The sequence below is a fragment of the Saimiri boliviensis genome, chromosome 8, assembly GCF_048565385.1.
Source record: "Saimiri boliviensis isolate mSaiBol1 chromosome 8, mSaiBol1.pri, whole genome shotgun sequence".
NCBI classification, from domain to species: domain Eukaryota; kingdom Metazoa; phylum Chordata; class Mammalia; order Primates; family Cebidae; genus Saimiri; species Saimiri boliviensis.
In genome coordinates this window covers 29,373,261-29,661,618 of record NC_133456.1, presented here as the reverse complement: position 1 = coordinate 29,661,618, position 288,358 = coordinate 29,373,261, and the positions used below count along the sequence as shown (strand labels likewise).

General features: G+C 39.6%; 6 protein-coding genes and 1 pseudogene across 14 annotated transcripts; 4 read left to right on the top strand and 3 right to left on the bottom strand.

The window, feature by feature from the left end:
* Positions 1-20,479: 20,479 nt before the first annotated feature.
* Positions 20,480-91,656, top strand: CASR (calcium sensing receptor). Of its 4 annotated transcripts, none has more exons than XM_003941648.4 (7): positions 20,480-20,626; positions 64,414-64,840; positions 67,554-67,860; positions 71,622-72,506; positions 85,382-85,612; positions 87,276-87,399; positions 88,838-91,656. In XM_003941648.4, the coding sequence occupies exons 2-7, from the start codon at positions 64,656-64,658 to the stop codon at positions 90,340-90,342; spliced, it is 3,237 nt and encodes a 1,078-aa protein (XP_003941697.1). In that variant the 5' UTR covers positions 20,480-20,626; positions 64,414-64,655; the 3' UTR covers positions 90,343-91,656. The 4 variants fall into 4 exon arrangements, with proteins under 4 accessions (XP_003941697.1, XP_010350714.1, XP_010350713.1 ...); XM_010352412.3 differs by lacking the exon at positions 20,480-20,626 and adding an exon at positions 20,633-20,978; XM_010352411.3 differs by lacking the exon at positions 20,480-20,626 and adding an exon at positions 21,114-21,351.
* LOC104653492 (large ribosomal subunit protein P1 pseudogene) lies at positions 83,320-84,115 on the top strand (annotated as a pseudogene).
* A 30,444-nt stretch (positions 91,657-122,100) lies between the features above and the next one.
* CSTA (cystatin A) lies at positions 122,101-138,616 on the top strand. Its single transcript, XM_003941649.3, has 3 exons — positions 122,101-122,347; positions 134,481-134,582; positions 138,386-138,616. The coding sequence occupies exons 1-3, from the start codon at positions 122,282-122,284 to the stop codon at positions 138,512-138,514; spliced, it is 297 nt and encodes a 98-aa protein (XP_003941698.1). The 5' UTR covers positions 122,101-122,281; the 3' UTR covers positions 138,515-138,616.
* A 15,644-nt stretch (positions 138,617-154,260) lies between these two features.
* MIX23 (mitochondrial matrix import factor 23) lies at positions 154,261-177,597 on the bottom strand. 5 transcript variants are annotated; one of them, XR_005581644.2, is made up of 6 exons: positions 177,537-177,597; positions 167,306-167,431; positions 163,362-163,508; positions 160,552-160,673; positions 157,888-157,947; positions 154,458-154,564 (listed from the first exon to the last, which is right to left on the bottom strand). XR_005581644.2 is itself a non-coding variant. In XM_003941651.3 (5 exons), exons 1-5 carry the CDS (start codon positions 177,585-177,587, stop codon positions 154,514-154,516), a joined length of 435 nt encoding a protein of 144 aa, XP_003941700.1. In that variant the 5' UTR covers positions 177,588-177,597; the 3' UTR covers positions 154,261-154,513. The 5 variants fall into 5 exon arrangements, 4 of the variants coding, with proteins under 4 accessions (XP_003941700.1, XP_010350717.1, XP_039333628.1 ...); XM_003941651.3 differs by lacking the exon at positions 160,552-160,673 and having other exon boundaries at positions 154,261-154,564; XM_010352415.3 differs by lacking the exon at positions 160,552-160,673 and having other exon boundaries at positions 154,261-154,564; positions 177,511-177,594.
* Positions 177,598-178,403: 806 nt separating this feature from the next.
* On the top strand, positions 178,404-196,148 carry FAM162A (family with sequence similarity 162 member A). Its single transcript, XM_003941652.4, has 5 exons — positions 178,404-178,634; positions 189,075-189,197; positions 190,913-191,021; positions 193,441-193,549; positions 195,888-196,148. Exons 1-5 carry the CDS (start codon positions 178,601-178,603, stop codon positions 195,978-195,980), a joined length of 468 nt encoding a protein of 155 aa, XP_003941701.1. The 5' UTR covers positions 178,404-178,600; the 3' UTR covers positions 195,981-196,148.
* Positions 196,149-196,747: 599 nt separating this feature from the next.
* On the bottom strand, positions 196,748-206,793 carry WDR5B (WD repeat domain 5B). The gene is made up of 2 exons (XM_010352416.3): positions 202,001-206,793; positions 196,748-201,547 (listed from the first exon to the last, which is right to left on the bottom strand). Exon 2 carries the CDS (start codon positions 201,468-201,470, stop codon positions 200,478-200,480), a length of 993 nt encoding a protein of 330 aa, XP_010350718.1. The 5' UTR covers positions 201,471-201,547; positions 202,001-206,793; the 3' UTR covers positions 196,748-200,477.
* A 1,730-nt stretch (positions 206,794-208,523) lies between these two features.
* On the bottom strand, positions 208,524-286,795 carry KPNA1 (karyopherin subunit alpha 1). Of its 2 annotated transcripts, none has more exons than XM_003941650.4 (14): positions 286,610-286,795; positions 268,891-269,024; positions 243,345-243,452; positions 239,332-239,431; positions 236,641-236,735; positions 230,021-230,152; positions 228,806-228,894; positions 228,337-228,436; positions 225,997-226,160; positions 224,095-224,173; positions 218,874-218,999; positions 216,477-216,604; positions 209,955-210,133; positions 208,524-209,590 (listed from the first exon to the last, which is right to left on the bottom strand). In XM_003941650.4, the coding sequence occupies exons 2-14, from the start codon at positions 269,017-269,019 to the stop codon at positions 209,403-209,405; spliced, it is 1,617 nt and encodes a 538-aa protein (XP_003941699.1). In that variant the 5' UTR covers positions 269,020-269,024; positions 286,610-286,795; the 3' UTR covers positions 208,524-209,402. The 2 variants fall into 2 exon arrangements, with proteins under 2 accessions (XP_003941699.1, XP_010350719.1); XM_010352417.3 differs by having other exon boundaries at positions 286,728-286,789.
* Positions 286,796-288,358: the final 1,563 nt, after the last annotated feature.

Genomic DNA, 288,358 nt, shown 5'->3' with positions numbered 1-288,358 from the left:
GCACAATCAATATTTTCGAGCCACCCTCTTTCTCTCTCAAATTTTGTTCTTGGCTCAGATTTTCTTTTCCTGTTGATTTCTTTCCCCCCTGCTATAGGAAGATTCCTCTGAGCAGCTGGGAAAGAAGGCTACAGATGGCTCCAGTGCATGTTGTCCACAGCATATTTTCCGTTACCTCAAGCAAAAATATTCTTGAGGAGGATGCAGATTGGGCTCACTTGGGTCACAAATTCATCCCTAAAGCAATTACCATGGCCAGGGATTTTTGACTTTATTAAAAGGCCCAAATATTTTTCTCTTCTGCTCCTTCCCCCAAATCCTAGGAGAATGGAGTTAACCCAAAATTAAATAAATAGAATGGGGAAAAGTGGTATAATAGATATTGCTGGTTCCCCACCCTTACCTGGCCAAGGCATCCATCCCTCAGATGCCGTGAATGTTGACTCTTAACAACCCACAGTTGCTCTCTCTGTGAGACTTGCCTTTGACCAAACAAGAACCCCTTTGCCTAATTCTATCTTTATTTAAAACTTTATTTTGTTCACTATGAATTTTTTATTCATTTTTATTTATTTAATAGGTTGCATTAAAATAGTATGAATCTTGATTATTGAATTTGTGACTTTCTCTCAAATTTTACCCTGCTCACCTCCCCCTAGTCCTGGCCTTGGTTAAGAAGCTACACTCCAGCCCTCCATTACCCCTCTAAGAACAAACCTCAGCCAATGATTAACTAATGTAGGGGTAAAAAGGTCACCCCCTTCCCTCAAGGTAGGGATAATTTTGCAGAATTTGTGTTCCAGAGTTGCCCCAGGATCAGGCACTAAAGCTAGTCACCAGCTAAGATCACATTCTTGCTTTTATCCCTACTCTGTCCTGCCTTACTCACTCTCTTTTCTTGAGAGCATTCCACACATATCACTTAGGTAAGATCACCTGCCTTTGGCTCTGCTTCTAGGGAAGCCTACCTAAGAAAGTTGATACCAGGAAGGGTCCTAGGAAGCAGACAGTAAGGGTAGGATTTTGTCATTGGCTTACCCACCGGTTGGATAACAATAAGACCAGGTGCTGGATGCTGTGTGCCACACACAAAAAAGTATTTTTGTGGCAACAGAAAAGGACTAAGACACTGCGGTAGTGGATTTCTAAGGCTTTTACCTGTAGTGACTTGTAATGGGATACAGGGGTAAGAGTATGCACTAACTGATAGAATATCCTAGCCTGCACATTAAAGTTACCTGGGAATCTCATAAAAATTCCTAGGCCCAGACCACATCTAAGACTAATCACATTACAATCTCTGGGGGTAGGACACTGGCACTGGAATTTTCAGACACTCCCGGGGTATTCTTATGTGCAGACATGTTTAGAAACTACTGCCTCAGGCAGTTGGAGAGTGTAGAGTAACAGTGCCTATAAGAAAGGATTGTGGAATTGGATAGCTGCTGTTAATTATTATTGATTCATGGCAGTAAGAAAAATCTCAGGCTCAGATCTATTAATCAACAACTTTAAGGTTAGGTGCGGTGGCTCACACCTGTAATTCCAGCACTTTGCGAGTCCAAGGCCGGTGAATCATTTGAGGTAGGAGTTCGAGGCCAGCTTGGTTAACATGGTGAGACCCCATCTCTACCAAAAATACAAAAAATTAGCTGGGCATGGTGGCGGGCACCTGTAATCCCAGCTACTCATGTGGCTGAGGCAGGAGAATCACTTGAACCTGAGAAGTGGAGGTTGCATTGAGCTGAGATTGCACCACTGCACTCCAGACTGGGAGACAGAGTGAGACTCTGTCAAAAACAACAACAACAACAAAAAACCTTTAAGCAAAGCGTGAGAGTCCGCGTATCTCCTTGAAAGCTTTAAAGACACTCATTTCCTGCAGCAGGAGAGCTGCACAACTGAAGATCAGGTTGAGGATTTTATTTTTTTCATTTTTTAAATTATACTTTAAGTTCTGGGGTACATGTGTAGAATGTGCAGGTTTGTTACATAAGTATACACGTGCCATGTATGTATCTACGTCATCTACATTAGGCATTTCTCCTAATGCTATCCCTACCTCTTGGTCTGCAGAAATGACCAATTCTCCCTTGTTAGAAGATAGAGACCTTCTATTTCTTGAAAGCTGTAAAGAGATATCAAGTGAGGCAGTGCTTTGTGAATACAGTTGCCAGATAAAATGCAAGATGCCCAGTTAAATTTTAATTTGAGATAAACAATGAATAATTATTGAATTTTGATAAATTATTACAGTGTTATAATCTCCTGTATCCTGTATTTTTATTTGCTAAATCTGGCAACCCTATTTATAAGGTAATACTTACACTACTCAGGATCCGCCCTCACCTTTCATCTGGCCTCCAGACACATTGTTAAGGGTGGAGGGTGGGAGGAGGGTGAGAATTGAAAAACTACCTATTGGGTTCTATGTGCATTACCCAAGTGATGAAATAATCTGTACCCCAAACCCCCGAACGTGCAACTTACCCATATAACAAACCTGCATATATACCCCTTAAACCTAAAACAAAAGTTGAAAAGGAAAAAAAAAATCAGTAAAACCTGATTGGGGAAGTATGAGGCTTGCTAAGGGAAGAGAGAGATAATATGCCAAAGAAGCTGTAGGACCTGGCTCACGTGTGCTGGCAAGAACTGGGAGAGTATGCTTGGGTGTGGATCCTGTGGTTGCTAGATCAAGAGAAGCAGAATGAAAATCTAAATAAGGGATTTTATACCTAGTAAGGGTCGTAGGTGATAGTTCTAATACATTGCTGGGTGATTTTTGGAAGACTGGAAAAACGTATGGCCAATAGTAAGTCAATTAGAGATACCAAAACTACCATGGCAAACTGGAAAAAGGGATCAAAGGTCTTAGAAAATTTGGAATGCCAGGATTAGCCAACTACACAAATCTGGAAAATGCATTACTATGTTTCTCAGGAGGGTCTGGAAAATGCTTCACTAACCAAAGTGGTAAGAAGTGTACTGGTAAGAGAGGAATAAGGATTGTTGAAAACCCAGAACTATCTGTTATCTCTAGGCAGGAATGACAATATAAAATTCTATTTCAGAAGTGGGCTTTACAGTATCAATGGGACAAGTATACTAGTTTGTTTTGTACTACTGTTTTAGATGATACTGGACGATTTATAAAAAACAAAGATTTATCTCTTCTAGTTCTGGAAGCTGGGAGGTCCCAGGCTGAGGGGTCCTTATCTGGCAAGGGTCTTCTTGCTGTGTCATCCCATGGTGAAACGTGGAAGGGAGCACAGAAGCATACAAGCACAAACATGAATGAGACAGAGAGAGAGAAGGGGGCAAATCTGCTTTTCTGATGAACTCACTCTCACATTAATGAACCCACTCCTGCAATAATGACAATTCATTATGAGGGCATAAAACCCAATGTTATCTTTGGCTTTCAGATAAACTCCCAAAAAGTGTCAATACACTTCAAGGAAAAATCTTGAGGACTCCTGGCAAAAAAAAAAAAAAAAAAAAAGGTCTATGTTGGGGTAATATCTTTATTTAAAACTAAAAATTAAGTTTATCTCTTCAGTATATAGAAATGCTACACTTGCCAGACCACTGACTGTATTAGTTTCCTAGGGTTGCCATAGCAAATTTCCATGTAATTGATAGCTTAAAACCAAGAAATTTAATTTCTCACAGTTCTAGAGGCCAGAATGTGAAATCAAGTTGTCACTAGGGCGACACTGTCCCAAAAGGCACTAGGAGAGACACCTTCCTTGCCCTGTTCCACTTCTGGTGGCTTCAGGCTTTCCTTGGCTTGTAGCTGCATCACTGCAATCTCCCTCCATCTTCCCATGGCCTTTCCTTCAGTGTCTGTGTCTTCTTCTCTTCTGTTACTTATAAGGACCCTTATTGTTAGATTTAAGGCCCACCCAGAAAATTCAGAATGATCTTATTTCCTAATTATCTCACTCATCTCAGTTTAACTATATCTATAAAGACCCTTTTGCCAGATAAAGCCATGTTTACAAGTCCTAGGAGTTAGGACTTGGACATATCTTTTTCGAGGCTGCCATTCAATCCACATACTTACCATTTTCTTCAGTGATTGGCCTCCCTAAAAAAAAAAAAAAAAAAAAAAAAAAAAAAAAACTTATCTTGTCTTGAGGAAGAGGGACATATATTGAATTTGAGCTATTTCCAATAGAAACCCAGACCCATACCTAGTATATGTGGGTGAACACAAAATTGTGAGCTCTTTGAAATGTTATAATCAATTCCTAGTCACATTGGTGTTTTTTGTGGTTGGTTATCTTGTCTAACAGCAATGCGCTAATTTTCTAGATTATTTTTATGGTTTCAATAAAAGAGAGGCTTTATTTTATCATTTTAGCCTTCCGTTTTATTTTTAAAACACAAAAAGAGTTAAAGCAGTTTATAAAAATGCACTTTAAAATATTCTACAAAATAGTTTACTATAGGTAATGAAACTAGAATAAAAGGAAAATCAAGGCAGGCAAAATAAATTTTAAAACGAAAGTAAGAATAATTTACAAAATGCATGAAATGTGAGTGAATTTGGGTGCCAGAAGAAGGTTACAATTTGAATCTGTGCTTCATAGCTGATAAGGCAAAGTTAAGAACACAATCAGGTAAAATAATTACCTCATAAGGTACAAATAAATCAGCTGCTTTGGGGAAGCATAATCTGGTTTTGTGACTGAGACATGAAAAAAATTTTTCTCAAGGTTTTAAAAGGGGATGATCATAAAGTGTATTAGATAGTCTTTACTAACATTCCAATAGTAAATACAATTATAAATTCCGTGACCTCACTAGAGAACAATGACAAAAACTGATGCCATTTTACAGAGGCAAAACAATGTGATCCAAGATAAGTGATCTGATGATCAAACTAGAGCTAAGAATAAAATACAAACCATCTGAAGGATAGATGGCTTGTATGTCTTCTATGCAATGTTCTGTGACTCTTGTCTCTCAAAATTAAATTTTCAATAAGAATTGACTGATGAAGACACAAAGTTTATTCTCTCACAAGAATCTAGAAGGTATTTTGATGTTCAGCCAAAGAGGTAATGTTGCTATCTTCCAAAAAAGATGAGAACGCTGATCAAAACCCCTGCTTTAATGTAAGGATATCCCACTTCAAATGGACACAGGACAATGAAATGCTTATGGCAGATAAGCCTATTTTTAAAGTTTTTAATACCATAAGCAATGAATATATATATATATATATATATATATATATATATATATATTTTTTTTTTTTTTAAGACAAAGTCTTGCTCTGTCACCCAGGCTGGAGTGCAGTGGCACAATCTCAGCTCTGCAATCTCTGCCTCCCAGGTTTAAGTGATTCCCCTGCTCAGCCTGGGAATAGCTAGGACTACAGGTGCTCACCACTATACCCAGCTAATTTTTTGTATTTAGTAGAGGCGGGGTTTCACCACATTGGCCAGGATGGTTTCAATCTCCTGACCTTGGGCTCCAAAGCGCTGGGATTACAGGCATGAGCCACTGCATTTTAAAGCTGAAACATTATAGAGAAATAAAAAGTCCCCTTTGACTACCACCTTCATTCCTCTCTCTCTCTCTCTCTCTCTCTCTCTCTCTATATATATATATATATATATATATATATTTGAGACAGAGTCTTGTTCTGTCACCACTTCATTCTATTTCCTTCTTTCACAGGTGAATATGTAGGTTTTCTACTAATCCAAATATTGTTAATGACTATCTTTGCATCTGCCTCATTGGCACAGGAATGTTTCTTGACTACTTTTGAAAAGTGAAATTGCTAGATGAAACTTTTTATTTTTTAACAGGTACTGCCAAATTACTCCCCAAAGTGATTGCACCAATTTACACTTCTTCAAGTAGTGTATAACAATACCTGTCTCCTTAGGCCATCAGTAATACTGAACATTATCAATCCTTTAACAATTTTTAATCCAAAAAAATGAAAATGGCATCTCATTGTTTGAATTTGCAATTCCCTGATTATTACTGAAGAGGCACTTTTTTTTCATTTTCAGTGATCACTAATGTTACCTCTTCCACCCAGTTTTCAAATACATTTATTTTATTATTTTATTTTTAAATTTGAGACAGGGTCATGCTCTGTCACCCAGGCTACAGTGCAGTGGTGCAATCACAGCTCACTGCAGCCTTGAATTCTTTATCTCAAGGGATCTTCCTACCTCATCCTGCCACATAGCTAGTTTCAGCACACCACCATGCCTGGCTAATTTTTAAATATTTATAGAGATGGGGCCCTGCTGTGTTGCTCAGGCTAGTCTCAAACTCCTGGCCTCAAGTTATCCTCCTGCCTTGACCTTCCAAAGTGCTGGAATTACAGGTGTGCTGCCAACATGCCTGCCCTCTCACCTATTTTTTAGTAAGTTGTTTGTCTCTTACTTACTGACCTGTAAGAATTGTTTTATTAAGAATTATTTTATACATATATATGATACAAGTCATTTGCCTACTATACACATTGTAATTGTTTGCTTCCAATTTGTTGTGTCTTCTGTTTATGGCACAATGTAAAATATCAACATTTTTCAGTTTGGTCTAGACAAATGTATCGATCTTTCCCTTTACTTCATTTTAGTATCTTATATTGAAAAAGGCTTTCTCTACCAGATATAAATTTACTGCACAGAAATTAGAAGCCACCTATGACTTCCTTTGCTTATAAATTCCTCACTGATTCTCTGCTCTCACCTAATCATCAGCTGATCTTTACTATCCACTCTACAACATTTAGCACATCTTCTGTGAGATGCAGTCCGTGGACCTTCACAGGGTAGAATGGTTGTCATTCATTCATTTATTTACTCAATTAATACTCATTAGCTATCATATGCCAGGCACAGGGCTAGGCCTTTGATATACAGCTGTGAATAAAGCAGACAAGATTTTTGCCCTCATGGAGCTCACAGTCTAATGAAAAAAACCATACATTTAACAAATAATTAAACATGTATACTTACCATATACTGTCACAAGTATGAAGAAAGAAAAGGACAGGGTGCTATGAAAGAGAATGGGTGTTGGAACTTCCACTGTGCCAAGATGACCTCCATGACAGCTCTCATCTACTGTATTCTAATTTTCTGATCCCTGTGGCTTTTATACCATGGCTTCCACACATTGTTTGTCTGACACCAGTTTCCCCAGAGCCATCATCCCTGACAGGGCCAGACTCCAGGTTTGACTATGCCTCCCTCTTTTTTAGCTGCTCTGCTGACTTAGCATGGCATGAGTCGCTCTTGCCCTGAGAAACAAAGTTCTGAGAAAACCAAGCCAGCAAACAGGTGACAGAAAAATAAAACTCCTGGCGTAAGGGATTTGGAGCACGTAGGGGTGGAAAAATCACTCTGGAGTTGTCAGATGAACCTGATCCAGATAAATACTCTGGTCTTAGATAAACAATCAGATAGTGAATTAAATAAAAGTGCATTTTGAGTACTGCTTGAAACAGTGATGTGTAAATACCTTCTGTACGTTGAGAAAGGCCCTCATAGTAACAACAGAGATCTTGTCACAGAACCAAACTGTAATATTTGGGCTATGAAAAAAACAAAAGATAGAACATGGAGCCAATGAACCCACACTTTCCCTATCACTGTCATCTGGAAAATCAGCCATTATGCCCTCAGGGTTTCAGGATCTTAGGAGGAACCCTGAAAAGGCAGGAACAGGCCTCCCACTGTCTTCCTTGCACTTGAGGCCTGCCATGTACAGCCAGCCCTCTGCCCCACCAGCTGTATACCGTTAGGCAGGTGGTTTACCTCATTGTCTCTGCCTCAGTTTCCTCGTGTAAAATCTGAATAAATAGTGGGCCTCCCAGAGTCTTTTTGAGTGCTTAATACATGATGGGCATTATAATTTTATAATGTATAATTTTTTCAGCACCCATCTCAGTGCTGAAAAAATGTGTCAGAAGAAATCATAAAAGTAGGTGTTCAATAAATGCTTTGTTGTTTGATTGTCAGTGCTTTTGTTATTGGGACCCCTCTTCAAATAGTGAGGATGCAACCCCTTTTCTACTTTTTTTTCTTTCTTTTTGTGAGGATGCAACTCCAAGAGAAATGGATGGTAGTTTCTCAGAGGCCTGTCAATATGTTCTGCAAATAGCAACCTTGGACTTGGAGGCATTCCAAGACAGCTAAGCCCAGCTAAGGCCTCCAGGCATGGAAAGGAAATAAGTTCCTCCATTTACCTGGCCCATGTTCCTTGCTGGACCTATTGACCTTCCACCTTCCTAGGTAGAGAGCAATTTGGATATTTTTTATTTAAATAAATAAATAAGTACTGAGTAATTCTTATGAGCATTTTCTTAGTCAAGTTCAGCAAAAAGGAAAATTCAAGCTGGCTACAGAGGCTTCACTACCAAATGCTCAGCATGCAAGTTTGCATGGCATTAGCTTTCCCTAGCAGGCCACCAACCTGGCACCAGGCCCCATACTCAAATCTAGAGCTCTCTTTCCTGACCTGAGCTCTATCCCATTCTCTGATGGTCTGAGTCAGCTCACATGTTTTGCGCCTCCCAACCAAGCTGCAGAAATTCTCTCTTCTATTCTGTTATCTGCTTCACCTCCCCAGCCACAATATGCCAAATCATGAACTGTTCGAGGATGGGGTGGTGCCTGCCTGCAGGGCCACTACCTCTGGCTGTCACCCTGAGTGTTTACTGCTAACAAGCTCTGCAGGGGAACTCTGTTCACATGGGCCTGGCCCCTGGAGTGAAAGCGGTCTCACTCTGACTTGTACTTAGTCCCAAACCAGGCTGTGACAAGGAATAAACAGGGATTCTCAGGGAAGAAGAGAGACATTGTTCTGGCTTTTCTACCAGAAAGGGAAAGCTTCATCCTAGAAAAGGCTAGAAAATATGATGGACTTGACCAATAGATCATCTAAAATCCAAGGGGATTGGCTTTCAGCCACAAAGAAAAATGAGGGCAGAATTTTTCTCCTCACACATGCTTTAAGCCACTATTTGGAAAGGAAGTTTGATGTTTACAACTACAGTTTTCTTAATAGTCAGTTAGCAACAATTTTAAAAATCAAGAATTGAGACGGAAATAAACACTCATAAATGACCTTGGTACATCGCAGTTAAAGTCAATACTGTGACAGTAAAATAGTTAATCCTGGGTTCACAACAGTGGGATAATTCAGAAAAAAAAATGTTTTTTCTATTTTTCTATTTCCTGAGTGCTAAAGATTAGGTTCTTTCTCTAATCCCAAACCAGTTTATCCTAACAAATAAGGAAGTCACGCTTATTAACAGGAGCTTAATAAGGTTGCAGCCCCCTTAAATATCCTGAAGACACTGGCAGCTCTCCTCTCCAGCAGCAAACTGTGGTGGGCATCTTAAGGTCGTTTCCTGTTCTGTCCTTGACTACTGGCTGCAGCCTGTGGACATGGCTGACCAGGGCACACGGCCACATGACTCATCTTTCTTCCAGCACGTGGATATGAAGGCAGCATCATTTCACAGAAAAGCAGTATAATTTTGTTTTATTTTGTCTAATATGGTTCAGGCACAACACAAGCTGTCCCTATTCTAAGGCTGGAGAATTTGATTTTCTTTCTGGCCTGTGGAAATGGGCTCAGCATATCGCCCTATTCAATCATAGAATGTTAACACTAATCTGACTAAGAAGGCCAACTCAAGGTGCTCCCCAGGCAGCAGCAGACAGTGCTAATCCTTCTAGCTGAACCTGAGCCCAACTTCAGAGAACAGAGCTGCTGGCTATTTAATCACTCATGTAGATATGACTGATTGAAACCATCATATACTTCCTCAGTTCAAGATGCATGTAATTTTTTTCACTGGGAGGAAAAAACACATTACTATTCTGACAGGTGGCACCAGAATCCCACTGAGGGACAAGAACAGTGAGTTCTAGCAGCAGTAATGTACATTCATTCTGATGCCCCTTTTAGTGCCATTTTCAACCACCCCACTCCATTATCTCTAAATGCTCGGTAAAGGTCCCATATCTTTGTATCCTGAAGCCTTGGGGAATGAAGGCAGAAGATGGTGTGGGAGAGGAGAGCAGCTGCAGATGCTGGAAGAAATGGTGGAAGCCAGGAAACAGCAAAGAAGCAGGCGACAGTGTGGGCAAACTCGGAAATGCAGACACAGGAGAAACCCTCCTGACAGGGCTAGGGAATGGGGAAACAGAAAGAAGGGGTAGATTACCTTGGTGCTGATATACGAAAAGGGACTTTCCAAGTGGTAGACATTTGAGTTCAGTGAGTGTTTGCTCAAGACATCTGCAGTGATAACTCATGTATAATCCAATACTCTAACATTTTGCAAAATATAATCTCAGAAGTGCTTTCTATGTGAATAATACATTATCATCAAAAATATCATTTCTAGTGGTGTCATAATAGTCTATTGAACAGATTTGCCATGATTTATTTAACACTTCCCTATATTTTGGACTTCTAAATAAATTCAAATGTCTAGGTATTAAGGATAATAATGTTATGAACATCTTTAGACAGAAAGATTTTGCCACAGTTAAGATAATTTCCTCATGACAAATTCCCAGCAATGAAGTTCACTGGGTTAGATAGCATGAAATTTTTGAACTTTTGATAAATAGTGATAAAGTGGTTTTTACTTTCAGCAATACTGATGATGATCCTAGTTCCTCTGCACCTGGGAATCTCAGTTTCTCTGCACAAGGGAAACTCTATTCAATGTGAGTTTTCTCTGGAGAGAGATGTCCTTAAGATTGACGTATATTTTTAGAGGCTACATTCTTAAAGGTAAAATTACTAAGTCAAAATGTATGCCTATCTGAACTTTTGGTAGATAATGTCAAATTACGATCTAAATAGGCTATATCATTTAAACTCCCATCAACCATGTATGAAAATGCTCATTCCTCCACACTGTCTCCAACCATGGATTGTATCAAACTTGAAATAACATTTTTTAGCCAATCTGATATCAAAAATATCTTATTTTAGTATGCATTTCCACAATGGCTAGAGAAGCTAAACGTCTTTTCATATTATTAGCTACCTATGTTTTTTCATCTGTAAGTTGCTTGTTCATCTACCTTACTCATTATTCTCTTAGTTTGTTCCTATTTTACTTATTGATTTGTAGAAGTGATCTATTACCAAAATATATTGCCTATCATGTATATTGCAAATATTTCCCTCCTTTTATTTATTCTCATGCTTTTTATTGTACAGAAAATTTTAATTTGTATATATTTAGATCCATCTGTTTTTCCCATTTTACACCTGTTTTTAATCCAGTTTAGGAAAGTTTTAATCGTCTCAAGGTTATAAGAATATTCACCAATGTTTTGTTCTAATAGTTTTGCTTTTTATACTTAGTTATTTAATTTATATGGAATTTAGCTTTGCATATGTTGTGAGATATGCTTTTGTCCAAAAGTATTAGCACTTGTTCATTTATCAGATTTATTGTTACAGATGAACTTTAGAATCATTTTGAAGAAAATTATTTTTTCAAAGTTATTAATTTTCATTGAGGTTACACTGAATTTACCTATTAATTTATAAATAAATCATGCTTCTGTAATATTATAACATTAAAACTTTCTATGAAGAAAATCACATTACTCTCCATTTATTTATTTATTGGACTACTTTTCTGTTTCTTCTATTTCTATTGCTATCTACTTTATCTTGACTAAATTTTTAATAATAGATTTATTAGGATACAATTTACATACCATAAAGTTCACTTTTTTAAAATGTATAATTCAATGGTATTTAGAATATTCACAGAGATGTGCATTGATTACTATCTAATCCCAGAAGACTTTAATCACTCTGAAGGGAAACGACATACCTAGCCATTCTGCATTTCCTCCTTGCCCGAGCCTCTGGCAACTACCAATCTATTTCCTGTCTCTATGAATTTGCCTCTCCTGGACATTTCATATAAATGAAATCATACTGCCATGCATGATTCATACATGTGGCCATTTATGTCTGGCTTCTTTCACTTATAATCATGATTTCAGTATTCATCTATGCTGTAAAATATTGCTAGGACTTATTTTTATGTCAAAATAATATTTCATTTTATGACTGTCATATTTTGTTTATCCATTCTTCAGCTGATAGATATTTGGGTTGTTTCTGCTTTTGGATTATTATGAATACTGCTGTTATGAATATTTGTGTACAAGTTTTTCTTAGCCATGTTTTTAATTCTATTGGGTATATACGTAGGACACAGATATATATACTCAGATCTATTCCTATATATACCTGGAATTAGTGGGTCATATGATAACTCTAAAACATTTTGAGGAACTGCCAAGTTGTCCAAACTTGCAAAGTGGTTATGCTATTTTACATTCCCACCAGCAATTTATGAGGATCCCAATTTCTCCACACCCTCACCAAGACTTCTTTCTTTAATTACAGCCATCTTAGTGAATATGAAGTTATGTCTCATTGTGGTTTTAATTTCTATTTCCTGAATGACTGATGATATTGAGCATCTTTTCAGGTGCCTGTTTACTATTTACTTCTATGTTTTATTCTGAGAGCTTTATAGTTTTAGCTCTTACATTTATGTCTATAATCCACATCAATTTTTGTATATGGAGCGAGGTAGGGGTCTATCTTTGTGTGTGTGTGTGTGTGGTCATCCTGTTTTCCCAGTTTCATGCATTGAAAAGACAATTCATCCCCTGAACTCCATTGAGTGGTCTTGGTACCCATGTCAAAAATCATTTGATCATAGATACATAGGTTTATTTATGAACTCTCCATTCTATTCCATTGATCTATATATCTATCCTTACGCTAGTACTACATAATCTTGATGATTATATCTTTGTAGTAAGTTTGAAATAAAGAAGTGTGACTTCTCAACTTTGTTCTTTTTTTCAAGATTGTTTTGACTATTCTGAGTGCCTTGCAACTTCATAAGAATTTTCAAATCAGTTCTTCAATTTCTGCAATGAACTCAGCTGGGTTTCTGATGAGGATTGAATTGAATCTGTAGACCAATTTGGTAAGTGTTGCCATATTAACAATATCAACTCTTCTGATTTATGATCAGGAAATATATTTTTACTTATTTCAGGTTTCTTTAATTTCTTTCAAGTATGTTTTGTTATTTTTAGAATACAAGTCTTGCACTTGTTTTGTTCAGTCTATTGCTAAGTAATTCACTTTTGATGCTATGATAAATCAAAATTTTTCTTAATTTCATCTTCAGATTGTTCATTGTGTACATAAGTCACTTGATTTTTGAATATTGACTGTGTTTTCTGCAACCTTGATAGACTCATTTATTTGTTCTATTTTTTTGGATTTATTAGTATTTTTTATATGTAAGATCATGCCATAGAGATTGTTTTATTTTTATTTTCCAATCTGAATGCATTTTATTTTTTTTTTTCTGCCTAACTGCCCTTGCTAGGGCAGAATAATGTTGAATAGGAGTGGTGAGTGCAGAAGAAAGGGGCTTCAAGATGGCTGACTAGATGCATCTATTACTTACCTCTTCCATGGAGAAAAATCAAAATGGTGAGTAGCTAATCACACTGAATACATTGTCTAGGAGAGAGCACTAGAATTCAAGAGATAATTGATGGGAAGCACCGAAAGCAAGGAAGAAGAGGAAAGTGAGGCACCTGCTCATCTGGGAGCAGCTGGGAAACTGGAGAAGCTCCCTAATACAGATGAAGGGTCAGTAAGAGACCCTTAGTGGTCTAAACTCCCACCATGGACTCCAACAATTCTAACCACAACAGAGTGACTCAACCCATACAGGACCTGAGACGAACACACTGGAGCTGTCTGGAGATTGTGTAATGGCATTGATCTAGAGAGAGAGCTCATGCCAAGGCCTACAAACCCCTGAGTACTAAGCAGCTGCAGCATAGCACCATTTTTGAAGCCCAATACCTAAATACCTATTAGAATGCTTCCTGCCCTGGGGACCAACAACTCTTGAATCTCCACATCTTTGGAGCCCAACTGACATCTTCTATCTGCAGCCTCTACTGCCAGGGTTAAGTTGGGAGCCACTGGCAACAACCTCACACCCCTAGGAAAGGGGTGCCCAAGCATCTTCACATGCCCCAGGGACAAATTCCACAATCCACAATTTCTGTAGCTGTGGGCTACTGTGGGGCTGAAGTATTAGTAAAGTGTGTGCCCCCCAGCTGCCTGCCTACAGCTCTTCCCACTGAAAGCAATCCTCTACTCCCTAGTAGCAGGGCTGCAGTATAGCTACTGCTGCCCCAACCTAACAATTCCACCAGCGGCCAGGAGATCACCCTGCCACAGCCTGGTAGAGCAAGCTCCTGCATACACCAGTGGGAAGCCTGAGGACAGGTCTGCCCAGCTCAGCTTCATCCCCCAAATACTCAAGCATGCCACGTGGGTGCCTGGGAATTGCCCAGCCCAGTCCACTACCATTGGTACTTGAGCAGTCCTCCCAAGGTCTGAAGTCAGGTCTTCCCAAACTGCTACAACAACTATAGCTGTCACCCACCCCCATGTGCCACCTGCAGGCCTGGGGACTGGCCCACTTAGCCAGTCACACATTAACATGTACCAAGAACACTTGGGTCCCAGAGGATTGTCCCACCATTGCTACTGCCAGCACCCACAATTCCTGCTACCCAGGGTCCCCAAAAACCCGCCTAACCACCCAGACTACTGCTGCCATTCCTGGCACCCAAGCAAGTCACCTTGAGGTCTAAGAATCAACCTGTCTGGGCTTAGCAATACTAGTGTGAGTACATGCTGATCTGGGGCTCAAAGACAGGCATGCTCAGACTACTGCAGCCAACAATGAGGCCAACAAGCAGAACAATTAGATCAAGCAGGAGAAAGAATCTCAGAACTTGAAGATAGGTCTTTTGAAATAAGTCAGATAAAAATAAAGGAAAAAAATAAAGAAGAATGAGCAAAGTCTATGTGACATATGGGACACCATAAAGTGAACAAATATTTGGATTTTTTTTGTGTCCTAGAAGGCAAAGAAAAAACAAAAGAATTAGAAACCCTATTTAATAAAATTATAGATGAAAACTTTGCAAGTCTAGCAAGAGATTTAGACACCTGGATACAGGAGGCTCAGAGGTCCTCAAATAGATACAATTCAAGAAGGTCTTCTCCACAATACATTATAGCCAAATGTCAAAAGTCAAAGACAAAAAGAGAATTCTGGCCAGGTGCAGTGGCTCACACCTGTAATCCCAGCACTTTGAGAGGCTGATGTGGGTGAATCATGAGGTCAGGAGTTCAAGATCAGCCTGGCCAACATGGTGAAACCCTGTCTCTTCTAAAAATACAAAAATTAGCTGAGCATGGTGATGGGCACCTATAATCCAAGCTACTCAGGAGGTTGAAGAAGAGAATTGCTTGAACCAAGGAGGTGGAGGTTGCAGTGAACTGAGATTGCACCACTGCACTCCAGCACCTGGGTGACAAAGTGAGACTCTGTCTCCAAAAAAAAAAAGAGAGAGAGAGAGAGAATTCTAAAAACTGCAAGAGAAAGCATTTATAAAGGAATACTTATCAGAATAACAGCAGATTTCTCAGCAGAAATCCTACAGGCCGGAAGAGAATCGAATAATATATCCAAAGTACTGAAAGAAAGAAAAAAAAAACTGCTGGCAAGAATATTATACCCAGCAGTTATCCTTCATGAATAAAGAAAAAATAAAGTCTTTTCCAGACAAGCAAAAGCTGAGGGAATGCACTACTACTAGACCAGACCTACAAGAAATGTTTAAGTGAGACCTACACCCAGCAGTGAAAGAATGATTTCTACAATCACAAAAATGCACACACATACAAAAAACACTGGTAGAGCTAATACATAAGTAAGGAAAAGACTCAAATACTACCACCACAGAATACTGCCAAACCACAATGATAAACAACAAAAGAGAAAGGAACAACCAGAAATCAGTTACTAAAATTATGGGAATAAGCCCTCATATATATAATATAAAAGATATAGGCTGGCCAAATAGATAACAAATTATGACCTAACTATACGCTGCCTATAAGAAACTCATCTCACCTATAAAGACACATATAACTGAAAGTAAAGGGATTGAAAAAGATATTCCATGCAAATAAAAACCAAAGCAAGCTTAAGTAGCTATACTCATATTAGATAAAACAAACTTTGTCAAAGACCTGAAAAAGAGACAAAGATCATTGTATAATATTGGGATTAATTCAGCAGATGATATAACAATTCTAAGCACACATGCACCCAACACCAGAACACCCAGATATATAAAGCAAATACAGATATGAAGGGAAAAATAGATTCCAATACAATAATATAATGGATCGTCAGAGAATATTCTGAACAACTATGCAATAAAAAACTGGAAAACTGGCATGTTAATTAGTACAACCGCTATGGAGAACAGTTTGGAGGCTCATCAAAAAGCTAAAATTAGAGCTACTATACAATCCCCCCTTCTCACCATGTGATATGCTGGCTCCTTTTCACCTTCTGCCATGGTTGTAAGCTTCCTGAGGCCCTCATGCTTCATGTATAATCTGCAGAACCATGAGCCAAATAAACCTCTTTTCTTTTTAAGTTACCAAGGCTCAGTTATTTATTTTTATAGCAATGCAAATGGACTACTACATGAGGTGTGTTTCTTCTATGCCTAATTTGTTGAGAGTGTTTTGTTGTTATTTTCATTTTTGAGACAAGGCTTCACTTCCATTGCCCAGGCTGGATGGCTGTGGCATGACCTTGCAACCTCTGCCTCCCAGACTAAAGTGATTTTTCTCTCTCAATCTCCTGAGTAGCTGGGACTACAGATGCATACCACTGTACCTGGCTAATTTTTGTGTTTTTCGTAGAGACAAGATTTCACTATGTTGCCCAGGCAGGTCTGTGACACCATCTCCACCACCAATTTTATTGTTCTCATCAGTAAAGTTTACAACACTCCAAAAAGCAGGGCAAGGAAACAGTGGTGGAATAAGGTGAAACAGGGGCTATGTTCCTATGGGATGGAAAAGCCAAAGGAATACCACTCTGAATAAAGAGCAAAAGAAGGGAGGGATCATGAGGTCAGGAGTTCGAGACCTACCTGACCAACATGGTGAAACCCCATCTCTACCAAAAATACAAAAATTAGCCGAGTGTGGTGGCATGTCCCTATAATCCCAGCTACTTGGAAGGCTAAGGCAGGAGAATCACTTGAACCCAAGAGGTGGAGGTTGCAGTGAGCTGAGATTGCGCCACTGCACTCCAGCCTTGGTGACAGATCGAGACTTTGTCTCAAATAAAAAAAGGGAGAGAGAAGAGTGCCCTGGACTGAGAGAAGGAAATGCAAAGGCTCCAATACAGGGTATGCTGGGCACATCCAAAGGCCAGCAAGGAAACCAGTGTGTGTGAAGCCAAGTAAGATGGTAGGGATAAGATCAGAGATGAAGCCAGGACCCACATGATGCTGGTTTTAATGGGCCATGAATTTTACTGAATTTCACTCTGAGACGGTAACGCATTACAGACATGGTTTTGAGTAGAGAAATGACTGAATCCAAGTTTAGTTTGAAATGTGTCATTGCAGTTGCTTTGGGAAGACCAGCCTGTAGGACAGCAAGGTGGATGCAGGAAAACCAGATAGGAGTCTTCTAGAGAAAGATGATGCCAGCTTGGATAGGGCTGGAAGTGGTGCAGGTAGGAAAAAGAGGTTGAGTCTGGATGTATTTTGAAAGTCAAACCATCAGGACTTGTAGATGGGTTGGAGATCGTGTGTAAGGAAAGGAAAGGAAAGACATCAGAGATGTCTCAGGAAAGAACTTCCTAACCCAATTAAACAAGCATTTCCAGTGAAAGCATTTAGTCCTTCCACTGGACTGTCTGAATGGTCTTTTCCCACCAGCTTATCTGCCAAATAGGTTTCCACGGGGCTTTCTGTTCTTAGCAGTCAGGGGCCCAGGTGATCTCTACACAGCAAATGTTCTTGAACCATAAGGCAAGCAGATTATGGTTCTGTACGTTACGGATTTTCAGACTTTATGGTTGAAAAGTAAATTTCCTATACCAAAGATACTTTTTAACTGCTGGCGGCCCGATGTACCTTTTTTTCCCCCACACACATGCAGTTTAATACTGGTCCAAAGGGTTTTTAAAAAAGAAAAGCAAGGGGAGCTGCTTTAGGGGAAACAGTGGCCATATGATGTGGAATTTGGGGACTGGAGATGCTGGAATATGAAAAGAAGGATGGCCCTTGAGGATGCTAGGAAGAGAGGGTATACCAGAAGAAGGTACAAGGAAGTAAATGATTGAAGTGTAAACAAACATCCTAACATTTTAAACCCTCCCAAATGTTTCTCTTTCAAAAGTTACCTTAGAGAGAACCTTCTAGTCCCCTGTTAATTATACCATGGACACAGAGGTGCTGCTATTTTTCTGCGTTTACTTGGAACTCTTCTTTGGGATCTGTCCAAAAGGATTGAATGTGACTTACTCCAAAATCTGTGCTTCCAAAGGTCAGATCCCTGAGATGCTCTGCTATCAAGAATCCCAGATTCTCCTGGTTGGCAGGAACTTTAAAGCTTCTATCCATAGTGTTTGAGCTCCCACATCAGTCCTTCAGCATCTTCCCAGGCAGCTTTGATTCATTGTGGACTGAAATCTTCCTACCATTCCTTCTATCCACTGGTCATAATAGAGTATGAGGTTGTATTTTCCAAACTTAAATATCACTGGTCCTATTAGTTCTTTTATATCTTTCTTTTAAGTTGCTCATTTTTCTCACATAATAAAATGTACCTTAAATGGAAACCACATCACTTTGTAAGTGGAAAACTATGTCAATTGGAACTTAACTGCATGAGGAATAATAACAGATTAAAGAGAAACTGATGATAAGAAATTCTACTTAGAGGCTGTTGCCTAGCAAAGGTTCTGAACAAGACGCATTCTCTTTGTTAAAACAGGAGATTGGCAAGCGTTAGAGGAGTGCAAAGACAAATACCACAAAAATGATACTCCTTCCTTGACATAATCCATAGGAACAAGAGAAGTGAAAAGGGCATATCTTTTTTTCATCTTGTGTTCCACTGTTATTTAACGTTATTGTCTGTGTGCCACCCAAGACTATCTCTACTGGCAGATGCACACACTGGGACACGCTGGTAAAGTGACCCAAGCACCAGTACTGTAAGTCAAGCTGATCAGATTCAGGTCTTGGCTCTGCCAACTCCTAACTGCCCAACCCTAAATACTGGAAGCATCCATTTCTTCATCTTTAAAATGGAAGCAATAATAGATCTTCAGAGTAACACTTTCTTAAACATAGTGCCCAAATTTAGACATTATGTCCAGGTGTAACCTGACCATTGAGGAGTATTAATTCAGCCTAAGATTGCAGCCTCATGCAGGTTTTGAACTGAACTCATTCAACCTATGGGTGTTCACAAGGCTGTGCTTGTAGCCAACTAAAATAAATCTAAGATATTTTGATAAACACCACTATTGAGCCACATCCCCCATTACAAACTTAAACTGCTGGGTGTTTCCACCTGAGGGGGAACTTCACATTGATTCTTATTAACTAGATTTTTCCCCTTCACTAGTGCTTTAACATTTGCTCAGCTCCTTCTACCACCCTGCATTTGAGGAAAGGAAGCCAAATGAGCAGAAATGGGCCATGATGAGGATGTGTTAGACTTGCTGGATGAGAGTCTGTGTTCTTTTGAATAAAGGAAATGGAAACTTTGTTGAATATCCATTCTGTACTGGGCCCTTTCCTTGGCTATTTCATTTACTACTCCAAGGACCCCTTGAGGCAGATGTTATTGCCATTTTGCGGAGAAGAAATCTGAATTTTTATATGAAGTTATTAAACATGATAAATGCCCCAATAAGCTTTTTGCTTAATAGTATTTTGCAAACATTTTATCATGTTACTTCATGTTTTCCTTTTTTTCTTTATAAATAAATACATACTCCCTCCTTATTCTAAAAAGGATTTGAAGCACTTCTCTCTTGATGTTTATCATTTTAAGGATTGTATAATATCCCATTAAGTCACCCTAATTTATTCAACCAGTTTCCTACTGTTGACAGTTTGGCTTTGTTTGCTTTTTCTGGTATTAAAAATTATTTTTTTGTGATAAATGATCCTGCTAAAAACATCTCCGCACGAATATTATTTTGTTCTGGACATTTCCCCAAGCGTGGAATACTGCATTAAAGGGGACAATATTTTTGGTGGCTCTTTGTAGAGACTAGCAAATAGCCTACTCAAAGGAGTATGCTTTATCTGAAGGTAAAAAGCCAAAAACAAACACAAAAAAATGTGGTTTTCTACAAAAGAAATTAATTTTCCACTTATTCATAAAATATTCCAGTGCTGTGATGGGTGGCAGGCACCGTGCCAGGAGTTGGGGACAAGGATAAGCAAGGCCAGGTCCGGGCCTCCGGGGAGCGCGATGTGGAGTCGGGATAGAATAGTCCAAGTGCAACAGGCACCTGGCTGCAGCTAGGGAGGACCGCGCGCCGTTCCGCGCAGGAGTGTGGAAGGAGGGAGCTGTTTGCCAGCACCGAGGTCTTGCGGCGTAGGCAACGCTTGACCTGAGTCTTGCAGAATGAGTAAGAGTTTGGGCATGCGATTCGTATTTATTTTACTGTGAATCTCTGGCCTTATATCAGAAAAAATTGTGCCACCCTGGGCACAGAGAACGTTGGTGGCGTCGAAGGCCCCCTAAGCCTCTTTCCATCGCCTGGGAATAGGGGTGGGGGAAGAGGACCTCCCGACAGCAGGTGCAGGATTTGGGAGCCTAGAACCCCTGGCGCGGCACGGGAGAGGGCAGGAGAGGACCTAAGCGCCGGGCTCGCCGTCTGCCGGGGACCCGAGCCGGCGTGTGGCCCTCGGGGAACGGAAGATGCGCCCTCACCGACCCTGAGGCGGCGTCAGCTCAGCTCTCTGCTGGCTGAGAAGACGGTGAGGGAACCGGGACTAACTGGGGTGAGGGTTGGAGGGCAGCCCGCGAGTGGGCTCCGAGGGCAGCTGGGCTCGGCAGTCCGGGACCGCGAGGGGGCAAGCGGGCGGGGAGCGGGAGAGGGGCGGAGCTCCGGGGCTGGGGCCGGGGCCGCCGCGGCCGCCCAGAGGGTCTGCGGGGGCCGCTGCGGCCGGACCCGAAGGCGGGCGCCGCGAGCTCAGGGAGCCACGCGCGCCTCTCCAAGACCGTGACCTCGGCATAGGGAGAGGGTCCGCGCGCCATCCTGAGCTCAGACCTGAGCCCATATCCTCGTGGGGACCCACGGCCGAGGGGCCGGAGCTGCCCCCGTGCGAGGGAGCCCCGGCCGCTACGCAGGTAGGACCGGCGACCGGAGGAGGGCGGGCGGAAAGCGCCCCGGGTCGGGGAGGGGCCGTGGCACAGGGTGGGCCGTGGCACAGGCCGTGGCCGAGACTGGGGCACAGGGCTTGGGGCCTAACGAGGGGCGCACGCCGGAGCAGCTCCGGCCTGGCAGCACTGGATGTGGACGTGGGGGGAGTAGGGACCAGATTACAGAATCAGCAGGATCAAGGCTTTCCCAGGCTCAGGACTGGACTGTTTAGTGTCCCCCCAGAAGGGGCAGCGGATCGCCCACGCGAATGAACGGGAGCCCGCACTAAAACGCCTGCTGTCGGTAGTTTCTTTCACCTCCGCCTTCTTTCTGCCTGTGATGTGGTCAGAAAGGACCCGCTTTCCACGTGTTAATAACGGGACAGGTAGCTTTACAGACTGTAGGCATAATGGAAGGGAGAGCCACCGGGTCAGCTCTGGCCTCTGGGACCCTCAGTGCGCCCGCAGGATTCCTGGGTCAAGCGGCCAATTACCTTGGGGACTTTGCTTCAGTGGCACCAAATTAGACTGTCAGTTCCCGGGACCTGATCACCAGGCTCCATATATATTTCAAGCATACCAGGCTGATGGAGTTTTCTTCTTATTATTTTAACATTATAGCTTTGGATAGATAACATGCATATGTTTCTTTTTTAAGTCAAATAATACACATGTCTATCTTCTAGAGGCAATGCCTGCACTAGCGTTTGTGTCTATTGCTATCTCCTTTCTTTACCCATAGCCTTTCCCACTCTGCATGTTCTGTCACCGTCTTTTAATTCTTTATCCAGAAAATGATGTCACCACCGCTGCCCACATCCCTTAATCTCCAGTGTTCTTTCTTGCAACACCTCTTTTGTCCTTGTTTTTCACAACGTGGGCCTCAGGGTAGGGAGCCTGCAAACAAGAAAACATTTCATTTACTTGGTTCAACTATCCTTGAGATTTGAGGAAAAGGCACATTGGAGAAGAGTCCATGACAAGTTCTTTACACATCTGTTTTTCTCCTTAAACTGGATTTTCCACGTGCAGTTTAGGTAGTCTGTTATTGAGAGGGAATTATGCAGGCTGCTTCCTGAAATGCTCTAGATTTCCGGAACTTAACACCGCAGTAGTTCCCATTCCTTAAAACAGAAGTTCATCAGTCACACCTCGCTGTTGCCTTTCCCACTTCCATCCACTCCAGGATCCCCTAAATGGCATGCCTAGGATTTTTCCTCCGGAGGAACCTGGGAGAGCGGATGTTTTATACCTGCCTCCCAGGTGCCTCATGAAGAGGCTGAGGGACAAAGCTTTGTGGTGGACAAGGGGGAGGGGAAGATGTTTGAGAAGTTGGAGGGGAAGTAGGAAAGAAGAAGCAGGCCAAGATCCTTGAGTGGAGAAGAATCCTTGAGCACAGAGCCCTGTCGTTTAGGAACACCTCCCATATAAGAGAGAGACCACACATGCAGGTTACCTCCTGCCAACAATCAGCACAGTCAGCTTTGTTCCAAGACTTCTTCTGTGCTCGGCCAAAATATATTAAGTGAGTGAAAAGAAATCAGCAAATCAACTAGTTTTTGTCTTTATGATAAAACAGAGTGGTTGAAATTAAATTAATTAAAAATGTTCTATTTTACTGAATTCACAGGTTCTTTAAGAGCTGTGTCCATTGTTTAAAATCACCTAATAGGTACTCCAGTCTCCACATTTTCCTTTATTTTGTTTATCTTTTCATATTGCATAACCCTGAACTGGATCCCAACCACGTCAGAAAGTTCAAACTGGTTATAAGCTGCCGCTCCTAAGACATTTTGGTGGGAGAGAGTCGGGAGGAAAGGATGAGAATATAATGACTGATCCCTGTGATAGGGCAGGGGAATAATGAAGAGGAAGAAGCTGACTACAAGGTGGTCCTCAGGATAGGGATCCCACTAACGAGAAGTTTGAGACTGGTGAGGAGTCACATATAATTCTTAAGAGAATTGGTTAATTAGTAAGAGGTTTTTTTTAAAAAAATCATTCATCATTCATTATTCAAAATGTTTGTAGAGTGCCTGGCTATGTGCCTGTCACTGGGAACTAAATGGTATATAAAACCAGGTGAGGTCCCTGCTCTCCTGGAGCTTATAGATGCTTTGGGGTGGCAGCTGTTAGGAAATTAACTAAATATTGACTATATGTTATTACAAACTAAAATAAACTCTTATACAGGAAAGACACAAAGTTCTTGTGTATACAGACTGAACTGTGAGACCAGAGAAGGCTTTCTCAAGGAAATCTCCCTTGAGCCAATATTCAGAGATGCAGACGAAGGTTGAGGGTATATTTGTTTTTGACCTAGGAACAGAATGTATCCATTAAGAATGGTGTTTGGCTGCTAGTCATTAAGAAGGCTGACTGACATGTGACATTTGCCGTACTACATAAGCACACGTGCCAATTTGGCATTTTTGGCACTTTGGGAAAGAATGCTTTGTTATCACAGTATCAATTGCATTGTCTTGATTTGGTCATGGTTTGTCATTGCTGTATTCTTGTTTTATAATTAAATGTTTTGATTAACTATTGTTTTCAGTTTATTTTATTGTGTACAATAAAACGTGTGCATTGCAGTTCAAAGGTGAATCATCCATATTACCATTAACAAGGTAAATATATATATAACCCTGATACCAAATATGGCTTATACACTGATTGTTCAATGTTATCACTGAATAGATTCTTTAGCAGTGAAAACAGGTGTGGCAGGTGGGCTGTAATATCTTCCCTCCATCCCTAGCCTCTGCTCTAGTTGGGAGGATGCCAGAATTTTTTAGTTTTTCGAAACCTGCATGTACCTTTTCAAAGATTCATATACAGCTTTTTAGTAAAGAAAAAAATCATCAATTGCACTGATGCTGTAAATATAAATTTCACAAGGTAATTCGTGGCGTACTTTAAGGAAGCAACATATTTAACAATCAAGCAAATATTTTTATTCATTCAACAGTGTTTACAGTAAACCTTCTACGTGCCCAGAACTGTGCTATATACTATAATTAAAATTGATTACTGGGACAGAGTCCCAACATTTAAGGAGTTCATAGAAGTCTAAGAGAGGGAGTCATATTCATCCATGTCCAGGTAGTATTGTGTTCATTACAATGGAAGCATAATCAGGGTATAGTGATGTATAAGAGAAAGGAGTGGTCAATTCTACCAAGGGAGAAAGGGTCAGGGGAAGGTTCTTGGAGGAGGTAACACTTGAGTTGAATCTTGAAAGACGAGGCATTACACCAGTTAGACAAAAGAAAAAGTTATATATGTTGCTTGGTTAGAGCACCCCATGAACTACCTTGTGAAATTTATATTTACAGCATCAGTGCAATAGGTGGTTTTTTCTTTACTAAAAAGCTGCATGGGAGAGAGATTCATGTGCAAAAATGAGCAACCAGCAAAAACTAAACCAGATTGAAACATCGTGTCAGGTTCTAGGATCTGCAAGTGGTTCAAGGATCTGAAAATTAAGGAACCAAGAGGTAGGCAGGCTAGCAAGGTGGCTTAAGTATGCACAATGGGGTCACAGAACCAAGGTTTGAGTCATGGTTCTGCCACTTTCTAGCTGTGAGATCTCAGTTAAGTAATTTAGCCTCAGTAATTAATGGTAATGAGGTCAATACCTCCCTCATGGGATTGCTGCAAAGATTCAGATAAGATATGCACAGATTATATACTCAGAAATTGTTGGCTATTCTTTTCATTATTTATTCTAGGGCAAAGGAAGCTGCTAGAGGGTTTTACATGGAGGATTAACTTCGAGAGCATTTTTGTTTAGAGTGCACTCATTCTGGCTGCATGTGGATGCTGGGTTGAAGGGGGGTCATTTGGAACACAGTAACCACTTAAAGACATTATACCCATTCAGATAATGATAATGATGGCCTGAACCATGGCAGTCATGACAGTAGCCATGGAGAAAATGAGCTAAATGCTTAAGATATCGCCAAAGTAGACTCCACCACAGAACTCAGTTACTCATTAGAGGTAGGCAGTGAGGGAGAGGATTTGGAGAGGTGAAGCTGGGATTCTGGTCTGTTATCATTTGGCTCTGTCATTCAAGTGATCTTGGGATAGAAAAAAAAAGAAGGGGGTATCAACCAGGACTGGCCATCAGGATTCTGGGAAGTGCTTTTATACAGAGAACTTCATGATTGGTACCAAAAAAAATGCTGTCTCTGATTCAGAAGAGCCCTTGACCATTTCTGTGTCTGAACATAAAATAGGAACAATTAATCCACACCAAATATAATATTCATCTTCTCCCTCTCTCTCACTCTCTCTCTTTCTCTTTCACTCTCTCTATTTCTGGGAGGCTTTCAGTTCAAAGTGGGTGGACATTAGACTTCACCTATTTGTCATTGCCTTAAAGTGGCACGTGTAACCCTCATTCATGCCTGGTAGTGTTGGTTCAACTCTTGCCTGACACTAGCCTGATTGACTTTATTCCCCTTTTTTCTCATGTCTTCCCATATACAATAAGCACTAATTGAGGTGCCTGCATGGACTTTATTAAAGCCCATGAGAATTAGAGGATTTAGGTAGTTCCTATTTCATAATGCAGTGCAGCCTTGGTAACCACATTATTCATTCATAAGGCAGGAAACAATTCGGACATGTGTGATAGTGATTGTTGAAAAGTTGCCAAGAGCTTTATTACTGTTTCCACCAAAGGTGGATACTAGGAAGTGCTGATTAAGGGTGTGCTTTTGGATTCAGTTGCTCAAACAACTGTCATTACTCAAAGCCACAGAAATGAACAGACATTGTAATTAGGCAGAGCCAAATGAGTGAGATGGTCAAATATAAAATGAGGAAAGCAAGATTAGCCTCTGCCATGAACAGTCTAGTTTTGTTAAAAGTGGGCTTTCTGTCTCTGACCTTCAGCATGACATTAGTCTGGCTGAGCCTCACTTTTTAGCGGTGGACATGCCTTTGAGACCTGTGATGCTAAGGTAATGTCTCCTTCACAGGGCGGTTGTGAAGTTTAAATTAGTTATATATGGAAGGTGCTAAACACAATGTATGGCCTACGGTGGGTGCTTAACTAGCTCATATCCTTTGACTCAGTCCCCAGCATCTTTCCTCATGTTGAAAAAGCAGGAAGTGTGCAGATTTCTTAGGTTAAGTAACCTGGATTAATTTGTTTTAATGTGTTTTTAATCTACAATTGATTTTTTTCCCCCTGGAAACCAGGTGGAAACCTGTTTTCCTCCACCCTCTGTGAATGCTTATCAGTGATGATGGGGGCAAAGGTATTATGATACCTGCAGAGAGGAAACTAATTTTAGCCATTCTCTCTTCAACAAGTCTGTCACACACATGCAAGTAAAATTACTAACAAATAGAAAAATGGAGTAATTGGACTTCTTTCTCCCATATTTTCTGTTGGTAGAGTTCCTAATAAGCATATTTTTTGTTTACTGTTGTTTTTCATGTAGGTAGAAAGAAGCAGACTCAAAGAAATTGTAACTGTACCCCTCAGTAATTGTTTGTCTTTAGGAACAAAGTTTTGCTTTTCTCCTCTTAACAGAAGTTGATGGTTGAAAGAATTATTGTATCTTTTATATAGTCTAAGTACTCTATAATTTGACATAAGCTTTTAGTTTAGTTTTGTTCACCATTTGAGCCCCAACTGTATGCCAGATGTTGAATTGGCACTGTCTACTCAGGGACACCAGCCGTGGTGCCCAGATCTCCAGTCTGGTAGTTCCTGTGGGAGACAGTGGGTAGGAAGAGAAGTGGGGAGGAGGGTACAAGCTGATATGAAACAGCCAGGGTGGGGTCTGGGGGAACACTCAGGCTGAGGATCTCTACCATAGCTTCAGGCTTCCAATCCATCCAATCATGAGCTTCTTTGGGTCAGGATCTGGGTCTACTCATCCCTATGCCCAAAGCCCCTTTCCATTAGAGCCCTTATGTGCTAAAGTACTTGTCAATTAAGAGATTCAGGGAAAGATAGTGAAGAGGCTAGGTGGCCTTCTCTTTTCACTCTCTTAAAAATGAAAATTGTTTAAGTAAATTTTATACTCCATGCAATTATCAACCAATTTCCATTCACCCTCATCTTTGGAGAGGTAGTACACTACAAAGGTAGTAGCCTGGGGCCTGGAGTTAGACTACTTGAGCTTGTACCCCAGTTTGACAGATTACTAGTTCTGTGACCTTGGGCAGATTGTTCAACCTCTCTGCAAACTACAGATAAGGAAAATGAAGCACAGAGAAGTTGAACAACCTGCCCAAGGTCCTTATCTGTAAACACTACCTACCTCTGTGGTTGTTAAAAGACTTATATGAGCTAATGTACATTGTTTAAGCTCATCAAGCGTAGACAGCATGTCTTATTCAACATTGAAACTCCAGAAACCATCATAGTGCCTGGTACACTGGAGGAGCTGAATGAATGAATGAATGAATGAGTGATTTAAGGATGAACAAATCTCAATAGGTAGACTGGTATAACAGTCTTCTAATGTTAATTCATTTGATTCCCAGAACCTGTCAGAGATAATTTTACAAATTAGGAAACCAGGATACTGAAAGGTTGGCTTGCCAAAGAAAGCACAACTGTAAATAAAACACCTGGTTAATGTTGTTGGTTCTACTTACTCCTGGTTCTCTGCTCTTCGCAAGATCGCTGCCCCTCCGCTTTATACAGATTTCATGGAACTCAAAGGATGTCTACCAGCAAAAATAAACACACATAGCTTATTTAGCTATCTGAAGAAATGAGCTTCTTACTGCAAAGCTTCTTACTTACCTACACTCAGTCATGTTAAAACTTAAAGTTACAACTAGAAGTTTGGAAAGTTTTAAAGGGAAGCAATGGATATTTTATAAGAATGGGGAAGTTCTTTCTAAGTATGAAAGTAGCAGAGAATCATGAAGGAAAATATTGATAGATTTCATTATATAACCATTTAAAATACTTGTTTTCATTGTTGTCATTATTGTCATTTATGAAACAGAGTCTCGTTCTGTTGCCCAGGCTGGAGTGCAATGGCGCAATCTTGGCTCACTGCAACCTCAGCCACCCACGTTCAAGTGATTCTCCTGCCTCAGCCTCCAAAGTAGCTGGGATTATAGGCATGTGCCACCATGCCTGGCTAATGTTTGCATTTTTAGTAGAGATGGGGTTTCACTATGTTGCCCAGGCTGGTCTTGAACTCCTGACCACAGATGATCCACCCGCCACAACCTCCCAAAATGCTGGGATTACAGGCATGAGCCACTGCACCCAGCCAACATTTAAAATACTTGTATATAAAAAGTTATAATTAAATTAAAATGAAAATAAACTCAAAACAAGTTTCGGCAAATATGCCAAAAGGTTCAAATTTGTAAATATAAAGAGCTCATAGAATTTAATAGGAAGAACATTAAGAATTGGTTTCAAAAAAGTAGCCAAAGGATGTAACGATTTTCAAATGAAATGAAGACAATCACATGGGTGGTGAAACATACCAATATTATTTCTTGAATAATTTTTACAATGATATACCAGTTTTCTTATCAGCAATATTAAGATGTTGAAGGTAATGCCAGTGGAGTGGGGCACAGTGGAAACTGTCCTAACAAATTACCAAGAAAACAATTGCCTTAAAACTATTCACAGCCTTTGACCATTTCATTTTGTGGACTGTATCATTAAGAAATTATCAGAAATATGGTTAAAGACTTATGCTCAATGATGTTCTTCACAGTGATTATTTGAAACTGAAACACAAGAAAAAGTCTATGAGTCTTTTCTTTTTGGTAATACATACATACATATGTATATATGTATGATTTTTGTGTATGATATGAGTTCAGATCCAAAACATGGATAACCAATTGCCTCAATACTGTTATGGAATAGTCTGACCTTTCTCCCACCAATACACAGTACCATCTGTCAATTATCAAGTTCCCATGTATGCATGAGTGTTTCTGAGCTCTCTGTTCTGAACTGTTTGTCTTCTCTGCCATTATCAAACGTATCTCAATTATTCCAGCAGAATATTAAGCTTTGGTAGCAGGTAGGGTGAGCCTCCCTTCTGTGTTCTTTCTCTTCTGAAGTATTGAGTGTTCTCAGCTCTTTGCTTGTCCACATAACTTGTGAGAATCAACTAGCCAAGTTGTGTATTTGCAACACACACACACACACACACACACACACCTGTTGAGATTTTTATTAGAACTGCAGTGAATTTGGACAGAGCTGACATTCCAACAATGTTGAGTCTTCCTGTCTATATGAACACAGGAGAGGCAGTCATGGATTGCTTTGCAGTGGGGATATGTTCTGAAAAATGCATTGTTAGTCATCCTTGTTTTCTTCCATATTGTAAAGAAAAGGCCTTTAATTTTTCCCCATTCAGTGTGATGTTAGCTGTGACTTTGTCATATATGGTCTTTATTGTTTTAGAGGTATGTTCCTTCTATGCCCAGTTTGATGAGGGTTTTTATTTATTTATTTATTTATTTATTTATTTATTTATTTTTATGTGTGTGTATACTTTTCTTTTTTTTTTTTTTTATTGCATTTTAGGTTTTGGGGTACATGTGATGAACATGCAAGATTGTTGCATAGGTACACACATGGCAGTGTGGTTTGCTGCCTTCCGTCCCCTCACCTGGTTTTTTTTTTTTTTTTTTTTTTTTTTTTTAACATAAAGGAATGTTGAATTTTATCAATTGCTTTTAAAATATCTATTAAAATAATATGGTTTTTGTTCTTCGTTCTGTTAATGTGATGTATCATGGTTATTGATTTGAATATGTGGAACCATCCTTGCATCCCTGGGATGAATCCTTCTTGATCAGGGTGAGTGATTTTTTTAATGTGTTGTTGAATTCATTGTGCTAGTATTTTGTTGATAATTTTCACATCTGTGTCCATCAGGGATAGTGGCCTGTAAGTTTTCTTTTTTTTGTTGTGTCCTCATTTGGTTTTGGTATCAGGATAATGCTGGCCTTGAAACTCACTAGTTTGTAAGTGTTCTCTCATCTTTAATTTTTTTTTGAAGTATTTGAGTAGAGTTGGTATTAATTCTTCTTTAAATGTTTGATGGAATTCAGCAGTGAAGCTATCAGGTCCTGGGCTTTTCTCAGATAGGAAAAGCTTTCTATTATGATTTCTATTTCATTACTCAATATTGGTTTATTGAGGTTTTAGATTTCCTCATGTTTCAACCTTGGTAGGCTGTGTGTGTCCAAGATTTATCCATTTCTTCTAGGTTTTCCAGTTTATTAGCATAATAGTCATAATGATTCTTTCTCGATTTTTATGTTTTCTTTTTTTGCTTCTGACAGTCTTTGGTTGGGTCTTCTCTTTTTTTCTTATTTACTGTAGCCAAACGTTTGTCCATTTTGTTTATCTTTTTAAAAAACCAACTTTTCATTTTGTTGACATTTTTTTAGTCTCAATTTCATTTATGTCTGCTCTGATTTTATCATTTATTTCCATTAATTTAGGGTTTGATTTGTTTTTGCTTTTTTAGTTCCCTGAGATGCATATTAGCAAATATTAATAGATCTAAAGGAAGAGATAGACTGCAATACAATAGTAGAAGGGGACTTTAACACTTCACGCTTGTAATGGATGGATCAGACAGAAAATCAACATGGAAACATCAGAGTTAAACTACACAGCACATCTAATAGGCCTAATTTATAGAACACTTCACCCAACTGCTGTAGAATACACATTATTTTCAACAGCACATGAAACATTCTCCAGATAGACCATATCTTAGACCACAAAACAAATCTGAATAAAATTTAAAAAATAGAAATTATTTCAGGTATCTTTTCTGACTACTATGAAATGAAACTAGAAATCAATAACAAGAGGAACTTCTGAAACTTCACAAACACATGGAAATTAAACACTATGTTTCTAAACAACCAATGAGTCAATGAAGAAATTAAGAAGGACATTTTAAAATTTCTTGAAATGAATGAAAATGGATATACAACATATTAAAATCTATGGGATACAGCAAAAGCAGTACTAAGAAGGAGGTCCATAGCAGTAAATAGGCCTATATCAAAAAAGTAGAAAAACTTTACTGGTTCATTTTACTTTTGAGAAAATTACTTTTTGTTATTCTTGTAAGTAGCTACTGCTTATAATAAACTTCCTTCCTAAGGATAAACTTCTTTCCTGAGAAGGAAGTAAATAAACTTCCTTCCTGAAAAGGAAGTTCATAGCATTAACTCTAATGTTTCCCTGTTGATTTTCTGTCTGCATGATTGGTCCATTACTGAGAATGGGGTGTGAAAGGCCCCTACTATTAGTGTATTGCAGTCTACCTCTCCCTTTAGGTCTAATAATAATAAAATGTGTTGTTATAATAACAAAAGTAATACTAAGAAGGGAGTTCAGAGCAATAAATGCTTATCTCAAGAAAGTGGAAAAACTTTAATAGTTAATTTTATTTTTGAAAAACTTTTTATTATAAGTAGTATCTACTTATAAAGTATATATTTCAGTTTACAATTAGTAATAGAAATACAAATGATTCTTTCACACTTTACATCAACCAACTTTGTTAAATTCTCTCTTTGCTTTTTCTTTAGACAAGTTTCACCATGCTGCTCAGGCTGGGCTCAAGTAATTCTCCCACCTTAGCCTCTCAAGCAGCTCAGAGTACAGTCACCACACCCAGCCTAAATTTTCTTATTAATTCTTATTCTTTGTATGTAGGTGCTAAGATTATCAAGTTGTCTGTAACTAATTAATTTTTTTTCTAAACTTTACATACTTGATATATTTTTGTTATGTTACTAAGCTGGTTGAAACCTCTGGAAAATGATAAAAAGAAGTAGTGATGGGACATCCTTTCTTGCTCTTGATTTTTAAAGGGGAGATTTTTAAGATTTTTGTCAGTAAATGTGGTATTGGACTTAGATTATTTTTTACAATCACTGTTTATTATATTAATGATATTCCCTTCAACTCTCAGCTTGCTAAGTTCTTCCCATTAAAAGATGTTGAATTTTATCAATTTTATCTTTCTCCCCATGGGATCAGACATCTGGGACTACTGAGTTGGCCTCTGGAGGTCTGGAATGAGTGGAAAGCATGTTTGGCTTCTTTCCCTTCAACCCTGAATGGCTAGGTATTTTGAAACATACCTTTCTCATATTGCTTAGAAAGAGTGAACTTGAAGTTAGCCTTGGAGAAAAAGGAAAGAGTGCATGCCTTAGATGTAAATTATTTAGGCTAACATAGTGGAGGAAAAAGATTTTTTGTGTAGTTCACTCTGAGTCACTAGTGTTTGACATCGGGCTTGGGGTCTCGACTAATATTCTCAGTATATACATTTTCATCTGAAACCTTAAGGGCAGGATTTCTTAGTCCCCAGCTGAAGACCACCTCCTAAAGCAGTAATTCTCAAACTCAAGTGTGTATCAGACTCACACATTGTTGGGCTCCATCCCAGAATTTATGTGACACAACAGGTCTGAAAATTTGCATTTCTAAGTTTCCAGTTGGTGCTGATACTGCTGGTCTTGGAGTCTACACTATGAAGAACACTGCCTTAATGCAGTCTCCCCGAAACATCCTCACACCAAAAAAACCCAGGACCAGATGGATTTACAACTGAATTCTGCCAGAGATACAAAGAGGAGCTGACACCATTTCTTCTGAAACTATTCCAAACAGTTGAAAAAGAGGGATGCATTAGTCCCTTTTCATGCTGCTGATAAAGACATACCCAGGACTGGGTAATTTACAAAAGAAAGAGGTTTAATTGGATTTACAGTTCCAGGTGTCTGGGGAAGCCTCACAATTATGGTGGAAGGCAAGGAGGAGCAAGTCACATCTTATGTGGATGGCATCAGGCAAAGAGAGCTTGTACAGGAAAATTCTGCCTTGTAAAGCCATCAGATCTCATGATACTTATTCACTATCATGAGAACAGCACAGGAAAGACCTGCCTTCATGATTCAATTATCTCCCACTGGTCCCTCCCACAACATGTGGGAATTATGGGAGTACAATTCAAGATGAGATTTTGGTGGAGACACATAGCCAAACCATATCAAGGGACTTCTCCCTAACTGATTTTATGAGGCCAGCATCATCCTGAAACCAAAACCTGGCAGAGATACAATAAAAAAAGAAAACTGCAGGCCAATATCCCTGATGGACATCAATAAAAAAAATCCTCTATAAAATACTGGCAAACCGATTCCAACAGCACATCAAAAAGCTTGTCCACCACGATCAAGCTGGCTTCATCCCCAGGATGCAAGGCTAGTTCAACATATACAAATAAATCAGTGGAATTCATCACAGAAACAGAGCTGACAACAAAAACCATGATTATCTCAATTGACATGGAAAAGGAAAATTTAATATCCCTTCGTGTTAAAAACTCTCAATAAACTAGGCATTGATACCACAAAATAATAAGAGCTATTTATGACAAACCCACTGCCAATATCATACTGAATGGGCAAGAGTTGGAAACATTCCCCTTGAAAACTGGCACAAGACAAGGATGCCCTCTCTCACCACTCTTATTTAACACAGTAATGGAAGTTCTGGCCAGGGAAATCAGGCAAGAGAAAGAAAGATAAGTCATCCAAATAGGAAAAAAGGAAATCAAACTGTCTCTGTTTGCAGATGACCTGATTCTATATCTAGAAAACCCCACTGTCTCATCCCAAAACTTCTTAAGCTGATAAACAACTTCAGCAAAGTCTCAGGATACAAAATCGATGTGTAAAAATCACAAGCATTCCTATACACCAGCAATGGACAAGAAGAGAGCCAAATCATGAATGAACTCCCATTCACAATTGCTACAAACAAAATAAAATACCTAGGAATACAGCTAACAAGGGAAGTAAAGGACCTCTTCAAGGATAACTACAAGCCACTACTCAAGAAAGTCAGAGAGGACACAAACAAATGTAAAAGCATTCCATGCTCATGAAAAGGAAGAATCAATATTATGAAAATGGCCTTACTGCCAGAGTAATTTGTAGATTCAATGCTATTCCCATTAACTACCATTGACATTCTTCACAGAATTAGAAAAAACTACTTTAAAATTTATATGGAGCCAAAAAAGAGCCACTATAGCTAAGACAGTCCTATGCAAAAAGAACAAAGCTGGAGGCATCATGATACTCAACTTCAAACTATACTACAAGGCTACAGTAACCAAAACAGCAAGATGTTGGTACAAAAACAGACACTTAGACCAATAGAAGAGAACAGAGAACTCAGAAAAAAGATTGCACATCTATGACCATCTGATCACACATCTATGACCATCTGATCTTCAACAAATGTGACAAAAATAAGCAATGGGGAAAGGATTTTCTGTTTAATAAATGGTGCTGGGAGAATGGGCTAGCCGTATACAGAAAGTTGAAACTGGATGCCTTCCTTATGACTTATACGAAAATTACCTCAAGATAGATTAAAGACTTAAATTTAAAACCTAAAACTATCAAAACCCTAGGAGAAAATATAGGCAATACCATTCAAGACATAGGCATGGGCAAAGATTTGATGACAGAAATGTCAAAAGCAATTGCAACAAAAGCAAAAATTGATAAGTAGGATCTAATTAAACTAAAGAGCTTTTGCACAGTGAAAGAAACTATCATCAGAGTGAACAGACAACCTACAGAATGAGAGAAAATATTTGCAATCTATCCATCTGACAAAGATTTAACATCCAGAATCTACAAGAAACTGAAACAAATTTACAAGAAAAAAACAACCTCATTAAAAAGTGGGCAAAGGGGCTGGGCACAGTGGCTCACATCTATGATCCCAGCATGTTGGGAGTCCAAGGCAGGTGGATTACTTGAGGCCAGGAGTTCAACACCAGCCTGGCTAACATGACAAAACCTTGTCTCTACTAAAAATACAAAAACTAGCTGGGCTTGGCGGCACACCTCTGTAGTTCCAGCTGCTTAGGAGGCTGAGACACACGAACTGCTTGAGCCTGAGAGGGGGAGGTTGCAGTGAGCCTACATTATGCCACTGTACTCCAGCCTGGGTGACAGAGTGAGACCTTGTCCCTTGACATCAAAAACAAAAATGGGCAAAGGACATAAACAGATATTTCTCAAAAGAAGACATTTATGCAGCCAATAAACATGAAAAAAGTTTAATATTACTGATCACTAGAGCAATGGGAATCAAAACCACAATGAGATATCAGCTCATGTCAGTCAGAATGGTGATTATTAAAAAGTCAAGAAACAACAGATGCTGCTGAGGCATAGGTGCAAACCACTACAGCGCACATTTACCTATGTAACGAACCTGTATGTCCTGCATCTGTATCCTGGAACTTAATAAAATTAAACGAAATGTTTTAAAAATAATCTAGAATTCTATCTCTAGGAGGAGTTTTGGTTCCACATTTTCTACAATTTTTAAGCAAGTTACTTCATTGTTCTGGGATTCATTCACTCTTGTGAGACTCACGGTAAAATTACCTAAGTTCCGGAAAGAAAGGTACAACATAAGTTCAAGATAGTTCTTAGAATTGCAGATTCTTCTATTAGGACATGCAGATCTCATGTCCACACATACCTAGGGCCAGATGCCCTCTTGGTCTCCCTCAAAGATGATCGGTTAAGCCTCTTTTGAATGTTTTTACACCATCACATGAATTTTCATTATTGCATAGTCCTCATTGTTGGAATAAGAACATTCTTCTCATGCTCTTGGAAATCTAGTGCTTTGTTGTACAGTTCTCATGGTTAGAAAATTATTCCTTACGTCACACTAAAATCTGTCTCCCTTTAAGTTGTGCTTGCCAGCCCTATTGTCTATGCCCACCCAGGAAAAAACTAAGACCTCTTTCAGCGTCCTGCAGACCCCAATCATGTCCCGACTAGATTTTCTCCAGGCAAACTCTCAGAGTTAGTTCGTATAACTGTTTTCTCTTTATGGCTTCATTACCAAGCTTTCATTGTCCAGTTTGGACAAAGGCCAGTTTGTCTCACTCTAAGACCGAAATAAACATACTTGGCACCATACCCCATATGAATTCTGGGCCAAGGCTTGAGTATAATATGACTCTTGGTTCTCCTAGTCCTTGTTAATAACTCACTTTAGTAGTTACCTGGACCCTGTGGCTCATATGTTGCCTATGTATAATCCAGACTCTTCCATAAGTTTGCTAACTATTTGGGTACAATTACTAAGCCAGTGTCAAAAAACCTAGCTGAATTACTGAAATCAACACCTGTTTCAGTGACCAAGGCAGAAAAGTCAAGGATGATCTGAGATTACTTGCTCACTGTGGCTCCTGACTATTCCAGCTGTGCTTGCTGAGAGGGACAGCCCTCCACCTGAGAATAGCTTTCTCATTTCTTCCACATGGTGGTTGTTGCTTCTAACCAGGATCTGCCCCTGTTCTGGGCCGATATCAGTGTCTTGTCTGCTCATGTTTAGCTCCTCAACACTTGACCCTGTGTCGTGTGTCTTCCTGAAAACTCCAAGGTGACTGCTAAAAATGCCTGCATTTTTTGTTGTCGATGTGGCTATCTCTTTCTCTTTGTCCTGCTGATTCCTGTGCCAGATCCTGTCATTGGCTCTTTTAGATTTGTTGATTCTACTATATGGCCCTGATTTCTTTTTTTCTACCTACGGTATCTGTTTTAAGATTTTTTAATGGAGCATATCTATTTTTCTTGTTAAAGACTAATTTTTGCTGTCTTCTAAAGGATAAACAAAAAGCATTCTTCAGATAGTCTTTTAAATATGCCACAGTGGCTTTATAGTATCTCAAGGGGGGACAGTATAGACAAATAATTGCAGGGCTGAAAAGGATCCAGTCCTACTAATCCGCAGTCCAGAACTGTTGAACTAACTCTATGCAGACTATCACTTCTACGACTCAGACAGGGTAATGAAAGGATGACATTATTGTTCTCTCTTAGTTCAAAAGGCATAAACCTCAGTGAGCAGGTGGGATGGATACAGGAGTGGGCAGATTGAGATCATTTAATGCCACATGTTGAACACATCTAAGTCCCAACTGATCCAACAGGGAAAGGTGTACTACTATTCAGGTAAACTCAGTTGTCATTCATTTTGTACATAAACTGTATAGGTACACTTTGCATCCTAGACTCTAATGGCTAGAATTTAGCCAAATAAAATGTCTTCTGGCTGCTAAGGAGTCCTTGGAATGAAAGTGACTAAGAAAAGACCATGTCCCCTAACTGGACACGTGGCAACAGGGTAGTAAGGCAAATTCCTTGTTTGAAAAGCATCCATAGCACAATATTTTTTCATTCACTGGACTAAGGGTCACACGAAAGCCCATGATAAATGACTTGCTTTTCTTCAGTCATTTATTAACTGCAGAAGTGTGGAATGCATCACTGAGAGACTAATACATGCCACACATTCAAAGGACATACAGCAGAGTTTTCTAGACTGCTAAGGAAGCAGGAGGAAGAAAGAAGGAGGTAGGTCTATCCTTGCTTTTTCTGCCGTCTCAAACATAACTGCCCATAGCACCTTGAATAACAGATGGAGAAAGTCTTTGCCTATGCACTTGAGAAAGCTGGGCCATACGGTGATCACAGCCCTCTGCCTCCATGGGTGAATTAAGAGCACAGCTGGACAGCTGGGCTATGAATGATGCAAACAATCTGCTGATTTATTTTAAACCATCATGCTGGTGTGTGCACAACCAAATAAATGGTGGTCCCCTTTTAAGTAAAGCCCCTTGAAAAGCTTTCTGCTTATCCCATTATGCTTCCACATTACTTAAGAGATTCTTAGGGAGTTGAGTGAAGGAATGCACAAAAAAGAAGATGACAGTCATCTATATCCACAACTCAGAATTAGCTACTGTAAATATTTTGGCATATTTGCTTCCAACATTTTTCTTTATTTAAGAAATCTCTCTCTTTCTATTCTTTCTCATTACAGTGAAGCATGGATTATTACAGAGATCTCAAACAATGCAGAAAAGAACACAAAATTAAAGGTTTTTTTAAAGCACCTAAATGTCCATCATTAATATTTGGTGAACATTATTCAGGATATTTTTCTATATATCCCATTTTTTGGAATATCATCAGTTTTGTCGAAGTTTCCACTTTGGAAAAAGGATTTGGTTTTTCAAAATAGTTCAGAATTGCCAGGAGCCATTTAAGTCCAGGAAATAAGATAATGATTAAGCCGTGTAACAAGATTTTGGTGCCAAGTCAGGTATAATTAGTTTTCTTGAACAGCTCAGAAATTGCCACGAGGGGCACCCATATCAGAAGCGACCAACAATACCTGCCTTCAGAGAGGCTATATGTGAAGGACAGGTGCATGCGGTTGCAGAAATGTTGGAGACCAGGACCACTGGAACTGGGCCAAGGCTATGTCCCTCGAGGGCTGTGGACCTCAGTTAGGCCCTTACCCTCACAGAGACTGTGTTTGCTCATCTTTAATGGGGTGTTCATAAAGTCCACTTTTCACAAGCTGTTATGAGAATCAAATTAGGTCAGGGACATGAAAGCTCTTTTGCAAATGATTAAGCCCTATACAAATGTTAGGCATTATTGCTTAAGAATATTTTTCAAATTAATCTTGTTTCTCGATGGGTACAGCTCCTATAGACAGTCAGTTCACAGACAGCCACATCATCAAATCCTAACAAGGTGGAGCTGTTCTTCCCCCTTGTACTCTCCTGGGCTGCAGATTTGTCCCTTCAGGGCTACCTTGTCCTTTATGTGATGTCCATTTCACTTGACTTTTCTGATACTTGAGCATGGGCAAGGGAAATCATAGAAGGCTGTCAGGACACAGTTTGAATGACTACCCCCATTATTTCTAGCTTCCTGCAACCTGTGTGGCAAGGGGCTTCAGTTTGTGGTGTCTGTGGAATTTTAGAGGGATCTGGTCAGTTTCCTTAGTTATCTGGAAGTTCTTTTGACATTCAACTTGTCAGCTCATCTTTCACCAAACAGAGGAATCTGAGATCTGAAAAGTTTCTCAGAAGTTCTCATGCTGCATAGAAAGAGAAGAAGGACTAAAAACTGTAGTTATCTGTACAAACAAGAGTAATAACCATACCATTCTTATAGTGTTTGAAAGGACTGAATTTCAGGTGTTTAGCATAGCCTGGCACATAAAAAAAATGCTCATTAAACGTTAGCAGTTATTTCTGGTGTCATTATTAATACAAGGACTAGAACTTCGAGGCTCTATAAGTTAGAAAGATATTAGCATATATGCCACCAGTGACTTTTGACACATGAAAGAGTGCCTCATCAACAATGAGATACTGTTACTAATGCATAATTTACAAATATAATTTTGTCATCTAGAATGTCTACTTTTTGATTTGTATACATTCATTCAACATGTATTTATTGAGTGCTTACTGTATGCCAAGCATTGTGCTGTGCATTGAAGATACAATGGTGAGCTACACAGATCTCATCCACATGGAGCTGACCATCTAACAAAAGTGACAAACAGTAAACAAATAATTACAGGAATGTGTATTTGACTGAGTGCAGGGAAGGGAAAGGGAAAATACAATTTTTTTTGTTTGTTTGTTTTTTGAGACAGGATCTGGCTCTGTCGCCTAGGCAGGAATGCAGCAGCATGATCTCGGCTCACTGCAACCTATGCCTCCCAGGCTCAAGCCATCTTCCCATTCCTGAGTAACTGGGACTACAGGCACATACCTCTATGCCTAGTTAATTTTTTTGTATTTTTTTTGTAGAGACAGGGTCTCGAAGGCTGGTTCAATCTCTGTAGCTCACACCTGTAATCCCAGCACTTTGGGAGGCCGAAGTGGGCAGATTGCAATATACTTGTATAATTATGTAAGATTGCAATCTGCCCACCTTGGCCTCCCAAAGTGCTGCAATCTGCCCACCTCGGCCTCCCCGAAGTGCTGGGATTACAGGTGTGAGCTACCACACCTGGCTGGGAAAATACAATTCTGTGAGGTCATGTAGCAGATGATACCCAATTTTGTGTGATGGATGGCAAAGGGGCAAGGAAGATTCAGGAAGGTTCCCTAAAGTAATTGTCATGTGAGTTGAAATCCAAAAAATGAGTAAGACTAATGTAGCAACAAGTGAGAAGAAGCAGATTCCTGAGAAAAGGAACATGTGCAAAGGCCTTGAGGCTGGATTTTGACATTCAACTTATCAATTCATCTTTCACTGAACAGAAAAATCTGAGATCTGGAAGGTTTCTCAGAAGTTTTTATGCTGCATAAAAAGCAAAGGACTAAAAACTGTAGTGATCTGTACAAATGAGAGTAATAACTGTACCCATTCTAATAGTAGTTGAAAGGACTAAATTTCAGGTACTTAGTATAGCCTGGCACATTAAAAAATGCTTAATAAATGTTAGCTATTATTTTTGGTATTATTATTAATTCAAGGGCTAGAACTTCTAAGCTTTCTAAGTCAGAAAGGTATTAGCGTAGGCGTAGTCACATGTAAGCAGAGTGAGGGGGTATGGAGCAGAAAATGAGGTTGGCGGTGGCAGACGACTAAGCAAGGCAGGCATAGTCTTATTGCAGACCCTGGTAAGAACTGTGCTCTTGACTCTAACAGCAAAGGAATGCCATTGAAGTGATTCAAACAAGATGACCAGATTTCTGGTCAAAGATCCAGATCATTGTATTCAAAGATCATGCCACTGCAGGGAGAATAATGGATTGGAGAGGGGCCCAAGTGGATGCAGGTAGTTAAGTGTAGGAGGCTGTCATAGAAGACCATGGGAGAGTTGACGGTAGCTTAACACAGGGCCATAGTGGTAGAGCTGGAAAGAATAAGTTATTTACAAGGCAGAAATCTACAAGATCTGGTGGTGAACTGGATGAAGGAGAGGAGAATCTGTTTACTCATTCAGCAAGTATTTATTGAGCCCCTACTAAATTCCAAATACTCTGCTAGATACTGAGGACTCAACTGCGATCAAAACAAACAATTCTCTGCCCTCAATAAGTTATAATTTGGTTTGGAATTGAAGAGTTGACAATACATAAGTAAGCAAATAATGAATGACATGTTTGCATTGCAAGTTATAATTACATATTACAGTGTGTGTGATTACAGATAAGTGCTACAAAGAAAAAATAAGGGGCATGTCAGAGACAGTAACTCAGGAGGAGGTTACACTTAAGGTAAGACCTGAAGGATGTGAAAGAGACAGCTGAAAGAGCCAGTGAAAGAGCATTCAAGGTAGAGGAAACAGCAAGTTCAAAGAGCTTGATGTATTCCATGAAGAGGTGGGAAATTAGGGTGGCTGGAAATAGTGACAAAGGAGGAATTGTACAAAATGGGGTTGTAGGCCATTTGTAGGTCATACTGAAGATTTTGGATTTTTTTTTATACAGCAGCTAAAATAACTTGATTGATATTTAAAAGATGAAACCTTGAACAGACCAATAATGAGTTCCAAAACTAAATCAGTAAGAAAAAGCCAATCAACCAGTAAAAGCCCAGAACCAGATGGATTCACAGCTAAATTCTACCAGATGTAAAATTATTACAATCCTACTGAAATTATTCCAAAAAAACTGAGGAGGAGACTCCGCCCTAACCCATTCTATGAAGCCAGCATGATTCTGACACCACAACCTGGCAAAGACACAATAAAAAAAAGGAAACTTCATACAACATTCCTGATGAACAGCAATGCAAAAATCTTCCACAAAAATACCAACAAACCTAATCCACAACATGTCAAAAAGCTAATCCACCACAGTCAAGTAGGCTTTATTCCTGGAAATCAAAGTTGGTTGAACATGTGCAAATCAATAAATGCAATTTCCCACATAAACAGAATTAAAAACAAAATACATAATGATCTCAATAGATGCAGAAAATACTTTTGATAAAATTCAACACCCTTTTTTTTATTAAAAACCCTTCACAAATTAATGAAAGGAACATACCTCAAAATAATAAGAGCCATCTATGACAACCAGCATCATACTGAATAGGCAAAAGCTGGAAGCATTTCCTCTTAAGAACTGGAACAAGACAAGGATGCCTACTCTCACCACTCCTATTCAGCATAGTATCGGAAATGCTACCTAGTACAATCAGGCAAGAGAAAGAAACAAAAGGCATCCAAATAGGAAGAAAGGAAGTCAATCTTTCTGTCTTCACAAACAATATGATTGTATACCTAGAAACCCCCGTAGACTCTGCCAAAAGCCTCAGAGAATTGATAAACAACTTTAGTGAAGTTTTAGGATACAAAATCAATGTATAAAAATCAGTAGCATTACTATATCCCAATAACATTTAAGCTGAGAGCCAAATCAATAACATAGTTCCATTTACAATAGCCAGAAAAATAAGAAAATGCCTAGGAACACAGCTAATCAAGGAGGTAGAAGTTCTCAACAACAAAAATTACAAAACATTTCTGAAAGAAATCAGAGAAGACATAAACAAATGGAAAAACATTCCATGCTCGTGGGTAGGAAGAATCAGTGTCATTAAAATGTTCACATTGCCCAAAGCACTTTACGGAGTTAATGCTATTCCTATTAAACCACCAACATCATTTTTCACAGAATCAGAAAAGACAATTCTAAAATTCACGTAGAACCAAAAAAGAGCCTGAATAGCCAAAATAATTTTAAGCAAAAAGAACAAAGCTGGAGGCATCATACTCCTTGACATCAAACTATACTAAAGGCTACAGTAACCAAAACCTTATTGCGCTAGTACAAAAACAGACACATAGACCAATGGAACAGGATAGAGAACCTAGAAATAAAGCCACACACCTACAACCACCAGACCTTTGACAAAAATTACAACACCAAACAGTGGGGAAAGGGCTTCCCATATAATCATCTCAGAATTATTTACTATTAAGTAAATCGTGCTGAGTTAACTGGCTAGCATAGGCAGAGGATTGAAAATGGATCCCTTCCTTTCACCATATACAAAAATTATCTCAAGATGGATTAAAGACTTAAGTATAAGACCTAAAACTATAAAAATGTTGGAAGAAAACCTAGGAAATACCACTCTGGACCTCAGCCTTGGGAAAGAATTTATGACTAAGTCCCCAAAAGTATTTGCAACAAAAACAAAAATTGATCAGAAGGACCTAGTTGAGGGAAAGAGCTGCTTTCTGCACAGCAAACTAACAAAAAACAAAAAATACCAACAGAGTAAACAGACAAACTACAGAAGAGGGCAAAATATTCACAAACTACCCATCCAACAAAGGTCTAATATCCAGAATCTGTAAGGAACTTAAACAATTGAACAAGCAAAAAACAAATGATCCCATTTTTAAAAATATATGAACAGATACCTCTCTAAAGAAGACATACATATGGCCAAATATATGGGAAAATGTTCATCACTACTAATCATTAGGGAAATGCAAATCAAAACTATGAGGTATCATCTCACACCAATTAGAATGACTATTACTAAAAAGTCCAAAAAAAACAAAAACAAAAACAAAAACAAAAGAACAGTTGGTGAGTTTGCAGAGAAAAGAGTAGTTAAATTAATTTACATTCCCACCAACATTGCAACTTATGCAATGTTGGTGGGAATGTAAATTAATTTAACTACTGTGGAAAGCAGTGTGAAGATTCCTCAAAGAACTTAAAACAAAACTTGTCATTTGACAGCAATCCCCCTACTGGGTATACATCCAAAAATAAATAAATAAATAATTCTACCGAAAGGACGTATGCACTCATATGTTCATTGCAGAACTATTCACAATAGCAAAGACATGGAATCAACCAAGATGCCCATCAGTGGTGGACTGGATAAAGAAAATGTGGTACATATATACTATGGAATACTATGCAACCATAAAAAGGAACAAAATCATATCCTTTACAGCAACGTGGATGTAGCTGGAGGCTTTTATCCTAAGCAAACTAATGCAGGAACAGAAAGCCAAATACTTCATGTTCTCACTTATAAGCGGGAGCTAAGTCCTGAATTCACATGGACACAAAAATGGGAACAAAAACTACTTGGGCCTACATTAAGGGAGAATAGGGGGTTAGGAGCATGGGTTGAAAGCTTCCTATGCTATACTATGCTCCTACCTGGGTGACAAGATCATTCGCACACCAAACCTCAGCATCGTGCAATTTAAATTTACTCATGTAACAAACTTGTATATGCACTCCCTGAACCTAAAATGAAAGCCAAGATAAAAACTACTTAAAAATAAACAAATAAACAAATCTGTATTTTCTAGGGACATCTAAATGATTCTGGTCATATCAGTATGGCTACTTCAAAATAATATGTCCTTCCTGAGATGTATATGCCTATGAAGGACACCAGCAGTCTGAGGGAGGAGCGGATTTGAATGGTCCAGTGGAAGAAAATAGAATTGGAAATCTGAGAACTGATTCCAGCTGAAGCTTTGCCAGTTACCAGTTGTTTAGTATTGGACAAGTCACTTAATCCCCTGACTCTCAGGTAGTTGTACTGCTGTTGTTGTTTAAGTATCATGGAACTAACATTAATAATCATTTCTTGGTCTAATAATGCTCCATCTTTTCTTCCTAGGTCTAGTCATATTTTGAAAACAAATTGGTTTCACAGTACATGCTATTCCATAAGTTTGTTTTTTAATTTATTTAAATTAACAGCATATCATGAGCATTTTTCTATGTCTTTAGGTAGTTTTATGACATGTTCTTAAAGACTGCATAGTATTCTGAGACTATACTATCTTTGCACACCAGGCCTCACTTATGGAACATGGAAATGCCTTTATTTTCTATTAGAAATAGTGTTACCAGGTACAGAGAAAAGGAATGAATCTGGACTTCTCCAACTGAGATTACACCTCTGTGTTTCAGCTGTACAGACCCATCTGTCTCTGGCTTGAATTAAGATCCTTAAAAGAGAAAGGGCTGAAGGACTGCTCTTTCAGTACTTTACGCCAAGCTGATTTTGAGGCCCATAACATTCCCAGGGAGTCTGGGTATACTGGGAAAATCAGCCAGATCCCGGTGATTTTGACACCATTACATTTTGATCGGGACCCACTTCAAAAGCAGCCTTTATGCCAGAGATCTGTAGTTATTCGAACCTTTGTTACTAATGACTTCATGACTGGTATACCTGCAACACCTGGCAATGAGATCTCTGTAGAGGTGGTGTTAAAGATGGTCACTGAGATTAAGAAGATTCCTGGCATTTCTCGAATTATGTATGACTTAACATAGAAGCCCCCAGGAACTACTGAGTGGGAGTAATAAACTTCTTGTTCTATTTAAAAAAAAAAAAAAAAAAAAAAAAAAGAGTAGAAGGGGCTGAACAGGACAGAAGGTACATTTGCTTACTGAGGATTGACATGCCATACACTTACATGTGTTAGTACAACAACCCTGTGAGGTAAGGCTTTTCTTCCATTGCATTTGCTGTAAGAGCTGAACTGAATCCATGCTCACAGCTACCATGTCAAAAGGAGAAACTGAGAAGGGCCCAGAACCACCACTGTGTTACCACTCCTGAGACTTCACCATCCTCTCCTCCACACCATGACACCTGCCCTCTCCTTTACTGATCCACACCTTCCATCTCAATGCCCCAGTCTTCTCAAACACATCCCTCAGATACTCACTGATTTATCCTTTCAGGACTTCTCAATCATGTATTCAGCATATTATTGTAAATGATCTAATGCTCAGATTCTTAGGGTCACAACATTGATTTACATTGCCTTGCCTATGCGCAGTTAAGTCACTTCAAGATGGAAAACTCCCTGGTTAAATTTAAAATGTAATAATCCCACATCATGGATACTCTGGACTAAGTATATATTTCATTTTAAACAGTCTTAAATAAAATATATATATTTTTAAAATGTGCTAAACACTTTTTACCAATCTCTATACTCATCCCACCCACCTCCATCCACCCTCAAAATCAGACCACGCTAGTAGCAAAATTCTCTGCTTTCCTACCAGAGTGTGTGGTGTTCATTTGCATCTCTGTCTAGGTGAGTTTATTTCATAACAGCCATGGCAGTGGGCAGAGCACACAGGAGTCTATACCATTCTCCGCCTCTAAGCAATCACAAACAAATGAAGTGAGTTAGATGACTTCTAATATTTTTTCCAAATTTAAAATTCTGCATAATTTGGCCATGTCTTAATGTTCCAGTAAAATGGATCTTTCCATTGTGGTTTACTGTGTTAACAGTTTGCACACTAAAAATTAGAAGAAAGAAGCCTCAGCCAGGCACAGTGGGATTACACACCTGTAATCCCAGCACTTTGGGAGGCTAAGGCAGGTGGATCACTTGAAGCCAGAAGTTTGAGACCAGCCTGGCTAACATGGTGAAACCCATCTCTACTAAAAATGTAAAAATTAGCCGGGCATGGTGGTGCACACCTGTAATCCCAGCTACTCCAGAGGCTGAGGCAGGAGAATTGCTTGAACCTGGGAGAAGGAAGCTGCACTGAGCCAAGATTGTGCCACTGCACTCCAGTCTGGGCAACAGAGTGAGACTCTGTCTAAGAAAAAAAGGAAGCCTCCCATTCCTAACCAAGTAAACTATGAAATGATGAGAGACTGTACATTTCGGTCCTAACACTGCTAGCGTCTGGCCCTGGGACTTGCCAAGCTGCTTCCTATTTCTGAGCCACAGTTTACCTATTTGTAAAATGGTAGATTTATACTAAACATATTCTGAGATGCCTTCTTGGGCCCAGCATTACAGTATTGGATTCTAATCATGTATTCATTCTGCTCAGAAATGTTTCTGGTCTTATGTTATCAATAACCCCTGGTAGAGTCTGGCACATTGGGACTAGATCCTGCAAGCCCAGCCCAGGCTCGCCGGCGGCTGTTTGAAGGAGTCACTCGCATGAGCAGTAAAGCAAAGGCAGCGACGTCCCTGCCGTGAAGACCAGAAGCCAAGTCCAGGGAAAACCACTCTTTTAGCGCCACGCATTACAAAACAACCTCTCCTCCTTGCTGACGCTGCCGCTGCATCCGGGCTGCAAATCGAGCCTAGATCTTTCTGCTCCAGTACAGCCTGCCCTGCAGCGGATGCGGATGCGGGCGCGAGCGTGCGGGAGACTGCACCAGCGGCCGAGGACGGGGTGGGGCTGCTGACCGTGGAGAAAGAAACCTCTTTCCCTGAGGAGCTTCCCCTCTCCGCGCCACCATCCGCACCCCCTGCAGCGGCTGAGCCCATCTCTGTATAGGTGGGAGGTGGGATGGGAGAGAGGAGGAAGACCCTCTCACCTGAGCAGGACTTGGAAAGGAGACAGAAGAGAGCCTACTTCCAAATCCAGCCTCTTCCAGTGAGGTTCTGCCTGCTTAGAAGGGGCTTCCTGGGACCCACCAAAGCCCTCACGCCACTTGGTCATCTTACAAGAGAAGACACCAAAGCCCAGGGAAGAAAGCAGCTGTCCCAAAGAGGAGCAGCTGGGTAGGACTAAAACTACCATCTCCTGGCCCCTTCTAGTTCTCTGGCCCCCTTCACTAGACTTCTTCGGCCAAAGGCGGTTTCTCTTCTTTTAGTTTCTTTGCAAACCTGCTTTCAAATTGTTGCATTGACCTATTGTCACTTTAGAGACATCAGAATGCATCCTGATCATGATCCCATTGTAGAGGCGAGAAGTGTGTCCTGCAGCTAATCCTATCCACCATGCGGACAGGATGCTACCCCAGTCTCAGAGGACACCATTCTGTTGGGTGGCTTACCTGGCTTTCTTCCCCAGTGCTGTTTCAGCATCATATATTTGCTTTTTGAAGGTGTCCATCCCACCAGTGGGCTAAAGTAGGCATTCTAGGACTGGTCAGGAGGTGGCAAGTCAACATCCTAAACAATTCAATTAGTAAAGTCACTGGTTGGGAAGAAAGGGGGAGTCACTATCATCATCATGTGAAGAGCTAACTTTTTTTGAGCCTTTACTATGTGGTAGGCTTTATGTTAAATTCTTACTAGTATTGTTTTAATATAATCTGTACAGCAACTGTACTATTGTTATTCCTGTGTGGACTATGAGATGGAGGCACATAAGGAAAAGGGATTACTAAGTAGGGAGTAAGAAAACTCAGCTTCCATTCTTGCTCTACCTCTGTGTACTCTCAGGCTAGTCACTTAATCTTGCTTTTCTGGTACATGAAACATCTGAATTGGATGAAATTATATGCATATGTGCATTTTTCTGGAAAGAGCAGCCACAGTTTTCATCAGCATCTCAAAGACACTCATTACCCCCTCCCACTCACACACACACACACACACACACACAAAATCTAAGAAGTCTTGGGACTATCTCATTTTACAGCCTTTTTCACACTAAGCAATCTACCCTGCATTCTCCTCTAACCTTGTAAATACTGATGGGCTTAAGTAGTACTGATAGGCAGATTCAGATTATGGTCACCCCTAAGCCAAAAACCTCTCTGTGATTCAGGGGTGGGAGGGCTCCTGGCTGCATGCTGGCCTTTCCGGCACACCCGCATATCCAGATAGCCATCGCAGGAAGGATGACATACGGATGGGATCATCAAATTCACCCTCCACCTACTTGCAACACCTCAGCATTTTTACTTCAGCTTCTTGTATGCTTGCAACTGGACTCTAAGTTTATATTGTGACCCCAAGAAAAGATTCAAAATCCCTTTTTTTTATTGTGCTATAAAAAGAATTCTAGTGATAGAGCCTCCACAGGGCTTGAGGTAAAGCAGTCATTCATTAAGCACCTGCTATGTCCTGAGTATGCCAGCAATGAATAAGACAGACCAGGTCCCTGGCTGCATAAAGAGCAAGAGGGACTGTGGCAGGGAAGCTCCAGACAGATGCACAGAGCAGGAGAGTGAGGCCTGGAGAACCAGGAGGGGCTTCCTTGAGGAATGCCTCATCCCTGATGGATGAAGAGAAATGGATTAAGCAAGAGGCACAGGTCAGAGGGGCAGAAGAGCGTTCTGAGAGGAATGGGAAGGACCCGAGAACTTGGCCCACTGGAGGAATTGAAGGGAGGGTAGGCCAAGTGCCAAGAGCAGGAGAGTCATGTGGGAGATGCAGCTGGATAGGAGGCAGGGCCAGTGCATGCAGGGCCCAGGAATCGCCAGCTGGGACGCTAACTGGCTGTGGGTTGTTGGCAAGGCAGGTGACATCTCTCATTTTCCATTTCCTTATCTTAAAGGTGAGAGTCGAATTAGATAGAAAGCCCTTTCTGACTCTACTATCCTGTGATATTGTGTCTTCAAAGAAAGTGAAATGATCACTGAGAAAGAGAAAAGTAGCCACTGACAACCTGGATCTGGGTGGTCCTATAAGCTAGGCCTTGGTGGTCTCTTACTAAACAACTTCACAGAACATCAACAGCAAGCAAGGTGTCTCTGTGACCATGATAAAGACAAAAATAAGACCACTCCACAATCGTGTCTGAACACAGATATAAAACATTAACACTGTCCAAACCATAGAAAGGATCAAACGTTTCCCTGTTCTGGCTCGGAGCAGTGATTGCTACTGCTTTACCATTACAGCTTCAGTCTCACTTTTTCTTCCTTTTAGACAAGATTCATTAGGATACAGAATCATAGAATTTACCCCTGTTTCTGACAGCATGCAAAGACCCGCTTCCATTAAACCCTCCCCAAAATTGCCTACCACAACCCCAGTCCTGTACGTCCTTTCTAGCACCTTGTCGGTGAGACACCCCACAGTTCTCCTTCTCTGCTATGGGTAGCAAACCCAATTTTTCCAAGCACAGGGCATTCCTCAGGCAAATGCAGGGCTGGTCATACACTGTACTCTCCAGGTGCCTCTCTTGTCTCACCAGTTTCAGCCCTGTCCTGGGGTCTTTGGCTGGAGGGAGTTGACGTCAGTCCCCTCCCCTCTTCTCTAATCTCACCACATGTACCCTCTAGGCTTCAGGGGGTTGGGGAGTAGAGCTGGGAAGTAGAGGAGAAAATGAGGAAGAGAAACGCAAGAGGGCAAATTCACAAGGGGAATTTTGTCCACCTGATCATGTGGGAACAGAATTAAAATTGTCTCAAGAGCGAACATTTCTTCTCTCACTTGAAGTCTGTTTCCTCCTTTTATGTTTGTGCCCCACTCAGTTTACGCATGGGCTACTTGGGAGGTTGTGGTATTCTGTTTCCCAACCAAATACCACCACCTCCCCTAAAGTCATCTTCACAGGAAGGTAACCAGCTCCTAGTAGAACTGACCCATTTGACAGTATCTAAGGGGAACAAAAATTGTTGCTGCTGGTGATTCAGCTTCACAGCTTGGACTTCCCACCCTTAGCTAAAAGTTTTTCACTGCGGGGAGTGAGTCCCCAGCACACAACCTACTCTATTCTGTTCATGTGAGCCAATGGTAAACAAACCAAACTCCTGATGCCCCCTGAGTCAGATGACAACCAAGGGAAAGAATTGACCTCTATTTCTGGCCACAAAACAAACTATAGGACTCTTACTCCTCTGAAAAAGCTGGTGAAGTCAACTGCTTTCAACTTGCGGAAGCCATTGCTCACATCAGGCACATAACTGTTTACAAAGCCATGGAAATGTGCAGTTCATGGCAAAATTAGGGTTTTCTTTATGCTCAGTTGCATGAAGAGGTCAATCAACTTTTTCAGTAAAAGGCCAAATAGTAACTATTTTAGGCTTTGTGGGCTAATCTTTGGCATAACTACTCAGAACTACCCTTGCAATCCAAAAGCAACCATAGATACAATGCAAGTGACTAGGCATGACTCTATTTCAACGAAACTTTATTTATAAAAACAAGCAGCCCAGATCTGGCCCATGGACTGTAATTGGCTGGCCCCTGATGTAATGTAACCAACACATGGGCACAGCTGTATAATAAGAGGAATAATAACCTTCCCCATTACTTTCTAAAGAGCTTATTTCTCATTAGACTGAGAGTTTTAAAATCAGTTTGGAAACTTCTGGAGGATGAAAGAAAAGTGGGGAGAGAAGAGAGAAGAAAGCAAAAAAGAGATGATGGAATTTTATTTATTTCAGATGAGTAATGGAAGAGTGGAAACAGTTCTTTGAAGGCCTCTGCATAGCAGGCTGACCCTAGTCGTCTCTTGCCCAGACCACCTGATCAGGAGTTACTCACTGAGGCTCAGGCTATGTTGGCTAATCCAGCTTCAAAGTCAGGTTTATAAAAAAATATGTGGGCTTCTTTGGGGTAAGTTTAGTTGAGACAGTCTTCCTCTGGAACAGCTTCAGGTGTCATTAGCAACGGAGAATCTTCTCATAGAGACAACTGAAAGTAGCATGTTCCAGGGTTTATTTTTTAAATGCTGGTTCCTGATTCTTCTGGGCAAAGCTGAAGCAGGCAGAGAGAAACTGTGAGTGCACTGAATCAGCACAAGTTCAAGAATGCTTAAGAACATTCCAGTTCCCGAAGAAAGAGCCCCTGCAGAAGTCATAGAAAGGGCTCCCAGGAGAGTAGAGAAGGACCAGGGAGTGCTTAGACATTTCCAAAAGTCACAGGTAAACAGGGTCCCAGATATTCCCATCTGGGACTGAGGGACTGATTGCGAAGAATATACTCATTTCACAAATCTGAAAAGGGAGTTAGTAATGAAAGACTTAAATGTAAAGTACAGCGCCCAAGACTCTGCTCGGAAAGGTAGATGCAAATAATAACCACATAGGTAAATCCCCTGCGTGTGGCTGGGAAGAGAGGGTGAGAAGTGGTCTATCTATGGTCAAGGGCCATTTTCTCTAGTTCACAGACTATAGTTTATGCATATTGATTGTAAATTCAGAAAATTACCCTGGCTTTACAGCAATGACTTCTGAACTGTGCTTTCCTAGAATACTAGTTTTATAAGACGTTGTTAGCAGTTATTTTGCAGGAGAAAGGTTTCAGGGAGATTGAAGAATGAATTGACATTGACAGGAAACTGTTGTGTATCCATTCAAAATACATTTTTGTTTGGCTGTGTTATCCTTGGAGAAAAGTAATAGTGTCGAAAGAATCCTGGACAATACAGCAAGGTCATGTCTCTACAGAAATTTTTTAAAAATAGCCTGGGGTGGTGGCATGTTCCTGCAGTTTGAGATACTCAGGAGGCAGAGGCAAGAGGATCACGAGCTCAGGAGCTCGAGACTGCAGTGAACTATGACCATGGCACTGCACTCCTACCTGGGCAACACAGTGAGACCATGTCTCTACAGATAATAAATAAATTTAATTTAATTTAAACAATCATTCTTAGGAAACAGGTTTTTTACAGCCCAGAAAAGAATACGACCCTGGGAAAATGCATATAAAAGATGGTCTAGTAATGGCTCTCAAACTTGTTAAAACACAGGTTGCTGGGTCCCACACCCAGAGTTTCTGATTCAGTAGGTTGGGATGGGATTCATATTTCTAACAGCTTCCAAGTGATGGTGTTGGGGCTGGTCCAAGGACCACACTTTAAGACTCACTGCCCTGCACCTGGCTCCATGCCCAACACATAGGAGGCTCTTTTTTCAGTAACAAGAAGTTTCTGTCTGGGGTCTAGCAGTCCAGGACAAAAGGACTGCAGTTCCTAAGCGAGCCCTAGTGCTCAGCGAGGCTTAACATTAGAGTCAGTGGACTAGGGCAGCAGTGACCGAGGGAGATTCCAGCCAGGGTGGCTAAGAGAGTGCTTGTGCCACCCAGCTCCCAACCCCAGGTAACACAGCTCACAGCAACTAAAGCAACTCCTTTCTTCTGCTTGAGGAGTAGAGAGCAAAGAGTAAAGAAGACTTTGAAAATAGAGCTATCATACAATCCAGTAATCCCACTGCTGGGTATATATGCCCAAAAGAAAAGAAATCAGCATATCAAAGGGATATCTGCACTTTCATGTTTGTTGCAGCAGTGTTCATAATAGCCAAGATTTGGAAGCAACACAAGTGTCCATCAAAAGATGAATGGCTACAAAAAATGTGTTACATAAACGCAATGGAGTACTATTCAACCATAAAAAAGAATGACATCCTGTCATTTGCAGCAACATGAATGGAACTGGAAGTCATTATGTTAAGTGAAATAAGCCAGGCACAGAAAGATGAACTTTGCATGTTCTAACTTATTTATGAGAGCTAAAAATTAAAACAATTGAACTCGTGAACATAGAAAATGGAAGGATGGTTACCAGAGGCTGGACAGGGTAGTCGAGGAGTGGAGAGGAAGTAGGGGTGGCTAATGGGTACAAAAATAGTTAGAAAGAATGAATAACACCTAATATTTGATAGTACAACAGGATGACTGTAGTCAATAATAATTTAATCATACATTTAAAAATAACAAATAATATAATTGGATTGTTTGTAACACAAAAGATAAATGCTTGAGGGGATAGATACCCCATTTACAATGATGTGATTATTATGCATTACATGCCTGTATCAAAATATCTCAGGTATCCCATAAATATATATACCTTCCATGTACCCACAAAAATTTTTAAAAGTTCATAGCAGCACTGTTCGTTAAAACCCCAAAGCATTCATTAACAGGAGAATGGATAGGTAATGTGTGGTAGAATCATAGGAAAATACTATTCAATAGTGAGAAAAAACAAATTATGGTTACATACAACAATATAGATGAATTTTGCAAATATGTTGGACACAAGAAGCTAGTTCTACTTATATAAAGTTCAAAAACAGGAAAACCCCATTTTTGATGGTAGAATTCAGAGTACTGGTCATCTTTGGGAAAGGTAATGACTCAAGGGAGGTGTGAGTGGGAGCTTTGGAGTTCTGACTCTCTTGATTCGGATGTTAGTTACGTGAATGTTTACATTGTGGAAATTCATTTATGACTTGTGCATATCTGATGTCTATTTTACTTCAATTAAAAATTTATTTTAAGAGTTAGAGAAAGATAAAGGAGATAAAGAGACAAAAGTAAAAATAGATTAAAATAACAAAAAGGATGGAAGGTAAGTATCAATAAGCATATTTTTCAGAATAAATTTCAAAGGATATTCAGTATGAATAAGTAGTAAAACTTAGTAAAATCTTTTTTGCAGTTTTTCATGTTTAACGTTTATGTCCATTCATATAGCCATTGTTTTAATAACATTTTACAACACATTTTCTGATTTAAAATGTTGGAAATAGATGCTCAGTGCCACAAAGAAAAATTAGCGCTGAGACAATGGGTCTTTCAGCAACGCAATTTTTGCTTTCTGGGTTGCATAAGGTACTCCCAGTAGCCATCGTGCCACCAGAGTACAGAGAACAAAGGGAATACACACAAATTTATTCCTTATGCATTTGGGGTTGTCCTTACTGCTGTGTCCAATCTCTGTTCTAAACTAAAACCCAGTTGGCTAACAACTTAAAACTTCTCTAAACAGGTAAAAGCAATGGAGAGCTGGGACATGCCTGTGAGCACATCCAGTACAGATATCTTGGTTAGAGTACAAGGACATAGAATGTACTACCTGCCTGTAAGCATGGCATGTCTAACAGCTACATAGCATAATACTTAACAAAGAGTTATTAGCACACTTATGATTTAACAAAAAAGGAAACTTTAAAAAGGAACTTTTCTACTTCCCACATAAAGTGATATAGTCGTCTGTGGGTACCCATGGAGGATTAATTCAGGATCCCCATCAGATACCAAAATCTGCAGATGCTCAAGTCTCTTACATAAAATGGCATATATTTGCCTATAACCTATCCACATCCTCCCATATACTTTAAATTATCTCTAGATTACTTATAATATCTAATATAATGTGAATGATGCATAAATAATTGTTATACTCTATTGCCTAGGGATTAATGACAAGGAAAAGTCTGTACATATTCAGTATGGATATAGCCATTCATTTTTTCCAAACGTTTTCCATCTGCAGTTGACTGAATCCATGGCTGCAGAACCCACGTGTATGAAGGACCAAGTGTACATGTTTCTTATTAAATTTTGAAAACAAAAAAATAAAACAGGGAAGAAACCAGAATTCCATCACTAAGATCTAATCATCCTTAACATTTTGGTGTGTATCCTACCAGTCTTTCTGCCTTATGATTTATGAAGTTTTTAAAAGGATGGATAGGGAGGGAAGCGAGGAGTGATCAGCATGCGGTTCAGGATAATGGCTTCTTTGGTAGGAAGAGATACAAGAACAGGATGCAAGACAGGAACCCACCAGTAGTTTACTTATGTTACTACATACTATGGATGTTTACTTTTAGGTGGTAGGTTAATTATTAAAAGTAACTTGAGAAATAAAAGTGAGTCAGGTCTAGGCCAAGAATGAGGATGTATCATCAACCAAGGATTATGATTAATCCAATTTTGTGCACCTGTGATCCAATTAAAACTAAAAGAATTCTCATAATAAGTAGATTCTGTGCTGTAGTTGAAAGTAAGTGTAGTCCTCTGAAGACCTAAACTGACATTTTAAAGACAAACTGTTCACTGACAAATCGGTGGGAAAAAGATTACTTCCCTTTTCACTAAGAAAGCTGCCTTTTGATTACTAAACCTCATAGAGTTCTGCAATGAGTTGTGAATTCCAACTCCTGTTCACGATAAAATTGACCACAGTGTTTCAAACATTTATGTGTCAGAAGGTTTCAGTGTAAACCAGGTAAACTTCCCAGGTCCCTTCTACCTCTAAAATTATGTATTTTAGATTAATGACCTTGTGTGTCTACCCACTCAATTAATAAAGCAAGAATGACTTTTCCAGCCCCACTTCCTGTTAATTACACAGGGAGTTTCAACTAGGGACAGTTTTTATTGCTCACAGCAAAACTCCAGATTTATTAGTTTGTTTTTCTGTTTATAGCCCTATTGCTTTTAATAAAAATGAAAGGTTTAATGTGGTGAGGAAATCGGAGTAAAACGTGCAAGAATTTAAAATAATGCACAGGTAATATTAGGACACTAATATGCATGCTTTCAGTTTCTATTTTAGCTACAGCTGAGCCACAAATTTGGCTCACAGCTTCCTAACACTCAAAACAAAGAGGGAAACAGGAGAAGAGAGATTTGTGATGCCTATAAAACAATTTGGGCTGAGTTTTCCAAAGAAAACCAGAATTTCCATGTGCTTAGAAAGATGTCCCCATGATATGCTAGAACAGGCTTCTACTGGCTCTTGAGAGCCAATGGTTAAATAACCAGAATTTTTACAAATATGTTGTTAAACCACTGGTAGCTTGAAACTGACCATGGTGGGAATATTTAGCAAACACTACAAGTCAGGGCTTGCTTTTCCTTTAGAATCCAGTTTACCAGCACACTATCACATGTCCCCAGTGGTCCTCAAACAGAGACACTGGGTGAGGTCAGGAGAGTTGCAAGTGGGTGGGGAAAGGCTCAGTGTACAACTTCCTATATACAACAGAAACCCATCCCTTGGGAGCAGAAGAGAACAGAAACATATACCTGAGACCAGAGAATGACTTCAAAGTTTACATCAGCATCACCCACCCCACCTGAGTCCTTCTTTCCAATATTACCCTTTGGAATTTCATACCTGGGATTACAAAAACTGCTATGCCCATTGAGGGGCAGACATATCTCTGCAAAGATACATCTAAAGAAATGGGAGAATTTCAGGTTGCAAACTTTATGCTTTCCACTCAGTCAGCACTTCCAAGCCCATGTTTCACAGCATCATAAAAAGTCTCCTTCAGGGAAGAAAAAATGTCCCATAGCAAAATAAGCAGTAGTCTTTATTGCAGGACTTCTCAGAGCCTTTAAGGAGGCATATGTGCCCCCGTGGCAAAGTATGCATTAGTTCTGAAATTTGTTTTACCCCGAAACACTTCGTGGTGACACATCTTGGGACACCAGACTGAAAAACGACACCCTGGGTAGTCAGGGTTCCTTATAATTTGGAAAGGCAATCCCAGGATGTTATTCCACGGAAATGTTTCTTTTATGTAGGACTTGAGGCTCTGGCATTTTTCTTTATCAAAACATGAGTTGCATATCTTCGCTTTTCAAATGAGCCATTTCATTAACTGTGTAGGTGTTCATGCATCCATCAGCAGTGCTGACTTAAGGCATGAAGGAAACAATTCAGGACAAGAAGTTTCTTAACTTCCTATAGAGTGTGTCCCTGGCAACTTACTCCGTTCTATATGATGGACACAGAGTTTGTTATGTTGTGGGCAGTATACACAACTACGCATCCACTCGACCATCATCATGGAGCCCCTCCATGTTCCAGGCCATGGATGGGACAGACCTGGCCCTGTTTTCAAGGAGCTCAGGATGTGTCATTAATGAATGTCAGCTTCCTCTATTTACAGCCTTGCTTTGCTTTGTCTAGGCTTCTGCCTCCCCATTTTGCTCTACACCGTGCTACTCTTCACCACCATTATTCATCCCTTTCCCTCACTTCCCTGATAGCTTTTTCCAGTGACTCACAAGAACCCAGCTCAGCTGCTTTTCATTACGCTCCTGTCTTTGCATTTTTCCGACTCAATTAAGCCATTACCAGAGCTAAATGAGGCATGGACTCCCCAAAAGTCACACCTGTTGTCAGGGAGATGGAGGGCAAGACCGTGTGCAGCTGGCAGGCAGACGGCAGAAGCTGGACTTGGGCTTGCGAGAGGCAGCCAAGGGTGACCAGGCAGTTTATGTGTTTCCCCCAATGCTGAAAGAGGGCCCTCATTTAAAAACAAGATACAGAAGGAATGAAGTCTGATATAGAACTAGGAATGGCCGTATTGGTGATGGCAGGTAAGAGGTCCATGATTCTTTGGTAAATGTGCACCAGCTGTGTATAGAAACTCATATTACGGATGTCTCTTCAGCAAGAGGTAAAGGAAGCTGTGGCCACAACCAGGTACATGAGTTAGTGATTATTGATTGAATTTTTTTAGGTTTATTTTTCCTGTTCACCCTCAATAAAACATACACATTTCACCTTTCTGCAATAGTGGCTTCAAACCCTACTGTTAGTACCTTTATGATAATTGTGACAAAAGAGAGCAAAGATTGTAGTGGAATAAACCAGAGCAGTTTACTCACCTTATGAAGATAAATTCTCTCCACTGGAAATCAAATTTGGTCTTATAGCTATCTTTTTTCTAGGCAACCTAGAATTTTTTTCTGCAATCTAGGAATTCAGAAATAGTAGCTTTTGAGCTTTCTGTGCCTTTAACTGAGTGATTTTATGTTCAAAAGGTCTGTGCCTGGGTTTTCTTTATTTGAAATGCAAGCAAAATTATTCTTTTCTAGAGATTCACAATTTCCAGAAATATTGAGGCCAAGAGGTGAGAGTAGGGGCAGTTTTTACTTGGAAGAAAATTGAAATGTGGCAGTGTTCACTCCTAACTTTGTTTTGATATCCTCTGTTAACTTGTCTTTACTCCGGAACTTGGATTAGCCATGTACCTACTCATTGGACAACAAGTTCAACAGATATTTTCCAGGTTCCTTGTTTGATGCTGAGGAAGCAGCTGTGATCATCATGAAGCCTTTGCCTACAGCAATCATCAGTCTCATGGGGTGACCCCTTCCCAGTCCTGTCCAGGAATTGCCCAACCAGTCTCTGGTCTTTACTGGTCACACTTCATACATTAATTCAACAAATATTTGTGAATCATTTGTACCAGGTGCTGTGTTCAGTACTAGTCAACAATGGTGAAAAAAAGAGACAGGTCCTGCCCTCATGAAGTTTCTGGTTCCCACCTTGACTTAATTCTCTTTCCCAGCAATCATCATACAGAGAACATCACTCTTCGCTCTGTGCTCCCTCAACACTTAATCCATGCCTCTGTAGCATTTAGATCACCATCCTTGTAATACATCCTTCTGTTTCTTTTTAAACCATGAGCACTTTGAAGGCAAGAATTTCAACTTTCTTTCCCTGGTGTCTTGCACTCCCTGGTATCTAGCACAGAGAGAGCTCGATAAATGTTTTTTGAATGAGTAAATCACTGCATGAATTTATAACTCCATGAACGGAGTTTTAAATTGGAACCCATTGACTGGTCTGCCCTCACATCCGATTCTTGGCTGAAGAGCCTAGTAAGCCATTATCTATCCCTACTGAAACACTTCTCCTGATGTCAAGAACCTTCTAAACATAAAAACAGCTGGTGCATGGGTCATTTCTTTTTCCAAGATGTTATCTACTATTGAGAGAAAGAACAAATATTAGCTTCAGCTTTGTTTGTAATACTCATTTGCAGGAGGGCAAACATGATTATATGTGATTTAAATGGAATAAATGTATAGTAAGGAGAACAAATGAGTTTATTTGTGATTCTTAGCTAGATAGTGTTGGAGATAACTACAGTAAGAAAAAAATATATATAATAACAATGGTTTAAACCAGCAAGAAGCTTTTTTTCTCTGTCATGCAAAAGATCAATATTAAGGTCCTGCTCTATGAAATGCTTAGCTCATTCCCTAGGATGTAGCTCCTTTTTCTAGCTGGTCTCCAGCTGTCATATCCACCTCCATGCAGTAAAACAGAGGAAGCAGAGAGGAAGGATGAGGGCAAACAAGAGTCAAGTACAAAGAAAAGAAAACTTTTGCAACACAGAGGGTGGGAGGTGATGGGAGCCTGGACAAAGGCACTGGTCACAGGAGTGTGTAGAAGAAGCCAAAGTGGAAAGCAATGACAGAATCACAGGACCCGGGACTGGATGTTGGAGGACAGGGAGATGGAGGATCTAGCTAAGATGGAGGATCTTAGCTTTGAAAGCAAATTCGACCCTGGCAATTGGACTCAGAAGGGTGAGTTGAAGAATATATTGGACTGAGAGAGTTAACTGCTGCAAATTGACCCCAAATCTCTCTATTCCTTCTTGCCATTAATTTTCTGTTGAATTAACTAATTAAGTTAATAAAGTTCTCCAAGTAGTTAATATTTCACAGGAAAAATTTAACAGGTCTCAGTGACTAACCCTAGCCAGTTATAATGTTCCCTCTCCTACCTAATTCAGTCCACGGGACTCCTTAAAATTCTGAATTCTGAAGGCATTCTTAAGTCAAGTGCCAGAACTGCTCACTCACATAAGCTGAATATACAAAGAATCAATTTCTCCATCTGGAGAGTGGAGTTGGTATTACCCTCATTACAAAATCTTTGTGAACTGTAAAATACATAGAATGTTTAAGAGACCTGGCACAATGCCTGGATCAATAAATGCTACTTTCTATCTCTTTCCAAAGTACTTTCTTTTTAAGTGCTTTCATTTCACAAACATTTATTCGGCATGTACTATTTCAGACACTGTACTAAGTTAAGTGCTGGAGGGCAAAGTTGAATTTAGGAAAAAAAAGTTACAAAGTTACAATTAGTTTTTCACTTCTGAGTTAAGGTAGCTTCTGATCATTTAGACCAATGCGCCTACCCACTGGACTGGGAGCTCCTGAGGATATAAACATGTGTTTGTCACCTTTATATTCCCAGCACATGTACTTATTATATGTATGAGTGAACATATGACCAGATCCAAGGAATGAAGCCAAAAATCTAAAAGCAGGACTAGGGTCAGAAAAGTGGGATGGCCATGGATGTTCAGACATTACAGGAGGCAATTCCATGAAAGTTAAGTGTCTGCTGGGGTGTTCCTTCCACCTGAGGCCCAGCACACTCTGCTAGGAATGGTATTAGAGAAAAAGGTGGAATTCCTAAGGAGCAAGAGGCACCATATGACAACCATTAAGAGATTGGGCTCTGGGGCCGGGTACAGTGGCTGGCATCTGTAATCCCAGCACTTTAGGAGACCAAGGCAGGTGGATCACGAGGTCAGGAGTTTGAGACCAGCCTGGACAATATGGTGAAACCCAGTCTCTACTAAAAATACAAACATTAGCCGAGCGTGGTGGCACATACCTGTAGTCCCAGCTACCTGGGAGGCTGAGGCAGAAGAATTGCTTGAACCTGGGAGGCAGAGTTTGCAGTGAGCTGAGATTGAGCCACTGCACTCTAGCCTGGTAAGAGAGCAAGACTCTGTTAAAAAAAAAAAAGAAAAGAAAAAAAGAGAGAGAGATTGGCTCTGGAATCAGATATTTATGAACATAATTATAATAAAGTGTGATGAACCTTCCAAGAGGGAAGCTCCAAGATCTAAGAAATAAGAGACTACGTTCTTACAGGTAGACCTCCCTCGCCTAAGGGTTCAGGGAAGTCCTCCTTCAAAAGCCTTACAAATTGCTCACTGCACAACTGAGGGGTTAATGTGAGCTAAAATCCAACCTGTGTTCCACTGAAGATGTACACTTTGACTCAAAGCTGTGTGTGCCCCAGAAGGAGCTCTCTTCCTCATTCACCCAAAGGCCCACAGTTCACTCAGTCACGCCCAGCATTGCAAACATCTGGAAACTGAAAGTTTAATAGGCCTAGTTTAGGCCAGAGGGACCGAGGAGGGGAACAGCACGTGTGACGTCTGAGCATTTTAAAAGCCTGATGTACTTGAGGAACTGAAAGAAGTTCGGCAAGTTTGGAGTGTGACATTCATAAAGAAGTCTAACAACAGTGGAAGGGTATTCATTAAAGCAGCATTTTCTGTGAGTTTTTTAGTTACATTGTGCTAATGGCTCTTCATGCATTATTTGGTTTAGATCACAGACATTAAGTGACTTGCCAAGAGTCATATTAGAAAGTAGTGAACTATGATTCAAAGCCAAGTTTAACGCCAGAGCCTGTGTTCCAAACCACTTGTCCTGTGGCATCCAAAGATTTGCAAATTGCAAAAGAGCAAAAGTGGAGATGGGAATGCCAGTTAAGAAATAGTTGCAGAAATCCAGGTTAAAAATGATGGTAGGGCCAGGCATGGTGGCTTACACTTGCAACCCTAGCACTTTGGGAGGCCAAGGCAGGAGGATCACTAGAGCCCAGGAGTCCAAGGCCAGCTGTGAACAACAGAGTGAGACAATCTCTACAAAAAAATAAAAAATTAGCCAGGTGTGGTAACATGTCCTTGTAGTCCCAGCCACTCAAGACACAGAGGTGAGAGGACTGCTTGAGTCTGGAAGGTTAAGGCTACAGTGAGCTGTGATGGCGCCACTGCATTCCAGCTTGGGCAACAGAGACAGATTCTGTCTCATAAGAAAGCCAGATTCCTTCCTTCCTTCCTTCCTTCCTTCCTTCCTTTCTTTTGAGGGAAGGAGGGAGGGAGGGAAAGAAGGAAGGAAGGAAGGAAGGAGGAAGGAAGGAAGGAAGCAAGGAAGGAAGGAAGGAGAAAGAAATAAAAGAAAGAAAGAAAAAAGAAAGAAGGAAAGAAGAAAGAGAAGAAAATAAGTTATGGTGGACTGAAAATAGTCTTGGAAATGTCGAGGAGTAAAATGATGGATTTTGCTTGAGCCCAGCACTCCTGGGCTCAAGTGATCCTCCCACCTTGGCCTCCCAAAGTGCTAGGGTTGCAGGTGTGAGCCACCATGCCTGGCCCTACCATCATTTTTAATGATGGATTCCAGAGAGATTTAGGAAGTAGAATATATAGGGCTTGGGAGTTGTTTAAATATGAAGGACAGTGATGAGAACAGAAAGAAGGCAAAGACGGCTCCTTATTTTGTGTCTCTGTGGATGGCATGTGATCTTCTGAGATAGAAAACAGTGAAGGAGAAACAAGTTCAGTAAAGGTGAGTTTAGGGCCTGTTACATTCAAAGCACCTGTGGAACATCCAGGTGGCCATGTCCAGTTGACAGTCCAGTGCTTGGCCTGTCATGAACTTCAAGATAGGCTGGATATTTAGCCCCATCAACCTGTAATTGATAATTGACTCACAGGGTGAGTGAGGTAGGGTGGAGAGTGAAAGAGCGGAGTTCCTACTGTACTAAGGGTATAGCAGGAGGGCTTTCTCCTATATCCAGCTGTTGATCTTTATAAAACACAATCTAATTCATTATGTCTCTGAATCCTGTACAAGAACTATTCTTAAAAGGCTTACAGAGTGTCATCTTACAAACTGGTAACCAGAGACCTGCACAAAAAAAGGGGACCTATCATAAAAAAGAAGAGGCTGGACATGGTGGCTCATGCCTATAATCCCAGCACTTTGGGAGGCCAAGGCAGGTGAATCACCTGAGGTCAGGAGTTCAGACCAGCCTAACATGGAGAAACCTCATTTCTACTAAAAATGCAAAATTAACCAGGCGTGGTGGCACATGCCTGTAATCCCAGCTATTTGGGAGGCTGAGGCAGGAGAATTGCTTGAATCTGGAAGGTGGAGGTTGCGGTGAGCCAAGATCACTCCATTGCACTCCAGCCTGGGCAACAAGAGCAAAACTCCATCTCAAAAAATAATAATAATAAAATAATAGTATAAAAACATAAAAATACAATAAATTTAAAATAAAACATAAAGAATAAGTGGTCTTTTTCGGCATTTTTGTTTGGTTCCAAGTCAGATTTAAGTTTAAATATGACTCATTCTATATTTTATTTCTTTTTTTCTGAGACAGAGTTTGGCTCTTATCCATGCTGGAGTGCAGTGGCATGATCTCGGCTCACTGCAGCCTCCACTTTCCAGGTTCAAGTGATTCTCCTGCCTCAGCCTCCCAAGTAGCTGGGATTACAGGTGTGTACCACCACGCCCAGCTAATTTTTTTTTTTTTTTTTTTTTTTTTTTTTTTTTTTTTTTAGTAGAGACGGGGTTTCACGATGTCGTTAAGGCTGGTCTTGAACTCCTGACCTCATGTGATCCACCTGCCTCAGCTTCCCAAAGTGCTGGGATTACAGACATGAGTTACTGCGCTCGGCCTCATTCTATATTTTCTGTAAGAACTTACATGCTGAATAAAATATTGGTAATATTATTATAACAAAAGGAGCTGCTGCTACTAATAGGCCAACTTTACCCCTCGTTCACACAGGAGAATGAATGGATTAAAATCCAGCCTCAGCACCAGCAGAGGTCTTAGGTTATCAACAGCCTCTTTAAAATTCGACCTCTCATAACCTAACACAGTTCTTCCCCAATATGGGCAATTGACATTTCCTGTATTTTACATGAGTGCTGTAAAAATGTGACTCCAAGCCAGGTCTTTTCAATATGCCACCCCTAGGCCCCTCTAAATGGAAATTCTGAGCCACCTCAGTGGCAGTAGTCATAACAAGATGGGATTTAGGTTTTGTTGAATCCATTTTGCCTTTCTTTTCTTTTAGAAGGCATCGCAGGAGGTCTCTACATGATGTGGCTTCCGAAGACTCAAGGACCACCCACCTTACAAGTCTGCAATGAAGAAGGCAGAAATGGAGATTCGAACACGAAGTCTTCTATTCTTTCATTAATCACTCTGTAGACATGTGTCCCCACTGAAGGGACTGAACTGCTCCAAGGGGGAAAGTTCTGGGAGCCTCCAAACTCCTAGCTGTCTTGTCCCTCACCCTGGAGAGAAGGCAGAACCATGGCATTTTATAGCTGCTGCTGGGTCCTCTTGGCACTCACCTGGCACAGCTCTGCCTATGGACCCGACCAGCGAGCCCAAAAGAAAGGGGACATTATCCTTGGGGGGCTCTTTCCTATTCATTTTGGAGTAGCAGCCAAAGATCAAGATCTCAAATCAAGGCCGGAGTCTGTGGAATGTATCAGGTAAGAAGAGGGGCCTAATCCACCAGTCTCTTCTCTTCTGAGTGGCTGGAGAAAAGCTGCACCAAACGCAACATAATTTTTTCAAACTTTGTTCTCTCTTTTCAAAAATAGTGATTAATTGGTAATCATGCTGAAGCTTATTGCCCCCTGTAATCTGCCTTTTTTTCCCCTGAAGACTTCTTTTGAAATAAAATGTCAATGATATTGAGTAGAAAATCCACGCATGACCTGTAAAAGCACCTGGTGGTCATTTGGTGACCAAGTTATTATGGTTCACCTGGCAGCAGTGTTGCTTAATGGAACTAAGTACCTAGAAGGAAATGACTAAGTACCTAGAAGGAAATTTATTGCAGGTCTTGCAAAACTGAGTAGTAAAATCCCCCATTGAGCTTACATACTCCAATGAGTGATAATATCTGAGTGCTGGCTGCCTCACTCTTTTTCTTTTTCTTTCTCTCTCTCTCTTTCTTTCTTTCTTTTTTTTAAAGGCATTCAAGTTGAAAGAAACCACCGCAGTCAGCATGACCCAGGCATCTTCAAAATGTAAAATATAGTCCATTGCATTTTGGAACTACTGCCATTATAAAGTCTTTTGCATAGGAACGTTATCCCCCATCACCACTCTCCCCACCCCTCATCCCACTCCACTAAGACAGAATGCATCTAACTCTCTGAATAGATTCTGCAGCCACTTGAAGAGAGCTATTATATCTCAACAAATATTTTCTTCTCCAAGTCACATAGTCTGTTTTCTCATCCCATGATATGCTTTCCACACCCTTCATCATCCTGGTTATCTTCATCTCATGCCCCCTAGTTTATTGTGACCCTTTTAGAATATAGTCTCCAGGGCGAGGAACATGTCTTTCAAATAGGATCTGACTTCTGCAGAATACAATGGGACTGTATACTACCTCCCCTAATCTACACCGGAGACTATGACTGCACTCCAAATCTTGACCCATCTTCCAGAGAGACGCAACTTCCAGAAGGGATCCAGCACTTTTTCTTGCTCTTCCCAATAGCTGGAAAATGAAAATGAAAACTAGGATGGTTCCAACAAAACTGGATTTCTGTTCATGTTCTAATGCGAGCTAGTAACTTAGATAACATTTTCACATGTTTCTTATGAATGCAGAAAAACTAAGTGCAGAATTGCACTGATGCTGATGGTATCCTTCACATAACCCGTGTGGACAAATGCTCTGTTGTACCATGCTGCACAGAGCTGTATATGTGCTATGTATATACAGGTCCAAGCAAAAGGCTTGCCCAAAAATAATATATTTTTGAAATTATGTTAAAGATAATAAAATTAGTTTAGCAGCATAGATGTTTAATGTAAAAAAATCTGTAACATCTCATAATAACTTTGTAGGTTTAAAACAAATAAATGAAGGAAACATAAAGAAAATGGTTAAATAGAAAACGTCACATTTAAAGTTAGACCAAGAGCTTAGAGAACCTAACTATACAATGGAATGTAAAAGATCGTATGTCTCACCTCCTGTCACTGTCACTGAGTTCAAGTAGTGAAACTCACAATATAAAGAAAGAACCTGCAGAGTTGTTTTTTCCTCTAGACACAAATACACTGATTCAGCACATTTATTGAGTCCTCATTCTGAGCAAAGTGCTGGGAAAGTGAAAACTATGTCACTGACCCTATTTCTCTTGTTAACTTGTTAAAATGTTCTTCTTTGAAAAGCAATGCGTTTTCATTTTTTTTAGATATAAAGTATAAATAAACCAAAAGCACATAATTTTAAAACTCAACATTCTACCACCCAGAAATGACCACAGTTGTACACCCCAGAATAACTACTGTCTATGTATGGCCTTTATATGTTTGTTATTTGTTTATAAAAATGAGATTATTCATGTCTGTTTCCCCTTGACCTTCAGGAATGTCATAGTCTAAATGTATGACTCTGCAATCTGATCTGAGGTTATTTTTAGGCACCCACATATTAATATCCTAATCTATTTATATTTCCCCTGGTCCTTTTCTTGTACGTCTACATATTGCTTTTATTTAAGCACTTCACATCAGCTACTTCAAATTCATTACTGGAGAAGACAGATACAAATTATCCAATGAATTACCAACAGCAATCTTTTATTTTTATTTTTATTTTTATCATGATTGCTCCCCGTCTCTGTGTGAGGCACCTGATGAAGACTGTACATAATTATCTCATGTCATCATCTGCACAGCCACCCTATGAGGCAAGTGTCAGCTCCCTTGATTTTTTATGTATTTATTTATTTATTTTGAAATGGAGTCTCACTCTATCACCCAGGCTGGAGTGCAGTGGTGGAATCCCAGCTCACTGCAACCTCCATCTCCCAGATTCAAGCAATTCTCCTGCCTCGGCCTCCTGTGTAGCTGGGATTACAGGCGCCTGACACGACGTCTGGCTAAATTTTGTATTTTTAGCAGAGACAGGTTTTTGCTATGTTGGCCAGGCTGGTCTCCAACTCTTGACCTCAAGTGATCCACCCGTCTCAGCCTCCCAAAGTGCTGGGATTATAGGCGTGAGAGTCACCAGGCCCGTCCTTGTCAACCCCGTTTTAACAGAGAGGGCTCTGTACAGAGCATGCCATGAAACCAGAGAATAGTAATAGTTCGATGATTTAAAATCCAGCTTTGCTTGGTCTTTAAAGTTGTTGACTAGAAAGCTTCCCATTTTCTTCCACTTCTTTCTTCCAGGTATAATTTCCGAGGGTTTCGCTGGTTACAGGCGATGATATTTGCCATAGAGGAGATAAACAGCAGCCCAGCCCTTCTTCCCAACTTGACGCTGGGATACAGGATATTTGACACTTGCAACACTGTTTCTAAGGCCTTGGAAGCCACCCTGAGTTTTGTCGCTCAAAACAAAATCGATTCTTTGAACCTGGATGAGTTCTGCAACTGCTCAGAGCACATTCCCTCTACGATTGCTGTGGTGGGAGCAACTGGCTCAGGCGTCTCCACGGCAGTGGCAAATCTGCTGGGGCTCTTCTACATTCCCCAGGTACTCACGCCTTCTCAGATGGGGCCCTGGGAGCAGGGTCAGAAGAAGCAGGCTTGGGGGTGCTGTGCCCAATGTCCATGCGGTTTGCTATTTTCCTATCTCTGAAATAAAAGACCTATGATGTAGTTGGTGTGCTGTATCATGACCATTTGAGATTTCTGGAACTCCAGTGTTCACCAGGTCAATGATACCTTCATTACTCCTTCAAAATTCTTTTAAACGTACCTTGCATAAAACTGTCTTTTTTTAAAAAGAGGCATTCAATTATTTATTTCCCACTCTATCCTTTAGTAAATGCATTTTTTCCTTCTGCTTTTACTAAAGGGAATGAGAGCATGTGAGGTACATCCCACCTCTCAAATAAAAAATATCTGTCCCTAATTCCATTTCCTTAAAAGTCTCTGCTTCTCTACTGTCTAGTTGAAACTTTAGCTCAGAGGGAAACAGAGCATATTTTCTCACAAAACAGAAACTTAATCGTTGTGTTGCACATTCCAGAAATGGAGAAAATTCTGTTTCATTCAACAAATATTTATTGAGTATCTATGTATAAGCAGTCTCCACTTTGCAGGAACTCAGCCTAGGTGGAGAGATGGTTGCATTTTCATATACTAAGTTTATTGAAGCAAGTGCTTTAATAAACATTCAGCCATACATTTTTTCACCAAAAAAAGATAAATGTGAAATGCCATTTTGTAACCTTTTTCCCCTTAACACCATAGAGCAAAGCATTTTTCAGTTTAATATTTATAAATCTATGATATCATTTTACAATAGTGAAAAATTGGAAACAACCTAAATGTCTGTGGGTGGGAGAATCAGCTCAATTGTGGTATATCCGTATATCAAGCTTGAAATTAAATTATAAATTACACCTTAAATTTAGTTTTTTCAATGTTTAATATTTAAAATTTATGAGAATACCTTTGATAAATTTACATTTCTTTGTTGGGAGGCTCCATTTTTTTTGGTGATAGCCATTATCTCTTTACATACGTGAGGCAAGAGATAGTCTTGTCACCATTTACGGAATCCTTACTTCAGGGAATTAAAGGTGTTTCCCATGGGGAATCCCTGGCTTTGTAACTTTTGTGCCAAAGTGATATGACAAAGCCTGTGTCAGTGAATGTGCTGTGTGTGTTTAAATTTAGCATATTGTGCAGTATTATTTTATGTACATAGTTAAAGTTAAGTTATTGTTACCCCATGGCCAACAGGCTAAGATGTCAAGTAAAGAAAGAACATGAAGGGGGCAGGGTGTTAATTTTTTGCAGTTTGGATGAAAGATAAGGTTAAGTTGAATTTATAAAAGTGCTTTGATTATCAATCAAACCAGTATAAGTCTATCCGCAGTAGGGGTTCTCTGCCATGGCTACCTATTGGAATCACTTGGGGAGTTTTAAAAATACTGATGCCTAAGTACCGCTCCCCAAAGATCATGGTTTAATCGAGCTGAGATGTAGCCTGGATGTCAGGAGGATTTAAAGCTCCGGAGGTGAGTCTAATGTGCAGCAGCACTGGGAACCACTGCCCTGCTGGGTAGGGTCAGGACCCAGGAGTATTTCTCATGCCAGCCACGCCACCAAGTGGATGGAAGAAGCAGACCAGCTAGAACAAATTGCAGTTGGAACAGTTTTCTGAATCATTAGTGAAATTCTCCCCTCTTACAATAAAAAAAAGTTTCTAAGGGACACAAAATTGTATTTACTACACTTTAGAGTTGCTTTTTAAAGACTTGGTAAAATTTATAAATATATTCCTTAAGAGAACATATCCATGAGGAATATTATTTTTTTTTATTTTTATTCCTTTAAAGCCTTTTTGGCCTATTTTTGAAAAGAAAATCAAGAAGTAAGCAATAATGGATGGATTTTTTTAATGGTAGGTTTTATATTTGCAAAAATCTGATTCAGAGGCCTATTATTCGGATCTGCTAACCAAGTTCTCAAAAAACAATAACATCTAAGCAAATTACTTAATTAAACCACCTGCCTCATGAAGTTCTGTGGTATTTCAAGAATAGCTTGTTCTGATGAAGGAAAAATTATACGTTTTATACTATACCTTCTAAAATAAAAACACTTGCCAGAAATAAATTATACTTGTTTTTTAGTAAAGTTGGCCTAATTTTTTCAAAGACCAATGCCTTTTATGTTTCTAATGTAGAAACTTCATTGATAAGAAGAAATACATTGGAAATTTTTATTTAAAAATATTGGACATAGAAAACTAACTGTTTCAATTGGTGAGAAATATTAAAAACACATTCTCCCAAATACCTTCAACTTGTTTTCCTAAGAAGTTTAAACTCTCTCAGGAAAAACTAGAGAACACAAGATATGACTCTACTTCATTTCCTAGAAAAAAATTTATTTGTGTAAAAATGTTTTGGTCTTCAGAAGAAATGATCCCATAACTTGAAACTTCCTAAGTGGTGAGCCATGATGACACAGAGTGCTGTAAATGAGCTGAAGCCAGTCTGATTTGGATCCCCTCAAGATATGGATCCCCTCAAGCTTTGGGGTGGTCAGATGGGGCCTGGGTGGTCAGAGCACTCCCACCGGGGTTGATCAGCTTCCTCCATTTGCTCCATGTGTTGCCATAATGTGAAAAGAAGTGGGAAAGCTCTGCACTGAGGAATGCTTTACGTGGTATTTGGCTACTTCTCTAAGCAACAATCTCTTAACATCAAGGGCAAGACTTTCTTCCCTTGGTAGTCCATACTCTTGCTCAGATGCGTAAGTGGCTATGTCTTAGAGACTGGAAACATGTCAAGACAGCTTCTCCAGGGTTCCTGTTCAGCCTCGGTAAGATTTTTGAGACCCACATCAAAAGCCTGTCAAGCAGGCTCAGTCATCACTTGTAACAGAATAAAGGAGAGGGCTCTGGATGGTGCTTCCCAATAGAAGATTCTTTACAATGCTACCTTCAAAAGTGGGTCTGGCCAAAAAATCAATCCAACAATAGTGGGATGGAGAGGAAAGGAGGTTTTTCTGATATTTAATGACATACATCATTGTTATTGTGGCGCAGAGGGATTGAGCCTAATGGTCTAATGGAGCCTAAAAGAGACAATTCTCAAAAATGGCTGCAATTAAGGTTACTTTTTTTCTAAAGTACTGGGGTGTGGGCAGGAGAGAGAAAAAGGGGAATAACCAGAGGATGGCAAGAGAGAAATTAGGCAGAAGAAGAAAAGGGAATTCCCTGGGACTCCTCTGAAGAGCCTGAAGTTTATAATCCACAGGGAACCTGATTCTTTTCGGAAGTGGATTGTGGGCAAAGTGTTTATTGCAGTAAAGGGAAGTTAAACTGTTCAGATCAGAAGCTGACCCAAGAGGTCAAAGATATGTACATGGATATATTATGACCAGTGAGGCAGCACAGAGGAGGTTAGAGGAAACATGAAACGGTGCATGAAGACTCTTCTAGAAAGGCTAAGTACATCCCACTATTGTTGGGTTGATTTTATAGCCAGACCCAGTTTTGAAAGTAGCATTGTGAAGAATCATCCACTGGGAATTAGGATGCTGCCTCATAGGCCAAAAGGTGCTTAAGTGCTCATGCTGGAGTAGAACAGATGCTGCTTTTCCTTGCCCTTTCATCCTGCACACAATGAACAGCATAGTTGATAAATGAGACCAAGGCATGCTCAGAAAGCCACCTCCACAACAGCCTGGAGGCTCCCTTAGCACCTCCTCCTTCCCTCCCTCCCTCCTTCCCTCCCTCATTCACTTATTCACTGCGTCCTTGGTTCTCTCCAGGTCAGTTATGCCTCCTCCAGCAGACTCCTCAGCAACAAGAATCAATTCAAGTCCTTTCTCCGAACCATCCCCAATGATGAGCACCAAGCCACCGCCATGGCAGACATCATCGAGTATTTCCGCTGGAATTGGGTGGGCACAATTGCAGCTGATGATGACTACGGGCGGCCGGGGATTGAGAAATTCCGAGAGGAAGCTGAGGAAAGGGACATCTGCATCGACTTCAGTGAACTCATCTCCCAGTACTCTGATGAGGAAGAGATCCAGCAGGTGGTGGAGGTGATTCAGAATTCCACAGCCAAAGTCATCGTGGTTTTCTCCAGTGGCCCTGACCTCGAGCCCCTCATCAAGGAGATTGTCCGGCGCAATATCACAGGCAAGATCTGGCTGGCCAGTGAGGCCTGGGCCAGCTCCTCCCTGATTGCCATGCCCGAGTACTTCCATGTGGTTGGAGGCACCATTGGATTCGCTCTGAAGGCTGGGCAGATCCCAGGGTTCCGGGAATTCCTGAAGAAGGTCCATCCCAGGAAGTCTGTCCACAATGGTTTTGCCAAGGAGTTTTGGGAAGAAACATTTAACTGCCACCTCCAAGAAGGTGTGAAAGGACCTTTACCCGTGGACACCTTTCTGAGAGGTCACGAAGAAAGTGGTGGCAGGTTTAGCAACAGCTCGACAGCCTTCCGACCCCTCTGTACAGGGGATGAGAACATCAGCAGTGTGGAGACCCCTTACATAGATTACACACATTTACGGATATCCTACAATGTGTACTTAGCAGTCTACTCCATTGCCCACGCCTTGCAAGATATATATACCTGCTCACCTGGGAGAGGGCTCTTCACCAATGGCTCCTGTGCAGACATCAAGAAAGTTGAGGCATGGCAGGTGCGTCCTTCACTGAGATAGCAATTTGCTGTATAAGAAGGCAGAGTTGGGTTGCAACTCCAGGCAAGAAAGATAGTAGTTACTGGAAAAGGGAAGTATTTAGATGAGGCCACTAAAGGAGTTTTGGATTCAAAGTGGCAACTGATTTGTGAAAAATTGGTAGTAATTTGATTATCTATTTAAAGCCTTGGCTCAACTGTTCTTTAGTCCAGAGGTTCAGAATACCTAAGTATGGTCCCTAAAAGTGTTCAAATATCCCAGAACAGATTTAGTAATGAGTGGGGTATTTTTCTAATGTCTATAGGGTCAATATTGTTCCCTTGAGAGTAAGAAGTGTTTGTTTAGTACCTATTACATTCCATATACTAAGTGGCATAAAGCTAGTAGTACTGTGTTCAGCCACCACTTTAGCCATTACATTACTCACAGCCTATACCAAGCCACCCAGCAGGTCAGCTAAGCATGGCTTAGGACAAAAGCAAATCAAAGGCATAGAAACCCAAAACTCTTTATTAAAAGATTTGATATTGAATGTTTCAAAAAGGAACACTGAAGTCATTACCACAGAAAAAATCAGAACTTAAGCAGAGTTCCCACATTTGTTTAGTCTTGTTTTGTATTTTTGACTTACACACAGGAGAGACATCATAATCTTTTTCATTTCATGGGCTTATATCCTAAATAGCTGTTTGGGTCTTGCATATGTGCCTTGTTTTTTCAACCAGACCATGTTTTACACTCCTTTTGTATTTTCCTTAGTTCCAAACTGACTATCAGAGACATTGCGTGACAGTGGAGAGAGCAGGGATCCCTTAATTTGAATGGAATGTCCAAGCCTCCAGCTCCCCCATTTCCTAGCTGTGTGATCTTAGGCAAACCGAGGTTCTAAGTCATAGTGTCTCCATCTGTGACACAGACTTTATGTCTAGCCTACTTTCCACCCAAGGTTCTTTTGACTATTAAATGACATGATATATGTGAAAGCAGTTTGTAAACTTTCAAGCTCTAACAGATGTGTGATTATTATAGTAGGATTTTAGTATACCTCTAATTAATCCATCAATTAGGTTACAAATGATAACTAGAATACCTCTGTACACAGAACCCAACCACCGCAAACCCTTTGAGAAGGATACCAAGAAGCAAAGAGCATACAACTTGTATCAGTCACTGTAGAGATTCTCATGAAAGACAAGGAGTGACTGTCTAAGTTGGCCAAATGAGCCTGGATCTGCAAATTCCCAGCTCTTCTTGTATGGGAACCTCTCACCCAACCATCACTGTTGGCTAAAATTTCTAACTTCTGTGGGTTTCCTTCTTCTCGCAGAACCCCTACTCTGCCAAGATAGAGGTGCTATAATAAAGGTCAAGCACTCTGAAGTCTTCAGTAGTGATGATGTTAAGGTGTGGGGTTTACAGTAGCAGAGTAAAGGAGCAATCTTTTAGGTGGTTGATATTATCATCTTTTCTTTCTTACCTTTCATGTCCAATGCAAGAAGGACCTGAGCTCTTGAAAAAAACTGCAAGACGAGGGTGTGGTTGAAGGGAAATCAGGCTTCAGGGGGGAAACTTTGCAGTTCTACTCTCCAATTACTCCTTTTCCAGATGAGGAAAGAAAATCCAGAAGGTCAAAACCAGAGCTTGAACCTGTAAGGAAAAAGCCATGACAGGCTACAGTCACAATTGGGACTTTTAGTTGTATAATAGAAAGCCCTAACTGAATTGGCATAAACAACAACAAAAAAAAGAGGAAATGTAGTGGGTTGTGTTACTGAGAACATCAGAAGTGTTCCAGGTGCAGCTAGGTATTTTCATTTCATCTTTCTGTTCTTCATTCCCCAGTCAGCAGTTTTCAGCCTCTGTAGCATCTTGAAACCAGGATCTCCTTGCTTCCTGGGATACCCTGTAAAAGTCCCAGAAGCCAAGTTTATTGACCATTCCTAGGTCATGGATTCCTCCTTGATGCTACGAGTCCTCCCAACTACATACACTTAGAGTAAGAGGGGAGTGAATCTCTACTGGGACGTCAGGATGCCATTACCAAAAGGAGGAAGAAATAGGAGCAAAGCAGCCAACATTCAAAATGTCCACTACACAGACACCTCACCCAACCGTGGCCCGGGGAAAGATATGTTCTCCTGACTCATACACGGTCTGGCAAAATCCCTCTAGGAGAGAGCACAGATAGGAAAATGGGATCAGAGCTCTAGGGAGGAATAACGGGATATTGGCCAAAATGTCCTGAGTGCTTGTTGTAGGTCTCCTTTGAGCTCAGGAACCCAGGATGCCGGCTGGGCATTCCAGAATTTGAAATCTTGGCCAGGAGATAAGTAGCAATTATTCATTCTCATTATTAAGACCTATAATCTAACCCAAGTCTCCAGCTGGAACTCTATGTCTGCCTTCTCTCAGTTCCTCCCCTATAAGCCAGCCTGCATGACACCTCTTCACAAATCACTTATTAATTTTTGGCACAGCATCTTTGCATAGGCCATAGCCCACACCAGAAGGGCCATCAGTTTTTATCTCTACTATATCATTTTCCACCATGAACATTTACATCATTTTCAAAATCCGCTTTCCCCTGAAAGCCTTTTCAAACTATACCCCCACAACACACTTTCTGATTATTCTTGCTTCCTCATTTTTGCTGTTTATATACCCAGCTTGAGCTTCCACAGCTCTTCAATTGACTGAAATAGACATTTATTAGTTAAAATTCTGGTTATAAGGGTTAATCACAATTTTTTTCTCTTGTGGACCTTTCCCTTCCCTCCCCCCAAAATAAATCAATCAACACATATGCCTCAAAAGTAGCACTAGCAGGTGATTTATGAGCATACAACTCACTATTGCCTCCTGACCTCTTCCTGAAGACCCCCAAGGCCTTCTTAAACCCCTTCTCAGCTTGCAAGTCAACCTGGCCAAAAAAATATTAAAGATGTTTGAACCATGCCTGTATTGTTCAGCACTATGTGCAGAATGCCTGACACTGTAATATTCATAGAGTGAATGAATGAGTAAATAGCAGTCAAGTTGATTTGACCTGTCAACACTACCTAGAGGCCTTTGCAGGGAACTGTTTGAGCCACAACCTATTCTTGAATCAATCACTGTGGCAAAGGTATTCTAGGCTCTGTTTGGACAAGCTTTGGTCACGTGCTCACCATCAAGTTTGAATGGAATATCACGTATGTAAGTACGGAGCAACCTTCTTTCTTCTCTCAGGATGATCATGCACAAGGTGTGCTTCCTACTTTCCTGCTTCTCACACCAACGCTTTATAGTCAAAAAACAGGCATGCAACTGTGCTGGGGATAGAAGTCAGATTGAGTTGATCTTTCTAGGAATTGCTGGTACTGCTGGAAGTTGGGGAAAGGGGGATAAATTGTCGGGAGAGCCAAAGATGGAAGGGGGATAAGAAAACATGGCTGGGGTTAGAGAAGGGAATAGAACCTGTATCTTCCCCCATGCTCTTAGCACAGGAATTGGACAAGAAGCATCAAGTTCATTATCTGTGTGACCTGGTCTTCATTATCTGTGTAAGAGCTGGAAGTCCTAGACCAGAGTCGGGGGTTTCTAGTCTCTAGCGTTCAGCTTAATTCAATTGACGCAACTTAGCATGTGTGCAAAGAGGTGATTCCCATTTATGCTTATAATGGGAAACAGTTTGACTTTAAAATCTTTTAGGGGAAATACCCTAAAAGACCACAAGATGGGAATATTATGGCATAAAACAATATGTTACCTTCTAAGTGTATGCATGTCCTGTATTTGCCCTTCTTTTAGATCTATGTGTTTTTCTTGGTGGTGTTTTCTTTGTGAGCCTGTAAGTCTCTTTGTGTCTATATCTTATCTTCTATATTCAGATCTTTTTTGTTGTTTGTGTTTTGTTTTTTTGAGACACAGTCTTGCTCTGTTACCCAGGCTGGAGTGCACTGCAACCTCCGCCTCCTGGGTCCAAGCAATTCTCCTATGTTCAGATCTTTCTACTAGATTTTTTTTTGTTTCTCTTCCCCGTCATTTAATCTTTTTCCTCATATTACTTCCCAAATAAAAAAAAAATTGGGAAGCATTATTGTACTGAATAATAATCTCAAGTAAAATTTTATATTACATTTTAAAAGGAACTGTCAGTTCCTTTTTAAAACATTTTTAAAAGCAAAAAAGTGTTCTCTCCGGGGCAGATATCTAAATTATCTTTTAACTTATGTTGCTTTTTTGTGGGTCGATGATTATCATTTTAAAAATTCCCTGTCATTGCTCTTAAGGGTGAAATGGTTTTCATCTACATCTTCCCTGTTATGTGAGCTAAAGGCAAGATATTATGCAGAAAATAAAATGTCTAAATGCAAAACTTGCAAGTCAACCTGCCCCCCAAAAATATTAAAGATCTTTAAAGAGGTGACTTAGAGATATGACTTGGTAAATATAAAAATTGATTTATTATAAGTGGATAACATACAAATTTTGAATAGAAAAAAATCCACACTCATGTGATTTTATGTATATGCCTACTGTGAGGAAATACTTCAATATAATTCAGGTTAGGATTTGAAGTAAGGAAAAAAGTAAAACGTATCATTTGAGATGAGCCTTGAAGGGTAGATAGGATTTGTGGATATGAAGAAGGATCTGTTCCTTGGAGGAAAGCTCACAAAATATCCTGCTAAGTAAGCAAAAGGATACAGACTTAAAAAATAATACAGAGTGTATGATTTCATTTATGCAATATTCTGTCTCCACTAACAGAAAGAAAGCAGATCAGTGGTGGCCTAAGACTTTGAGTGGGTGGAGGTTGGCTTTAAGGGACACCACAGAACCTTTTGGGGTGGTGGCAGTGATAGTTACCAGGCATATACATTTGCCCAAACTCAGAACTATACACAGTGCATATAAATTATAACTCAAAAAAATTGATGAAAAAATAATGTAAAGTCCCCAGGTAGGGAAGTTCTGGCTGCGCATGGGGATCAGGGTGCCATTCAGGTTAGACCATTTTCCCAAGTATGGCTTCTTGTGTTGCCACAAGCATTGCAGATCTCCACCATTCCATTTTTAAAATATGTCCATTTCCTCTCAACCTACATATTATGCCAGTTAACGTGTTATAACTAGTTGTAGACAACTTAGTAGATGTCTAATTTCACTCCTGAATGTGAGTAGGTAGTATAGTGTAATGGTTAACAGTTTGGGCTCTCACGCCAGACTGAGTTGGTTTAAATTTTAATTGCCACCTGATTGCTTTATGACCTTGGGCAGTCACATAGTGTCCTTGTGCCTCAATTTTCTCTCTCACCTGAGAAATAGAGATCATGAAATGTATAAGTTTATTATGAGGATAACATTAATTAATATGCACGGAGTGCTTAGAATAGTGCCCACATACTATGTTTAGTAAATATTAGTCTTGAGTATTATTCTTTTGTAGGTGAAGAAGGTAAGATCCAGAGAGGTCAGAGTAATTTTCCTAAAGTCATGTATCTAGCTAGTAAGAAAGCCACATCTGTTCCAGGTGATCTGTTCCCTGAAGAGGCCAAGGGAGTTGCTAAAAGAAACAGTTTTGCCCTCTGGGCACCACATGCCTTCTAGCTCCTGAGAGGCTGCCAGATCAGCCAGTGGTATCCAAGTGAAAACACTTGTCCACTGCCTTGAATCCTGGGTGTTCACCAATTGTCCTGACACCTCAGTCCTTACACAAAGAGAAAATATAGTGTACAAATAATTCAGAGAGGACATAACTAACCAGGTTGGAGTATATTAAACATCTCTTTGTCCATCTTGAATATTATTGTATTTTCTTTTTCCTAAAACAATTCCTGTTTGACCAGTAGTGGTTCATCAATAAATGCTTGTTGAATAAACAAATGAATAAAGAAAGAAAATGGGACAAAAATAACCCTGAGAGGACAGTAAGAGTACCTAGATAAGGGAAGTCAGTGATCTCAGAGAAGTGGTCAGAAACCTCTCACACAACAAAATCACAGTAATGCTGACTTCATAAACGGGCTGAAACTTAGTTCTGCTTTATCCTCAACATAAATTACATGAAGGAAAACATGTTTTGGTAAGGATTTTAAGAGTATAAACAGGGGTATTGAGGCATAAAAATCCAGAAACTATTAAATTTTACATTATTCTTATATTTTTAACTGATGTAGATCTCCTAAGAATCTTTATCAGGAACAATTTATTAGCCTAATTTGTACTAATCAATATACCTGACAGAAGAAAAGAACAACTTTTAAAAAATTGTTGTGGCCTTTTTATTTATTTGTTTGTTTTTTTTTTAGTTTAAAATTTAGATCATATTTTCAGTCTTATTCAGCCTGATTCAACCCAGTTGAACTGGTTAGAACTTCCAGTATAATCATATAGATATAGTAAAAACAGGCATTCTTGTCTGCTTCTGATCTCAGGGGGAAAGCATTCAGTTTCTCACTACTAACTATGATGTTAACATTCATAGATCCCCTTTATAGGATTGAGGAAGATCCCTTTTACTCCTATATTGCCTAGAGCTTTTTTTTTTTTTTTTTTTTTTTTTTGAGACGGAGTTTCGCTCTTGTTACCCAGGCTGGAGTGCAATGGCGCGATCTCAGCTCACCACAACCTCCGCCTCCTGGGTTCAGGCAATTCTCCTGCCTCAGCCTCCTGAGTAGCTGGGATTACAGGCAAGCGCCACCATGCCCAGCTAATTTTTTGTATTTTTAGTAGAGACGGGGTTTCACCATGTTGACCAGGATGGTCTCGATCTCTTGACCTCGTGATCCACCTGCCTTGGCTTCCCAAAGTGCTGGGATTACAGGCTTGAGCCACTGCGCCTGGCCGTCTAGAGCTTTTATAAGAAATAGGAGTTGGATGTTATCAGTGCTTTTTCTGTACCTATTCAGATAATCATATGGTTTCTCTTTTGGTAGTATGTTAATGTAGTTGAACATCAAACCAAACTTTCATTCCTGGGATTAATCCTACTTGGTCATAATATATATTCTTTTTTGTACATATATTTGTGTGTTTGATTTACTAAAATTTGGTTAAGAAATTTTGCTTCCATGTTCATGAGGACTATTGGTCTATGGTTTTATTTTCTTGTAATATCTTTGTCTGATGTTGGTGTCTGAGGAATGATGACTTCAGAATGAGTTTGGCAGTATTGACTCCCTTTTGATAAAGTTCTGTAAGACTTCATAGAATCGGTATTACTTCTTCCTTAAATGTTTGGCAGAACTCATCAGTGAAGCCATCTTGAGTTGGTTTTCTTTGTGGAATTTTTTTTTTTTTTTTTTTTTTTGAGATGGAGTCCCACTCTGTCGCCCAGGATGGGGTAAAGTGGTGCTATCTCAGCTCACTGCAACCTCCACCTCCTAGGTTCAAGAGATACTTCTGCCTCAGCTTCCCAGGTAGCTGGGATTACAGGCATGTGCCACCACTACCAACTAATTTTTGTATTTTTAATAGAGACAGGGTTTCACCATATTGGCCAGGATGGTCTCCATCTTTTGCCCTCGTGATCCGCCTGCCTCAACCTCCCAAAGTGCTAGGATTACAGGTGCGAGCCACCGTGTCTGGCCATGTTTAACTTTTTAAGGAACTGACAGACTTTTTTTCCCATGTGGCTGTACCAGTTTACATCCCCACCAGCAGTCTATGGAGAATTCCAAGTTCTCTACATTTTTTTTTAATTGAATTTTTTTTATTGCATTTTAGGGGTACATGTGAAAAACATGCAAGATTGTTGCATAGGTACACACATGGCAGTGTGGTTTGCTGCCTTCCGTCCCCTCACCTGTATCTGTCATTTCTCCCCATGCTATCTCTTCCCACCTCCCCACCCCCCCGTCCCTCCCCCATTTCCCCCCAACGGACCCCAGTGTGCAGTGCTCCCCTCCCTGTGTCCATGTGTTCTCATTGTTCAACACCCGCCTATGAGTGAGAATATGCAGTGTTTGATTTTCTGCTCTTGTGTCAGTTTGCTGAGAATGATGGTTTCCAGGTTCATCCATGTCCCTACAAAGGACGTGAACTCATCGTTTTTGATGGCTGCGTAATATTCCACATTGAGATACCATCTCACACCAGTTAGAATGGGGATCATTAAAAAATCTGGAAACAACAGATGCTGGAGAGGATGTGGAGAAATAGGAACACTTTTACACTGTTGGTGGGAATGTAAATTAATTCAACCATTGTGGAAGACAGTGTGGCGATTCCTCAAGGACCTAAAAATAGAAATCCCATTTGACCCAGCAATCCCATTACTGGGTATATATCCAAAGGATTATAAATCATTCTACTATAAGGACACGTGCACACGAATGCTCATTGCAGCACTGTTTACAATAGCAAAGACCTGGAACCAACCCAAATGCCCAACGATGATAGACTGGATAGGGAAAATGTGGTACATATATACCATGGAATATTACGCAGTTCTCTACATTTTTATCAACCCTTTTCTTATCTAATCCCATACCTTTTTGATATGAAATCTAGCCTCTTTTTTTGCCATGGCTCTTTATTTATCTACCATATTTCCCTTTGTTCTCTAGTACATACACAATTCTTGAGAAATTGATTGCTTTTCTGGCCCCATAATGCATCATGTCTATTCCTAATGTGATGTCTTTGCCCATGTTCTTCCACTGTTTTTAACACCTTTCATCCCTCTGTCCTTTGCCAGCCAAAATATTTACTATTCCTCAAGCCTGCATTGATTATTTCAGCCCTTCTTAATTTCTATCTCCTCTGAATTTCTCTGTAGTTACAGATGATAGCCCGTAAGTTAGCAGTTAACTATATTTTATCTTGCACTGTTTACTGCTTCATTGAATATTCATGTCTTATATTTTATCTCCTGTTCTATATGAAAGCTCCATGAGGATGGGATGATCATGTCTTGTAGCTCTGCAGCCCAGTTCAGGACAGTGGATATCCTCTAAATATTTCCTGGTTGATTGATTCCAGTAGTATAAAAACCCAGTCTTATATTTATCATGAGTTTTTAAATGAATACTTATAAACTTTAAGAAAATCATTTTTTTATTGTTTCTCCTTTTAAGTTAGGATTATGGTGGAAATTTCCAGCCGTGTCAACAATAATGAAGAAGACTTGTAGCCAGAGATGAGCTTTGTTTTGTTTTGTTTTGTTTTGTTTGAGATGGAGTCTTGCTTGTCACCCAGGCTGGAGTACAATGGCAGGATCTCAGCTCACTCCAACCTCCGCCCCTCTGGTTCAAGTGATTCCCCTGCTTCAGCCTGCTGAGTAACTGGGATGACAGGTGCCTGCCTCCATGCCTGGCTAATTTTTTGTATTTTAGTAGACATGGGGTTTCACCATGTTGGCCAGGATGGTCCCAATCTCCTGACCTCGTGATCTGCCCGCCTCAGCCTCCCAAAGTGCTGGGATTACAGGTGTGAGCCACTGAACCCGGCCAGGTTGAGCTTTAAGTCACTTGTCTGTGCAGTCTGACCAGTGTGAAAGATGACCACCTAATTACGAGAAGATCTTGTTCAGTTCCCCTCCCCACTTCTACCCTGATGCCCAGAGAGTTCCACTGCAGAGAACTAGTGGACAGAGGAGAGAAGCACCTTGTTGCCTGGCACGTTAAGAACTAAGGAGTTGAAACCTAAATAGGAAGAAGAAATGTATGCTAACTACTATAGCTTTACCATTATATATGTATTTTAATGAGGAAGTTATTACTGACCTCTGACAAATATTTGCCATGGACACTGTAAACAGTTTATATTGGAGGTGTAGGACGGTGTTACAGAAAAGCTACATTTTAAGCCCCAGCTCCAGCACTTAGTGGCTGTATGACTTTTGCAAGTTTCTTGACCTTTCTATGCCTCAGTTTCATTATGTAGAAAATGAAGATAATAATAGTTCTAATCCACAGAGGTGTTGTGAGGATTAGATGACATAGTGTGTATTAAGTATTAGAACAGCCTGGCACATGGGAAGTACAAATAAGAGATAGTTTCCTACCTCTTCGCTCTTCTCATCTCCTGTTACACACACAAGCCTAGCATGGCATTTGGACAGGACAGTGGAAACTATATGATTAGGATGAAACATTTGCACTGACAAGTCATGGTAGGTACATGGGACCAAAGTATGGAGGGCTTTGGAAGCTACCTGGAGAAGTTTGAAGCACATTTCATCTGAGTCTTGGTAGGTCCCCAGCAGGAAGTCAGAAGGGCATGATTACGGCATGGAGGATAGTTGGCTGTGTCAGAAAGATTCCCAAATTGCTAGGAGAAAGGTTTCGAGCAACGCAGGAGTGGGGGCAGTATTAAAGAGCAGAAGAACTGCATGGCCCTCTGAGGGCAAGAGGATGTGTCAGGACAGGGGTATGTTGGGGTAGAGACAAAAGGATGTACACCACTCTGGGTAGGAGGAAGTCAGGTCACCCCAAGAGCGAGGAGGGATAAGAAGAGGAGGTGGAGGTTAAAGAAAGAAACACGTCTAGAACACCTCCTCTCCACTGACTGCCTTAAGGCCTCAGTAAAAATGAAGGCAAAAATAAGGTTGTCAGTCATCAGAGAAGGTGGCAAGGCTTGGGAGAACACAGGGAGCACAAATCCTTAGGAGGAGTCGTTCTCCATCTTTTTTGAGGATGGCTCAGCGGCTCTGGTTGCAGAATCAGATAGCAGGGGGTGAGGGGCCCCTCTCCTTCATAGGCCTGGGTCAAAAGTCAGGGCAGCCAGGACCCACCAGGGGAGCAGTGAGGAGGTCCCAGACTGCAGGTTAGGGGATGTGCCCAGGGTGGTATGCCTGTGAGCATACATAGTCTATCATGGACTTTGCCCCCAAGCATATCTTGGAGCTACTTATGGATAAATCCAAGTGGCTCCTCTCCTGTATTCAATCTTCCTTACGATAAATAAAAGTTTATTTAAAAATAAAGTCAATACAGATACAAACTCTTAAGAAGCAGTGTCATCCCTGGGGTGGAATGGGACAGGAGAGGTGCTGGCTCAGTCTGCGTCTTTGTCAGGCACATCAGATTCACGTAGGCTCAGAAAGGCCTGCTAATGTCATCCATTAGATGGACGCAGCCCAAACTTTGTCCTACTGTCAGATTAGACATTGGATTATAGGTATCTTAAAAACATGACAGCCTTTCCTCAGCGGCCGCCAAGGTACTCGGTCCTTCCGAGGAAGCTAAGGCCGTGTTGGGGTGAGCCCTGACTTCATCCGGCGACATCCGGCAGCGCCAGCCCCACACTTGCCCACGCCATGGCCTCCGAGCTCACCGGTATCCACTCGGCCCTCATTCTGCACAATGATGAGGTGACTGTCACGGAAGATAAAATCCATGCCCTCATTAAAGCAGCCAGTATAAATGTTGAACCTTTTCGACCTGGCTTGTTTGCAAAGGCCCTGGCTAACGTCAACGTTGGAAGCCTCATGTGCAATGCAGGGGCTGATGGACCTGCTCCAGCAGCTGGTGCTGCACCAGCAGGAGTTCCTGCCCCCTCCACTGCTACTGCTCCAGCTGAGGAGAAGAAAGTGAAAGCAAAGAAAGAAGAATCCGAGGAGTCTGATGATGACATGAGCTTTGGTCTTTTTGACTAAACCTCTTTTATATAATGTGTTTAATAAAAAGCTGAACTTAAAAAAAAAAAAAAAAAAGATAAAGATAAATGGCCAGGCACAGTGGCTCATGCCTCTAATTCCAGCACTTTGAGAGGCTGAGGCAGGAGGGTCGCTTGAGCCCAGGAGTTCGAGATCAGCCTAGGCAACATCGTGAGGCCCTGCCTCTACAAAAAACAAACAAAAAATAGCTCAGAATGGGAAAGTGCTGGAGACTCAGGAGGTACAGTGGAAGCTGTGTCCTACACTCACAGGCTAGACCCTGCCCTAGTCTCACATGGTGCCACAGTGACACAAGGCTGGCCCCACATGAAAGATAAGTGGCTGGGCACCCACTGCCCCCTCTTGATTGAAGTCAGGAGCATGTGAGGAAGCAGAGGCAGGAGCCCAATGATGCTGCAGTAGAGTATAGCAACTAAGAACGCAGGCTTATGACCCTGGACGAGATACTTAAGTTTTCTGTGCCTCAGTTTCTCCAGCAATAAAATCAGCTTGATACTATATGTTATGAGGATTCGATTAGATAATGAATATAAAGTACTTAGGGTTGTGCCTCAACGGTAGTCAAGTGACTGATATCTAAACTGTTTAAATGCAAATGTGATATGTGTTAGTAATTATCATGATGACTTTTTTGTGCACAGGCTTTGCGACATGTAAAACCTTATAAAAATTCAAGGATTTGCCATGGCTCTGACAACAATAATAGCCAGGGCTTCACCCACAGCTTCATCTCTTTCTTTCTTCCACCCCTACTAAGGGTGTTCCTACTAAGGGTTTGTGCACCCCTGTGAATTTTGGCAGCAAAGCGCTTCCACAGCAGCAGGACCATAGGGAAAGAAAGTGCTGAGAAGAGCTCTCAGCCATTTCTCCTCTCCTTCCCTAAAGCCCAGCTCAGAAGATGCCAGGGATGGGATCCAGATTATAAATCCGGCCCCTCCTGGGGCACCACCAGGTGATGGCACACCTGCAGAATCTCTGACCTGGCCAGTTGCCAGGTAAGATGTTTCCCATTCCTTTCCCCATCTTCAAGAAGGTGCTTCCTACCCTAACTACAATTGAATAATAATTAAAGCCCATGGCTTATCAGGGCTGCTGCTAATACATGCAAGTACTTTGGTGTGAATTAGAAAAAGCTGACTCTTCCTCGTCACGTTCCTCCCACTTCATTGAAGCAAGATAGTTTACTGTTCTTGTGCAGGGCACGGCCTACCTTATTGGTCGTATGTGGCAGTCGTGTGGCTTGTACTTATTCATCTCTGCTCCTCTTTAGGTCCTGAAGCACCTACGGCACCTCAACTTTACCAACAATATGGGGGAGCAGGTGACCTTTGATGAGTGTGGTGACCTGGTAGGGAACTATTCCATCATCAACTGGCACCTCTCCCCAGAGGATGGCTCCATCATGTTTAAGGAAGTTGGGTATTACAACGTCTATGCCAAGAAGGGAGAAAGACTCTTCATCAACGAGGAGAAAATCCTGTGGAGTGGGTTCTCCAGGGAGGTAGGTCAGAAAATATGCCTCCGCTAGAGGCAGGAAACTGTGCTGGGCTTTGGGAGGGCCTTTGGCTTCCCCACTGGACTTCCAAAATAAAGAGTCCACTTCTCTGCACTCTCTGGCCTATGCAATCTTGGGGCTCCCTGTGAAATACATAGTGTTTAGTGTAAAGAGAAGAATCCCCGGAACCTGAGCCCCATGCCTTCCTATGGTATTGAAATAGTTTCATTTTTCACAAATATGACTCCCTAGCTAGTCATAAAGTTTCCTTGGCTAAAACTTTCCCTATTGTCTTTTGTCAAGTCAGTCATTTCTGCTAGAAACAATGACAGTTATTTTACTGCTTTGTATGTTTGTAAGACATCTTACAAAGTAGTAGGTAGAGGGGAGACTCATTAAATAGATATTATGGAAATAGTAAGAGCCCCACTATGTATTAAGCATTACTCCAGGCTTTGTACCTGGGGTTACAAAAATGAGTGAGAAGTGCTCTCTACCTTTAAGATACATATGCTGTTGCAAGATGGACTTCATTCTTATGATATATTTATTGTCTTTGAAACATATAGATTGTTAGATAGGAAATAACTAATAAATTTCTAGAATAAATCCTCAATTAGCTGGCGCAATGAAAGAATGAGATAGAAGCAAGACTTCTGAAATGGTGAAACAATGATAAAATTGGACAAAACTGACAAAAACCACGGAACAAACTGGAAGTTAACCAAGAGCACACAGCAAAGGTGAAGGGTTTTTGTTTGTTTGTTTTTAAGAAAAACTGATGAAATTCTGGTAAGAACACTGATAGTCTGTGGCATTTTAGCCTGGGCCGGCTCTTCAGTTGTTTCTAATAATTTGGTTGTACTTTGGGGTTTTCTTTGTGGCAACCATGTTATCTGCAAATAATTGCAGTTTTATTTGGTCCCTTTCAAAATGTATGCACTTATTTTTCTTGTCTGATTCCACTAGCTAGGACCTCCAATGCAGAGTTAAAGAGTAGTGGTGATAGTGGACATCCTTGTTTTCAAGGGAAATGCATTTAATATTTTCTCTATACAGATAATGTTTACTATAAGAGGTTTTTGGTATCCTTTTTCGAGTTGAAGATGTTTCTTCCCACTCCTTTTTTACTACGCTTTTATCAATAGTTTGTGTTAAATTTCATGAAGTGCTTTTTATTTATCTATTGATGATCATATGATGTTTTTCTCCATTAATTTGTTAATTTAGTGAATAATACTTATAGATTTTTCTAATATTAGATTTTTTTGCATTCCTGGACATAAATCCAACACAGTCATGATGCATTTTCTTTCTTATGTCCCTTGAGTCTGTTGGCTAGTGTTTTAGGATTTTTCATTCTGTTTTCAAGTAGCAGAAAGTAGTGGTGCTCTTCCTAGATCATCACAGAATCCCATGAGTGTGTGTGTGTATGTATGTGTGCATGCACATGTGTGTGTGGGCCTGTGCACACTTGCCCATAGGCATCTGTCCCTTTCACAGATGTCAGAACCAAGGACTTCTGGACCTCCCTTTGCCTGGAATGGGTCCAGCATCTGTCACACTGATTCCTGTGCCCCAACTCCTCCGTCTTAAATGTTCTGAAGAGGCTGTAGGGCTGGCCCCTGACCCTATAGCTCCAGCCACTCACTTTTGTGCGGTCCTCCAGGTGCCCTTCTCCAACTGCAGCCGAGACTGCCTGGCAGGGACCAGGAAAGGGATCATTGAGGGGGAGCCCACCTGCTGCTTTGAGTGTGTGGAGTGTCCTGATGGGGAGTACAGCGACGAGACAGGTAAAAGAACCCCTCTTGGGCACTGTGAAGGGCTTGGTCCACTTCGGAGGGCTGGAGCTAGTGAAGCCCATGGAAGGGCTGGGCTGAGATGGTGTTTTGCACAGTTTCTCATTTAACAAGAGTATGTCTGAGCATCACAAAAGATTGGGCATGGAAGTGCAATAGAAAAAGAATGTTAAATGTTCTTTTAATACCAAAAAAGCTAACAACACCTATTATACATCTTTCTTTTACTTTATACTGCTGGCCAATATGTTTTCTTCTTGTTAGAAGAAAAGTTCTGTCTGCTCCAGGCTCCAGAGTTAATAGGCCATGATAGATTGCCTGCTGGGTGCCTGGCACTGAATTTGCTGTCTGTCTTATGTTTTTCCTGTGCTTCAGGTTATTTTTAGGTGGGAATAATAATTAAACCTATCCTATAGAGTTTGAAGAATTAAACAAATTAATATTGGTAATACATATGGTAAATTCCAGATAAATATTTGTTAAATAAAACTTTGGCATATTAGAAGTACTCTATAAATATTAACTATAGTTGATATTATTTTCTCATTTTATCCTCACCCCAATAATGGCATTATTGCTGCTTCCATTTTACAAATTAGGAAATTGAGACTCTGAGAGGTTAAGAAGTGACCAAAGTCACATCACTAGTAAGTAGCATGGCCAGGATTCCATCAGATCTCTAACTGCAAAACTCGTGCTCCTTTCACTGCCCCAAACTGCACACTGCTTGGGAGTTAGCAGAGACTTAGTAAACAGCTGTGAATTGAATGACTTTGCAGCCTCCCTCATTGAAAAGCTGTGGGTGTGGAGTGAGGAAAGCACAGATCATGTGCGTGGGATACTCTGCCTTGATCTAAAAGGAAGTCTGCTCTGGCATATCTACAGAGACCATCCATATATCCAAAATAAATCAGTCTCCATGTGAGATGTCAGATATGTTCATTTGCTTCATTAGAGTAGCCAGTTTACCGCCCATATGTATCCCACACCACCATGTTATAAACCTCAAATAGTACACAATAATATTTAAATAAATAAATAAATCAGGCTGGGCTTGAATCTTTCTGTGAAGAGTTGATGCTAGACCTCTGGTGTGCAAGGCAGCCACCTGTCCAGCAAGGTCGATCATTCCCTGCTATAAACCATCAGCATGTAGTGTTAAAGGAAGCAAGGTCCCCCACCCATGTCAAGTGCAAAGGGAAAACAAACTGACAATAAAATCATCAGAGTTACATGAAATTAACCATGTTATTAAACATGTCAGCATTCAGCATATTTTTTGATAATGTAAAAATCAAAATGATTTCATCAAAGTGAAGAAAATATGTAGTGACCACATCCAATAACCTATGTATTCCCGCCACCACATGCACACTCATACGTTTTAGTCTATGCCTCACAGTAACTCACTCTTCACCGGGACATTTTACAGATGCCAGTGCCTGTAACAAGTGCCCAGATGACTTCTGGTCCAATGAGAACCACACCTCCTGCATTGCCAAGGAGATTGAGTTTCTGTCGTGGACGGAGCCATTTGGGATCGCACTTACCCTCTTTGCCGTGCTGGGCATTTTCCTAACAGCCTTTGTGCTGGGTGTGTTCATCAAATTCCGCAACACGCCCATTGTCAAGGCCACCAACCGCGAGCTCTCCTACCTCCTCCTCTTCTCCCTGCTCTGCTGCTTCTCCAGCTCCCTGTTCTTCATCGGGGAGCCCCAGGACTGGACGTGCCGCCTGCGCCAGCCAGCCTTTGGCATCAGCTTCGTGCTCTGCATCTCATGCATCCTGGTGAAAACCAACCGCGTCCTCCTGGTGTTTGAGGCCAAGATCCCCACCAGCTTCCACCGTAAGTGGTGGGGGCTCAACCTGCAGTTCCTACTGGTTTTCCTCTGCACCTTCATGCAGATCGTCATCTGTGTGATCTGGCTCTACACTGCACCCCCATCAAGCTACCGCAATCACGAGCTGGAGGATGAGATCATCTTCATCACGTGCCACGAGGGTTCACTCATGGCACTGGGCTTCCTGATTGGCTACACTTGCCTGCTGGCTGCCATCTGCTTCTTCTTTGCCTTCAAGTCCCGGAAGCTGCCAGAGAACTTCAACGAAGCCAAGTTCATCACCTTCAGCATGCTCATCTTCTTCATCGTCTGGATCTCTTTCATTCCAGCCTACGCCAGCACCTATGGCAAGTTTGTCTCTGCTGTGGAGGTGATTGCCATCCTGGCAGCCAGCTTTGGCTTGCTGGCATGCATCTTCTTCAACAAGATCTATATCATTCTCTTCAAACCATCCCGTAACACCATCGAGGAGGTGCGTTGCAGCACCGCGGCTCACGCTTTCAAGGTGGCTGCCCGGGCCACACTCCGCCGCAGCAACGTCTCCCGCAAGCGGTCCAGCAGCCTTGGGGGCTCCACTGGATCCACCCCCTCCTCCTCCATCAGCAGCAAGAGCAACAGTGAAGACCCATTCCCACAGCCTGAGAGGCAGAAGCAGCAGCAGCCGCTGGCCCTAACCCAGCAGGAGCAGCAGCAACAGTCCCTGACCCTCCAACAGCAGCAACAATCGCAGCAGCAGCCCAGATGCAAGCAGAAGGTCATCTTCGGCAGCGGCACAGTCACCTTCTCACTGAGCTTCGATGAGCCTCAGAAGAACGCCATGGCCCACAGGAATTCTACGCACCAGAACTCCCTGGAGGCCCAGAAAAGCAGTGATACACTGACCCGACACCAGGCATTACTCCCGCTGCAGTGTGGGGAAACAGACTCAGATCTGACAGTCCAGGAAACAGGTCTGCAAGGGTCTGTGGGTGCAGACCACCGGCCAGAGGTGGAGGACCCTGAAGAGTTGTCCCCAGCACTAGTAGTGTCTAGCTCACAGAGCTTTGTCATCAGTGGTGGAGGCAGCACTGTCACAGAAAATGTACTGCATTCATAAAATGGAAGGAGAAGACTGTTCTAGGGAGAATGCAGAGAGGTTTCTTGGGGTCCCAGGGATGAGGAATCACCCCAGACTCCTTTCCTCTGAGAAAGAAGGGATAATAGACACATCAAATGCCCGAATTTAGTCACACCATTTTCAATGACAGTGAATTGACCAATGTTCCCTTTAAAACTGAAAAAAAAAAAAAAAAAAAAAAAAAAGGGGGGGGGGGCCTTGTGTTTCTGTGGTTGCATTTGTCAAAGCATTGAGATCTCCATGGTCAGATTTTCTGTTCACCCACATCTAATATCTCTTCCTCTGCTCTGTCCCACCCAACAGCTCAGAGATGAAACCATGGCTTTAAACTACCCTCCAGAGGGTATAGATTGATGGGACATCAAATTTGCCACCACCAGAGCTGAGAGTCTGAAAGACAGTATGTCAGCAGTCCTACCCAATACCCTGACAACCAACTGAACTTTAAATGTTCACATCATAAGAAGAATGCATCTCTTCCTATTTATGAAAACCATATGCTATCTGGTCTCCTGCGTGCTGCTGCTATTGTGTAACATCCAGAAAGGTTGTGCCCTTCCTATACCACATGTCTGATTCTGTCCAGGACATGATAGTGATGCCATGTTTAGATTCCAGGATCACAAGAATCACCTCAAATTGTTGGGAAGGAACTGCTTAAACCAATGAGCTGTATCTGTAATTAACATTCCTGTATGTAGCTTCATCCTTAGGAAAATGCTTCCTTTGTAATAGTCCATGGACAATATAAACTGAAAAATGTCCGTCGGGTTTATATAAGGCAGTATTATTGAGCTCCAGTTCTCCCCCCTACCATTCCCACTCCCATAAGCTGAGCCTGATGTGAGTCCCTTCAAGGTCTCAAGGGTCCAGAAGTCTCTCCCATCCCTACCCCTAAGAATTCCTGAAGCCAGATCCACCCTGTCCCTGTGCAGAGTAAGTTCCCAATTATTGGCTTGCTAATAGCTACTAGGGTAAGAAAGCAGGGTTCCAGGAGAGCCATCCCTAAATGTCAGAGCTATGTTCTCTCCGGCAGTGGCGTTAATACTGCTTGTCACTCGGGCTCTGGAGCCAGAGAGACAGACCAGGGTTCAAGCCCTGGCTTGGTCACTTGCAAGCTGAGTGACTGTAGGTAGGGAAGCTTAACCTCTCTAAGCTCCAGAGTCTTCGTCTCTAAAATGAGGATAATAATCATTCTTCCCCCTCAGAGCTCTTAAGTGGATTAAACAAGATAATGTATGTAAAGTACTTTAGCCTGGTGCCTAGCACACAATAAGCATTCAATAAATATTAGTTAACATTATTACTGTTATCGTAGTGATTATTTTTTTACTTACTTCAAATACAAAACAAAACATACGTATTAAGCATTCGAATTATACTGACTAACCCACTGATCACAATCACTTTCTCTGTAATAAGTCCAAGAGCTCTGGGGCCCAACACATGGGGTCAGCCCTAGAAACACTGGCCCATGGTGAGGAAGCCAGAAAGCTGGTCAGCCCCTCAGGAGGCCTGATGCCTTGTCCCTGCAGTGTCAGGGCCTGGGCCTCCAGTATCCAGTGAAGACCATCACAGTCTGGGGGGAGTTTCTCAGAACACTCTGAATGCTCTCTTAAGCTGAGGCCAAATCATTGCAATTAAATCTCCTCAGGCCTCAAACTTTACAGCTCTTGGTGATTTTTTCTCCTGACCACTTTCTTCCAAAAGGGTGCCTTTCAGTGATTCTTAGAGCAAATTGGTTGACTTGACAGTTGTTAAGATTATGATGAAAAACCATTAGAGAGCACCGTGTGGGAGCGTGAGTGTGAGCAGAAGACAATGACTCAGGACAACCCCAGTGAGGTGACCACTCCCACCCAGGAAGGGCACTGGCCCCCACCCAGCCATTGCCCCCTGCAGTCACGCCTCCGAGCAAAGCACAGAGCTGAGTGGGGATTTTTATTTAGCATTTTACTTGTTCTTAAAAAAAATGCTGAAAATGTGATGGTTTCAAAACTGCCATGCAGTAACAGCCTCAACAGAATGTCACATACTTCTCCCTCCAGAGTCTGACTTCAACGTCCACCTCACCCAAGGAGCTTAAGGAGGAAAACACAGATTTACAGTGAGCTTTCATTTCACCAAATGCTTGCAAAGAAATCTCTCCCAATAGTATTGTCAGAAAGGCAGATAGAGCAGCACTGTCCCAATTCATATGTAGCAGGTGCAACTCAGCACAAAATTAGGGGTGTGAAATATGAACTTTCATTATTTTTCTACAACAACTTAATTTCTATCCCAAATTCTCATCCAGCCTAGTGACAGAAACTTCATCTTAGACAAATCACAGTTTTCACAGTAACTTCAGTGTTTTCTGAACCAACTTAGATGTTTGGGGATCAATTCAGAGGTCGTTCCGTCTCCCAGGAGGGTTTTTGCAGTGTTGGAGTGGGGCTCCTCAGCCATCAGCAGCTCCCTCATGACATTGCTGAGAACAATCTTACCTGGCCCTCACCGGTGTGCTCTAAGGCATCACATCCTCATCTGGTCTCATGATGGGATTCATGGTGGTTTTCACTCATGCTTCACTGTCCTAACCAGTCAGTCCCTGTGGGACTTGCTAGCTCTTGCAGCTACTGCCATGCTCATCCCTGGGGCTCAGGAATCACCGGCACCCTCACTGCCATGTCTACTTGACTGCTGTCTCCCCAGGATAGTACAGAGACCTTATAGAGGCTAACAGCTTCCAGGATACCAGGGAAGAAACAGGATATGTATCTCCAAACCTGAATGGACTTCGCAGTGGGCAGAATAATGGTCACCCAAAGATGCCCACTTCCTTATCACTAGAACCTATGACGATGTCATCACATGGCAAGGGTGAATTAAAGTACAGTGGAATTAGGATTGCTAATAAGCTGACCTTGAGATAGGAAGAGTGTCCCAAATGATCCAGGTGAGCCCAGTAGAATCACAAGGGCCCTCAAATGTGAAAGAAGCAGAAGAGTCAGTGTGAGAGCGACACAGTATGAGAAAGACACCACTGGCCAGTGCTGCCTTTGCGTAGGGAAGTGGGCATGAGCTGAGGAAGGCAGGCTGCTTCTAGAAGCTGGCAAATAAATGCCAGGAAATCAATTCTCTCCTACAACGTCCAGAAAGGAATGCAGCCCTGCCAACACCTTAATTTTAGCCCAGTGACATCCTTGTAGGACTTTTGACATCCAGATCTGTAGACAATATGTTTGTGTTGTTTTAAGCCACAAAGTTTGCAGTAATTTGTTTCAGCAGCAACAGAAAACAACTACATTTGTATTGTCATCTCATTCCCTGAGTTTTGGCAGCCAGGGCCTGTCTCAGAGATCTATTCCTACTCTCACTGTGGTCCTCTTCCCTCCACCTGGCTCACTCGTTCTCCTCTAATATTCTATTCCTCCACATCTGCTTGGGAAAGTATAAACCTCATGTTCTAAGTCTTTCCCAGCTTTGGCTACAGAAAATTCACAGCCATGTTGTCTCATTCTATTATCTGTCAATAGGAGAAACCTGAAAATGGAAGCTTCCACAAATTAGTGTTTGCTTTTCTCTTGAATGAAAGAAGTCATGAGGTAAATATATGATGACCTTTTAATTGCTTTTAAAAATATTTCTTACGGTTTGTTGACAATTGGAGACATTACATAGTTTAAAAGATATTCACTCAAATGAAAGTGTCCTAAAAGATTTTAAGAATTTAGGTTGGAACTTTAGAGGTAACAATCAGCATGTAACATCAGTACCCTGAAGGTCCCTATGATTGTCATAAGTTGTCTAACTGCATTAATTTTGATTTTGGGGAAGTTGGTCCTGTCCTATCTTTATCTCCAAAAGTCACATCTCAAGGCAATGTTGTCTGTCATTTTGCTCTGGCTGAAGTCACATAGCCGTGGGCTGGCTCTGCCCAGCCAGAATTTCCCTTTGCTCATCTGCTGGCATTTGAAATCATTAGCGTTAGAAGAACAATGGGACATCAATAAGGGGTACTGGCTAGTCACCAGAGGAGGTGGCCCTCATCTGTCTGAGCCTGGGTGGTCATTGTAAGAGTCCACTGGAGACAAGACCCCCCCACAAAGGTGGGTGGAACTGGGGTAGGTGAGAAGAAGTTGCTGTAGTGAGATCACAGCCTCTGGGAGATGCTGGTTTTCCTGGCCCAGATCATGGAAAAAATATCAAGACTTGGATGACAACTTTAAGTGAACTTTGTTATTATGCAAGGAGTGAAGCAAGGGTTAAGGATGCAACAAGCACAGGATAGAACCTGTCACAGGAATAAAGGTGCATTTCAAGGATCCAAGGAAGAGTCTTAGTCTTGAGAGGAAGAGCTCAGTAAGTGATATGGGAAATGGAGAACTGCTAGGTGAAGGCCAAGAGGACAGGAAACTGGGCAGAAACAGCATGAAGGTGCAACTGGGAACTGGAAGGGCAGCTGTGATTCCAGCACTGAGTGGGGCTAGGGGACCTTCTCCTCTGTTGGGAATAACCACCACATCCATCTCCTCCCCGACCCCTGGTCAAGAGGGGAGGACACTTGGAGTGGAGACAAGCAGGGGTACCCATTTAAATCAATAGCTGAGGCCAGAAGCAGGGGTTCATGCCTGTAATCCCAGCACTTTGGGAGGCTGAGGTGGAAGGCTCACTTGAGCCCCAAGAGTTGAAGACCAGCTTGGGCAACAAGGCAAAACCCCATCTCTACAAACAATTTTAAAAACATACCCACACACAGCTGGACATGGTGGCGTGTGCCTGTAGTGCCAGATACTCAAGAGGCTGAGGTGGGAGGATCTGCTTGAGCCTGGGAGGTGAAGGTTGCAGTGAGCTGTGATTGCACCACTGCACTCCAACCTGGGTGACAGAGAAAGACCCTATAAAAAAAAAAAAAGAAGAAAAAGAAAAAGAAAGAGCTGTATTAGAAGATAGGGTGAGGGAACAATAGAGATACAGCACTAGGTCTCTGCCTCTAAAATGTGAACACGTGGATAACTAGATAGCACAGGAAGCTAGAACCAATTAAAGCAGCAAACTCTGCAACTAAAGTCCCAGCACATGGAGGGCAAATATTTTTAAGTTTAGTGAAAATAGGTAAGAGATGAAAGCCCAATAATAACCCCTGGGGTCATTACAGGATTGATCCCTCACAAAGGCATCGGGAAATGTTTTTGGAAGAATGTGATGATCTTCCTTGATATCAACCCAAAGATGTGCTTATTGTTGAAAATGTCCTAATTTTCTTTAAATGTTCTGTTTCTATCTGACCTCTCATTATGAATGAGAAACTTATGTATTATAAATATAAACTCATTATAAATGAAAATTGTTTGGTAGTGAACTAATGGATGATTATTTCTGCTTCTTTAGAATTTTCTAAATTTTTCCCAAGTTTTGTACATTAAGCAGAAAATTATAACAGGTAAATAAAGAATTTAAAATAAACATGCAACCAAATTTTAAACAGATAAGTATATTGATAAGAATCACCATGTTGGGTCCATCACCCCTCCTACAAATTTTTCCAGAGCTCTAATTAGCTCCCAAGACTTTCATGGGACTTTTAAGTTTCTGAACAGGCTGAGTACATGTAATAGTGGAAAGGAATGGGATTCTAGGCAGTGCACAGATAAGTTACATGTCTTTGGATGAGGCACTTAAGCTTTCTTTATCTCAGTTTTCACTATGAAAAGTACATAGGCCATGCGTGGTAGCTCAGCACTTTAGAAAGCCAAGGTGGGTGGATCATTTGAGGTCAGGAGTTCGAGACCAGTCTGGGCAACATGGTGAAACCCCATCTCTACAAAAAATGCAAAAAAATTGCTGAATGTGGTGGCATGCACCTAATCCCAGCTACTTGGGAGGCTGAGGTGGAAGGCTCCCCTGAGCCCAGGAGGCAGAGATTGCAGTGAAGCAAGGTGGAGCCACTACACTCCAGCCTGGGCAACTGAGCCAGACCTTGTCTCAAAAACAGAAAAGTAGATAGACTATGACCTGCCATAATTACCAACTACGGTTGTTTCCCAAATAAAAGAAGTGATGTGAAAGTATCCACTTCAGGAGTATGGGCAAAATAGAAACACTTATTAAAACCATGAGTAAATGAAGTTTAGAAGGTTTGCTTTTGAAATCTTAGGAAGTAACATGGAATGCAATGATTTCTTCTGTCAGGTTTCTTATTTGGAGGCAATAAAATTCACTATAATTGGTTCAAGCATAAAGGTATTTGTTTTTTGGTATTAGGAAGCTTATAACATTTTGGGAGGCCCAGTGATCCAAATTTAGTTGCTATACAATCAGGAACAATTTACTCAGGAGAAATACCTAATCCCTCTATGGGAGTGTTCTGGCAAAAGCTTCATAACCTCCCCTACCTACCACTTAGCACCAAGACACAGAGAACCAGACACTGGAAACTTCACAGCAGCTGGAGGAACCAAATCCCTCTGCCTGTGCTTAGAAATGTGAACTTTCCAAGTCTCACATCAGCCACATGAGAGCACTGGCTGTCAGGGAGTCTGGAAATGCAGCATTTGCTTCCCAGCCTCTATGGTGGCAGAATACCTGCTAGAAGAAGGTCAGAGCAGCTACTGAAAAAGCCCATCTGCAGTGTCCACCACCCCAAAACAAAGATTTTTAAGATCAAGCATAACATGAAAAACATACCCTCATAAGATAAATATAGGCAAAATATAACTTATTTTCAATTGCACAGCTGTGGTAGATCTAGAAGACGCTGTGCTGGAGACTGAGCTACACCTGGCATTTTACCATGAGGGAGAGCCTGCTGGCAGAAGAGGTGGAGGGAGAGCAGGAGCATGCACTGCAAGGGAGGGTGCTGCAGGGGAGGGAGGGTGGCAATCAGTGTGTTTTCTTATGAGCCCATTAGTACTATATGTCTTTTAAAATAACACGCATATGTTTGTGTGTGTCAGCAATAAGTTAACAAGAAATGAGGGTTCCCACATGGAGGTTGCTGTGGGGAGGGTGCTAAGTGGAAATACTATGTGATGTGAACTGCATGCTCTTTACAAGAGGTTGAAGGTTCTCCCATCCAGTCCGCCACCACTGGACTGCCCTGTATGCAAGTCCCCTTCAGTAAAAAAACCCTATGCCTCCTTTGCTGGCTCCAGGTCTCCAGTCTCTTGAACCTGGTGCCATCCCTACTGAAGTTAATACGGCTCCAGTATAACAAGTGTCTATATAATAACCTGGAGATAAATGCATAATCATTTAATAGTGATTATGTCTGGGTGTTAGAATTACTTGTGATTTGTATTTTCTTTGTAATATTTTTCTGGGGTTTTTTCCTTACTTTCTTTCCATGAGCATAATGTATCATAAAACATGAAAAATCTGTCACGTGGGTGGTCAGACAGGACAATATTATGGTCATGTTTTTGGTTTGTTCATTTGTTTGAGTTTTTATTTGGACATAATTTCAAACTTACAGAAAATTTACCAGAGTAAAAGTCATGCAAAGAACACCTGAATCCCCACTACCCAGATCCACTCACCGCGTACATTTCAGCCCATTTGCTTTGTCCTTTGTGCCATGGTCATTTAACAAAATGTGATGTGCATGAAGTATTTATGGATGAAACCATATGATGTCTGGGGCTTACCTTAAAATATTAGAATGGGGAGGGAAAAATGAATTAGGGAGAAAGATAAGACAGGAAGAGCAGAAAGTTATGGTCATTGAAGTTGGGCCACAGGTAGAAGAAGTTTCATTTTTCTATTTCCCTCTTTTTTTTTTGAGTTTTAAATTTTTTCCATAATAAAAAATGTTAAAAAGTAGTGGAAGGATAAAAAATACTGTTAGTCAAAAAAAAAAAAAAATCACACAAAAGAATTTCATTGATTTGACTGACACAATTAGTCACAAGAAAAGTTTAAGCACTCACAAACAAAGAAAACCCGCAAGTCTGCCAGACAGCTAAACTTGTAGTTGAAAAGCAAAAAATTTAAGATCAAATTAAGACCTTTACGACAAAGTTAAAAAGTAATTCTTCGGACTATATCAGAAAGGCCTTCCTGGAGCTTGATGAAAACAAGTCCTCTGGATCTTCTAACATTTCATCCGTTTATGATCTTATCCTTAGACGAACCAACTCTTGGCTGGTTCACATTTTTTATTGTCTTCTGGCAACATGTTAAAAATGTCTTAACAGATCCTTCTTAGCCTTTGTGCCAGGAATTTCTCTTTTATGTATAGCCCCAAGTAAATAATCCAACAAGGAGCAAAGTTAATTAGTACCCATGTGTTCAGGCTAAAAGAGAACCTGTCTGGGCCATACTGAGGGGAGGCCTGTACCGGGGACATTGGCAGCCTCTGAGGTCCTGTGACAGGATCCAGAGCCCAACACCCAGGCTAAGGAAATCATACTATGATTCCACGTCGAGGAGCCCACAGACATTAGCTATGTAAACATGTGGACTATGTCAAAACACAATCAAGTTCTAGAAACAATGCTTAGTGAAGAACAGGACACAGAATAGAATGACCACACAGGATAACAGGAATACAATCTCACTGAAAAGCAGAGTGAGGGAACAGGATTGTTCATTTGCTTTTCTTTCATAAAGTTATATAACTTTGCTGTAAAAAGGAAGGAGAGCAGGAAAGAGGGAAGAACAAAAAAAAGGGAGGATGGAAGAAAGCCTTATCTGAGATCTCAGATATTTTAACTGTGATTTAAGCGCTAATAAAGCTAAGATTCTAGGAGACAGGAGATTAAAGAAAGTCACTTTCCGGCTCTTGAGGTAAATCCAGCAGAATTCTTAACTGGATAGACCGTGGAGAGTGCTAATTCATTTCCCACACCTTGGGCCGATATTAAGCGACCTGTGATAAGGTAGAAGACAAAACATTCAAAGAATAAGTTCAGCATCACTTTGGTTATGCAACCAAATACAAAACAGACAAAATGTTATTAGCATTGCTCATGTCTCCTCTTTTGGTGTCTTGTCATCCTCCCCACCTCCCACCATGCTAATGAAGGCCCCAGACATCTCTAACCTGGACTATCACAACTGTCACAATCTTACTGAACAAGCAAGGCTCTTAGGATAGAATCCTAAAGAAACTTCATTTGCGTCTCCCACTCTCCATCTAATTCTGCTCCGTGAGGCCAGCTCTCCTGCCCCTAAATGAAAAACTTGCTTATGACTATAATTATGACTATTATGATTATGAGAACTCTTAGGAAATACAAAGTACTAATCAGTTATTAAAATGTACAATCTCATGTGATAGTTAAAACTCTGAACACAGTTTCATTTGGGCCTCCTCCCCTTCCTCAGCTCAGGTCTCCTGCAGATAAACAAGTCTGTAATCAAAGAAGAGGGTGCGGTTAGCCAGTTCCCACTTTACCCCATTTGTGCCATGCCCTTTCGTCTGTGCACACATGGTTAACCCCTCCACAACTGGGGCACAGGGAGGAGGAAAAGTAAGTTGTAGCTGACTCTTTTGCTTGTGGGTACTCTCATATGTTCTTTGGGGCCTTCTTCCATTGCTTCACAGCTGTCTCCTCCAGGTTCCTTAATGGGGCAACATACTCTCCTCACCTGGAAGCATCCTCCTTCTGTTTGCCCCTCCAGGCAGCCCTCTTGACCAGTACCTAAAAACACGCAGAAGAATAAATTCCTATTGCCCTGGGGTTCTTATCCAAGCAGCAAGGCCACCAGATAGAATAAATGACTCAATGCAGATACACAGAAATACTCCGTTTATTTCCCCAGACACAGCCACTTCCATGGAAGATTCAACACAGCTGAAATGCCCAAAATGTTCTTGAGTTCACAGGTGTGAATAATAATGGGGACAAATATTCTTTCCTTTGGCCAAAACTTTAGTCAAGCTCCTCTGAGTGCTCCTTGTAACTAGACTCAACCTTGGGCTTCCCTCCCTGTCCTTGCTGAAGCTAGTGTGAGCAAAAATCCTTTTAAGTCAGGTTAGGGAAAATCCCCCACTCCAGGTATCTGATCACCCTCAATATCTTATCACCCAGGCCTGCCTGTAGCAAGAATCCTATCAAGTCAGTTTAGCCAGACACCCCTTATTCTTGATGTTTCCTCTTAGCCATTTTCCACCCACTGTCACCAACCTACTCCTCAGTTACAAATCCCCACTTGCTGTGGTTGGGGTCAGAGTTAAATCTGATTGACAAGACCCTGTTGCAGTGGCCCCTACACCAATTGCCATGGCTCCCTCCAGTAAAGTCTGCCTGACCGTCTTAACTAGTGCTTGGGTAATTTTTTTTAACAACTGTTATTTCCAATTCAAAATCATGCCTTCAAGATCACTTCCTTGGTCCCAAGCCCCCTCCCAAACTTTTTCCAGACATTCCCCAAAGGTGGGAGCTGTTGCTTTTTTCGTTATAATATCCTTAAGGAGTCGGCCTCATAATCAGGACACTCAAGAGTAGAGATTTCAAAGTTCAACCGAACCCCTTGATACATTTGGTTCTGACTCTGGCTATTTTCTTGGCTCAACAACTTGTTCTGTTACATATTCAAGATTCTGTAGCTTCTTCCTTCCTATCTTATCTGACTCCCCCAACAAATCATCTAAAGCTATTAATGTAAAACATTTCACTTCTATTAACTAAAACCTCATAGTTTGCCCTTCACAATACACTAGATTTCCTACTCGATCAACGATAGTCAATGATTTTCATTTGCCACTTCAGAAAAACCCCACCAACATTAATGAGACACATTCTATTGCATTTAATGAGACATCAATGAGTATGATCTGGAAAAAATATTTATTTGAACCAGAAACAAAAAATTCTTTGTGACAATGGTAGTCATAGAAATTATCATAACAAGAGTCAACACCCACAGGGCCTTGTGGACTTTGAATGGATCTAAGACCACAGCAGAGACTCACCTTTCAGTAAAAGATTAAGACTTGACACCACATGCATTTGGACATTGATGGCCTGATCCTTTTGGATTTGATTTGAGCAAATAACCCACAAAAGGTGTGTATGCCTCTCCTACGTTTTTGGATTCTTTCATTGTACCTTGAAGAGACAAAAGAAAGCAAGTAAAATTCAGGATGTCAAGTTGAAGTTAATAATAACATTCAAGTGATTTGAATTCTCTCATAGTCAAAGAGAACACTCACCCTCCTTAACAAAACTAGCAGGTAAAATAATCTGACTTCAGATACATCAGATACACAAATTAGCACTATACTGCAGAACGAAATTGTGCATCTACCTGATTATAAGAATGTCATTCTGTAATAAAATCCCTTTAATCCCTCTTCTATTAAACTGTCTTGAACAGGGTTCAATATAGGATCACCTTTTACCAAATTCCAGTGCAAAACAAACGAACATCTAAGGTGGCAGTGTACTAATGGATTCTTGTAGGTAACTCGCAGTAAAATCTTTTTGAGGTCGGCCGGGCGCGGTGGCTCAAGCCTGTAATCCCAGCACTTTGGGAGGCCGAGGCGGGTGGATCACGAGGTCGAGAGATCGAGACCATCCCGGTCAACATGGTGAAACCCCGTCTCTACTAAAAATACTAAAAATTAGCTGGGCATGGTGGTGCGTGCCTGTAATCCCAGCTACTCAGGAGGCTGAGGCAGGAGAATTGCTTGAACCCAGGAGGCGGAGGTTGCGGTGAGCCGAGATCGCGCCATTGCACTCCAGCCTGGGTAACAAGAGCGAAACTCCGTCTCAAAAAAAAAAAAAAAAAAAAAAATCTTTTTGAGGTCACTTATTGTGGTAGGCAGAATAATGGTCCCTAAATATGTCTATGTCCTAATCCCTGGATCCTGTAAATATGTTATGTGGCAAAGGGGAATTAGTTTGCATATGGCATTATGATTGCTAATCAGATGACCTTGAGATAGGAAGAGTATCCAGGTGGACTGGATCACAGGGTCCTTATAAGTAGAAGAGGGAGGCAGGAGAGGCAGGGTCAGAGTCAGAGAGAGATTTGAAGATGGTAGAAGTGACAAGAAGCCAAGGAACACAGGTGGCCTCTGAAAGCTAGAAAAAGCAAGAAGCAGATTTTCCCTTAGACTTTCCAGAAAGAAATGTCAGTACTTTCACCCAGTGAGATGCATTTTGGACTTTCAACTTCCAGAACTATAAGGTAACAAATTTGTGTTGTTATAAGCCACGAATTTGCAGTAGTTTGTTACAACAGCAATAGAACAGATACCATCACACTTGTCCTTTCTGGGCCTCAGTTTTCTAATGTGTCCACTGAGGAAGGCAGGGGTAGTTCTGCTCTGACATTCTATAGTTGCAAGTATTCCCGAATCACAAAAGAATCAAGTCTTTCTCAGATAACAAAGATTTTTTGGGTTCAAACCGCTGCAACTTCTCAAAACTTTCACATGGTGCTAGGAATTGGTTATCATAAAATTAATTTGACAAGATGCTCTTAGGATTAAATGACACTGCAGAGAAAATTTAGACAAATCCAAAATACTGAAATTCTATAGGACAACTGTTCTGGTCTCTTCAAAAGGTCAATATTATCATATCTATCTATCTAGTAACACAGATACACACATACACATACATATATGGCATTTCAGTTCTGTAAGTCTAAAGAGACATAGCAACAAAATGTAATTATAACATTTAAATTAGAGAAAAATTTGGGAAATGTGAATTTGAACTGATTTTTAGATGAAATTGAGGAAGTATTGTTAGTTTTCCCGAGATGATAATGTGGTTATGTAGTAAAATGTCCTTATATTTAGGGGATGCATGACAAGTAGTTTTGAGGTAACTGGTCACAATATCTGCAACTCAATTTTAAATGTTTTATACAAAAAGTAGACATAGATATATATTAAAATATATGGCAAGATTTTAATAATTATTTAATCTGAGTGGTGGTATAGAGGTGTTTGCTGCACTGTTTCTGAATGTTTAGAAATTTTGTAACAAAAAGTTAGGTGATTTGTTTTTAAAAATGGTTTTAAAATGTTTGTTAAACTTTTGCTCAGAAACTTTACATTTTGGCTTCAAAATGCTCTCTTTGAATAGAACTTTCTAAAACTATTTGTAGCAACTCAGATTTGTGGCAAGATAACTACCAACTTATGTAAAATAGTTCAGATAAGTTTCCAGTCAAAAAGCTCATGGGAAAAAAAATGATGTTCTTCTATGAATCAGTGGGAAATTACTGTCCTCTAATTGAAGAAAGCCTCACTTGGTGGAATGGGGATTTTTGGTCTCAGCAGGTCAAAGATTTTCATTTCTTGATTTTGCCAACAGAAGGGATAAAAGTGAAAATCTGAATATGATAAATAGAAAATTATTGCCAAGTAAAAGAAGGCAGGCACAAAAATTATTCCTAAACCCCAACATCCTACAACTAGTAGCAGGAGGAAACTGCAAGAAATTTGTGCTTCTAAGTTTGACGAAGGTCCCAGACATGTGCCAGCCATTTCCTACTGACATACAAGAGAACATCAGAGAAAAAAATTAAGCAGCATATCATTCTAGTAAGCCCAGAGACAAGAAAAGGATTAGCTAGAGATAGAATGAAAAACACTTTTATGTGGTTTGACTTTTTGACTTAAAAAATATGACTGGTCAATACTGATTTCTATTTATATTAAAATAACACTTAATATAAATATATTAAATATGAAGTATTAAAATAATAATAATTAAACATTTTTATTAAAATATTTAATGTTTTTAATTTTTATTTGAAAATATATAGTTATTGGGAGGCCGAAGTGGGTGGATCATGCGGTCAAGAGATTGAGACCATCCTGGTCAACATGGTGAAACCCCGTCTCTACTAAAAATACAAAAAATTAGCTGGGCATGGTGGCACGTGCCTGTAATCCCAGCTACTCAGGAGGCTGAGGCAGGAGAATTGCCTGAACCCAGGAGGCGGAGGTTGCAGTGAGCAGAGATCGTGCCATTGCACTCCAGACTGGGTAACAAGAGCGAAACTCCGTCTCAAATATATATATATATATATATATATATATATATATATATATATATATATATAGTTAAAATCTACAATGGGATTCATACAGAAAATTGTAATTTGATCATAGTGTAGATTACAAAACCAAGATATCTGCTACCACCTGGTGGAGTATAACTGAATTGCAGTAAAAGCCTGAGGTGAGAGGGTTGGAGACATTGATTGTCAATATCTAGCTTAAAGAAATCTCATCTAGACCAGGTGCAGTGGCTCATGCCTATAATCCCAGTATCTTGGGAGGTCAGGCAGGTGGATCACCTGAGATCAGGAGTTTGAGACCAGCCTGGCCAACATGGTGAAAGAAGTAAGCATTTAGCCTTTCTTTTTCTATTTGAACTATATTTCAGTGTAATCAAATCATTGATGATGGAAAATTCTTCTTTATATAAAAATTTGATTATTTGATATATATTATTTAGTAACAGACTACATAATAACCTATCTTGATATGTAAGTATGTCAAAACTAATTAAATTGTATGCTTTAAATATATGTATTATATATCAATTATACCACAATAAAACTGTCAAAAAATAAATACAACAAACACAAACAGCAAAAGTAACGACAGGACTAGAAAAATTACCGTTCTGCCACACCTAATAAAATAATTGGTCAAAGTTACAACATTGATGCCAAAGCCATTTCATAAAAGGGTGAAGTTGAACTTTTTAGGGAGGATCAGGCCAACCCACCTAAAGCCCTGAATAATATCTGCATCACTCAAGTGCAATATTACATGTTTTATAATACATTGCTGTGGAAGTATATAGCATCCCCATGAAATATCACTGCCTAAAACATTATACCTAAACTTAATCAAGCCTGGAAGTATAAATAGCAATTTACAGAAATGTGGAGTATTTTTTAAAAAGTTAAATGACATCATTCTTTCCAGCCAAATTCAGGATGTGGAATATCATATAAAATAAGAAAATTGGTTTCTGCAATAAATCAATGAGGAAAACAAGGGTGGGAGGGTGTCAATAATATTACAGGAGATTTAAGATAATCACAGTACAATAAAAATTAGTCATTAATGGCCAAATAAAAAAAAAACACAAAGGCCATTCCACCTTGAAAATAAGAAATGTTTTATTAAACAACTTTTGGATGAAAGGAAAAATATAAATAGTTTTCTCTGAGATTACTGAATTTGCAAAAAAATTTGGGACTGCAAACCTAAATATTTGAATACATGGGATCCATTTAAAAGTTATCTGAGGAGAATTTATAGTCTTAAACCCTTGTAGCAATAAAAGTTAAAGAATGAAAGCAGGTGAACTGAAGTCACAACTCAGAAAATTAGGAGGAAAAAAATGCAGCCAAAAGAAAACATAAGAAAGGAAATAATAAACCTAAAAGCCAAAATTAACGAGGTAGAAAATAACAACAACAAAAATCAACAAATTAATCAAAATCCTTCGTCTCTGAAAAACTAACAAAGTGACAAATCAAACAAAATGATAAATGACAAAAGGGAAATAACCATTGAAACAGAGAAGGTTTTTATAGATCTTAAGTGACTATTTTGTATATCATTATGCAAATATATTTGAAAAGTTAGATTAAATGGAGAATTTCCTGCTAAAATACAATTTATCAAAGTTGACTTAAAGACCTTAAACAGAGCAATATCTACATAAGAAATGAAATTATCAATGAGCTACTCACAAAAAAGCACCACACTCAGTTCCAAAGGAAAATTCTGTTATATCTTTCAAGACCAGATGGTCTCTATACAAGACAAATTGTTCTAGAGAAGAGAAAACATCTAAATTCATAACATTGATTCCTAAATCTAACAAATGTGGCACAAAGAAAATGACAGAAAAATATCACTTACATACCTTAAGTAAAAATCCTAAAGTAAAGTATTAATAAACAGGATCTAATGCCACATTAAGAAAATAATACACCATGTCCAATGGAATGTATTACAGGAACACAAAAATGGTCCATTATTAGAAAATCAATACTGTAATTCACCATATTAATAGATCTAAGTAGAAAAACCATATGATGATCACCATCAATGCTGAAAAAAATTTGACAAAACTGTAAGTCTATTTCTGATGTCAAAAAAGCACTCAAGAATGTAGGAATTAATGGATCTTTTACTAATGTAATAAAACGTATATACCTCAGTCCTAAAGCTAGCATTTTACAGATGACATAATAATGTGTCTATAAAATCTTAGAGAAACAAAGTCAAACCAACCAAGCAATTTAAAAATTCTAAAGTTAGCAAAATATAAAACTAACATAACAGAAATCAATAACCTTTAGATACACTAACAGTAACCAGTCAGAAAACAAAATAGAGGAGAAAGTCCTATTGACAATAACAACAAAAAAAGGTAAATTATAAGGAATAAATTTAATAAGAAATTTGCAAAATCGATATGAAGAAAATTTTGAAACACTCCTAAAATACCAAAAACTAGACTTGCATGAATGGAAAGATGTTCTTGAATAGGATCACATTCAAAAGATGTCTGTTCTTCCCATTGATTTACAAAGTAAATATACCAAGAGGATTTTCTGAAACTAGATAAGTTGATACTAAAGTTCATGTGAAAAATAAAGTGCAAGAACAGCTTTAAAAAAAAAAAGTGAAAAAGAACTATAAGGTCAGTGTTCAGGTGAGTAGATTAAAAAAAAAAAAAGAACTATAAGGAAAAGGTAGCACTACCAGACATTAAAATATTATAACATCTCCACCCAGGTACAGTGGCTCACACCTGTAATCTCAACACTTTCGGAGCCAAGACAGGCAGATCACCTGAGGTCAGGAGTTTAAGACCAACCTGGCCAACATGGAGAAACCCCATCTCTACTAAAAATACAAAATATTAGCCAGGCATGGTGGTAGGCTCCTGTAGTCCCAGCTACTCAGGAGGCTGAGGCAGGGGAATTGCTTGAATCCTGGAGGTGAAGGTTGCAGTGCGCCGAGATTGTGCCATTGTACTCCAGCCTGGGCGACAGAGCAAGACTCTGTCTCAAAAAATAAATAAATAAATGATCTCCATAATGAAAATTTGATATTGGCACACACATAGATCTGTGTAAATGAATTCAAAGTGTAGAATTAAACCTAAGTATAAACGGAAATTTAAAATAAGGTAGAAAAAAATTATATGGGGTTGTTTAGACTTGAAAATTCCCAACTGGAAAGCCCCCCAAAAAATCTCACTTCTCTTTTCTACTGTAAGAAACAAAAATTAGTTTTCCACTAAGTCTGCTGTAAGTGAGGATGGCTAACATAGACTTACTTCATGGAACAGTGTGTTCCAGGTAAGAGCTCTACTTGTCCTTCTCTTAGTCCTTTCTTCCACATAGTCAGAATCTAAAGAAAGAACCGAAACAGGAATCCAGGCATTCATTCTCCCCTGTTCACCTGTGAGAACACCCATCTTTCCACCAAGATCTGATCAGCTTGACAGCCATAGAACTGGTTCTAATAGCTACAAGAATAGAATGATATTTACATTTATGCTCAGTCTGTGTAAAAATGTCTGTAAATGGTAGAGAAGAGAAAAAAGTTAGTGGCTTTTAGACCCACACCTGGTGACAAGCAGCCTTAAAGCAACTCCTAGAAGGAGACCCCAATTATAAAATGCCCCATCTCCATAAATAAGTCTTTCAAAGTTAAGAAGCTTCATCACAAGAGGAGAAGCCCTGGGGGAATGTACATTGAGTGCCCTCAGTAAGCCAGCAGCCGTGCAGCATCTGGTCACAGCATCTCTCCTGTGTGAAGTCAGTGGGAATGATGAACACCTTTGGGACAGCTGAGGAATCATCTGCCTGGACACAGCTGGAAGCTACTTCACCTTTGGAGTTTTACCACCGCCTCCTTTGCTCCAGGCCTCAGAGTTCTCTGTGCATTCATTTCCTTCCACTTAGCTGGGACGATATTCTCAAGTCTTACTTCCATTTCATGCAGACATCTTTTCTACACTCTCCTCATTCCAGAATTTCATCTCTTAAAAACAGAAGTCAGAAGTTGGAGGATTTTGTTTGTTTGTTTGTTTGTTTTTTGAGACGGAGTCTTGCTCTGTTGCCCAGGCTGGAGTGCAGTGGTGCGAACTTGGCTCACTACAACCTCCACCTCCCAGGTTCAAACAGTTCTCCTACCTCAGCCTCCCAAGTAGCTGAGATTACAGGCATCCACAACCATGCCCAGCTAGTTGTTTTTTTGTGTGTTTTTAGTAGAGATGGGGTTTCAGCATGTTGGCCAGACGGGTTTTGAACTCCTGACCTCAAGTGATCCACCCGCCTTGGCCTCCCAAAGTGCTGGGATTACAGGTGTGAGCCACTGTGCCTGGCCAGACTTCTGCTTTCTAACATACAACACCACTCTCTTGTGGCAATGAGGACAGACTGACCACTAGCTTTAATGTGGGAAAGGCCAGGGAGAAGTTTAAGAAAAATAAAAATGCAGGTAAATGCCTGAAATATTATCCAGCCACATTTATTTTTCAGTATTTATATAGGTTCTTAGATGACTTCCTTGCACAATTTAATATCTATCATCATCACTCCATCTACTGAAATTAATTGGCAAATACAATTTCTACTTCTAACCCCATTTTCCTCAGCTGAGTACTTCTCTCCCCTGTGGCCCTATGTTTTCATATTAGAGTAGGAGCACTTGATAAAATTTTATACAACTGTAAAATGTCACATTGAGGAAGAATATGTGATAATATTCACAATAAAAACAAAGGCAATATGAACTGTGCAATTACAATTTTATAATGTCCATACTTAAATACAGCCTTTAGAAAAAGGCTGCAAAATTTCTCACCAGAATTTTGAAAGATATCTTTCAGTGGTGAAATTAGAAGTGGGATTATTGGTAATAATTATTTTCTTTTCATATATTCAAATATTTCTGAAACTGCCTTTACAAAATTATAACTGAGAAATTATGACAGTGAAATAAATCAGACTTAACTGACTCTACTTTGCTTCTAACCTTCAAGCTGTCCTTGTTCATTCTTAAGCATGAGCTGAGTTAACTTTTGGAAGGAATTCAGTTCATGGTTTGACTCTAAACAAAATTGATAACAGCCCTTTCTGAAAAGACCCTCTCCTTGTCTGGGGACCGTCTGTCTTCGCAGGACTAACAAAAGTATAGTTTAGGGGTCATGTAGTCTCTGGTTCTAAGAGTCTGAATCTCCCCAAATTGTTTCTAGGGATAATACAATTGTAAAATCCAAGATCAGTGCTTGAGATATTTTGCAGACCCTGCGCTCGCTGGATGGATTAGCTGACACCACCCAGTTGACAATGTGGCTCAACCCGTTCTGCCATCCCACCCAGGAACAGAAAACAGCAAGAAAAACTCACTTCGACCCCCTATGATTCCATCTCTAACCTGACCAATCAGCACTCCCCACTTCCCAGGCCCCTACCCACCAAATTATCTTTAAAAACTCTGACCCCCAAACCCTCAGGGAGACTGGCTTGAGTAATAATCAAACTTTGGTCTCCCGCACAGCGAACTCTGTGTGAATTACTCTTTCTCCATTACAACTTCCCATTCTTTACGAGGCTCTAGACCGTGGCCAAGGTGAACCCATTGGGCGGTTACATTTCCACAATGCACACGTTTTTTGTTTTGTTTTTGTTTTTGTTTGGTTTGGTTTGTTTTTTTGTTTTGTTTTTGAGGTGGAGTCTCGTTCTGTGGCCCAGGCTGGAATGCAATGGCGTGATCTTGGTTCAATGCACCCTCCACCTCTTGGGTCCCAGTTCAAGCAATTCTCCTGCCTCAGCCTCCCAAGTACCTGGGATTACAGGCACGCACCACCACGCCCAGCTAATTTTTGTATTTTTAGTAGAGACGGGCTTTCACCATGTTGGCCAGGCTAGTCAAACTCATGACCTCATGATACACCCACCTCAGCCTCCCAAAGTGCTGGGATTTCAGGGGTGAGCCACCAAGGCTGGCCACATGTGTCATTGTTATAATCAGAGAAATATTATTTTTAAAACTAAAACCATTTATTGATGTATGATTTGTACACTGTTTATACTGTACTTCAAAAAATGGTTTAAAAAAAAAGAGCAAAGGGCAAGGATCTTCAACAATGAGAATAATAAAGAAAACAAAATTCCCTGAGATTATCTCAGTCTCTGGTTGGGCTTTCTTGCTCACCAAGGAAATCATTTACACTAATTAAATTTCCTATCTGTCCCATGAAAAATGTACACTTATTTTTTTTAATTCTCAGATATTAATGTGCTTAATAAAAGTATTTTTCAAATCGTGTATATACTAATTACTGATCCAAAGAGAAGACTGTACTATAATTATACTGTCTCCCCACAAACGACTACAAAACCCAGAAGTAACCTCGATATGTCATACAGATGATGAATGTCCTGGCCCACAGGTTGGGTCATGAAGAACCTGTCAGGTAAAAATCTGGTCTAACTACTTGTCCTAGACTTTGTAACTGCTGACCCCACCCTCTCTCTCCAGGCTCTGCTCTATCTCATTTACTTCAGGAGAAATCTGACAGGCCCACCTTCTCACAGAGGCTTGCCGGCAAATAAGGTAGAAGAATGGTATCAGAAGTAGGAACAGCACTGGTCTTAGGCATAACTAGAGAAAAATTATGAAAGTGATGAAGAAGAGCTCCCTTGTCACTGCCAAATCTGGGCCAGCCTTCTCTTACAATTACTTTGTTTTCTTGTGTCTTATTCAATTATCTTTACTTTCACTTGGAGTCTTAAAGTGGTTTACATCGATCCACAATGCCATGCCTCTGCTGTCCTGTTTGGTTTTGGGGTGGCTGTGTAACCACAGTAGCAGAGGAGAGATGTTTCTGTGATTTGGGCTGAGGACTATAGCTGATTAATATTCTTTTAATTCTGGTCTCTGACACTCAATCTGCAGGAAAAACCTCAAATTTTTATCCTGCACCTCTAGGCCTAGCAGACTTGGGGTTAACATCAGTTTAACCTCCAGGATTTCAACTATCTCCAATGTGTTCATTCATTCATTCATTCATTCAACCATTTATTGAATGCCTGGAATGTGTGTGACACTATGCTAGGTAATGGGAATACAATTGTGAGCAAAACAGACATAGTCCCTACATATGACGTTTGTGGTTTAGAAAGAGGTACAAGCCAAGACAAAAAGAACACTCCAAAACACCAAACCAGCAATTCCAGTATACTGTGGTGAGAGCTCTAATTAAAACGTGCAACAGGAGTACACAGTGCAGGCACAAGGATGTGGGTGGGAGGATGTGTCCCAGGGAACATCTCAGCTAAGGCCTTGTGTTAATCTGCTAAGGCTGCATTACAAGGTACCACATGGCTTAAACAACAGAAATTTATTTTCTCCCTGTAGAGGCTAAATGTCTGAGATCAAAGTGTTGCAGGGTTGATTTCTACTGAGGCCTCGCTCCCTGGCTCATTGTCCCATCTGCTCCCGATGTCTTCACCTGATCTTCCCTCTGTGTTTTTGTGCCCTAATTTTCTCCTCTTATAAGGACACCAGTCATACTGAACTATAGACTACCCTAAAGACCTCATGTGAACCTAATTACCTCTTTAATGACACTGTATTCAAATATAGTCACACTGTGAGAACTGGGACTTCAACAAATGAATTTAGTGGGGGACACAGTTCAAAGCATAACAGGCATGAGGGATCAATAGAAGTCAGTCTGGAAAATGAAAGCAAAAGGAAGTGTTTCTAACCAAAGAGGCAAAAGGAATAAGGCACCTTAGAAGAAGTTGACAGGAGCCAGGTCAGAGATGACTGCGCTAAAGAGTGAGAAGTACACTCTGAGGATAATGGAAAGGGGAGGGCTTTAATTAAGGAAACAGTACAATCAGCTTTGCTTTCTAGAAGAAATATTTGGATGTTGTGTGAAGAATGAATCAAAGAGAAGCATACTTGAAGGAAGAGGCCAGGGGAAGCTATTGCTGTTCTTCAGTGGTGAGATAATCATGGCCTGAGCCAGGGTAGTGCAGGCCAGAGGGACAGAAGTAAAGGGAGTCGATGTAACTGACAAGAGCTGGAAAGTCCTGGACGAGAGGGCTGAGCATGAGGGAACAGTGGAGGATAATACCCGTCTTTCTGACTGGGGAAATGAGAAGACCAAGGCATGGACCGTGAAAGGATAACAACATGCAGGAGAAGGTGAAGGGGTCAGTCGAAAGGAGAGCCTGTAACCGAGAGACCCCCAACATCTCTACTAAGTGCCACATTTTACATTATGGAAGGAAAGAAGAAAAACTACTTACGTATCCAACCTGGCTTGGTTATGGTGATGAGACTTTTATCTCTTCTATTTCAAATTTTGAAAAATTAAACCAAAAATTCAAATGCATCCTTCTACCCTGTTTTACTTTCTTCATCTTTCTTTATATTTCTAGACCCTTTACAATGCAGTTGGGGACACAAAATGTAAGGATGGGTGCTGTAGTTTCTAAGATATCTGGAAACAAAAGTATGATGTTTCCATTTAGGACCACTGCACATATACCAGACACAGAGTTAAATTTTCTACATACATTTTCCATTTAATTCTCACAACACTGTGAGGTAGTTATTATTATCTCCATTTTACAGACAAGGAAACAGATGCTCAGAAAGGTGAAGTCACCTGCCCAGGGTTACAGAGCTGTGAAGATTATTGAACTCACCTGTCCCTCACTCCAAAGCCCATGCTATTAACTGGTGTGCTATTCTACCTCTAGCAAGCCCTTCTTTGAGAACTGGGATGAATTTAAGACCATTCCACAAAAGCCTTCTTTTTTTCATATCTTTTTTTTTTTTTTACTGAGAAATAATAAAATATTCTTAGTAAAAACATCCCACAAACTTGAGCTCCATTTTGGAATGCTGCATGAATAATGTTTCTGGAAAGTGCAACCCAGCAGGTCCATAACTGTGCTGGCTGGGATCGAACTACTAGGCCTCAGGCTTAATTCAGGCCATGTATAGAGACTGCCAAGCAACTCACTTATAAGAACAGATTTGATAACTTACTGATCAAACTGTCCAAGCATCTGGGCCATCTCTTGGCCAGCAACACAGAGAAACTGGAGCCCTGAGATCATCAGGGAATATAACCTTGAGCTCCTGACTGCCCTCTTGTATTCTCTTTACTCTGGATTCTTCTTCTTTTTTTTTTTTTTTCCCGAGACGTAGTCACTCTGTGGCCCAAGCTGGAATGATGCAGTGATGTGATCTTGTCTCACTGCAACCTCCACCTCCTGCCTCAGACTCCCGAGTAGCTGGGACTACAGGCAAGTGCCACCATGCCCAGATACTTTTTGTATTTTTAGTAGAGATGGGGTTTCACTATGTTTGCCAGGCTAGTCTTGAACTCCTGACCTTGTGGTCTGCCCGCCTCAGTCTCCCAAAGTGCTGGGATTACAGGCATGAGCCACCATGCCTGGCCTACTTTATATTCTTAAAGGAAGACGATTTAAACTGGCAGCAAAGTCTAGTCTCAGTCTTCTGATTAACAAACACTGTAACCCAAACTGATCCTTAGTTTCCTCAACAGCAAAATGGAAAACTCGACCAAGACATGTTTATCCAATGACCTTCAAGGACTCCCAAAGTCCATGTTGGTGGTTGGTCTCTTCTCCCAGTGAGAAAGTGGTGAGATCTATGAATTTGTTCACATACTTGCTGGGCAGCTGCTGTGTTTCATAATCTAGGAGATGTGATGGCTAAGAGTCAAGACAACAGTTTCTGCCATGGAAGAGATTCTAATCAGGTCAGCAAGAAGATAAACAGAAAATACATGTGTAATAACTGAGATAACAAGAATCTGTAGTGCAAACCAAGAACTAAAGGAAACCACAGAAGGCTTTGGGTGGTGTGGTTTTTGAAAGAAGTACTGCATGTAGATTAATGGACAGTACAAGGAATGACATCCTTGGCTGGGCATGGTAGCTCACACCTGTAAACCCAGCACTTTGGAAGGCCAAGGCAGGTGGATTGTCTGAGCTCAACAGTTTGAGACCAGCCTGGGCAACACGGTGAAACTCCATGTCCACTGAAATACAAAAAATTATCTGGGCATGGTGGTGTGTGCCTGTAATCCCAGTTACTTGGGAGGCTGAGACAGGAGAAGTACTTGAACCCGGGAGGCAGAGGTTGCAGTGAGCTGAGATCATGCCATTGCACTCCAGCCTGGGTTACAGAGCAAGAATCTGTCTCAAAAAAGAAAAGAAAAGAAAAGAAAGAGAGAGAGAGAAAGAAGGAAAGAAAAAGAAAGAGAGAAAGAAGAAAGAGAAAGAAAGAAAAAGAAACAAAGAAAAAGAAAGAAAGAAAAAGAAAAAGGAATGACATCGTTGTCAAGGGGCAGTGTATGAACAAGGAGATAGGAGCAAGAACGAGAATGAGGAAGTGGTTCAAGAGGATCTAAGAAGACCCAGCTAGAGAGAAACTCTGAGAGAGAATCTGGTTCAAGAAGACCTGTGAGTACTTAGGGGCTATTCTTAAATTTTTAAACGAATTTGATAGATGACAAGAAGTACCCAAGTTAGGAAGCAGTATTTTTTTAAATATATATTTTATTGCATTTTAGGTTTTGTGGTATATGTGAAGAACATGCAAGATTGTTGCATAGGTACATGCATGGCAATGTGGTTTGCTGCCTTCCTCCCCATCACCTATATCTGGCATTTCTCCCCATGCTCTCTCTCCCAAACTCCCCACTGCCCACTGTCCCTCCCCTATATCCCCCCCACAGACCCCAGTGTGTGATACTCCCCTCCCTGTGTCCATGTGTTCTCATTGTTCAACACTCGCCTATGAGTCAGAACATGCAGTGCTTTATTTTCTGTTCTTGTGTCAGTTTGCTGAGAATGATGGTTTCCAGGATCATCCATGTCCCTACAAAGGACACAAACTCATCCTTTTTCATGGCTGCATATTATTCCATGGTGTATATGTGCCACATTTTCCCTGTCCAGTCTATCATCGATGGTCATTTGGGTTGGTTCCAAGTCTTTGCTATTGTAAACTGTGCTGCAATGAACATTCGTGTGCATGTGCCCTCATAATAGAACGATTTATAATCCTTTGGATATATACCCAGTAATGGGATTGCTGGGTCAAATGGAATTTCTTCCTCAAAAGAAAGCAATATTTTTTAAGCGTATGAGAAAGAGCTTGGTTTTCAGGAGAAACTAGAAGGGTAGCATCCAACCAGGGAGTGTCAATAGTAAGCCAGTAAGAGAGTGATGAAAGCTTGAGGGAGTAATAGCTGTGAAAACAGCAAGGAAAGGTGAATTTGAAAGATGTTGCGAAGTCATAACTGCCAGTATGTTTGAGTAATTCCTGGCAATATTCCCCCTCGGTTTCTATGCAATGAGCTTTTAAGTTGTAGATTGCTGACATCTCAGAAATATTATGCCAAGACATCATTTGTTTAGTCTAATGCAAAGTTTGGGTTGCAAATATGCTATTTCAGTCTTTAAAAGGCCCTCTACAAGAATGTAGTATATCTAAATATCAATGGATACAAAAAAAGATAAGTTTTAAAGTTTAATTCTCAGGGAGCACGGTGGCTCACATCTGTAATCCCAGCACTTTGGGAGGCCAAGGCGGGTGGATTGCTTGAGATCAGGAGTTTGAAACCTGTCTGGCCAACATGGTGAAACCCTATCTCTACTAAAAATACAAAAAAAAAAAAAAAAATGAGCCAGGCATTGTAGCACATGCCTGTAATCCTAGCTACCTGAGGCAGGAGACTCTCTTGAGGCAGAGGTTGCAGTGAGCTGAGATCATGCCACTGCACTCCAGCCTGGGTGACAGAGCAAGACTCTGTCTCAAAACATAAAAAAATAAATAAAATAAAGTTTAATTCTTTCTTCCCTTCTCTCCCCCTTCCCTTCTCTCCCAGGTGGCTGTGTCAGTGCAGGGGAAAAGGAACACTAGAAGGATCCAAGTGGAAATGACATGGAAGGTAATAACACTCCCACGAAGTGGTGAGGCTGTAACCACCACCTATCCTGTTGATGGAAGAGCTCCACCTGCCTAGGCACAGCATCCTCAGCTAGGATTTTAGGTAGGCCATTGGCCTAGGACAAAACTTTGCAGGACTGACACATTACAGGCCCCCATGTAGCATGTACTAGATGTGCTAAAACAGGAACCCAGAATCCACCTGCACCCACATCAATATGAAAAGCACATGCTCCCAACATCTGCTTTAGCTCTTTCCTTCAGCTGTTTTCATGTGTTTTCTCTTTGTAAAAAATGGCTTCCACCTAGCAGTAGACAACTCTTCTGGATTTCCACCTTTTCACCTCCCTCCTGCTCCTATAAACTTAGGACACCAAAATTGTAAGTTACTAGGCTTCTAAATTTAATGCATATGAGAATCAGATAGGGAGCTCTTTTTGAAATGCAGATTCTAGGGCCCACCCTCAAGAGATTGTAATGTAATTAATCTAGGAATGGGACTCAGGAACCTGCATTGAACAGGCATCCTAGCTGATTCTGGTATAGGTGGTTCCCAGATCAACATCACCACTAGATGCTGCTGTGGGATTGGAGCCCCACAACCTACCCGTCTGCATGCCCCCCATAGAGGTTTGAGCAGTGGGGCACTGAAGAAGTGAGCACTGTTAAATTGAACCTAGCAGAATAATTAATCCATGCCAAACCCAAACTCATAAATTAACATTTATCAAGAAGCCTTTGAGAGCATGGCTCTATGTTTATGTATGAGTCTTTGGGCTCAGTTTTCCTAGGGCGTAAACTGATACAAAGTCACACTGGGAGAGCCTATGATCTCAGTGTTTATTTCTGGCAGGGCAGAATTTTCTCTATAAGGACAGGCACAGCAACATTGATTGTATAATATCACTCCACCCTGGAATTTACTATTCATCATAAAAACTGAGGCAACTCCAGTATTGCTGGTTCATCTGATGAGTATCCAGGGTGGGTAGGCCTCTACAATTTCTTTCTCCCCTAAAGGGCGGAAATGCAATTCAACTCACAGACCAGGCTACTGAGCAAAGCTTTGAATGATCCCTGAGCACATTGTTCTGAGAGGACCCAAAAGCCACTGGGGTTGTTGAGACCACTGATACCTTTGTCCTGAAGAAGAGGGAGGGAAATGATTGCTGCTACACTCACTTTAAAGTGAGAAAAGCTGTGGGTAGCTGAAAATTTTACTCTGAAATGATGTTTGATAGCTTGTTGTTTTGACAGCTCTGCAAACTATGCTCCTCACATGACAGGGGGCAGGGCTGGGAAATGCAGTGGTCCTTGGCTGGGGCTCCTCCCCCCAGAACTGTGCCGACAGACCTCAGTGAGGACCGAAATTTCTGTCTTCATGTCCAAATGTTGCAATTCCCAAGACCACCCTGGCCTGCCATGCCCCTATCCTGTGCCTATAAAAACCCCAAGATCCTAGCAGGCACACACGCAAGCAGCTGGACATCAAGAGGAACACATCAGTGGCTGAGGACACAAGGAGCTGAAAGTTGAGAGGAACACATCGGTGTAAGAGCACAGTCACCGGCAGATGCTGGAGAGGAACGCACTGGCGTAAAAGCACACCCACGGGCACTGGCAGACTTCAGCAGGCCAAAGACTGGTGGAGCGTGGAGTTTGGCTGGCGTGGTTGGAAAAGAGCCCAGCTGCTGGGCGGCCCTGTCACAGGGGAAAACCCAGGCCCCTGCAAGCCCCCCCATCCACCTTGCTGAGAGCTACCACTCAGTAAAAATCCTTGCACTCATTCTCCAAGCCCAAATGTGATCCGATTCTTCCGCTACACCAAGGCAAAAACCCCGGGATACAGAACATCCTCTGTTCTTATGATAAGGCAGAGAGTCTAATAGAGCAGATTGACACAAGCCACCTACAGATGGCAAAACTAAAAGAGCACTCTGTAATACATGTCCATTGGGGCTTCAGGAGCTGTAAGCATTCACCCCAAGATGCTGCCGTGGGGTCGGCGCCCAGCAACCTACCCGTCTGCAGGCTCCTCCTAGAGGTTTGAGCAGGGGGGCACTGAAGTAGTGAGCCACTCCCCGTGTCACACATCCTGTGAGGGGGACAAAGGAACTTCGCCTGTTTCACTCCCACCCCTCACCCTCTGTGTCCTGGCACCCAGAGGAGAGCCCTAGGGCAGCACACCCCCGGCCTTGTTGGCTTTAGCTATGTTAGTCCCATTTTCATTCTCAGTGCATCTGCATAAGCCTTACTGAAGTTAGCCAAGTCCAGCACCATAGAAGCAGATGGGGGTTAAACAGTCCCCTCACATTCCAATCCCGGCCTTCCTTTCCCCTGAAACATCTCCATCCCTAACTCACTGCAAAGTACTTACCTCTAACTCATGGAGGCTCAGAACTCACCTTTTGGAGCTCTCCTTATGGCCTCACTCCCTGGCTGTTACTGACAACCAGCCTTAATGGAAACCCAGAGCCCTCTGTGGCCAGAATGATTTTTTTTTTTTAATTTACCTTGTCTTGGCTACAATTTTTGTTACTTTTTGCAGTAGAAAAGATTTTCCTGTACTTTTAGGAATTTTCTATAGCCAGAGAAGTCAAGGATAGCCAGGAAACTCCAAGTGGCTAGAATACCATGATCCCAATAATTAGTATATAGTTAGCTAAGAGATGTAAATCCATATGTACATTACACTTTTTGAGAAATAACTATCAGTTCAATTAAGGATAATTGTTAAAGAAAATTTCATGTAGACCCCAATCTCTAAACTATACATATGTGTACATATATATATGTATTTGAGACAGGGTCTCACTCTGTTGCCCAGGCTGCAGTGCAGTGGCATGATCATAGCTCACTGTAACCTTGAACTCTTGGGCTCAGGTGAGCCTTCCTCCTCAGTCTCCTGGGGATCCGGGACTTACAGATATGCACCACCATGACCAGCTTGCTTTTTTTGTTTGCTTTTTGTAGAGACAGGGTTTCACTGAGTTGCCCAGGCTGGTCTCAAACTCCTGGCTTCAAGCGATCCTGCCACCCTGGCCCCCACAAAGTACTGGAATTATAAGTATGAGCCCCTGCTCCCAGATAAACTGTATACTTAAAAAAGAGTTTATAGTCTAGAAAACATGTAAGTAAATATAAATAGCTGGGTTTAGATACAGTTTTGTTAAGTTCTCAACACTTTTGTAGAATTGCGTAATCCAACATTATTTTTCGAATATTATAAAACAACCTCCTCCCTTGTGCATCACCTTCTGAACTGTCATCCTTGCCAACTTAAGGCTGTTGAAATGGATACAGGCAGGTTCCTAGAGTAGTATGGAAGTAGAATAGACTCTGTGGTTTAACAAATCAGAACAAGTTTTTAAATCAATGAAGCACCAGCTTTACATGTAAATTGAGAGATAATCATCTAATTGATGTGATTCATAGATGCTATAAACCACCTTACTTCCCAAAGTGTATTTGCTCACATTAGGCATAAAATTTCACCATTCTGTTTCTTCAACTCAAAGCACTTACTCAGTCAAAATGTAGATACCCATAAGAGTGTTTTATGTGTACCATTTTGTGAAAGATTTGCAGAATCTTTTCTAAGAGTTTCCTATATCTTATTTTTATTTTTTCATATCCTTTAGACTCATTAAGAGTCCATTTTAATAGATGAGACAGGAAAAGTAGAAAAGAACAGATGCACCTATGGGTATTGGGGAAAGGGTAGAAATCTGAGAGCCTGATGGTTTTGGCTTCAGCAATTCGTAAATTCATTACGCCTGGAACTTAATGCCTTTAGCATCAGAAGAATTATATACACAGATTCATCTATCAGCTAACTCCTTTCTGCCGATGGACACTGCCAAGGAAGCATCATTAAAGTCTCTCTTCCCACTGCTGTCATCTCTCAGTCAGAGTCTCCTAAAGAACCCAAACAGCTGCAGACACTCTTCATCTGAGAGTTATGCTTTGAAACAACTGATGAGACTCTGAAGAGCTGTTCCGAGCAATGGGGAACACTCACCAACTGTGTGGTAATGAGAGATCCCAGCACCAAGCACTCCAGGCGTTTTGGGTTTGTCACATATGCCCCTGTGGAGGAGGTGGATGCAGCCATGAATACGAGGCCACACAAGGAGGATGGAAGGGTTGTGAGCCAAAGAGAGCTGTCTTAAGAGAAGATTCTCAAAAAACAAAAACAAAAACAAAAACAAAAACAAAAACAAAAACAAAAACAAAAAGAGAAGATTCTCAGAGACTAGGTGCCCACTTAACTCTGAAAAAGGCATTTGTTAGTAGCATTAAAGAAGACACTGAAGAACATCACCTAAGAGATTATTTTGAAGAATATGGGAAGAATTGAAGCGATTGAACTCATGACTGACCAAGACAATGGCAAAAAGAGGGGCTTTGCTTTTGTAACCTTGGCCAAAAAAGGGACTTTGCTTTTGTAATCATGGATCCATAGATAAGACTGTCATTCAGAAATATCACACTGTGAATGGTCACCACTGTGAAATAAAGAGAGCCCTATAGTACCACGAGATGGCCAGTTTTCTATCCATCCAAAGAGATTGCAGTGGTTCTGAAAACTTTGGTGGTACGTGGAGGTGATTTTGGTGGGATTGACAACTTTGGGATTGAAACTTCAGTGCTTGTGGTGCCTTTGGTGGCAGCTATGGTGGTGGCGGACGTGAAAACCATAAGGATAGCTACAATGGATTTGGTAATGATAGTGGTTATGGAGGAGGTGGCCCTGGTTACTCTGGAGAAAGTAGAGGCTATGGAAGTGGTGGACAGGGTTCTGGAAACCAGGGCAGTGGCTGTGATGGCAGTGACACCGTGACAGTTGTAACAATGGAGGAGGCGGAGGTGACTTTGGCGGTGAGAGTGGAAGCAATTTGGGTGGTTGTGAAAGCTACAATGATTTTTGAAAGAACAATAATCAACCTTAAAATTTGGAACCAAGAACGGAGGAAACTTTGGAGGCAGAATATCTGGCCCCTATGGTGGTGGGGACCAATACTTTGCCAAACCACAAAACCACAGTGACTATGGAAGTTCCAGCAACAGCAGTAGCTATGGCAGTGGCGAAAGATTTCAATTCCTGCCAGAAAACAAAGCTTAACAGGAGAGAAGAGCCAGAGAAGTGACAGGGTGCTTACAGGTTACAGATTTGTGAACGTAGCCAAACATAGTGGTGGCAGGGCCTAGCTGCTACAAAGAAGACATATTTCAGACAATACTCATGTACACGGGCAAAAAAGAAACTCAAGGACTATATTTGTGACTAATTGTATAACAGGTTATTTTAGTTTCTGCTCTGCAGAAAGTGTAAAGCATTCCAACAAAGGGTTTTAACGTGAATTTATTAATTAATCTATTTATCATTGTACCCATGATGTTGATTGCCAAATATAATAGTCTGATCATGATGCTGAATAAATGTGTCTTTTAAGAAAAAGAAGAAAAAGGAAAAGAAGGAGGAGGAGGAAGGGGGGGTGGGGGAGGAGAAAGAGATAGTTCCTAACTGACAGTGGTTCACCTTGAGCTTTTTCAACTTAACATTATTAGTAAATATTGCTTTTAAAAAATTGTGTTAGAAGTTTTAAAACATTTGGAAATTCTGGTTGTGGCTTCAGATTTCACAGTTCCGATGATGCAACAGGATTGAACCATTGTCAAAGAGAAGGCAGGGACGTTTGATCTTGTTGGGACATGACTCCTGTACTTGCCCATTTGTTCAACCATCAACCCCTCTTTCTTCCAAATTCCATGTAGCATATTCTGTCCAGGAAGCAAGAAGACTTGCTTGGAGGCATATTCATTTTCCCCATGCCTCTTTGCTGTTGGTGGAAAATAAAGCATTTTATAGGCGGAGCTAGTGAATGCCTCTTTTAAAACACAAGTCTCCACGCTTCCCTGTTCACTTTGGTTCCAACATTCTGCCCAGCAAAGAAGTAGTCAGTCAAAATGATACCCGGAGGCTTAACTGAGGCCAAACCCGCCACTCCAGAAATCCAGGAGATTGTTGATAAGGTGAGTTGATGCCATTCAGGAAAAAGTCTGAGCCGAAATCTTGATTCATAGGTTGATACTGTGGAAAGGATGTGGTTGAACATGAAAACCAGAACTTCAGGATGTGTATGGCTTTGCTCAGGTTTCTTTACAACTAAAATGAAATAAGAGCTTTTCAGACGAAACCTCGAATAATCCCCGAACTGTGAGTGTGACCTTGAGCAAATCACATTTCTTCTCTGAGCTTCATTTTCTCCATTTGTAAAAGAATAATTTGTATTGTATCAACTTTAAATCTCTTACAAGATATGATTCTAGGTTTACTAATTCAGTTTCTGATGAAACTTTTCTAATCTCATCAAGTGAAGCCAACGTGTAATTGAAGACTAAGGTTGTTAATAATTTGATGAAGTAGACTTGGAACGCACTGCAGGGAATTTTTCTAAAAAATAGATTGAATGAAGAATGACATTGTAAAGGCAATCTACTCAATGTTGTTAGCAGATTGATACATTTTTCATTTCTTCTGTTTTGTTTTGTTTTGTTTTTAAGAGATGGGGTCTCACTCTGTTATCCAGGCTGGAGTGCAATGGTGTGATCACCGCTCACTGTAACCTCAACCTCTCGAGCTCAAGCAATCTTCCCCACTCAGCCTCATGAGTAGCTGGGATTACAGACACATGCCACTACACTTGGCTGATTGGCTGATTTTGGGGGTTAGTTTTGTTTTGTTTTTAGAGATGAAGTTTTGTTTTGTTGCCTAGACTGGTCTTGAATTCCTGGGCTCAAGCCATCTGCTCACCTAGGCTTCCCAAAATATTGTGATTACAGGTATCAGTCACCACACCCAGCCCTGATATATTTTTCTAAGTGCTATTTGATTAGATATCATCTATATAGTAAACATTTATTTGCATATTTTGTTTAAGAAAAACATGTACAAAGTACTATTTTAGCTTTTTAGTTTGATGTCGTATTTTCTTGTGTCAGAAAAAAGGACATTTTCAGGATAGTTGGCAAAATTCTAACAAGGTTTAGAGACTACTTAATAGTATTATTCTTGCTTTTGCTCTCTGAAACATGATTCTATGACAGCTTGGCAAACAAGATCAACTTTTTGTGTGATTATAAGAGTTGGGCTCTTGTATGTTCGGGCAACTAGAAAGCTCTCTAAGGGACCAGATGCCTAGAATCCCATCACTTATTCTTAGGGACTAATTATTTCTCTTTCAAGAGTTCTTTTTTTCTTCTAATGAGTAAATATCCTGAAAGATTTTTTTTTTTTCTGGGAGAAGATGATATTAAGTCAGTAATTCCTTCATGTGAATCCCCCTATCAGATCAATGTTCTCAAACTTGAAGGTGCACATGAATCACTTGCAGGTCTTGACAAACCTGATTCAAGGGGACTGGGGGTAGGTCTGAGATTCTGCATTTCTACCAGGCTCCCAGTTGCTGCTGCTGCTGCTCTCCATGACCTCACCTGCCTGCAGGACCAGAGATATATGGCATCGTACAAGGCCAGTGGGAGATGGGGCTTTAAAAGTCAGGTTGCCAAAAATAAAACCTGTTTCATTTGAAAAAATGAAGGTAACACCTTTTGCCCCATCAATTTCAGAGCTGAAAGGACTAAGTGAGATAATGTGCATAAAAAATGATTTGAAAATGAAACAGAAATGTGCATAGGGGAGGCAACACAATTGGTTACTTCAAATTTGTGGCTAAAATCATCCCTGACCCTAAAAAGGTCCCTCTGAGACTCTAAGAATCAGAGCTGTAGGAAGATAGGGAAAAATAGATTTGAAATGGAGAAAGTACAGAAAATTTTAATGATTTTTAAAAGCCTATCACTTGATTAGTAAGAACTAATAATTTTTAAAATAAGAAGCTACCAGAAGGCCTTGCATTGTTAATAACACCTATCTGTATGACTTGTTCTTAGTTACTGAAGTGCCAAAAAAAAAAAAAAAAAAAAAAAAACCTATCTGTGAGTCTCATCTTAAATTATAAAATTAATTTGAAAGTGTGTGTAGATGGGGGGCTGCTTCCCTTGAACTCCAGCTTCATCAGAGAGGTGGAATGAGAGAGAAGCATTAACAACAGCTACCTCACCCCAGAAAGGGGCTTTGCAGTTTTAAAAGCTTCACCTGACCTCCATTCAAAGTCTTATTTGATCTTCATAGCCCCTGGGACAGGCAGGGAAGGTATTATGTCTATCTTATAGATGATGAAACCAAGATTAAAAGAGATTAAGAGTCACCTAATTAAGACGTTATCTCGGCCGGGCACAGTGGCTCAAGCCTGTAATCCCAGCACTTTGGGAGGCCGAGGTGGGTGGATCACGAGGTCAAGAGATCAAGACCATCCTGGTTGGCAGGGTGAAACCCCGTCTCTACTAAAAATACAAAAAGTTAGCTGGGCATGGTGGTGCGTGCCTGTAATCCCAACTACTTATGAGGCCGAGGCAGGAGAATTGCCTGAGCCCAGGAGGCGGAGGTTGCAGTGAGCCGAGATTGCGCCATTGCACTCCAGCCTGGGTAACAAGAGCGAAACTCCGTCTCAAAAAAAAAAAAAAGAAGTAATCTCACCCTCAGTGTTTGACTGCCTGCCCTCTCCACCACACAGTGGCAGAACACAGAGGAAATTAGTTAGGAAAGGGAAATACACTGAGTGGAGAGACTGTGGTAAGTTTGTCTTCTCTGTGGAAGCACCAGCCTCATGTGTAAGTCAACATAGGAAGCCAGGGCGGGTGGATTACGTGAGGTCAGTAGTTAGAGATCAGCCTAGCCAACATGGCGAAACCTGTCTCTACTAATAATACAAAGCTTGGCTGGATGTGGTGGCAGGCACCTGTAATCCCAGCTACTTGGAAGGCTGAAGCAGGAGAATCGCTTGAGCCTGGGAGGCAGAGATTGCAGTGAGATGAGATTGTGCCACTGCATTTCAGCCTGCATGACATAGAGAGACTCCATCTCAAAAAATTAAAAAATTTTAAAGTTTTTTAAAAAATATAAATCATTAGAGAGCTGGGTGCGGTGGCTCATGGCTGTAATCTAGGCATTTTAGGAGGCCGAGGTGGGCAGATTGCTTGATCTGGGGAGTTTAAGGGCATCATGACAAAATCCCATCTCTATCCACACACAAAATACAAAAAAAAAAAAAAAATAGCCAGGTGGTACACGCCTGTAGTCCCAGCTACTTGGGAGGCTTAGGCAGAAGGACCACTTGCACCCAGGAAGTCGAGGATGCAGTGAGTCATGATCACGTCACTGCACTCCAGCCTGGCCAACAAAGCAATACTCTGTCTCAAAAATAAATAAATAAATAAATAAACATAGGAAATGACTATCAATGAATCATTTCATGGTAGGTGCATTTCTTGTATGTCTCTTAAGTGTCTAGCATTATGCTAATCATTACGAAAGCTACATTAGGGCTGTAAGATATGGCCCTTGGCCTCTAGGAGTTTTACAGGGTAGTCGGGAAAATTGAGATATCTGGAACATAATAGAAAACAATATTCAAGTGAGTATTTTTTTTGAGTGTGTGAGACGGAGTCTCGCTCTGTCACCCAGGCTGGAATGCAGTGGCACAATCTCAGCTCACTGCAACCTCTGCCTCCTGGGTTCAAGCGATCTTCCTGCCTTAGCCTCCCGGGTAGCTGGGACTACAGGCATGTACACCATGCCTGGCTAATTTTTTGTATTTTTAGTAGAGATGGGGTTTCACTGTGTTAGCCAGGTTGGTCTCCATCTCCTGATCTCATGATCCGCCCGCCTTGGCCTCCCAAAGTGCTGGGATTACAGGCGTGCGCCACCGCGCCCCACCAGAGTACTTTTTTATAATCATAGGTTTTAGACCAGAAAAGATGTTCCTGATTGCTGGGGAAGCCTTCTTCCCTTCAGGCGAATAATTACTGTGTGGCAGTTCAGCTCCTGGGGTGTTAAAGCCCCAGTTATCGCTTATCTGCTCTCTCTTGCAGGAGTGAGCCTTAGGGCACAATTCCCAGGTCAGTGTTAGAAGGTAGAGGAAGAGCTGAAAAACTCTATAGTTTAAGAAGCACTTTCACATCAATTACATCATTTACACCCCGATAAACAGCCCCAAAAGGTAGGTATTATTATAGCCACTTTATAGGTGAGAAACTTGAGTCAATTCGTTCTCCAAAATTACAGAGCGAGGTCCCCATTCAGGAATAGGGAAAATGGGTAGGTGCTGGTAATTCAAGGTCAATCTCCACTACCTGTCCCTTACTTGCTGGCTTTATTCCTTTGATTTTTTAAATGCACTTCTTTTTTTAAAAAATCATCTGTTAAAGTGCAAGTATTCTTAGAGGATCTGAAGTTTATCCGTTTTCCTTGGCCCTCTCAGAGAGCTTCTTAGTGGAAGGCCAACTGAAGAACCCCATTAGAAGCAGAGAAAGAAGGAAGGAAGAGATCACACAGAGAAGGGAAGAGTATCAAAGACAAATGATAACTGCATGACCAAAGAATTTGAGACCACAGTGAAAGAGGGATATTGGATGAGGGCAGAAAAAAAGAAAGGCAAGCAGAGGGGACAGCGATTAGGAAAACTTGAATGTTTTTGAAGGCTTCCCATTCTGAAGATAACAGACTGAACATGTCATTGTGGCATTATGTACTAAAACACACTCGGAAGAAAACCCTTTTCCAAGATTCTCTGTATTAGCTGAGGTCATTGCTATACTATCTTTCCTATAGGGGAGACAAGTTGTCAGGATGGAAAACAACTGTGGTCTTTTCATTTAGAAAACATTGATTAGGTAGAACTGTGTGAATTGCTATGGGGGTAGCAAGGACATAATATAGTGCCTGCCCCTGTGGAAATGTATAAAGTAGAATGGAGCTAAGAACGACACATAAAGAAAGACAGAACCATACGCAGCCCCATTCATGAAAAGCCACAATCGCTGTCATGAAGAACCAAATAAATGAATGGCCCAATAGCAAAAGCCTCCGGATCATCACTGCTGATCCATTATCTTATATAATATGTTAATAAGCATTTGATAAGAATTCTGAGCATGTTTATGAAAAGGAAAGAAATACTATTTAATTATTTTTAGAAGGGCTACTATACATGCAGTGTGCATGCACATAACACACACACACATATGCTCCCCTTAGTCATAAACCTGATTGCCGAATACCATTCCTGAGCAACACACAGAGCATGATTTTTGTCGGTCAGGACACCACACAAACACCTCATCTACATACCATCCTGGGTACACCCTGGAACTTAGCATGCCATCCACAAATTTGCGTTCCCCTCTCTGACCACAGCCTCCTCATTAGTCACCTCTCCCACTGTCCCACACCCAAAGAACCTGTCATTCAGCCACACCAGAATCCTCCAGGCACCTACCTTGCCATCTTCATGAGAACATGTCCAGGCCCACTCAGTCTCTCATCCAGCCTGGACCTCAGGACCAGAGGATAGCTTCAAATACCCCTCCACTAATGACGATTTCCTTGACTCTGGGAGCTCTTGGCATTCTAATTCTCAGTTAAAGATCACACCCACTGCCATCGCATATCCATCCAGGATAAAAGAACTTTGCCAAAGCGAGGTGCCACAGAAAACTCACCCATTACAAACCTATGAATTAATGCTGAACAACCCGGACAGGACCCAGGGCTGCCAGAACATCTTTTAGTCATATTTGTTGGTCTTTTTCTAGAAACCCCACAAATGTGAACCTCTCTTCAGGTGCTTAGTCTCTCCCATCCCCCATGGTCCCTCCAGCAGGATGTCACAGTTCCTACTTTTCTTAGGGCAGCCATCCCCAACATTTTTGGCATCAGAGACCAGCTTCGTGGAAGGCAATTTTTCCACAGATGGGGTGGAGGGGATGGTTTTGGTATGAAAGTGTTCCACCTCAGATAATCAGGCATGATATTCTCATAAGGAGCATGCAACCTCAATTTCTTGCATGCACAGTTCACAATCGTGTTCGAGCTCCTATGAGAATCTGATGCCACCACTGATCTAACAGGAGGCAGAGCCTAGGCCTTAATGCTCACTGGCTCACTGCTCCCCTTCTACTGGGCGGCCCAATTCCTAACAGGCCAGGGATGGGTGCTGGTCTGTAGCCCAGGGATTGAGGACCCCTGTCAGGGGATGGCAGGCTTCTGGTAAGAAAAATGCTCCAGTTCATCCTATCTCTTGCTGGATCTCATTCCTCCCTAGATTCTGTTCTCCTCTCTTCAGCCAGCCCTTCCTCTCTTAGCCAGGTGACTTCATTTCTTGCATCCTCAGTGCCTAGCCCCATACCCTTCAGAACATACTCAGACAACAAATGTCCACAAGTCACATCTTACAACACACACACACACACACACACACACACACACACACACACTCCCCTTAGTAAAATAAACCTGATTGCTGAATACCATTCCTGGCCAACACGAAGAACACGATTTTTGTCGGTCAGGACACCACACAAATGCCTCATCTGCATATCATCCTGGGTACACTCTGGAACTTAGCATGTCATAGTAGACTCTCGCATATCAGGCCCAGCTGAGAGTGGGAATGAAGTACTGTGCAGAAAGCTGATGGGTTCAGTGAAAGTTGAATTTGGGACTCTGTCTCCCTTCTCATGCTTGGTTCAGGAATGCTGGCATTTAAGCCCATATCCCTCTGTGGTAGACAGAATGATGGCCCTCCAAAGATGTCCATGTCCTAATACTTGGAACCTGTGACTAGGGTCCTTTACACAGCAAAAAAGACTTTGTAGGTGTGATTAAGTTAAGGATCTGGAGATGGAGACGTTATCCTGGATTATCCAGGTAAGCCCATGCAATCACAGGGTCTTTTTATATCCAAATACTGCACTCTAGTTAGTATTTTTTTTCCCACAGAGGTATAAGTCAGCAATTCTAAAAGTATTTTATATATATGCTAGAACTGAACAAATAGGCAAATACATTGCAAGTAATAAGAACCAGACTTCTTCCTCAGTGTTTGAGAAAGGAGTTACAATAAGGAAAGGGGAAAGACTAAATGAGTCCTGTGGTATTTGATTTTTTTTTCTTTCTTTTTTTTTTTTTTTTTTTTTTTGAGATGAAGTTTCACTCTTGTTGCCCAGGCTGGAGTACAATGGCACGATCTCGGCTCACTGCAACCTCCGCCTCCCAGGTTCAAGCAATTCTCCCGCCTCAGCCTCCTGAGTAGATGGGATTTCAGGCATGCGCCACCATGCACAGCTAATTTTGTATTTTTCATACAGATGGGATTTCATCATGTTGGTCAGGCTGTTCTCAAACTCCTGACCTCAGGTGATCCACCCACCTTGGCCTCCCAAAGTGCTGGGATTACAGGCATGAGCCACTGCACCCAGCATCGTGTTTGATTTTAATCAGAGGAATACACACACACACACACACACACACACACACACCCCTACATACATACATAATGTATATATATAATGACACACACATAAATGTGTGTATATATGCACACACATACGAGTAAAGATACATGCACATGTGTGTGAGTACACAGACATATTATTTTGTAGCCCTTTCTACTGAGTGGGCCTAGAAGCAATGACATCTAGTAACAAGAGACACAGCACCCAAATCTTTGGACTTAAATACCATTCTCCAATAAAAGGAGTGGGGGCTCCTTGAAGAAATAGTTGATTCCAGTAAGGAGGCAAGGATAATTCAAGATAAACCTGGAACATCTGATTCTACTTCCGTAGAGTCAGAAAGTAAGGAAGGTTTTATAAAATATGGAGGAATATTGAAAGGACACAGGTATCAGGTGAAGGAGCTCCCAATGGCCAAATCTAGAACATTTGAATAACAAAATAAAGAGTAATGAATTGTAATCCACAGAGTCAAAGAATTATCCATGAGTCATATTATATAAAATAAGGCAGGGCAAGGTGGCTCACTCCTGTAATCCCAGGACTTTGGGAGGCTGAGGCAGGCAGATCATGACGTCGAAAGTTCGAGAGCAACCTGACCAACGTGGTGAAACCCCATCTCTACTAAAAATACAAAAATTAGCCAGGCAAGGTGATGTGAGCCTGTAATTCCAGCTACTCAGGAGGCTAAGGTAGGAGAATCACTTGAACCCAGGAAATGGAGGTTGCAATGAGCCAAGATTGCACCACTGCACTCCAGCCTGTGGAGTGGCAACAGAGGGAGACTTTCTCTCAAAAAAATAAATAGACTGGGCACGGTGGCTCATGCCTGTAAACCCAGCACTTTGGGAGGCTGAGGTGGGCAGATCAGCTGAGATTGGGAGTTCAAGACCACACCAGTCTGGAGAACACGAAGAAAACCCATCTCTACTAAAATTACAAAATTAGCCCGGTATGGTGGCGCACGCCTGTAATCCCAGATACTCAGAAGGTCGGGGCAGGAGAATAGCTTGAAACTGGGAGGCGGAGGTTGCAGTGTGCCGAGATCACCCATTGCACTCCAGCCTGGGCAACAAGAATGAAACTCCATCTCAAAAAATTAATCAATTAATTTAATTAAATAAGTAATTGACTACATAAAGAGGAAAGAGGGAATAGCTCTTTCTTACAGTAAAATTCCATGTAATAAATGTACAAAAAATTATTTTTTAAATTACCATTTGGCCAACACCACAATTAATCATTGTCGTAGGCAGGAACCATCAATGGATGCTAAAATTCATGAATGAAAGTATGACAAGAAACAGAACTGCTGCATAGTCTGAATGTCTCCTCACAAGAAACTTAATAATTACAAAGGAGAAAAAAATAGTAACTGCAGTGGAGAAACCTGGCAGACATCCTAAGTGATCAAAATTAACATCACCAGTAATGTAATGTAGCTCCTGATAGGATGCACTAAAGCACAACATCCCTTTTGTGTATTGTTACAAAAATGTATAATACTAACATAAGAGGAGAGCATACAAACCTAAATTGAGGGACGTTCTACCAATTAACAGGCCAGTATTCTTCAAAAATGTTAAGGTCATGAACAACAAAGGAATGAACCCAGATTGTAGGAGAAATGACAACTAAATGCAATGTAGGATCCTAATTGAGATCTTGGAGCAGAAAAAGGGACATTTTCGGGAGAGAGATCCAAGATGGCTGATCACTAGCAGCTCGGGATTGTAGCTCCCACGAAAACGCAAAGAACGAGAGGACGCCACACCTTCACATGAATTCTTGTTGCTCACGCACCAGGAGATTCCCAGCTGAGGAGCCCCACGGGTCGCCAGCGCGACTCTTGTGACCAGCGAGGCGGTTTTGCCGGCGCCTTAGAGCGTAGGTTCTTGGTGCAGAGTCAGAAAAGCACCATCAATCTTAACACTGCTGATTTGGTCGGCGCAGTGGGTTGCTCAGATTTCGGCGCTGAGAATCAATAAGTTGGACGTCCACTCAGAAACCCAATTACAAAGACGGTAATTATAAAGACCACAGATGGATAAATCTACAACGAAGGGAAGAAAACAGTCAAAAAAGGCTGAGAATACCCAAGATCAGAACGCCTCTTCCTCAGCAGGGGATCCCAGTTCCTCATCAGCAACGAAACAAGGCTTGATGGAGAACGAGTGTGTTCCAATTACAGAAGCAGGCTTCAAAACGTGGATAATAAGAAACTTCTGTGAATTAAAAGAACTTGTTCTAACACAATCTAAAGAAACTAAGAACTTTGAAAAAAGGTTTGACGAAATGTCAACAAGAATACAAAATTTAGAGAGGAAAATAAGTGAATTGATGGAACTGAAAAACACAATACGAGAACTACGTGATGTATGCACAAGTTTTAACAGCCGAATCGATCAAGCAGAAGAAAGGATATCAGAGGTCGAAGACCAACTCAATGAAATAAAACAAGAAGACAAGATTAGAGAAAAAAGGATAAAAAGGAATGAGCAAAGTCTCCAAGAAATATGGGACTATGTGAAAAGATCTAATCTACGCTTGATAGGTGTACCTGAATGTGACGAAGAGAATGAATCCAAGCTGGAAAATATGCTTCAGGATATTATTCAGGAAAATTTTCCCAACTTAGTAAGGCAGGATAATATTCAACTCCAGGTAATACAGAGAACACCACAAAGATATTCCTCAAGAAGAGCAACTCCAAGGCACATAATCGTCAGATTCACCAGGGTTGAAATGAAGGAGAAAATACTAAGGGCAGCCAGAGAGAAAGGTCAGGTTACCCACAAAGGGAAGCCTTTCAGACTTACAGCAGATCTCTCAGCAGAAACCCTACAAGCCAGAAGAGAGTGGGGACCAATATTCAACATCCTTAAAGAAAAGAACTTTCAACCAAGAATTTCACATCCAGCCAAACTAAGCTTCATAAGTGAAGGAAAAATAAAGTTTTTTGTGAACAAGGAAGCACCCAGAGAATTCATCACCACCAGGCCTGCTTTACAAGAGCTTCTGAAAGAACCACTACACATAGAAAGGAACAAACAGTATCAGCCTTTCTAAAAAATACCAAAAAGTACAGAACATCAATATAATGAAGAATTCACATCAACTAATGGGCAAAATAGCCAGCTAATATTAAATGACAGTATTAAACTCATATATATCATTATTAATTCTAAATTTAAATTGACTAAATTCCTCAATTCAAAGACAGGCAATTTGGACAAAAAACTAAAACTGTATGCTGCATCCAGACCCATCTCACATTCAAGGATACACAAAGACTCAAAACAAAGGATGGAGAGAGACTTACCAACCAACCAGAGAGCAAAAATAAATAAATAAAAAGCAGAAGTTACAATTTTTACCTCTGATAAAATAGTCTTTAAAGCAACAAAGATCAAAAGAAGCAAAGAAGGACATTATATAATGATAAAAGAATCAATGCAACAACAAGAAGAGTTAAAGGTCCTAAATATACACGCACCCAATACAGGAATACCCAGACATACAAGACTTATTGAGAGACTTAGACTCCCACACAATAATAGTGGGAGACTTCAACATTAATATTAGACAGATCAATGAGACAGAAAATTAACAATGATATCCAGGACTTGAATTCAGATCTGGAACAAGTAAACGTAATTAACATTTATAGAACTCTCCACTTTACACAAAATATACATTCTTATCAGTACCACATCATATCAACTTAGAAGTTTAAACGAAATGTTGGTTGGCTCCTTGTTTGTTACTCTCTTCCCTCATTTTCTTTCATGTCTCCATTATTAAGGACAATTATAGGTATACCCATATTTAGACTGCATTCTAGCCCGGGCAGCAAAGCAATACCCCCATTCTCTCTCCCTCTTCCTCTTTCTCTTTCTTCCTCCTCTTTATTCTTTTTCTTATTATTCTTTAAAAAAAAAAGAAAAAGAAAAAAAGAAAAAGGGACATTTTCAGGATAATTGGCAAAATTCTAACAAGGTTTAGAGACTATTTAATAGTATTATGCCATGTTAATTTCCTGATTTTGGTGATTATACTGTTATACAAAATGGCAAAATTAGGGGAACTGTAAATGATGTAAGAGAACTCATTATACTAATTTCACAACTTTTAAGTCTGAAATTATTTTAAAATAATGTTTTGTTCTTTTTTATTTTTGAGATGGAGTTTCGCTCTTGTTACCCAGGCTGGAGTGCAATGGCACGATCTCGGCTCACCACAACCTCCGCCTCCTGGGTTCAGGCAATTCTCCTGCCTCAGCCTCCTGAGTAGCTGGGATTACAGGCACGCGCCACCATGCCCAGCTAATTTTTTGTATTTTTAGTAGAGACGGGGTTTCACCATGTTGACCAGGATGGTCTCGATCTCTTGACCTCGTGATCCACCCGCCTCAGCCTCCCAATTAAAATAATGTTTTAATCAGGTAGTAATTATTGCTCTCCTGATTTTTGTTAATCAAAAATATATACAACTCTTAGAGTTTTAGCCATCAAAATGTTCCTATATTGCATACCACACTGAGGTGTTAATTCAGCCTAAAGCAACACAATTTGACATTTTAACCTACGTAATTATATTAAAATAGGTATTTTCTACTGAAATAATTAAAATAGTTCATAGATCTCATTACCATCTTTGAAGACTTTTAGGAGGATGAGGTTTCCAGATGTATAAATTGCATAAGTGGAGTCTAATATAGCTTTGATTATTTGTTTCCTCTTTTCTTTAGGTTAAACCACAGCTTGAAGAAAAAACAAATGAGAAGTACGAAAAATTGGAAGCTGTGGAGTATAAAACTCAAGTCGTTGCTGGAACGAATTACTACATTAAGGTTAGAGTTCAGCACTTACTTTAGCACAAAAGATGTGTTTCTCATTTTATGTAAAATGTTCCCTGATTTCCCTACCATATAATTCCTTCCTTATGGTTGTCCTAAATTAAGATGCCCAACACGATACCTTTCAAATGGTAGACTCTCAAATTTGGTAGATGATGTGATACCATTTTCTTTTCTTGTGAATTCAGAAAGCTTTATAACATTGATTCTTGATTTCTGGAAATTGTATAGAAAAAGATTTCGTAACAATTCAGGGCATGCTGGATGTGTGGCTGTGCTGCTTCTTAGGTAAGGAGGGAGGCTCACGCCTCATCTGCCTGAAGGTGTGGGGCTGGACCAGATGGTATCTTGAAGCTGATTCCACCTCAAAGCTGTATGATTCTACATGTCTAAATTAAATAGATTACAATAATGACTCAAACCATTGGCTGGGAAAATAATTTAAAGCATTTTTGCCCTTTAAATAAGCATTTTGATTAATATAATGTAAATACTATTTTTGTAACACAAATTTGTATATTTAACTTGTGGCATTTTAGGTTTAAAGCAGTGGAGTATTTAAAATAGTTTAAAAATTAATTTTATAGCTCTGTCAAAAAATTACATGATGCACTCATCCAGTTCTAATTGAAGTTATCAAGAGGAAACCAATTTAACAAGTCAACCATGAATATTTGAGAGGCATTTTTGTCCTTATGTATTAAGATGATAATTCCGATTTTAAAAGTAAAAACAAATATTCAAGGGTATTTACTTAATCTTAGCTATTTACTTAGCTATTTGGCCAGGGCACAATGTGGCTTATTTCTCTTTAACGAACAATTCAATTCAAATATAAAAATTTTAAAAGATGGCCTCAGCAAAAAAATTAAGTAAGTAGAGCTAGTCAGCTCAGCATAAGAAAGTTTCAGTACTGAGTTATATGTACATGGATTAGCCCTGTTCTGCCAAATATGAGCTCCTAGTAAAGACCAGGTCCTGGGGAGACACAGGTGAAAGAGCCCCTGCTGTATCCTCAGAAAACAATGGCACCATTTCCTCCATTCTCAATCTGCTTTCTCCATGGCTGGAAAAAAGTTTTCTAGTTAAAAATGATTATGAGCCAAGATAGGAAACATTCTATCAACATTAGGATATTTATTTTAATAAATTATGGTTAATTCAAATGCATACATTTCACATATTACCAGCTCACACATTTCTTCAACAGTTCATCAGATAACTCTCTTGAAAATTTCTCCTTGAAAATTTCTTCCCTTGACCACCCTTTTGTCCTCTCTTAATCAGTCTCCCTCTTTCTCTCTCTCATCTTTTCTTCCTTCTGCTATCAAATTTTCCCTACTGGATGGATCTCAGCCATAGATCCCAGTTCCCTCTTACTTCCTGGCAGTCTGGCTGTTGATCCCTTTGCTCTGAGCCACTTGAGATTTAAGGTCTTGCCAGTGACATGACCTTCTCTATGGATCTCAAGTACCTATCAAGAGGCAGGTGGTAGAATGGAAGGGCCACAGGCTTAGGTGTCAGAGTGTCCCGGGTTCGAACCCTTGTTCAATTTGTTCTATGGGTCAAAATCTGTGATGGAAGCTCCTCCTCCTCTCTGAGCCTTCATTCCCTTACCTGCACAATGAGGGTAATAACCTACTTTGCAGGGTGTTGTGAGGAATAAATAAGCTGGAAATGTACTGAGCACTTAGAATTCTCCATGCACTATTCTAAGAGCAGGGCATGTACTATCTCATTTAATCTTCACAACAAATCTATGAGATAAATACAATCACTTCTCTTGGGTTACTGATGATAAAATTGAGATCCCAGGTGGTGAAGAAACTAACAAAGTTTACACAACTGTAAGAGCAGAGTCAGGATTTGCACCCAGATGGACTGAGCGTAACTACTGGCTACATTGTCTCTAATATAAAGTACAAAATAAGAACTTTTAAATGGTTACACTGGCCTGGTGTGGTGGCTCATGTCTGTAATCCCAGCACTTTGTAAAACCAAGGTGAGAGGATAGCTTGAAGCTGGGAGTTTGAGATCAGCCTGGAGAACGTAGCAAGACCCTGTCTCTACAAAAAAAAAAAAAAAAAGTTTAATTACCAAGGCGTGGTGATGCACACCAGCAGTCCTAGCTACTTGGGAAGCTGAGGTAGGAGGATCACTTGGACCGAGGAGTTTCAACCTACAGTGAACTGTGATCACACCACTGCACTACAGTCTGGGCAACAGAGCGAGGCCTCATTCCCCCATCAATACCCCCAAAAAAGGTACACTGTAGAGTGAAAAGAATGTAGCTGTTAGAGCCTAACAGATCTGGGTTTGAATACTGGCTATGCCACTTATTAGCTGAGAGATTTATGGCAAATCACTAAATCTGTCTTTATTCTGCTTCCACATCTATAACATTTTCATTCTTCCACCTTTCTACAGGCCTATAATACTAACTTAATATAATCATATATATAAAATGCTCATCATAGTGTCTGGCTCACAGTAAACATTTGATATATGGCATTTGTTAAAATTAGGATAGGAAGTGACATCAGAAGCACAATAAATATTTTTATAAGACAGAATATTTATTGTGTCAAGCAAGAACCAAAGTAAAAAAATCTTACTATAATTTTCTAGGTCTCAGATTCACGTCCAAACTACTGCTTCTGCTTCAACCTATGTCATATCAATGACTTCCTAGCAAAACCCCTTGGCTTTTTTTTTTTTTTCTTTGAGATGAAGTTTCACTCTTGTCACTCAGGCTGGAGTGCAGTGGCACGATCTCAGCTCGCAACCTCCACCTCTCAGATTCAAGTGATTCTCCTGCCTGAGCCTCCCAAGTAGCTGGGATTACAGGTGTGTGCCACCACTCCCAGCTAATTTTGTGTTTTTAGTAGAAACCGGGTTTCGCCATGTTGGCCAGGTTTGTCTAAAACTCCTGACCTCGTGTGATCCACCTGCCTCAGCTTTCCAAAATGCTGGAATTACAGGCGTGAGCCACAATGCCAGGCCAACCCCTTTACTTTAGAAGGGAGGGTGTCTGGCCCCTGGGCTCTGCTCAATCCTATCAGTGGGCATTTATAAAGTAGGTTATGATATGGGTATGGGAACCCTGCATCCCAAATTTTCTAGAGCAATTCTGATTTTCTTCTCCCTTATCAGATTGTATAGCAAACAAAGTGTCCCAAGTTGGGAGTCAGAAAACAGCATCACCAAAAACATAGGCTGTCACTTGTTTCTTGTTCTACGCATCTTTGAAAATAAAATGCTGTCCTCTGTGCCCAGATTATACTAAAATAAAAATAAAAATAAAAATGAATAAACCTAGGACCTATGCCTCTTGCCATGCCTTTAGTCTACTTTTTTTTTTTTTGAGACAGACTCTCGCTCTGTCGCCCAGGCTGGAGTGCAGTGGCGAGATCTCAGCCTCTGAAGTAGCTGGTATTACAGGCACACACCACTATGCGCCCGCCTAATTTTGTATTTTTAGTAGAGGCGGGGTTTCACAATGCTGGCTAGACTGGTCTCGAACTGCTGACCTTGTGATCTGCCTGCCTTGGCCTCCCAAAGTGCTGGTGTTACAGGCATGAGTCACCACGCCTGGCCTAGTCTACTTTTTCTCTCCTAAAATAAGGTGGTGGATTTATGAAAACAAAGAATCTAAGAATGGTGGGCTAGGCCTAGCAATGCTGTTCCCCAGCAGCTTTTTGGACAGAAGTCTTTATAGACCTGTGGATCTCTCACTCGACATAGACCTATTTGAACAAATCTCCTTTTTGCTTTCTCTTTTTTTAAATACTTTTCAGGTACGAGCAGGTGATAACTGTTATATGCACTTGAAAGTATTCAAAAGTCTTCCCGGACAAAATGAGGATTTGGTGCTTTCTGGATACCAGACTGACAAAAGCAAGGACGACGAGCTGACTGGCTTTTAGCAACATGTTCCCAAAGCGCTCTGATTCCTTCTACTGGCTACCAAGTCATGATCCCTGCTGATAAATGTAACCATCAATAAAGATGCATTCTTTCAAAAAATATATATATATTTCTTCAATTATTTCTCATGTATTATATTAAGTAAAAATTATCTTTTCTTTCTCAAAACCCATGTTACTGATTTAGAGTATAAATTCCATGTAAATTGATGTCATTGGAAATCTTACAAAAACTAGTCAAGCCTAATACAACTGGCTAAAGGATAGCACCACCCTTACCTTCACCGTAGGCAGGCTGGATCGTGGACTATCAGTTCACCAGCCTCCTTGTTCCTTGTGGTTGCTGAGAACCCAACATTCCATCTCTACCCTCATACTTCAAAATTAAATCAGGCATTTTACAAAGTATGTGTGTGTATGTATATGTGTGTGTGTGTGTGTGTGTGTGTGTGTGTGTGTATACCTTTTTTTTTCTTTTAAGATTAAGTCTTGCTCTGTTGCCCCGGCTGGAGTGTGATGGCGTGATCTCAGCTCATTCCAACCTCTTTCTCCCAGGTTCAAGCAATTCTCCTGCCTCAGCCTCCTGAGTAGCTGGGACTAAAGGTGCCTGCCACCACGCCCTGCTAATTTTTGTATTTTTACTAGAGACAGGGGTCCAATATGTTGGCCAGGCTAGTTTCCAATTCCCGACCTCAAGTGATCTGCCCACCTCAGCCTCTCAAAGTGCTGGGATTGCATATAATATATATATATATATATATATATATATATATATATATATATATATATAAAATATAGGTGTGAGCCACCACACTCAGCCTATATTTTTATTTTGAAACAGTCTTAGACATAGAGAAAAGTTGCAAAAAAAAAAACCACTTTTTTTTTCCTGGACATTTGAGACTAAGTTACTTGCCATGATGCCCCATCACCAACAAATACTTCAGTGTGCATTTCCTACAAGCAAGGATACTCTCCAAGGCAAAGCTGAAATACAACCATCAAAATCAGGAAATTGGCAGGTCATGATGGCCTGGAGACTGGGTGATAGAGCAAGACTCTGTCTCAAAAAAAAAAAAAAAAAAAAACCAATCCAAATTCATGTGTTCCATTTAATTGCCATTTTCCTCTTATTTTATACCTTTATTGAGACATAAATTACATACCATACAATTTACCCATCTAAAGTGTGTAATTGAATGGTTTTAGATTACATTCACAAATGTGTGCAAACCTCACACAATTTTAGAAAATTTTCATTACCTCAAAAAGAAGTTTCATACCTGTTAGCTGTTACTTCCCCATCATCCTCCACACATAACTCAACCCCTAAGCAACAACTAATTTACTTTCTGTCTAGATTTGCCTGGTCTGGACATTCATATATGTGGAATTATATAATATGTGGTCTTTTGTAACTGGCTTTTTTCACTTAGCATAATGTTTTCAAATTCATCAGTGTTGTAGCATGTCTCGGTATTTTATTCCTTGTTATGGACAAATATTCTATGTTATCAATATATCACACTTTGTTTATTAATTAATCAGTTGATAGATAGTTATGTTGCTTTTACCTTTTGACTATCAGGGACAGACTGCTACTATAAATATTTATGTACAAGGTTTTGTGTGTACATATCTTTTCATTTCCCTTGGGTATATACCTAGGAGTAGAATTGCTGGTTCAAATGGTAACTCTATGTTTAATTGTTTGAAAAATTTATAGACTCTTTTCTAAAGTAGTCACACCATTTTACATCCTTGTCTTGTTCCTGATCTTACGGGGAAAACATAATTTTTTATCATTCAGTATAACGTTAGCTGTGCAATTTTCATAGATGCCTTTTATTAAGTTAAAGTTTACCTCAAGGCAGGGCATGGTGGCTCACCCCCGTAACTCTACCACTTTGGGGGATGAGGCAGGTAGATCATTTGAGCTCAGGAGTCAGAAACCAGCCTAGGTAACATGATGAAACCCTGTTTCTACAAAAAATACAAAAATTGTCCAAGCATGATCATGTATACCTGTAGTTCCAGCTACCTGGGGAGCTGAGGCAGGAGAATCGGTTGAACCTAGAGGTAGAGGCTGCAGTGAACCAAGATCATGCCACTGCACTCCAGCCTGGGTGACAAAGTCAGACCCTGTTTCAAAAAAAGAAAAAAGAAAAAAGCAAGTTTCCTTCTAGCTGATTATTTTCATTATGAAAAGACATTGGATTTTATTAAATGCTTTTTCTGCATCTATTGAAACAGTGATGTGGTTTTGCTTTTTATTCTATTGATATAGTGTATTATATTGATTTTCAGATATGAAACCAACTTTACAGTTCTGAAATAAATCCCAATGATCATGGTATATAATTATTTTTAGACGTGCTACAATCAGTTTGCTAGAATTTTGTTGTGGATTTTTGCATTCATATTTATAAGAGATATTGGTCTTGTTGTTGTTGTTGTTGTTGTTGTTATGAAATCTCACTCTGTCACCCAGGCTAGAGTGCAGTGGCTCAACTTTGGCTCACTGCAACGTCCGCCTCCCTGGTTCAAGCGATTCTCCTGCCTCAACGTCCCAAATGGCTGGGACTACAGGCATGTGCCACCACGCCCAGCTAACTTTTGTGTTTTTAGTAGAGACAGGGTTTCACTATTTTGGCCAGCCTGGTCTCGAACACTTGACCTCAGGTGATTCACACTCCTCGGCCTCCCAAAGCTTTGGGATTACAGGCATAAACCACCATGCCCAGCCTGTCTATAGTTTTCTTGTGACACCTTTGGTTTTGGTACAATTGGTGAACTGGTATTAATTCTTCTTTAAACCTTTTTGTTTTTGTTTTTGTTTTGTTTTTGAGAAATGGTCTCATACTGTTGCGCGGCCTGGAGTGCAGTAGTTGATCTTGGCTCACTGCAACCTCCATCTCCTGGGTTCAACCAATTCTCCTGCCTCAACCTCCTGAGTAGCTGGGAGTATAGGCGCCTTCTACCAACCTGGGCTAATTTTTATATTTTTTCAGTAGAGACAGGGTTTCACCATGTTGGCCAGTCTGGTCTCAAACTCCTGACCTCAAGTGATCTGCCCACCCTCACCTTCCAATGTGCTGGTATTATAGGCATAAGCCACGGCACCCAGCCTTCTTTAAACCTTAAGTAGAATTTAGAGGTAAAGCCAGCTGGGCCCGGGCTTTTCTCTGTGGGAAGTTTTTTTGTTACTAATTTAATATCCAAACTTATAGGTCTATTTAGGTTGACTATTTTTTCTTGAATCAGTTTTGGTAGTATGTGTTATTCTAGGAATTTGTTCATTTTATCTATGTCATCTATTTTTGGCACAGAATTGTTCATAGCATTCCTTTATATTCCTTTCATTTCTGTAAGGTCAGTATTAATGTTGCCCCCTTCATTTCTGATTCTAGTAATTTGAGTATTCTTTTTGCTCTTAGTCTACCTATAGGTTTGTTAACTTTGTTCATCTTTTCAAAAAAACAACTTTCATTTCCATGATATTCTGTAGTTTTTTTTTTAATTCTTACTTTTATTAATTTCTACTCTAACCTTTATTATTTCCTTCCCTCTTCTTGCTTTGGATTGACTTTTATCTTCTATTCCCTGTGTCTCAAGGCAAAAGGTTAGGCTATTGATTTGATATTATCTTTTTTTGGTACAAGTGTTGACAGCTATAAATATCCCTCTAAGCATTGCTTTAGTTACGTTCCACAAGTTTTGATAGGTTGTTTATTTTCATTCATCTCAAAGTACTTTCTAATTTCCCTTTTTATTATCTTCTTGATTTCTTCTTTGACCATTTGGTTATTTAGCAGTATGTTGTTTAATTTCTACATATTTGTAAAGTCTTCCATTCTTGTCCCCCACCTGTGTGACTCCCACCTCCACTCTCCTCACCCCATCATCTGCTCCCCAATTCAGACTCTTACACCCTGTCCTGGATCACTGCCTAAGTACCTCTACCTAAGTACCTGCCTTCTCCATGACAGCTATGCTCCACCATGCTGGGTGGGCACCTACCCATGGAGAAGCCACTCCAACATCTAGTTTTGGACCATCCAAAAACAGCTTTCCTTGGCCCTACTTAATGGATTTGGGGCTGAATTGTTAGGGAAGGAGAGGGGAAGAGGAAGTGAAGGGGAAAGTAAAGTAAAAGGAGACAATGAGAGAGGCAACATGAAGAGAAAATTGTTTTTAAAATGCTCTAGCCAGGTGTGGTGGTGTGCACTTGCAGCTACTTGGGAAGCTGAGGCAGGAGGGTTGCCTGAGCACAGGAGTTTGAGGCTGTAGTGAGCTATGATTGCACCACTGCACTCCAGCCTGGGTGAGAGAGCAAGGGCCTGTCTCAGAAGAAAGAAAGAAGGAAAAAAAAAAAGATGTTCCAGTTTGTTTGTCCAAAAAAGATGTTTCTAGCAAGTTTGTCCAACCCACGACCCACAGACACCCAGGACAGCTTTGAATGCAGCCTAACACAAATTTGTAAACTTTCTTAAAACTCTATGAGGTGTTTTTTGGGGGACCAGGCATGGTGGCTCGTGCCTGTAATCTCAGCACTTTGGGAGGCTAAGGCGGGTGGATCACAAGGTCAGGAGATCAAGACCACCCTGGCCAACATGGAGAAACCCCGTCTCTACTAAAAATACAAAATTTAGCTGGGAATGGTGGCAGGTGCCTATAGTCCCAGCTACTCAGGAGACTGAGACTTGAACCCGGGAGGTGGAGGTTGCAGTGAGCCAAGATTGTGCCACTGTACTCCAGCCTAGGTGACAGAGTGAGACTCTGTCTCAAAACAAACAAACCACCACCACAACAACAAACCATTTTGAGGTTTTTTTTTTAGCTCATCAGTTATCATTAGTGTATTTCATGTGGGGCCCGAGACAATTCTTCCAATGTGGCCAGAGAAGCCAAAAGAGTGGACATCCCTGCTCTAAAGTCTCCCTCTGGGCTCCGTACTCTGCTCATCACCCCATTAGTGCCATTTGCCAATCCTCTGTCCCAAATAATAATAATAGCTAATATGTATTAAACGTTACCATACTCTAGGTAATGTTCCAAAGACTTTACAAATAAAACCTATTTAATTTGTATAACAATCTCATGAGATAAATATTATTGCTATCCTCTCTTTACAGAAGACTGAGTATAGAGAGGGGAAGTTATTTGTGCAAGGCCACATGACTAGTTAGCAGAGGAGTGAGGATGTGATCACAGGATTGGCCTCCAGGGCACTCTACTGACATAAGCTCAGAATTTCTTCCCTCAGCTATTCTGACCCCAAAGCAGATACATCAGGGAGAGTTGAAACACTGGTTGTTTTTAAATAACCACCACTGACTCTTAATGCCTCAGAATGGGGAAAGCGATCCTGTTCATCTGCTTTCAGCTTCTAGCACATAAACAGTCAATAAGTGAACTAAAAGATCTCCACTGGCTGACTAGTATTAGTACTTCAGAGCTCTTAGGTACCGAGAACAACTGGAGACAACTCAGCTGGCCCAGTAATAAGAATTTTTTTCTGAGCAATGCAAAAATATAGACACGCACACATCGGTAGCTGTACACATAGAGCAGTTAATCAAAAATATATGAAACTCCTTAATTAGGGTGATTAGGTTTACCTTAACCTGATTTTGGGGTGGAAAGTCTAAATACATCACAGGTTTAAAAATTAATCTAATAAGGGACATACAAAACCTATGCAAAGAGAATTACACGCATGCACTGCCATAATGATGTTTTGGCCAATGACAGACCACATATACAACGGGATCCCATAAAATTATAATGCAGCTAAAAAATTCCTATCACCTAGTGACATTGTAGCCATGGTAAAGACTTAATGTAATGCATTACTCAACGTGTTTTTGGTGACACTGGTGTAAACAAACCTACCTTGCTGCCAGTCATACAAAAGTATAGTCCATACAATTATGTACAGTACATAACACTTGATAGTGATAATAAACAACTATGTTATTAGCTTATGTATTTACTGTACTATACTTTTTATCATTATTTTAGAAAGTACTCCTTGTATTTATTTATTTTTTTTTTAGTTAACTCTAAAACAGGCTCTGGTAGGTCCTTCAGGGGATATTCTAGAAGAAGGCATTATTATCACAGGAGATAACTCCATGTGTGTTATTGTCTCTGAAGACCTTCCAGTGGGATAAGATGTGGAGGCTGAAAATTGTAATATTCTGCCTGGTGCCATGGCTCACGCCTGTAATCCCAGCACTTTGGGAGGCCGAGGCAGGCGGATCATGTGAGGTCAGGAGTTTGAGACCAGCCTGAGCAACATGGAGAAACCCTATCTCTACTAAAAATACAAAATTAGCTGGGTGTGGTGGCATGTGCCTGTAATCCCAGCTTTTGGGGAGGCTGAGGCAGAAGAATCTCTTGAACCCTGGAGGTGGAGGTTATGGTGAGCCAAGATCATGCCATTGGACTCCAGTGTGGGCAACAAGAGCGAAACTCCATCTCAAAAAAGAAAAAGAAAAAGAAAAGAAAATGGATCATCCTGACCTTGTGTAGGCCTAGGCTAATCTCTGTGCTGTATTTTCATTTTTAATAAAAATCAAAAAAAGTAAAAAAATTAAAAACAGAAAAAAGCTTCCAAAATAAGGATATAAAGGAAAAATATTTTTTGTACAGCTGTGCAATGTTTATGTTTTAAGCTAAGTGTTATTATAAGAGTATAAAATTTTAAAAACTTAAAAGTTTATAAAGTAAAAAATTACAGTAAGCTAAGGCTAATTTATTGTTGAAGAAAAAATTTTTAATAAATCTAGTGTAGCCTAAGTGTACAGTGTTTATAAAGTCTATAGGAGTGAACAGTGAGTCCTAGGCCTTCACATTCACTTACCACTCACTCACTGACTCACCCAGAGCAGCTTCCAGTCCTGCAAGCTCCATTTATTACACCACTTAAAAATCTTTTATACTGATTTTTACTGTACCTTTCTATGTGTTTTTGTTTGTTTGTTTGGAGACAGAGTCTTACTCTATCACTCAGGCTGGAGTGCAATGGCATGATGGTAGCTCACTGCAACCTCAAACTCCTGGGCTCAAGAGATCCTTCTGCTTCAGCCTTCCAAATACCTTGGACTACAGGCACACACCATCATGCCTTGCTGATTTATTTATTTATTTATTCATTCCTTCCTTTCTTTTTCTTTCTTTTTTAGAGACAGGATTTCACTATATTGCCCAGGCTGGTCTTGAACTCCTGGACTCAAGTGATGCTCCTGCCTTGGCCTCCCAGAGTGCCCATTCTATATTTACATAGATACACAAATACCATTGGGTGTTACGATTGCCTACTGTACTGTATTCAGCATGGTGACATGCTACACAGGTTACTAGCCTAGGAGCAATAGGCTATGCCTTTTAGCCTAGTTGTGTGGTAGGCTGTATAATCTAGGTTTGTGTAAATACAGTCTATGATGTTTGTACGATGACAAAATTGTCTAATGACATATTTCTCAGATTGTGTCCCGATTGTTCAGTAACATGTGACTCTACAAAAATTCACTATCCAAAATGAAAGACTTTAACAAATAAACATATCCTGTTGCTGGTTAGGTACACTTCATGTTAAAGAGAACATAACAATAAATAAAAATGAACAGGAAAAAATATCAAGTAATTTGTGCAGTGATTCTTGATCTTGCCTGCATATTAGTCTCTTAATGTATAAATTAACACCAAAAAAATCCAAGGTAGGGCACCAATGCAGATCAATTAAAAAAGCATCTCTGGAAAACAGTCCAAGTGATTCTGATGTCAGCCAGGGTTGAGTGCTACTGTGATATAAAGGGGAAAGGTTTAATGGAAATACTAGCTCTAATGGAATTAAAAATATATCTTAAAACATAAAATGTATTACAAAATATTCCACTGTCTGGCAGTAAGTTAAAATATACTGGTAACAACATATTGGGAACAACAACAACAAAAAATGTCAGACAATGTGAGCCAGGCCGGGTGCGGTGGCTCACACCTGTAATCCCAACACTTTGGGAGGCTGAGGTGGGCGGATCACTTGAGGTCAGGAGTCAGAGACCAGCCTGGCCAACATGGCGAAACCCCATCTCTACCAAAAGTAGAAAAATTAGATGGGTGTGGTGGCATTGCATCTGTAATCCCAGCTACTCAGGAGGCTGAGTCAGGAAGATTGCTTGAACCTGGGAGGCAGAGGTTACAGTGAGCCAAGATCGTGCCACTGCACTCCAGCCTGGCGAAAGAGCGAGGCATTTCCCCAAAGGAAAAAAAAAAATGTGAGCCAAATTTGTTTAACCCAGATGGAATAAAAGCAATGTAAAAATATTTTTTTATTTACTAAATGCTGTTGAAATATTGCATTTTATTTTGGAATATAATAAATTTGGATACAAATTTCATATATACCATAATAAATTACAGATTGGTTAAAAGTGAAAAATTTGAATAATTTAACAACTTTAACACAGAAGATGACTTTAAAAAAAAAAAGGAACAGTTTATTTTAAAGGATTAGGAAGTGGTGTTTGAATTAGACTTATTCTCCAAGAATTGTTGGAATTCTCAGAGTAATGAGAAAAAGATACACCTGCAACTGGATAAACTGATGATAGAAAGAGTGGACGTTTCTTAGCCATTAACAGCTGTTAAAGAAACAGATTTCCCACACCCCCGCCCCCAAGAAAAGACCAGTCTTTCCTCAGCAGCACCTTTGCAACCAAAGGAAAAATTACATCTCTGAAATATTTTCCCCACCAAGTTTGAAATGGAATATGGAAGCAAGAATTTGTACTCTATTACAAATATTATTTTTCCTGACCCCAAAGGGAAAAACTGAGAGAATGTACTCTTGCCTTTCAGGGGTGAGAGACTCAACCCTAGCTGTCTGCAGGCACGCCTAGAATTTTCTGCCATAGAAAATTTTTGGCACAGTCTGTGGCCCCTGGTATTGGGCCAAGTGAAGATTCAGAGGGTATGACTGTGCCCAGGGCTGTGGGCAGGGCTTATTCTGTTCTCTCTGGGAAACAGATTTCCTCCCCTACCTGAGGGAGAGAATCAATCATATCTGCCTAGTTTCTCATTTGGAGAGTACCAGAGACTCAACCCTGGTCCCTGGAGGCTCAGAGGCTTACCTTGCTGGACTTGAAGTTCAGACGCGATGACGAATTTCACCCAAGGAGCTATCCAAGCCCCTCTCTGATGCTCTGAACCATATAAGAAGTGTTTCATAAGGAAAATCATGTGCGAATGTCAGTGGATTATTTAAGCAGGGAGATACTGCTTGGACACTGGCTCACTGGGAATGTTTTAGATAGGCTCTTTTGGTTCAAGAGAATTTATTTTATGTAACAGGGATTTTTTATAAAGATTTGCATTTGCTGGCTGGATGCAGTGGCTCATGCCTGTAATCCCAGCACTTTGGGAGGCTGAGGCAGAAGGATCACGAGGTCAGGATGTCGAGACCAGCCTAGCCAACATGGTAAAACCCCATCTCTACTAAAAATACAAAAATTAGCCGGATATCATGGCAAGCAAATGTAATCTCAGCTACTCAGGAGGCTGAGGCAGGAGAATCACTTGAACCTGGGAGGTGGAGGCTGCAGTGAGCCGAGACCGCACCATTGCATTCCAGCCTGGGCGACAGAGTGAGACAATTAAAAAAAAAAAAAAAGAAAGAAAAGAAAAGAAAAATAAAAAGATGTGCATTTGCTTAGAAATCTAGAAAATGCCAGGCCTCACAGAGGAAAGGGGCCCGCACAGAACTGGGTCTCACAGCCAGAACCAGAATCCAGGCAGCTCTAAGAACCTGAGAAGCTGTGGTAATGGGTTTTTGCTATAGGGCTCCATAATTAGTGGGTCTCAGCTGTTCCCCAAGCAGCTGTCTGTACCTCTCTTTGTGTTTACTTTTCTGCCACTTTCAACTGGTGTTCTTTCTTCAACTCCGTATAACTCAACTCTGCCTCACAGTGTACATCCTAACAGCCTCTGCTTTCTCAGAACATTGCGCTTCCATGGCCCTTGTGGCTCATCACTTCTCTCCTTCAGGCCTCACTGCCCACTGCTCCCTACCTAATTCTCTCGGTATTTCTCAGTTCAAAGCTGTGAAGAATTTGATTGCCCAGATCCTCTTTTTGCCCCAAGACATGTCATAGGACACTGGCCAACTTAAGGTTTGGCAGTTCTTGGTCAGCTGTCCAACACTAGTCTAATTAACCTAGTGTAAAACGGGTCATCTAGCGGTGTTCTCTCAGTAGGCGCTGTGGGTCAGTCTTCCTTAGAAAGGGCTCTGATGTGGCAGGTGTCTGATCCACATGACAAATGGATGAATGGATGGATAGGTAGATAGATTATAGGTAAGCAGAAATGTAGATTAGATAGATAGATAGATAGATAGATAGATAGACAGACAGACAGACAGACAGACAGACAGACAGACAGATAGATAGATAGATAGATAGATAGATAGATAGATACGTAGATAGATAGAGATAGAGATAGACAAAGATACATAGATAGACAAACTGACCAGCATATTTTGTCCTTAGAGAAGTAGGGAGTGATTAATTGGGGGAAGAGATTTAGTGTGGGTTGAACAATTGAGCAAGGCAGGAACTTCATTCACATGCTGAAATATTTTATTATTATTATTATTATTATTATTATTACTACTATTGAGATGGTGGGGGGGGGTCTCGCTCGACTGCCCGGGCTAGAGTTCAGTGGCATGATCTCACCTCATTGCAACCTCCACCTCCAGGGCTCAAGCGAGCCTCCCACCTCAGCCTTCAGAGTAGCTGAGACCACAGGCACATGCCACCATGACTGGCTAATTTTTTTGTATTTTTGATAGAGATGGGGTTTCACCATGTTGCCCAGGCTGGCCTTAAACTCCTGGGCTCAAGCAATCTGCCTGCCTTGGCCTCCCAAAGTGTTGGGATTACAGATGTGAGCCACTGTACCCCACCAACACATTTCAGTATGTTAAAGAACTCTGGCCCCCACCCTTAGGAACCAAGTAATGGACAGGTCCTGGTTGGACGAGCTATTAATGCTGCTTTCTTTTAGAGAAATAAGATAGATTTCTCCCAAATTCTTCCACACAATTCCTTCTATTTCTTCATGTAGGGCTTAGTATTCTCCAGAATTTTCCTATTAGAACCTTCAAAGGTTCTTCTCCCAAATGAGGCAATCATGTAAAGTACTTAGAATGGAGTCTAATTTGTGGTAAGCATTCAGCAAATGAGTGATTATTATTATAATATTCATTAATTGAACAAATATTTGAATAGTGTATCACTTATGGGCTACATTTGGCTGTATGTAATAGAATCCCAGATACAGAGGTTTAACCAGATAGGTTAACCACCCATCTACATCCCCAAATGAACAGATAATAACATATCACATCTCACCACCTTCATATAAAAAAGTTTGAAGGCAAGTAGCCCAGGGCTAGAATGGCAACCCACAATTCCTTCTCCTTCTTTCTGTTCAGCCATCCTTAACTTGGTTTTTCATGTTTGTCACCACAAAGGCAAAAAGTTCTAACCCTTGTCACTTCTAGCCACCCTAACTACATCCCAGGTAGAAATAAGAGGGACAGTCCTCTTTGCACTATCAACGTTTCTCAGAAATGCCCTAGCCTATCTCATTGGCCAGGATTCTCTGGCTACTACTTGGAGCTGAAGGGGAAGCTGGGCACAATCAGGCACAATCCCTAAACAAAATCAGGATTCTATTCGTAAGCAAGAGAAACATGGATATAGGGTAGGAAACCAGTAGTGTCTCATCCAGCTCAGGCACTGAGAAGCACAGTGCCAGCCCTCAGAAAGAGGCGGAGGAAAAGACGTGAGCAAGGAATTTTAAGTGTGATAAAAATCATGATAAAGGTGTTATGGATGTGCATGAATGAAAGGGACACGTAACTTGTATTTGAGAGGTCAGGAATGCCTTGATGAAGAAAATGATAGCTGAGACCTGAAGCATGGATAGGAGTTGGCCAGGGAAGACAGAGAATGCACAGATGTTCAGAGGTGATACTGGGTCTTTTCTGAGAGCACAAAGAAGTTGAGGGGGAACAGATGTACCGTAGCATGCAGTGAGGTTGGACGTGAGCAGGAAACAGAGCATGGACTTCCTAAGCCACTTTAAGGAATTTGTACCTGTCTTCAAGGCACTGAGAAGCCACTGGGGTTTGTTTGTTTGTTTGTTTGTTTATTTATTTATTTATTTATTTAGAGATGGAGTCTCACTCTGTCACCCAGGCCAGAGTGCAGTGGCGTGATTTTGGTTCACTGCAACTTTTGCCTCCTGGGTTTAAGTGATTCTCCTGCCTCGGCCTCCTAAGGAGCTTGGATTACAGGAGTGTGCCACCACACCCAGCTAATTTTTGTATTGTTAGCAGAGACAAGAGTTTTACCATGTTGGCCTGGCTGGTCTTGAATTCCTGACCTCAAGTGATCTGCCTGCCTTGGCTTCCCAAAGTACTAGGATTACAGGCATGAGATACCGTGCCCAGCCAGCCACTAGGGACTTTTAAGCAGGAGAAATTTGGCTTGCTCGTTTTTAAAACTGAAGTGGGAAAATCATTCAATCACAGCAATTATCTTAAAGTGCCAGTGTATTACCTATCCCTTCTTAATGCACCAGGAGATCCATAAATGCACGGCAGCCATGTCCTCTCCCCTTGGACAGGGGTGCCCCCAGCTGGCCATTGCATTCAGAAGCTGGAAGCCATGTTTGTCTAAACCTCTTAGTAACATTTTGAATTTCCTTCCCAATATAATTCTATGGGATAAAATTAGGCTTGTTCTGGAAATGCTACCCCAATCAAAAGTGATCACTTTCTATCTTCTTTATTCCTCAATGTTTATGCTTAATAATAAAGATTCTTTTTTAAGCATCAATCAAGTTCATCCAGGGTATTCGACAAGGCTAAATACACAGAGAAGTCATGAGTAACCTAAGTAATCTCTAATATATTTGCTTAGATGACCTAACTCTAGGTCGAATATTCATTTTTCTTGATTTAAAAAGGGCTCACACATTTGATTAATCTCCCACCTTACAAGATTACAAGTTTATCATTCCTGGACATTGGCACATTAGCAGGGACTACTAAAGCAGCACTGGGTACATATCATTATATTTTCCAAAATGCTATCTTCAGTGTACAACCTTTAAAACATGATCTTGCTCTGCCACCCAGGCTGGAAGGCAGTGGCACAATCATAGCTCACTAGAGCCTCAACCTCCTGGGCTCAAGAGATCGTCCCATCTCAGTCTCATGAGTAGCTGGGACTACAGACAAGCACCATTTTCAATTTTTTAAAAGAGTCTGGGTCTCACTAGGTTGCCCAAGTTGGTCTCAAACTCCTGGGCTCTTGATCCTCTTGCCTCAGCTTCCCAAAGTACTGGGATTACCGACATGAGCCACCACACCTATCCCAGAGCACAACTTATAAAAGAATGACATATTAGGAAACTCCCTTTTTATTACTGCACTTATTTGGTACATTCCGATCTCAAGGTAAAGCAAAGACAAGGGCATTATATTTTCAGTCAACTGAAAGCAGCCATTTGCAACCCACTCCCCACCCTGTTCATGATTTTCTTCCCTATTTTTTTCATAGAACTCTATCATAGTTTAGCATACCATATAACTTACTACTGTCTCCCTTCACCAAATGTAAGCTCTTTGAAACCAGGTATTTTTGTTTTGCTCAGTGATGTAACAATAGTGGTTAATAGTGCCTAGGAAGGCATTCAAATATTTGTTAAAAGAATTTGCAAATGTGTCAGAGGTGTTTCTTTATATGGCTGTCTTCTGTTCTGCCAAGGAAGGGCCAAACTCATTTGTGAACTTTTGCACCATTTCTTCTCTGTGTGTGTGGGTTGATGAATCCTACCTTTTAGGCAACAAACACAAATCAACACATTGTTCTAAGGCAGTAATTAACACACAGGACACTTTTCAGTAGGCAAACCCACTTTCAAAAGCAATGTCATCATCTTCCTTCATTAACTGAGGCTTAAAATGCCATTCATCACACTAAACCTATTCATTTATACTGTCACTCCACGCCGCCGTAATTGCACATTTTTGGTAACTGTTAAACTGGAATGATTCAGGCACTCCACTAGCATAACTGGATTAGCTAGACGGTATTTTGGCAGACATGAAATTCTGGAAAGACTGTTAATGAATTCTTTCCAAGGATCTGAATTCCTTCCTGAGCAGCAGCATCAGGGAGTTGTCTTTTTATTCTTGCCTCCATCCTTTCAACTCACTCATCCACCCAAAAATTACTTACTCAACTTTATATAAGGCATTTTTTACTGTGGATCTCTAGGAAATTTTTGTTGAGGCTAGATTATAATCTCCACAAAAGTGTCTGACTCACAGTAAGTGCTCAAAAAAGCTTTGTTGAAAGAATAGTGGGCACCAAGTGCCCACTATCTCTATTGCTCATTTCCAAGTGCCTAATCTGATGGGGGTCAATGTACACAGGCCTACCAGAGACCTAGCTGACTAATCTAACTGGGCCAGAGCCAGGTGGCTTGTTTAAATCACCGTGGTAGGCAAAATCCTAAATTGGTTCCCCAAGAGGTCCTTCTGACCATGAATATGGGACTTAGTGTTTGTGGTTATTATATAATCTGGCAAGAGATGTGCAGATGTAATTATGATCAGTTGATTTTGGGTTAAGCAAAAAGATGTCATAGGCCTAATCTAATAACACAAGCCCTTTAAAATTATTTTGTCTGGTTTGTAGCAGAAAGGGAAGTCAGAGAGATTACAAGTGTGAGAACTGAATGCAACACTGCCACCTTAAAGATGGAAGGAGCCATGTGTCAAGAAATGTGGGAAGCTTCTTGGAGCTGAGACTGGCACCTGTCAGCCAACAACAAAATGGGGACCTCAGGCCCACAATGCAAGGATCTACCAACTCAATGAGCTTAGCAGATCTCTAAGACTCTTCCCTTATAGACTCCAGACCAAAGCCCAGCCTGGCATTCAGCTTATTTCAGCTTTCAGACCCTAAACAGAAAATAGTCCAGTCAAATCTGCCCATTTGGCCTATAGAACTGTAAGACACTGTTTGTGGTAACCTGTTAAGCAGTGATAAAAAATAACATAAGCATTCCATCCTATAAAGTGTTTTTTTTTTTTTTGCAAGGCCCAAATCCTGTAATTACAGCAGGTTTCTTACTTGTTTGCTGTCATGCAAGCCGTTCTCTGCTTTTCCCTTTCCTGAATTTCTGCTTTCCTTTTCCATGACCATGGAAATACTGTCCAGGAAAGAATTCCACCAAAAATTAGTTTTTACATCTGAAGACGAGATCAGTTAAGCTACTAAAAGAAAACATCTTTGGACAGTGTCCAGCTTATAGTACTGCCCTTTTGTAATCAGCCCACAAAGATAAATCAAGGGATAGACTTATCAATGACCAAAAAAAGGTCCATATCCATGCCAATAAATTTATAAAAATAAAAAAGTACAATAGATAAATCAAGGGATAAACTCATCAATGACCAAAAAGGTCCATATCCATGCCAATAAATTTGTAAAAATAAAAAAGTACAATACAAATCAGATATTAAAAGTGCATGCAAATTCTCTTATGAGAACTGTTACAACCTGACAGAAAGGATATTAAAAGAATAAAAACTAAAAATTCAATAAATAAAAAGAGAACTGTCTCAACATAGAAAACAATCAAATAAATATATACACTGAGTCAGAAAATTATTTTAATAGTTACAAAACTTTTTTTTTTTACAGAATCAGTATAAAATAGCAGTTGATTTCTCCATAATTATCAGAATTATTTATATTTGAGGTCTTGGCTAAGTGGGGCTGAAATCAACAAAAGGTCTTGGACTGTTGGCTCAGAAATCATCCTAGGAAGCCCGCCCTGTTGATACCTGTTATGCTTAGCTCTTATGAGATGACCCAGTCCTTTAAAAAAAAAAAAAAAAAGTATCTCTCTTTATTCATTCTTTGGAGGCTTGAAGTGAATTCGGCAGCGTTCATTAAACACCTAAAATATTCAAACAGAAACAAAAGTCACTGAGTTATCCTGTATAAATCAGGCATGGAACTAAATTCAACTTGGTATGCTTCAAAAGGCTATCACTTTTGTCCTAAGTCAACAGAAACAAAAGAGTTTCCTCGCCAATTCAAACTGACTTTATGAGGTGCCGAATGCCTAGAAGGCCTTGACATCCATTTATAAGACAGTTCTAATATTTTAATAAAATTTAAATTACTTAGGGAAAAAAATCAAGAGCCAGCTAATTTCATTACTAATAAACATTTCAATTTCATATTCTGGACATTTTTTAAACAACTAGACAAAAATATCTAAAATAAGTTTAAATATTTAAAGAATGCTCAATAACTAATTGTCTACATGGAACTGTGTTAAGAATTTGGTACAGTTATTCAATAGAATACATGCAAGATTAAAAATAATTTATGTTCTGATTTAAAAGATATCCAAGATATATTAAGGGAAAAAACCAAAGTGTGAATAGTAGACTTTCACTTCTTGTGTAACAAAAGTAGAAAAATATATACACACATAAAATTAGAAAAGGTGTGACTATCTGAAAGCATATACCATCCTTTCGGAGGGAAGGGAAAGAAAGAGGTGGCTGAAGGAGAGGCATAGAAGGTAGAATTGTTTCTGTATATTTATATTTTTAAAAATTTTAAAAATATTTTTGATATTAAAAAAATTTAAATCACATGTCAAAAATTTTAAGTGTCCAATTAAAAAAATTCTGAGAGCCGGACAAGGTGGCTCATATTTATAATTCCAGCACTTTGGGAGGCTGAGGCAGGCACTACACGAGGTCAGGAGTTCAAGACCAGCCTGGCCAACCTGGTAAAACCCTGTCTCTACTAAAGATACGATAAATTAGCTGGGTGTCGTGGCATGCGCCTGTAATCCCACCTACTCAGGAGACTGAGGCAGGAGAATCGCTTGAACTTGGGAGATGGAGGTTGCATTGAGCAGAGATTGCACCATTACACTCCAGCCTGGGAGACAGGGCAAGACTCCGTCTCAAAAAAAAAAGTTCTAAAATTGAAAAGAATTTCTTCTCAGAATTTACCCCCATACGTCATTAATGTAAAAAAAACAAATCATTTTTTTAGGTTAAAAAGAAAAAACTACCTATGTTGGCTCTCATTGACTATTATAAAAATAAAATAAATATCTAAATGCAGAGCTTGTGAGGTAAGTTATTATTCAATTTCTTTTTTTTCTAAGACAGAGTTTAGTTCTTGTCGCCCAGGCTGGAGCAAGATGGCACAATCTCAGCTCACTGCAACTTCTGCCTCCCAGGTTCAAGCAAATCTCCTGTCTCAGTCTCCCAAGTAGCTGGGACTACAGGCCCCCGCCACGATGCCCAGCTAATTTTTTGTATTTTTAGTAGAGACAGGGTTTCACCCTGTTGGTCAGGTTGGTTTCAAACTCCTGACCTCAGGTGATCCACCCACCTCGGCCTCCCCTCCAAAAGTGCTGGGATTACAGGTATGAGCCACTGTACCCGGCCTATTATTCAATTTCTTGAGTGGCAGATACTTGAATGTTAATTTTATTAATATTCACTAAATTCCACATGCCACATAATCTTTGGCAAAAGCATCTCACAATTAAAAGAAAACATGCAGAAATTACATAGACTCTTTCTGGCCCTTTTGCCTTGTAATTTATCTCACTCATTTCCAGCCCTGACATTTCCCTGAAATTCCCAATCAGACAAGAGGGAAGCTTCAGTTTAGTGGCCTTGACACACTGGTTGGGGTGACATATACAACTTGGCTGAGCCTCTCCAAATCCTTTTCCCCAGTGATTTTCTATCCACTTCTGCTGGGCCATTGCACCAGAGCACCATACCTACATTTTCTTCTTTTTAAAACAAGTAGGGACCTCATCTTCTGTGAAGTGGATAGACCATATTTTCTTTAAGACTAATATTAAATCCAAAATAGTTCACTCTTCCCACTACATTTTACACATATCATAAACTTCTGCACTTGGTTTTTCAAGCCAGATGTTTCATTGTACCACTTCCCCATCCTATCCCAATAGTAAACATTATTTCTCCACAGAATATAAATAGGAATATATTGCCCAATCTTCTCAAGTGACAGACACCTTTATCATGTTGGTGCTAAGGGCAGGAATAGGAAACCTTGGCAAAGAGGATAAGATAGAGAAATGTGATAAAGCAATGAAAGTCAATTTGTAGTCTGCAATTTATTCATGTCTCAGCAAGTTAGTACATTCTGGTTTTGGTTCAGTTAACCTCTCTTATAAACATACAGTTTAACAACTTTCTGTTAGTTAATTCAAATGATAAAACAGAATTTCCAGTACATTTTCTCAGATTTAATAGATTTTTGCCTTTGTAAATCCTTTAGAGTTTAAGAGAGGGTAAATGGATATAGCTTTTCAGAAAATGAAAAGTCAGAGTTTTATGAATTTAACTATATGTAAGTTTCCAGGATCTGGTCCTCTAATCTAGTTCCTAACAATAACAATGCAATGATAATAAACAGCTTATAAGTCTATGAGCAATAAAAACCCTTATTATCAGATACCAGTAAAGCTACATATAATAACAAGTTTATGATTAGATAAGGTAGAAGACAAGCAATTGTATAGGGTATCTAATGATAAGAAAACTTACAGAAAGTAACTGAGCTCAAAAGGCTAAGTTTAACAAATAACCTCCTTGAAGGCTCTGAGTAGTATAAAAATGCCTGTAATTAGTGTTAGGAGACACAGAGAATGGCTCTAATGCTGTTATGATGGCAGCTCATTCAATTCTACCAAATTTTTTTTTTTCCCCCCAAGATGGAGTCTCACTCTGTTGCCCAGGCTGGAGCGCAGTGGCACAATCTCGGCTCACTGCAATCTCCTCGATTCTCCTTTCTCAACCTCCCGAGTAGCTGAGATTATAGGCACATGCCACCATGCCTGACTAATTTTTATATTTTTAGTACACACAGTGTTTCACCATGTTGGCCAGGCTGGTCTTGAATCCTTGACTTCAGGTGATCCACCCACCTCAGCCTCCCAAAGTGCTGGGATTACAGGAATGAGCCAGCAAGCCCGGCCCTGTAAAGCTAATTGTTATAATATGGCTCTAACTAGACGCTAACTGCATCCTCCTCCCCCTCCCCCTTCTCGTCCCCCCTCAAAAGGTTACAACCCACAATTGTAAATATAAATGAATGATCTCTACTCTCCTTAGAGCCTCAAGGCCCTGTTTATTCCCTCTCCCTTGGTTTCCCTTTGCTAGTTCAGTTTCCCTCCTACTTCTTTCCAACACCAATGTTATTTTATACCTTCCAGCTCCTGTCATTTACCACTTCTTCAACATTCAGTTCTGACTGCATCCATTTCAACTGCAAGAAAAGAAAAATGAAGTTATAAAATTTAAAGAGCTAAAACCATACACATGTTTAACCAACAAAACCTGCTGCTGCTCTACTATTTTTGTCTGTTAATGGCAGAGTTTGAAACCTTCTTTGACACAGCCAACTTTCCCCATATCTAATCAATTGTTAATCTCAAACTTTGCTACATATTCTAACCACCTTGAGAGCTTTAAAAAAACTCCCAAGGCCAGTCAGTTCACAGAAGACATACAAAAGGCCAACAAACATAACAAAATGCCAATCTTACTCATATATAAAGAAATGCAAATTAAGCCAGAATATGAAAAAAATGAGTAAGTCTGATAAAATCTAACATTAGTGAAGGTACAGGAAAAGATACATATATTCTTGGTAAGAGTAGAAATTGTTACAACTTCTATGGAGGGCAATTTGGCAAGACTCAGGGAATGTACACTCTCATGTCCCTAAACCCAATGATTCCAGTTTTAGAGATTGATCATACAACTATAGACTTGCAAAGATAGCACAGAGGAAAATAAAAACAAGGAAGCGTAAACCTGATCTGAATAGAGAATTAAGAAAACAAAAAACAAAAAAAACCTCAGGAAGGAAAACAGGGAGGTAAGAGAATATACATGTCCCAAGTGATCTAGAAAGGCATGCGTTTACTCACACCTTAACCATAAAGTCAGAGATCTCAGGCTAAAAATGCCAAGTCTTTTTAGCTTTCTTTATAACTGCCAACCTAATTACTCCGACAGAAAAGTAGCCAATTCCATTGCCAGGCCCTGATAGCAGGATTCACGATATTCCCAGGAATATTTTGTTATAGGACTTGAAGAGAAAAAAACTGGCTAGTTCCAGGCAGAAGGCTTGAAACTATTCAGGAAAATGAGGAGAAAAAAGCATGAGCTATAGGTTGATGCCACCTAAGAGGTTAACACCAGGATCATTTCCTCAGGCCAAAGTCAAGAACCCAGAGCAAATTTGGGAACAAAATGCCAGAGAGCTCAATAAGTTCCGGGCAAGCACGAATCTGACATCCAGGCCAAAGACCCTACCCAATTAGGAGTGCAGTTCAGGCAGAAGGTTTGAGAAATGTGTGGCAACACTGATAAGAATGGAACTTGGTACAGATCCAACGGCTCCTTGCAAACTCCCTTCCTAGATTCAGAACTGGTGTCAAAGTGCAGGCCTGTACATATGGCTAGAACTGTGGAACAAGGAGGACTACAATTTCTGACAATTAGTTCTGTGCTGTGCAGTAGCAACAAGCCTGAAGAAGCCCATCAATGCAATCACAGTTTCCCATTTTAATCAGCCATTCAGATGAAAATCATTAAAGCTCCATTTCTCTAACAAAGCCTGGACTGACTGCCAAAGAAATAACTGCAGTTGAAGAACAGTATGAAAGTGACTAAGATAGTCTTCAAAACCACTCTCAAATATTTAAAGGGATACCATCTAGAAAAGTGTTCAGACTTATCCTGGGTAGCTCCAGAGAGATCAAGAAGCAGTACTTGGTCAGATGCAGTGACTCACGTCTGTAATCACAGCATTTTGGGGGGCTAAAGGGGACAGATTACCTGAGGTTCGGAATTCAAGACCAGCCTGACCAACATGGAGAAACCCCACCTCTATTAAAAATACAAAAAAATTAGCCAGGCATGGTGGCGAATGCCTGTAATCCCAGCTACTTGGGAGTCTGAGGCAGAAGAATCGCTTAAACCCAGGAGGTAGAGATTGCAGTGAACCAAGATCACGCCATTGCACCCCAGCCTGGGCAACAAGAACGAAACTCAGTCTCAAAAAAAAGAAGCAGTACTTACATATCATGGGAGTAGAATTTCACAATATATATGAAAATCTTGGAACATTTAGAACTGTCCAGAAGAGAATACACTGACGCTGACACAGAGAGTCTTCCCCTGCCACAGCACTCTGCCCTTAAGCAGCAATGAAACAAAAGCTAGAAAACACTGGTGGTGATATGATAAAGAGGATTAATGCAACAAATATGGGGTCCCAGACTTCAAAAACAAAAAGAAATTGCTTCTTTGTACCAGCCAATATGCTAGCTCTTACTTACATTAAATAATTGAATCCCCCGCCGCGCCCCACCAAAATAAGAAGTTATTAGGTATCAACTCCATTTTACAGACTCAAAATCCAACTTTTCAGAACGATTAATACACAAGGTTACAAAGCCACCAAGGTAGATGGGATTTATTTCCTTAGAGCTATCTGCCTTTTGATTATTTTTTAAAATTCTGCAACATTGCAAATATTATAGCCAACTGCTAATATAATTTTATTAGTGCTACCAACAGTCACCTTTGAGACAGTTGTCTTTAAGACTCTAGGTCTTCAACAGGTAAACTTCCTCTAAAGGCCACTAATATGTGACAGCAGTTACAGAGGTCCAGCAAGGAAGGTGCTTTTTTTCTGAGTTAAAGATTCAGGTAAAGTAGTGGGGATTTTTTGATTGGCATCGCTGTATAGAAATAAAATATGCTCACTAAAGTATTTGACTACTCGTCACAACTTAAAGAAACTGACTGAATTTAGGGTCAGAAGAGATGAGTTAAAAGTCCCAGTTCTACCACTTACTAGCTTGTGGCTTTGGGGATGTCAGTTAGTATCTCTGAGTCTTTTTCCTCAGATAGAAAATGAAGAGGTAGAGCTGTAACATCTCCAAGAGCTCTCTCTGATTCCAAAATCTTCACAGCAAACTTGAAAATTGAAAAAAAAAAAAAATTCACGTTTCCTTATTTGCTTATGTACTACCCCATGGTTTCCCTCAGCCCTATATGTTATCAAGCTATAAAGCACACCTCATGCAACTCACTGATTGATTTCTAAACCCTTCCTTGCAGTGGTCATCCTGGTGATTCTATCTGGGCTCTAAAGGCATAAGGGCAGATCTGAGGGTTGAGCAAACACATCACTCCCAAACACTCAGTAATTTAGTTTTGAACTTTGCTCTGTTCTAATGAGTCACTCTATTCTGTTTGACTTGATCTGCAAACAGTGACTTTTCAGTTTCTGATTTAACAGACTTGCCCTGGAGTTTCCTTTGTCAACACCTTCAAGAGAGTTGAAATATAAACTCCAAAATTAATAGACTTTCACCAGTTTTATATAAAATATCTATATGCCTTCATGAACAGCAAGGGGAGGGTAAAATGAGCATTACTGCATAACGTCACTGTCCAAGGGATCCATCAGTGCCTGTTTCATGAGCAGATATGGAATACAGACCTGACACAGTAGTCATGAACAAAGAGAGCAGCAAGAACAGTGGCTGAGTCCTAGATCCAGTGAGACATCCTGAATTGGTAGAATGATTGAGAAAGTGCAGCAGCCTGGCCTCCTCACCTTGTGTGCAGCCAGCTACAGGGAAAGAGGTTTCTTTTCTTTTCTACTAAAGATTTTCAAGAGATGACAAGGCCCCCTCTTCATAGTTTGGTTACATCTACTAAACAAAGGGCAAACTTCATGACTGGTCAGTATGAAAAGCATGACTCAATCACACAAGGATCTAAGTCACCTATTATGCCATCTTAAAATACAAACATGAAGCCAGGTGCAGTGGCTCGCACCTGTAATCCTAACACTTTGGGAGGCCAAGGAGGGCAGATCACTTTCAGCTCAGGAGTTTGAGACCAGTCTGGGTGACATGGTGAGACCCCAGTCTCTACCAAAAATACAAAAAATTAGCTGGATGTGGTGGTCTGCACCCATAGTCCCAGCTACTTAGGAGGCTGAGATGGGAGGACTGCTTGAGCCCCAGAAGCAGAGGTTGCAGTAAGCCGAGACTGCACCACTGCACTCCAGCCTAGGTGACAAGAGTGAGACCCTATCTCAAAAACAAACAAAAAACACCATGATTTTAATAATTGTACATTGGTCCTGTAAGAAAAGTCCCTGTTCTTATAAAATAACTAATGAGCTTAAAGGTAAAGTAGTACAATGTATACAACATACTCTTAAGATGGTTCATGGAAAAAATATATTTATATTTATGCATACAGGTGTGTGGGGAGAGAGGGAGGAGGAGGAAGGCAGGGAAGAATAAAGAGAAGGAGAGAGGGAGGGTGAAGAGAATGAACTGTAAAGCAGGTGGGCAACATATAAACAACAAATGAATACAGGTAAAGGGCACGTGGGAGTGCCTTGTACTATTCTTAGAACTTTTCTGTAAGTTTGAAATTATACAAAATAAAAAGTTACCCAAGAGTCCCCTCAAAAGAAAGGCAGCAATAAATCCCAAATAATAAAATATGCTGTATTTTTCTATTGTTTCCTTGACACATCATATATAAGGGCTGTAAAGAAATAGTTCTGCTGCATTGACTGTAATCTGAAGTCTACACCCTATCTACATTATAGTTGACTTGGGAAAACAGGCTTCCTCTGACACATCCCTAGGTAGGCATTTGCTATTTTCTTTTTTTTTTTTGAGACGGAGTTTCACTCTTGTTACCCAGGCTGGAGTGCAATGGCGCAATCTCGGCTCACCGCAACCTCCGCCTCCTGGGTTCAGGCAATTCTCCTGCCTCAGCCTCCTGAGTAGCTGGGATTACAGGCAAGCGCCACCATGCCCAGCTAACTTTTTTTTTTTTTTTTTTTTTTTTGTATTTTTAGTAGAGACGGGGTTTCACCATGTTGACCAGGATGGTCTCGATCTCTTGACCTCATGAACCACCCGCCTCGGCCTCCCAAAGTGCTGGGATTACAGGCTTGAGCCACCTCGCCCGGCCTGCTATTTTCTTAAAAGTAAAAACACTGCAGGGATTGGGGAGGAAATGGGAAAAGGCCATGTCCAAGAAAAAGCCAAAGATCCCTAGCAACTTTTACACAGTAGGGAAATAAATTATAATGAGGTACAAGTGCACCTGGTTATATTTAAATCATACTCTATTTTTATGGCTAACGAGGGTAACATTCTGAAGTTAAATAGTCTGTATTACATTTCAGCAGATTTCTACAGAATGAAACTAGAGGTATTCTCAAAACATAAATACATTAGAGATGTTTTTTCTCAAGTTAACTCTCAAAAGGCAGATACTGTACAGATGTGATTTCCCCAGAATTTCTGATGTGGTAGTTCGCCTGTAGTGACCCCTTTTCTTTAACAGTGGGAAAGAAACAAATAAAGAAATGAAATGAATTATGACTACATGCTTATTTTAGCCAAAGCTGCTATGCTGCATTTTTTTCAAGAAGTGCACATTAGTTTACCAATTAATATCTAAACGTAATAATATAAAGCCCACTAAAAATGAGGCACTAATCTGGTCATTTTTTTTTTAAGTAATAGCCATATTATATGCCAAAATTTTCATATTAAAAATTTTACTTTGAAGCCTACAGTTGGAAAAACTTTGCCTGAGAAATGTTAATTCTGTTCAACTTACCTTTGTCTGCTCTTTTCTAAGTTGCTTTAATAACGTTAAGTCGTCCAAATTCTTTTCTCTTTCCTCTCGGAGGTTTTTTACTACTTCTGACGTCTGGGCTATACAATTTTTTATGACTCTGTCTCTACTGGCATGAGCTGCCATCAACTAAAAGAACAAAGGAATGAAATGAGAAACAAAAAGTGCATCAATCTATCACATTTTTGTGTTTTTTAAAAAAGTCCTTAAGACTACAGAAATTGTTTTAGAAAGTATTAAATTTCTGTAGTCTCAAGGACTTTTTAAAAAAACGTTATTATGAAACACTCATTTTAGGAATTTCAAATCTCAAAAGTATACCCAAGGTAAAACTTAATTTCAGTGAGATCTTATTAGAACAAGTTCTCTTCAATCTATGAAATTTTTCTTGCTTTACAACCTTTATCCTTTATTCCCACGGTAAACATAAAAATCTATACTGAACAATAAAGTCTATGTACTTGAAACAGTGCTTTACAAATGCAGATTTGGGGGTATTATCAAAATTTGGATACGATTATGGAAGTGTGTTTGAAACATAACCATGATACTTTATGAATCAAGATGGGAAATAGATGAGAACTGTTTTTATTAATTTATTACATTAAGATGGAGGTTAACAAAGAGTTGTTGCGTCAGACATCCTTAATTTCAATCAGCACACACAATTAATGCAACCACTAATCTGTGCTTCATATATAAATTTTCCTTATCAATACTTAATAATCTTGAAAAGGGCTCTGTCTTGAGTAGGTAAATGTAGCATTCTTTGTTAAAGTAACGAAATCTTCTATACATGATTTAGGTTATAATTTCTTTCACTTGTTGACAATGTGAGACAGAAAAACATATGAAAGGACAAAGAAAGAGAGGAAGAATTAGCCGTAAGTGTCCTGGTGCGTGCGGTTGGATGTAGGATAGAGGAACACATGGATAGAATCATGGGGAAAGTCAGTGGTGTAGGGTAGAGGAAAAGGAAGTGAAAAGCCCAGTGCAGGGAATGCAGGAAGATAGCGGAGGGCAACACCAGCAGCATACTGAGGAGCAGGACAGCCCAGACCTCATACCTCCACCCTCAGAGATGCTGCCACTTATGTTTTTAGATGACGTTGCTGATTCAACACAATCTTCTCTTTCATGGGTATACTTTTGAGATTTGAAATTCCTAAAACGAGTGTTTCGTAATAATGTTGCTGATCATAACCTAGAAGTGTTATTTGAAAATGCAAATATCCCTCCTTCAGCTATAGAAGGAAGCTGGGTCAGGGATTAAAGTCAGGGTGAATATAAGCAACCTGGACATTTCATGAAGTTCTGCTTCCTGACTGACACAATACATAAGGGAACTCAGTGGTACTTAGTGGCATGGGCACTCTGCTGTGGGCTCAATCCCTGGCACAAAGCTACGTGAAAAACTAAGCTTTGCCTGATATACATGTTGCTGAATCCCTCTAGGATATAGATACAGAGAAAAACCCAAACACACACACAGGATTTCCAAAGCAGAAGGGTTCCAAATTTAGTATGCAAGGTTATTCTGACTCAACAGGAGATTAAAAAACAAAACAAAACAAAACAAAAAAAAAAAACTTGCAGGCCGGGTATAGTGCCTCATGCCTAATCCTAGCACTTTGGGAGGCCGAGGCAGGCAGATCACCTGAAGTCAGGAGTTTCAGACCAGCCTGGCCAACATGGTGAAACCCTGTCTCTACTAAAAGTACAAAAAAATTACCCAGGTGTTGTGGTGGTCACCTGTAATCCCAGCTGCTCGGGAGACTGAGGCAAGAGAATCACTTTACCCCAGGAGTTGGAGGTTGCAGTTAGCTGAGATCATGCCATTGCACTCCAGCCTGGGTGATAGAATGGGACTCCATCTCAAAAAAATAAAAAGTAAAAAAGAAACAGTAACTTGTAACTCTCTTCAGGCCTGTTAAAATGAAAAAATTATAGCAGTAGCAGCAAACATTTTTTGAGACAGGGTCTCACTCTGTCACTGAGGCTGGACTGCGGTGGTGTGATCATGGCTCACTGCAACCTCTACCTCCTGGGCTCAAGCAATCCTCCTGCCTTAGCCTCCTGAGTAACTGGGACCATAGGTGCACGCCACTACACCCTGCTAACTTTTGTATTTTTGGTGGAGACGTGGTTTCGCCATGTCACCCAGGCTGGTCTTGAACTCCTGGACTCAAGTGATCTTCCCTCAGCCTCCCAAAGTGTTGGGACTACAGGTGTGAGCCAGTGCAGCTGGCCAGCAATATCTGTATGCAAAATAGTACTGTAAGCACTTTGTAATTCAGTACTCCAACAACCCTATGAAGTACTATTACTATATTATTTTACAAATATTAAAACTGAGGCAGACGGCCAGGCATGTTGGCTCATGTTTGTAATCCCAGCAAATTGGGAGGCCGAGGTTTACAGATATTAAAACTGAGGCAGATGGCCAGGCATGTTGGCTCACGCCTGTAATTCCAGCAAATTGGGAGGCCGAGGCAGGCGGATCACTTGAGATCAGGAGTTTGAGACCAGACTGGCCAACATGGCGAAAACCCCATCTCTACCAAAAAATACACAAAAAGTTAACCAGGTATGTTAGCACGTGCCTGTTGTCCCACCTACTAGGGAGACTGAGATGGGAGAATCATTCGAACCTGGGAGGTAGAAGTTACAGCGAGGCAAGATCCTGCCACTGTACTCCAGCCTAGGCGACAAAGTGAGACACTATCTCAAAAAAACAAAACAAAACAAAACTGAGGCAGAGGTTATGTAACATATTTAAGGTCACCCAGCTGGGAGGTAGCAGATGTGAGATTAATCTAGATCTAAAATCTATATTGTTAATCACTACACCATAAACATCTAGGTTAACAGGAAGATTGTAAATGGAAACAACTTTATAGATTACGGAGATTATATGAGTAGCGAGGTGAGGGTGGGGTATCACCAAAGTGACCATATATTCTAGTTCTTCAGACAGAGGTACCCAAAGAAAGTGAACTGTCAAACAGCCTCATAGCAAATTAGGACTGGTCCCATGCTACCTACTTGCATACTGAATTCCACTTGTTAAAGTCCACAACCTTATGATTTTCTCAAGCCACAAGACTTACCTGCTCATTTAAAGTAACACACTTTAACACAGAACAAAAATATCAGTAGTTAGTGCCTCTGAATTTAACTGTCATGGATAAGCTTGTCTAAAATTGATCTGAGAAAGGCAGTTTAGGTTTTAAGCATGCCTTCTTTATGACTATGAATCCAAATGGTAACCTTGTGGTAGAACTTAAACTTTAGCTTCCAAATTATGAAAGAATATAAGTAAATAAACTACAAAAAATATTCTGCCGCAGCATTATTTCCTTTTGCTTTTGGAAATTAAAAAAGAAAAAGGGAGGAAATAAAAATATATACTTGAGAAACCAAAGCCTCGGGAAAGGACAATTGATCCATGGCTTCCTTCTTTCCCAGTTGCCAAATGCTTCTATTCCTCCTCCTGAGGAGTGAGAAAAAGAAGATTTAAAGGCGTGAAGGATTTTAATTCTTCCTTATACCAGCTGCCTGGCTTTTTAGAACTAATGTACTCACAGTCCTTGCTCTTGCTACCGTTTTGCTTTACTGTTTCACTCTCCCCCTTTCATTCCTTTGTGCGTGAGGTCTCCTTAAGTTAAAGGCTGCAAAACAACTGCTCCCATTCTTTAGAACCATTTCTTCACAGATTTGGTAAGATTTCACAAGTGTAAGATCCCACATTTTCTTTAGGGTGTAGAAAATACATAAAAATTATAGACACCATCAGGTATAAGCAGAGAAACATAAAGATGTCATTCCTTTAGTCACAGCTGAGTTGCAAGATAACTGATTTCTTATTTTAGCCTGCAAAGAAAAGCATAAAAGAAGGAAAAGAGAGACTCAAAAAATACACTTACAGACTCATAAAGTTGTTTACAGGTTTGGCTGGCATCAATTTTCCCTACAAAGGAAGCTGTTGGAACCGTAGTGTTTAATTCATGTACTATTCTGTCATCAATTGTCCTCATCACCTTGAGTAATTCCTATCAGGATTTAAAACAAAAAAATATAACCTGAATGGAAAGTTAGTGATAAAAAAACAAGTATTTAAGTAAAAAGCAAAGCTCTTGGATATTTTATAACCCTGTAAGTCAACAGTGAGGAAACCAAGCCAAATATAGTGCAACCATAAGAAAATGTTTATTATAAGGTTAATAGGTAGGTTAAGTAACAGTAATCCTAACAGTGGGCACCAGCTCTGTCTCCTTGGCTCAAATGTGATTGTCTTAAGGGTTAAGACTGTTTTACTCATGTTCAAATCCCGTTTGTTGGCATGGTGTTTAACAAACAGTGTATGCTCCTTCCATCTCCAGCATACAGCCAATAAAGTATATAGTGAACTTTAGTTTTTACTTTTTCTTAGTAACCCTAGCTCATATCTTCCAAGGACCCCCTTCCCTCAGAAAGCCTCCAAATCTCAAAAAAAACAACCAACAGAAAAATAGTATCAAAAGGGCAGGGAACTTAAAAAGACTGGTGGTAACTACCTACACAGTATAGCCCCTCTTCCCATGTGATCAGTGTACTTCTTTTCACTTGTTACTAGAGAAAGGCTGGACATCAGCTACATTCCGTCTTCAGTTAAACTCTGGGAGAAGTTTCTGGCAGCATACCTTTCTCTTTCTTTTCTGTTTCTCAAATTTACAAAATATCCAAACAAGAACAACAACAACAAAAAACCACAGCCACTTAAAATTCATCAAGAAAACAGCGGGATGCAGTGGCTCACATCTGTAATCCCAACACTTTAGGAGGCTGAGGCAGGAGTATTGCTTGAACCCAGAAATTCGAGACCAACCTGAATGACATAGTGAGACCCTGTCTCTACAAAAAAAAAAATTTTTTTTTAATTAGCCGGGCGTGGCACTCATGCCTGCAATCCTAGCTACCTGTGAGGCTGGGGCAGGAAGATCACTGAGCCCAGGAGTTCACGGCTGCAGTGAGCTGTGATCACACCACTGTACTCCTCCCTGGGTGATAATAAGACCCTATCTCTTAAAAAAAAAAAAAAAAAAAAAGGATTAAACAAAAATAGAACAGAATTATATAATACTAGGAATATACTTACTATTGAAAACATCCAAGTTAACAGTCAATATTAATATGTATTAAAAGCAACGTTTGATTCTCCCTCAATACACTATGGTACTTACCTCTGCCAAACTTAAATCCATAACGGAATCCAACTCCTTTTTTCCTTGTCCATTTGTTAAAATAAAAATTCTTATTATGATTAAATTATTACTTTCATTTTAGAAAAGTTAGTAAAAACTTTAAATAAAAATCATCCATAGTTAACCATTATCAATATTTTAATATGGCCCCCTGGTCTTTTTTCTACACGTACCTATGAATGTTTTTATAAAACTGAGGTACTGGCCCGGCGCGGTGGCTCAAGCCTGTAATCCCAGCACTTTGGGAGGCCGAGGCGGGTGGATCACGAGGTCGAGAGATCGAGACCATCCTGGTCAACATGGTGAAACCCCGTCTCTACTAAAAATACAAAAAACTAGCTGGGCATGGTGGCGCGTGCCTGTAATCCCAGCTACTCAGGAGGCTGAGGCAGGAGAATTGCCTGAACCCAGGAGGCGGAGGTTGCGGTGAGCCGAGATCGCGCCATTGCACTCCAGCCTGGGTAACAAGAGCGAAACTCCGTCTCAAAAAAAAAAAAAAAAAAAAAAAAAAAAAAAAAAACTGAGGTACTATGGAACACTTTAAAATCTGGCTTTATGACATTAGATTATGAGCACTCTGCTTTTAAAAAAAAATTTTTTTTTTTTAGAGATGGGATTTCACCATGTTGGCTAGGATGGTCTCCATCTCCTGACGTGATTTGCCCGCCTTGGACTCCCAAAGTGCTGGGATTATAGGCATGAGCCACCGTGCCCAGTCAAGCACTCTGCTCTTGTTGCTAGAAATATCTTGAAGTTTTTTTTTTTTTTTTTTTTTTTTGAGACAGAGTCTCACTCTGTTGCTCAGTCTGGAGTGCAGTGGCGTGATCTCGGCTCATTGCAACCTCCGCCTCCTGGGCTCAAGTATCCTCCCACCTCAGCCCCCTCAAATAGCTGGGACCACAGGCATGTGCGACTACACCTGGCTTATTTTTTTGTATATTTTTTATAGAGGGAGGGTTTTGCCACATTGCCTAGGCTGGTCTTGGAACTCCGGGACTAAAGCAATCCTCCCGCCTCAGCCTCCCAAAGTGCTGGGACTACAGGCATGAGCCACTGCACCCAACCCTGAAGATATTTTACATAGTTGCATAAGTATTCTATCCTGTTCAAGCACCACAACTCATTTGGCCACTTTCTCATTAATTCTCATTAATGAACATTTCCATGAATGAACATCTAACGAACGTTTCCAATTGCAAACCATTTAGTCCATTCAATCTAAGTCTATAGTCTAGATTCTATCATTCCATGTATTTTTAATTAGTGAGTTGAATAGCCTTTTCTATATCTCAATCTAAAGTAAAATGGCTTATAGAGGTTCATAATTCAGAATAACAAAACACAAGCAAATACCAAGTCTAAAACCAAGTTCATTATCTTCTCTTCCTGTATCTTTCTTTTTTTTTTTTTAAATAGTATTCCCTGTAAACTGGAATTCTTAAGGGATAATCTCAACTGTTCACTAGACAACCACCAAACATAGTGGAGGATATATGAAATGTCCTTAAATGGTAAATTCCAAACTCATGATACTAGTTTAGAAAGTCGTGATCTTTTGGAGACACAGACAGAAATTTTACAGGAAAAAGGGTATAGTATTTGGGATGTACTTCAAGATAATCTGATTAGTGTGGGGTATGTGTTAGCAGCGTACAGATGAAACAAGAATGGCCATGAATTGGTTGTTGGAGTTGGGGGATGGGTACCTGGGTGTTTGTGGTACTGTCTCTCCTTTTGGGCTATGTTTAAAATTTTGTAGAATAACTTTTTTAAGTTCCGTTGTGGCAACAGATATTGGCGTGCATGCAGAGAAAAGGGAATGCTTATTTACTGTTGACAGAAATGTAAATTAGTACAACCTCTATGGAACTTATGAAGATTTCTCAGCGAATCAACAACAGAACTACCATTTGACCCAGCAGTCCCACTACTGGGTCAAATGAAACCAACTCCTTTCTTTCCTTACCCAGAGGAAAAGAAATCATTATATAAAAAAGACACCTGTACTCACATGTTGATCAACACACTATTCACAGTAGAAAGCTAAGTGTCCATCAACAGTTGACTGGATAAAGAAAATGTGGTGTGTGTATGTATACACACATATATGTGGCATACCATGCAGCCATAGAAAAGAATGAAATCGTTCAGGTGCAGTGGCTCATGCCTGTAAACCTAGCACTTTGGGAGGCCAGGGTGGGCGGATCACCTGAGGTCAGGAGTTCAAGACCAGCATGGACAACATGGTAAAACCCCATCTCTACTAAAAATACAAAAATTTAGCTAGGCATGATGGTAGGCGCCTGTAATCCCAGCTACTTGGGAGGCTGAGGCAGAAAAATAGCTCAAACCTGGAAGGCAGAGGTTGCACTGAGCTGAGATTGCACCACTGCATTCCAGCCTGGGCAACAAGAGCAAAACTCCACCTCAAAAAAAATAAGAAAGAAAGAAAGAAAAAAGAATGAAATCATGTCCTTTGCAGCAACATCGATGGAGTTGGAGACCATTAAGTGAAGTAACTCAAAACAGAAAACCAAATACCAAATTTTCTTGCTTATAAGTGGTAACTAAACAATGGATATATATAGACATAAAGATGGAAAGAATAGACACTGACGACTCCAAAGGGCAGGGGAAAGAAGGAAGGTAAGGGCTGAAAAATTACCTGCTGGATACAATGGTCACAATTTGTGTGATGGGCAAATTAGAAGGCTGTATCTCAACATTACACAAAATATGCATGTAAAAAACCTGCATGTGTACCCCCAAATCTAAAATTTTGAAAATTAAAAAAAAGAACATTCTGTTTTGGACTTGTTACATCTGAGATGCCTATTAGATATGAGTAGAAGAGTGGAATAGGAAGTTGAATATACCAGTCTGACACTGATCAGGGGTGGAGTTATATTAATAAACTGATGTTCTTTAAAGCCATGAAACTAGAAGAGATTACTGAAGGAGACTGTAGAAAGCTAAGGGGGCCAATGATTAAGGAATTCTAGCAACTAAAAGTAGAGGAAAAATTCTGTGACGTTACTCAAGTCAGAAGAAAGGTTTAAAGGATGGAATGGCCATTTGTGTTGAATGTTACTAACTCAAGAATTACATGGGGCTGGATACAGAAGCTCACATCTGTAATCCCAGCCCCTTGGGATGCTGAGGCAGGAGGACTGCTTATCGCTAGGAGTTCAAGACCAGCCTGGGCGACACAGCAAAACTCTGTCTCTGTAAGAGTAAAAAATTTAGCAATGCATGGTGGCACATGCCTGCAGTCCTAGCTACTTGGGAAGCTGAGGCAGAAGGATCACTCGAGCCCAGGAGTTCAAGGTGACAGTGAGCTATGATGTGCCACTGCCCTCCAGTGTCGGTGACTATGTCTCAAAATAAAATTTTTTTTAATGAATAAATAAATGGTTATATGAACAGAAATTAAACTTTTAAACTTAGCAGGATGGAAATCATGGGTGACCTTAAAGAGCCATTTAACTAGAGTGTTTAATGGACTGAAAAGTTAGTGTGGCTTAAGTACCCAGGGAAAGATAAAACATGGTATAATATGAGGTCCATTATTAGAGGTCATACATATGATAGGATTTTAGTCTTTCCTGAAACCCACAGGGAACCAAAGCTGTGTTTTCTGCTATGATTAAGGTTACATGATTAGATCTGTGTTCTAAAATGATTGCTTAGGCTAAAGCATGGGAAATGGACTGGAAAAGAACTAGAGTAGATGTCAAGAGATCTGTTAGATGATTGATGCAGCAATCCAGGTGAAAGATTATGTTGTTTGACATTTCCTGGGATACTTATTGACTCTGAACTTTAACCAGTTTTGAGTTTAAACAATGGCTATTCCTTAATCCCTTTAGCCTGATTCCTCTCCAATAAAACAATCTGGACATACTATTAAGTTCCTTACATAGCAATGGAAATGTATCCATATTAACTAGGTAATGAGTCCATCAAGTATATTGTCTTACCAATAGAACCTACAAATGTGGATCAAATAGTCATGTATTCCTTAATGATACGAATACATTCTGAAAAATGTGTCACTGGGTGACTCTGTTATGTGAACATCATAGAGTGTACTTACACAAACCTAAATGACGTAGTCTACTATACACTTAGGCTATACAGTATAGATGATTGATCTCAGGCTACAAACCTATACAGCAGGTTAGTGCACTGAATACTGTGGGCAACTGTAACACAGTGGTACCTGTGTATCTAAACGTATCTACACGTAGAAAAGGTACAGTAAAAATATGTTATAATCTTATGGGACCACCATTGTATACGCAGTCAGTCAGTGAGTGAAATGTCATTATGTGGAGTATGACTATTTATCAATTTTTCTGTGTGTACTAGAGAATTATCAATATATGATCTACAGTTTGGCTTTCAACATGGCAGATACCAGCCGCATGAGATTATTTAAATTAAAATTAAATGCAATTTAAAATTCAGTTCCTTAATTGCACTAGTCACATTTCAAGTATTCAAGAGCCACCTGTTGCTAGTAGCTACCATATGGAGATAACATAAATGCAGAACATTTCCACCATCACAGAAAGTCCTATTGGACAGTGCTGTATTCTAGAAAATATAATGACAATCCCTAAACTGATAATGTACTTGTACAGGGATTGCTGAAAACTGTATGCTATTCTTAAATGTCACAAGAGATATCAGAAAAACTGAAGAGAAGGAAAAAAAGGGAGGTGAAATGATTGGGGAAAGAAACATCATAGCAAAAAAAATTATGAGTGATGAAGTAGCAGATGCACGCCATTTATTCAATCATTTCAGCTATGAAAAGGAGGTAGGATTTTTATTTATAGGACCTGCTGAGAACAGCGAATGTTATGCCCGACATAGTGGACTCTCAGTGTTTTTGTGGTATAATGAGACAAAAAGAGATTTCTTTCAAAATTGAAAAGGGAGAAGAAAACCAACTATAAACCATCTCACTAGGCTCACATTTCTTCACAGGGGAAAAAGTGCCAAAGCTCTTAAGGCAACTCCAGGAGATTCTAGGCAAAAGGTCAGGCTGCTCTCACAGATTGAGAAGAAATGAAGGTGAACGCAGGCACAAAAATGCTGCCATTGAATTATGTGGATCATTCATAAGGAATTACTGCTACCTACCTGATGCCTAGCCTCAATGGCATACACTCCTGTCCACACAAATTCACCAAGGAAATATACAGAAGACACCCCTGAACAGAATAGACATCATACACAATAAACCACAACACATGTCCATAGAAATAACACAGAAATACAGACAGTTCAATGATTCCCTGAAGGCTGTATCTTGTATAGGACCCTCATGAGCTTCTAAACATTAAATCATAGCCAAAGATAACTTTATAAATTCTGTAGTACCCCCAGCTTCTTGTAGCTCTCATCCTCCTCAAAACAAGAAGAGACTTGATATATCATGAATCTCTCATTGTAGGCTGACTCTGAAATTATTCAAGCATTTTTTCTTGGAATGTATTTTAAGTCTTCTCTCTAATTTGTGGAGTAAAAAAATCTCATCCTCTTGGAAGGCAATATAAGTATTGAAGGAGTGCCTATATTTAGTAGTGGAAAGGAATAGAGAAACCTTTCCATTATCTCTACAATTATACTACAGTCCACTCTTAAGATTCATCCTCAGGTAAAGTGGTTTTATTATTCTATACATTTTTTAGGGTACATGGGGTGAGTAGTAGGAAAAAGGGCTACTATATAACTAAAATACAATGTACTCCAAAGAATGATATGGAACTCTCTTAACCTTTGCTCTCCTCTCCCTCTGCCTGATGGTACCCAGAAGTATCATCACTGGTACTTGACGTCAAGGTCCCTTTTGCATGATGCTCTTTTCAGACAGACCTGGTTCCTCATACTCTATTTTTACAACAAAGCTCCCATTGTGTTTCCCCCAAGCCAGAAACACAAACTTGTGTACAACTGCCAGAGTCCTCTAACACCCAGCATCCCCAAGGACAGGAATAGAAAGCAGCCCGTAAGTATGAAAGGAACCATCATTGACGCTAGAAGATGACCTATTAAGTTTATAACTAATTACAATGTGATTCAAAATCAGTTGTGTATCAATGAACATTCGTAACAGAAATACTAATACTTAAAAATGCATGCTGAAGTACTGGGGAGTGGGTAGGAAGAAAGAGACATGTATGAGGACAGTGGTAAGAGATATGACAAGAGGCAATTTGGGATTGGATTAGAAGGTCTTATATGCCATGTTCAGAAGTTTAGATATAGTCATATGAACCTAAAACTTAAAAGCATAGCTTAGATTATAAAATTCAGAATATAATAGCATATGCCACAGTATTATGGAGATTAGATTGAAGGGGGAATATAGTAGAGAAAAAAGTTCCTGTCTAGGAATGCCTGCTGCAAAGCTAGTTCCAAAAATGATAGGAACCTGAACAAAGACACTGGCAGTAGTAAGGAATCTTCCTAAAGCACCTCTTTGATCATCTCACCTCTTGGCCCAAAAAGGACTCCCTAACTCACACAACACACACGGCCTTCCACAAATCTGATTGCAATCTTGTGTAATACCAATGTGCCCCTATGTAAATAACATATTCTAGCAATACAGATTTTCTATTTCCCTTAAATACATAAAACTTTTTGTCTATTATCCTATTGCCTCTGCCTAGAATACCCCTAGTACCTGCCTACCAAAGGTCCAACTCAACTATATCTCTTGATTTATTACTCTCTAAACTTAGCGTTTTATTCATTTTTAAAAATATTTTCTACATTTTATAATCCTACTTAATTACATTCCTTGTTTTATACTCTATCCACTGGGTTTCCCCAAGTGCCAGGTGGCTAGTAGGTATCTGTCATGGGTTGAATTGTGTGTCCCCAGAATTCATGAATCCCTAATCCCCAATATGACTAGGGCTTTGAAGTATGTAATTAAGGTTAAATGGAGGTCATAAGGGTGGACCCTAATCCAATAGAACTGATGTCCCAATAAGAACAGGAAGAGATAGGCCCAGGCCAGGGTTCATGACCGTAATCCCAGCATTTTGGGAGGCTGAGGCAGGCAGATCACTGGAGGTCTGGAGTTTGAAACCAGCCTGGTCAACATGGTGAAACCCCCTCTCTACTAAAAGTACAAAAATTAACCAGGCTTGGTGGCGAGCACCTGTAATCCCCGCTGCTTGGGAGGCTGAGGCAGAAGAATTGCTTGACCTCATTTGTAGTGAGCCAAGATCACGCCATTGCACTCCAGCCTGGGGGATAGAGCAAGACTCTGACTCAAAAAAAAAAAAAGAAGAAGAAGAAGAAAGAAGAAGAAAGAAGAAGGAAGAAGGAGGAAGAAGAAAGAAGAAGAAAGAAGAAAGAAGAAAGAAGAAAGAAGAAGAAGAAGAAGAAGAAGAAGAAGAAGAAGAAGAAGAAGAAGAAGAAGAGGAGGAGGAAAAAGAAGAAAGAAGAAAGAAGAAGAAGAGATACCAGAGATCCCTCTTCCACTATGTGTAGGCACAAAGAAGAGATAGTGACACAGTGAAGACATGGTGAGAAAACAGCCATTTACAAGCCAGGAAGAGAGGCCTTATCATAATTGATTCTGATGGTACTTTTTCCCCCTTAATTCAAACTGCATAGCCTAGAAACTGATGGCAGCTTGATCTTGGACTTCAAGTCTCCAGAACTGTGAAAAAATACATCTCTATTGTTTAAGCCACCCAGTCTGTGGTATTTTGTTATGGCAGCCCAAGCAGACTAATACAGTATTCAATAAATTCTTGTTGAATGCATGCTAAAATTGGATTCTAGACACTCAATTTTAAACACTCTTTTCTGGATTTTATTTCAGTTTGGAAATAGGATATTTTCCAGAAGTACTAAATCTAATTTTCACAACGATAAAATAAAAATTGCAAAAATTTTAAACACTTTAGGCTGGGTCAGGTGGCTCACGCCTGTAATCCAGACGCTTTGGGAGGATGAGGCAGGAGGATTATTTGGTGAGACCCTGTCTCTACAAAATTTCTTTTAAAAAATTACTTGGGCGTGGTAATAGGTGCTGGTAGTCCTACCTACAGGGAGGCTGAGGCAGTATTCAAGAATACCACTACCTTCATACCATTCAGAGTACAAATCTTAATACAGATAGGTTAATGACACAATTTTTCAGTATCTTTGGTTAGTTAATAATGCAATACATATTTAAGATCATGATTTTTGATTTTTGAATTCAACTTTGTAACTAAACAGAAGCACATTTATGACTGAATTACAACAAATAACTTTAATGGCAACTTGGTCAAAACCCAGATCCCTATTCTTGAATTCACGGGTTAATAATTAGCCCTAGATCTCTGGTATTTGGGCGTAGAAAAGCAGAAGCTTTATTTTAAATATTACATCTTCTCTAATAGGCAGTGGCACCAGAGCAGGTACTAGAATCCTCCCTCCAAGCTTCCAAACGTTCTGTCCCACAAAAATCGTAAATCGTACCAAATGTTTGCTTTATCAACTAGCTCTCCTTCACCTTTTTTTCTCCCATAAAAATTCAATTTAGAAAAGTGAGAGAGGAATGGCAGAAGCTGAAAACTGAGTTCAGGGAACTGCTACAAGATTGTTACTATCCTTATCGAAGGATCCCGAGCTTTACCACCGCAGATTACTCAGAGTTTCGTAGTCAAGGCCTGCGAGCCGCAGGGAGAACTATGACCCTCTCCTCCCTCCTCCTACGGAGCAGCCTCGCTCCCTAAGGCCAAACCCGCGCCCCCCATGACCTCCAATGGCTCGAGAAAAGAGGTTTGAATTGCCCGCTTTTTCCAAAACTGGTTCATACTCCCTCGCAGAGCAGGGAATAGGATCTGGGGACAAAAGGAGGGACATGCCTGCCACATGAGGAAAACCCCATCACCTGGAACTCGGCGAACTCCTCACAGTTCACACCGCCACTGGGCGCCGCCATATTGGACAAACACGAGGACCCCGCTGCAGGCCAATCACCGCGGAGCAAAGGTGACCGCGGAGCCGCCTGACAAAAAAAAATATAGTACCGGGCAATCCTTAGGAAAGCTGAGTGCAAAGCTTGACTTCAACGTGGTCCGCATTCACCTCTAAACTTGTCACCCTGCTGTGCTACCCCTTTAACATGTCCTCTTGAAACTGGGCCAGATGCATGGATCAAAGATTGTAAGAACTTGAAGGGACTGTTTACTCCAATTCCATCTTTTTACAAAAGGAAAACAACTTCCTGGTCCTTCCCCTACGACGGGGTCGTTGAAAGAAATCTAGGGAAGTGAGGCTTTTCTAATCCCTTTCAGAGGGGTCTTTGTTAAGAATTTGAGACCACTAAGAAACGTCAAGAAAAAACGGCATTTCTGGCAGTGTGGGTATGAATAGATTAAGGTGTTTAGGATGGAGATGATCAAATGTTTTTAGAAAATAGGTAAATAGAACACAAATGGAAAATATACACGTTAATTTATTAGATTAGCCTGAAGGATGCTCAAAACCCAACGAGATAAGGCCACTGAGCACTGAATCCAATTATGTGTCTACTGATAAAAGCATATGTTCGTTGAAAACACTGGAAGAACGGCATACTGGAATGCCGGTTTATCTGGTGTACTCTGGGAGTTTACAGCTCAGGAAAGTTGCACATTTCCCTTCAATTTCACACAGCTACTTCCGTGGATGCATATCCGCTAAGGCAAGGGCGCTGGGCACCACACTCCACAGAACCATTCATGAGGCTGACTCAGACCGCAGCGCCAGGGCACTAGGATGGCGCCGCCAGTTTCGGGCGCTTCGTGCACGCTCCGCACGCCCCGCACGCCCCGCACGCCCGCCCACCGCGTCTCTCGCGCGTCGTCTCCTGGCGCCGCCTGCGTCCTTCCCACTCCAGCGGTGGGTGACATTGAGCTCTTCAGCGCCACCACTCCTGGCGAGGTTCTGCACTCGTCAGCGGAGTAGGCGGCCATGGGGAGCCTCCGCGGTCTACGCCTGGTAGCAGGTGAGGTGCTGGTCGGGCCTTGGGAGGGAGGGGAGCTGACCCGGCCGCTGCGGTCAGGTAGCCTTCCCAGGCCCCGGAGTGGCTCCTTTCCATGACGTATTTTCTCGGTTGCTCGGAATCCTGCCTCCTTAGTGGCAATACTGGGAGAGAACTAGGTGAGCAGCTGCTGGTAGACAATGGAGACTTGCCCTTGAGTTACCCTCATCCCGGGCTCTCCATCCACCCAGCTCCCACCAACTTAACGGCCCACGTGCCTTCCCTTGTCCACATCCCCGTCCTCAGCTTCCCCTGAGGTCAGTCTGTAAAGCACGTGCCAACTCTAGACCTCCTCATTACCCACTCATTCAGCTTTCTACCTTAACCTCCCCGATCCATTGCTCTAATTGAGTCTTCCCTCTTCTCCCTGCCCCTTCCTCTCTGGAGTTTATCTCTGCTCTCAGAAAACCTCCAGTCTGAAGTTTCCACTCATTAAATGTCTCATTAGGCCAAGGATTGAGGTCTTAGAGAATAATAGTAATTGTGTTCTTAAAATGGAGGATACCTTACTTTTAAACACTTATACAATTAATTAATTTGAATTTCTTGGAGAAATGTGTATCATTGCAGGATCTGCAGTTTGTTTTGGTGGTAGACATTTGTATGATGACTATTTTGGACTTAGGTAATGAAAGCTTAATTCTTTTTCTTGGGGCAACCAGCAGAGCCTTGGCATAGTAGAGGTTGAGAAATCAGAGGGCTTGCATTTTGACTGTTTTCTAGGTACCAGGGATCTTTTGTTCAATGGCACCACATTATTAAAAAGTTGTTAATTCAATTCTTAAAGGAAAAATAGTCCCAAACTTAGCTATTGAAATAATATAAATGTACATTGTAAATATAAATGAAGTAATGCAAAAAAGAAGTGAATATTACATAGTTTCACAAGGTTGATACATAACCCTCCCCCATCCCAAGGTTATTCTTTACACAGCTTATCTCCACTGCTGTTCCAGTGGAGAATGGATTGGAAAACATTTCTCAAACTAGAGAGTATTATAATATTTACTTCCTTTAAAAGCAAACACTTCCTCCACTAAAACTCTCAGCACTATGATTGATTTCATTCATTTTGTCGGTTTTGTTGAACTAATTCACCTAAAATATCTTGTGTACATCCTATTAACCATTATAAAGCTTTTCAACAAGGGAAGTGAAAGGATCGTTCCTCTGTAAAAAAAAAAAAAAAAAAAAAAAAAAAAAAAAAGTTAAAATAGACTGCATGAAAAGGATTTTGACCTCTCGGAACTAATATGAATGTATTTTAAGTAGTTCATCTTCTTGATTTGAGAATATGTTTATGCATCTTGAAAATTCCAAAGCCTCTCTTGCAAACTTGTGATGTGTAAAAACTTCATTATTGACCACTTAACCAAAGCAGAATTCCTTGAGTGATTTAAGAACAATTTATTTTACTTCAGATGTAAATTTTTTAATAGCACACTAAGGATGTTATATGAGCAGTTCTCTCCATGTGATCTTCCACGAATGTCTGATGTTTTGTGAGCAACTTCACAACAACCTGCTGCTTTTCACCCACTTCATAGCTAAACACTTTCATATACGTTATTTTGTTTGATGGATTTCTCATAGCATCCCTCTCAGGTAAGTCTTATTACCCCCGCACTTTATAAAAGAAGAAACATAGGTCAGAGATGATTTGTCCAGGATCACTTTGCCAAAAAATGTTAGAGCCAGGAGAGGAGTCGGTACTCTCTAATTCTGGAATTTTTGTGCCTTTTGCTGTTGTTCAAGCTGTTCATTCAGGGTGTGTGTGTGTGAATTTGTCATGATTAATTGGGACTCATTAATGTGAAATGGAAGAGTCATGAAATGCAAATTTAGTTCTGAAATGAAAGTACACCTTCATGTACAAATGGCTTTTCAAGAAAGAAGACTAATTTAATAAGCAGCCTTAGCCAAAGGAACGACAGATCAAATAGAAATGTTGGCCCAGTGGAGTGGCTCATGCCTGCCCTCCCAGCACTTTGGGAGGCTGATACAGGAGGATTGCTTGAGACCAGGAATTTGAGACCAGCCTGGCTAACTTAGCAAGACCTTGTCTCTACAAAAAAAAATTTTTTTTAATTAGCTGGGCATGGTGGCTCACATTCATAGTCCCAACTGCTCAGGCAAGAGAATTGCTTTAGCCCAGAAGTATGAGACTGCAGTGAGCTATATAATATGATCATGCTACCACACTCCAGTCTGTATAATACGATCGTGCTACCACACTCTAGTCTGGGCAACAGAGTGAGACCCTGTCTCTAAAAAAAAAAGAAGCAGCAGCAGCAGCATAATCTAGGCATACCTTACTTATCTAGAATGTTTGGAATAAGATTCTGTAGCTGAGTGAAATTTCAGATAATCAAAACTTAACCTTATAAATGATGGACCTTTAATTTTGTTGCTGTTGGAAATCTTTGTTATACTCCCTCAACAAACAATATAGCAAACATAATATAGGCTTTTATGAGCTTGAATATGTTTGTTGTTTTGTAGATGTTGTAGATACAGATCAGGGTTGTTAACTTTTGGTACTGGACACCTCCACATTTGAGAGGTCCTTTGAACTTCTCAAATTTTTATGAATGTATACCATTTTTGAGAGAGAGGGTCCATAGCTTATGTCTGCAACTCAGAGTAGTTCATGCTCTTTAAGTTAAAAAGCACTGATACAGATGATTAGGAAATAAATGGCTATTGACCCACACTATGATGGGTTTCATGAGGGTAAACACTGGATCTGTTTTGTTTTTACTCAGTCCTTACCACTTACTGGTGTTCAGCTCTTAGTAGACAGGCAATACACATTTTTTGGATGAAAGACACTAGGAAATATCTTGGAATATGCTGCAAATATAAGGTGAGTTTTCACACCTCTTTTCTCCTGAAAGAATAAAATAGATACAACTTTTAGGATATTGTATCTTTCCACTGAATAATTATTAGTTCAAAGGAATGGAATGACCTTATAAGAATGTTTCTTCTTGAAAGAAAGTTTTGCTGCCCTAAACTCTGTTGACTGGTCTGATCTGAAAATGAATTTATTACTGTCCTTATTATTACCAATGCAATAGACTATGGCCTGCCTTCATTTTAGTTTAACCCACATCTCAGAGCATTACAGTAGAGGGGGATCTTAGAAGTCAGGTAATCTAGTCCTCCAATTTTTACAGATGAGGAAACTTAAGGGCCAAGAAGGGAATTGGCTTGCAAAGGATCACACAGGTGCAGACCTGGGACATAGCCAGTATCCCCTGGCTCCCATTCTGATTTTATTTCTACGACATTCTGCTCCCTTATTGTTCTTTTTGTTTGTTCTTGCTAAACAGCCCTAAATTAGAACATACCCATTTTAACTGCCCTCACCTTTGGCTTTGCTTATTGCTCCTCTCCAGGTCTTACCAAGAATTTATTGAGTACACAATGGATGCCCTATACACTGTGAAAGCTGTAAAATGAATGGACTGCCCCACTTCCTAGGGCTGATTTATTGCAACGAACAAACATATATAATACACCAGAAGAACCTGTACAAAACAGTATTATAAGTGCTGCTGGGGTGTCCTGGAGCCAGTTCCTATGGGCTTCATGCACATCTCTTCCCAATTTCATAATCGGTGATGTTACATTAGTAGCTTAAGATCTGCTATGATAAGGGTTATTGGCAAACCCTACAAATCAGGGCTTGTCTCCACTGGCCCTCTCCAGTATACCGTTGGCTTTAAGAAATCTGAGATTCCCGAAGACTCCATTGAAACGAAGGAGTCTCAGAGTGACGTGATCACATGTAGAGGTGGTAATGAGTCTGAAAAGGGTATGAAAGAATAAAGTTTACCTTGGATTTTGATCAGGAGGTAATAGGAGATAAAATGTGGTCTTTTGAGAAGTTTGAACCAATTGAATTTGGATGAAAAAAAAATCTTTTAGCAGGAGAAGTAATCAAAGAAACGTTTCTGGAAAATTAACACAGCAACTGCATATAAGTTGAATTCCTGCTACCTGTGAAGATATTACAGTAACTGATGTGTGAGGCAATGACGGAAATAAAGGAATATATTTAGGAAGTGTCTTGAAAGGATGATTTTGGAGACACTGAGTAAGGAAGGACTTAAGACAAGGATTTTTTTAATGTTGAGGAGTACAGAAGTGTTGCCCCATTGTTAGAAATAAGAAAGTTGGAAAAATAATCAGAAATGCCATCAAAGATTTATGTTAGTTTGGCAGAGAAATGGTGCATTATTGAGTAGGTTTAGGTGGCACGGAGTTACAGGTGATGAGAGGTTGAAGACCTGAGGGCAAAGGAAGAGTAAAGTTACGGAGATAAAGATATGGGAGTAGTTCGTGTGGAGTTGATTATTAAAACAGAATGGAGGAGTCCTTCCACAGAGTAGAAGCAAGGACTAAACCTTGGAGGCATGACATGGTGTAAATACTAGGAACTGAGAAAGAAGACATTAAAGAAGATAGGTCTTAGAGGTTGGAGATGAAGTGAGAGAATATGGTGGTACAGTGTAAAGGAGGGCTGGAGTCCTTGAAGAATGAGTTCAGTAGAGTCAAATGACCACAAAAATGGGAAAAGTAGAGTCAGAAGGGCTAATGATGAGAATCTAAACGAAAGTATTCCTATGACTAGAAAGAGGTCACTAATGTTGGTAATTTTAGTAAAATGATTGGAGAAGGAAACATTGTGGCAAAATAAAGTGTGGGTGAAGTGAAGTAATACATACATGCCATTTATTCAATCATTTGACCTATGAAAAAGAGGAAATTAGAATTTTGTTAATAGGACCTGTTGAGAACAAGTAAGTGCTTTGTCCAAGATAGTGGACCTTCAGTGTTACTGGAGTGTAATGAAACAGAGTTCTCATCAACTACTGGTAGAAGTATAAATTGATTCAGCCTTTCTGGAAAATAGTATGGATGGATGGATGGATAGATATTTATATAGATGTACATGGAACCTTAAAGAGGTTCATACCCTTTAACCCTTCATTTCTAGGATTTTGTTCTAAGAAAATAATCAGAAATACCATCAAAGATGTATGTAGAGAACTGTTAATTGAAACATCACTTACAATAGTGAAAAATTGAAAACAAATCAAGTTTAGGGAATTATTAAATTCTAGTTATAGCTGTGTGTTGGGTATTATACAGCTATTAAAAGTATTAATATCTTGGAAAGTATGACATAGCAAGATACAGTATTACCTAATTATGAAAAATGTATATATTGTATATAAGTATAGGAAAAATTCTGAAAAGAAATATTAATGCACCAAGTTGTTATCCCTAAGTGGTGTAATTGAGTGCTCTCATTTTTCTTCACATCTTTTTTTAATTTCCAAATTTTCTGTAATGAGCAACTGTTACTTTTATAATTTAAAGTCTGTTTTACAAAAAGTTTTTTACATAACAATGTGGTGTATATCAACTTGGTGGTACAAAGTTTTTTACATAATAAGACCCCATCTCTACAAAACAATTTTTTTTAATTAGCCAGACATGGTGTCGTCTGCCTGTAGCCCCAACTACTCCAGAAGATGAGACAAGAGGATGGCTTGAGCCCAGTTCGGAGTTACAGTGAGCTATGATCGCTCCACTCTACTTTAGCCTGGCTGACAAGTGAGACCCTATCTCTTAAAAAAGAAAATTAGTTTGTTAGTTTTGATTTTAAAGATACGGTAGATAACATTTGGCAGGAAAAAGGCAGTGGAAAATAAGGATAACTTCGGTGCAACATCCCTCAGGAGAGGGATCACAGATGGAAAGCCTCACTACTTAAGAATGAAAGAAGACTGGTATTTCTCCAAGCCTGCAGGGAAGGATGAGAAAACTGATATAGGGAGTCTGTTTCTGTCACAAAGCCCAAGTAAACAGCTACAGCCTTGAGAGTTTCAGATAGCCACTCTGGGAAGTTGGTTGTAACATTTATTCTCTGATTCCCAGAGAGTGGTTGTATCTCCAGTCACATCACCAGTGGTTTTCTCTAAGATAACCTTGAAAGATTCTAAGAAAGAAAAAGCATCCCTGCTTTTCTCCACTGTCTATCATGGGGTTGGAAAAGATATTTATGGAAAGGAGGGGACTCTCAGGAGAGAAGCCGGTACTTCAACCAGCATCACCCCTGCTGACCACTGTAGCCTCCAGCTAGCAATAATACTTCTAAGGTACTGGTTTTCAAATTATGGGTCCCCATACCAGCAGTATCAACATTATCTGGGCAATTATTAGAACTGCATTCTCAGGCTCCGTCCATACCCACTATATCAGTGGGGTCCAGTAATCTGTTTCACAGTTCCTCCAGGCAATTTTGATAGATTAAAAAGTTTCAGAGCCTTTACTTTTAAGATTAGCCATTTGCTAACCAGAGCCTTAGAGACAGCTGTAAGGCTTCAGCTTAACTTCCTGCTAGGTCCCTGGAGATACAGAACTGGTCAGCCAGGGACGAGCTGCAAGTGCAGCTAGAGGGCTAAAGGGCTGTTTTTCTTTTGGTTTGTATGTTTTTAATTGTGATCCGCCAGAGGATGGAAAATTTCTAGCATGGATGTCTGGTCAATATATTCTGTCTCTTTGAGATACAAAATGAAGGTCTTAGTAATGATATTAAAACTTGTTTATGCTTCCACGTTGTTATAATTGCAAAATAAAAACCAAGACCACATCAAATACTTCAGACATTTTTTAGTGATAACTTAAAATTTTTAAATTTTATTTTATTTTATTTTTGAAAGGTCTGGCTCTATCACTCAGGCTGGAGTGCAGTGGCACAATCTCAGCTCTCTGTAACCTCCACCTCCAGGGCTCAAGCCATCCACTGCCTCAGCCTCTTTAGTAGCTGGGACCACAGGCGCATGCCACTGCGTCCAGCTAATTTTTGTATTTTTTGTAGAGATGGGGTTTCACTATGTAGTGAAAGCATATAAAGATAACATCTTTAAAAATATTTTTTTAAAAGACTAAAAAAATACTTTTTACATTAGTCTAGTCTAATATCTATAAAAGATAATATTTGCGTATGTTTTAATCCGCATTTATACTGTAGGGAGGTAAAAGTTATTAGCATACAATATGAAGTTGTAGTAAGGAAAAGTTGGGAGATATAGTCTGATCTAGGTGAACCTCTCATGTCTCCAAGTCCCTACCCACCATGTCTACCTCAAGTATCTCTCATCAAATTCTACTTGTCTTCCTGTTATTCATTCAGTTCTGGCCGTACTGGTCTCCTTTTTAATGGGTTCTAGAACCCCGTTAGGGTCTTTGCTTTTATAATTCTTTCTGTTTTGAATATTCTTCCACCAGATAGCTGCATAGCTAGCTCCCTTACTTTCCTTCAAGAGTGACATTCTCACAGAGGACTTCCTAACTACCCTATATGAAAATTCATATACAGCCCATTCTAAACACATATGTCATGTACCCATTGTTTCTTTCTTTCTTTCTTTCTGGCACTTAGTATCTAACATATGTATAACTTTCTCCCCAGTAGAATGCACGTTCTATTGGCACAGATTTTTAACTTTTTTTGTATATTGCCTAAACAATGCCTGGCATATAGCAAGTACTTTTTTGAATGAATTAATATCTCCAACATAGCACTGATGTGGTTGTAGTAGGCGTACATGTTAGCATTTCTTGCTTTATTATAATTTCCCAAACTGAGCTAGCTGAGAGGAGGTTTGTCTTCTGTTCTCCTAAACTGCCTTTGTTCTAATTAGGAGGGATGGGGAAGGACAGCTGTCTTAGGAAATTATTATTGATTCTTTTTCTGTTTACAGAGCAGAGTCCTAGCTTTCTGCCTGTTCCTTTTGTAAGTGCTTGCCAAAGGAGGAATGGGACAGCATTGTGTGAGATGGGGCCTTGTAGGTCACATTAAACCAGTGGTTCTCTGGGGAGATGAAAAAGTCCTGGAGATGGATAGTAGTAATAGTTGCACAGCAATATAAATGTACTTAACGCCACTGAATTGTGCACTTAAAAATAATTAAAATGGCAAATTTTGTGTTACGTATATTGAACGACGACCTGGGGGAGAGAAACTCCTAGGTTCTCAAAGTAATAGTCTGGAACTAGCACTAGCAGCATCACCTAGGAACTTGTTAGAAATGGGAATTACCAGCTTCCATTCCAGAACTGTGGATGCAGAAACTGGAAGTAGGCAGCCTCATGATTTGTGTTTTAACAAGGCATTCCTCAGATTCTGATACACATTAAAGTTTGAGGATCACAGCATTTAATAATTGTGTCTTAATCCTGAGTGCTATGAAAACCTATTGAAGAGTTTCATAGACTTTTCCCATGCCATTTAACTGTATAATTACCTTTGTCAGAAATCCTGACCACATTAGAGATAAAATTGAAAAGTGTTCTAGAAGTGTTTTATCAAAGGTAATATTTTACATAATGTTTCAAAAAACATTAAATTAACAGAGAGCCTTCTGTGTTTCAAGCGTCTTACCAGATGCTCCCATATTTGCTTTTCCATTTAACCCTTAAATCAGCTTTAGTACAAGAAACACTGCATTATCCACATTTTAAATGAGGAAATAAGCTAAAAGCAGTTAATTTATCTCCTTTCCAGTAGGTGGCACTAACATTGTTTTTACCAGACCCAGGTAAAGCTTTCTGGAATTACAGCCCTAGAAACGAAATACCATAAATGAGGCCTGTTATGAAAGAGATCATGTGGCAGGTAACCACAAATAGAGCTTCCAACTTCACAAGGATTTAAATATCTTCTTTTTACCAGTGCAATTATAAATAAGTATATTTGTTCCTAATTTTATTTTTTTAAAAGCTTAGGTGATTATAATTTCATCTGTAAAATGTTGAAAGTATGGTCTCATTAAAGTAATATATATCTAAAAAAATAAGTAATAGCCGTTCTGACTGGTTGTGAGATGGTATCTTGTTATGGTTTTGATTTGTATTTCTCTAATGATTGGTGATGTTACTTTTTTTTTTTTTTCATATGCTTGCTGACTGCATATATGTCTTCTTTTGAAAAGTGTCTGCTCACTTCCTTTGCCCACTTTTTAATGGGCTGGTGGTTTTTTCTTGTAAATTTAAGTTCCCTTAGCTGGATGTTAGACCTTTGTCAGATGCATAGTTTGCAAAAATTGTGTCTCATTCTGTAGGTTGTCTGTTTACTCTGCTGATAGTTTCTTATGCTATGCAGAAGCTATTTAGTTTCTGCACAGATCAAGTTGAATTTATTAGATCCCATTTGTCCATTTTTGCTTTTGTTGCAGTTGCCTTTGCATCTTCATCATGACATCTTTGCCCATTCCTATGTCCAGAATAGTATTGCCTAGGTTGTCTTCCAGAGATTTTATAGAGGTTAAATGATATTTATTAGGCATATAGTGATCATAGTTGAAAATGGGTGACGGGTATATAGGGGTTTTTAATACTACTCTCTATCTGTGCTTTGAGGTTTTTTTTCCCCAGACAAAAATTTAACATTTTCTGAGATTTCAGTTTTTGAAATATACAACTCCTACAGCGCAAACACAGTGTTTACATTTCAAACTCTTTTTACAAAAGATTTGTGCCATTTTGAAAGAATACTGTTGAGATCATGATCTAAAATACCTGTAAGAATTGTAAAGAAATTCTTGGAATCTGGTCTCCAAAATCCATTGCATTATGACATAAATAAAATATGCTAGACATCAAGATTTAACCATACATAAAAATACTAATTCTCAGCTGGGTGCAGTGGCTCACACCTGTAACCCCAGCACTTTGGGAGGCAGAGGCGGGTGGATCACCCGAAGTCAGGAGTTTGAGACCAGCCTGACCAATATGCAGAAGCCCTGTCTCTACTAAAAATACAAAAATTAGCCGATGAGTTTAAATTTTAAAAATAAACTACATATATTCTTATATATAGTTTAAAAATTACATATAATTCAAAACTACATCTAAAACTAGTTTCTAATTAGGGACTTGTGGCTTGGAAGGAGCAAGGCTTTCTAGAGTCACTTGCTGACCCCTGCAGCCCTCTAACCAGTTTATCAGCATAGTATTGGCAACTCAGTGACATAGCTTATCACTTTTGGGAGGTTACTAATCTTTACCTAAACAGCCTTGATGCCGTAATAATATTGCCACCAGAGCCATTGTGATAAGACACATGTGAGAAGTACTTATATAGAATTGACAGCTGATAACATTTTTATGTTGTAAATTCCTAATTTCCTAATCAATAAAACATTTCTATTTTAAACCAGCATCAAGCACAGCACTTTAAATATAGTATTATGTATCTTATATATAGTAAATTCATTTCCTAGATGAACTAATTTTCATAAATAAAACATACTTGCAGGCATTTCTCATTTTGAGAAAACATCACATTTTCTCTCTTTCTTTGAAACATTTTTCTCTCTTTTTTAGGAAGCTGTTTTAGGTTATGGGAAAGAGATGTTTTCTCATCTCTAAGGCTTACCAGAAACTCTGATCTGAAGAGAATAAATGGATTTTGCACCAAATCACAGGAAAGTCCCAAAGCTCCATCCCGTAAGTTTTTATTTTTTCTATATATGGAGTAGGTACCTCCCAAAGAGTAGGAAAACTTGAAATCTAAAGAACCTGAAAGAGAGTTTCCTACATCATACTCTCTCATGTAGGGAGAATACATTGTGTTCACACTGTGCATGTGCACATGACCAATAGGAGTACAACATGGGAGGCCTGATGGAGGCCCATGTTTCTACATCAGACCTCCCACGTTGTACTCCTATTGGTCATGTGCGCATGCACAGTGGTTTCTTCATCTTCAGCGTTTGTCTTTTTCATCTCCTTCTTGCCTCTAGGGTTGGACTGGAGCTCTCTCTAGGAGTATGGATGCACCAAAGTCAATAGTAATCCAGAAATTATGTTTTAAAGAACTCCAAAGATGAAACAAATTAAGATACTATGTGTTAGGTAAAATAGAAGCATGGCCTTCTTTAAGATACTATCTTTCTTAAGATACTATGTGTTAGGTAAAATAGAAGCATGGCCTTCTTATCACTCTCACTGGCTCTCTTTTTGCAAGGATTTAAGTAATATTCACGTTCTTTCCTTCCTCAGCTGGGTCTTTCCCTGTCTTTAGTTAAAATACTGATGTTTTAGTCATCCAAGTTTGAGGTTCTTTGTGACTCCTTCCTCTTTGTCTTAAACTCCCAAATTCTTTCAGTGATCCCCCGACTGACTTCTCTGTTCCCACTGCTACAACTCTGGTTCAGACTATATCCCCTCACCCTTGTATTACAATCTCTCATTCAGACTTTTTTCCCACTCTACTCTGTCCCCCTTTTCTCTCTCTATCCATTGTACAGATAAACCTTCATAAAACATTAATTTCTAGGCCGGGCGCGGTGGCTCAAGCCTGTAATCCCAGCACTTTGGGAGGCCGAGGCGGGTGGATCACGAGGTCAAGAGATCGAGACCATCCTGGTCAACATGGTGAAACCCCGTCTCTACTAAAAATACAAAAAATTAGCCGGGCATGGTGGCACGTGCCTGTAATCCCAGCTACTCAGGAGGCTGAGGCAGGAGAATTGCCTGAACCCAGGAGGCGGAGGTTGCGGTGAGCCGAGATCGCGCCATTGCACTCCACCCTGGGAACAAGAGCGAAACTCCATCTCAAAACAAACAAACAAACAAACAAACAAACAAAAACAAAAAAAATTAATTTCTTCCTGATTCAAAATGTACCATAATTCCCCAATCAAGTCCAAACCCCTTAGCCTGGCTGGAGTGCAATGGCACTCTGATAGTACCATACAAAAATCTGATAGTACCATACAAACTTTTTCTTAGTCTACTGAAGTCAGACAAGCTCCTCACTGTTCTCCTCTTAGTTCATCCTTACTTCATATTTTTGTTCTTAATGTTCTTTGAGTTTTCGGTGGGTAAGACTTATATTAGGAAATACTGCTATTTCCTAATACTTATATTAGGAAATACTGCTATTTCCTAATACTTATATTAGGAAATACTGCTATATAAAGACTTATATTAGGAAATACTGCTTTTATTTTACCTCAGTCTTCATGAAATTTCAGCATCTTATTTGGAAAATGAGGCATCCTAAGAAATTCCATCCAAATAAAGCTGTAATTAACTTGAAGTTTCTCAGTGTTTCTGTTTAGTGACTAGTTAAAAAGCACTAATAGCATTAATAGCATTTTTCTGTTGTTTGGGAGTTATAATCTTAAGTAAGATTTCTTGTCTGGTTTTTCTCATAGGCATGTACACCCATGGAGTGCCTTTACACAAACCTACACAATGGGAGAAAAAGATCCTGATATGGTCAGGTCGCTTCAAAAAGGAAGATGATATCCCAGAGACTATTTCGTGAGTGCCAAATTTAGTATTATAAACAGCTTTCATTTCTCACTGATCTGTTTTAAAGGAAAAGCAGTGCCTCTGAGTTCCAGCTATTTAAAACTTTTCAACTTTTTTCACTTTTCCAGAAGTTTTGTCTTTGGTAAGTGCTTGGAATAAAAACAACGCTAGAAAACCTGTGTCTTATCTTTGATATGTTACATAGTGAAAAACTATCGGGTACTCTGAAGTCAGTTGATTATTTGATTTCATCTCCTAGCTACAGAAGCGTGACTTTTTAAAGTTTGTTTTTAATCTAGATATATAAATTAAGTACCACTGACAATGAGTAGATTCCCCAAAATCCACTTAAGTACTCAAACCTTAGGCATAAAAATATTTAAATGCAACACTCTTTCTGGAATTCAGGAAAGAGTGCTTCCAGTCGTCAACTTTCTTAAACCTAAGGGAAGGGATTTTGGCTGGGATCTTGGAACTTTTTCAGAGTTTGTAGATGGTAAGTGCAGGTTCTTCCAACCCAGTTTCTCAACACAGTACTATTGATATTTGGGGCTCGATAATGCTTTATGGCAGGGGCTGTCCTATTTGTTGGAAGATGTTTAGCAGCATCCCTGGCTTCTGCCCTCTAGATGTCTGTAGCATTGCCTCAGTGCTGACAACCAGAAATGTCTCCAGACACTGCCAGATGTCCAAGTGGCACAGCAGGCGTGGAGCGGGAGGAATCTTCCCTGTTTGAGAACCCGTGCCCTAGCCTCATTTTAGAGACCCCAACTGACTGGCATCCTGGCTAAAGAGAGATTCTGAGAAATAGAGGTCATCTCCCCTGTAAGGCATCATCCTATTCAGGGACAGGGACTTTAGACAAAGCTCCTGGAAGTTCCCGGTCAGCAAGAAACTATTCCTGGATCTTCTGGTCTCCAGTTTCAAGTCATGATTGAAAAAGATCTGAGCTCATTCAAGATTTCTTTCCCAGGGAAATTTGTAGTATTTACTTTCTGTTTACAGTAGCTTTAATAGAGCGTTTCTGCTTCTGCCAAATTAGGAAGACCACATTAACTAGAATTATTTCAGCAGGAAAGCCCTAGTTTTTCTTAGCTCAAATCATGTATTCTTCTGGGAAATAAGAGAATACTGGAAATAACAATGGCATCAAGTTCTTGCCTATGCCCTAATTCTTCCTGACTATACCAGCGGAAAATACTCTGATATACACCCATGGCCCTAACAGATGCTGCACAGGCTTTGCTATAGAACACCTTCCTCAGTCTGCCTAATAGTTGGTTCCAAGATCCCCTCAGGCCCAAAATAGGGCCTCATGAGTCACTCCAGAAGGGTATTTTCAGGGCCCGGGCAGCCATTTATCCTTCTACTGGTAGGTTTGAACAAGCACTGCTTCACTTGCCCATTCCTATTACTCCCTATGGGATGGATTACTTTTCATGAGGATCATGGCACTTCAAATCCCATAAAATACGTCAACATGGGAAGTCAGTTTGTGGTTAGTGGACTCTCAGATGCTCCTAACTGACCAATTCAGCAGTCCTTAGCAGTTGTCTTGGGTTCCTGCCAGCCTGCAGGCCCAGCTTAAGTGTCTGAAGAACCCCCATCCACATGCTGCCTCACGGGTTCCAGCTCTTACATCACACATCGTACATGCCTTCAGCATCCACCTCCTTCCACCTGTAACATCTCAGACCCTTTGCCTCCTTCCAAGCATTCTTAAAGTACTCCCCTTCCCAATTTTAAAATTAATATATGTTAAATATCTCAGAGGAAAGAAAGCACTTCATTCCAATCAGCTAGAGATAACCACGTCCTCTTTCCACCTCTAAAGAATCTTCCTACTATTTTAGATATTCTCAAATCTATCCCAGGTTCATAGATTTTCTCAAATCTATTCCAGGTTCATAGAGAGCAAAAAGCTGGGTATATGAAGCACACTGGTTAACTTTTTCTAATATTTATCTTTTTGATTTGTGCGTTATGTTGAAACATAATGAAGCTCATTGTAGTATCTGTTGTCAAGATGTTTTCGGACTATGACTAGATCACATAATATCTTCTTAAGAACCCCAGGGAGAAACAGCTACTGGTTTTACTTTTAGCATTTATAGGCTGCTTGGAAACCTGAGAGCCATAATTGGTGTCCACCTTAGCAAATGTTTAATATGCCTTGCCCTTTTTTTTCTTCATTCTTGACTTCACTTTGTTTTCTTCTTACTTTTGTACTTAAGTGTATACTATCTTGCTGTATTTTATATATAAATGAGTTATGAAAAATGCCTCATCCTCTCCAAAGTCCTGAGATCTCTAGGTCTCCCTATTTATATTTATAGACACTACTACACTTTGAATTTATACACAGAACTTTTTATCCTGTGCAACTTCAGAAAGGGAAAAGTTAATAACTTTCTCTCATGATCTCTAGGTTTGAGATGCTTGATGGTGCAAAGAACAAGGTCCGAGTGAAAGTTTGTTATATAATGATTGCCCTGACAGTGGCAGGATGCATCTTGATGATTATTGAAGGCAAGAAGGTGAGAAGGGGTTTCTTCTCTATCCACTGTGTATGTTCTCCACCAACAACCTAGAAGAAGTCAGGAATTGACCCTTGTATTTACCCTCTGAGAAGAGGAGGCTACTTTCTATATTACATGAGAAAAGATAAGCAAGAAAATAAGACATTGGGAACAAGTCTGGAATATCATGCTTGGGGATAAAATAGCAAATCCTAACTTTGGCGTGATGAAGAAGGACTACACTCATTTCGTATAACGTAAATTTATAAAGTATTTCTTACGACATATCATAATGTAAATTAAGAAATATGACACTGGCATATTTAATAACCCATTGCATATTTATAGAGTGGTGTCAGTACCAAAGTGTATTTATCTTCACCATAACTGCCTTCATCATGGTGAGCCTTCTTAGTGAGCTTTATTTGAGACTCAGCCAAACAGGGCCTTATGCCTAAGGACCACAGCTCCTAAGCAGTACATAGGAATGCAAGTTCAGAAATCTTTAGCACAGAATATAATTAATAGCTATCACTAATTGAACACTCACTGCATTCCAGGTACTTTCTAGCTGGTATCTCATCTGAACCTCACAAAAACACTGTAAGATAGGTATTATTAGGACTTCATTTGTAGATGAGGAAAACTGTAGCTTAGAAAGCTTTGGTTACTCGCCCAGGGCCACACATCTCCCTAATGACAGAGCCACAGTGTGAATCTAGACCCAATTCAGGTAATAATACAATTGTTCCCATTTATTGAGTGCTTTTTATGTAACAGGTACTATTAAGCTCATTTAATCACCTCAGTAACCGTAGGAGGTAAATAGTTTTCCCAAACTCACACAGCTAACAAGTAACAAGATAAAGATTTAGACCCAAGTTTGCAGGTTATCAAACTTATTATACTATCTTGCTATTAAGCTATAGTTATTTTTACATTCAGCAGCTTTGGTCAAATTCTTCTTTTAATTCTGCACTTAATTCTGTATATCACAGATTCCATGTGGAAAGAGATGTCTTATAACTATTTTAAGATACTGAAAAGGTCATTCTGCACACCCACTCTTAACTGACTTTCTTATGGTCAGTAATTCCAGAGTGAGGAAATGTACTTTTGCCTCTCTTTAGTCTTGCAGTTAAATGGAAATACCATTTTAGGCTGACCTCATGGGAATACGAAGGGCGAATGTGCTGACCTGGGTGAAGTTCTCTTGAAAACTGTTCCCATCCCACTTCATTTGTTTGTCTCCCTCTTTGACCTCTCATACATAGTTCAGATTGAAACCAGCAGAAACATGGACTGTGAGCTTCTAGAATTCTGAGAAACTTGCATTGCTTTTATATACTCGATTGTACTAGCTGAGTTTAAATACTCCAGAAGCAAATTATTCACCTGGAATCTCTTCTAGGATCATCCAGGGGTTTATGCTCTGGACTTCAGAGAGTTCTCCTGTTCTATACCATAAAATGGTAATATTTTACATTTTATGAAATTTCCATTTCCCTAAATGCTACTGGAATGGAGAACTTTTGAACTTAATGTGATTTGGAAGAGAATAATTAGCCATCGTATATTTGCTCTCATCAACTTCCCTTTCTCATCCCCCTCCACATACCTAATTCTTTTACATATGAAATACACAGATAGAAGAAAATACCAACTTATTTTATTCTATCTGTGTATTTAGTGTATAAGTGAAAACTAGGGTGCTGGTTTCACTTATTTGGTATAAAAGTTTTGAAACTGGCCTGTATGCAAGCTTCATAGAAATGTACAGTTTACATGGAGAGAGACGAGGGAAGAGAACAGTTGCCTCCCTCACTCAAATGATGGAGTTGTAGTACAGGTACTCCTGGAAATCATCAATGGTAGTATTTTGGTAAAGTCTGGGATTCCCAAAGCTGAATGTTTTTGGTAAAAGAAGAGTGAGGAACTAGAAGGGTCTGAGTATGCAGATGAGTTGGGTAAGGAGAAATTGTAGCAACCAAGAAAAGTGAAAGAATCAAAATGGGATAGAAATGACAACGAGGAGGTATTTAGTAGAAAAGAGAAGTGGGGTGGAATGAGAACAAAGTAGAATAGAAAAGGCGAGGATAAAGATTTAAAGAAAGGGGCCAGAACGGAAGAAAAAGGAGAGGTGTGGCACTTCTCTCTTTGGCTTGAATGGATGAGCTGCTGTTCTCAGAAGCGTCCGAGGAAGTTGAAGCACATGGAGGAGACTGCCACACCCAGTGTCCAAGCAGCAGAGGACTCCATGCCTCTAGTGCCCTGTTAACCTGCTGTAGTCGGTGCAAGGCAGATACCCTCCCCTGACCATCATACAAATCACCTGTTCAAATCTGTTTTGCTTTAGGCTGCCCAAAGACATGAGACTTTAAAAAGCTTGAACTTAGCAAAGAAAGCTCGTCTGAGAGAGGAAGCAGCTATGAATGCCAAAACAGAGTAGCAGAGGTCTCCGTGTTGGCTGAATTTTGAAAATCCAGGAATTATGTTGCAACAAGCCTGTATTAAAAAGGATGTGGTACAAGGATCCATTTCATAAAGTATGGTTTGCCCAAACCTTTGCCGTTTCTGTATTTCTGCTATAATAGAAATAAATTTTCTTAAAGAATGACTGTGTCTTACAGTTTTGATCCAACTAAAGTGTGGCCTCTCAGCCTTTTGGAGAAAAATGAAACAGCTGTTTCAACTTAAATACCAACTCATCTTTAGAGAAGCAGGTACTATATCTTACTTCTCTTCCCATTACCAAAGTAACCTGTCCACAGGCAAACTCATTTCTGAGGAGATAAGGAAGGCCAGTTAAGTATATGGCCCAGATGCAGCTTGGAGAGCCAGCCTACTCAAATGCCCTGGTACTGGTGGGGAGGCTGCCTCCTAACAGCGAGCCCTGACAAGCAGCCAGACCACATTCTATAATTTTTTTTTGAGACAGTCTTGCTCTGTTGCCCAGGCTGGAGTGCAGTGGCACAATCTCGGCTTACCACAACCTCCAAGCGACTCCTGCCTCAGCCTCCAAAGTAGCTGAGACTACAGGCGTGCATCCCCATGCCCAGCTAATTTTTGTATTTTTAGTAGAGACAGGGTTTTACTGTGTTGGCCAGGCTGGTCTTGAACTCCTGACCTTGTGATCCACCTGCCTCAGCCTCCCAAAGTGCTGGGATTACAGGTCAGGAATTCAAGACCAGCCTGGCCAACATCGTGAAACCCCATCTCTACTTAAAAATAAAAATTAGCTGGGTGTGGTGGCACACACCTGTAATCCCAGCTACTTGGGAGGCTGAGGCAGGAGAATTGCTTACACCGGAACTCAGGAGGCAGAAGTTGCAGCGAGCCAAGATCACACCACTGCACTCCAAAAATAGTTGCCTCAAAGTGCATTGTGCTGTGCCTAATTTATAAAATAAATTTTGTCATAGGTATGTATGTATACCAAAAACATAGTATATGCAGGGTTGGGTACTGTCCACAGTTTTAGGCATCCACTGAGGGGTGTTGGAATATATCCCCTGAGGATAAGGGATGACTACTACTATGTAGCCATGCCAACATACTGGTTCTCAGAGAGTTATGAGATTAAAAAGTAATATCCATGGCTGTTTGGGCACTTTCTTCCCAAATAAAATACCCAGTCAAATGTAACATGGCTTGATAATCTATCTGAGGGTGTTCATGGTGTCTGTCCATATATTTCAGAGTAAATGGCTTAAGCTTCTTTATAGGTATCAAGTTCTTTGACACTTGCAAACAATGTCAAAAAGCATAGTTTCTTGTATATTTTAGATTAGTTTTTCCTGATTATTTTGGGACACCTACACCAATGTTTTAAATATGGATAAATTTTAATGTAGAACTTCTTTTAAAAATACTTAATCCTCTTTATAGAGCAATACAACAAAAATATGTTATATCTTGGAGATTTACATTATAAACATAGTCACATTTATGAGCTTTAGTTTAATAAAACTTTTTTTTTTTTTTTTTTTTTGGGAGGGTGACAGAGTCTTGCTCTCTGGCCCAGGCTAGAGTACAGTGGCACGATCTTGGCTCACTGCAACTTCTATCTCCCGCGTTGAAGCAATTCCCATGCCTCAGCCTCCTCAGTAACTGGTATTACAGGTGTACATCACCACACCCAGCTAATTTTTGTATTTTTCGTAGAGATGGGGGTTTCACCTGTTGGCCAGGCTGGTCGAACTCCTGACCTCAGGTGATCCACCTCCCTCAGCCTCCCAAAGTGCTGGGATTACAGGCATCAGCCATGGTGCCAGGCCAAGTTTACTGAAACATTTTTATTTTACATTTTATTCCATTTATTACATTGTATTACAAATGTTTCATTAAAGCTCAGAAATGTTACTATGCATCAGGAATTTACACAGTCGTTTCTCATTTGTGTCATTCTCCTATTCAATAACATATAGTGACTGTCTCTTTATGGGTTAAATATCATTTTCTTAGCCAGAATTACAGACCTGCCCCTAAGTAATCCTACTTCTCCCAGTACCCTCACATACCACCCTTATAGCACTCATACCCTACTAGCAACTCTGGTATCTCATATTCTTCAGAATGTATCAAGCAAACAAAACTTAATGAGCACTACTATAAGGTACCGTAAACTACAAAAAGAAGACAGTTTTGCCCTTGTTGCTTTCAGTTACGGTACTATTTTTTGCTTAATTTCTAGATTTTTTTTGGCATGTTTATCATGTTTCCATAGGTAAAGTGGGCAGAAATCTCTTTCTACTTTGTATTTCCTGTAAATGCTGTTTGAATAATGTTAATATAGGAGATTATGGTTAGATACTTATTTTTAATCAACATGATAATTTTGGGAATTTATTACTAAAATTTATCAAAGCAAGCAACCAATGAAGCCGTATCCTTCACTGTCATTCATCAAACATAATACTTGAGTCCCTTTACTATACAAAAAACAAATAATACAAGAATACGGAGACATACTTCCTGATTCCACAGAACTTATAATCTAGAAACACAGCCCATGAAAGCATTTCAATACAAACTGGTAAATAATAGGAACGGGAAAACCTAACTCAGCTGTCAACTGTGGTTAGAGGCAGGCAGGCAGGCAGTGGATAGTTCCATCAGTGGTGATTCCTGAACTGAGTTTGAAGCATGGGCAGGAATGAGTAGGTCAGACACATAACAAAGAAGAGCAGTCTTCATCAGACATTTAGCTTGCCTGAAAATCACAAGCAAGCACAATCTAACAAGTTAGTGAAAGTTTCTTGAGAAACACCGTTTATGTTTTGGTTTTAGTTTTTTTCTTGATAAAAACTTAAAATTTTTAGACTCTTAGAATCAACCTACCCTTGACTTATTTTTCCAGTTTTTATTCTGTGGACCACCATTTCATGGCCCATCACATAGGATATTACCAAAAGTGTGCAGGTGGCATCTGGCACATATCTCCAATCCTCCATCACCATCTCTGGCTTATGCACTTGTTCATCTGATCTCCCAAACCAGAAACCCTGAAATTATTCCAAATTCCCTTGCTCCCCTCTTTTAATCAGTCATCCTGATCTGTCAACTTTACTTCTAAATATTTCTCAAATACACTGATTTTCTAGGATAGTCACTGAGAGGGGTGGGAAATTGCTCAGTGACAGATAAATGAAATAAGAGGCCTCAAGATTATAAGTCAGTTTTCAAAGACATACATGTGGCCAACAAACACAAAAAAATGTTCAACATCACTAATCATCAGAGGAATGCAAATTACAACCACAATGAGATGCTATCTTAAACCAGTCAGAATGGCTATTATTAAAAAGTCAAAAAATGGCTGGGTGCAGTAGCTTATGCCAGTACTCCCAGCACTGAAATGCTGAGGCAGGTGGATCACTTGAGGCCAGGAGATAGAGACCAGCCTGGGAAACGTGGTGAAACCCCATCTCTACTAAAAATACAAACATTAGCCAGGCATGGTGACATATCTGTAACCCTAGCTACTCAAGAGGTTGAGATATGAGAATTGCTTGAACCCAGGAGACAGAAGTTGCAGTGAGCCGAGTTTGCACCACTGCACTCCAGTCTGGGCAACAGAGACTCCTGTCTGAAAGAGTGATGGCAAGGATGCAGAGTAAAGGCACAGCTTATACACTGTTGGGAGGAATGTAAATTTGTACCACCTTTATGGAAAACAATATGAAGATTTTCTCAACTAAAAATAAAATTACCATCCAATCCAGCAATCCTACTAGTAGGTATCTACCCAAAGGAAATTACATTTTTAAATCATCTGTTTATCTCAATACTATTCATAATAGCAAAGTTACGGAACCAAACTAAGTGCCCATCAACAGATCACTGGATAAAGAAAATGTGTATATACTTATATATACATATACATATATACATACATACACACCACAGAATACTACTCAGCCATAAAAAAAAAAATGAAATCATGTCTTTTGCAACAACATGGATGGACCTGGAGGCCATTCATTGAAATAAAACAAAATTTTAAAAACCACATGCTCTCGTAAGTGGGAGATAAATTCTGTGTACACATGGACTTGGACAGCAGAATCATAGACACTGGAGACTTCAAAGGTGGGAGGGGGTGAGACATGGGGAAGAATTTACTGGGTACAATGTATACTATTTGGGTGAGGGTATACTAAGCCTAGATTTCACCACTATGCGATATATCCCAGTAATAAAAGTTAAATGGATATAAATCTATAAAAATTACAAAAAACGTTTCTAAAGAAAGACTGGAAGTCAGAAGCTTCGAGTTCAAGATGTGCTTTTCCATTATCTCATTTTCTAAATGTAGGGTATGAATCTCAAAATTTAACAATTGACAATTTAAAAAATACAAAAACTGCCAAAGTAAAATAAACCATCTTTTTAAATATCTACGTTTCTTGGCCAACTGGGCTATATTACTTGATTTCCAAAGGGATTAGTGGTTACTCATCCACAGTTTAATTGTTTTGTCATTTTCTAATGCTGCTGATGCAATGAGGTTTTCTGTAGGATGACAAGCTGCTGAGATCACGACATCTGTATGGCCTTGTAATTTCTGTACAATCTCTTTGGTCTGAAGGTTCCAAATGTAAACCAGGTTATCCTCAGAGCCAGACACAATCCACTTTCCACCAGTAACTGAAAAATTGGCAAATATGCAATATTTCTCATTCTTATGACCAGTGTATGTTTTCAGGCATCTGCCTCTGGTATAATCCCATAGTTTAAGAGTATTGTCCAAAGTTGCAGTGAGAATATATTTACCATTTGGAGAAAATTTCACAAAAGAGACAGGAGGGTTATCGTCATCAACGAGCGTTTTTAAACACTGGCCTGATGCAGCATCCCAGATTCTACAGAGGCCGTCATAGCTACCTGATACTATCAAGGACCCACTACAATTAAAATGAACAGCAGAAACTGGGTCAGAATGAGCAGACAAAGTCTTGAGGCACTTTCCTGTTTTTACCTCCCATATTTTTACAGTCTCATCAAAAGATCCTGAGATGATAAGGTTGGATGGTGGATTGAAGTTACAACAAAAGACATAATTACTGTGCCCCTCCAGCGTTTTCAAACATTTTCCAGATCTTGCATCCCATAATTTTAGAGTTTTATCATCTGAAGCAGAAACAAGACGACTGGAATCTGATGACCAGGCAACATCTGATATTTCCAGATTATGACCATAGAGTGTTTTCTCGTATTTTCCATCATATGCTCCCCAAATTATGATTAGCCTATCAGCAGAAGAACTTGCTAGCCATTCTCCATTAGGACTAAACTTAACTGATGATACTGCTTCCGTGTGTCCCACGAGAGTACATTTAAGAGCGTAGTTTGGGTTTTCAGGCACTTCCTTGCTCTGATTGGCCGATGAGGAGGGGGCCAACGGTGCTTGGGCATCTCCTGACTCCTTCGTTGCCATGTCTCTGGAGCTCCAAGTTCGCAGGTGTACTAGGCGTCCAGCCCTGGACCAGGCTGTCTGTCCAGTACTTTGGCTTTCTGCCCAGCAAAATGAAGATAAACACATTTGATTTTAAAATGTACGATTCTGAAAGCTTAAAATTTATGAAGTCTTTAAACTATGTGATATACTGAATCAGCAGCACGGCTTGGACTTCAGATTTTCATCTTTTCGTTAAGTACTTGAGAAATACTGTTAGAAGGATCGTGTGCGCTGTCAGCAAGCAGGACACAAATGTTCGGCATTCTGTTAATGCATAAAGCCTTCAAAGCACAGGCGGCGTGATGGAGACCCTTTACAGAAAGCATTCTTCCACCGCCGCCCCCCTCCCCCGCTCCGAAATGTTTCAGAATGCTGAGCAACCCTACCAGTCAGACTAGGTACTTGAAGATGAATGAACTGCCGCTTTCAGCAGATTTCAGAAGCCTAAAGAAAACCTACGAAGCCACCGAAACGGGAAACCCTAGCCTGCCGGCTGTTTTTCCACGTACCGGCCGGTGTGAACTTCCGCGTCGGTCTCCAACAAAGCCGGAAAAGCAACCTGGCGTACGTACAAAGGAAGTCCCTCCTACCGCTACCGAGCTGAGATGACCAATGGAAGAAGGCCGTCTGTCCCTGCGCAGAAGGAGTCGTCGCTATTTCCGGTCCTTTCCGCCCCGCCCTTCAAATGCAAAAGCGACTGCATTCTTGGTTGAATGCGTTAGCTGGGCAGGGTTTGTCCCAGACCCTGCAGGCTAGTGTGGGAAGCCGTGGAGCGTTATTTCAAAGACCGTTCAAGGCTATGACTATAACTAGTTATGTTCTATTGTTCATTCATGTTCTGATATTAACACGTAGTCCTAACATTGTACTCCTTAAGAAATTAGGACTAAGAATTTCAGTTTGCTTGCTTGGGAGGCGCAGGATCTTTAGTGACACTGCTGTGCAGGAGCATGAAATACTGATACAGGTAAATCCAAAGTGGCAGAATAAAGATTTGCATTGTGGGTTCTTCATTTTTGAGAGTTTTGCTCGTCGCCCAGGCTGGAGTGCAATGGCGCCATCTCCGCTCACTGCAGCCTCTTACCAGGGCTCGGGTGATCCTCCCACCTCAGCCTCCCACAGGAGGCTGCCACTATTCCCAGTTTCACTACGTTGCCCAGGTTAGCCAAGCAAAATTTCTTACATGGTCTGATTAACAGTTTCTACTTCTGCTACCCTTAACTTTACCAAATAGGTGCTTTGGAAGTTTCCTTTCTATAGAAATCAACTAGGCTTCTTTGTATTTCCCATAAACATCTTAGAAATCAGCCTCTTATCTATAAAGGTGTTTCCCTTGCCCCTCAGTATTTTAACTACCTAGACAGATGTGTTGCCACCAAATGTGGCAATTTTTTATTTAAAAACAATTTTTTTGTACGAGCGTGGGATCAAACCGTAGCCTCGGAGTGATAACCACATTAAAGAATGTCTTAACTTCCTTCACAGCAATTCTTGACTACCAAATCCAGTCCTCAATATCAAGCATTAATACAACTATATATATACCTAGTTGCTAAAGACCACTAGCCAATGTATGAAAATCTAGTTGGGCTAAATATGGAGTGGCCACATAACATTATCTGAACTGAACATTTTTAAAAGTGAAAGAGGGCAGTAAAATAATTCACAGGTGTTAGCTGACCTACAAATGTAAAGTGGGACTGTCCCCAGCCAACTAGTACTTCTGACTTCCAAAGAGGACACTCCTCATAATCGTAACTCAGTCTTGGAACATTCCACACTCTATCATATAGTTTATACCTCAGCCTGCTCAGGTCTCTCTCAAATTTGGTCCTGTTCTCTCACCACCCACTATGGTCTTTTGGGTTTCTGCTTTCTCCTTACCCATCACTGTCTTAATAATGCCAGGCCCACGTCGGGGTAAAGCAATGATCTTTATTGTGGACACCCAGTGGACTCCACTGGTCTTCCTCTGGTTAAGTGAATATGAATAAAGAATTAAATGAGTAATTTTACTTTCTGCAAAAAACAATCACAGAAAGGACTGTATATTAAAATTAGAGAAAACAATGACTTCTTCAAAATTCAAATGAAATGGAGCAACAATCATTCAAGCTATCTTTAATGAAGTTGTAAACCCAGTATTTTTTTTTTTTTTTTTTTTGAGGAGTCTTGCTCTGTCACCCAGGCTGGAGTACAGTGGCACAACCTCAACTCACTGCAACCTCCACCTACCTCCCAGATTCAAGCGATTCTCCTGCCTCAGCCTCATGAATGGCTGGGATTGCAAGCATAGATAATGGCCTGCTAATTTTTATTTTTAGTAGAGACAGGGTGTCGCCATGTTGGCCAGGCTTGTCTTGAACTCCTGACCTCAAGTGGTCCACCTGTCTTGGCATCCCAAAGTGCTGAGATTACAGGCACGAGCCACCATGTCTGGCCGCAAACCCAGTAATTTTGTACAATAGATAAAACAATGTAGTCTGCAGGAACTAAGGCTATGTTTTGCCTCAAATGTTTTTTGTTTTCAGAAAAAATACTTGGGGTCAGTGGAATCTTTCCAACAAAATAGAAGAGAAGCAGTCATGGAGTGAAGAAATAAACCATCTTTCTGTTTCTATTCATCTAGAGAAATGGCTAAAAAAAAGTATGTGACACATACAATATGTAAAAAGGAAAAATCCCTGTTTAATAACCTAAGGCAACCACCAGCTTCCATATTGGTTGGATATAATAAATTTTTATCTTTACTGTAAAATATACCTATCTGCTTTTCTAAGACAGAGTTTTTTTGTTTTGTTTTGTTTTTAAACACAAGACCTATCCTATGACAATGTTTGATTTTGTAAACTTCAGGTCAAATCATGTCTTCTGAAAAGTAACTACAAATAAAACACTTGCATGTTGAGACACTTGCTCGTTAATCCTGGTTTCAAGTTAATGGCCTGAAGAAATTCCTTTGAATTTTCTTAATCAAGCGCCTTTTACTAGCATCACAAAGATGCATGTATATTCCTTGACTTAATATATATTGACTGTCTACTATGTGCAAGGCACTCACCCATGGCCTGACAGACCACTTTGAAGCAGGATGTGGAGTGGTCAGAATGACTTGAGGTAAAGCAGAAATACTCAACAACCAGTACATTAAAAGGTGATTTTAACTTTTGACCTTCCTTGGGATGACAGTCTTTAGAAAGAAGTAGACTGTATTAAATTCACATCCATGGCACTGCTTTCTAAGGCAGTCATTCTTCAAAGCCTTTCCTTCATTGTCAATACCTTCAACATTTGTGCATTTGAATGGATCCATGTGTTTAGTCATTATGTTATTAAACACAAAACCATCATCTGCACATTTAAAAAAAACCTGTTACCACACTTCTCTGGTCATACATAATGTTAGCACCACAGAAGGGGAAAGATGCTTGGCCTGAGAGAGTCTACATTCCAGTCTGTTTAACCTAAAAAAAAACTTAAGCCTAATTTTGTCATTTCAAGGGTGCCGATGGTGAGGAAGAGTCAGGAAGAATGGTCCAACAAAAAAAGGCTGGCCCAGCTGTGGCTGCCAAGTCTAGTTCTGGGAGTTCCTGGGCACAGATCTACTGTGTGGCCACTGTTTTCTTCAAGACACAGAATTTAAAGGGCTCTTCCTCTCCCTTGGACAGCATCTAAGGGTTGTAACCTTGGGGCAAAGTAATTTCTCTTAAGTCTTCACTTTGTCATCTATAATATAGTGATAATGATCAAAGAGTATTTGGAAGATTACATGAGAAAAAAGGAAAGCCCTTAGCCAGGTATCTGGTGTACAACAGACAATCAAATAAAGACAAGTTACCTTAATTTGACCTATGGGAAAACACTCTGGGACTTCGTTTACCCTTAGTTGAAACAGAATGGAAGTTCATCTACTTTTCTTCCTTCTTACCCCAAGCTTCTAGATGTATTTTATGTCCCGTAGTAATCTGATATTTTAAATTAGCATATCAAGTTGCTTTATCACATATTATGATGCCCTGGTACCTGTTGTTATAACCTGTCCTGACAGTGAACTATTTTATGGAATTTTTATGATAGCCAACTTATTACTATAGTAGTCATATCTGACCTTCAATATTTTTTTAATTACCCTAACTTCTGATGACAGGAAAAGGTAGACCAAAATATTTCCCAACCTGGCAGATATATATTTAATCTGTTCACCTCACAACAGAAAGAATACTGAAATGGATAAAAATTCAGATTTGAGCCTTCCATGTATATAGGCATACCTATCTTTGCAAATGAGCCCATTTTGGAATGCAGGAGTTAGCATACATTATGAAAGCTGAAAGCGAACAATGCTGGTTTCTAAAAGTGGATCCCCTTTCTTCACTGATCATCTTTAGATACCACAATTTCCAATATACTTAAAAATCATCAACCCCTAAAAAGTTATGATTTACCTACTGATATAAAACTTACAAGAAAGAAAAACCCCTTGACTCCAGGTAAACCTTTTCATAACGCATCCCCAAGTTGGGAGATTAAAGAGCTGAAATGTTTATTTTGCACTAGAGAAGTAAATTCAAAGTTACCTGTGGGTAGACATGTACAATAGAAGATTTAGTTGACAAAGTTTGGTTTATAAAATATACTTACATATTGTTTCTTAAGCAAAAATCAGCAGCAACCTGGAATAACTCAGATTTTTTATAAGATAATTGCCAATCTTTTTCTCTGGGATGATAATGCTGAAAATGACCCACAGCCAATCAGCTTCATCTGGTACATGGAAGAAACAATCCTAGGGCAAGAGAGTTTTCAAAAGCAGAACTGATAAAGGTAAGTGTTTAAAAGGGTCTTGATTAGTTAATGACAGGAACATGAAAGAAAGTGTTCCACAGATAACTCTGTCTCCTAAATCTCTCCTTTCTTCTTACCTGTCATCTACCTTCCCCAGAATTTCTCAATCCAACCACATCTACCTGCTGGTCCATCAGATACCAAATGCCTATACATCCAAAATTCCTTAATGCTTCTCCCCACCGACCCCCACCAAGGTTCTCATTACAAAGAATATAGATTGGAAGTTTAGAGGATGGGGTTTAAAAAAAAAAAAAAAAAAGGAAAGGTAAAACAAAGCCACTTTCCCCAATCCATGTAAAAAAACTCCAAAAGGGTTTTCATGTATTGAAATTAACATGCTTTTGTAATGAGCAACACCTTAGTGGTAGGGTATTCAATGAATTTAAGTTAGCAAAATTTGACAGGCAAAGAATTAAAAACAAGATTTACAGCTGCCCCTTAAAATGTCATTTCCATCACCAAAAAGCCTGCTTCAGTACCAAGTTCCAACATACCTGAGTATAATTATGCTATTTAACTTTTAGCCAATTCCAACTTTGATGCTTTAAGAAAAAAATCACTTTGTTTTTTTTTAAAAAAAAAAAAAAAAAAACTTAGATCTTACAGTTCATGAACTTCTAGGACAAGATAAATTCCTCTGTTTTAGACACAAAATAGATCACGTCAGTTAAATAGTCTTTGTTTTAATTCATTCACTGAAACATCTCCAACTACTAGCAAAAATTCCTAATGCACACTACTTTTCCTGATGTGGGGAGACAACTGTGTGCTTTATATTTTTCCCACTCAAATTGGTTTATAAAATGAATATTTTCACGATCCAATGGAGGGTACATAATTTAAAACATCCTATAGAAATGACATGTTACCAGTAATTTACAATTTAAAAAAACAGCCACAAAAAAGTCAAAGCTAAAAACAAGATTTTTACTATGAATCAGTGCTTCTATTACCCTTCTGAAAGAAGTTATATTTTAATGTGATGTAAAGGCAACATTGAAATTTCTTCTTTAAATTAACCACCTAATTTATCCCTAAAATTACAAAGATTCGAAGTCTTTTACAGGTCAAGTGCAGTAAACTAAAATGTTCTCTCAGCACAAAGCAGCACTAAAAAAAGTAACAGTTATAGATGGAAGTTGACTAGTTTTGCAGTGGCTGCTCCATCAATAACAAACAGACATCAGACGGTATCCATCCCAGATCACAGACACTACCACAGACTAGATGCGAAGAATGCGTCACACTCTTGGCTGACAAATGTCCTTTGTCTTTGACTCTAGCTTGAATGAAGTGGATTTTTTAAAAGTTTAAATCAGGTCACATAAGTTGGCTGCTTAAATAACATCGTGATGAGGTATGAAAGCTCTGAATATCCCTTACATTCAGCAGGATTTACCAGAGATGTATAATAGCTTGTCAGGGGCAACTTCCGAATAGTTTTTACACTTTGGGGTTTTAATGAATTCTAGAAGAGGACAAGTCTAAAAAGGTTTACAAGGATATGCTCTGAAACAGAGGTGAGCAACTTTTCCTTCAGAATTCATTCTGAACAGCACATCAACAAAAAAATCTTCTCTGGTAGTGTATCCCAACATTGAGTCAAGATGGCCAACTGGCACCGAGAAGTCATATTGAACTCATTTGCAGTTCTCTTGGCAATTAAGCATATTTTTTCATTCCAGTCCAAGAACAAATGTGGATCATTGAACACAGTACTGGAAGCGTCATTTGCAGGTACAGATTGCAGTCATCATTAAATGAGCCAGAAGGCGGATACTGTTTTTATTTTGCAAGAGTGGGTAAGGGGAAGCGGCACAGTACTAGCAGGAGATGAAATTAAATTATTAGGGAACAATGAGGTTGTAAGAAAAGACTACTGTCCTTATTTGGGTTAAGCAGGTCATGTTGAGAAGTTGGTTATTTTTTTCAGATAAGAATGCTACATTAAAGGAATCATGTGCAGCATGAAAACATTAGAATCTAGCTGCACCTAAGAAAAAAAATCCCTAAGTTACTTCCAAAAGTATGTGTTATTTGCCAGTCACAGAAGGGAAAAGCACCTAGGGTGAACTCCAATTTTTTAACGAGGACCTTGATCAGGACCAGAAAGCCTGAAACATTTGTTTTAATGTAGAAACACACCCTCTAGTCACACTGGTTGCATCTGGGAAAACTGGAGCGTTTTTTCTTCATTCGTTTTTTTATTAAATTATAGGATATGGTTTTCGATTACTAAGTATTCGAAATCCTCATACCAGCAATAGAAATGAATCACTTCCAAATCCTAAGACACAAAGACCAAAGAGAAGCAAAAGCAATACAAATTAACACGTGCCCCTCTCCTTTCTGCTCTAAGGGAATCTGCAAACCAGTATCACATTTAAGAGTCAAAGTGTTAATTCTTCAGCATTCCTGACAACTAGAAAGCACATTCACTGAAGGCTGAAGGTGAGGAAGTGGATGGTTTAACTTTAATATCTGAAGAATGGCGCCAATAAAGAAAACCATCCATTCTCAGTAAGGATTAATGCAAATCTGGCTAGAAAAAGCCACCAGGTAATCCAAAGGTTCACTGTGGAAGAACTCATGAAAAGTACTCTGAAGTATACACAACAAGTCTAAACATCTCCCTTGTCATAAGTAGTTGTGTAAAATTCAAGATAAAGATTTAGTCTCATCTTTTAATGTCAGTTTTTTTCCCCCATGTTAAAGGGAATAAGGAGGAGTCCTCTTTTATTCCCCCACAAGAAAAAGGGAGCCACATTAATATGTATATATTCCCATAACTCTAATATAAGTGCAGATCTCCAAAGCCTAGGGATTTTTCCACAAGAGAGTGGGCCGTTCTGGTCACCCTTTTATTAGAAGGGTATTCCACCACAGAGAGCCGGAAGTTTTCCAGATGTGTGTAAGAGAGCAGGTGCGCAAGGCAAGCAAATGAGCGCAAACAGTTTTATGGAAAACATTTGAGAAGTTAGCTCCATGAGGACTGTGGGCTCCACAAGAGGACTCGACTAGGTATCCTGGTCTGACACAGGAACGTGAAAGCAGAGTATTGCTTCAAAGCTGGAAACCTTCCATAGGAGCCTCACACTGTTGGAAGATGTACTGCTGCTGGTTAAGGTCAACCTGGGGTGCAATGCTGCTGTCTTCATCTTCGGTCCCGAAGTAATGCTCAATAAGATCAAAGGCCTTCTGGTAGATCTCCTGGTTTTCATGACTCTGTAGGAACTCAATTTTATCCAGACCTAAAATGAAGAATAAAGGAAAATCTTTATTGAAAACTTCAATAAATATTGGAAATTCCGTAACTATATATTCTCAAACTACATTTTATCATATAGCTCCATTCTTGATGAAGAAAGATTACTTGTATAATCTTGCTATTTTATAATAGCACAGAAATGACTGCTGGGATTACAAATCTGAAAGCTAGTATTATTAACTAACATCTTAAATACATAGGCAAGCAACATCCAGTCTGCAGAAGCAGCAATTTCCCTAAAAGTCCCCTTTTCATCCAGTGCCTAGCATAGCATTATTATTTTTACTGAACTCTATCTATGACCCAATTAATTCTTGGCCATAACTTCTTCATCCAAAGCATCTTACCATAAGCTTCTTCAATCAAAGCACAGTAAGGGTTAATGCCAGTGCCATTCCTTTTGGCTTCTTGTTCTCCAAGCCTCAGGATATTTTCCAAGCCATTTAGGGCAACCTGTACAATCTTAGAGTCCATGACTGTGAGGAGATCACAGAGCGGCTTGATACAACCCAGTTCTACTAGGTACCTAAATTAATTAAAAAAAAAAAATGTAGTCAAACAAAACTTTAAATTTTGTTAAACAAATGAAATTAGTGAATGAGTTATCCTCAACCTCACTGCAGAGACTTTAAAAAAAAAAAGGCACTCTTTCAACCATATAAGCTATACCTTTTCACAAAAACAAAAAACCCCAAACCAGTTCTCCAGCACCTTTCTCCATTCTTTTCCCTTCACAATTTATGCATTCCGAAAACAAGAATCCTCACCTAATAATACTCTGAAATAAGCAACTCAACACAATAGCACAGTTTTGATTAATTTCATCTCTTTGTTTCCATAGATAGCCACATCTCTCAAACATGACACTCTTGGTGCTAAAAGCCAACACAAGCCCAATAGGTCAAATCTTTCAAACATGATTAGAATTTTAGTAAAGCAAGTTGTGGGAGGAATAAACAAATGTCAGAGGATTCTAGAGCTGGTAGTTTTCCTTTATTTCAGGCAGAATGTATAATCATATGTAATCAAGATTAATTATACTTGAACTGAGACATGATTGCTGTATCACATTCATGGTAAATTAGTCATTTTTTATCATTCTGGTTTCTCAAGTTGAGCAGAGAGGCAGGAATAATGAATCCAGTTGCATTCTGTGGATGGATTAAGGTCATTCTGAAACTTACTGCTAGTGTTAATCTATTTCTCTCTCACATGTTGCTTTTCTGTGTGGGGGAGGAAGAATTCAAAAATATTTATAAATAAATCTCTAGCCAAACAAGAAAAAAAGGGGAAAAGACAAAATTACTAGTACCAGGAGACAGCCATCATTTGATCTCATGGATATTAAAAGGATAATAAGGGGGGGGGGAAGGATAATAAAGGAATACTACAAACAACTCTTATGCTCACATATTTGATCATTCAGATGATAAAATGGACAATTTCTTGAAAGATACAAACTACCAAATCTCAAACATGGAGAAATGGATGATGAGAATAGCCCTACATGTATTAAATAAATTGAATAAATAGTAACTTCCCAGAATAGAAAACACCAGGATGAGAGGGTTTCACTGGTGAATTCTGGCAAATATTTAAAGATGAAACAATACTAGTATTCTACTATCTCTTCAGAAATAAAAAAAAGTGGGAATACTTCCTAATTCATTCTATGAGGCCAACACTTCCCAAATACCAAAATTAAATAAAGACATTATAAGAAAGGAAAGTTACAGACTAATGTTTCTCATGAACATAAATACAAAAATTCTCAACAAAACATTATCAAATCAAATCCAAGAATGTATAAAAAGGATTATATACCAAGTGGATTTATTTCAAATATGCCAGGCAGATTTGACATTAAAAAAAAAATGAATCAATATAATCAACTTACGATCATTTCAACAGATACAAAAAAGCATGTAACAAAATCCAATATCCATTCATGATAAAAACTTAGCAAACAGGCAAGGCATGGTGGCTCACGCCTGTAATCCAAGCACTCTGGGTGGCCAAGGTGGGCCGATCACCTGAGTTCAGGAGTTCAAGGCTAGCCTGGACAACATGGTGAAACCCCATCTTTACCAAAAACACAAAAATTAACCAGACGTAATGGCAGGCGCCTATAATCCCAGCTACTTGGGAGGCTGAAGCAGAACTGCTTGAACCCGGCAGGCGGAGGCTGCAGTGAGCCAAGACCATGCCGTTTGCATTCCAACCTGGGTGACAAAAGCAAAACTCCATCTCAAAAAAGAAAACCAAACACATACACACACACACACACACACACACACACACACACACACACACACACACAATCTCGGCAAAGAATAGACAGAACTTCCTTAAGATTCTTTTATAAAGAATCTCAACAAAACATACAGTTAACATTATACTTAGTGATTGAGAAAGACAGGGAATAATGTGCCAGGTGCCATGGTTCACAACTGTAATCCCAGCATTTTCGAAGGCTGAGACGGGTGGATCACCTGAGGTTGAAAGTTTGAGACCAGCCTGACCAACATGGTGAAACCCCAACTCTCCTAAAAATACAAAATTAGCCAGGCCTGGTGGCATATGCCTTGGGAGGCTGAGGCAGGAGAATCGCTTGAACCTGGGAGGCAGAGATTGTGGTCAGCTGAGATTGTGCCACTGCACCCCAGTCTGGGCAGCAAGAACAAAACTCTGTCTCAAAACAAGAAGAAAAAAAAAGACTGGGAATAAGGCAAGAATGTACTCTCACCACTCCTATTCAACACCACTGGAAGATCCAGATAATCCAACAAGAAAAGGGAATAAAAAATACACAGATTAGGAAGGAAGAAATTAAAACTTTCTTTTCAGATGACATCATTACGTAGAAAATCCCAAAAGTACTTATCTGGAAGGTTGTATGATACAAGGCTAATGACATGTATTCCAGTAATGAACAACTGGAATTTGAAGTTAAAAAGACAATTATTATCTCATTTACATTAGCATCAAAAAAGTATAAATCTAATAAAATATGTACAACAGGATGTATAGGAGGAAAACTACAAACTGATGAAAGAAATCAAAAAAAGATCTTTAAAAATGGAGAAATATTCCATGCTCATGGACAGGAAGATTCAATATTGTTAAGATGGCAATTATTCCCAACCTGATCTATAGATTCAATGTGATACTCCCAAACAAAATCTCAACAAGTATTTAATAGATACCAACAAACTGATTCTAAAGTTTATATGGAAAGGCAAAAGGCCCAGAATAGTCAATACTGAAAAACAAAGTTGGAGGACTGACAGTATCAACTTACTATAATCTAAAGTAATCAAGACAGTGTAGTATTGGTAAAAGAACAAACAAGCAAAAACCAATGAAACAAAATAGAGGGCCCAGACATTCACAATATTTGAATGTTTGTTCTCCTGATGGCCTACCATATGCCATTTAGACTTTCTTTTTTAATTATTTTATTGATCATTCATTCATGTCCAACTGGGTTATTTCAAAAGACAATAGTAATTCTTCTGCTTAATCTAATCCATTGTTGAAGGTCTCAACTGTATTTTTATTTCATTCATTATTCAGGGCTAGGAATCATTTTCTATGTTATTATTGCTTTTTCAATTGTGTGGTGGTAGGACGGTAGGAGATGCTCATAGTAACTTTTGTTTTGTAAATACATATTCTTTGATTTAACCCACCACCACTACTACTGCCATCATTCACAGATTCACCAAACATTGGATAATTATTATACTTATTTTTATTAATCTTTCTTACATGTATGTATAGCTCATATCTGTTTCAATGTTTAACATTAGAAGGTTTGGGTCTATATTTTGAAGGCTAGTGATGTTTCCGTGACCAGAAATATTCACATATTATTAACTCAACTGATCTATATTAATTAGCCTATGGTAAAACTGGTTTTGATATACAACGTTTCTCTTGAAGTCACAGTTTCCTGGAACCTATCAATGACATTAAGTGAGGACTTCCTATACTGTACTGTACTCTGTGTGTGTGTGTGTGTGTGTGTTTTCTCAGATAAACTGCAAATTCATGCACACAAAAAAAATAGACTGCCCAGAAAACACCCACACAAAAACAGTCAGCTGATCTTTGACAGAAGAGCAAAGGCAATTTATTGGAGAAGGGATTCCAACTTTTCAACAAACAGTGCTAAAACTACTGAACATCCATACAGAAAAATAATGAACCTAGACACAGGCTATACTTCGTATCACTCATGAGGTTAGACAGTCCAAGTCTTCCCAATACCCAAGACTGAGGCTTTCATCCCAGTATTCAAAGTCTGCCAATCATTATCCCTCATTAAGAACATGTGTTATATGTGTGTTAACATTTGATTATATTCAAGTTAAAATTCCAGATTATTTCTTAAAATATTCTTTTTTTTTTTTTTTTTTTTTTTTTTGAGATGGAGTTTCGCTCTTGTTGTCCAGGCTGGAGTGCAAGTGCAGTGTCGGGGTCTTGGCTCACCGGAACCTCTGCCTCTCGAGTTCAAGCAATTCTCCTGCCTTAGTTTCCTGAGTAGCTGTGACTACAGGCATGTGCCACCACACCTGGCTAATTTTGTATTTTTAGTAGAAATGGGTTTTCTCCATGCTGGTCAAGCTGGTCTCGAACTTCGGACCTCAGGTGATTCACCTACCTCAGCCTCCCAATGTGCTAAAATTATAGGCATGAACCACTGCTACCGGCCTTCTTTTTTATCTTTTGAGACAGTCTCTGACTCTGTCTTCCAGGCTAGAGTGCAATGGCATGATCTTGGCTCACTGCAACCAACCTGTGTTCCCCAGTTCAAGTGATTCTCCCACCTCTGCCTCTCAAGTAACTGCAACTACAGGAGAATACCAACACACCAAGCTAATTTTTGTAGAGACAGGGTTTCTCCATGTTGGCCAGGCTGGTCTTGAACTCCTCAAGTGATTTGCCTGCCTTGGCCTCAAAGTGCTGGAATGGAGGTGTGAGTGATCACGTCTGGCCAAAATATTTCCTAAAATACTCTAATTGTTTCTTGCATCCAAATATGGTATCTGCAAGAATAAGCAAAAGCCAGATAAGCTGTCCTTTATAAGTGATAAAGTCAGTTTGTTTTTTTGTAATTTGAACTGTAATATTTTTGTGACATTCTTTCAAGATAACTCTTCATGTGGGTAAGAAGAAACTGCTAGGAGACTGATAACTTTATTATAAACAGCTATGCTGAATTTTAAAAAGGCATAGTAGCAATTCTATGCTTCTCTAACAGAGCAAAATACTCCTGAATACTTTCTCATGAAATATGGCATAATAAAATATGTATGTTTATGGTTTATTTCACTTAAGAAAATATATTCACTATAAAATATAAACAAAAATTATAAATGTGAATTTGAACATACAGCTTATTCAATAACTATTCTATAGTACTTTATATTTTTGCCATCTGATGACAGCATATTTAAAATCATGGTACCCTAAAACTAGAATTTTGGAGGTTGGAGAAAAACCTCAAAGACATATGTGCTTCTAAAGATCACCTGAAGTCTCCCTTACATAACCTGCCCATGATAAACTTTACCAACATAGCTATTGCATTTAATCTGTTTGCAATTTTATTATTTCAGGTATATACTTCTTATTTTCTCTACTTATATTTTTTAATTCCAAACAGAACATTCAAAATTTGCATCTGTTGAATGGCTACATTTAATCCACAAAGCAACAATATAAGAAGTAGCTAGGTTTGTCTGATACCACATATGAGTAAGGAGTTAATGCTTTAGCACATATTTGAAATCATCTTTCTCTAATTTTGGATTCTCTATAAAGAAAAGTTCAGACAGGCTGGGTGTAGGCTTCATTTTTCTCTTCATCATTACCTTTCTTCCCCTATCTGAAATAATAGATGTCCTGAATTTTGCATTTAATTATATGATGATGATGCTTTGAAGAACTGATTCCCATCCATATTTATGTTTTCCTCTACACATTAAGATTATAAGCTGCTCATCAGGCATGATGGCTCACACCTATAATCCCAGCACTTTGGGAGGCCAAGGTGGGTGGATCACCTGAGCTCAGGAATTCAAGACCAGCCTGGCCAATGTGGCAAAACGCTGTCTCTACTAAAAATACAAAAATTAGCTGGGCACAGTGGCGCACACCTGTAATCCCAGCTACTTGGGAGGCTGATGCAGAAGAATCACTTGAACCCAGGAGGCAGAGGTTGTAGTGAACCAAGATCGTCCCACTGCACTCCAGCCTGGGCAACAGAGCAAGACTCTATCTCAATTAAGCTGCTACCAAGGGAGCCATTTAAGTCTCAAGCTGCTACAGATGTCTTCCTTTAACAACTAAATACCATAGCACTTTAGAAGACACCTGCCTCTAGTAAATTTGGCCCTTTACTCTAAGACATACCACTCTTTCAATTCTGGTTCAACTCTACTATTAAGACATCTAAACTAGAAAGGGCAGGAGTGAGTTATTAAACTTGGGCTCTTGAGTTCTACAAGTAACCGAGACTACCCAAGATATTTCTGACCAAGCAGCTCCAGAGTAGGTTGAAGCTCTGTAAGGACTTCTATTGCCTCAAACCTCAACTATGCCTTACTTCTTATATCCCAGGATTATCTTCAGCAAAAAGAAATGGAGAAATATAAAGAATATATATTTAAGTATAATTATGACACCAAGGACAATTTTCCTAAGGACTGGAACTAAACATTCTTATTTAATAAGATCGTCTCTCACCTTTCCCCACAAAGGTGGCTAATCATTCACTCTAGGTATAACAGGGAGGTTATAAAGTGAGAGACACAATAACAATTTTTCTTTGACCTTACAAGATGCCATTGACTGGTACTTACTTGATCTGTTCAGCTGATCCTCCAGAAGTTGCATTTGTGATGGCCCAAGCTGCTTCTTTTCTTGTCCGAAATTCAGCAGTTTGTAAAATACTAATGAGGGCTGGAAAAATGTTGGCGTCTATCACAGTCTAAAATTAAAGAAAAATTTAAATGAAAAGGTAAACTATAAGATTTGTAAAAATATTCATATGAATTATAACTTCTTAGCTAGTATTAACGCCCCTTCTCCTGTCAAAAACAAAATTGGAAAGAGTTACATCATTATACCTAACCTTTTTTTTTTAAGTCTCACTCTGTTGCCCAGGTTGGAATGCAGTGGCATGATCTCAGCTCACTGCAGCTTCCGCCACCAAGGGTCAGGCAATTCTCCTGCCTCAGCCTCCCAAGTAGCTGGGACCACAGGCGCACACCACAACTCCCAGCTGATTTTTGTATTTTTAGTAGAGACGGGGTTTCACCAGCCTGGCCTTGAACTCCTGATATCAGGTGATCTGCTGACACTGACATCCCAAAGTGCTGAGATTACAGGCATGAGCCACTGTGCCCAGCCTATCCTTAACCTTTATGCTGTACTTGGTATCACTGATAACATCCTCCCTCCCTGGAGTTTGTGATCTTACAATCTCCTATTTTCTCTGAGTTCTTTTCTCTTTTACTGTCCTCTTTTGTTCTGTCCATAGTAACAAATCATAACAGTTCGATTTTCTGCTCCTCTGCTATTCCACTCTCTCATAGCATGCAATCTTTCATGTGTGGAACTCTCTAGGCTTCACTTCTCAGTGGAGCATCAGCCCAGGGTAGCCGGCAGTTTATATTAGGCCTGCTAGTCACCCCAAACACACCATCATCAAGTTTCCTTTTAAGCCTCTCTAGTTCACAAAGGCTATTAATTTACATTCTCAATTTTAAAAATCCTGAGTCCATCTTTTTCCTTTCCTTTGCCATTGCCATCCTATTCTAAGCCACCACCTCCCAGATTACCAAAATAAGGCTAATAGTTGGATGGAGTACTTTTACTCAATCCCATTCACGTATTAATACTAAAGTAGCCTTCCCAAAATTACTTTCTCCTTGTTTCTCCCTGGCTCAAGTATATAACATGGGTTTATACTATTTCCTACATTAAGAAACTGAGAAGTTCTGCATAAAAAAGCCCGGTAGTGACAGGCAATCAAATACAGATGAAATCACCTTATATGAATGCTACAAATTGTTATGGCTATAAATCTCAGTTCCTAATTCAGCATTTTGGAGACAAAATGCTTTTCTGGTGAAAAATTCTATTATACCAGTAAAGGAAGTCAACAAAGTTTGACAAAGTTGATTAGTGGAAAGACACCTAACCCTGGTCCTGTCATTTACTAGAGGTGCCCTTGAGCGAATCATTTTAATGCCATGAGCCACTTCATCTTTTTATTCAAATTTTATTGACAAATAGTAATTGTACATATTAGTGGGATACAATGTAATGGATATTTCAATACATTGAGTAAATGAAAATTTTGGATTAGATGACCCCTATGTTTCCACTCATCTCAAAAGTCCTCTAAGTCTGTGTTATATCTTTTCCTATCCATTGTTCCATCCTTGATCATTGCCCAGGCTGAAGGCTGTGGCCCACTGGTTGTCTTCCACTTGAGTTACTCTCCCACCAATAAAAAGACAAAAGTAAAAACCAAGTAACTATTTACAGAAAAATGGTTATCCGAAAATTCATGAAAATCTGAGGCATTCTACCACGTGGGTCCCTCAGAAAAATACGTATCTGCTTGTAAAGAGTAAAGCCAGTATGTTCAGCATAAAGCCCATCAAAACATTTTGAAAATACAAGACACTATTTCTTGGATCTTAGTGAAACGTCAAATATTAAAGGCACAAGGAAAACAAAGGCTTAAGTGTAAATTTCAAAAGACTTAACATCTATAAGCTAGGATAGAAGTGAAAAGCTGACTATGAAGTAAGACAACATTGGAAGTTAGTGGTCTTCAAAGCAACAGTGAAAACAATATATGCTTTGTTTTGTTTTGTTTTGAGACGGAGTCTGGCTGTCACCAAGGACGGAGTGCAGTGGCACAATCTTGGCTCACTGCAACCTCTACCTCCTGGGTTCAAGTGATTCTCCTGCCTCAGCCTCCCGAGTAGCTGGGACTACAGGCACACGCCACTACGCCCAGCTAATTTTTTGTATTTTTTGTAGAGACAGGGTTTCATCATGTCAACCAAGCTGGTCTTCAACTCCTGACCTCAAGTGATCCGCTGGCCTCAGCATCCCAGAGTGCTGAGATTACAGGCATGAGCCACAGTGTCCGGCCAAAAACAATATTATGTTTTAAAGAGTGACTGAAAAAAAACTTTCTTTTAAATAAAAATACTGAAAGATAGGTCCTATAAGTTTACCTGGATCTGTGCCCTATTTCCAGCTGTAATATTAGATATTGTCCAACATGCTTCCTTTTTGATAGATTCCTTTGGGCTACTCAGTAAATGTAATAAACTCTGCAGAGCTGAGCAATTCAAAATTACCTAAAAGAAAAAGTTTGAAAATTTTACTTATCGTATTGTTCTAAATATAAGTAAATGTTTAACCTAAGGAACGTATTTGAGTAAAAATTTAGGCAAAAACATAACATCTCCCATTGAAATTTTATAAATAAGTAACCTTATACAGGTAAAAAAATAAGCATTCACTGTTAATAAGAATTAGTTTCTAAGATTATCAATCCAGTTTCATTCACACACATTGACAACTGCTAAACTGCACTGAAGATACAGTAATGTTATTATTAGCAATTGCAAGAAGATTACTCATTCACCTTCTTATCCCAATAGCATAAGTCTTCTGAATGGGTAAATATATCAACTGGCCAGAAAGTCAGGAGTCTCAGATTTTTAGGTCCTCTGATAACCCACTACCTGGCAGTCAATGAACCAATACATACTTAATGAAATATATCAGGTGCTTTATAAGATACAAAGACAATAAAGGTATGACCCCAGCTATCAATTTATAACAGTGAGGGAGGTAACACAAATACACATGGAGAAGGAGACCTACTCTACTAGAAACTAAATTCATAAAAGTTTGATTAAAATACTGTATGGCAGGTTTGAAAATCACTAAACATAGAGAACACAGATCTATCCTAGAAACAAACGGAACTATTTATAAAGTTTATAATAAAAGGTAATCCCTTCTTCCAATGACCAGTGGCTTTGACAGAACTAAAATAAAAAGCTAAATAGTTGAAAAACATATTTTCAAAATTAGTTCTTAACCGTGATATAGTTTGGATCTGTGTCCCCATCCAAATCACATGTGAAATTTTAATTCCCCAAGGTTGAAGGTAGGGCCTGATGGGAGGTGACTGGATCACGGGGGTGGATCCTGTACGAATGGTTTAGCACCATCCTCTTGGTTCTATTCTAGTATGCAGCACCTTCCCCCACTCCTTGCTCCTGCTCAGGTCACACAAGACATGCCTTTCTCGTCACCTTCTGCCATGACTTTTAAGTTTCCTGAGGCCTCTCCAGAAGCAGAAGCTACTTTTTTTTTTTAATTGCATTTTAGATTTCGGGGTACATGTAAAGAACATGCAAGATTGTTGCATAGGTACACACATGACAGTGTGATTTGCTCCTTTCCTCCCCATCACCTGTATCTGGCATTTCTCCCCATGCTATCTCTCCCCAACTCCCTATCCCCTGCTGTCCCTCTCCTATTTCCCCCAACAGACCCCAGTGTGTGACGCTCCCCTCCCTGTGTCCATGTGTTCTCATTGTTCAACACCCGCCTATGAGTGAGAACATGCGGTGTTTGATTTTCCGTTCTGTCAGTTTGCTAAGAATGGTGGTTTCCAGGTTCATCCATGTCCCTACAAAGGACACCAACTCATCATTTTTTGATGGCTGCATAATATTCCATGGTGTATATGTGCCACATTTTCCCTGTCCAGTCTATCATCGATGGGCATTTGGGTTGGTTCCAGCTCTTTGCTATTGTAAACAGTGCTGCAATGAACACTCATGTGCATGTGTCCTTATAGTCAAACGATTTATAATCCTTTGGATATATACCCAGTAATGGGATTGCTGGGTGAAAGGGAATTTCTATTTCTAGGTCCTTGAAGAACTGCCACACTGTCGTCCACAATGGCTGAACTAATTTACACTCCCACCAACAGTGTAAAAGTGTTCCTATTTCTCCACATCCTCTCCAGCATCTGTTGTCTCCAGATTTTTTAATCATCACCATTCTAACTGGTGTGAGATGGTGTCTCAAAGTAGTTTTGATTTGCGTTTCTCTAATGACCAGTGATGATGAGCATTTTTTCATGTTTGTTGGCCTCACGTAGGTCTTCTTTTGAGAAGTGTCTGTTCATATCCTTCGCCCACTTTTGAATGGGCTTGTTTTTTTCTTGTAATCCACAGAAGCTGTGGAGTTTGATTAGGTCACATTTGTCTATTTTGGCTTTTGTTGCCAATGCTTTTCGTGTTTTGGTCGTGAAGTCCTTGCCTCTGCCTATGTCCTGAATGGTTTTGCCTAAATTTTCTTCTAGAATTTTTATGGTGTTAGGTGTTATGTTTAAGTCTTTAATCCATCTGGAGTTAATTTTAGTGTAAGGTGTCAGGAAGGAGTCCAGTTTCTGCTTTCTGTACATGGCTAGCCAGTTTTCCCAACACCGTTTATTAAACAGGGAATCCTTTCCCCATTGCTTGTTTTTGTCAGGTTTGTAAAAGATCAGATGGTTGTAGATGTGTTGTGTTGCCTCTGAGGACTCTGTTCTGTTCCATTGGTCTGTATCTCTGTTTTGGTACCAGTACCATACTGTTTTGATTACCGTAGCCTTGTAGTACAGTTTGAAGTCCGGCAGCATGATGCCTCCGCTTTGATCTTTCTGCTTAGAATTGACTTGGCTATGCGGGCTCTCTGTTGGTTCCATATGAAGTTGAAGGTGTTTTTTTCCAGTTTTGTGAAGAAGGTCATTGGTGGCTTGATGAGGATAGCGTTGAATTTGTAAATTACTTTGGGCAGTATGGCCATTTTCATGATATTGATTCTTCCTAACCATGAACACAGAATGTTTCTCCATCTGTTTGTGTCCTCTCTTACTTCACTGAGCAGTGCTTTGTAGTTCTCCTTGAAGAAGTCCTTTACGTCCCTTGTTAGTTGCATTCCTAGGTATTTTATTCTCTTTGTAGCAATTGTGAACGACAGTCCATTCTTGATTTGGCTCTCTTTTAGTCTGTTATTGGTGTATAGGAATGCTTGTGATTTTCTGCAGATTGATTTTGTATCCTGAGACTTTGCTGAAGTTGCTGATCAGTTTCAGGAGATTTTGGGCTGAGACGATGGAGTCTTCTAGATATACAATCATGTCATCTGCAAACAGAGACAATTTGACTTCCTCCTTTCCTATTTGAATACACTTTATTTCTTTTTCTTGCCTGATTGCTCTGGCTAGAACTTCCAGTACTATATTGAATAGGAGTGGTGAGACAGGGCATGCTTGTGTAGTGCCAGATTTCAAAGGGAATGCTTCCAGTTTTTGCCCATTCAGTATGATATTGGCTGTGGGTTTGTCGTATATAGCTTTTATTATTTTGAGATATGTTCCGTCAATACCTAATTTAGTGAGGGTTTTTAGCATAAAGGGCTGCTGAATTATGTCAAAGGCCTTCTCTCCATCAATTGAGATAATCATGTGGTTTTTGTCTTTGGTTCTGTTTATTTGGTGAATTATGTTTATAGACTCACGTACGTTGAACCAGCCTTGCATCGCCGGGATGAATCCTACTTGATCATGGTGGATAAGCTTTTTGATGTGCTGTTGCAATTGGTTTGCCAGTATTTTATTGAAGATTTTTGCATCTATGTTCATCATGGCTATTGGCCTGAAGTTTTCTTTCCTTGCTGAGTCTCTGCCGGATTTTGGTATCAGGATGATGTTGGTCTCATAAAATGATTTGGGAAGGATTCCCTCTTTTAGGATTGTCTGAAATAGTTTCAGAAGGAATGGTACAAGCTCCTCTATGTCTGGCAGAATTCAGCTGTGAACCCATGTGGACCTGGGCTGTTTTTGGGTGGTAGGCTCTTAATTGTTGCCTCAATTTCAGACCTTGTTATTGGTCTATTCAGGGTTTCGACTTCTTCCTGGTTTAGGCTTGGGAGGATGCAAGTGTGCAGGAATTTATCCATTTCTTCCAGGTTTACTAGTTTATGTGCATAGAGGTGTTTGTAATAATCTCTGATGATGGTTTAAATTTCTGTGGAATCTGTGGTGATATCCCCTTTATCGTTTCTTATTGCATCTATTTGATTATTCTCTCTTTTCTTTTTTATTAATCTGGCTAGTGGTCTGTCAATTCATCGATATTTTCAAAAAACCAGCTCCTAGGTTTATTGATTTTTTTTGAAGGGTTTTTTGTGTCTCTATCTCCTTCAGTTCAGCTCTGATCTTAATTTATTTTTTGTCTTCTGCTAGGTTTTGAGTTTTTTTATCTTGCTCCTCTAGCTCTTTCAATTTTGATGATAGGGTGTCAATGTTAGATCTCTCCTTGCTTCTCATGTGGGCATTTATTGCTATATATTTTCCTCTAGAGACTGCTTTAAATGTGTCCCAGAGATTCTGGTATGTTGTGTCTTCGTTCTTGTTGGTTTCCAAGAAGATATTTATTTCTGCCTTCATTTCATTGTTTATCCAGTCAACATTCAAGAGTCAGTTGTTCAGTTTCCATGAAGCTGTGCGGTTCTGAGTTAGTTTCTGAATTCTGAGTTCTAACTTGATTGCACTGTGGTCTGAGAGACTGTTATGATTTCCGTTCTTTTCCATTTGCTGAGGAGTGATTTACTTCCAATGATGTGGTCAGTTTTAGAGTAGGTGCCATGTGGTGCTGAAAAGAAGGTATATTCTGTGGATTTGGAGTGGAGAGTTCTGTAAGTGTCTATTAGGTTTGCTTGGTCCAGGTTCTGAGTTCAAGTCCTGGATACCCTTGTTGATTTTCTGTCTCATTGATCTGTCTAATATTGACAATGGGGTGTTATAGTCTCCCACTATTATTGTGTGGGAGTCTAAGACTCTCTGTAAGTCATTAAGAACTTTCCTTATGTATCTGGGTGTTCCTGTATTGGGTGTGTATATATTTAGGATCGTTAGCTCTTCTTGTTGCATTGATCCTTTTACCATTTTGTAATGTCCTTCTTTGTCTCTTTTGATCTCTTTTGGTTTAAAGTCTATTTTATCAGAGACGAGACTTGCAACTCCTGCTTTTTTTTGCTCTCCATTTGCTTGGTAAATGTTGCTCCATCCCTTTGTTTTGAGCCTTTGTGTATCCTTGCATGTGAGATGGGTTTCCTGGATACAGTACACCAATGGGTTTTGGCTTTTTATCCAATTTGCCAGTCTGTCTTTTGATTGGGGCATTTAGCCCATTTACATTTAGGGTATTTCAGTAGAGACAGGGTTTCACCATGTTGGCCAGGGTTATCTTAATCTCCTGACCTCGTGACCCACTTGCCTTGGCCTCCCAGAGTACTGAGATGACAGGCATGAGCCACTGTGCCCAGCCAGTGTAGTACTCTTTTTAAAAGAACAAAGAAACAATTATCACTTCTTCATACCTGTGTCTGAATATCATCCCCTGTGACAATGTTTCCCACAGCTCGCAAAGCAGGAGAAACCACTTTATAATCATTATGCCTGAAAAAATAAAAAGTAATGTTATAACCAACAGTTCTATCCTTAATCTCATTTCCTTAGAACCAAAATTAAAAAAAAAAGAGAACGTGATAGAATTTTAGAGCAGAAAGATACCTATGGGGGTAATTAAGGAAACTCTTATCACATCCCCTAGAAGAACTGTCTTTCCCTTTATTTTAGCACATTTGGAAAAAACTACCAATCTTTCCTAGGAATCTTTCCCAGGTATTCCATCACCTGGATTCCAAGTTTTCCCTCTCATTCTTTAATTTAGGTTTCATTTCCTCTTTACTTGGTCTTGTATGGTTGCTGAGATAATGAAGAGCAATAGTTAATATTTACAAAACATTTTTTTTTTTTTTTTTTTTTTGAGACAGAGTTTCGCTCTTGTTACCCAGGCTGGAGTGCAATGGCGCGAGCTCGGCTCACCGCAACCTCCGCCTCCTGGGCTCAGGCAATTCTCCTGCCTCAGCCTCCTGAGTAGCTGGGATTACAGGCACGTGCCACCATGCCCAGCTAATTTTTTGTATCTTTAGTAGAGACGGGGTTTCACCCTGTTGACCGGGATGGTCTCGATCTCTCGACCTCGTGATCCACCCGCCTCAGCCTCCCAAAGTGCTGGGATTACAGGCTTGAGCCACCGCGCCCGGCTTACAAAACATTTTTAAGTTTTATAAATTGTCTTAATTTTCACAGAGGTAAAAACGACACATCAACAGCTGAACTAACTTGAAAATGCAAGTCAGGATTCACACTACAAATATAAAGCGTCCTTCAACTAAACCTACTAAGCTGCCTTACTGGTCGAAAACCCCTCCACAAAGCTATACATACATGCATACATATACATACACATACACACGTGCACGCGTACATGCACCAGTGAAGACAGATATTAAATCCTTATTTCTAACTAAATAAGTCAGTATCTTTTTAAGGGTCCTACTTTTCCCTCCCCTTTAATAAGGCTGATCACTCATATAAAAACTCTGCCAGTTCCTTCACATTTAAGATGTGATGATTAAAAAGAAATGGCTAAAATATGTAATAGTCTAATGGATAAAGAATACAAAGGATTACTTCCCAGATTTTGAATGATGTACTTCTGACTCCTGCAGCATCATACTGCCATTCATTCACATTAGCACTACAATACTGATCTGCATTCAGTCTGCAGCCAGCTATAATCCAGAGTTTTGTATTTTGTATTAATACATTATAACTATCTCATCTTTTCCAAATGTCATGTTTGAGAAAATGTCTCCTTGCATCTATTTTGTACTTTAATTAAATTTCCAGTTGCTTGTAATTGTACCATTTCTCCATTATGTTATCCCTTTTTTCTTCTGTAGTATCTAAAAATTTGATTAATACAGTCTCAAATTATTTATGTAACGAGTAAATCTTCCACTGCATTATCAAAAGCAGCACAAAGATGATAAACCAAAATAAGATTCAGTTTCTGATACCTGTCTTAAATAAGCTCTAAATGAGACAGACAGATAAGAAATGACTATTTTAGTGGCAGTATATCTTCTGATGTCCGGTGGTTGACCTCAGGTCATCCAGTATTAGACTGGAACTACACAGACCAGAGTTTTCCAAATGTTTCTGCTAAAGGCCTGCTAACAGCAGAGGAGCAAGAAGTTCTCAATAAAATAAGAAAAACAGATCTGACATCAACATAAACAAGTAACAAAAAACAGTAGCCCAAAGCACAATAAAACAATATAATATACAATTAATCAATATTTAAGTATTAGCAGCTAGAAAACTAGTACCAAGGGAAAAAAAGTGAACACACTTTCTAAAAGATATCTTACATCAGCAGCTCCACAAGTCTCCTACATACTCCCGCATCAATGACTGCTTGAATTTTATCATTGGGTCCATCTGATAGATATGAGAGGGCCCAGCAGGCATCAGCCAGTACATCAGTGTCACTGACAAACAGCAACCAGGAAAGCACGTTCAGACATGGGGAAACCTATAAAAGGAAAATGATGATTATGATATCCAATAGACTAAAAGCCAGAAGTGAGGTGAGATATTCAAGAAGGCAACCAGGGATAAATTTGGTGACTTCTAGGGTGATTTACACTTCTAAAGAAGTAGCAAGTACCTAAGTGGCAGTTCCATCTTTGACAATGCTGTCAGTGGTCTTGCACTAATTTGTAGTCAGAGCCCAAGAAAAATAATTTCAGGGCACAAAGTTTTATATACATCAATTCTTGGGAGTGAGACTCCTTGTCAAAACACATTCTTTGTGGACTAAAGAGGAAAAGGAACTTTCACAAATGTGAAAGCTAGGAAATTCTGTATTTTAGATACTTTAGACCAGGCGTCCCCAAACTTTTTACACAGGGGGCCAGTTCACTGTCCCTCAGACCGTTGGAGGGCCGCCACATACTGTGCTCCTCTCACTGACCACCAATGAAAGAGGTGCCCCTTCCTAAGTGCAGCGGGGGGGCCGGATAAATGGCCTCAGGGGGCCGCATGCGGCCCGCGAGCCGTAGTTTGGGGACGCCTGCTTTAGACCAAAAATGCTAGGGTTTTAAGATGAATTCAGTGAAAAATGATTCCAAATTAAAAACAACTACAAAAAAAATCCTGTTTCTTCTAATATCCAGAATATACAAGAAACTCACATCAGCAAGAAAAAAACAATCCATCAAAAAGTGGGCTAAGGACACAGACAATTCTCTGAAGAAGATATACAAATAGCCAAAAAACATTTAAAAATGCTCATCACTAATTATCAGGGAAATGAAATCAAAACCACAATGTAATATCATCTTACTCCTGCAAGAACGGCTATAATCAAAAAAATCAAAACAGGCGGGACATGGTGGCTCATGCCTGTAATCCCAGACTTCGGGAGGCTGAGGTGGGTGGATCACCTGAGGTCAGGAGTTCAAGACCAGGCTGGCCAACATGGTGAAACCCCATCTCTACTAAAAATATAAAAATTAGCCGGGCATGGTGGTGTGTGCCTATCATCCCAGCTACTCAGGAGGCTGAGGCAGGAGAATCACCTGATACTGGGAGGTGGAGGTTGTAGCGTGCTACACCACTGCACTCCAGCCTGGGCAACAAATGCAAAACCCTGTCTCAAAAAAACAAAAACACTATAGATGTTGGCATGGATGTGGTGAAAACGGAACACTTTTACACCACTGCTGGGAATGTAAATTAGTATAACCACTACGAAAAATAGTATAGAGATTCCTTTAAGAACTGAAAGTAGATCTGCCATTTGATCCAGCAATTCCACTGCTATAAACATGCGTGGATACTTGCACACGCATGTTTACAGCAGCACAATTCACAATTGCAAAATTATGGAACCAGCCCAAATGCCCATCAATCAACAAGTAGATAAAAAAAAGTGATATATATACCATAGAATGCTACTCAGCCATAAACAGAAACAAAACAACGGCATTTGCAGCAACCTGGATGGAACTGGAGACCATTATTCTAAGTAAAATAACTCAGGAATGGAAAACCAAACATCGGATGTTCTCATTCGTAAGTGTGAGGTAAGCTATGAGGGCGCAAAAGCCTAAGATTGATACAATGGACTTTGGGGATTCTGGGGTAAAGGGTGAGAGGTGGGTGAGAAATAAAAGACTAGACAGTGGGTACTCTGTACACTCCTTGGGTGATGGGTGCACCAAAATCTCAAAAACCACCACTAAACAACTTATTCGTGTACCTAAACACCTGACCCGTTCCCCTAAAACCTACTGGAAGAAAAAAAAAAAAAGAATCTGCGAAATCCCAGAGTACTCCCAGACCATACTTTGAGAACCACTGTTTTAGAAGAACTGAAAGGAGTCTCTTAATACAGTATAGTATACTAATTGTATGAAGTCTAATTTCAATAAGCTTTACAAATTCTCCCTTCATGCTATGCTTTTATTTATTTGCAGCCCCTTCGTAAATGTACATCTTCAAGCTATGCTTTAAATTTGCTTTTCAAATAATGAAGGGAACCAAAAAAAAAAAAAAAAAAACCCAAAAACCCTGTTTCTCCAAAAACAGATAAAATTCTAACATTTTAAATTTTAACAAAAATTATCTTTCTGTTCACCTTACTATTGGCTGCTATACTCGTAATTGCATTTTTTCTGCCAATGTCCCAAAAGCACAGTCCTTACCTTTGCAAATTCTGGAGGTGGACTTTTCCCTCTACAGAGGTTAGACAAAGCCCATACTGCATTCCGGGTCATGGTCAGGCGGTTTTGCTTTGAAAATAACCTACAAGCATGATGGTGAAATGGTAAACTATATAATAGATATTGATTCTCTGAAAACATAACATAAATACTAAATAATAGTACTTTTGATAAAGAGATGTCTTCAGATAGCTTTTCCCCAGAACATTAAAACTTCATTAATTCTGATACAAGTAATTCAGAATTTTGACTTGAGAAAAAGATAGGGTGCTTAAGGAAATGATCTCTATTTTTCCTCCTTTTTCCTTTTTTCTGAGGAAATGATCTAAACAAGAAAATGGAATGAAAAATAACAGAAAATCCAAAATTATTTCCAAAGACGTATTGCTTTCTGAGGAATCTCTTATGTTTTTATTCTCAAAAAGAAAAAAAGGAAAAAGAAGAAACTTACTGCAAAAGAGGAGGAAGGATATTGCAGTCTAAGACATAGTCTCTGCACATGGTACTATCTCCAGCAATGTTGCCAAGAGCCCAGACTGCCTGTGAAAGAATAATTAATAAAAGTTATGTAATTTAACTCCCTCATAATTCTTTCAGATGTCAGTATATCACAATAACACATTCATCAGGGAGTCAAATGAAACAGTTGTGTGACTGAAGGAAGAAGATAAATAATATTCTAAAGTGTACAATAAACTGAAGGTATTCAGTTTATTAAAGGAAAGAACCAATTTCTTTTTTTTTTTTTTTTTTTTTTTGTGACGGAGTCTCGCTCTGTCACCCAGTCTGGAATGCAACATGGTGAAACCCCATCTTTACTAAAAATACAAAATTAGCCAGGTGTGGTGGCAGGCGCCTGTAATCCCAGCTACTCAAGAGGCTGAGGCACGAGAATTGCTTAAACCTGAGAGGCAGAAGTTGCAGTGAGCCAAGATCGCGCCACTGCACTCCAGCCTGGGTGACAGAGACTCTATTTTTTTAAAAAAAGGTATTTTTCTGGCTTATAAAAGAAAACAGTGAAACCAACTATTTTCTGCACAAAAGTGACAAAAACTCACTACTTTCTTTTGAGCTAGGTCTCCCTCTGTTGCCGAGGCTGTAGTGCGATGCTGTGATCTTAGCTCACTGCAGCCTCTGCCTCCTGGAGCTCATTCAAGTGAACTTCCCACCTCAGTCTCCCAAGTAACTAGGACCACAGGTGTGCACCACCATGCCCACCAATTTTTTTTATTTTCTGTGGAGATGAGGTTTCGTCATTTTGCCTGGTCATTGGCTGGTCTTGAGCTCCTGGGCTCAAGCAATCTGCCCACCTCAGCCTCCCAAGTGCTGGAATTACAGGTGTGCGCCACAGTGTCTGGCCTACTTTCAACACTGGAAATTTCTACAAGAAAAAACCTTTACCAGTAACTGCTTACAAGGTCTAGAAAAGTACATATACAGGGCTTAAAGAATGTCAGGTTTGGAAGGGGAGATTATTTTATGTGTTTAAGAGAAATTCTGCCTACAGTCACTAAGAAATTTTCTATTTGGTTAAGACTAGATTTCTAGAACACTCCTTTGTGACAATCCATAGATTATCAAAGCCAACTGGTAAAACTCAGTCCCTGAATATGATTGAAGGGAAAAATGTTATTCTTTCACCTGCTTCTTTCTGTTTCATTTTTACCTGTTCCTGGACATCTTCAAACTCTGAGCTGAGCAACTCTATGAAGATTGGCACAGCTCCTGCCTGAATCACAATCCGGGTCTGAAGAGAATTTCCTGAAGCAATATTTGTCAGTACCCAAGCTGATTCAAACTACAAAGATAAAAATAATTTTCATTATCTTCTTAGAATGTAAAAGCTTTTTTACTTATAACAGTAACACTTTCTGAATATGAAAAAGAGATTCTGAGATCATTATATACATATAACCTATCAGTTGAGTACTATATTAATTTTAAAAGAATTTCCAGAAGAAACACCTTAACCTAGAAGAATATTCAGGGTGTCTAAAATTTCAGTTCAAGATAAGAGTGGACATGACACCATAAAAAGAATGACAGAGTGTTACAAATGCTGATATGGAATGATCACCAAAGATATAAATTGAAAACAAAATGCAGTGTACATGCATTCCTTTTTAACACTTTTAGAAAATATGGTATAATGTCGTATTAATGTACACTGTTTGCATTCTGTAGAAAGGGCAAAGTAAAATGGGGAGAAAATGTTAGTGTAAAACATAAAATACAGGCTCGGTGAAAAAAGCAAAAGGTATCAAAAGTTAAGCAGGTCAAAGGAGTTAACAAACATATAATGAAAAGAAATGACAACTGCAAAGCAAAAGAGCTTCCCATAAATGAGAGAGTTCTAAACCAAAGTACAGAGATAGGACTTTTTTAAAAGAGCATTCTTAACAGGGAGGGAAAAACGAAGGTAAATTGACCAAAGGTTGATATGTAGCATTACAGCACTGGTAAACAGAAGACATAAAGGAAATTATGACCAACAAAAAATAGAGCATACTACTAAAATATATCTCTAACACTAAATTGACTGGTTAGACTAATATTCAGAAATCCGAGAATGAACTCTTCTCTATTTAGTTAAGTGTTCTTAATTATATTTCAGGTTGTTTCTTCCTCCTTTCTGTCTTCTACTTAATACAGCACATACACAGAAAAAAAAAAAAAAATCCATGGTATGCCCTTTAAATCAGAAATAATAACAAGTCATCATTAAATGACCTGTGATTCTTCTAAGCTTCCAGATTAACTAAAAGGCAGCTGTCAGGTGTCAATCTACATTCATAATCTTTGGGAATAGAGGAAGACAGACGAAATGGGCAATCTGATCAAATCACGTTCAAAGATATATAAATGATAGAAAATTCACAGCAGAAGAAACATAATAAATGGATATTCCAAAGAAAACCATAAAAGTGACATACATGAGTGAGGAAGGGTAGTTTAGTAGTAGCAGGGAGGCCCAGACGAGGAGCACTTCTGTTAAAGAGCCCGCATCTGGTCGCTTTTTGTTATGACAAAAATTCTGATTTTCAGATTAAACCCCAAATATCATGAAATAAAAACTCTTCACATATTCATCTCTATAATTAAATTATAATGAAAGCAACACTCAGACTGTTTCAGTATGCCTAAATTACAACTTGACATTTGTACCATACTTTATATACTCCAGGCACTATTCACATACTCGCAGATGATCCCTACAACAACCCAGAGATGTAAGGTATCTGGCTTTTCTCATGTACAAATGAGGAAGCTATCCGAAAAAAATCCAACAATTTAACTAATGATTCAAGTAATGTTACACAGGCAAGGAGAAGGGATAAGTTCCAGCCTCCCAATTTAAAACAGTATGAAGCCCAGTCATAGTTTCCTCTCTGATACGTAATGCTGGCACAGAAATATTTCAATTGCTTGTAGTTTGGATATATAGTGCAAGAAATTTTAAATAACCGTATGCCAGATTATTTATATTAAAAAACAAAAAACAAGTTCACCTATAATGTAGTTTTCTTTTGACGAATAGGAAAATTAATTTGTAAACCAGAGTCATATGATGTAAGTATAAAAGCAAACTGTCCCACCACAAGGCAGGCTCAAAGTTGAATAAACAGTCAACAGATACTGCAAACATCAAGTCAAAGAAATGAAAACTGTGAGGAAAAGAAACCTGGAAAAAAATAAGATCAGCATACATACCATCTATAACAAAGAAAAAGAGGATTACAGTGAGATTTTGATGCAAAAGAAATTATAATAACCTGGGTACACAGGGATATAGTACAGAGTTATTGATGAGAAAAAATTACTTAGAATACTAATTGGTGCCAGCGTTCAAACTGCTATTTTGAGTTTAGCACCAAAGGTCTCAGGGGAAATGAAGAATTCCAGAAGCTACGCAAATTAATAAAATAGAGAAGCAAAACAATTTGAATGACAATGACTAAGAAAATGAAAAAATAAGTGAATAGCCTGAATACAGATGGTAAAAAAAAAAAAAAAAAAGAGAGAGAAATTAGTACATCTTAAAAGAATAACATGCCAGTTTATGTTCATCACATAACTAAGTAGTACACAATGATAACCTCTGAATGCAAAGATGATTCAGGAATGAAAATCAAAAACAGTTTTGCTATTACTGGGGACAGAAATAGATGAATAACTGTAACCAGAAGGCCACTGAAAATATTCATGCATTAATAAGGCAATAAAAACACATACACAGGGTGCTGATTACTGTGCTGTTTTTATTTTGTGAAAGCTAATCAAGCTGTATTTGTGAAATTTTCTACACCCATCTATACATCTATACATGTATGATATCCATGTATGTTTATGCATGTATCCATGTATGTATGAGAGGGGGGAGTAAAAAACAGAATTTCCCTGAATATAGGCCTCTGTTAATGTCAGAAGAAGTAACTGTTAAACATTAAGTATATGTTTTTTTTAAATTAGATGTTCTTTACATAACTTCTCTTTCATCATAGTCTGTACTTTAACGCTGTATTCCAACAAAATTTCCCGTCTATTTTTGTTTCCGTTTTTTTTTTTTTTTTTTTTTTTTTTTTCTAAATGTTTCAGCCTTGGGTGCTAGATTAGAATTTAACATGTAATAGTTGTGAAATGGGAAAGCCTACAATAGATGGCAAACACATATGCATAAAGTTATGATAGAAACAGCCAAAAAAAATCAAAGTAAGCAACCCTGTTATTCACGAGGAAATCAGTAACCTGAAAAAAAAAATCTAAGAAATGGTATTGCCTGAAGTAACAAATGGTGACCAAATAAAATCTTCACTTCCTTTTCATTGTTTTAAACTATTATATTCTTAATATCCAAGAATGGCATCATACAAGGAAACAAGCTAACATGCAGCTGTAACTACTTATAAATTGTTAACTCCACTCATTATTTTTCACTGTCCTGAACTCACTAAATAAGGCTAACAACTGAAATCTAGACACTGAAGGTTTGATGTTTTCTCTCTTCCCTTTCTTAGTCTCTACCTTCTGGTGCTCAGTTCCTTAAATAAGGAAAATGAGAATCCAAAGCTGAAGTACTTCTGACCTCCTATCAAGTTTCCCACTCCAGGTTGAGGTACGCCTGGTTCCCTTTCTCCATTTGGATCAGGACTCTGTTGCTGGCCACTTTGCCGGTTCCACTCTGGTTCCTAGCAAATGCCAGGCTCACCTGGAGAGCAAGTGAAAAGAAAGGCTCACATCAGAAAAATAAACCCAGACAGCAAACTCTGCAGAGAACAGTGCCTGAGTCATCTGAGCAACTTTCCAGGAAAGGCAGAGAGATCAATGAAGATGGGAAAAGACACAGGAAGATGAAGGCTTACTGCAGTTTATCACATTAAGCTCTTAAGAGGGGACAAGAAAGTCAGGAAAGGGGAAACTAAGCCAATTTAATTCAAATTTACAACTTTCAAGAACTATCTGTCTCATATCTGGAAATAGAAAGCAATATATTTATTTCCAGCTATTTTTATAAGCTTCTGTAAGAAAGTTGGGGAATGCCACATCTCAGCACTGCAAAGGACAGTACAAAGACATGGCCTGTATTCAAAGAACTAACAAAGTAGGCTCATGGACCATGCCATAAACCAGACCAGTCTCATGACAAGGGCTCAAGTCTATCTGAGACCTAGATGTCACTGGGCTTGAGAATGCTCTTAGTTAAAAAGGCATTGTTTCCTTCCAAAATCCTAGATTCCACCCATGTTCACCTTCAGTACGTGGGTAGCAATGCTCAAAGCAGGCACTTTTATCTCCCTAGTCTGAGGTACATTACTAACTTGGGAAGCCAGAAAGAACATAATAAGACCCTTCACTAGGATTCAAAGTTCTTTATCTATGGAATGAAGAAATTAAGTTTGTCCACATTTATTAGTTAGCTGAGCCATCAAATTTCCTCTTGGCACCACATAGTATGGCTCTCCTTCTGGAAGAGAAATGACAAAAGCCCTATTGCAAAGGTGCACTATTCAAGTTCTAGTAAGCAGGTAAGAGAGTATTAGGGATAGCTTATATCTGAGTGCTCTCCAAGAAGACAGAGGATGCGTAACCTCCACGCTTCCCAGAGCATATCTAATTATTTGAAAACATGGCAGAGCATCAAGTCTCCTGGCTTTAAGGTCTCTCTCAATATACCTGCCCCTCGTGCTTCTAAGGTCGTCAAAAGTACCCATTAGTCACAGTGGAGAGAGAACACCATGCTGTCCTTAAATGTGCACATAAAAAAGCTAGAGATGACCCTTAGATAACAAACAGGTTGGTTATTTCTCAGAGTCTTAGGACAGCTAAGACCATCCTCAGAAAATCACGAGGTGATCACTTCCAGAGGAATCATTTTGAAATATTTCAGCCTGATTATTAGTTTGCACAGGGTGGAATATGGGAATTTAAGTAGAAGCAAATTAGAGATTTCTGAAGGCTTTCATCTTCAGATGTATTAAAACACAAGTTCCAGGATTACAGAGTAATGAATTTAAAAATGATGTAGAATGTGTTAGCCAGAAGAGGGCACTGTCTGAGAATGTACTGTACTTTTTAGGGAGTACAAGGGAATGAATGCAGAGATGGGGAAAGATCCCATTTCTCTGACTTTTTCATTTTAGGTCTGAAAGGTTATACCATCTATCTTTAATGCATGAAGGAACTAGACTTCTACAACCACCTAATAAAAACTGCCAGATCAAGGAGTAAATTCAGTATCTCTCATCTACTCTCATTCCCAGAGACAGGATAGATACACTTTTTTCAGCATGAACAAAATAATTTTCCCTACCTCCCTCTTCCTACAAAGCATTTCAAATGATAAACTGCAGTAAGGCTCCTCATTTGGTCCCTCTGGTTCTCGGCAAGTTGCTTAGGGGATCAGGCTCTGTTCTCTGCAGTGTTGGTTGTCTGGATTTCCTTTTTTCCTGAGAAAAGTCTCTCTCTCTTCCCTTGCTCTCAGGGTGAACGTGATTATTTTTCAGGTGTCTGATGATCCTGGCCTTAAATGGGGACCAGAATTACAATCCAGGAGGCAGATAGCAAAACAGAATCTTAATTCAAATGAGCATGGGGACTGGTAAATGTCAAACTGGAGAAGAAAAACTGATGGGACATTGAAGTACTCTACCTTTTCTGGATTTCTTGCTTTTCCTCTGGAAGGAACTCATCAACGCAACAGAGTGTAAAACAAAGAGAAAGAAAGGATAGGAGGAAAGAAGAGAAAACATCAAGGCAAATCAAGTTTTATGAATAATCTGTAATGGTGTGGACAGTAAGGAACCTGGGGACAGGAGCTATCATTTACAAAAATGCCCCAGTGCCTACATGGCTCCAGCCTCACAGTAAAGAACAGCACACAACGGGCAGGGGGTATCTTTACGATTAACTAGCTTTTGGCAAATATTTACTTGGAAAAATAATCACATTTTGTGATCAACTTGGCCACAGTCTCAGGGCCCAAGTCTTTGAGATTAGATCCTACAGGTGAGAATTTAGGGATCACAGGTTATTTGTTACTAATACAGGCACTGACTCAGTTGGTTACTCCAGGGAAGTCTACTAAAAAAAAAAAAAAAAAAATCACCAGTTTACTAAAAACCCAACTTTATCCAGGAAAAAAAATATTTTAGAATTTCTAGATAACTTCCAGGATGAGAGTCAGCTGACTGTTGGTTCCTTTTCTTGTGAAAATTACTGAATCCTTGGCCAGGCGAAGTGGCTCACACCTTTAATCCCAGTACTTTGGGAGGTCGAGGGAAGTAGATTACTTGAGGTCAGGAGTTGACACAGCAATAAGCACAGATTCCTGTCAATGTTATTTCCGTAACAGCTTTTTGTGGGGTGGAGGAAGAATTAATTAGGAACAGATTTGGGAATTAGTGAGACTCTGACATAGCCCATGTTACACCATCCTGAGAAAGCCACAAAGTATCATCTAAAATTCCCTCAAAATCAAATTTTATGTAGCTCACACATAAATTCCTAGCTGTAATGGCTCCTCTGCTGTAAACATTTCCCTAATAGGTAAGTATTATCCACAATCATAAAAATTTTAAATGATTAAAAATGACAAGAATTATAAGAGTATAATAAAGGCCTACATGTTAACAAAGCTATAAAAGCAGCTTGCAATGTAGTTGTCAGGAATATCATTATAAACAAACTTAATTCTTCATACAGATAAAAATTAGTAACAAATTTGTATACAAAATAAAAGTTTTCAAAGGGAATTAAGTTATGAGACAATTAAATATAAATTATTCGCACCTGCAATGTACAGTTCTCTTTTCGTTTGAGGAACTCCACAAACCTGGCCACTACTCCTGGTGTGCTGATAACTTCATCAATAGGAGGGTTAGGTTCTGTTTCCCCATAAAACAAAAGAAAAAAAAAAATATATTTTGATTTCAATGCAAGAATTTGACAGCTCAAAACTTTTTAATGTCCCTCCCTCCATATATCATCTCTCATGTTGGAAATCAACCCAAAACAAACAAAATGTCAAACTGGGTTTATCATTTTTAGGATAGGGTAGTCTGAAAGTTTTCAAAATGAAGACATGCCTCAATATGAGAATAATTGTTAAAAATTAAAATTACTGCCCCTTCACTATTTTAGAAAACCTAGAAGGCAGGGGACCAAAAAAAACCCTCAAAAGACCACTGTCAGTATTCTGGTATACTTCCCTCTAGCCTGTTTTCTGTACACGAGTTTTAAGTCTAACTGCTTTTGTCTCTTGTAAATTGTCTCAAGTAACTGCATTATGAGATTCTCAGTATGCCTGCAGAATTTAATTTTGTACCTGTAGGAGCTAACAAGAATTCACTAAGATTGACTTGCCAACTTAATCTCACTTTCATTCATGGTAATACCATATCCTATCAATGAAGTCACTCAACAAAAACTTAAAAGGTAAATAAGAAGGAAATGTCACAATCAGATTAATAACTTCAGTCAGAGACTGACAAAGTTACTGACAATATACATGTGGCAATGCTAGAAAAATGGCAATTATATTACAATACTATTAGGGAGATTCTTACCCAAGTAAATGGCCTTACTGAAAGAGGTGACTAAGGGTTCAATGTTAATTTGGAGAGGACTCTAAAGACATGTCATTTACCTGGTTCAACATTTCTATTAACCACTCAGGTAAACAAAAAAAAAAACAAATTTGATGATTACAATAAACTAATGTTAATAACTAATATTATTCTGAGTTACAGAAATAACACAGAAAAAGAACAACAGTTAAGTCAAAATAAGCAAAAAAAAAAAACAGAAAGCAAAATTCAGCATCTGAATTTTTTAAAATCTATATTACTTCACAAAACCTAACAACAGTTCATGAAGAAAAGCAATAGAGAGCTCAGTTTGCTGAAAATTCAATAAAAATTACTATGTCATAACTACCAAAATAACTATCTTAGACTACATTATCAAAATAGACACTTTTAGGGCAAAGAATGTAACTTCTCACCATACCCTACATTAATAACACATCTGGAATATTGTATTCTAGCTATCATATCTTTAAGAGGGATGCTGACAAACTAGAATACATGAGGAAAGTAGTAGAATGGTGAAAGACCTTAAAAAATAAAAAGCACATTACAGAAGAAAACCATTAGGCTTGGCATGTTGGAAGAGATTAAGACTTTTTTAAGGGGTGAGGAGGTATACATTTGCTTCAAATATTTAATAAGCAGTTTGCAAAAAACAATTTTTTTGTCATAATGGTAGTTTTTTATTCCACTTAACCTCAAGGGATATATTAACTTTTTTTTTTTTTTTTGAGACAGAGTTTCTCTCCTGTTGCCCAGGCTGAAGTACTTTAGTGCAATCTTAGCTCACTGCAACCTCCACCTCCCAGGTTCAAGTGATTCTCCTGCCTCAGTCTCCTGCATAGCTGAGATTACAGGCACACACCACCACACCTGGCTAATTTTTTGCATTTTTAGTAGAGACAAGGTTTCACCGTGTTGGCCAGGCTGGTCTCAAACTCCTGATCTCAGATTATCTGTCCACCTCAGCCTCCCAAAGTGCTGAGATTACAGCCATGAGCCACTGTGCCTGGGCACTGAATTTTGTTTAAATCATTAATAACTCTAAACGATCATAACTTAATACTGGGGGGTTTAAGAATTTACTAGCAACATTTTAATAGGGTTCAGAATTCTTTTTACTTGCCCAGGCCCATAACAAACATCAGATTCCATTCTACACTAATTATATCAAAAAAGGTAATTACCAGCCGGGCAGGGGGGTTCGTGCCTGTAATTCAGCACTTTAGAAGGCTGAGGTAGGCAGATCACAAGTTCAGGCAATCAAGACCATCCTAGCCAACATGGTGAAACCCCGTATCTACCAGAAATACAAAAATTAGCTGGGTGTGGTGGCGCATGCCTGTAATCCCAGCTACTCAGAAGGCTGAGGCAGGAGAATCACTTGAACCAGGGGAGGCTGCAGTGGGCTGAGATCATGTCACTGCACTCCAGCCTGGCGACAGAGCAAGACTCCATCTCAGAAAAATAAAAAATAAAAAAAAGGTAACTACCCTACCCACCAGTAAATCCAATCCATTCTTAACTTTCAGGGGTAAATTGCTAACATTAAAATCAATAATCATTGCTCTTTCAAGGAATATTTTTAAAGTTATTCTATTAAAAAAAAAGTCTATCTCTAAATTTGAATTAACATGAGATACTGACTACTATTCAATATAAGGTCTTTTATAAAATAACCCAAAAATGAAAATAATTCTCCCTTCTAATCCTGGTAAGATCCCACAAATAAATAGCAAACTTAAAATTTAGGCATGGTTCATAATTACACCTATGTCTGCATTTTTATTCTTTTATTGACATACTCTAAATTATCTGTGGTATGAAAAATAGATTATAGAAAAGTAATTTTGTAGAGAGATGAAAAATAATACTCATCACATTCATAGCTCACCTTTTGAAAGCAGTTTCCTGAATTTCTGTGTTGCTGAAAGCTGTTGCTCTGGGCTTTTGGAAAATATCATTTCAATCATGTCAGAAGTGATGACACCACCCTGGGATCACAAACAAAAAGAACATATAATAAAACATTAAACCTTAACTCAAAGGAAACAAAGATAACAGATATCATGGTCAAGTTATTAAGTTAATCACACTTCTCCAGAGTTACATAAAAGTGGAACAATCTTTACATATAGAAATGTGTAAGATTATAACATAATGAAGCCAAATTCTTTGTCTATCACTAAGAAGCTCACAATAATGAGAAAGTAATCTTACTAGTAAATAGTAAGACAAGGAGCTTATTGTTCTTCCTCTCCTTACTCATCACAGAGCTGGCTATTCTTTGTTATCCAAAGTAAATGTTAGGTTTTAAAAGCCGGATTTCATGACCCTCCAAGCCTAAAGGAGCCACTCTAACTCTCACCACATAGCCCTATTTTAATCACATACCCAGCCCTATTACACTCCCAGATATTTTTCTGTGTTCCTCCAGTATACTGTAATCTCCTTGAAAGCCAAAGACCTTGTCTGTCTTACCATTCTATCACTAAAGGCTGGTGTACAGTAAATGCTCTGCAATATTTATTGAATGAGTATAGAGTGGCCCTGTATAAATCTAGCCACTGCCAAATTCGACAGTTGACTCTTAAACTTATTTAAAATTTCTTTCTTGTTTTATTAAAACTTTCCAGTTTCCCACTACTTTCTTGCTTTATTAGAATGTTTCCGTTTTCCACCATAACTCAAGCTAAGTATTAGCAGTTAATTTTCTTCTCAGGATCATTTGTCACAAAGAAACAAAGTTCTTATCTCATAAAGGGTAACAGTCAACAAGATGAGTTGTGAAGAAAGCTGCATTGAGATTTAAATGCCAGATGACTGATAAGCAATACCTAGCACCTAAGTTTTCTCATAGAGAAATATATGAAGCATTCTACTCAAGAATCAGAAAAGCAAAATTTTCAAAATTCCAAGACTGATTTTTAAATAAAGGTTTCTATGATTTGTTATATGTTTGCGTAAACACATTCATTCATACACACACACACACACACACACTAAGCAAATTATCTTTTTCTTCACTCTCTTATCCTCGTATAACAAGCTGTACTGACTTTACATCTTACTATTTAAGTACTGTTACTATACATTATAATATTTAAGTCATAGGCTATCAAGGAAAGGAGTGAACATCACCCAAGGATTTTGCATCCTCTCCTGTAGAAAGAGTTAGTACAGATGTGCCTCAACTTACAGTGAATGGGGTTATGACCCACTAAACCCATCTTAAGTTGAAAACACCATAAGTTAAAAATACACTTAACACACCTAACCTACCAAACTTCATCGTCCAGCCCCCAAACTGTTTTTTTTTTTTTTTTTGAGACGGAGTCTCGCTCTTGTCATCCAGGCTGGAGTACAATGGTGCAATCTCGACTCACCACAACCTCCACCTCTTGGGTTTTCAAGCAATTCTCCCTCAGCTTCCCAAGTATCTGAGATTACAGGCATGTGCCACCAAGCCCAGCTAATTTTGTATTTTTAGTAGAGATGGGGTTTCTCCATGTTGGTCAGGCTGGTCTTGAACTCCCAACCTTGCCTCCCAAACTGCTGAGATTACAGGAGTCAGCCACTGTGCCTGGCTGTGTAGCCTACCTTAAAGGTGCTCAGAACACAAACATTAGCCTACAGTTGAGCAAATGATCTAACACAAAGCCTATTTTATAATAAAAGGTTGACTATATCATGTAATTTACTGAATACTGTACCGAAAATGAGAAACAGAATGACTGTATGGGTATTCAAAGTACTGTTTCTAATGAATGCATACTGCCTTCACACCACTGTAAAAAGCTGAAAACTCCTGACCTGAACCCTCCTAAGAACGATCTATACATTTTTTGTTGCACAAAAGAAAGTTATAATCTTAGATGGAGGTGCAGCTTTGTTGTTACCTTTATTTGCAACAAAGTATATGCTGTAAGGAGATGTGTGGATATCAACCGGCAAGGACAGTTAATTTTATGTGTCAACTTGACTGAATTATGGCATCCTTGTATCCAGGTATCTGATCAAACACCAGTCTAGATGTTGCTGTGAGGGTTATTTTTTAGATCTGATTAAAATTTAAATCAGTATGCCTGACATAAATAGAATGTCCCATAACGCAGGCTGGCCTCATCCAATCAGCTGCAAGCCATGAGAGCAAAGACTAGGTTTCCTGAAAAGGGATTCAGCAACATCAACTCTTAACCTGAATTTACAGTGGGCCAGTGTGCCCCACAGATTTCAGACTTGCCAGCTCCCAAAGACATGAGTCACATTCTCAAATTGAGTTTCTTTCTCTCATTGGTTTTGTTACTCTGGAGAACCCTAATACAATACATAAAATACTCTGTATTCACTTAACAATCCCTTTTTCAAAAAATTGGAAAGTCTGGCTTTCTGAAGGGCTTAGATGCTTTCATCACAAAATGATGGCATTGGCTATGTCTGTATCGATTCCAAAGGAAATAATACTACCCTCCCAACTCTCAAAGAAAGCTGTTGATATAAACTGGAGATCTAGGAAGTGAAATAAAGAAAAAGCTACAAAATATTATGCCACCATTTACCAAAAAAAGGTGGGGAAGAAGAGAACATTTATTTTAATATACAAAAGTTCTCAGAAAGAATAAAATAAGAATTAATAATAATAGTTGCCAATGAAGAAAAATACTGGGTGGCTAAGCAGAAGAAAGATTTTTCTTCATCTTTTTTTAATTGTACTTCTTTGTTACTAAAAACAATAGTACCTTTACCTTTTAGGAGATAATTTTCTTTTCTTTTTTTTTTTTTTTGAGATGGAGTTTCGCTCTTGTTACCCAGGCTGGAGTGCAATGGCGCGATCTCGGCTCACCACAACCTCCGCCTCCTGGGTTCAGGCAATTCTCCTGCCTCAGCCTCCTGAGTAGCTGGGATTACAGGCACACGCCACCATGCCCAGCTAACTTTGTATTTTTAGTAGAGACGGGGTTTCACTATGTTGACCAGGATGGTCTCGATCTCTTGACCTCGTGATCCACCCGCCTCGGCCTCCCAAAGTGCTGGGATTACAGGCTTGAGCCACCGCGCCCGGCCAGGATAATTTTCTTTTTTAAAAAACTGTGCATGTGTGTGTATACACACATATGACCTATTTTTAAAATTACTCTAGAAATCTAGATAGGTCTAATCCATACATATAAAACCTGACTTTTACATCTTCACATAACTTCAAGTAACAAAATGGTTTACAACAGAAAATTCCAACAGTTCTAATGTGGAATTAAGTTTCTAAATCATATAAACAGGTCAATTTCATAAATAAATGAAAAATTATTATTTTCTGTAAAGTATCTCTCATGGCTGGGTGTGATGGCTCAAGTCTGTAATTCCAGCACTTTGGGAGTCCAAGGCAAGAAGGATCACTTGAGGCCAGGAGTTCACCTGGACAACATAGTGAAATCCCATCTCCACAAAAAATTAACAAATTTGCCAGTCACAGTGGCACATGCCTGTAGTCCCAGCTACTTTGGAGGCTAAGGCAGGAAGATCACTTGAGCCCAGGAGTTCAAGGTTGCAGTGACCTATTATCACAGTAGTGCACTCCAACCTGGGCAACAGAGCAAGACCTTGTCTCTAAAAAATAAATAAGTAAATAAAATAAATGAAGTATCTATTATTATTATTCAACTTTTAAAGAATAATTTTATTTTATAATTAGCTTTGTAAGTTTTTATAGCAGAATTAATCTAATTTTAATTGCACATTATTAAAAATATAATACACTTAATGAACCATGAGATTAAGTATATTCTTTTTAAAAATGAAATGCCAAGTACTTTTTGTGGCCATCTAACCTTTTTTTTAAAACTCAAAAGGAGATCTACATCTCATATCTTCATCACAAAAACACTAAAAAGAGTTCATTATCTCACTTACTGGTGCCATCTCCATGTTATTGATCTGGGCCTCATGAAAGCCTCCATCTGACATAACTTCTTCTTCTGTTTCTTCTTCTGCTGTAGCAACATTTCTCCGCTTGAATAACTGAAATATAAAAGGTTGGTAGTAATGTAAATGTAAATTCTAACACAAGGAAGTTCAACATTCAAATACTAGGCACCACATTATAAGTGGAGCCTTTGAAAATCATTCTTAAAATTCTAAAGCCATCAGCCTTTACTGATGAGTAACTACTTCTGATTTCCCCATAGTCTTATAATGAAATACAATTAGCTATCACAATATGCTATGAACAACACTTGATAAGGTAAAACTTACTAGGAGAGGCCTGATACTCCATAACATTTAAAAAAAAAAAGGTTGGAAAAAGCAGCGAGGTCATGCTTGGTCATTTTCCCCATCCCTTTATCTAAAGTATATATCAGGATAGTCCTAACAATGTATAAGGGAAAATGAAAATAAAAACTGTGTTCAAATGACTTAATACTTCCCTCCTAATCCCCAAAGATGGTAGACTGAGACTTCTGACCTTCCCAACCTATCCAGCAGCAACCAGTGGCAACAAATGATGTCTGCTTAAGTACTACCTTTAATGCAGCCCCATTAATTTGTATAGGCAAAGGAGACTAGTTCTCTCCAAAGTTAGCCAACTAAGGTGATTTCCATTATATCCTTATGAGTCCTGGGCAGCACATTTATTCATCAAGCCATGATGGAGTAACAGTAACTTACCGTCTCACCCTAAACAACTAAAAGCAGACAAAATACATAAAATGTTTCAGCCACTGGACAACAAAAAGCACAAAGCAGTGATCCCTTAGAAAGAAAAACCTTTTAAGATAAGACCCATTACTGCCTCAGATTACTACGCAGACAGTTCCAGGCAGTACTGCAGGCAAGGTAAACCTAAACAGAGTTTAGATGCTCCTTGAATCTGAGGAAACACAGTTCAGACCTGAGAAGGCGAAGAGACCTAAAATTCACAAGGCAGAGTACAACAAAGAGAGAACATGCAAGATCTGCAGAAGGTTCCTTCTGAGATTTAACTTAATGGTAATCAGCATATAATCATATTCTTCCAGAAGACAGAAGCAGAGATAGTACTTCCCAACTCATTCTAGAAAGGCCAGCATTACTCTAATAAGAAAACCAGCAGTTTATTTTACCCAGTACATGTCCAGCTATCAAGAAAAAATTACAAGGCATACTAAAAGATTAAAAAACACAGTTTGAAGCGACAAAGCAAGTATCAGAACCAGATTCAACTATGGCAGGGATGCTGGGATTATCAGACCAAGAATTTAAAACTATGATTAATATGCTAAGGGCTTTAAATGGATAAAGTGGACAGCATACAAGAACAGACAGGCAATGTAAGGAGACAGATGGAAATTCTAAGAAAGAACTTAAAAGAAATGCAACAGATCAAAAACAACAGAAATGAAGAATGCCTTTGATGGATTATTAGTAACAAGACACAGCTACGGAAATAATTTCTGGGCTTAAGGAAATCTCATTAGAAATCTTTAAAACCGAAAAGAAAACAGAAAAAGGACTGACAAAAACAGAACAGAGTATCTACAAACTGAGACAACTACAAATGGTATAACAAACATGGAATGGAAATATCAAGAGGAAAGAACAAAAGAAATATTTGACACAATAATGACTGAGAATCTCCCCCAAATTAGTATCAGACACCAAACTGTGGCAGGCCACGTCTCACTAACACAGGGCTCCATGACAACTGTTTCAGTACTGAGTGGTTAAGTTAAATACTAAAAGCTAAAAAAAGCAGTGCGCTTACACAAAGGCTAGAATGCAACAAAAGCCCGCCAAGAGTTTTGCCTAGGCCCTACCTGGGCTTTAAAGAATAACAAAGAAACTCCCCAGGCTTCCACAAACAAGTTTAATGGAGGTCTGAAAGAACTCCCCAAACATCCATGAGTAAGAGACAAGATAAGGGGAATCACCCCAGCACCTGCATTAAGTAAATTTACTGAGACTCCAGAGCAAAGTCTTTTAAGACTCAGACCTTAGCTACAGATTAAAAGAAGTTAATCACTTATGCCTTTAGATGTATACACACATACACATAGACATATAGCTTAAAAGGTATATAATATCTGGAAAACTTTGTAATTTTGAGTTGGTCTGGCTGTAATTTCTAGGCCTTCTCCCTGTAACCGGTTACAGAAATAAAAACTCTTCCCCAGTTCATCTGCATCTTGTTATTGGGCTATGAGAAATAGCAGCCCGACCCTCAGTTTGGTCTGGGAACAAAACCACAGGAAGCCCAGAGATCATCAAGCTGGAAAAAGGCCAAAAAAAAAAAAAAAAACCCCCACTACACCTAGGGATATCATTTTCAAACAACAGAAAATCAGAAATAAAGGAAAAACAATCCTAAAAATCTAAAAAACACTATACTTACACATAAACATAAGAATGATATTGAACTTCTCCTTAGAAACTATACATGCCAGAAGAAGGTGAAGTAAAATCTTTAAAGTGTTGAGAGAGAAAACCACCAACCTAGAACTCTGAACCCCACAAAATCATCTTTTAAAAGTGCAGAGATGAAATAAAGACTTTTTTCAGAAAACTAAAAAACTAAGGAAATTTATTGTCAGTAGACCTGCTTGGCAAGAAATGTTAAATGAAATTCTTTAGCAAAAAGGAAAATGATACAGGTCAGAAACTTGGATCTATCACAAAGGAAGAACATAAAAGAATGCGTAAGTGAATGTAAAATTAAGTATTTTTAAAATTGATTTAGCAAGTAAAATTTTGTTTAAAATAGAAACAATGCATTTGATTATGTATGTTAATGTGTATATACATAAGATTACACACATTTTTGTATAAGTTAAATGAGTAACAGCAAAGATACGAGGAATGGAGGGGACAAACAGGACTATCTCATTAAAATATACACTACTTGTGAAGAGATATAGTGTTATGTTAAAGTAGACTTGAGGTAGTTGTAAATATACATTTACAATCTAGGACATTCTAGGACAACCACCAGGCAAAGTAAAAAAGTACAACTGACATGCTAAGAAAGAAGAGAAAATGGAAATCATATAAAACGCTTAATTAAAACCACAAAGGCAGAAAAAGAGTGAAAGACAAAACTAGAAATAAAAAACAAGGGTAACAAATAGAAATCAGTAACAAATATGGTAAATACCAATTCAACTATCTCTGCAATCACTCTGTCAATAGTTTTAAGTGAACCATTAAAAGAGATTGTCAGATATGTCTTGGAGCTATCCAATTCATGCGTGAGGGAACTGGAATATTATTTATACATCATCTTCCATTATTGGTTCAAAGTTCTTGGGAATGTTAACTTCCTAGTACCTACAGCCTGGTACACAGCTGCAAAACTGGAATTCAGTGGTCACAGAAAGCCCTCAGGTAAAGAAATTAAGGTTCTAACATGTAGAAGTTGGGCCTGCATACAATGCAGGGGTGAGAATAAGGGGTAGGAGTAAGAGTAAGGGAAATGGAATAGGTCAGCTATGAAATGCCTTTGTATTTGTCAACATAATCATGCTACTCTTTTTTTTTTTTTTGAGATGGAGTTTCGCTCTTGTTACCCAGGCTGGAGTGCAATGGCGCGATCTCGGCTCACCGCAACCTCCGCCTCCTGGGTTCAGGCAATTCTCCTGCCTCAGCCTCCTGAGTAGCTGGGATTACAGGCACACGCCACCATGCCCAGATAATTTTTTGTATTTTTAGTAGAGACGGGGTTTCACCATGTTGACCAGGATGGTCTCGATCTTTTGACCTCGTGATCCACCCACCTCGGCCACCCAAAGTGCTGGGATTACAGGCTTGAGCCACCGCGCCCGGCATAATCACGCTACTCTTTTAACTTTGGTTCTGAAATTCCTTGAAAGTATGCAGTATGTTCCAAAATGCAAACTGTTATGCCTATACAATGTTTGCCTTCACTGATTTTAACTGACTAAAATGTTCAGTTCAATATTCTAAATAAATCAGCATTTTGGCAAAAAGACTAAAAGGGATTGTCAAAGTGGATCAACAAAACAAGAACCAACTGGATGTGGTTTACAAGAAACCCACTTTAAATGAAAACACAGATTAAAAGTAAATAGATGGAGAAATACATGCCATATTAACACTAATTAAAAGAAAGGGGAGTTGGCCGGGCATGGAGGTTCATACCTGTAATCCCAGCACTTTGGGAGGCCAAGGCAGAAAAATCACATGAGGCCAGGAGTTCAAGACCAGCCTGGCCAACACAGCAAAACCCTGTCTGTACTAAAAATACAAAAATTAGCCAGCTGTGGTGGTGCATGTCTTGGGAGGCGGACGGTGCAGTGAGCCAAGATGCTGCCCCTGCCCTCCAGCCTAGGCCACAGAGCCAGACTCTGTCTCAAAAAAAGAAAGTGGAGTAATCTGTAATAATTTCAAACAAGGCAGATAAGGCAAGTTATGTTATTGAGAATAAAGAAGGGCAGTGCATAAGGATAAAAAGGCCAGTTCTCCAAAAAGGTGTAACAATGCTTAGCGTGTATAAGCCAAACAACAAAGTGTCTTTGTAGGCAAAAACTGATAGAACTGCAAGGAGATATAAATGAATTTGCTATTATAGATGGACACTTTAACACCTCTCTATCAGAAATGGACAGATCAAGCAGAGAGAAAACCAGTAAGGACATAATTGAACTCAACATCACTCAACTGGATATAATGAATACTCACAGATTACGTCACAGAAGAAACAACAGAACACACATTTGTACACTCACATCAGATATTCATCAAGATAGACCACATTCTGGGCCATAAAACAAACCTTAACATGTTCAAAAGAACAAGTCATAAAATGTCTCCTCTCAGGCCACAATAACATTAAATTACAGTAACAGAAAGATAATCGAAAAAAATCCCCCAAATATGCTTGGAGATTAAACAGCACACTTCAAATAACATAGAGGTCAAAAAAGAGATCTCAAGAGAAATTTTAAAATATTTTAAGCTAAATGAAAATAAAGACACAATTTATCAAAATAAAGTGACAGCAGTGCTTAGAAGGAAATTCATAGCATTGAATGCATTTATTAGAAAAGATAAAATATCTAAAATCTCCTACTCAATTACCTTAGAAAACCAGAAAAAAGAAGCAGTGAATTAAATCCAATGTTAGCAGAAGAATAAAAATAAGAGCAGGTATCAATGAAACTGAAAACAGGAAATCAACAGAGAAAAATCAGTCAAAAAAACCAAAACCTTGTTCTTTGAACCAATTAACTCATAAGCCTCTAGCCAAGCAGACTAATAAAATAAAAATAATAATAATAAAAAAAAAAGGACACAAACTCCTAATATCAGAAATCAAAGAGGGAAAATCACTACAAATCCCATGAACATTAAAAGGACAATAAAATAAATACTGGCCAGGCACGATGGCTCACACCTCTATTTCCAGCACTTTGGGAGGCCGAAGTGAGCAGATAAGTAACTTGAGGTCAGAGGAGTTCAAGACCAGCCTGGCCAACATGGTGAAACCCCATGTCCACGAAAATATATAAATTAGCCAGGAGTGGTGGTAGGCACCTGTAATCCTAGCAACTGGGAGGCTGAGGCACCAGAAACGCCTATACCCAGGAGGCAGAGGTTGCAGTGAGCCAAGATTGCACCACTATATTCCAGCCTAGGTGACAGTGAGACTCTGTCTCAAAAAAATAAAAGTAAATACTATGAACAATTCTATTGCCACAAATTTTATCACTTAGATAAATGAACCACTTCCTTGAAAGTCCCCCAAGTACCAAAACTCACACAAGAAGCAATATGAATAGGGCTATATTAAAGAAAAAGAACCAATACTAACCTTCCAAAACAGAAAACACCAGGACCAGATGGGTTCACTAGTGACTCTTTAAAAACATTTAAGAAAGAAATTATACCCATTCTCTATCATCTCCTACACAAGACAGAAGCAGAAGGAATACTCCCTAATTCACTCGGTAAAGGCTAACGTCAGAGTATACCAAAACTCGACAGAGACACTGTAAGAAAACATTTTTTATGAACACGGATGCAAAATCCTCAGGAAAATATTAACAAAACAACCCAACAATGTATGAAAAGAATCATATACCATGATCAAGTGGGATTTATCCCAGGTGTATAATATTGGTCCAACATTTGAAAATCATTAATATAATCTATCACATCAATAGAATACAGAAGAAAAATCACACAACCAAATCAACAGATGCAGAAAACGCCTATGAAAAAAAAAGTCAACACCCATGCATACTTATATGGTCTCTCATATTATATACATAACTAGAAGCTTTTCTAGATCAGGAGCAAGACAAGAATATCTCCTCTCATCACTCCGTTTCAACATTGTATTGCAATTCCTAATGAATGCAGTAAGACAAGAAAAGGGATAAAAGGCCTGTTGATGGGAACACAAGAAATAAAACTGCCTTTTCTCATCAGATGACACAGTCGTCCACATGGAGAATTCAAAAGAATCAATGAAAAAAAAATCAACTAATAAGCAATTACAGCAAGGTCTCATTATATAAGATTAATACACAAAATTCAACTGCTTTCCTATATGCCAGCAATGTACAAGCGGAATTGAAATTTTAAAAGGATCATTTACATTAGTACTCCCAAAAAACGGAACACTTAGGTATGAATCTAACAAAATATATATGAGATTTCTATGAGGAAAACTACAAAACTCTGAAACAAATCAAAGACCTAAATAACTGGAGATATCATTCCTATCTACATAGGAAGACTCAACACTGGCAAGATGTCAGTGCTTCCCAACTAGACCTATAGATTCAATGCAATTACAACCCCAGCAAGTTATTTTCTATCACCAAAATGATTCTAAAATTTATACGGTGAGGCAAAAAGATCCAAAATAGCCAATAAAATATTGAAGGAAAAGAACAAAGTTAGAGGACTGACTCTACCCAACTTCAAGATTTACTCTAAGCAAGGGAGTGTGGTATTGGCAAAAGACTAGACAAAGAGATCAATAAAACAGAACATAGTGCCCAGAAATAGACCCCATAAATCTAGCACGATGATCTTTGACAAAAGAAACAGATGAAATACAACACTGCAAAGGTAGTCTTAACAAACAGTGCTGGATTTCAACAAAATTCAACACCACATTAAAAGGATCATTCAGTATGAACAAGCAGGATTTACCTCACGGATACAAGGATGGTTCAACATACACAAATCTATGAATGTGAATCACATTAACGGAATGAAGAACAAAAACCATATGATCATCTCAATAGATGTAGAAAAAGCATGAGACAAATTTCGACATCCTTTTTTAAAAACTCTCAACAAATCACGTATAGGAGGAATTTACTTCACAATAAAGGCCATATATGACGAGCCAACAGCTAGCATAATACTAAGCGGTGAAAAATTGAAAGTTTCACTTCTAAGATCAGAAACAAGACAAGGATGTGCACTCTTGCCACCTTCATTAAACACAGTATTGAAAGTCCTAGCCAGAGCAATTAGGCAAGAGAAAGAAATAAAAGGCATCTAAATTTAAAAAAAAAAAAAAAAATGAAATGTCCCTGACTGCAGAAGACATGATCTTACATAGAAAGGACTCTAAAGAATTCACCAATACACTACTAGAAATAATACACAGATTCAGGAAAGTTGCAGGATATAAAATCAATAAATAAAAATGTATAACATTTCCATACACTAACAACGAACTATCTGAAAAAAAAATTAAGAAAACAATCCCATTTACAATGGCTACAAAAATAAAATACTTAGGAGTAAATTTAGCCAAAAAGGTGAAAGACCTGTACATTAAAAATTACATACAACACATGAAACAAACTGAAATAAACGAATGAAAAGATACTCTATGTTCATGAATTAGAACAGTATTAAAATGTTCATACGAAACAAAACAATCTACAGATTCAAAGCAACTTCTATTAAAATTCCAATGACATTTCTCACAGAAATTTTTTTAAATCCTAAAATTCATACGGACCCACAAAAGACCCCAAAATAGCCAAAGCAATCTTGAGCAAAAAAAGAACAAACTGGAGGATTCACACTGACTGATTTCAAAATACAACTGCCCCTTAAACAACACAGGGTTTAGGGGAGCCAATCCCCTATGCAGTCAAAACTCTGCATAACCTTTAACTCCCCCAAAGCCTAACTACAAATAGGCTACCATTGACTGGAAGCCTTATCAATAACACAAACACTAAATTAACACATTTTGCATGATCTATGTATTATATGTTGTATTCTTACAATAAAGTAAGCTGCAGAAAAGAAAATGTTATTTAGAAAATCATAAGGAAGAGAAAATATAGTTACAATTCATTAAGTGGAAGTGGATCATCATAAAGGCCTTCATCTTCTCGTCTTCAAGTTGAGTAAGCTGAGGAGGAGGGAAGAGGAGGGGTTGGTCTTGCTGTCTCAGAAGTGGCAAAGGGAGAAGAAAATCTGCATATAAGTGGACCCATGCAGTTCAAGACCTTGTTGTTCAAGGGTCAACTGTATGCTACAAACTATAGCAATGAAAATGGCAAGGTTTTGGCATGAAAGCAAACACATAGAGCAATGGAACAGAATAAAGAGCTCAGTAATAAATCCATGCATTTATGGTCAACTGATTTTTCTAAAAGGTGACAAGAACACATAATAGGGGAAGAATAGTCTCTTGAATAAATGGGGCTCTCCACATGCAGAATAAAGAAATTGAACGTTTATCCCACACCATATAGAAAAATTAATTCAATATGCATTAAATACTGAAACATAAGACCAGAAACTGTAAAACATAGGGAAAAAGCTTCTTGACACTGGTTTAGGCAATGATTTTCTTGGATAGGACCCCAAAAGTATAGGCAACAAAAGCAGATAGACAGAGTTACACCAAACTAAAAAGCACAGCAGAGGAATTAAAACAGTGAAGAGAGAATTTATGCAATGGAAGAAAATATTTGCAAGCTGTACATCAAATAAGGGGTTAATATCCAAAATATATAAGGAACTCAAAAATAATTCAATAGTAAAAAAAAATCTGATTTTAAAATGGGAAAAGAACTTAAATAGACATTTCTCAAAAGAAGACATAAAATGGCTAACAGGTATATGAAAAAATGCTCACCATCACTTATCATCAAGGAAATACAAATTGAAGCCATAATGAGGTGTCACCTCATACCTGTTAGAATGACAATTACCAAAAAGATGAAAGATAACATGTTGGTGAGGATGCTGAGAAAAGGAAACCCTTGTACACTGCTGGTGGCAATGTAATTTATTACAGCCAGTATGAAAAATAGTATGGAGGCTTCACAAAAAAACTAAAAAAATAATTACCATATGATCCAGCAATCCCATTACTGGGCATACAACCAAGGAAAAGAAAGTCAGTATGTCAAAGAGATCTGCACCCCCAGGTTCACTGTAACATTATTCACAACAGCCAAGACATGGACATAGCCTAAGTGTCCATCACAGATGAATGGATCAAGAAAGTGTGGTAGATACACACAACAGACCAATGATCTTAAAAATGAAAGAAATCTGGTACTCAGAGACCAGAAAAAAAAAAAAAAAAATGAAAGAAATCCTATCATTTGCAACATCCATGAACTTGGAGGACACATTATGTTAAGGAGACAAGACAGACACGGAAAAACATTTTATGTGGAATCAAACTCACAGGTAAGAAAGGGTTGTTATTAAGTGTGGGGAGTTGGAAACAGGAAGGGCTGGAGAGATGTTGGTGAAGGGATACAAAATTTCAGTTAGGAAGAGTAAGTTTGAGAGATCTATTGTACAACAAGGTGACTATAGTTCATAACAGTATATTGTATATTTGAAAATTTCTAAGACAGTAGATTAGCCAGGTGTGGTGACTCACACCCTGTAATCCCAGCACTTTGGAAGGCTAAGGAAAGGGGATCACTTAAGGTCAGGAGTTCAAGACCCGCCTGGGCAACATAGCAAGACTCTGCCTCTACAAAAAGAAAAAAAAAAAAAAATTAGCTGGGCATGGTGGCACTGGTCTGTAGTCCCAGCTACTTGAGAGCTAAGGTGAAAGCTCCAGGCTACAGTGAGCCACAAGCATATATCATTGCACCCTAGCCTGGGCGACGGAGTAATAACACCTTGTCTCAAAAAACAAACCCTGCTAAGACTGTAGATTTTAAATGTGCTTAACGCAAAATGGTAAGTATATTAGGTGATCTGTATATTAATTTGCTTGATTTAGCCATTCCACAACATATACCTATTTCAAAACATGTTTAATAAATTGTATTAATACAATTTTTGCCAATTAAAATGTGTATCAAAAAATGAAAAAAGGTCAAAGGAGAGAATTGGTGCTGGTACAACTGGACACACACAGGCAAAAAAATAAATCTAAACAACAAATCTTACACCCTTCATTCACAAAACTTAACTCAAAACGAATCACAGACCAAAATGTAAAATAAAAAACTAGGCCAGGTGCAGTGGCTCATGCCAGTAATCCCAGAACTTTGGGAGGATGAGGCAGGTGGATCACCTGAGGTCAGGAGTTCAAGACCAGCCTGACCAACATGGTGAAACCCCATCTCTACTAAAAATACAAAAATCAGCCAGGCGTGATAGGGGGCGCCTGTACAATCCTAGCTACTCAGGAGGCTGAGCCAAGAGAATCGCCTGAGTACAAGAGGTGGAGGTTGCAGTGAATCAAGATTGCAGCATTGCTTTCTAGCCTGGGCAACAAGAGCAAAACCTTGTCTAAAAAAAAAAAAAAAAAAGCTCCTGAACAGTTATATATCAACTCAAGTAGAACCTCTGTAACCTCCTATGACATTTTGGGCTCAATGAAATTTTTTAAATTTTTTTAAAAGAGAGAAAACTTCCTTAATCTCATAAAACATATACATGCATCACATAACAAGAGTCTGAGAAATGCATTAGATGATTTCATCATTGTGTAAACATCAAAGATTGTAGTTACACAAACCTAGATGAATAGCCTACTACTCACCTAGGCGATATGATATAGCCTATTGCTTCTAGGCTACAAACTTGTACAGCATGTTACTGTACTGAACACTGGAGGCAATTTTAACACAAAGGTAAAAATTTGCATATCGAAACAGAAAAGGTAGAGTAAAAATATGGTCATTATTATCTTATGGGACGTCATATATGTAGTCCATAGCTGATGGAAACATAGTTACGTAGTACATGACTGTATACGAAAAAGCTGTAAATAACATCACAGGTAATGAAAGACCTATTACTTTTCACCTAAGGTCAGGAATAAAACAGGTAGGTCTGCTTTTACTATTTTTATTCAACATTGCACTGTAAGTTCTAGTCAGTACAATCAAATAAGTTAAAGAAATAAAAGGCATCCAGATAAGAATGAAAAATAAGGAAACTGTTATCTGTAGATGACATGATTACCTATGTAAAAAACCCAATAGAATCTATAACAAAGAAACTACAACTAACAAGTGAGTTCAGCAAGCTTTAGGAGAAGATCAATAAACAAAATTAAACTGCATTTCTATTTATTAACAATGAACAACTGATATCTAAAAAAATAATTACAATAGCATCCACAAAAACAAAATACTTAGGGAAAAATCTGACAAAAGATAAAGATCTATAAGACGTATACACCAAAAACTACAAATTGCTGAGAGCATGTAAAGATGACCTAACCCTGGAGCAGCTTTCAGTAGCTGGTAGAGTGGGTAAGATGAGACAACCAGACAGCAGTGGCCAGGCAGCCTAGCTTCACAAAGTCTCTCACTCCTCCCCACCACCAAGATACCCAAGAGGAAGGAAGCTAAGCTCAGCAGGAATGGTAAAGGGAAGAGCCCAAGAGGAGACCTGGTGTGGTTCTCAGTTAACCCTGCTCCTACAAAAGTAGAAAGGAAGCCAAAAAATAAAGCAGCAGGAAAGATAAATCTTCAGATAAAAGAAAAATGAAAAGGAGAGCAAAGAGAAAATAGACAGAAGTGGCTAACCAAGAAACTAAAGATTTACCTATAGAAAACAATAGAAACTAAAACTGAGGAGAGTCCAGTCTCTGAGAAAGCCAGAGAAAAAGAAGCCGGTATGATTACTATCACATACCTTGTCTTATTTGTCATCCCTGTCTCCTTTCTTGTACTCACAGAAATTTTCTTTTCTGTATTTTTTTTTTTTAAGATGGAGTTTCACTTTTGTTGCCCAGGTCGGAGTGCAATGGCAGGGTCTCAGCTCACTACAACCTCCACCCCCCAGGTTCAAGCGATCCTCCTGTCTCAGCCTTCCAAGTAGCTGGGATTACAGGTGCCCACCACCACGCCCAGCTAATTTTTGTATTTTTAGTAGAGACGGGACTTCAACATATTGTCCAGGTTGGTCTTGAACTCATGACCTCAGGTGATCCGCTGCCTCCCAAAGTGTTGAGATTATAGGTGTGAGCCACACCACGCTTGGCCCAGAGGAATATTTTTATAAACTATTTTGTAAATGTTAAGTTTCCTAGTAGCTATACAAACATTTTTAGGAGAAGGGAATCCTATCTCATCCCATTTCTGAAGTGTAAGTAAGTGTAAATGCTTTTTTTAAGAGGTGAAATCATTTGCTGGTTGTTTATTTTTTGGCACAACCAGAAAACAGTGTGGGATACTCAATTATGGAAGGCTTTGATTGTCTTGGGTGTCAGCTTAACATTCCATATTTGGGGGATTTGTTTTTATAACCTATAATACAAAGTATACTAAATGGCAATTTGGAATCACAGTCCTGCATTTAATGTCTTGAATACTTGAAATTACTTCTATTCCTATGTTGTTTTTTAGTAGAATTGTTTGCTAAAGAAAACCAATCCTTGATCATTGCTCTTCCTATCAGAACTGTGCATACTCCATAAAATCTTCAGTCATGGTAGTGATGTTTCCCTAATAACTTTGTCAATGTACTGCAAAAGACTGAAAATTTATTCGAATATGTAGTGTATATGCTATTAAACTGTGAACTGTAGGATGTATGCAGTAACTTATCAACATTTTAAGATACTGGTACTTGATAGCCTCTTAAAAATTAGCCTCCAGATTTTAAACTGGAAAGTCACTGGAATAACTGTTTTAAAAAGAATTACAAAACATAGCTTTTAAGATTTTCAGTACATATGTTAAGAATTGTATACAAATTGAAATGTCGGTACAGTGATCCTCAACACAACCAATATAATTTCAATTATAAAAAATATACATGGCTGGGAGCGGTGGCTCACACCTGTAATCCCAGCACTTTGGGAGGCTGAGGCGGATGGCTCAACTAAGGTCAGGAGTTCCAGACCAGCCTGGCCAACATGGTGAAACCCCGTCTCTACTAAAAATACAACAGTTAGCTGGCATGGTGGCAGGTGCCTGTAATCCCAGCTGCTCAGGAGGCTGAGGCAGGAGAATCATTTGAAACCGGGAGGCAGAAGTTGCAGTACCAAGACTGTACCACTGCATTCCAGCCTGGGTGACAGAGACTCCACCTCGGAGGGAGGGAAGGAAGGAAGAAAGAAGGAAGAAATGAAGGAAATTAAGAGAAGATACTGTGCTCATGGGTCAGAGGACTCAAGATTGTTAAGAGTATCAATTCTCCAAACTGATTTATAGCTTCAATATAATCCCAATCAAATTCCCAGCAGACTTTCATGTACAAACTGGATAGCTAATTCTATATTCATGCAAAAATGCAAAGTACCTACAATAGCCAAAGCAACATTTTACCTTTTTTAAGAGATGAGGTCTCACTTTGCCGCCCAGGATGGAGTGCAGGAGCAGAGTCATATCTCATTGCAACCTCAAATGTCTGAACTCAAGCGATCCTCCCACCTCAGCCTGGGACTACAGGTACACGCCACCATGTGGCTAATTGGTTTTGTTGTTGTTGTTTTGTAGAAATGGTGTCTCACCACCTTACCCAGGCTGGTCTCAAACTCCCAGGCTTAAGCAATCCTCCCGCCTCGACCTCCCAAAGTACTGGTGTTACAGGCATAAGCCACTGCGCCCAGCCCAAAACAATTTTGAAAAAGAAAAAGTTGGAGCTCTAACACTACCTGATTTGAAACTAATCTTAAAGCTACAGTTATCGGCCAGTGTGGTAGTTAAGTTAAACAGACCAACAGAACAAAGTAGATGTCCAGAAGCAGACCTATACAGATATGGTCAACTGTAAATGTTTCCAAGGAAATTCAATGGGGGAAAATAGTCTTTACAATAAATGACACCTGAACAACTGGATAGCTACATGCAAAAAAACATGAACCCTTAACATGTAGCTCACATGAGAAATAAATGTTTGCTCTTTAAAATAAAATTGCTAGAAGAGTGAATGTTAACTGTTCACACCACAAAGATGATAAATATATACAATTATTATTTGCCAATTAAAAAATAAACTTTTTTAAAAAAGAAAAGTTGCTCATAACTTTATTAGATGAATGAAAACTGAAACCATCATGGAGTACTTCTGCATACCTGTCAGAATAGCTAAAATAGAAAAGACTGAACATACCAAATGTTAACAATGATGTGGAACAACTCAAACTATCATACACTTCTCACAGGAAGGTAAAATAGTACAATCCATTTTGGCAAAGAGTTGATAGCTTCTTAAGTATACACCAGCTATACAACCCAGCCATACCACTTCTAGATACGTATCTGAGGGAAAAGAAGTTATGGCCACACAAAAAGCTGTCCATGTATGTTCCTAACAATTTCATTTGTAATCCCCAAAAACTGGAAATAATCCAAATTTCTATCAACAAGTGAATGGATAAACCAATTGTTCATACAGCAGAATACTGCTCAATCATAAAATGAACAATTCATACATAAAACAATTAAGTGTATAACAAAACGATTAAACTGTGTGAAACCAGAAAGAAAAATACATGTTGCAAAATTCCATTTATACTAACTAGTAAGCAGTGACTGAAAATAGATCAGAAGAAAGGGGTAGAGAAAAATGTACTAAAAAAGTGTACTAGGAAACCTCTGGGTGAGATGAATATGTTCCCAACCTAATTATGGTGATGGTTTTCACAGACTGTCAGCTATGCCATAAACCTGTTTTTAAACCTATCTATGTTAAATTCTGTGCGTTCTTAGTGATGTTAAAGCACATACTATTTCATCCCTTTGGAGCATGCTAAGAAACCAACTCATTACTCTGAAAACAAACACAGGAAGACAATCAAGCATTTCTCTGTCCTTTGTGAAGTGTATCTAAGGGAAAGGTCTTCTTTTGAATAACCTTCAGCTAATAAAAGCAGAAGGAATGATCACTGTAACTCCTATAAAAGTAATGGACCTAGGCAGGGCCCATCAAAGACTGCTAAAACTTGAGGTGAAAAGCTGTCAGGCTCTTTATAATGACAGATCAGGCTGACAAAACCAGAATGTAAAAATCAGTCAAGTAACTGAATTAAAAAGTAGGCAAAACAACTAAACAGACATTTCTCCAAAGAAGACATACAAATGCCAACCAGCATATTAAAGATGCTAAACATCACTTATCATTAGACAAATGGAAATCAAAACTACTGTAAAATAAAATGTGTAGTCACTATAGAAAACAGTAGGGAAGCTCCTGAAAATGTTAAAAATGAAATTACCATATGATCTAGACATCCCACTTACATGTGTATGTGCAAAAGAATTCAAAACAGAATATCAAAAGAGGTATCTGCACACTCATGCTCATTGCAGCATTATTCCTAAGGGCCAGGAGGTAGAAGCAGCCCACATGTCTATCAAATGATTAATAAAGAAAATGCGTTAATACATACAATGGACTATTATTCTGCCTTAAAGAAAAAGGGATCCTATCACAAGCTACAACATATATGAACCTTGAAGTCATTATGCTGAAGTCAGTCAGTTACAAGAGGACAAATATTGTATGATTCTACGTATACAAGTTATCTAGAGAAATCAAAATCATGGAAACAGAAAGTAGAATGCCAGTTGTCAGAAGCCGGGAAAGGAGAAATGAGGAATACTTGTTCAATGTGGTACAGAATTCCAATTCTGCAAGATGAAAAAATTCTAGATACATGTTGTTTAACAACATGAATATTGTAAACACTACTGAACTACACACTTTAAAAATGGGTAAGAGAAAAAATTTTATGTTTTCACCAATTAATAAAATATTTTTCAAACAGAGTTAAGAGACAGTACCAAATCCAATGTATGACTTCTTATTTCATTTCTGATTAAGAAATCAACATAAGATTATGTGACAATGTAGAAAACTTGAATGTTGACTAGATGTTTAATATTAAGAAACTGTTAACTTTTTAAAGTATCATAACAGTATTCTGAGTGACCACCCAGCTAATAAAAGCAGAAGGAATGATCACTGTAACTCCTATGAAAGTAATGGATCTAGGCAGGGACCATCAAAGACTGCTAAAACTTGAGGTGAAAAGCTGACACAGCTCTTCGATGATTTTTAAGTTTAAAAATCTTTATCTGGGGCTGGGCACAGTGCTTCACTCCTGTAATGCCAGCACTTTGGAAAGCGAAGGCAGGAGGATTGCTTGAGGCCAGGAGTTTGAAACCAGCCTGGACAACATAGTGAGACCCCATCTCTATAAAAAAATTTTTTTTTTTTTTTTTTTTGAGACGGAGTTTTGCTCGTTATCCAGGCTGGAGTGCAATGGCACGATCTCGGCTCAACGCAACCTCCGCCTCCTGGGTTCAGGCAATTCTCCTGCCTCAGCCTCCTAAGTAGCTGGGATTACAGGCACGTGCCACCACACCCAGCTAGTTTTTTGTATTTTTTTTTTTTTTTTTTTTTTTGAGACGGAATTTCGCTCTTGCTACCCAGGCTGGAGTGCAATGGTGCGATCTCGGCTCACCGCAACCTCCGCCTCCTGGGTTCAGGCAATTCTCCTGCCTCAGCCTCCTGAGTAGCTGGGATTACAGGCACGAGCCACCATGCCCAGCTAATTTTTTGTATTTTTAGTAGAGACGGGGTTTCACCATGTTGACCAGGACGGTCTCAAACTCTTGACCTCGTGATCCACCCGCCTCGGCCTCCCAAAGTGCTGGGATTACCGGCTTGAGCCACCACGCCCGGCAGTTTTTTGTATTTTTAGTAGAGACGGGGTTTCACCATGTTGACCAGGATGGTCTCGATCTCTCGACCTCGTGATCCACCTGCCTCAATCTCCCAAAGTGCTGGGATTACAGGCTTGAGCCACCGCGCCCGGCTATAAAATTTTTTTTTAATCGGCCAGGCATTGTGGTGCGTGCCTGCAGCCCAAGCTACTAGGGAGGTTGAGGTGGGAGGATCACTTTGAACCTGGGAGGCTGAGGCTACAGTGAGTTGTGATCATACCACTACACTCCAGCCAACATGGACAACAGAGAAAGCCTCTGTCTCCAAAAAAGAAAAAAAGAATCTTTATTCTGTAGAGATACATACTGAAGTATTTACAAATAAAATAATTTGATAGCTGGGATTTGCTTCAAAGTAATCTGGGACATTATTTTACTTCTGTCTCACTGCAACGTCTGGTGGTGAATAATTCTTTCAAAATTTCTAAGTTGACAGTTTCCTTCGTTAAAGATATTTCATCACTGTCTTCTGGCTTGTATTGTTTACAATGAGCACTTTCATGTCATCCTTATCTCTGTTCCTCTGTATGTAACAGGTCTTTAGATGTTTTTAAGAAGACTTTTTTTTTTTTTTCTTTGGAGACAGAAGTCTCACTCTGTCACCAGGTTGGAGTGCAATGGAGTGATCTCAGCTCACTACAACCTCCACCTCTTGGGTTCAAGTGATTCTCCGGCTTCAGCCTCCCAAGTAGGTGGGACTACAAGCACGCACCACCATGCCCAGCTAATTTTTGTATTTTTAGTAGAGACATGGTTTCTCCATGTTGGCCAGGATAGTCTCAATCTCTTGCGACTTTGTGATCTGCCCACCTCAGTCTCCCAAAGGAGTTTGTTTTTAAGATTGGGTTTGAGCAGTTTGGCTATGATGTGCCATGATGTAGTTTTCTTCATGTTTCTTGTGATGCCATAGTGATTCACTTAGTTCCTTCAATCAGTGGATTTATAGTTCTTCATTATAAAAGGTTTTCGGCCATTATTTCTTTAAATATTTTTTCTCTTCCACCTTCTCTTTTCCTTTGGGAAACAAGGTTTCATATGTTGCTCAGCCTGGGCTCTAGTGGTCCTCCCATCTCAGCCTCCCAAAGCACTAAGATTACAGGCATGAACCACCATGCCTGGCAGAGTCTTTTTTATAACTTCCATGTCTCTAACTTAACTTTTTGAATACATGGAATATGGTATGGTTATAATAACCATTTAAATTTTACTATCTGTTAACTCTAACATTTTATCAGTTACGAGTCAGTTTCAATTGATCATTCTCCCCATTATGGTTGCGTTTTCCTGCTTCTTTGCATATGTTACAATCTTTATTTGGATGCCAGACAATGTCAATTTGACCTCATGTACTGTATATTTTTGTATTCCTATAAATATTCTTGAGCTGTTTCAGTATACAGCTAAGTTACATGGAAACTGTTTGATTCTTTTGTACCTTGCTTTCGTTTGTCAGGTTAAATCTGGAGCAGTACTAAGTATACAGCTAATTAATCTCCACGACTGAGGCAAGGCTCTCCTGAATGCTCTACCTATTCCCTCATGAATCATGAGTTTTTCAGTCTAGCTAGTGGGATAGGCATTATTTTCAGCTTTGTGTAAGTGCCAAGCACTGTTCCCTCTGATGCTTTAAAATGATATATTCTCTAACCTTGAGTAGTTTCCTCTAACACATATGCTAATCAGCATTCTGCTGAATACTTCAGGAAAGCCTTTGAAGATCTCCAGGCTTCACTCAATATACAGGTCTCTCTTCTTTGATATTCCATCCTATGAATTCTATTTGCTTGGTTTTCACAGACTCTCAGCTCTGCCTCAAGGCAGTGACTGGCTGTGGGCTCTGCCTTAGCTCCTCCCCTGTCTATGTTTGCAATCTAGAAACTCAAAACAGTAAGCAGAGATAATCACAGGATTTATCTCATTTGTTTCCCATCTTTAGAAATCACTATCTTCCACTGCCTAATGCCTAGTGTGCTGAACTGCTATTTTCATGTACTTTATCTGTTTATTCCTTGATCCTTCAGGTAGAAGGGTATATCCCAGTCCTAGTATTCCATCTGGCCAGAAGCAGGAGTCTTTATAACCTTTTCTGATACTCAAAGTACTCCATTTTTACCCAATGAGAGCTAGTTCAAGTTAGCTCTGAGTCTTTTCAACAAAACTCCAATGGTCTCAGAAAACTTCTCTGCTTTACAAAATATTCCCTATCTTTAACCAAGAACCAGTTATTTTTGCAAAGAACATGGTTCCTTTGAGAGGAAAATTCTAAAGACTTCAGAATGCTAGTGTTCACTGCTACAAAGTAATTTACTGTTTCTAGGCCTTTTCAGAACACAACTGGCGTTTTGTTTTGTTTTATTAAAGAAAATACATCATAATTCCCAGTGATATTACCAATTCAAACTTACTTAACTTCTTTTCTTATTTACTTATTTGCTTAAATTAAAAGTATCAGCTTTCTAATATTAAATATGAATATCCTTTATTCATATACAAATACATATATATAGTTTCATAACTACCAAATTTTATATGATTACCAAAAGCAAGAGAAGATTTATTTACACTTCTCTTTTGTCCTTAAGATATAAACTAGCAGAAGAAATCGGTCAAATTACCATAGTGTAAAGGTATACTAAAATAATTCTCTGTGTGGCTTAGCCACAAGCATGACAAACCAGATCATTTGTTTGCTTCTTTTTAATTTGAAGATTTCTCCTCTCATTTTAATTTTGTTTTACAGTTATTTAAAACATTTACATGATTCCAAAATCATACCTAGTCACTAACATTACAACTACTGGTACTGCAGTATTGCTACTCACAGGCAGTTTGGTATGGCAGGATGCTGTTAGTGATCTCTAAGTACTACAGGTCACGAAAAACACAACTGCTGATCCAATATTTGACTTAGAACAGCAAAGCCATGTCAACAGTATTCATAACTGCAGGAAAAAATTTAGCAACAGAAAATATTTTTAAAATATACAAGAAGTTTCAAGATACGTTAAATGTTATTAATGCGGTGATAAAAACTGTAGCAGCAGTTGTTGTTGGTTAAACAACAAGCGAAATCAAAGGGCAAACTGACCAACATGCAACTAATACTACTAGCTAAAAGAAGCACAAACAAGGCCCGGCGTGGTGGCTCATGCCTATAATCCCAGCACTTTGGGAGGCCAAGGCGGGTGGATCATGAGGTCAAGAGATTGAGACCATCCTGGTCAACATGGTGAAACCCTGTCTCTACTAAAAATACAAAAATCAGTGGGGCATGGTGGCACGCACCTGTAGTCCCTGCTACTCGGGAGGCTGAGGCAGGAGAATTGCTTGAACCCAGGAGGCAGAGGTTGCGGTGAGCCGATACTGCGCCATTGCACTCCAGCCTGGGTAACAAGAGCAAAACTCCGTCTCAAAAAAAAAAAAAAGAAGCACAAACAAAAACTAGTTTGATAAAAGTGGAAGAATGAGAATGACTGGCATATTAAATCTGTCAAAGACAATTTATAATGCAGTAGGAGGTTAGAAAGCACGCAAGTTATGCGACTACTCATGGAAAAAGACTTGGCATGACAGACAACTGTGAAAATCTTTAAAATGACATTAAATCAAATAATTCAAAAAGGGTAACAGAGGTCCCTTTTAATAGAGGTAATAGAATAAGAGATGTACTACGGTTACCAAATAGCTATAACTAATATCATTTAATAGTTAGTAGTGATAAGAGATGGCTAAACATGCAAAGCAATGCTTTGACTATCACATTTTAACTATGCTTTCTTTCCAATCCTGCCCTGCAAAACAAACACAAGATTTGTGTCACAGTGTGCCAGTAAACAACTTTTATCAGGTGGACCTAATGCTGCATGATCCTGTGGAAAGAACACTCATTCAGATGTGGAAGGATCTTGGTTCTACTTATCTGGTATGCGATCTTGGCCAAATCATTCAAACTCAAAATTTTGGTACAAAATAGATGGGTATGTCTCTGTACTGTTATACAGAAATGTAAGAGCCATAAATGACATTTTAAATTTTCTAGTAGCCATATTTTAAAAAGGAAATAAAAGATCAAATTTTGATAATATATTTAAGCCATGTGCAGAATACTATTTCAATATAAAAAAATTGAGGTATTTCATTTTTTTTCATATGGAATCTTCAACATCCAATGTAAATTTTACACTTTTATATATATATATATATCTTAATTTGAATTAGCCACATATTAAATGCTCAATAGCTAACTGTGGCTAGTGGTTATCATATTGGACAACATAGCCCAATCATTTTCAAACTTTTCATGGGGAAACAGAAGCAGCAGGAGACTCAACTCAGAGCCTCAAAGCTCCACAGAACCTATTTTAACATTGCTGGTCTAGATTATTTCAAAGGTTCTTTCCAGTGACAAAGGCTATTATTCTTTATGGCAATGGTAATTTACACTAAACTGCCATAACCACTTAGCTGAGCTTGAGGACCAGTAATGCTATGAATTTATTTTCTAACCATTGCAGTGTTTTTACATATATATGCTACACTTTATCTTGTCCATAATCAGATACTTAAAGACATTCACAATTATTCTGTAACTGTAACACATCAGAAAATAATAACCTACCTCAGAATCTGGTTGAGATGATTAGAGAGGTTAATTCATTAAGCACTTAGAATAGTATCTGACATAGCAAATACTCAATAGTTAACTATTATCAGTCAGTACTTCATAATCAATCCACTACACTATTCTAACTGTCCAGCTCTATTCACAACAGAATTAAAACATATATAGTTTTTTCTTCCCAAAGGCAATGAAATTTTCACACCAATTGTAAACAAATCAATATAATAATAAACCTTATATAATGAGACAGATCAGAAATAGTAGAATCAGGCTTTCCCATCCTTTTAGTCTCAGAAATCCCCACGATGATAAAAGGGACAAGAAACAAAAACAACATGTGTAGCCCCCAGCCATATGTATGACAATGGAAAATCAGATTGAGAAATGAAATGAGTTAGAGTAGAGAAAGATCAAACCTAAGAGCCTATGTAGGGATATACTGTTGAGAAGCAAGCCCACAAACCACACAGAGCCTTAGAAAGCCTCAGCAATTTTTCTTAATTGAGACATAATGGAAAGCTGTGGTGAGGTAGCAGACTGAAAACAAGGGCACGGTTTGAAAAAGAGAAAATTAAGAAGAAAACCAGCCTAGTTAAGTCCAGCATTTGACCTACAGAATATGAGGAAGGAAGGAGCTTCTGAATGAACTGACACAGGAAAATTTCCAAGAACATAGTCATACTGAAAGTGACTTTCTTTACCCTATCACCACACCCAGCTAATTTTTGTATTTTTAGTAAAGACAAGATTTCACCATGTTGGCCAGGCTCGAACTCCTGATCTTAGGTGATCCACCCAGCTCAGCCTCCCAAAGGGCTGGGATTACAGGCGTGAGCCACTGTGCCCGGCCTCATTATAGTTTTAACTTTAATTTTTTTGATAACTAGTCACATTGAGCATTTTACCATGGCCACTTATATGCCTTCTTTTGAGAAATGACATCCTTTTCATGTCCTTTGCCCACATTTTCAGGGAGTTGTTTGCTTCTTGTTGTTTGAGTTCCTTGTATATTCTGAACATTAGAACTTTGTCAGATCGTGCTGACAAATATTTTCTCCCATTCTGTAGGTTGTCTGTTAAATACATTATTGCTCTTGCTGTGCAGAAGCTTTTTAGTTTAATTAAGCCCCATTTATCTATTTTTGGTTTTGTTTTGTTTCCTTTTGAGGACTTAATCATAAATTATTTGCTTAGACAAATATCCAGAAGAGTTTTTCCCAGGTTTTCTTCTAGGATTTTTATAGTTTCAGGTTATACATTTAATTATTTAATTCATCTTGAGTTAATTTTTATAGACGGTAGCAATAGTTTCATTATTTTGCATACGGCTCTCCAATTTTCCCAGCACTATTCATTGAATAGGGTATCCTTTCCCAGCGTATACTTTTGCTGACTTTGGCAAAGATCAGGTAGTTGACAGTATGGGGTTTTATTTCTGGATTCTGTAGTCCGTTCCACTGATCTATATGTCTAGTTTCACACCAGTACTGTGCTGTTTTAATTACTGTAGCCTTGTAGTATAACTTGACATCAGGTAATGTGATACCTCCAGCTTTATATTTTGCTTAAGGTGGCTTTGGCTATTGGGGCTCTTTTCTGGTTCCTATGAATCCCAGGATTGTTTTTCTTAATTCCTAATTGGTAACTGTACAGAAATTGCACTGAATTTGTAGACTGCACTGGGTAGTATATACATTTCATAATGAAGTTTAATTACATGAAATCAGTAGTCACCAAGAAGAAAACAGAATAAAATGAACACCGTGTAAATGAAAGAGTGCCACCGCTACACCTTCAAATGGTTTTATGCCAAATATGATCCCGACGCTGGTGGTTATATTCAGACCTATACCTGGGTTCACATGTATACATACATGTCTTCCATTTAAATATATGAATATAAATATATAACCATGCTGTTATTATTTCTGAGAATAAAAGAAAAAGAAATTCCTATAATGCCAGCACTTTGGGAGGCTGAGGCGGGCAGATCACAAGGACAAGAAATTGAGACCATCCTGGCCAACATGGTAAAACCCCATCTCTATAAAAATACAAAAATCAGCCGGGCATGGTGGCATGCATCTGCAGTCTCAGCTACTCGGGAGATTGAGGCAGAATCGCTTGAACCCAGAGGGTAGAGGTTGCAGTAAGCCAAGATCATGCCACTGCACTCCAGCCTGGCAACATTGAGACTCCATCTCAGAGAAAAAAAAAAAAGAAAGAAAGAAAAATAAAAGGAAATTCACCCAAAAAATAGAAGGTAATATAAAAGTTCACTGAAATAAAAGGATCCATTTCTAGTTAAAAAAAAAAAAAAAAAAAAAGAGAGAGAGAGAGAGACAGAAGAAATTTAGTGGATACATTTCAAAAATGATAAAGCAGATCAAGAACTCATAATTTGCTGCACGCAATATAAAGTCTATTACAGTATTACAAAGTATCTTAGCCAATAAGAATAATAAAGTGCTTGACTGATACATCTACAACTCTAACAAATAAAATACTGAGGTTGTAATGTACTCTTGGACTTCACCTAAATGGATTATCTAATGCAGTGTTTCATAAAATGTGTTTTGAGAATATTTCACTATAATTACAAAATATTTATAATAGATTATCTTATTTCTCAAGTATGAGGATTCTAACACATTCATCAGGCTTTATGGAATTTCCACAGTAAGGGTCAAACGGTCCTTCAGGCTCCAAAGTCTTTCTTTAGCAAAAAAAAAAAAAAAAAAAAAAAAAGCCACTTAAGCCTTATGTCTCTTCCTTTCTTTGCCAAAAGTGATAGACTATTTGTCAATAGCATTATTTTTCTTCTGGCTCACCGCAACCTCCACCTCCCAGGTTCAAGTGTTTTTCCTGTCTCAGCCTTCCGAGTAGCTGGGAATTACAGGCATGCGCCACCACGTCTGGCTAATTTTGTATTTTTAGTAGAGATGGGGTTTCTCCATGTTGGTCAGGCTGGTCTTGAACTCCTGACCTCAGGTGATCCAACCGCCTTGGCTTCCCAAAGTGCTCAGATTACAGGCGTGAGCTACCACGCCTGGCTTGTCAACAGCATTTTCAATGGAAGGTTTAAAAAAAAATTAATGTTCTAAATGTCTTTATGAATACTACAGAATTAATCTGGAATAAAAAGACATTTTGTGAATGAAATTTTACTTTAAAATGTTAGCAAAGAAATGTAAAGACAAACATGAAGCAAGTTAAGCCAAATTGTTAACAATTACTGAATCCAATAAACTGGTTTATGAGGTTTATTCTCCTTTCTTTTTGTATATATTTTTAAATTTCCAAGTTTAAGTTTACAATGAACAGCAACGCTTTATTGGTCACTTGTGAATTCATTAACAAACATACATGAACACCTAAAGGCAGAAAGTTACACCTTTAGAAAAATAAAATACATTAAAAACAAATAGGCGAAAATATTGAACAGTGGATACACTGAGAAAATGGGAACCGTAGAGACTTCCCCATTCTTGTATATACCACTTTTCAGTACCTCCTTATTCCTACTCCAAAAAAGCGTTGTTTGTATTCGGAAGAAGGGGAAACACACACACACACACACACACATGCGCGCGCGCATACACACACACCATTGTTAAAATAAAGGAAGGTAGTTTCAGGTTTAAAATGAAAGATTACATTATTTAAAAGAAATGAATAAAGGTAAAGGATTTACCTGCTCTTCTCTTTTCTGCTTGCGTAACTGCAGTCCTTCTTCCTCCCTCCTTCTGCGCATCTCATCGGGATTCAGAGATTTGTTCTTGTAACTCTTCAGGCGAAAGTTCTCTTTTCCTGGGGTGGTCATGATTTCTACAATAAAAGAGAGGAGGGAACAAATAAGTTTACTGGGAAGAGCTCTATTATTCTAGGAGTTCAGCCTTTTAAACACGCACAGCCCAGACATATCCCAAAGAGACACCAGAAATGGTTACTTCCCCTCTCCCACTCCTGCCTCTCTTTAGACAAGTCTTGCTCTGTCTACCCAGACTGAAGTACAGTGGTGCAATCATAGCTCACTGTAGCCTGAAACTCCTGGGCTCAAACAATCCTCTCACTTCAGTTTCCTGAGTATCTGGGACCACAGGTGCATGCCCCCAAGCCTGGTGGTTTTTTTAATTTTTTGTAGAGACAGGGTCTTATAACGTTGTCCAGGCTGGTCTTGAACTCCTGGCTTCCAGTGATTCTCCAACCTTGGCCTCCCAAAGTACTAAGATTTCAGGGATGAGTCACTGCACCTGGTAAGGTTACTTTATTTTTAACAGTTTTATTAAAATGTGCAATTCAACAGTTTTTTGGGTATTTACAGCTTGTACAACCTTCATCACAGTAAATTTTAGAACATTTTAATCGCCTCAAAAGAAATTCTGTATTGTTTAGCTATTATCCCTACTCTGGATATTTCACATAAACAGAATCATATAATATACAATCTTCTGTGACTGGCTTCTTTCACTTAGCATGTTTTCAAGGTTCATCCATGTTGTAGCATATATCAGTACTTCGTTCCTTTTTACAGCTAAATAATACTCCATTCTATGTATATACCCAATTATATTTATCCATTCATCAGCAAATGAACATTTGGACTGTTTCCATCTTTCAGCTATTATGAATAATGCTTCTACAAACGTTTGTGGTCAAGCTTTACACAGATATGTTTTCATTTCTATTGGGTATGCATCTGGAGTAGAATTGCTGGGTCATATGGTAACTATGTTTAATTGCTTAAGAAACTGCTCAACTATTTTTTCCATGTGGCTGTACCATTTTATATTCCTATCAGCAGCATATAAGGCTTGCAGTATCTCCACATCCTTGCCGGCACTTCGCTATTAAAACTTTCACTGAAACCATCCTATTGGGTGTGAAGTGGCATCTCATTGCGGTTTTGGTTTGCAATCCCCTGATTGCAAAGATAAGATGAGATAAGAGCATCTTTTCACATATATATTTGGTAACTGTATATCTCCCATTAAAACAAAGTCTATTCAGAGCCTTTGCCCATTTTTAAATTCAGTTATTTGTCCTTTTATCATTGAGTTGTAAGAGTTCTCTATACATTCTACATAAAGGTTCTTTGTCAGATATGCTTTGCAAATATATTCTATCAATTATCTTTTCACCTCCTTGGTGTCCTTTCAAACACAAAAGTTTTCATTTTGATGAAGTCCAAATTATTCTGGTTTTTTTTTTTTTTCCCTTGTTCATGCTTTCGATGTCATATCCAAGAATCCTTAACCTTGTGTTTCTTTCCAAGGGTTTATCTGTTACATTTAAGTCTGTGATCCATTTTAATTTTTCTTTGTAGCATGATTTAAGATTCTAACATCATTTTTTTGCAGGTGTCTATCCAGTTGTCCCAACACTACTTGTTAAAAAGACTCCTCTTTATGGAATGGTCTTGGCACCTGCTATAGACTCAATGTCTCTCACCCAAAATTCATATGTTAAATCCTAACTCCCAATGTGATAGTGCTTGAAGGTGAAGCCTGTGGGAGATGATTAGCCCACAGCAGTGGAGTCCATATGAATAGCATTAAAGCCCTTAAAAAGAGACCCCAAAGAGCTCTGTGGGTAGTTCTGTGACTATTAATTCAATGTCTATTCAGATTGTCTATTCCTTATTGAGTCAGTATTGGTAGTTTTTGTCTTTCAAAAAATTTGTCCACTTCATCTAAGTCATTTAATTTACTGGGATACAACTGTTTTGTTGTTGTTGTTGTTGTTGTTGCTGCTTGGTTGTTTGGTTTTTTTTTTTTTTTTGAGACGGAGTCTTGCTCTATCACCAGGCTGGAGTGCAGTGGTGCAATCTCGGCTCACTGCAACCCCTGTCTCCTGGGTTCAAGCCATTCTCTTGCCTCAGCCTCCTGAGTAGCTGGGATTACAGGCATGTACCACCATACCTGGCTAACTTCTGTATTTTTAGTAGACAGGGTTTCACCATGCTGACCAGGCTGGTCTCAAACTCCTGATCTCAGAAGCTCTACCCGCCTTTGCCTCCCAAAGTGCTGGGAGTATAGGAGTGAGCCACCATGCCCAACCACAAGTGATAATAGTATTTCTTTACAATCTTTTTAATTTTTATAAGGTCACTAGTAATGTCCCCTCTCTCATTTCTTTTTTTTCTTTTTTTTCTCAGACACTTTCTCACTCTGTTGCCTGGGCTGGAGAGTGCAGTGGCACAATCATGGCTCACTGCAGCATCAACCTCCTGGCTCAAGCAATCCTCCTACCTCAGCCTCCCAAGTGTCTGGGACTACAGGCACATGCCCAGATTATTATTTTTTTTTGGTGGGGACAGGGGTAGGGGGTAAAGATGGGGTCTCACCATGTTGCCCAGGCTGGTCTCAAACTTCTGGATTCAAGTGATCCTCCTGTCTCGGCCTCCCAAAGTGCTGGGATAATAAGCATGAGCCACTACACTCGGGTAATTCGAAAAACGTTGAGTTTTTCTCAATCTAGCTAACAGTGTGTCAATTGTTTATCTTTAATGCTCACTATTGTCTTCCTATTCTCTGTCATTACTTTCCACTCTATTATTTGCTTCCTCTGCTTGCTTTAGGTTTACTCTGCTCTCCATACCTCAGTCACTTAAAGTAGGTTAGGTTACTGATTTGAGATCTTTCTTCTTTTTTAACAAGGGCATTCAAAACTAAGTTTCCCTTTAAGCACTGATTTAGCTGTATCCATAAGTATTCCTACACAGTGCTTTCATTTTCATTTATCCCAAAGTGTTTTCTGATTTCCCTTTTGATTTCTCCATGGACCCATCAGTTATTTAGGAGTATGTTCTTTAACTTACATATTTCTCAAATTTCTTCCTGTTATTGATTTCTAATTTCTTTCCATTATGGTCAAAGAACATACTTTGTATTAATTTAATCCTTTTAAATGTATCTAGCTTGTTTTGTAGCCCAGTAAAATGCACATCTAACATTTTCTATCCTGGAAAATACAGATTTCCAGGATATACATGTTTCCATTTGAAAATACATATTTTGGACTACTGCTGGCTGGTAGTATGGTCTATACATCTCTGTTAGGTCTAGTAGGTTTATTGTACTGATTCTTTCTTGACCTTCCATCAAGTTGTTCTGTTTTCTATTGTACGAAATTGAAAACAGTTGGGGTACTAAAGTCTCCAACTCTTATTACTGAATTCTCTCTGTCAGTTTTTGCTTCTCTCATTCACTTACTGTTTATGTCCTACAACCATTTCCAGAGGCTTTCCATGGTTGTTTTTGAAATATTTTACCCTAGGTTTACTGGGGAGTGGGTCAGCAGAACTCCTTATTATGCTAAAAGCTGCATAAATAATTACTTACATGAAGATGATTTTGATGCAAACCTGAGTTAAGAATCACTGATTTATAACATGCTGGCACATCTTCTATTTCATCTGGATCTGTTAACAAACCTTTATGGCAGAAATTATCATTCTCATCCTTTATAGGTAAGGAATCAGAAGGCTCACAGAAGTTAAGTGACTTGGCCAGGATTACACACTTAATACAAGATATGAATGCAAGTCTCAAAATACACCAAGTGATCTACTGAGATAGACTGAATAGTATCATCCCCCTAAAACTCTTATGTTGACATCCTAACCACCAGTGTGACTTGTATTTCATTACGGTGCTTTTTAGGAGACAGAATTAAATGAGGTCATGAGAGCCCTACCCTGACAAGACTGGTGTCATTATGAGAATGAGACACTAGAGACTTCTCTGAGAGATACAGAGAAAGGCTGTATGAGGAGACAAGAATGCAGCTGTCTGCAAGCAAGAGAGTCCCCAGAAATGAACCCTGCTGGCACCCTAATCTTGAATTTTAGCTTTCAGAATTGCGAGAAAATAAATTTCTGCTTAAGCCACCCAGTCTGCAGTATTCTGTCATGGCTGCCTGAATAGATTAATATATCTACTCAGCAGAAATTTGGCAGAAACTTTATCAGACGAAAAGGTGGGTATAATATGGATGAGAATTTGTGAATAATTCCAAGAAAATCATATTTAAAGGTGCTGAAAAATGATATGAAGAGTGCTGGTTTCCTTACGCAGGCAGCATTCTAGCTATGAATTATCATAATATGGTACAGTAATAGCAGTGTTGCAATGATGACCCAAATTCAAAATCCAGATAGGGCGTGGGAGCTTACACCTGTATTCCCAGCACTCTGGGAGGCCAAGGTGGGGAGGATCACTTGAGCCGAGGAGTTTTGCAGAGGCCTTGCCTACACAAAAAATTTAGACAGGCATGGTGGCAGGCACCTGTGTCATCCCAGCTACTTGGGAGGCTAAGGTGGGAGCATCACTTGAGCCCAGAAGGTCAAGGCTACAGGGAGCCAAGATTGTATCAATGAGCAAAATTCCATCTCAAAAACAAAAAAGGATTCGTTAAGTTTCAGTTTCAGGTCAAAAAAAGGGAAAAGCCAATAGTAGAGTCTACCAAGACCAAAAGTCTAAAATTAGACTGAAGGAAGTAACTTAGAGGTCTGTATTCAATGTGGAACTGCAAGGATAAGCAATTAAAGCCAGTGTTGGGAGCATGCATACATATATACAAAGAAAGAATAAGTGATAAATAGGATAAAAGATAAAAAGAACAATTGAGAAGTGTCAAAGAAAGGCATATAGGAAGTCTCTTGCACTTCTAACAATATTTTTGTAGTTTGAAATGTTTTCAGAATTTTTTAAAAATCTAAAAGAAATATCACACAAAAATTAAATATTCACCAGCTTTTTTATTAAAGTGTCATAAGCAGCAAGTTGAATAAATTAAGCCTAGCCTTCTAGAAGTCCCATGTTCAAATCTGCTTTGCAAAACAATAATCTACAGAAGATAGTAGACTTCTGTGAGCCTGTTTCCTCATCTGTACAATAAAGACAATGATACTTTATAAGGTGAAGAACAACAACATGTAAAAGCATACTTCACACAGTCTGGCTCTTTTTAGTTTACACTTGCGAATTATGGAAATGGTCATTATTTATTTCTTTTGAACTATTAAGTATGGTGATTTATATTAATAGACTTCCTAATATCAAATTATCCTATTTCTTTGAATAAACACACTTGGTCATGGTGTATATTACCCCTTTTCAATTCTATTTGTCATATTTGTCACACAGAGTTGTTTGAAAAAAAACAAGGTTATGATTCCAATTATATGACATTCTGGACGAGGTAAAACCAGAAGCAAAACCCAGTGCTTGCCTGGTGTTTGCGGGGAAGGCAGGATTAACAGGTGGAACACAGAAGAATTTTAGGGCAGGAAAACTATTCCATATGACACGATAATAGTTAATGCATGCTATTATACATCTGTCAAAACCCAAGGAATGTACACACTAAGAATGAACCATAATGTGAACCAAGGACTTAGGGTGAGGATGATGTGCCAATGCAGGTTCATCAACTGTTTTAGCCTGTTCAGGCTGCTGTAACAAAACACTATCAACTAGGTGTCTCACAGGCAACAGAAATTTAATTCTCGAAGTTCTGGAGATTGGAAAATCCAAATCAAGACCCTCGCTGATTCAGTATCTGGAGAAGGCCCACTTTCTGGTTCACAAATGACCATTTTTTCACTGTGTATTCACACAGCAGAAAAAGCTAAGGACCTCTCTGAGATCTCATGTAAGGATACTAATGTCGTTCATGAGGGCTCCACTATCATGACCTAATAATCATCACCCACAGGCCCCATCTTCAAACACCACCACATTGGAGACTGGGTTCAACACATGAATTGTAAGGGGAGATAAACATACAGTCTACAGCATTACTTGTAACAAAAGAACCATTCTGGAGCTGAATGCTGATGGCAGGAAAGTCTATATTCATGTGGGGGCAAGGGGTTGATGGGAATCCTGTACTTTCCATTCAATTTTGCTATGAATTGCAAACCGCTCTAAGAAAGAGAGAGAGAGAGAGAGAGAGAGAGAGAGAGAGAGAGAGAGTGTGTGTGTGTGTGTGTGTGTGTATTTAGACTTCCCACCCTAAGAGGGAATCTCATTTACGGATACTGGCGAGGAGATTTTTATGTTTCACGCCTTTCACTGTATTACTTCAATGCATGTATTTAGACTTTTGGTGAAAGAGAGAGATTTTTTAAAACATAAAAATCTCCTTACCAGTATCCATAAATAAGATTGGTTGCCCCTTCTTAAGGTGGAGAGGGTAACACATTTGTTCTGTTGGAGAGACCTTTTTTTTTTTTAAAAAAAACACAAGCTTCAACTGTCCCTCTAAAGAGTCATTAACTGGTCTGAGGCAGACACCTTTGGGTTTTTCTTCCATTTAAGAGTGGGCAGGGCACAGTGGCTCACACCAGTAATCCCATCACTTTGGGAGGCCAAGGGGCAGGCAGACCACTTGAGGTCAGGAGTTCGAGACCAGCCTGGCCAACATGGTGAAACCCCGTCTCTAATAAAAATACAAAAATTAGCCAGTGTGGTGGCACGCGCCTGTGATTCAAACTACTTGAGAGGCTGAGGCACGGTATGGCTTGAACCCGGGAGGCAGAAGTTGCAGTGAACCAAGATTGTACCACTGCGTATCTCAAAAAAAAAAAAAAAAGATCCAAGCAAATTCTGATATGCATCTGCAGTTGAAAATCACTATAGTAGAGCAAAAGTTTTATTGTAAAAAGAAGAAAATGAAGGCTGAAGTTGAACTGAGGATAGCTTTAATGGAAAAGAAAGGAAATAAATCTCTCTGTGGTAAGAGGAGTAACAAGTAATTGCATGAGAAAATTAGTTTATCCTAAGCAAGTACGTTTAAGTATTATCACCTAAACTATTAATTAAAAATTGTAAGTTATTGTCAATTGCTTTTCCAAGTAACCTCTCAGGAATCAGAAGCCTTCAAAATTAAAGTCATTATACCTAATCTTCCTCTTGTTTTCTAGAGAATGAAGCCAAAGAAGCAATAAACTTAAACATAAGATGCAATACTGATGGTAAAACAGAAACACACTAGTCTTTCAAAAACAGATCCCCCACTTTCTCCTTCATGTTCATTCACTCAATTATCAAATTTTGCTTATTCTATCCAAAGTTTTTGATTTTATCTGTTCCTATCTATTCCCACTGCTACCAGCCTGATTCAAGTCTGTGTCAAATGACAACTAGATAACTGCAACAGCTCTAAACCAGCATTCTTAACCTCAGACTCTGCTCTTCAATTCATCCTTCACATATCCCTCAGATTAATCTCAATATGCTTTTCACTATATTACTTCAATGGGTAAGAAGTACAATGCTTTTAACCACTTTTTAGATCAAGTCTAAACTTCTTAGTCCTGCAAGATCCCTTTGTCTGGATTCATTCAATACTGTCTCCACTCTCCACCAATCTAAACCCAAAACAATGAGTGCAGCTCTTTTGATATTTTCATTATATTCAAGACGTTTTATATTCAGTGTGCTGAGTCAGCCCATCTAATCAGTAAATCTCAAATACATTCTAAATGTTCTGAAAACTTAAAATCTGTAATATCTTTTGTAGAACTTGAAATGCTAATATACTTAATTCCACCACATAAATCAGGCATAACTTTATTAGAAAGTATATTATATGCATTTAACATTAAAAACCAAAACTACAAGTATGACCACAAAAAAGGTTATGAATTTAAATATAAGTGGAGTGCAAGTCTAAAGAGCTCAGTTCTTTTGAAAATATAAATTATTCACATTAATAGCTTCTAGTCAAATGGCAGTGAGTCTGTATAAAAGATTTTTTTTTTTTTGAAACAGAGTTTGGCTCTTATTGCCCAGGCTGGAATGCAGTGGTGCAACCTCGATTCACCACAACCTCCGCCTCCCAGGTTCAAGCAATTCCCCTGCCTCAGCCTCCCGAGTAGCTGGGACTACCGGAATACATCACCATACTCAGCTATTTTTGTTGCTGTTGTTTTTTCAGTAGAGACGGGGTTTTTCCATGTTGGTCAGGCTGGTCTCAAACTCCCAACCTCAAGTGATCCACCTGCCTCGGCCTCCCAAAGTGCTGGAATTACAGGTGTGGCCACCACACCCAGCCTAAAATATTTTAATAGAAATTAGAGAAGAAAATTAAAATTTGAAATACCCTGCCCATTCTTTTCCTACAAGATAATTAAGGAGTAGCTTTATTTTTATTAATAGCATTTCCAGGTTCAATGAAAGCAAAGTTTGAAAAATCCTGCAATGAAGGCTTTCCAGTAAGAAGTCAATGTGGCAGACATATACATGATTCATAGGGGTTCATCTCTGGTCTCATAGCTCTAACCAGTAATCCAATGGGAATACATATTTTATTTCACAACCCAGTTTCAAATGTTTTCCTGTGAGAGGTTTATCATAACCTTCGGCCCAAATTCTGACCCCCAACTCCCAGTATCTATAGGTTCCCAAGATGGGAAGTTCTCCAAAGACATTCTCAATATCAAAACATTTAAAGGAAAATATTTGTCAAGGATCTGGAGAATTCAAACTCTGAATTCAACAATTGCACTTTTGGAATGTACACAAAGGAAACAAAACTAGCAGTATGTGTAAGAATGTTCACTACAGTGTGATTATTTTAGTGAAAAACTGTAAACAACCTGAAAGTTCCAATATGAGGGCTTGGTTAAAGGAAATGTTCACAATATACTGAGAAAACAGAACACTAAAAAAATGAATGCTGAGAACAAAAACTCAACCTACGTTATTCTCCATACTTCCGAAAAATATTTGATAACTTAAGAAATCAGAATACAGCCAGACATAGTGGTTCACGCCTGTAATCCCAGCACTTTGGGAGGCCAAAGCAGGCAGATCATCTGAGGTCAGGAATTCCAGACCAGCCTGGCCAACATGGCAAAACACCATCTCTACTAAAAATACAAATATTAGCCAAGCGTGGTGGCAGGCACCTGTAATCCCAGCTATTTGGGAGGCTGAGTCAGGAGAATCTCTTGAAGCCAGAAGATGGAGGTTGCAGTGAGCTAAGATCACACCACTGCATTCCAGTCTGGGCGACAGAGCGAGACTCTGTCTCAAAAAAAAAAAAAAAAACAGAATATAAAATTTATATATGGAAATATTATTTTATCTTCCAAATTTTCTATGATAAGCAATGCACTAATTATTCAATAAGAAAAACTTTCAAAAAGTAGAGCTGAAAGCATATATTTACTACGATAAAGCTTATCAACCTAAGACATTGAATTTCCGCATTTTACACTAGAATTTTTTCGACTCTGTATGCTGTTATTTCATGAGTAGTTCTGATCTTTATGAAAGAGAAAAATTCTCTCTTATCTAAAAGTTGAATTTTTTTTGTGGAGGGGTGGGTTAAAAAACAGAAATCTTTCCAGAAGATGACATAAAGGGTTCATTCCCTTGGTAGTAAAAAAAAATTTTTTTAAACTCTGTAATTGCAAAAACTTGCCTTCATTCAATTCATATCCACTACTGAATTTAAAACCACTGTAATATATCTGTTTTGTGTACACTTATGAGGGTTTTCAAATTTCAAATTAGGAAACAGCACATACAGAATTAGCTTTTCTTCCCAAATCATACTAACAACTTGAAGCCAGAAATTTAATTTTAATCTTCAATACTAAGCACACAGTGGTCATTGAAATGCTGTGGAAAGAATGAACAGCAGAGAGTTTACGTAAAGAAACAAAATGGTAGACATGGTAGAATGCTAAAATTACAAAGAAACATTTTTTCAAATAAATGAACCACAACCACAGCATAGAAAGAATACGGAGAGAATCACAGATGATGTCAACACCTAAAAGAAGCCATAAAATAAATTATATTTCACTAGCAAAGTGGAAAACTCTGAAGCCTAACCTGCAAAGGAAGAAGTCAACAAGAAACAGGCTGATTGACACTACCTACCCACAAACAGGAGGCTTCAGACAGATTACCCAGGTACTATCCCTCCATAAGTGTAGTGAGAGTTGGACTCAAAATCAGGTTTGTTCAAAGACTACAAAACAGCCATCACATGCCCAGATTTCACAACCAGACAAGCATCCTTCAGTAATCCCTTCAAATGGGTGTTCCAATGCAGGTGATGGTACGAATGAGGTGCCTTATTGAAAACAGAACTACATGAGCACAACAGTAAAAACTTCTAAGCTTCTTTTCTAAAATGAATTCTCAAAATATGGCAGCCAGATATACATTCTCCTGGCAAGAGACTGAAGACTCTCTTTATCAGGGAAACTGGCTAGCCCAAGACAAACAAACCTATGAGTACATGTTGTCCTGCCCCCACCCCCCAAAAATGGCCACCAGCTACTCTCCCCACCCTTTAACAAGCCACACTCACAGAGTTCCAATTCAGTTTTTGGCACTTCACTCTTAAATATGAATGGACAGCCACAAGACTACCAGACATCTGGGGAAAGCCTTTATAAAGCAAAGACAACAATAACAAAATTTTTAAAACTATCATTAATATCCCCAGAAAGAATACAGAATCTATGAAACAACATAAATATACTGTAAAATAAGAATGAGAGGCTGGACACAGTGGCTCATGCCTGTAATCCCAGCACTTTGAGAGGCTGAGGAGGGCGATCACTTGAGGTCAGGGGTTCAAGACCAGCCTGGCCAACATGGTGAAACCCCGTATCTACTAAAAACACAAAAAGTAGCCAGGCATGGTGGTGGGCACCTGTAATCCCAGGAGGCTGAGGCAGGACATCACTTGAACTGGGGAGGCAGAGGTTGCAGTAAGCCAAGATCACACTACTGCATTCCAGCCTGTGCAAGAGTGAGACTCCGTTTCAAAAAAAAAAAAAAATTATGATGAGATCTATGAAATTTAAAATATGGATAGAAGTTAAAAATTCAACAGAAGGGTTGGTAGAAAACACTGAGGAAATCTCTCTAGAAACTGAAGAAAAAAGACTAAGGGATGGAAAATAAGGGGTAGGAGAAAGAACATTAGAACAACCTAAGAGTTTCCATACGCAAAAAATACAAATTCCAAAAAGACAGAACACAAAGTTGATAAGGAAAAGATTACCAAAATAATTTTGACTATCTGTTCCATGAAAGTCACTATGGACAAAATTAACAGAAAGGAGGACAGACTTAGAGAAGATATTTTCTAAGTCTACTATCAACAGACTATTCAAATCTAAACTCCACGAGGGAATTCTGCAAATCAAAAAGGAAATCCAAAGTAAAGACAAAGGACAAAACAGATAATTAACAAAAACAACGAACTAAATGGATCCAAGAGATGCTCAAATTCTTTAGTAATCAGAGAATGTAAGCTGAAACAAAAAGATACTCCTTCCCCCATCCCTGGAACTTAAGGGATCCTCCCACCTCAGCCTCAGGAGCAGAGATTACAGGCATACACCATAGCACCCAGCTGAGATTCTATTTTTATACTCATCAGACTGACAAAAAAATAGAAAATGGCCAGGTGTGGTGGCTCACACCTGTAAGCCCAGCACTTTGGGAGGTCAAGGCGGGCGGATCTGGAGTTCAAGACCAGCCTGGCCAACATGGTGAAACCCAGTTTCTACTAAAAATACAAAAATCAGCCAGGCAAGGCCACAGCAGGCAGATCACCTGAGGTCAGTTCAAGATCAGCCCAGCCAACATGGTGAAACCCAGTCTCTACTAAAAATACAAAAATTAGCCGGGTGTGGTGGCAGGCCCCCTGTCACCCCAGCTACTCATGAGCCTGAGGCAGAAGAATGACTTGAGCCCAGGAGGCAAGACAGAGGTTGAGATCCCACCACTGCACTCACCTGGGTGACTAAGCAAGACTGTGTATCACAAAAAAAAAAAAAAAAAAACAGTAAGTTAGACAAAACTAAGTAAAGGCAATGATATGGGCAAAGAACTCTCAAGCACTCAAGTATGCACATAAACGAATTCTCCCATTCCATGCCCAGGGAATCACAATCTTGGGCATATATATCCTAGAGAACTTCCTACACAGGTCCATAATGATGTACAAGTATATTTAACACGGTATTTGAGATAGAAGAAAGGCAACTCAGGAGTCAATTCCTAGGGAATGAAAAGTAAAATGGGGTAGATATGCATTATAGAATTCTACATTAGACGCAACTATATGTACATACAACAAAACAGAAAGGTCCCTAAATCAATGTTGAATAAAAAAGAAAAAGACCTTTGCAAGGTTTATAACACAATACCTAAACTAAGCATACATACCTCCACTACATACTTCACAATGTTTCTCATATAAACAAGGAATGTACCAACCACAATGTTATAGGAAGACATAACATAAGTAGGGCTCAGAAATTTTAAGAGAAAAATTTAAAGGAACTTGTATGATCTGATAAGTGTGACAAGAACTGAGAAGCATAATTCATTCTAAATGTCTTTTTACCTAAGGTCCAAATAATAACAAAAACTTCCCAAAACTAAAGGACATGAACTCCCAGCTTATAAAGGCCCATGGAATGCTCTTAAACAAAAAAAGACCCATACCTAGACCCATACCTAGACATATCATCATGGAATTCTGAGGGTTAAAAATATCCTAAAAGCTTCTAGAGATTGGGGGTCAGAAAGGGAAGGTCACATACAAATGAAAAATCAGACTGGCTTTAGATTACAACAGTAACACTGGAAGAAAGAAAACAATGAAACTATGACTTGCAAACTTGAAGTAAAAGTTACTTTCAACTCAGAATTTTATACCCAGCCAAATTATTGATCAAATGTGAAGGAAGAATTTTTTTTTTTTTCAAGTCAGGTAAGATGACAGAAAGTTTTTGTTTTCTATGTATCCTTTCTTAGAAAGCTACTAAAAAATGTATTCCCAAGGAAATAAGTAAGCCAAGAAAGAAAATACAGGAAACAGCAAACAGGGGAACCAGTACAGGAGAGGATAAAGAATTTTACGGATGATAAAAAGAGAAGACCCAGGATAACAACTATGAAATAGGCCTAGAAAGTAACCAGTCCTAATTGCATTAAGAGGATCCAGGTTGGCTGTCTCAGGAAATGAAGCAAACAACAACAAAAAATACTTTCTAAAAAAACAAAAATGTATTAAAAGAAATGACATCATAGTACTCTACATGGGTCAGCTGTGAACACTTACACAGTTATAATACTGTAAACACTAAATATTGGCTTAATAAACGCCTGTGGTAACTATAACTGTAGAGGATGGTAGAGGCAGTTTGTGCGTGTGGAGGTGAGTCTATATGTGAAGCAGTAAGGAACATCTTGCCTAGAAGAAAGCCAGTAATATCTATAATTGTTATATCAAGAAACAGCAATAAAAGCAAGTTACTGCATTTATAAATATGAAAGCAAACACAAGAGGAAACAGCTAGGAGAAAGAAAATGGTAGCTTCTAAAGTGCAGATGCTGAGACAGAAAACAGTTTTAGAATAGCTTTTCAGATATTCTAATTTTAAAATAGAATTAGTATTTTTCTAATGCTGATAAAACAAGGAACCTGAACAAAATCTCACAGCGGTTAAATCAGATCTTCAGTATTACTTCATGGCATTAAACAAACTACATCTAGTTTGTTCCGTCAACTAAACAGCTAATAAAACCAATCTTTAATGATCAATGTGAACACAGTACAAACAGCCCTATTTGAATCCCAACTCCACTAATTCTGTGAAGTAGGGCAAGTTACCCAATCAACCTGCACACGTAATCAACTCCTCAAAATGGTTTTGCAAGAACAATTAAGTGAAAGCACCTAATGCAGAGCCTAACCCATCAACACTTTCTGCCAGTCTTTCCGTTCCCTCGCTACAAACCCCTATTCTGACCCCAAGCTGCTTTGTTGCTCATACAGAGACTCATGGACAACTCAGCACATATCCTTCCTCACGCTGGAAAATCAATCATGATGAGTAAGCAGACTTATCTTTGTATATGAAGGGCAGCATTATTTTTGTTATATGAAGGAGATTATCCCCATTATCCACATTCTGGATTACTGCCTGCTTTCAAGAACTGTCCCAATTAGTCTACAGTACTTGGACAGAATCATTTTTTCATGTTCTGTTTTGTAGGTCTGTAACATCTTCAAAAAAAAAGAGAAGAAAGAAAAAGAAAAAGAAAAAGAAGAAGAAGAAGAAGAAGAAGAAGAAGAAGAAGAAGAAGAAGAAGAAGAAGAAAAGGTACATTCCCATAGTCTTCATCCCTACTCTCCCAATGTACAACTTCAAAATTTTCTATTGCAGGCCCTATCTGGCCCCCAGTTGGCCTGAGGCCATCTCCTGCTTACTGCAGCAAAAGAGTGAAATCAGCCTAAATCAGCTAATTTAACTGTTTACCAATGTTTTCTTCCCTTTTATGGCTAAATTCATAACATCATGCAAAGTGCAAAGATACCTTAAAACAAAACAAGGAGGTAACGGGATTATCTTTATCACTAGGTCAGTAATCTTTACTATCAAGACCAATCAAAGGCCTTAATTGATTTTATACACAGTATTCATACATGTAAAAACAATCTGGCAGACTTCAAAGCACAGACATCATAAATCATTAAGACTCTATTTTATCATTAATTCAACAAACACTCTGCTTTTTAGCACTGGGGATGAAAAGAATTAAGATATAATCTTATTCTCAAATGTAAAGGGAAAAGGTAAAAAAGGACCATCGAGAGCAACAGAGAATAAAAAAATCCAGGAAACAACTGACAGCAATTCCAGATTACATATAATTCTTAACATAGTTGAGACTAAAGAAAATTATAAAAATTGAACACAGCTCTGAGTCTCCTGACAAAGTATAAAGGGAAACAGGATGACTGACAAAACAAAAATAACCTAATAAAAGCAGTCACTTGTTTAAAAAAAGAAAAGAAAAAAAGCTTAATACTGGGGTCTTAGGAAGAATTTGTCGCTACGGTCTGTATTTTATAGGTACCAATAAATTAGAAATTTCTTCATTAGATATTAATGGGAAAAAAGATATCTTTCATGGCCCCTTCTGGTACATATCAGTTCTAGATAAGATGCAGGTAAGATTAAATCACACTTCTGTGAAGAAACTTCTACGAGGACCACCTTATGAAGTAACATAATTCTGCCGGGCGCAGTGGCTCACGCCTGTAATCCTAACACTCTGGGAGGCCGAGGCATCTGGATTGCCTGAGCTCCGGAGTTCCAGACTAGCCTGGGCAACACGGTGAAACCCCGTCTCTACTAAAATACAAAAAAATAGCCAGATGTGCCGGCGTGCGCCCGTAGTCCAGCTACTCCGGAGGCTGAAGCAGGAAAATTGCATGAACCCGGGAGGCGTAGGTTACAGTGAAGAGAGATCGCGCCAGCGCACTCCAGCTTGGGCAACAGAGGAAGACTGTCTCCGACGAAAAAAAAAAAAAGCAACATAATGCAAGTATATTGATTTCAGGTGATGCCTTTGTCATTTAGTTTAGGTTTTTATAAACATATGTTTTGTTTCCCTACATGACTTTAAACTCAAGGCTCATGTTGTCTGCTTCCATTTGAATTCTATTTAGTAGAGTACTCTACAGTTGCTGCTCAACTATAATAACTGATAACATGTTATGCAGTCAATATTTGTGTTATTAGTCTTCTCTGCTACACTATAAATTCCACAGTGTATTTAGAACAAGTACAGTGAGTTTTGATCGCGACCATATCCCCCCAAGTCTAGAATAGGATCACTCCGTAAGTATTCGCTCATTGAATGGATTAAAGAAAGCACAACGAAAAAGTATGAAAGGAGAGAAATAATTTTTTTAAACGGCAGTAATTTTGAGTTCTAAGGCTGTTCTCAACAAGAGCTGAAAGACTTTAGGTAACTTAACATTTGATTGTCAATGCTTTCATCTGTAAACTAGAAAAATTAAGATACTTCAGATTTAAATGTTTTTAGTATGTGTAAAGCATTTAACACAATACATGAAAAAGAACTCAATAAATGTTAATTCCTTTACTTTCTCTTACATCTTATCTATCCATAAAACAGTGCCTTCCAAGAATAAAGTATTTCAGGAAAAATACAACAGAATTCATTACGTTCCTTTAAAAAAATAAATTTTATCTCATTAATCTTTAAAATGGAGGGGAAAAATAACTCTTTTAAGTGGAGGGAAAATTTCTGAACTGCTTTCAAAATATTACAAACGCAAAAGCTAGTTAAGAAAAAAACAATGTCCAGAATGAGCCTTGCTGGTGGCAGCCGCCTGTAGTTCCATTTACTCGGGCGGATGCCTTGAGGCCAGATCAGCCCGGACAACACAGCAAGACTCCATTTCTTTAAATTAAAAAAAAAAAAAAAATGAGGCTTGAAGCAACAAGAGGGGGAAAATCACCTCATCTACTGCTAATAGAGAGAGGCTTTTAAGCAACCGTTTATTTAAAGGGGGAAAAAGTGAAATTCAAGTTAACATTACTTGACAGTACGTTTCAGAAAAAAAACACTCTGCAGAGCTGGGTGTGGTTGCCCGAGACTAGTCCCAGCTACTTAGGAGGCTGAGACCGGACAGTTTGAGCCCAGGAGTTGTAGTACAGCGTGGGTAACACAGCGAGACCCCATCTCTTTAAAATACAAACAGCCATCGTTTGATCTGAGTTGAAACCTTAAAAATAAAATATTTTAAACGCTTTCACTGAAAAGTGGAACACGACCCAATCCTAAAACATTACTTCATGACAACTTCTTGGCTCCAGCCATTCTTCAGTATTCTCCTCCCGTAATGAGCTTAATCCGATACCTCGCTGTTTCCCTCGCACCGCCACTTCACATGCGGTGTACAGACCGAGTTCTGTCATTCCTATAATTACCACACCCCCGTCAGCCGCTCCAGGCCTATGTCGTTATGACATCTGTAAACTGCAGCCGGCCGTCTCCATCCCCCGTTTCTCCCACCTCCCTCGGGGCTGCCGGCTCTAACCCCGGCTGTAACTTGTGAATTCCCAAGACGGTCCCTTCCTGCCAGGGTTAGAATTTTTACACGCCACCCCTGCTCCTTCCTGCCTCTGTCACAGCGCTCGGCGCGGCCCACCCCCGCCTCCCTCCAGCCGCCCAGTTGCGGCGCAGGCTCCGCGCTCGCCTCCTCTCCGCCCGCTGCCTCGGCGCCCCGCAGTCCCCGGCGCCGCTTCCAGCCCCGCCGCCGCGCCGCGCCTCGCCGCCCCGCCCCGCCTCGACCGGCGTTCCTGATGGCGATCACACCAGCGCTCCCCACCCCCACCCTCTCCTCCGCCGGCCGCGCGGCAGTTAAGACAGTCAGGCCCGTGACGCACGGACGCGGCGCGAGCGTCAGGACCCAGGCACCCGAGCACGAACCCCGGCCGGCGCCAGCCGTCGCCCCAGGGCCTCTCCCAAGTCCCGCCGAGGACTGCCTGGATCCGCCGGCGGCAGGGGGAGGGGCCGGGGCCGCAAGGCCCTTACACTCACCAGGCTCACGGCAACCGATCCCGGTGCCACCGCTGAAGTGAGCCCCTCGCTGGCCCGCCCGCCGTGCCACTCCCGCGCCCAACCTCGAAGAGCTGGCTCGCGCCTAGGCGGTGCTCACCAGGCCTCGCTCTCCGCCACCGCGCACCGAGAAGCAAGACTCAGCTCTGCCGGCGTTCGCAGTGCGCCTGCGTGCGGGGGCCGGCCGGAGCGCCTGCGCGCGTCTCTCCAGCGCTTGCCGCAGAGGCTGCCGGGAAACGTAGTCTTGTAACGCTCTCTCGCCAGACGCTCCTTGCTGCTATCGCCCAGCCTGCGAAGAGTCGGGGATCGGGGAGAGGGTCTCACAGAAAAGGAGGTTTGCAGGCCTTGGCAAAGGTTGGAGAAAGTTATGTGTACAAACCTGTCTTTGCTAAGCTCTTCCAGGGCGGATCGATCCTCACCTCTGTATGTCTAGCCTCTAACATAGCAGGTACCTAATACATGTTGATGGAATAATTGAAGGCAGAGAGAATATTACAACAGTAGTACAGCAGAGCCTCGTGCCTGAAGGGTTCACATGCAGCATGAAAGCAGGAAGCTTCTGGACACTCCTTTTTTAGTTCTCTCCCAACCCCTTTGCTTGATACTGTATGAGCAGCATCAAAAATCATTAAGGGCTGGGCAAGGTGGCTCACACCTGTAATCCCAGCACTTTGTAAGGCCGAGGCGAGCGGATGACTTGAGGCCAGGAGTTCGAGACTAGGCTGGGCAACATGGCGAAATCCCCTCTCTACTAAAAATACAAAAATTAGCGAGGGGTAATGACGAGCGCCTGTACTCAGCTACTTGGGCGGCTGAGGTAAGAGAATCACTCAAGATGACCATGAGGCTGCAGTGAGCCAAGATCGCACCACTACACTGGACAACCGGAGTGAGACCTTGTCTCAAAAAATAATAACAATTAAGAAACTACATGGGCTGGGCACGGTGACTCACGCCTATAATCCCAGCACTTTGGAAGGCCGAGGCAGGTGGATCACGAAGTCAAGAGGTGGAGACCATCCTGGCCAACATGGTGAAAACCTGTCTCTACTAAACATACAAAATTTAGCTGGGGTTGGTGGCGCGCACCTGTAGACAAGCTACCCGGGAGGCTGAGGCAGGAGAACTGCTTGAACCTGGGAGGAGGAGGTTGCAGTCAGCCAAGATCAAGCCACTGCACTCCAGCCTGGGCAACAGAGCGAAACTCTGTTAAAAAACAAAAAACAAAACTAACAAACAAAAAAGCTACATGCAACACAAATACTCATTTTACTCTCAAGTGCTCTCAAACAAAAACTTGGAGCAAATGATTGTCAATGTTAAATTTGATGGAATTCTTTAGGGGACCAGATGGAGTAGTGGCTTCAAAAGAAGAAAAACTAAAGCCAACCTAGCAGGGGTCACAGAATATTAGATAGGTTTAAAACACACACCAAGAAGCAAGGAGAAAGAGATGGAGTAGATTAATACATTTACAAATGTCCCAGGGAAGAAGAGAGAGGACCACACAACCTGAATCCTAGGTTATGCAATGTTCATTTGTCCTGGACTTTTCTCTGCTGCATCAGCATTCTCCTGCTGATGTGTTTACTAAGATCAGAGTTGAATTTGAGCAAGGGGACTGGGGAAAGGGAAGGTGTGTTCACCAGGAGAGACTTAAGGGCAAGTTTGCCTGACCACAGCTAGGGTGAAGACCTTTTTCCAATCAGGTGCTAAGATTGATTATTGAGA

What these genes read in the sequence shown, in the direction of transcription:
- FAM162A (XM_003941652.4), top strand. Translation starts at nt 178,601, where the DNA reads ATGGGGAGCCTCCGCGGTCTACGCCTGGTAGCAG. An exon ending in CGGTCTACGCCTGGTAGCAG is followed by an intron (nt 178,635 to 189,074) that starts GTGAGGTGCTGG and finishes TCTCTTTTTTAG; the next exon opens with GAAGCTGTTTTAGGTTATGG. An exon ending in GATATCCCAGAGACTATTTC is followed by an intron (nt 191,022 to 193,440) that starts GTGAGTGCCAAA and finishes CATGATCTCTAG; the next exon opens with GTTTGAGATGCTTGATGGTG.
- CSTA (XM_003941649.3), top strand. Translation starts at nt 122,282, where the DNA reads ATGATACCCGGAGGCTTAACTGAGGCCAAACCCGCCACTCCAGAAATC. An exon ending in TCCAGGAGATTGTTGATAAG is followed by an intron (nt 122,348 to 134,480) that starts GTGAGTTGATGC and finishes TCTTTTCTTTAG; the next exon opens with GTTAAACCACAGCTTGAAGA. An exon ending in GAACGAATTACTACATTAAG is followed by an intron (nt 134,583 to 138,385) that starts GTTAGAGTTCAG and finishes AATACTTTTCAG; the next exon opens with GTACGAGCAGGTGATAACTG.
- KPNA1 (XM_003941650.4), bottom strand. Translation starts at nt 269,019, where the DNA reads ATGACCACCCCAGGAAAAGAGAACTTTCGCCTGAAGAGTTACAAGAAC. An exon ending in AGCAGAAAAGAGAAGAGCAG is followed by an intron (nt 243,453 to 268,890) that starts GTAAATCCTTTA and finishes TTTATATTTCAG; the next exon opens with TTATTCAAGCGGAGAAATGT. An exon ending in ATAACATGGAGATGGCACCA is followed by an intron (nt 239,432 to 243,344) that starts GTAAGTGAGATA and finishes TTGTGATCCCAG; the next exon opens with GGTGGTGTCATCACTTCTGA.
- MIX23 (XM_039477694.2), bottom strand. Translation starts at nt 177,587, where the DNA reads ATGGCGGCGCCCAGTGGCGGTGTGAACTGTGAGGAGTTCGCCGAGTTC. An exon ending in AGGAGTTCGCCGAGTTCCAG is followed by an intron (nt 167,432 to 177,536) that starts GTGATGGGGTTT and finishes AAATCCTGATAG; the next exon opens with GAATTACTCAAGGTGATGAG. An exon ending in TTAGAAAAGAGCAGACAAAG is followed by an intron (nt 160,674 to 163,361) that starts GTAAGTTGAACA and finishes TCAATTTTCAAG; the next exon opens with TTTGCTGTGAAGATTTTGGA.
- CASR (XM_003941648.4), top strand. Translation starts at nt 64,656, where the DNA reads ATGGCATTTTATAGCTGCTGCTGGGTCCTCTTGGCACTCACCTGGCAC. An exon ending in GAGTCTGTGGAATGTATCAG is followed by an intron (nt 64,841 to 67,553) that starts GTAAGAAGAGGG and finishes TCTTTCTTCCAG; the next exon opens with GTATAATTTCCGAGGGTTTC. An exon ending in GGCTCTTCTACATTCCCCAG is followed by an intron (nt 67,861 to 71,621) that starts GTACTCACGCCT and finishes GGTTCTCTCCAG; the next exon opens with GTCAGTTATGCCTCCTCCAG.
- WDR5B (XM_010352416.3), bottom strand. Translation starts at nt 201,470, where the DNA reads ATGGCAACGAAGGAGTCAGGAGATGCCCAAGCACCGTTGGCCCCCTCC.